General features: G+C 40.9%; 7 protein-coding genes, 1 long non-coding RNA gene and 1 other non-coding gene across 33 annotated transcripts; 5 read left to right on the plus strand and 4 right to left on the minus strand.

Moving 5' to 3' along the window:
- Positions 1 to 2,908: 2,908 nt before the first annotated feature.
- On the minus strand, positions 2,909 to 53,221 carry LOC136790352 (uncharacterized). The gene is made up of 3 exons (XR_010830119.1): positions 53,082 to 53,221; positions 7,424 to 7,490; positions 2,909 to 3,979 (listed from the first exon to the last, which is right to left on the minus strand). It is a non-coding gene; the product is annotated as an uncharacterized lncRNA (long non-coding RNA).
- Positions 53,222 to 69,127: 15,906 nt separating this feature from the next.
- On the plus strand, positions 69,128 to 69,200 carry TRNAT-UGU (transfer RNA threonine (anticodon UGU)). Its single transcript has one exon. It is a non-coding gene; the product is annotated as a tRNA-Thr (tRNA).
- Positions 69,201 to 70,360: 1,160 nt separating this feature from the next.
- Positions 70,361 to 90,478, minus strand: HHIPL2 (HHIP like 2). Of its 7 annotated transcripts, none has more exons than XM_048057746.2 (9): positions 87,416 to 90,478; positions 80,797 to 81,449; positions 79,960 to 80,103; positions 79,251 to 79,582; positions 77,915 to 78,041; positions 77,424 to 77,569; positions 76,142 to 76,223; positions 71,836 to 71,918; positions 70,361 to 71,053 (listed from the first exon to the last, which is right to left on the minus strand). In XM_048057746.2, the coding sequence occupies exons 1-9, from the start codon at positions 87,542 to 87,544 to the stop codon at positions 70,695 to 70,697; spliced, it is 2,055 nt and encodes a 684-aa protein (XP_047913703.2). In that variant the 5' UTR covers positions 87,545 to 90,478; the 3' UTR covers positions 70,361 to 70,694. The 7 variants fall into 7 exon arrangements, with proteins under 7 accessions (XP_047913703.2, XP_047913705.2, XP_013029433.3 ...); XM_048057748.2 differs by having other exon boundaries at positions 87,360 to 87,492; XM_013173979.3 differs by lacking the exon at positions 87,416 to 90,478 and adding an exon at positions 86,437 to 87,320.
- A 666-nt stretch (positions 90,479 to 91,144) lies between these two features.
- Positions 91,145 to 106,486, minus strand: TAF1A (TATA-box binding protein associated factor, RNA polymerase I subunit A). 2 transcript variants are annotated; one of them, XM_066993674.1, is made up of 10 exons: positions 106,324 to 106,486; positions 102,315 to 102,484; positions 100,872 to 100,985; positions 99,403 to 99,601; positions 98,483 to 98,613; positions 97,138 to 97,296; positions 95,944 to 96,010; positions 94,581 to 94,701; positions 92,967 to 93,127; positions 91,145 to 91,826 (listed from the first exon to the last, which is right to left on the minus strand). In XM_066993674.1, exons 1-10 carry the CDS (start codon positions 106,469 to 106,471, stop codon positions 91,705 to 91,707), a joined length of 1,392 nt encoding a protein of 463 aa, XP_066849775.1. In that variant the 5' UTR covers positions 106,472 to 106,486; the 3' UTR covers positions 91,145 to 91,704. The 2 variants fall into 2 exon arrangements, with proteins under 2 accessions (XP_066849775.1, XP_013029434.3); XM_013173980.3 differs by lacking the exon at positions 106,324 to 106,486 and adding an exon at positions 103,485 to 103,863.
- A 163-nt stretch (positions 106,487 to 106,649) lies between these two features.
- On the plus strand, positions 106,650 to 133,585 carry MIA3 (MIA SH3 domain ER export factor 3). 3 transcript variants are annotated; one of them, XM_048057742.2, is made up of 29 exons: positions 106,650 to 107,209; positions 107,770 to 107,903; positions 113,007 to 113,093; positions 114,059 to 116,996; positions 117,978 to 118,262; positions 119,476 to 119,561; positions 120,202 to 120,333; positions 121,521 to 121,542; positions 123,625 to 123,713; positions 123,865 to 123,942; positions 124,031 to 124,141; positions 124,947 to 125,018; positions 125,592 to 125,696; positions 126,465 to 126,587; positions 126,695 to 126,818; positions 127,665 to 127,720; positions 127,802 to 127,892; positions 128,031 to 128,169; positions 129,811 to 129,912; positions 129,999 to 130,059; positions 130,179 to 130,214; positions 130,306 to 130,373; positions 130,668 to 130,765; positions 130,881 to 131,012; positions 131,194 to 131,262; positions 131,390 to 131,466; positions 131,617 to 131,688; positions 132,328 to 132,484; positions 132,869 to 133,585. In XM_048057742.2, exons 1-29 carry the CDS (start codon positions 106,942 to 106,944, stop codon positions 133,195 to 133,197), a joined length of 6,141 nt encoding a protein of 2,046 aa, XP_047913699.2. In that variant the 5' UTR covers positions 106,650 to 106,941; the 3' UTR covers positions 133,198 to 133,585. The 3 variants fall into 3 exon arrangements, with proteins under 3 accessions (XP_047913699.2, XP_066849772.1, XP_066849773.1); XM_066993671.1 differs by having other exon boundaries at positions 131,620 to 131,688; XM_066993672.1 differs by lacking the exon at positions 131,617 to 131,688 and having other exon boundaries at positions 106,653 to 107,209.
- Positions 133,586 to 134,334: 749 nt separating this feature from the next.
- AIDA (axin interactor, dorsalization associated) lies at positions 134,335 to 164,137 on the minus strand. 9 transcript variants are annotated; one of them, XM_066993682.1, is made up of 13 exons: positions 163,862 to 164,137; positions 160,597 to 160,666; positions 153,627 to 153,680; positions 153,467 to 153,546; positions 152,775 to 152,829; positions 148,263 to 148,340; positions 147,783 to 147,846; positions 147,239 to 147,345; positions 145,208 to 145,219; positions 142,257 to 142,379; positions 138,557 to 138,679; positions 137,968 to 138,085; positions 134,335 to 137,158 (listed from the first exon to the last, which is right to left on the minus strand). In XM_066993682.1, exons 3-13 carry the CDS (start codon positions 153,655 to 153,657, stop codon positions 137,062 to 137,064), a joined length of 888 nt encoding a protein of 295 aa, XP_066849783.1. In that variant the 5' UTR covers positions 153,658 to 153,680; positions 160,597 to 160,666; positions 163,862 to 164,137; the 3' UTR covers positions 134,335 to 137,061. The 9 variants fall into 9 exon arrangements, with proteins under 9 accessions (XP_066849783.1, XP_047913710.2, XP_066849779.1 ...); XM_048057753.2 differs by lacking the exon at positions 163,862 to 164,137 and adding an exon at positions 162,138 to 163,517; XM_066993678.1 differs by lacking the exon at positions 153,467 to 153,546.
- Positions 164,138 to 164,223: 86 nt separating this feature from the next.
- On the plus strand, positions 164,224 to 180,616 carry BROX (BRO1 domain and CAAX motif containing). 4 transcript variants are annotated; one of them, XM_066993676.1, is made up of 13 exons: positions 164,224 to 164,364; positions 165,612 to 165,767; positions 166,549 to 166,655; positions 168,335 to 168,431; positions 169,777 to 169,872; positions 170,529 to 170,601; positions 170,951 to 171,056; positions 171,606 to 171,695; positions 172,372 to 172,457; positions 173,801 to 173,882; positions 175,072 to 175,222; positions 176,533 to 176,692; positions 177,176 to 180,616. In XM_066993676.1, the coding sequence occupies exons 2-13, from the start codon at positions 165,667 to 165,669 to the stop codon at positions 177,260 to 177,262; spliced, it is 1,236 nt and encodes a 411-aa protein (XP_066849777.1). In that variant the 5' UTR covers positions 164,224 to 164,364; positions 165,612 to 165,666; the 3' UTR covers positions 177,263 to 180,616. The 4 variants fall into 4 exon arrangements, with proteins under 4 accessions (XP_066849777.1, XP_066849778.1, XP_013029426.1 ...); XM_066993677.1 differs by lacking the exon at positions 164,224 to 164,364 and adding an exon at positions 164,380 to 164,500; XM_013173972.3 differs by lacking the exon at positions 164,224 to 164,364 and adding an exon at positions 164,690 to 165,132.
- A 38-nt stretch (positions 180,617 to 180,654) lies between these two features.
- On the plus strand, positions 180,655 to 189,197 carry FAM177B (family with sequence similarity 177 member B). Its single transcript, XM_066993150.1, has 4 exons — positions 180,655 to 180,685; positions 183,237 to 183,326; positions 183,813 to 183,908; positions 188,098 to 189,197. Exons 1-4 carry the CDS (start codon positions 180,655 to 180,657, stop codon positions 188,199 to 188,201), a joined length of 321 nt encoding a protein of 106 aa, XP_066849251.1. The 3' UTR covers positions 188,202 to 189,197.
- Positions 189,198 to 198,967: 9,770 nt separating this feature from the next.
- DISP1 (dispatched RND transporter family member 1) lies at positions 198,968 to 288,204 on the plus strand. Of its 5 annotated transcripts, none has more exons than XM_066993688.1 (9): positions 198,968 to 199,105; positions 212,542 to 212,686; positions 253,707 to 254,243; positions 272,901 to 272,930; positions 276,691 to 276,814; positions 278,129 to 278,256; positions 278,607 to 278,704; positions 280,723 to 280,820; positions 284,549 to 288,204. In XM_066993688.1, exons 3-9 carry the CDS (start codon positions 253,738 to 253,740, stop codon positions 288,191 to 288,193), a joined length of 4,629 nt encoding a protein of 1,542 aa, XP_066849789.1. In that variant the 5' UTR covers positions 198,968 to 199,105; positions 212,542 to 212,686; positions 253,707 to 253,737; the 3' UTR covers positions 288,194 to 288,204. The 5 variants fall into 5 exon arrangements, with proteins under 5 accessions (XP_066849789.1, XP_047913540.2, XP_047913548.2 ...); XM_048057583.2 differs by having other exon boundaries at positions 212,542 to 212,678; XM_048057591.2 differs by lacking the exons at positions 198,968 to 199,105; positions 212,542 to 212,686 and adding an exon at positions 246,526 to 246,651.
- The last annotated feature ends 154 nt before the right edge of the window (positions 288,205 to 288,358 follow it).

Genomic DNA, 288,358 nt, shown 5'->3' on the forward strand with positions numbered 1-288,358 from the left:
TTAGCAGTGCTATCACAAGGGTAGCCTGAAAAGTTTCCAAAAAGTGCAGTATAATCATCACATCTAGTATCCTCAGAGTACAGAGGCTGGTGTTGAATGCCAAAGAAGTGCAAGACTGGGCCCCACACTTGCATCTTGGTGTAGCCCCTACTTTCACAAAGCAGAGACACAGCCCTTCATACTTCATTTTGCACTGACACACCAGCATTTCTCCCTTTTTTACTGTTAAGGACTCACAAGAGTTTTGTTTCTCCTCACATGGGCTGGAGTGATATGGGGGGAGGAGTTACATTGCTTCTTTTAATGAAGTCCAGAAAAATAAGGCAAGTCAAATTTTAACTCCTCAATGAACAGATTAAGCTGTGCTCTAAATCTTGCATAGCCACTCTGTAGTCAGCTCTGTACAGAATACAGAAGGGTTCAGCTGCGAAATTCAACTCTGTCTATGGGCAGTCTCTCCTAGAGTTCAGCAGTACTCACCTTCTGGGCCAGGCAGTTGCTGTTTCTCCCCATTAACAGTAGATGTATCCGTCCCATCCTTTGAATTACAAACCAAGCCTGGAACCCAAATTTAAGGATTCACAGAACTGGTCTGTTTTGATTTGGGCATAACTGTAGCTCTTAGGAAAAAAAAAAAAAGAAAAAAAAAATTCCCTTAGAAAAACTGTTCCAGAACTGTATTAAAGAGAGGAAAGGAATTATTTTAGTTAACATCTCATGACTTCTGCAGGATACAGAGACTGCTAAAGTAATTGCATTTTATTGCAATATTATTTATTCATTGCAGAGGCAAGGGAGGAGCAATGCAAGTAGGAAGGATCTCTAGATATCAATCTTTAGCAAAGATGTACAGCATATGCAAGTGCTGTGTTATATTGCATTAATGCGAGTGCAATGTGCGAATCAAGTGAGATCATCCTGTGGTGTCTGGGCCTCATTTGTAGTGTTAGATCCACCTTAGACAGGTACTGCATTTCATTTTGAAAGTGAAAACTAACCTGGAGGGGAACAAAACTTGGTGGAAGGGTGGTTTTCTTAAGGCTTGTACATTGCCTGACACATTAGGAAATCCCTGGCCAAATACTTTATTTATGTACACCTAAACGCATGGGACACCTTACCCTTCTCAGTGCAAATCGGGATTGCTCTACAAGGAGGGGAAGCACTACCAGTGGACAGCACAACAGAAGGACCGAGACACAGAAGATAGCTGCCAGGAGCAGTCTAAAAGCGTTTAAGTCAGTAAGGACCTGTGCCCTTGTGGAGCATCCACCTACAGGCTGAGGGCTCTGGCACTGCCCTGGTACCAGCACCAAGCTGCCCTGCTCAGAGCAAAGGCCTTTGCCATGGTGCGGACACTCAATAAAGAGCAAAACTGAAGGGAAACATGGAAGAACCCTGCAGATGTGGGTCACAGTGCTCAAAGGAATTTTTGCTCATTAGATAAGAAGGACACTGCAGTAATGAAAGGATCTGCTCCCGGTTCAATTTTGGTGCTTCACAACAAATTCCCCACGGCCAACAGGCCGAGTTACAGACCAGACTGGCAACTAAAAAGGTTCAACAATCTGGCAAGTAGACTAAGCTACCACAGGAGATAAATATTTTCCTTGGACTTTTTTGCCTTTCTCTATGAGGGAAAGGGATAAATTATGTACAGGAAAAAATTTCCATTTGTGTGTTGCATCTGGTAGCACATGCTGCAAATTGCTGATATCAAAAATAATGATAATGTGGGCTTTGAGCCCTTTGCAGCTGACAGTGAATTTAAATGTAATACCAAAACCCTCTCATAGAATAGGGGATCATTAAGATCTCCAGTCTGAAGACGGACAACTGCGAAACACAGAGGTGAAGTCACTTATCCAGAAATGTGCAAAGAGCACCAGCAGCTGAAACATGAACCGAGCTCATGTCTGATGTGTGCCAGGACCATCATTTCCCCAAAGCCCTGCTTTTTTCCTCCCAGCGGGAATACAGTAATGCTGTTGTACCTGACTCAGCACTCTAGACAATCTTTCAGTGAAGAGTTTTGATACAAGCAATGAGAATTATCAGAATAGGGGAAAAAAACAGGAGCCCCATAAATTTCTGCAGAGCGCACATGAGCATGCTATGTGCCTTCAAATGTTTCCAAAGAACAACATCGGGTAGGAGTACACAGGGCACTTGTACAAGGCATAAGAGATTCATGATTATTTATTTCCCAGAGCACGGCAGAAGGAAACAAATTACCCCACTGACTATTTTTCAGATAACCGGATTTGAAAAGGAGTAGTCAAGCATTATGTAAATCATGCTAAGCACAAAGTCGCTCCAATAACAATATACTCCCTATTGCTTTTGCTTTACTGGAGTCTAGGAGAATTCAGCAATAATCAAATTATTTAAAACTGACCAGTGAGCAAAACTTCAAAACCATTTTCATTACAAAACATTTGCCTGCAATTTAATAAGGACACTGTTTAAAAAAAATGGCAACTAAATCAGAATTACTGTGGATCCCTTACCTTTGAAACTGTTCCATTCTTTAAGCCATAAAAAAATAAAGACAGAGAGCAGGAGAGAGAGACTTATGTAAACCCATTCACAGGGTAGTCAGAAGTATGAGAGAAAAATGTCAACACTTGTCAAGTTAGATATAACAGACTTGAGAAACTGGCCACAGATAAAACAGAAGTGGACAACTGAATTCATATTAACATGGGAAAAGTGTCCAGAGCTTCTTACCTTGCTCTTCTTTACAACGGTATAAAAACAGAAGGAAAGGTTACACTGGGACATTGGAGTGGCTCTGATAGCCAACTGTGAGCACATTTATTCGTTTGGTTTAGAGCCGGCTGAAGGCCAAGTGAACCGTAACGTGTATCCACATTTGTGCGACCTCCAGTGCACAGCAGAGTGAGGGTGCAAACCCAGATGCAGAAAGATGTTTCTCATCCCCACAGGGCTCAGGCCTCACATCCTAGAACGTCTGGCACAAGCAAAAATAAAGACACCAAATGCGATGGAATTATCAGTTTCCTTCTGAGTCAGTGAGGTCTTCTAGGAAACTTGTCTCTACAGCTTCGCCTGTTCCTTAAATACATTTCTGTTTGCGAGTGGTTTAACCTTTGGAGTCACAGAACATTAGGGACTGGAAGGGGCCTTGAAAGATCACCTAGTCCAATCCCAAGAACACAGTAAGAAGCTTCATAAGCCCATATTATGCAGGCAGGCGAAGTCTTTCTCTGCCCACCAAATGCTAGACACTGATGCAATCATGGGTTTCCCATCTGTCATGAGAAAGAGTTCCCTCCAACAACAAGCACTAACAAACCTCCCAAAATCTGTAAACACACAGCCTCCAACTTCACAGCTTCAGCCTGTCCAGAGCTGTCCTACGCTGACAGCTTTTATCTTTAGGCGTGTAATGGAAACCTGGAGATCGGGTGACTTGTGTTCATTCTCCATCACACCAGCATAAATAACAGTAACACAAATGCGGCCCCAGCTGCACAAGCAGCAGCATTGCTTCCTCCCTGCCCTGCGCAATGAAGTTAGGTATCACCTGTGAAGCATTAAACATGCACATGTTTATCAGGTTGCTTTAGTACAGAACAGGAAGAAGACAGAAGAATTGGTATCTGGATTTGCCATGATTTATTTGGATTTCTTTCGAAGTCTCCCAGCCTCATTTTAAGGTTTTAACAGTGCTAATTCCTGATGGCCCGGACTATTTTCTAGCTTCACATGCCAGATGACAGGACGTCATTTTTGCCTTGGTTACCCTTTGAAAATCACATTACACCTCTGTTTTTCATGCGGCACTGATTGCTTATAATTGAGTATTTGGCAGAGAAGCGAGTGTCTGCAGCAGGAGGTATTCCTGACTGAAGCAAAAGGACTTTGTCCACAACGTGGGCAGGATTAAAAAGGTCTTGTAAGGATCAGCAGCAGCTCTTTGCTCATCCGCAGAGACGCTGGTAAGAACATAGCACTGAATAAGGAAACAAAAATAAAAGATAATGTATGGCATTTGGTGGCTGTCTTTTATAACCAGTGTATCCATATGTGAATTACCAAATGTGCTAACGGAGTGTAAATAGAATCCAGAGACAAGTGCCAATTCGTACACATTGCAGGCTACAAAGTGAAGTCTTCAGCATCTCTAGATGGGAAATTGAGGTATCAAAAGGCAGATGCCAGTCAGGAAATGAAACATCTGCAAGTTCATTTGAGGTGAAGAATTTTGCCAGAGAATACTCTCACATGAAGGCAGCAACCAGGCACTGTGTGTTTGGCCTCTGAATTCAAAGTGATAAGCCAGTTAAATGAGTTCTTTCAGCTCTCTGAAATGGCTCGAATTAATTAATGTTCAACTTCCTCCTAGTGCATGATAAGATGCATGCAGTGAGGATTGAATTAAAAGACAAAAATGTAAAGGACTAATTATGTTTACAATGCTGTGCTGCAGTACAGCAAGCGAAGAGATTACCTAAGCACCAGAGTCATCTAAGAGACCTGTATTTTATGAGAGATGTTTTCTTTCTTATTAATAGAAAACCCAAACAATGCGATTTGTCAAGTGGTGCAAATCAGTTATGTAATTCTCCTCAGATAGCCTCTTGATCATTAAAAATGGACAGCCAAAACCTAAGAGAATTCAAGTTTCTTTGGAAATAACTTATTTATCACTAGTACGATATATCCCAAATATTGACATTTAACTTGCTCCAGAAAGCTAAAGTGCAGTTGTTGTCCCCATAAGCAAGACAGGGCACACACAAAGAAAAGGAAAAGCACTTGGTCCAGTTCACCCAGTGAATCGTTTGTCAGAGCCAGTATAAGCAAAGTCTGAAAGTCTTTGTGTCTCAAAGACTTTGTCTCTGTGTTCCCCCGTGTATTGGACAAGAAAGCTACATGTTCTGCTTGTAATGTTACTCTGCAGCCATCATGACATCAGTTGCCTTTAATCCATTAGCAAGCTTTTTGACAGCATTGGGCAGGTGCAATTAGCCAGTTACAGCTCATGGACTGGTAGGAAATAGAAATTAAAATTTATCAGCCTTTCTACTAGCAGCACCTCACCAAGAAATGAAATTTTACAGTGCCAGTTGTAAGAGCATCACTAAAACCATCTCTTCCGTGACCTTGAGATTTTATCACCAGGCAGCAGAACAAAATCTGATAGATCTTCTGGGAGAAAGTTATGAATAAATAACTTGCATTTTGTATCATGTGCGTGCGTGTCATACATGAGTAATGCACATAATACAAATAATACACAGATTCCCCCTCCCCTAATACTAGCTTAATTTTTAATGAATTATTTTGGTTGCATCAGAGCCCCTTTTTATTATTAATAAAGGATTATTTTTACTGCAACATATTCTCCAGCCTCCAGACCGCATCCAAGAGACCATAAAAAAACTAAGAGTACCCTTGACAAATGTATTCTAAAAGATGGTCCCTGTCTGCCATGAGGCACAAATAAACTAAATACTGTGGATGGAGAGTGTTATTTTCATAGCCGTTCTGAACAATGAGGGCCCAGGTTCTCCTCTTTATTTCTATGGGAATTACACCTGAAGTGCTTCACTTGTGGTCATGTAGGAAGTTGGTGGCAGAAGTGGAAACAGAACCAGATTTAATTCCCAGCTCATTTTTCTAATCTCCCTTCCCTTCCCCCTTCACATTCATTATGAAGATTCGGATTACATCTACGTGGCAAGAACATATCAAAAAACGGGCATCTTTCCTTTCATTAAAGAGAAAGAAGACAAGACACCAAATAGATTTGAGACTTGGAAAGCTTCGTAAATCTAAGCTTCCCTTACCTCTTCCCAACAGAGCTCTCCCTGTGGGAGGTGCAGGTCTCTGAAGGAGGTGCTCTGGGGAGCAGTGCAGGTTCCCCATCCTCTATAACAGTCACCGTACTCGGTCAAACCTCTCTGTCCGCAGTCACTGTTCGTGAGTGCTGCTGGAGCCATGCAGCACTGGTGCATGTCCTGATGCTTTGTGCTGTCTTCCCAGGAGCTCCTTTTGCAATTTGACATGAAACAGTGTAGCTTCCCACATCTCTCATACTGCTGCCTATAGTTTGGGTGGTTTTCCGCCTGCTTCTTGTGTTGTTTTCATTCATGAGGACAAGATCAGGACCCCATCATTCCCACTTGTCTCCTGGATTAGCTTTGCTTACACTTCAGCATTTGATACTGCATATGTGGAGGCTCTTTTAACCTCTCTTTGGATACTCTGGTCCCGATAAAGCTCTCTTGCTCTCTGGAAATACTTCCCTAGGGTTGCACTTTTCTCACCTTATGATCTCTCCAGGGGTCATCCTCATCTGCCTGGGCTCAAAGCTTCTCTTGTCTCTTAAAATGAGAACGGTTTTTTCTACCAGACCCTTATAATCCCAAATACTGACATATTGAGTTTCACTGATATGTTGCTTAACAAAAAGCACGAGATTTCTTCTCTGTTAGAAAACAAAGGAAAACTCTAGATATGGAAACAATAGCATCTAATTCAACTACTGCCCTAGAAACACATCATAGGTTTACCCATCATCTTTTACTTTCAGTAGCCTCATAATGCTCCTCAACCACAATTCTCAAAGGATACCGCCATAGATAAATTTCCAGAATGCACAGTGGAGACAAGAAAAGCACACTGTGAAAATGCATGTGTTATTTTTATGATCAGGATTGACAAAATCTCATTGCTAGTTTTATAATAGCCTGATAAAGCCATAAAAAAATAAAAAGGGGGGGGGACATCTGTATGTCAGTGCTTTGGCATCAGGTTCACGGTACGGAATATACAAGCGAGCATGCTACTACTCTGGTCTCTCAAAGTTCACTGCAGAATAGCATGCTACAGAGCTATCTGCCAAGCTGCAAATACTTCTTTTACAGCTACCTCAAAAAAAGCTTTTTCTCATTCCAGCGTATTGAACTCCTGTATGGGTCTGCTCAGAAGAACATTGGCAACCGCTTCTTCTAGCACCATCTTTTAGGTAAATTCTATTGAGTTTGGGCAAATAGATGGACTTTTCACCAAGCACAATATTGTCTTTGTCAAGGCACATGGATCTGTTCCTGAATTTTCAATGTGTTTCATAGATTAAGGACAGAAAATGCCATCTGCTACTCTGCTTCCGCCACACACAAAGAGTTGCTGCGTATGCTGTTTCTGAGGGTTTGAGGTTATGGCCTTTCTCTGCTGCTTGGGAAAAATATGTAACACGTGTCATAAAATCAGTTACATTGGCTTCTTTGTAGTTTATCCCACATTGCCACTGTCTGCCAGGGGGTTTCCTGCTCACCAACAGCCAATACAATGGTTCTCCTCTTACATATCGTGTGATAACCTGACCAGCTGTAATGGTTTTACCAGGCACTGGTATCCAGCAGTGCCTGCCAACTACACAGATACCTACCGTGCTGCCAGAAACAAGTGCCTGTGCAATTCTCCTGACTTCTTCTGGGCTTCAGCTTGTCTTTGGTCTGAAACGTAAACAAGTGTGTAGATACAAAGCTTCAGCACTGGCAATGCAGTCTGAGGGTAGTCACCCATTGATAAGAAGGTACAAGGACATACACACAATATGGGAAGGAAAACACAAGCTTTGATCAGCCTGCATGTGGCTTGGGAGGGCCTGATCTTTGGCAGGAGAACTCATGTGAAGTGTGCTTAGCAATGGAAGAATACGTGTCATGAAACAGCACCGCCTCAGCACAGTCAGCCAGACATCACTAATAGCAGCAGCAGGGACACATGGATGAACTTACCTCTTTCTGAGAATTTCAAATGCTACTCCAGCCCATATTATGATCTTAAACCTTTTACTTCTTCATGAGAAATGAATCAAAGCACCCAAGACCCAGGAACGGACAACCACAAAAATTTGGACCAATACCACCTGTTTAGAACCAGTGCCACCAAAAAAGCATGAAAAGTGTTAGCAATTGGTGATTCCTCCCAGTTGGAGACTGAGACGTGAGAAGAAGGAGAGAAATGGATCAGGTGAATGATTGGCTGTGTGGCTGGGGCCACTCTCAGGGTTTGGGGTTCTATGATCCCAGATGCACCTTCAAGAGACAGGGCAGGTTGGCACTGGATGGGGTGCACCCGACCAGGTGGGGCAAGAGTGTTCTGGGCAGCAAGCTGGCTGGAACATCCCCATATGTAATAAATCAAGCAGGGAGGGCAGGAAACCAGCAAGGCTGAGCAAGGACCTGCTGGTCAAACTGAGGTTTAAAAAGCAAATGCACAGGCAGTGGAACCAGGGACAGGTGGCCTGGGAAGAGTACAGGGATGCCATGCAGATGTGCAGGGATGGGATCAGGAAAGCCAAGGCACAGATGGAAATGAACTCGGCAAGGGACGCAAAGAATAACAAGAAGGGATTCTGTAGGTACATTGGCCAGAAAAGAAAGGCCAAGGAGAGTGTACCCCCTCTGATAAATGAGAAGGGAGAACTGGTAACGACAGACATGGAGAAGGCTGAGGTGCTCAACAACGTCTTTGCCTCAGCCTTCACTGCCAGTCGGTTTCCCCACATCTCTCTCAATTTCCCGAACCTCTAGGTGAAGGTGAGGGAAGCAAAGAGCAGTTTTGAGGCCACCTGATGACACTGAATGATGACTGCATCCCAGGGCCCTGAGGGAGCTGGCTGATGGAGTTGCCAAGCCTCTCTCCACCGTATTTGAAAAGTGCTGGCAGTCAGGTGAACTCCCAGCTGACTGGAAAACAGGAAACGTCACTCCCATTTTTAGAAAGGGCAGAAAGGAAGACCTGCGTACTTGCAGCCCAGAAAGCCAACTGCATCCTGGGCTGTGACAACAGAGGAGTAGGCAGCAGGTTGAAGAAGGTGATTGTCCCTTTCTACTGTACCCTTGTGAGGCCCCACCTGGAGTGCTACATTCAAGTCTGGGGCACCCAGCACAAGAAAGATGTGGACCTGTTGGCGTGGGTCCAGAGGAGGGCCACAAAGTTGATCAGAGGGCTGGAGCACCTCTCCTGTGAAGACAGGCTGAGAGAGCTGTGGGTGTTCAGCCTGGAGAAGAGAAGGCTCCGGAGTGACCTCATTGAGGTCCTTCAGTAATTGAAGGGGGCTTATACCAAGGATGGAGAGTGACTTTTTACCTGGCCAGATAGTGATCAGGTAAGGTGTAATAATTTCAAAGTAAAAGGATGAAGATTTGGATTAGATTTCAGGAGGAAATTCTTCACTCAGAGGATGGTGAGGCACTGAAACAGGTTGACCAGAGAAGTTGTGGATGCCCCATCCCTTACGCTTTTTTCCCAGGCCCTGGGAAACCTGACCTCAGGTCCCTTCCAGCCCCAGCCGCTCTATGATTCCATGATCATGAACTACTACTGGTCATCACCAAAAGATAAGAGAGGAAGAAAAAGTAGAACGCAGATATGAATATTTCAGAAACTTAACTAGAGCAGGTGCATCTGGAAATGGGATATGCAGAGAAGGAGGATTATTATTTTTCTGATTAGTTCACTATCTCCAGCGACCACCTGAAAATCAGGCCTCTCCAAACTGTCATGACAAGCACTGCAAATCACTACTTTGAAAATCTTGACCTAAAAAGCAAATGTGTATTTTTAAATAATTAATAGCATTCTCTAAATGGAATTTTCCAGCCCAGAATGAGATGTACAGCTGGGTTCCCCAGAGAAGAGGTATTTATAATGGAAACACTGACACAACCGAAATGATAATGCATTGACTAGCAATAAAGCTTAACACATGCTTAGTTATTTCATTTTTTTTTATCAAATTGGACCTGTTCCCACCAAAACATCATGCCACTTTTCTGGTTTGTTTGACCTCAGTTTAAACATCTCTACAGTTTACAAAAAAAAAAAAAAAAAAAAAGCTGCCAGTCCAAATGCTTTCAAAATCTAATAAAAAATACAAGTCAATATGTACATAAAGAGGAAGACTTGTACCCAACAAAAAAGGCTGGTTATCTCTGCTGTCAGTTTTTTTTTTCTTGTTTTGTTTTGTTTTTGTTTTTTGTTTCTTGTTGTTTGTTTGTTTGTTTGTTGTTTTTTTTTACAGGAATCTGGGCATATTCCTACAGAGCTATCACATCATAATAACTCATCCTAGTAACTTCAGAAACAAGATGAGACTCTGCTCAGCCTGGCCACTGGCTATACCCAAACCTGGAGAGCATTGTCACATTTTCTTTAACCTTATGTTTCAATAGGAGCTGTCCTCCCTGCATTCTGGAAGATGGGTAACCTAAACCTTTAGCTAACAAAGGTTGTTTTTGAAACTGGACCTCCTACCTAAACCTTATGCTGCCTGGGTGAAAGCTGGACTACAAAGTCCCTGAAAAGGCATAGGACATACTGTCCTGTTAAGAAGTGTAAACCCACATTTAGGCCTGTTCATCTGGGAGAAAAGAGCAACGAATATGGAAGAGATCAAAGGACAAGCAAATTACAGGCAATAGATGACCAAACACCTCCAGAGAAGCTGTGGATGCCCCATCCCTGGAGGTGCTCAAGGCCAGGCTGGATGGGGCTCTGAGCAACCTGGTCTGGTGGGAGGTGTCATGCCCACGGCAGAGGAGTTGGAAGTGGGTGGGCTTTAAGGTCCCTTCTAACCTGAGCCTTTCTATGACTCAAAGCATGTGATTACTTGACATAAAATACAGAGACATGTTAGTATGAAACACCAGCATCCTTGTAGTAAACAGGATGTTTTCATCGATTTCCACGAGACCAGGAACCCATTCTCTGCATTTTGTCATGACTTAGACATGTGAGAAGAGAAATCAAATGGAGCTGGTGATAAAATCTGGGGAGGGGAAGATAGAAAATTTCCACCAAAATGCCAGTTTTTCAGCCAGAAATCAAAATATCCCAAAACCATTAACAGCATATACACTTCCTTCACTCAGGAGCCACGAGTGATCCTGCCTTACATTAACCATACTTCCTTGTTAAAATTTTTCTCAACTCTCTACCAGATTCATCATCCTGCTCTCAACTATGGGCTAGACTTGTGGGTCAGACTCCACTTCCCATGATGAACTGAAGTTTCTTCTTTGTGACAAGAACAAACACAGTCCAAGAAAACCACTGATACATTTGTTACATCCATGATGAAAAGCTTTCAAGGGAGACATAAACCAGATATTTCCCTTCTGGAGCTTAATGTTCTTCTGAGGATATAAAACTGCATAGCCACAAAAGTCTATTCAGTCATCCTACCCATTCTGTTCCCCTTATACTCAAAAATCTCATCTTTGCTCAAATGAGAAGAGGAGCAAGACACTTCTGTAAGTATACTTTAATATATTTCAGGAAAAGTCTCCTTTTAAATGACACCACTCAGCATTTTAAAGCCTAACAGCATAGACTCACTCACTCTGAAGTATACGGTGAGTCAAGTTGTTGACCCAAAACATAACACTGTTTTACAGTAACACATTTTTATAATCTAATAAATGGCAAGAATCATTTTGTAAGGCATAACACATTGGCTACAGACAAGAAATTCCTTGAGTGTCAGAGAAATGTAGAAAGATGAGTCAGGAAACTGCTACATCACCATCATCATGAATAATAAATTACATGCTGTAATATTTCCCTGCAGCACTCTGAAGCCAGTCAAGAAGGTAAAAAATAATAATAAAAAACCTTTAACTGTATAATATCAGTCCTTAATATACCATTTAAATTACATTAGTGCTGAATTCCATAAATAAATAAATAAACAGAAGATTCGAAAAGTGCAGCCAAGCAAGTTTTATCTTGACGTAAGTCCATGATGTTTTATTCATCTGCTGAGAAGAGAGAGCAGCTTGCAGCTATCCGGGGAGAGCTGTTACACACACGTGGGGAAGCAGAACAGGACGCAGCTCAGCAAAGCTGTTACACAGCAGAGATGCAGGGAGGGGAGCGGAAGGGGAAAAGTCTGTTTTTCTTCAGATGTTCAGGTGGCTTCAGTGGATATTTGTTAATCAGGGCAAGAACTATTTATTCCAGAAAGGAGGAAAGACAGCCACTCTATGAAAAGCAAAGTAAGTGAAGCTCAGGATGGAGCAGATTGCTGTTTCTGTCCAGTGGTAAGCGCGTGGTGTCCCTAAGCCATGCCATTACTGATGGCAGCCACGTGCCTAAGGAAGAGCAGAGAGCAAACCTCGCTTTAGAGGAGGGCGTGCAACATTCCCTGTGGGATTTATTTTCATGGGGCCATCTGCCCTCACCTTCTGCAGAGTATGGAGGTATCTATCACATGGGGGGAAATTGGAGAGGTGTTTCTCAGGCATGTAACACCTGCCTGCAAGACCAGCACCATACAACCAGACTACCGAGGCAAGAAAGGGTGTTTGCTACAGCATGACATGCAGCTTTGTGGGTAACTGCCCCTGAGGGAAAAAATAGCAGTCTTTAATAAACAGAGCGGGCTGCAGTGACAGAGGGCATCATAACTTTTACAGAGTAACATCACTTCAGAAATGATGAGCTGCAAAACCTCCCACTGAACTCAAGAGCAGCTGCTAACAGCACTTCTGAGAGGCAGGCCATGCTACATAAGCAGTTGTGAACCTTTGGAGATTCAAACATCCTCAGTAATAAGCTGAAAAATGCAGATGATAATACAGGAAAGAGAAAAAAGCAGGACAATCTTTGCTGTGAATTAATGGCAATAGAATGCAATGACAAGTTCACTGCAGATTACAGCATGAAATAATCTCCCTTATGAATCAGAGGAAATAATATCTGTGAGATGCAGAAAAGACAGCTCTGTCTCCATTGATCTTATGTTCCAGTTCACTGACCCTGTTTCATTTACTCTAGCCACACATAAGTGTAATTGCACTTGGGGACTTATCAGCACAATTTAAAACAACAACAAAAAAGAAACAGCAGGGGAAAAAAAAAAAAAGTGATGCTGCCTCCAGACATCTCTATTTTTCATATTCATAACCTTCTTGTCCATGTAGCCAAAGAACAAGTTATAACAGCAGGTGGCCGTGCACTTCCACAGGAACTCTGCAGAAATATGAACCATACTCCAATGGTTTGATGGATGGGCCACATGGTGGGTAAGGAATAGGCTGGATGGTCACATTCAAAGAGTTGCTGTTAATGGCTTGGTGTCCAGGTGGAGACCAATGACGAGCGAGTGGTGCCCCTCAGGAGTCTGTATGGGACCGGTATTATTTAATATCTTTTTTGGTTACGTGGACAGTGGGATTGAGTGCAACCTGAGCAAGTTTGCCAATGACACCAAGCTGAGTGGTGCGGCCTTACGGCGGCATTCCAGTACTTCAAGGGGGCCTACAGGAAAGATGAGGAGGGAATCTTCATCAGGGCTTGTAGTGATAGGACCAGTTTAAAACTAAAAGACAGAGTAGATTTATATTAGATATTAAGAAGAAATTATTTACCCAGAGGGTGTTGAAGCACTGGAATATGTTGCCCATAGAAGTTAGGGATGCTCCATCCACAAAAGTGTTCAAGAGTAGGTCGGATGGAGCTTTGGCAACCTGATCTAGTGGGTGGCATCCCTGTCCATGCAGAGGGTTTGGAACTAGATGAACTTTAAGGTCCCTTCCAAGCCAAGCCATTCTATGATTCTGCCATGGCACCTAACCTGAACTTTGGGGTTTCCTGTGGCACCTCAGAACCAAAGAATGAAATCAGTCAAGTCACCTACTTCACCAGGGCTGCCAGACCCTGGCTTCACACATCTGCAGCAGGGAATAGACAACCTTCCCAGATGCCCTAGAGGTACACACATTGTGTACCCACCTCTCTTCCTTTCCAGGCTGAAAAGACACAGTCTTTTGAGTCATTCCTCACACAGAAGCTATTCCATATCTATGGTAACACTTTAAGGCTTGCTGCCCTTCTCTGAACCTTTTGCAGCTTTAATATATCCTTCAGAAATGAAGGGAACAGCACACGGTAATCAAAGATTGTGCGAATCATAGATCTATAGAGTGGCATAGTGACATTTTCAATTTTGCTCTCAATTCCTTTCCCAGTCTTTGCAAACATTTGATTTGCCTCTTCAACCGCTGCTGTGATACAGGTATCCCCAAATGAGCACCACAAAAAAATGTATTTTGTGCTCCTCTTAATAAGGTTCACCATGGGCAACACTGCAGAAAAAGAATGTTTTCATTTCAAAAAGAAATATTTCCTGGCAGATATTCTCCCACCTGTGCTCAGTTTTGAGCATAAGGAGATTAATAAACATAATTAGAGCATTCTGAGTGCAAAAAGGAAAAAATACCAGAGGATCCTCAGCTCTCCATCCCTGATGTAAGCTGAAACTTTTGAGAATGAAGGGGTGGCATAAATAGGAAGCTTTAACTGACATTACTAATGGAAGCCTAAGCAAAAAAAAAGAGGTTTGGTGGGGCCTCTCTCTTGGCACTCCTCTTTATTGGACTTGCCCCGTCCCTTGGCCTTCTCCACAGACACAGTGCCCAGTCACCCTGGGCAGGGCCAAGCAGGATTGCAGTGCTCTTTGGCCTGCCCCACATGGCGTGACCACGCAGGTGCTCCCCAGAGAGGGTGTCCAGCCTGTGACATTTCAGGCCTGACGTTCAGCTTCTTGCAAACAAATAACAGAAATGCTGGCATTAGAACTCAAAAGCCCCCGACTGTCCTCTCTTGTGTGAAGTACTGCATGCTAGGATCTGTCAGCAGCATCACAGGAAGACTCCGTATAAGTGCATGGTTGACTACAAATGTTTTTACACCACTTATATTACTGTTATCCCCCAAGAGTCACAGTCACCAAAGTATGTGAAAATTTCAGGACAAGCTGATGTTGTGCTGATGCATTTCTTTTACAATCTTCCTGTCTCAGAAGAGCGTGGATATAGTTCTCTGCAGCCGAAGGATATGATAGAGCAATGATCAGCGTGATCTGGAATTTGGCAATATAGAGACAACCCTAATAAAATAGATAAAGAAGCAGCTGACAGAAGAAAATAGTTATCTGCTGAAGCATTTCCTCTTAGTACACAGAGAAGCCAAAAGCAAGAGACACCAGCCAGGAGAAGCAGCACTCTTGGGTGCTAAAGCCCAGGAAGTGAGTGCCAAGAACAGCACCAATGGGACAATTTGAGAAACATCTTGTTTCATCAGGTTTCAGCAAATTACTAAAATTAGAATCTTTTGCAGAAATGGGCCTGTCTAACAAAAGCAGCCATAGCAGACAGCCTATTTTCCTTCAAATGCCTGATTTCCTGGTATCACCCCTTCTAATCTCCAACCAATGGCTTCCTGTCTGGCATCAGTAACAGTATGTCCAGAAGGACTCGGGAAGTGATTGTGTTCGGTGTGGGGACGCTTACCACAAGAATTAGTTGAGTTACTCAAGCATGTGCAGAGAAAAGCAATGAAGCTGGTGGAGGGACTAGAAAACAAGACATATAAGTGACTGAGGGACTTGGGGTTGTTTAGTCTGGAGAAGAGGGGGCTGAGGGAAGACTCTTTGCTCTCTACAGCTACCTAAGAGGAGGTTTCAGTGAGGAGGGTGTTGGTCTCTTTTCTCAGATGAGAAGTGATAGGACATGAGGAAATGGTCTCAGGTTGCACAAGGGGAGGTTTAGATCAGTTATTAGGAAGAAATTCTTCACAGAGAGGGTGGTCAAGCATTGGAACAGGCTGCCCAGGAAAGTGGTGGAGTCCCCATCTGCAGAGGTATATAAGAGCCATGTGAATGTGGCACTCACGGACATGGTTTACTGAGGGGATTCAATAGGTCAGGTTGATGGTTGGACTTGGTGATCTTTAAGGTCTTTTCTAACCTAAGATGATTTTATGATTCTATGATATGAGTAATCCTCCAAGAAAAAGAAAAAAAAAAAAGTTCTGATCTTTTTTAATGTGAAACCAGGCTGACAAGTATGACATAGCCTCCTGAATACATGAAGTAATAATGTACAGCTTTCAAAAGTAATTTGCCAGTTGAAATTCTAAATCCTGTAGACCTTCAGTAAGAATTAGCATCAAATTTTCATAAGCACTTAGGAATTTATGTAGCATTTTCATAACTCAAATTATTTAGGGCTTACAATGATGTACAATGATGCAAGCCCATGAAGACTGAGTTCCTTTACCACTGCTGAGAATGGAACTCAAGGATCCTAAACCATGTCCGTAGCAGTGGAAATTTTTACACAAGAACATGTCAGGCTAATTAACACATCCACTTGAAATATTTTGTTCTCCTAAATGTCCTGTATAAATCTGACCACATTGGCCAGGTCTTCACAAATAAAGTAACTTAGAAATCAGAATATAGTAAGACAGATGTTCTTAAAAACCCAGCCCTCTCTTTTCCAGCTCCACCTCATCATACTGATCTATTAGCTCCATATATCACCCTGGCACTGCTCTCCTAGTGATGACTTACAATGCATTTGGCAGTGGCAGAAAGAACCCCCAGGGAACCTATTTTCTTTCGATATCATTATTTTTCAATGTTATAAATGAAGTATTTAATTAAAACAGAAAAACACAGCTTGGAGAACCATGGGAGAAGGAGGTGTATTAGATCTTGGCCTATACTGTAGGTGGCTCACAGAACTTAGATGCCTCAAGATGATAATGAAAAACGAAGGTAAAGAAGTAGTAGGCCACATTACAAAATGTTTTCCCAGCTTTCAGCATGGACAAAATTTAATAAGTGCCATGTATTTGCAGTTCCCATTTAGTCTACCTGTCTGCTCAGTAGTAGTCAGGGCCAGACTTGAGATGTGCAGCTGGACAAACTGTATGAACTGTGGGAACACCTGGAAGTGCCACAGACAGCAGCATCCCACTCAGTCACAGCCAAGCGCAAACTGAGCTGAAACAGCCAGAGTACATCAGCGTCCAGGCTGATTTTCTAGAGATCAGTTTAAACAATTAAAAATACCTTAAGCTCTATTTTCAGATTTAACTGGGCTCCTGCCTTACGCTAGCCCCACAGCTGTTCTGTTAAGAGAGCAAATTGGGTCAGAGTATGAGTCTGCAGTAATGAAACGTACGTTGTGGATAATAAGAGTACTTCAGTTTCCAGACCCATGAAACTGTGTTTCTAGTTCACATGATGGAAAAAAATAATCTTCTGAGGCAGGTGCAGCTGTAACATACTTATCTTGTTTAAATCTGGAATTTAAAAGTTTTTTGGTTGTCAGCATAGCAAATAGCAGTGCTTCTAGGGCTCTTAATCTTATTGTGGATCTGGTTTCTACCGCCAAATTTCTCTATATTGTGATTTCCCTCAATTTGATTTACCAAGGAAACTGAACTTATCAAGAGATCAAAACAACACTGCGAAAAGGTGTCCATGCTAAAAAAATACCACATTTCAGAGTGTATTTGGGAGAAAGAACACATACTCAGAGAGACAGCTCTCTGGGGACAAGAAGGAAAAATACAATCTGCAAAAAGTTGCCAGGTAGACGATAAAATTAAAATTGGATTTCAACAGACTTATCATTTCAAACCTAGCTGAAGTTGATTAAATGTGATCAATAGTACACATATTTTGTTACCAAACAGTTCGAAACTACAATCAAAACCTACATTCATTACAGTTCAGTTTTAAGAGATCTAGATTTAAAATACATAGCCCTCTTAAAAGCACTGGTCACTCTTGGCTTACATGTCAGTTTCTGTCCTTCTTTAACCTATTTTTGTGAGCCTTTTTTAAATCTCAAGTTCCTCTCTTTTTTAAAAAGAAAATAGCCCTACATAATTTTCTAAAATTTTGACTGTATTTTCAAATATGTGCACCCAACTGCAGAATCTCAAATTCCTAGCTAAATGCCTACATGAGGCCAGATTTTTAAGGGCAAACAATTCATCAGTTACAGTTTTTCCTAGAACCCAAGTGGTGTCAATTTCACTTTTTAAATCTTAACTTGTGGCTAAATTTCACAGAGGAGCTAGGAGCTCATAACACAGCACTAATTGTGTGATATAATTCAGCTTTAACTAGCCATCTCCTTGACACTTCTTAAAATAATTTGTCTAAAATTCATGTAAACCCATTTAATTACAGAATCAGTCAAATAAATGTAACCACATATCAACAGTCTGGAATTTTAAATAGCTCTATTTCTAATCATAAATCTAGATAGACATCATCAATCACCCTGGAAGGCACAAGTATGGACATGCTGGAAGTTCCTGCATGTTTGGAGGACTGTAGTATGCTGGCCTAAATGGCAGTAAAAGAAAGGGTTGTGATCACAAAATCCTTTAGTGTTTGGTCCCAGAATAACAACAGAAATTGGTGGGAGGTAGGAAACCTCAAAGGCCACATGTTCTCAACAAAGCATCAGTCTTTTGGGGGCATTTTAGTTACAGCTTGGAAAAGAGTGTCTTCACTATTTTCTCTGTGAAATAGCAATCTGTTATGTCCCAGGGAATCAAAAGCACCGCTGTAGCCCCTTTTTAAATTTCAATTATCCATTCAAGAGTTGGCTACTACAATTCTTTATTAATGTAGGATCAACAGGGTGATCACTATTTCAAACAGTGTCAGAAGCTGAGCCTGTTAAAAATACACTCACACATTTTGTGAAAAGCTTGTCTCTTTAAACAGATGAGTAAGCAGAGTCCCTATACTTTAGCTAATTCTCCAGACTCTCATTTAAATAACTTTATTAACTTCACCTAGACATCAGGCTGGGAAATACGAAGTTACAACACAGGCTCCAAACAAACATGAGACACTAAAAAATACATCTGTTATCAAATATTACCTTTCTGTGTTGGATTGGATCTGGCACATATCTAGATAATATCTGATTTATCCAGAGCTTCTTGGTAAATCTTGTGTGACAACTTCAAGCTAACCAAGCTAGAGTCTCAAAGAAAAGTATTACATAAAGAACTTATTAATCCATAAAGAAAGATGTACTATTTTCAGACTAACATTAATTCCTTATATGAAAAAGATTAGAATTATTTGAGTGAGTGAGTGAGTATACAGATGATTTATGGACAGAGAAGAAGCTACTATCATCCTTATAACTATACACCTTCTTTCATAGACTACCTGATGTAACAAATTAAGAGGTTAATTAGATTTTGATCAAGAGATCAAAATGTGTCTGGACATGATCCTGTGCAATGTGCTCTAGATGACCCTGCTTGAGCAGGGGGTTGGACTAGATGATTTTCAGAGGTCCCTTCCAGACCCACTCTGTGATTCTGTTATTGATTCTGGGATTCTGTGAAGAGCTGCTGCTGAAAGTGTCTCGCTGGGCAGAGAAGACAAGAACTTCCTTACCTCCTGCAGATAAAACTCTTTTCAGCACCACTGTCTTCCCTTTTATCTTCGGGCTTTGTGGCTGAAAGAGCTTGGTGTTGGCCTGATTATTTAACCCAGTATGAGCTGTGATCCTGTGAACAGGACACCTTAGATGAGGAGCAAAAGAGAACTAGATGTCTGCAAATCAATTGAGTCTAGAAGTGGTGGTACAGCAGAGAAGTGTTCCGCATGTGTTAAGTTATTGTACTACACAACAATCTAATCACCAAGCGTACAGTATTTATCTCAAAGATATTTTCTAGACACAAATTTCAAGAAAGAAATATTTCCATCCTTCTGCCTGTCATAGCAGAGGATATCTTTGCTTTCCCTCTCAGTTATTCTCTCTTCAGTTGTACGCTATTTAAAGTATCCAGTGCTATTCCTCCTTCCCCAAGAAGCTTCAAAGGCAGAAAACACTGTGCCTATTTGCAGCGTTTATTCACCCAGGTTTATGTGGTAATCTGAGGAAAATAGATCAAGGGAATCATTTCTAAATGCAATTCTGGAAGCTGCTCAGGGCAGACAGGGATTGAATATGCCTTTTCCCTCCAAACGTTACTGTAAATCACTCCACATTCTCTTTTGCCCATTTCCACTCAGACAGCAGTAACTTCTTGGCGTTTAGTTGGATGGCACCAGATAAACACAAGTCTCATTCACTGGAAAATTATTTTCCACTTCATCTTTCAAGATAGCCCCAAACACTCACTGAGTTTGAAGACTTCTTGAACGGATTTCACATTTCTTTGATTCAAGTCATCAATTTTGGAATAGACCCTGCCACATTTTTTTCACCTCCCAATTTAAATTGCAAATCCTTCGCTGCATTTCATTTTTAATAGTCTTGTTTCATTATCATTTCCAAGCCATACTTGAAGACATATGCAATTAGCAGCTCTTTTATCTCACTGTGATAGCATGGGCTGTGTTTTAAATACAAAGAAAGAGCCATGAAAACATATACCAAGATAAGCAGTTCTGCTTCTCATGCGCTTGCTTGAAAGACATTAGTTTCTGTATAGAGTATATAATAAAGACAGCTCTCTGTTTCCTGACACTGTGCCCTTTATGTCATATAGACACGTAAGAAAGCACAGAAACTCATGGGTGCATACAGGCATAAGTGAGAGCAAACTATAAATGACAGTTTGGGGGTTCATAAAATGTTCTTTTTCCTGCCTCCATGGTACCTGCGTCCCCATCACTTTTATTGCTTTCATATCCTGGCTATAAGAAGCACTCTAATAATGCCAGTGGTACGACTTGCACTGACTTACCATGCCAGAAGCCAATTCCCTGATACACTCTTAAGAAAATCCTTTCTTACAGTATATCATGCTTGACTAGAGAATTACTAATAAACAACACAATTTGTTGCAGTGGGGACTCAATGCAAAATCTTTCCTTGTCTCCCTGATTTTCACTCTTAAAGCTTCGTTTGTAGAGTAATCCTTCAAAATAAATCAGAGTCCTCTTTCTTTATTGTTTTATCATCATCATCAAAAACAGTGTACTTCTTTAGAGTAATGGACTATTATCAGAAGAAGAGTGATATGATTATATGCAAAATGGCTATTTTTGGCAACATTTTTGTAATGGCTATATTTGGCAACATTTTTAGAACTGAGGTAATGCTTTTTCATAAACTGATTTGATGGTTTAAAAAAAGAAACCATTCTGAATTGCTTTGCTTTAAACTGCAGAAGGGTTGTTTTATGCTAGCAAGCCAGTGCAAAATACAACAGACTAATCTGACGTGACAGCCAAGAAACAGGGTGAGAGTCAGTTTTTAAAGTGGAAATCACTCTCTATTTACCAGACAATCTATTTGAGACACCCAGTACCCTTTTTCCTCCCCTGGGGCACAAGACATGGAATATGGGACCCAGCATCCCAGGGCCCTGAAGGAATTTGCTGATGGAGTTGCCAAGCCTCTCTCCATCATATGGGAAAAGTCCTGGCGGTCAGGTGAAGTCCCTGGTGACTGGAAAAAGGGAAACATCACTCACATTTCCTAAAAGGGTAGAAAGGAGGACCCAGGGAACTACAGACCAGTGAGCTTCACCTCTGTCCCTGGCAAGATCATGGAACAGATCCTCCTGGAAGCAATGTCAAGGTACAAGCAAGAGAAAGAGGTGATCTGAGACAGCCAGCATGGCTTCACTGAGGGCAAACTGTGCCTGACCAACCTGGTGGCCTTCTATGATGGAGTGACTGCACCAGTTGACAACGGAAGACTGACCAATGTCATCTACCTGGACTTCTTTAAGGCTTTTGACATGGTCCCATATGACATCCTGGTCTTCAAATTGGAGAGATATGGGTGGACCATGGATGGACTTGATGGGTGGACCATTCAGTGGATAAGGAGCTGGCTTGAAGGTCGCACCCAGAGAGTGGTGGTCAATGGCTCTGTGTCCAAGTGGAGGCCAGTGATGAGTGGTGTCCCTCAGGGGGTCTGTCCAGAGGGTGGTGAGGCACTGGCATGGGTTGCCCAAAGAAGCTGTGGATGCCCCATCCCTGGAGGTGTTCAAGGCCAGGCTGGATGGGGCCCTGGGCAACCTGACCTAGTGGACGGCATCCCTGGCCATGGAAGGAGGGTTGGAACTAGGTGATCTTTAAGGTTCCATCCAACCCAAGCCGTTCTATGATTCTAGGACACAGAAAGTGAGGCTGCATGATGCTACACCTCAATCCAAGATGTAACCTGGCTTCTGTAGCTTCAACATGTTTTTCTGCGGCATTTTTCATGCAATGTTCTCAGATTATTCTAATTATTAAATGTACTCAAGTTCATTAGTTATAAATATTCTGCTTCTAATGTTTATACACCATTTTCCCAAAGAAGACAAATGTCATAAAGCATACATAACAAGCTACTGATGGGTCCGGCAAAAGATAGGGTCTGGCAGTCCCAGCTCTTTCCCTCATACCAGACACGGCTCTCTTTACACAGGAACTGTGTGTAACATATTGTCCACCAGAAAATATATAGCCACACTGGAACACATCACGATAATGGGTTACATTATTATTTAGATTTGTCAGTGTTTTGCAGTTGTTAGCATCTTACTTACAAGGATCATTAGAAACTATTTGATTAGAATCTAAGTCTGATTCACATATTTATAATAAAGATGATATCTATTGTTTAAGTACAGAACACATTGCATTCTCAAAAATTATAGTGATTTTAGCTCTATTGAGGATTTTCTGTGATTTTAAACAGAAGATGATATTTTTCCAAGATCTAGAAATCCTGGACAGCTTCTTCTTTGACAAAAAAAAAAAAAAAGAAGAAAAAAATGCTGCCTTTCTTGTCATTCGGGCCTGAATATTCTTGTGTGCCTATGATGCCCAGAGAGGTACATATGGCTCTTTTACAGAAAAATAATAGAGAACAAGTCTAGAAAGAGTGTAAGGGGCAGTCTTGCTCATTTTCTGTGACATTCCAAGAGCAAGAGTACCCATGATTTTTTTTTTTTTTCAGAAATTTGTTTACCCTGTTCTTAGAAACCTCTGTAACAGTAGTTTATGCAGTCCTGCTGTTAGAAAGCCTTTCCCACTGCCTAATACTTCATCCAGTGGCATTTTAGCCTACTACCTCTTGTGCTATCAGCACCAGAAATGTAGCACACCTCCTTCCCTAAATCAGACATTTTATTTTACTTTATGAAGTCTCGCATACTCGCAGTTATCTTGTCTCTAGATTAAATAAATTCAGTCCTCCAACCTTTCCTCACTGCCTGTGTTTTTTAGATCTCTGATGTCCATTCAGCCCAAGTCAAGACTATTGCCAAGCTTTTGGCAATAAATCCTTGCATTAACTGCATTGCAGGAACTTAGGTTAGGAGGTCATGGAGCATTCACGTGTCCACTGAGCATGGACAGATTTTTTAGCTCCATCTGGTGGGCACACAAGCTGTTTCCTACACAATTCCTACAAGTCAACTGTCTGTTCTTATTACTGTGCATAACCACGGGGAAGTCCCTGGGCTCAATTTCTTCAGCCATTACCAAGGGATTTCATTCTGCCTGGAAGAATGGAAGGAGTTATAAACTGCATGCCCACCGTGTACTTTTCCTCATCAGAGGCCTTACTTAGTTTTTCCACAGCAAGATGGATGAGGACTCAATGAACTATAGTAGGAGCCCATGACAAAGAATTCAGCAATACCTTGAATTTGTCCTTGTCCTCATGATTCAAAACAATGTAAACATTACACAGGAAAAGTTCCATGGTCCAATGAAAGGCAGGATATTATAACACGGCTTCATTTAAATTCATGATGAATTTAATTTGTTGGTCCCACTGCCAGGCTTTGGAGTAATTTTTCATCCTGTGTTGTCAGATTTTTATGCCAGAGAAACAATAGAGGTCTATTAATTGAACTAAAGAACAAGATAGTCCCAGCCATTTGGTCTATGCACCCCAGCTAATGACAGAAGCAAAAAGAAGAATGTTTAGTTAAGTATCTTTGCCTCCAAGCTGGATGCAAACCAATGACATTAATAGCTCTCATTAAGACAGGCATATGGACCAAAGCCCAAGATTATATTTCTGTGATTGTGATTACAATAGGTTTCTAGTCACCGAAATATGTGTCCCAGTTTATCAAGGTCCCTATTGCTATTAATTTTACTGAATTTAAAGCAATAAATGGTTCTGTACTCTCGATTTCTGATTTGAAAAGAAAAAATCCTGATAGTATTGCTGTGGACTTTTCAACATCAGAGCTCCTATCTGTCTTTATCCTTTTTATTACATTTGAGTTAATTTATTACAAAACAAAAATATTTCTCCGTACACAACAAACCACTAGCAATAGCAATTGTATTTAATTAATCCCAGGGTCAACTTAATTCATTTAGTTCTGCTGAGTAAAAAATGGTTTCCTATTAAGTAAATCTGTTCTGTCTTAGGGTCCATTTACTCATTACCATAACCAAAATGCATTTTGGTATTCTTTAATTCCCGAAGATGCAGACTTAGCTCATCCTAGAAAGACTTGTAATGTTAAAGCATTTTATAAAGGAAGATATGTTCCTTATCGTGTAGGTGATGGGATAGCTGAGACACAAAAAGATTAAGTGATTTCACCCCTGGAAGTGAATTCAGGAACTGCACCCAGCTCAGTGGACGTCAGATGCAGTATTATGTCCCATTATGTGGTGTAGATCCGTCTTGTACTATATTGCAAAAGCTGCTTGCTATGCTCACACAAAAGCTTCTCAGTTTGCAGACATTCCTACTGGCAGCTCTGAAAAATGAATAAATTCTGTTTCAATTCTGCTACAATTTCTGCTTGAACTCACACAGTGGAAACCCTCCTGGAAAAAAGGAGCTGTGCCTCTTACTTGCTCATTAACCAATACACTGCTGTTTATCACCCACGGTATCTATGTTGCTTACAGGAGACAAACTGCTAAAAAATATGCAGATATCTACTCATATGTGAACAGCACTGACGAGATGTATCATGAAATTTTACTTGTCTAACCTAATTAAAGCTATCCGAGACAGTAATAACACTAAAGAAGAAGAGGAATTTCACAGCCTCAGATCCCTTTCCCTATTTTATAAAAAGCTCAACTCTGAAAGTAATACACTGGGGCAATATTTGAATGTTACAGTACACAGATGCAGTCACACAGAAAATTAGAACTGTTCCAAAAAAAAAAAAAAAAAAAGACGAAGAAGAAAAAGCAGCTATAGCACATAGCTGCATCAGTACCAGCTCAACAGTGGAAAAGTACTTCATCACTTTAGTTTAGCCCCCTTTCTTTCTACTCCATTGGTGACGCCAGCCAGGCCCTAATGAAAGCCCAATTAGCATATCACCTTGTGTGTTTGAATGCACAAGTGGAGCGGGTGATGATTCTCTTCTGAGATTTTAAATAATCACCAAAGCTGAGCCAGAGCGGCTGCTTGGTAGGAAAGATTTAGCTTCATAACATACTCAGTCCCTTATGCAACACAAACAAATAAATGTGCCAACGGGGGGGTGGGGGGTAGGAAAAAAAAAAAAAAAAAAAGAACAGATGTGTTTCTCTGAGGGAAGCAATACAAACCAGTTTCAATTTTGCACAGAGCTTTATTCCAGAATAAAGATCTTAATTCCTGATTGAGTTTGAAAACTACATTGACTATTTGCTCACAGAAATGAGGGCACAATCCTTTGTGGGCTTTGGAAAAGCCAGCACCTTTTCTCAGGCCCTTGGCTATTTTTCAGACGACAGTGAAAAAGCAAACAACCATGGCCTAGAAACTGCATCCTTGTGCTGTAAGACAGCAGCGTGCTATCACCCAACACAGAAGACAAAGGGTATTTGCAGACTGTCTAACTTAACGGAGTCCTTAGAGGGGACTTATTTCAGGGATCTACCACTCCCCATGGTCTCTATTTTGCCATGAATCTCCAAGAGAGGACAGCAGTATATGGATCTTCTGTGATCATCCTTCTTATTTGAACACCTGTACCCAGCTATCTGTGCCATAAGCACTGAAATGAGTACTCCCATCCGGGGTGCTAGAAATCATTTTCATTATAGAAATGCATCAGTAATTGGCACTAGGTTTCAGTCCTGATCAAAATGAATACTGAAGAAGGAGGTGAGACATGAGTTCAAAAAGGTACTCAGAGAGGCAGTATAATATCAACAAGAAAGAGTGAAAAAATGAAAAGCCCAAACCTGTAGCTAGGAATTCTCTATTAAACACCCTGTAGACGGACTGAAAGCAGGACCAGAGTTTGCTGCCAGACATTAAAGAAACCCAAAGGGTAGCGCTGTTCTGCAACATTTAGGGGCTCGAAACTGGAATATCTGTCTCTGTCAATCCAAGCAATGACAGGGAAGTGTAAGCATTTTGTAGTGCTCTGATCAAGAACTTCGACCCTGTCCTAGAAAAGACTAAAAGAAACAGGAATTGAAGCACACCTGGACTTCCTTTGGCATCTCTCTTGAAGAGACAAGGCTGCTTATGATGTCCAACTGATTTTGTACAGCACTAGTGCTTATCATTGTGCCTACATGAACAGTCTCTGTGAAAATAAAACTCTGAATACAACAAAATACACCAAAAGAGACCATTCGGTTCACATACACTTCCAAAGAGCTTCTGCCCACACCCTAGTCCCTTCAGGTACCAAGCCTACCTGTCTGACCATGGCACTCGTAGGACACAAAACAAGCTGTAACCATCAGTGAATGCTTCACAAGTAGGCAAAACTACGACAGTTTTACAAGGGCTATGTTAAATGAACTCATGTCATTGACTGATTTTCAGCTGTGATCCACACTCTTATTTATAGTCGATCACAACAGGTGCCAGATTTTCAAAAGAAAAAGCAGAATGCTACTAAGTCAAACAGGAAGATGATGCTGCATTTAGACCTTTATTAAGCATGGCCACACTGTGCATGAATGTAATTAAAGCTTGGGCTTTGACTTGGCAAGCTGCCTCTATAAATAGTCTTTCCATTACACTGTTCTCTCTCCTTGGTGCTTCATCAGAAATAAGAGATGTCCTTCAGCTCCCCCCACCCCCACCCCTCATCCCTGGGATGATCAAATGTTTTATGGCTCTGCAAACCTTAAAACAGCCAAATGCTGTAACAGTAATATTTAAAATAACTCATTCTGGGAAGAAAGAGAGTTATCTTCAAGGTGCTTTTCTCTCAGTGGTGCCATTTTCTTGCCTGGGGTGGGAAGACTTACCAGATAGCCAGAACAAAAGAGCAAGGCCCCACTCCAGAGTGCAGAATAAGGACAAAGACTCAGTATCGTGTTTTTTTCCAAGTGGTGATCTATCTACTACGTGATCTAAGGGAAACTGAAACAATATTAAAAATCATAACAGTGGAGCTAGCTACTTTTTCCCAACTGATACACTTCATATCATCCTTTCTCATAGCATATATTATTTTGCTTAATTACATCTAATCTTTTTTTTTTTTTGGAAGAGATTGTCCAAAAGATTTTACATTCATTCTCACAGCACTGAGGAGATCCTGTCATGTTTTTAGCAAATAATGAGGGTACACGTAGATTTTTAAAAAAACACATAAATTGATAGAAATATGGTTTACGTTTAGTTTTGGAAAAAAAAAAAAATTATTATTTTCTTTTGTAACTTCCCTCCGCTACACCAGAAAGTAAAGCACAACAGAAATATGAATTGAGCTGACCCCTTTTAGTATCCAATAAACTCAGCAAACAACAAAAATCAGGAAAACAAATACCAGCTGCATAAGCAACCAAAAGTAAAGTTGACATATAATGGTATTTATTTTAATACTTGAAATAGAATCTAAGATCAGCATTTTTAAAAAATTACTCTGTGAATTAGAATACAGGAGTGTTTCTTTACAGTATTCTAATTCTGGAGAAGATAAATAAAAAATATATATATATTAATAGATCAGCTGGCAAATCAGTTCTGACAAAAGGATATTTGAACTGAGCAGCAACCCCAGCTGGATCTGATCTTTGGAAAAGCTTTCTCCCCAGACAGCCTCGCAGTCTGAAAATCCCCAAGAAATATCTAGATACAATCAAAAGCAACAGCAATATCACAACTGAGACAAATATCATGAGATCTTCTCCCCGGATTGATTTAGAGACTGAGGGTAAGAGAGATTTGGAAGCGCTATTGTCCATTTTCAAGTCAGTTAAAATCCCACAGAGTGTCAGTAAACTGCTACCACATCCAAATGCAATGGTCTGTACTAACTTTCCTAATGCATCAGTGACTTCAAATAAACTTCCAAACTGTCTCCATTTTGCCTGTTTGCCTGTCCCCACTATGCCCTGACAGAACACGCAGCTAGCTATGATCTCCATTATTCCAGGGGAAACACAAAATCATCCCAATACAGTAAGCAGTTTCAAGAAAGTAAAATGAAAGGAAAACTGAGCTTCCCCTTTCTAAATTGACAACTTGATTTGCAAGCTGTAATGGGGAATTCTTGCTTTCCATTCCTGGTTGTAGGGTAATGCATCTGCACATGGAGTATCTGAGAATCTAGAAGTACCCAGTCCTTAAAGACCACTACTTAAAATGATTTATCTGAATCAATAACATGGACACAATTAGATCTTTTTTTCCTTCCAGTGGTTGCCCTTGTTGACTTAAAGTGTACTACTTCTCTAGAAATCATAGGGTTCTTTGCTTCCAGAGAAAACACTTATTTCAGATAATCTTGCCTCTATAAAGTTATTTTTCAATTTTCTTCAGTCACAGCTATGCCTGCAGGAATGTCTGATTATCCACAAAATGCCTTCTGACAGCTCAGATTCATTACTAAATTACCACATTTAAATTTTTCATGTGCACAGAGCAATTACGTTTATGAATGACTGCCAGCAACATTTCACTAAAAATGAATGAATTTTTAAGGGATTCTAATTGCCACTTAGATGCCCCTATAACTCTTGTTTTTAAAGGTTTTCATTTCTTTTAGTCCTAGAGTTACCTGTGTTCAACACAAATGCGTTCCCTCTCACATTTCATATCACTGAAAGTTATTTACATCATAAACAAAGAAATATGAAACTGGCGGTGTTACATAAACAGACTGAACAGTAGAAATGATTCATAGTCTAAGTCTTGAACATGAATAATTATCTATAACCGTCATTTGGAGATTTTGCGTCAGCTTACATTATTCATTTGTGTTTTGGCAGGGGAAATTAATGAACACCAAGTTGACAGACACCTTAAAAAAATACATTTTTCAAGCAGTTAGACCAAAGTAATGCATCTAATGAAAGAAAAAAGGAAGGTGCTCAAGGAATATTTTTTTACCATTGTAATATAAAAAGGCAGAAATACAAAAAGATTTTCAGAGAGGACAGGAGAGCTTTTAATTACACTACTAAGATGGGCTGCAGTTCTCTTTTATCTCCCAGCAGAGCATCATCAGGAAATTTCATTAATACAGTCTAATCTTTATGACAAGGTAGTTCATGAAAACGCTAAACAATATCAAAAATAAACTAATCCTTGATGAACTACCCCCAGTAAACTCCAGCTAGACTGTTGTTTCTCTTTGCCTTGCCACATTTTGGGTCATGTTCATCAGCCAGGTGTTGCCCTACTTCAGAGACTTAGCTTCAGGCATGACTGGCCAAGGTCCCTGCACATCCCCAAGCATTTGTCCCCATGCAGCTTTCTGATCTCCAGGGTCTACCCCCACTTACAGAATCTTTTCTCCAGACAGGATATTCACCTTCTCCTTTCCAGGGCCACTTCTTCTTTTTGGGAACCCTTCTAATTGGATTTCTTTTCTTTCCAGCACCCCAAGCCTCTGTTTTTCCTAATCTAAATAGGCTAGTGCGGAAGCACAACATGTGATCAGCCTCCTTTATTGCTGTTTCTGTCTCAGGCTTGTTTATTAATTGGAGGATTTGGGACATTAATTGGGGGATCTGTAGTGTGCCATTATTTTCAGTCTAAGATGTTATCAAAATTTACAACCAGAGCGTTATTGATAGCAGCTAGTAATTAGCAGCCTTCTGCTTAAGAGCTTGAAAGTTCAATTTCAGACATTCACACATACACACACAATTATCTGCTGGTTGTTTGCATTCACGGTTTAAGCTGTTTTTTCACCTAAGAAACAAATATGTTAGCCATTCTGAGACAAACTGAAATTTGCAGGTTGTTTCCACATATGAGCCATTTCCCCCAAGAGACCACCAGGGTAACTAGATTAGGTAATGTGTCATCCTCTAGTTTTAGTTAACTCCCCACACACGCTCTGGAATCAGTTCAGAAGAAAGCAAATTGCCTTAATCCAAAATGCACTAAAGTCTGTGGATGGATTTCTCCATTAAAAACAACCAGATCAAGCCCCCAGCTAGGGTTGTCACACTGCACGTGTTTTTTTTGTCTAGCCTGCTCACACACACAGCAGCAGTAAAGTATTGGCAAGGCAGCACAAAAACGAGAGCCCTGATTTATTTTGATTTGTTCATGTCTCAATAGGAAAGAAGCAATTAAAAATATCATAAGAGCATTCCCAACTGAATTTTAAAAAGTTTTGAGGCTGGTTAAACATTTTTTTCAAAGCTGACAATAGGTATGCTTAATAGCTCAGGGTAGGAAGATTTAATGGCTTATGTAAAACCAAATGACATAGTCAGAAAAATTAGAAAAGCTGTAGGCCTTCTGCAGGACCTATTTTGTTCTAGCCAGATCAGCGGACCTAATAAAACTTTATCTGCCTCATATCCTCAGGCTACCAAAACCATAAGAACACAATTATTCTTAATAACTTAACATCTTGCCAACACTGGGAATCAGACTTCATGAACATGTTTCCTTTTAGAAAGGAGACATAAACAGAGGGAATCATGCTTTGGAAGACTTAACCAGCCATTTATACGTCAGGAAAGGTATTTTCTTTACATGGGAATTCAGAGGTATCCAATGGTATCAAGTTTATTTGATAAGTTTAAAGTTCTCAAATGTGAAAATAGACAGTATAGCTGGTTTCACTGCTTTTTACCCGATAGATTAGAAGAGTCAATCTGTTGAGTTTATCAGTAGCAGAAACTTTCATTAACTTGCAAACAACTGCACACTATATGCACTCAGAGAAGAGGCCACTTTACCCTGCAGCTTCCATCTGTCAAGCTACAGCCTGAGCACTGCAATATCCAAACAGGTCAGAAATCTCTCTGAATATAACTCATCTCATTGAGAGAGGGGATATTCCGTTATCCCTAGTTTGCAGGTAAGGAAGTCAGGCAAAGAGAGATGGTTGATCAGCCCGAAGACATCTAAAGTCTGTCTAAGACTGCTGTAATCTAAGATCTGCTGTAATTTGAACTTTACTCATCTGAACCCCAAGATAACAGTCCTCAGTCCTGACCATTCCCTCCTGGTAGATGGTCTTTGTCCTCCACAATTCACTTATGCAGGCCCTCTTTTCTACCTTGCCGACAGAACTATTATCCACCACATTACTTGTCCTTCCTTCATGAAGAACTGACGAAGTGTCTTCAGAGCTAAAAATCCCCCAAACATAGCTATATACAGTCACGGACAGTCACAGTAGGACAAACAAGAGACAATATTAACAACATCGGGAAAAAAAAAAAGAAAAAATAAAAAAAAAAAAAACGTTTATCCTCAGTTGAGCAGTGCACTGCTTTCTCCTCTTTTTTTTTTTTTTTTTTTTTTTTAAGATAGCACATCCCTGTCTCTTTAATTATAGCAGCCAGGATGTGAACAGATGCTTACTGCACCCAGCAGCCCTATGATTCAGGCAAACTTAGCTATTAGCAAATCCTTTAGGTAGCTAGCTGACTCAGGCAAACAAGATGTGCATATTCCCCCCAGTTGATTAACCGCTGGGTTTGCACAGGCTTGGCTTATTCACCACAGCTGCTGGAGATACAAATGTCCTCATCTGACAGCCCTGTCCTCAGTTATAGCATTGTTTTTGTCAGCATTCACAGACATCTTGCCTGGCGTTGGGAGAAATTTCCCCAAATTAGTAGGTGAGAAATTTCCACATGAAATGAATCACAGGTTACAGTTATTCAAATCATGAAAAAGGGAAGGGGAAATGGAATGGGAAAGGGAATGGGAAAGGAAAGGCTATGGGCCACAGTGATACCCAGGTGCAGTTCTCTAAATAAATCCCATGGATTGACGCACTGCTTACAGATGTCTCAGTTATGAGGCCTGGCCTCCCAAGGAAACGAAATCCACATCGATTTTCAATAATATCTAAACAGCATGTGAATTCAATTTCTCTAATTATCAACCCTGTCTTCCTGTTGTTGTGTCTGTTTTCAGCTTCTACAGGCTCTTCATCAGTCATCACTTACAGAGCTGATGTGACACAACACATCCATTGGCTACTGCTCCCGAAACATCTCCAGTTTTACACCTTCTAGAAAGATCCTCCCCAAATCCCATGCTGCAACATGCACCTACCTCTTGACAGCCTCTCCTGCACCAAATGAGCACGGACAGTTCTGGAAAAACAGAAACGATCCTACAGTCCTTCATCTCTCATCACATCTGTCCGTGGCTGCTCCTGCCGCATCTTGTAGTGCGACTTCTCCCTCTGCGGTCTTTCTCTAACCCATAGAAACAACCCCACACTAGATAATAAGGAGGCTTTCATAACCCATTTGTTGATGAAGAAAAACAGAAACGGAAGCAAGCATACACGCCTTTTTCCTTATTTGCTTTTAGGGTGCCACAGAATTTATCTTCAGCTCTGACTGGATGGATCCGAACACTGGAAAGGGAGGAAACAAGCTTTGGGGCGCCCGTTGTAACGAAATAAGCATTTATGTTTAGAGTGGAGATGACGGAAGAATGAAGTCAGATTAACTGTCAAAGCTGAAATTCTGCAATGTTTTATGGGTTTTTGAGGTATCACAGATAATCCTATTAGAGTTCTAGACCCAGGCCCTGAGAATGGTAGCACGATGCAGAGTGCCAGACTGAAAGATTATCAAAGACAAGAAGTCTCTTCCTACAGGCATAGTAAATAGGCTCTAGATCAGATCCAGGGCACAAGGAGTATAGAAACCCATTCCCTTAAAATCTCTGCTTGTCATCCAACATTGCTTGTATCTAGCAGAAAGTCATAAAGGCATTTGTGAGTCACTGAAGCTAAAGAGTTCATGGAGTCCATTTGCTTGGAGGACAAACATTTGCTATTGCTGGTGAAAAAGGGCAGAAGGGGAAAGCATGAAGAAACCCTCTTTCCTACTGTGCAATAAAGCACTCTGGACTAGTGACAGGAGCAAAAGAGAAAACTGCATTGCTAGTTATCTCTCTGGAAAAAAAAAATCTCATCTTGCATATGCAAATGCAGTGCCTGGCAGTGACTTTTTGGATTAGGAGATTGTAGCATCACTATAACCCCTTATCAAATAGCTTCCAAATGATTTCCCAGGTCCCAAGGAACCAAGACACAGATTTATCATCAGTGCCCAGCACTAATACTCAGAGCATTTCAGCACTCTGAATATTTAACAGGAGGAATGACATAAATAATTATAATAAGAACTCCGCAGATTCTTAGCCTTGCTAAAATAAACTGTACGATATGCCATCCTATTATAATACAAAGACTTTGAAGTTCTCTATTTTCTCCTGGTGCCATTTCTATTTTCTCCTGGTGCCTGGAGCGCTAACCTCATTCTGAATGATAGGGAGGTCAGATAGTGAGGGGGGAATCTTGTAAAATGCTAAAGCTATGCGAGCTGAGGGTGCTTAGCACTCCTCAGAGCGCAAATAAATATAGAAAAAATAAATAAATAAATAAATTTAAATTACTGTTCAATCCTTACCTGGGCAGTCTTATTGGTATATATTGGATTTTCACTGCAGAAGAGCCAAGTGTAAAAGTATTTGCCCCTCTAGAGTTCCACTGCAGAATTTGCTGTGTAACAAACATTGCTGCCACCATGCCTATGAGCCTCAGTCACGGACATAGCCCCGGTGTGCTAAGCCCTATGCAAGTACAAAACAAATGACTTGTTTCCATCTCAAAAATGAATTAAATTCTTGTTTTGAAAGAATTTTGAAAGAAACATACCAAATGAATAAGAACTAAAGAGAGGTAAGCAAGGCGACCACACTGTCTATATTGGCGGACTGTCCCAATACACCAGTGGCCTGACTTGACCACTATCAGTATTTTAGTAGCCACCAGTGAACAAAGAAAGCTTTAAGGAAGGTTACAAAGGGATCTAAGAAATGGTTATGGAGAGCTCCTCCCAAACATCAGAGCACCAAGGTGGGCATGGGCAGCTAGGGTGAGCCTAACTGAACAGCAGTGCTGACATCTCGGTAACAAATGAGAGAGGAAAGATGAGTGGTAAGAGGCTACGATGGGCCTTCAAAGTAAAGATGAGCAATTTCATGTTTAACCTAATGAGCAGTGCAGGGAAAAACAAAAACAGAGAAGTGACGCAGACAAAGGGACAGACTAGGAAAGTCTGCTTGATGGGAAAATTTCAATGGAAAGAAAAAAAGAAAACAGGTTAAAAGGGCCAAAGAATGCTGGTAACTGAGAAACAAGGAGTTACGTGGTGGGGTATGACTGCACTGGATATCTTAAACAGGCAGAAACAATGCTTAGACACAGACCTGTCCTGTTTTGTCATACCCAAGATGAGAAGAAATCATCTGTGCTTACAAATCTAACAAATAGGGATCAGTGCCCTGCGCAGGGATCAAACCCAAAGCAGTACGCAGGTTGAAGAGCTTGCAGGGGAAGATGAAAAGCTCCATGTAAATAAGGTTCTGCTTGAGCTGGACTTGCATCTGTGACAGGGTGACTAAAACTGCAGTCTGGACAGAAGAAGACGAGTGTGGAGGTAGATCTGTGAAAGCAGAGCGCTTACTGTTTATGGAACACATTCCTTTTTGTCTGTTTCTAGAAATCAAAGAGAAAGAGGGAAAGAGCAGACAACTATGGGACTTCCCAAGAAGCACAGAGGTAGCAAAGGAATAATTCCCTCGTACTGTCCTGTAACTGAAGAACCCAGATCTTGGGGGAAGACAGGTATGTCAAAGAAACAGCAGCTCTGCAGACCAAAGAGCCCCAACCCAGAAGCAAACAGGGTTTAAAATGTTTTTGTTTCCTCTATGACTCACCAGGCCATTCCAGACCTTTTTGCCACACGACATTATGCGTAACAGTCTGAAGATTACTCTGAAAACTTACCAACACTGACCACATAGTAAAGACCAGTAGATTAAGAATCTGAACCCAGCCACCTTTTCCCTGGGTATGACCCCAGCCAGCAGCAGAGAGAAGAAGGTCGCAGAGACACTAACACCAAAGCCGTGTGCCACTCTCTGCAGAAAGCAAATTCTCTGTAGGAGAAAACCCCCTCAGAAGAAGGATGCTAGGGCTATCCTTTGCACCGCAGTCTTGCTCTAAACACTTCCAAAGCCTAATGGCACCAAAGCCCACACATAAGCACATTGGTAGAGAAAGCGAAAAGCACCAAATGAAATGAATTAAAAAAAAAAAAAAGGAAAAATGAAGTTTGAATTGCACCTATAACTGATGTAGATGTTATTGCAGGGGGTTATGGGTTGGTCTTTTTTTTTTTTTTTATGTGGACTGTTCTATTTGTTCACTGTTTTAAAAATGGTTTCTATCAGTACATATGACTCATTGATTACAGGGTGTGCTATTTCACTGTAGCAGGTTATTCCCCATAATGGATATAGCCGTAAATTGCTTTCTTGTTAGATTTATGAGCTTTTCCCCACTCCTCTTGTTTTAAAACAATGAAATTTTAAAGGGAATCATCAGCTTGTGACACATCTAAATGCACACCTGCAAAAATATTCTTAAGGGAACTAAGAGTTAAAAAATAAAAAAATTAGACAGCTGGGAGAAAGAGCAGCATTTGCAGTTATCCAAAAGGGCATATGCTAATCAGCAGCTGGAATCAACAAAGAGGTTTTGTCACACACCTTCTCAACGCATTGCAACACCAAGTAACTTAAAAAACTGTTCCTCCAATGCTGTAGATTCCCCAGCTTCCACTGGAGGAAGTGACAGCTCTAACCTTTCTCACAGATACGGCCCTCAGCCACATATACTCATAATATGTTAATAATCCAGTTTAACTAAACATTTTTTTACAATTTTTGCATATTCCATAAGGATTAATTACTAACTTAGTTTCTTACTCAGCATTTCTGAATTCAGAAATTCTAAGTATGGAATTCTGAATCAGCAACTATTCACAGAATACTCCCAGCCATTTTGAAGAATAAATATTTAAGGTCTTTTTTCAACATATAGATTTCAGATTATAAAACATACCAGAAATAACCTTGTGCTCAGCAGGAAAGAACTGCTTGTGTAACCACACTAAGGAAAAAGAACTACATTGCCCAGGCAAACTACATGTGAAAATAAATGTACACTAAATGGCCACACTGACTGCTCTCAAAGTTCTGGCAGACAAACAGTGTTACTCAGTTTTCTCAGCTGACCCTATTCAAAACTCAAGCAGTGAATAATAGGTTTTCTACAGATTTGCCTTTACCTTCTTATCTTATCCGGCAAGGGAAGTGAGCTTTTTACTTTCTTCATTGTAAGGCCATAATGGAGAGATTTCAAGATACATCCCATGAAAGCATCCTGAGAGCACTGAAGCTTTCCATATCTATGCATCAACACTTTACTTCAGTAAATGTCATGACTTTTCGTTTTTCCTCCATGTCAGATGGGCCATGTAACTTTAAGGGTGTCATCATTTCATCTTTACATGGACGGATCATACTCTCCTTTCATCCATTTCTCAACAGATTTCTGGATAGTTCAGATTCCTTCAAATTCCCTTATTACAAAACCCTGTGCTCCAGAAGACTCTCTTCATTGTTTAATAATAATAATAATAATAATAATAATAATAATAATAATCTATCTGATCTCCCTGATGTGGCTATCTTCACAAAGATGGTCATGTTCTTCCCCTTTTTCCATACCCCTAAGTATAACTCCTTTTACATTTTGGATGTCAAAGCATTGTCAATACAAGGGGAAAAACCTGCCTCTTTTTTCACATCACTTCTCTGAGCAAGTGACGTTCTGTTTTATGCCAGCATTCCAATGCACATACAGTTCTTCCAAGAAGTCTCTTGATACACAGGTAAGCCATACTGCTTATCACATATCAAAACTTCCAGTTCCTTTTATTTATTTCTTTACTTTGAAGTAATTTTCATCGAAGACACAATTTGTTGTAGGCATTATTCCTACCATCTGTCATGCTGATATAGATTTTCCCTTGGGATCTTCAAAATTCCATCCTTTTAAGACCTTTAATTTTATGTTACTGGGGTCAGAGAGAGAGAAAGGTTTACAAGTTATGCCTTGGTAAAACACGCTTACCTCCAGTCCTTCCCACATAAGCAACAGGTTATAAAAAGTCTAACTCACACACAGTATTTTTGTCAACCTGTTCAATGTCATTATAATGTTAACACTGCTGTTGACAGGCGGGTGTTACCAGCAATAAGCCAAGTGGAAACATTAATGTGACAGTTTATTAATCAATTCTGTCTCACAAAACTTAATGTAACATAAAGAAGCATTAACAAATGCCTGATCTGTTAATATACATCTTTCACACTGAGATGTACACCAATTCTAAATTTCTTGGCAGTTTTAGTTCAGCCTGCTAACACTTTGGAGGATAATATTCTTGCTAAATGTATTAATGGTTTAAGTTTGGTTTATGTTTGGATTTAACTTGCAATGAAGTTCAGTACTGTTGAAAGGTGCTGGAAGGTGCTGGTTTTAAGCATATTTGTGTTAAACTTACTGGCTGTCAGATGTGAAACAGGATTCAGCTTCAGTGGTACTTCATAAGGTACTTACTTGCTGGTTTGTCAACTTCTGAGAAACAATACTAACTAAAAAATAATGTGGAAGATAACAAGCATGAGAAAGAGGCGCCTTCCACAGGGGAATTCAGCCACCCAGAATGTTTTCGTGTTGACTACAGAGAAAGCCCAAAAGTAATTTTCACTCTTCAAGCACCTGACTCCAGCTCTTTAGGCTGGCAATATTTACAGCTCCATGCAGGCTAGCCCCATTCCCGCTCCCGTGCTGCCCCTTCTGTCGTGCTGACACAAGAGGCTGTGCCTCCATGCGGGAAACGGATGGAAGAACTGGGTTAAAACAAGGCCATTCTTCACACAGCCACACAAACCCTTGCACCACCAGAAGGAAGGGAGCTGTACAGGAGTGAATGGCCAGCCAGTGTTTGGGCTGTTTCTTTCAGAAGCTCTGCTGGCTTCTTCCCTGATTAAAGAGCTCATGAAACCCTAATGTCTGTTTACTGCCTGAAATCAGACACAATGAATCCAGATCTCTTTTCTTTTTTTTTTCTCGCCGTGGTACATACGCAGACTGAAGTAGAACCGTAACGTTCAGCTTGGACAACATTTTAATGTGGGGTGATAGAGAACCAGGCTAGATAACGCTTGTCACATTCCTTGTAACGACTGCGCGCAGATGTTCCGTATTAAAAACTAATATTTACTGAAATACTTTCAAAGTTGCATCAGAGCCCCTCAGAGTGTGTTAAAAATAAGCACATGCAAAATATTACATTTAGCTAGGAGCCAGATTCCTGCACCAAAGCTACAGACAGCTATACAACTGTTTCTGCGCTAACATGATGAGCCAAATCAACCCCCTTCATCTGAGCACCTCTGAACTCTGGGACTGTTTTTATCTGAAACGAAATTTGGCCGAATGATTGTTACCCTCCAGTGAGTCCATGACCACATACAGCAAAGTTCACTGCATGATGGGTTTATTACATAAAGTAATGTAATAAACTGTGATTTCAATTTAATAGCTCTGGACAAATTTGCCTGTTTGTTCAATGGAGTGAACTCTTAACCTCTGCTCATTTACAAGGATCCAAGATCCCTCCACACTACACAGAACAATCCACGTTGCCTCAGCAATTTGTTAAGAAGTATTTGTTTCCCCTAATAATAATGATAAGTAATAATAAAACAGCACATGTGGTTCTGATAAGAATGAGCTAAATAGGATGGCCTTGAATTCCTATCTGATTAAGAGACCATCATATGACAAATCCAGCAGAACCAAGTATCTGCCTGAAAACCAGGGAAAGTACTTGATTTACAGCACTAAGTGGATGTCTGCCATGATTTTCACACACTTTGCTATCTTGGCTGACCTCTCCCAGACTTATTTTCTGCACACCAACAGATTTCGCATGTTTTTAAATATGGTGACAACTGGGAATTCATAAATAATATATCTCCACTGAAATATAACTGCCATGTCTGAGCAGTTCCGGCTCCAGGTTTGATCTGCAGCAAAAGCCAGACAGCTTAAGTTTAGAGCAGCTCTCCACATTCTGCAGCCACACTGTTAAAATGACTCCACTTGTACTCAGCTGCCCAGATGCGGACAGCTCAAGCTAATGGCACCTAAATACAAGCATGATAATACGCTGCCTCTTGACAGGAAAAGCTACAGTCACACGTGACAGTTCTAGGTAGGTTAACACTGCAGGAAAAAAAGTGCATCAGAGAAAGTGTGTACATGATTGTTTCAAAAAAAAAAAAAACTTGTCAAATTTCTGTATTGTCAACGGGTTTTTTTCAGAGTCATTCATGCCAATCACATGGGAATGGCAACCAGCACTGATGGACTGGAGCATCACTCCTACAGTCCAGGGCACATCCCCTGCAATCCTTATGCTCTGTCTTGGCAAGAGCAAAGCAGAGGTGAATCACTTGCAAAGGGACTACAGTTTTTCTGTTTGGGTGCTAAATATCAGAAGTCTAGTTTGTTGGCAATACTGCTGTTCTTTCTTGCCTCACAAATTGTCTGAACCACTATCCTGGGTAAGAAATCTGATGAAAACCAGGATCCACTCTACAAGCCAAGTTTGTGATTCTAGCATTCAGTATGAAAAGGAAGTCAGAAATAATGTACATATAAGGGAATTTTTGCAGTGGAAAGAACACATCAATAGATATTTTGGTCTTCTCGCCATCTTCCCTAACCTATTTTTATTTTTCTTCTGAAGGTTGTTATGTTTGGTTTGGTTTGGTTTTGTCTTGATGTTTCCTGAATATCTACACTGAATGTTATATCCACACTATTTGCTGCTTATGATATCTCGTAAGATCTATCCTGATCTGAAATCATTACTCAGAGACTGATTGATGAAACCCCTTCCCTCTGTTCCCCACTCCACTCCAAGGTCGTCAGAAGCCACCATGTTCTGCCTGATCACAACCATAAGGCACCATCCGAGGCAGTAACTGCAACCAGACTATTGTTACTCATTCCAGATTCAACAGATTTGTAAATATAATAAAGTTCCACCTTTCTCCCCTGTAAAACACATGACACGACTCACTCAAGGAAAGCTGCTCAAAATGCTAAATCATCCCCCTTCAGTCAGGTGAGGTACGACTTTGCATTATGCATGAAAATCTTACCATTTTTAACATCTCAGGTGCTCAGAGCAACTACTAAACTTACTTTGAATACTCCATGTAGTCACCCCCCATGAAGATGACTTATAACTGTCCTAAAAGGATTTTTTAATACTTAGGAAAAAAATAAAAACAGCCAACAAGGTACCTTCATGTGCAAGAGCCTGGTATTCTGTGGGTGTGAGAACCACAGAAGACAGACGAGACCTTTTGGCACAGAGAAAGGGAGTCCTGTTACTCTGTTCCCTCAAACACAATTCTTGAGCTTAGAGATGGGAAAGTACAAGTCCATCTTCCAGTCTAACAAGAAGGATCATTTATTTCCCAGGGCTTATCCACCCATCAGTTTTCAATTACTCAAGCAAGGGATTCTTCCACCTTGTGTCCTGGGAAAGTATCTGTTGGTGTAATGAATCTCACAGCTACGCAAATTTCCTATGTACTCAGCCCAAGTTCTTTCCTTTGTCTCATTCCATTACTCTAAACACCGCTCTGAAAATGTCTTCTCCTTCTTGGGGCTGTTGACTCCCTTTCTGTGCCTTCTAAAATCACATTTGACTTTCTTATGAGCACATGGTTCTTTTCTACTGTTAATGTTTTACTTATTGTCTTGGTGGAGGAGAAGGAGCACAGCCCATTAACTGTCTTCTAGGTTTCCTATTTCTTCTTTCTCCTCCCAGCTCTTCTTTTTTTCTAACTAACTTTTTTTCCTAACACCAACTTTTTTTTTTTTTAAGTAGCACTAACTTTCTTTTTTTTACACTCTTTTATATCCTAACACTCTTCTATATCTCAACCTCACCTTTCCCTCCTTGGGGGTGACATTTAGCATGATTTGGATGAAGAGTTGAGTACTATGGTCATATATGTTTACCATGTACTTCATTAAGCTCATTATCATGTTCAGGGAGTGTTAACTGTAATATTCACTTTACACATAATGAAGCAAAAGGTTTCACTTCAGGCACTGTGGCCCTCAAGATTCTGTTCTGCCACCAAAACAGTGTCATCCCACCAACACAAGACTCCCTGCTTCAGCAACCTCTCACACCAGGCCTGCGGACCTCCATCCACAAAGTTTCTATAGGAAATAAACAAGAACAAGCTGCTCAATTCCTCTTTGCCCAAGGCTGATGTTTATCAGTGACACTAAAAATCTGACTATTCTCCACACAGGTCCCCAGACATTGTGAATCCTTCTGCTTTCTGAGAACTTTGCAGTGTAAGAAGAATACAGTCTTCTGACCCCCAGAAAAGTCCTAGGTACCAGCCACTGAGGGACAAAACCAGTGACTACCTCATTAATGGTTCCCCTCCTGCCTGCTCCATACTCACCCTCCAGATAAAGAAAAAGCTGCTCTCAGCACCAGCTTTCTGACTCAAACTCTCGATTCCTTCCCCAACCACCAGTGGACTGCCCTAACAGTTCCCAACTGGGCTGTACCAAAGCAACTGAAGATATCTTTTCCAGACATTCACTGGCACATTTGGCTTATGACAATCCTAATATGTTGGTAAACTGTTAAGACATCACGAGAGCCTTTATGCTAGCTTAACAGCGCCAGCACAGCCTGTGGCAGAATCTGAGCACAGAAGGACAAGGGCACAGAACTATGATGCTACCGCCATTACTGTGGCATCTGAGCCCCTTCTAGTTGTACACTAGTGAGCAACTTCTCCCCCCGTGGTCTGTCCGTCCGTCCTGTCCCACAAAGAACCACAGTGCAGGAGAAAGTTCAGTTTTGGCAGAGCTCTTGTTCGTTTCAATGTGCTCCTTGTCACGTGTTTATATCAGCCGGAGAAATATGTGTTGGAACAGGGAGCAATCTGGCTTGTAGCTGGTATGTGGAAGATCAAAGCCGTCACCAGAAGGACGATTAAGGTAGACCTGTGAAATCTAGGGCAAGGCCAGATGCAGTAAGTGAGTTATAAAATATGCACTCCTCTACACTCACAAGCTAACCACGTTCGCTCACTGTCATCTGAGCGCTCTTTCCTGTGGAGAACTGTGACAACTCAAGATGATATATGAAAGCCCACGTGCTAGTGCGGATACATCCACCGACTCCACTGAGCACAGGACAGCTCAGACGGTACAGCCGTGTGTTTGCCTGAGTGCAGTTAAGTGCTTTTTAGTACCATATGCATGCACTGGGAACTGTAATGGCTCTTCAGGAGACATTTTCCAGATACTTCCTGACTCCTTTGCAGCATAGGCAGCTCTTATTAACATTTTAATAAATTGGGTCAATAATTGCAGCAAAGCCCCCAATGCTCTGATATAGTGCTGAGCTGAAAAAGCACAGGGAACAGCACTTGTCTGGAGCACATCCCAATACTATACAAGGCCACCTCGCACTTAGCAGGGTTAGTACTTGTAAGTCTCATCAAACTCAGTCTGAAGGTCATAGTCGTTCTCTTGAAAAATCCCATGGTGTTGGGAATTGCAGCTCGCTGGGGACAGGCGTGTTTCATGGCTTGATCCCAGTGAACACCATCAGTGACGGAACCGCTCTAGAGAAAGGGCTGCAGTCAGGCAAGGGCGGGCAGAAGTCAGAGGAGCCAGCAGGCTTGTACACCCCGTCAGCATTGCTACACAGCAGGCAGCTCTCAAGAAGGCAAACGTGAAGGGTAGGCACAAGGGTCTGTAAGGGCAAGGTCGTGCTCTTCTCTGATCCACTGCATGCCTTGTTCCTTGTCTGTGATGGGTCCCACGTCAGAAAGAGAGACCCTACATCCCACCATTCAATATCAGTTCCTTTCCACTGGGGGAAAATTCTAGAGCAATCTATTGGATTTCACATATTTTTCAACTCGGCGCCTGTATCCCAGCCACATCAAGCAGACACTCACCTTATGATACCTTGTACTTTACTCAACATGGCAACAACACAATGCATATCATGCAAGCTAACGGCTGCTGACAGTGAGCTTTATCATGTGAGACAAATTACCCCAGATAATTGAATACAACAAACATTGTTCCAACATTGTAAAGCTTTTTTTTCTCTGGGAGGGAGAAAAAAACATGAGTTGAAACAAAAACAACAAAAAAAGTTCTTGCTGCTCTTTGAAATCAAAGATTTCCTTCTTCACAGTGTCTTTCAGAAGAGTCCTGGCACTGGTGGTAAGAGCATGTACTTCTACAATATAAATAATACTATCAAAATTGGCTGTGAAGCTGCTGCTAACTATTTGCCCTACGCTACACTTCCTCCAACAGCTGTATTTTGCCTTGTTGGCTTGCTAAATTACAATGTACAATCTCCTCTCTATTCCTGCGTGGCATATTGCCTTAACTGCTGCTGAAAAGGGATCCTGGGGGAATGGAAAAGCTTGCAGTGTGCAGCACATATAAATGATTGTCCATACTAGCTAACACCTCTGCAACGCAGAGACTCTTCTTTGCTTGAGGGGATAACACAAATATGTACAATCAAATATGACTTCATTAAGGCTTGTTAATTGGGGAAGTTATATAAGGTTTTAGTTACTACTGCATTCCAAAGAGTAAGAACATCTTTATTCATTTTAAATATAGGTAGATATTTATACCTTCTTTAACCTAATCATCATCGACAAATCTCTGTCAGTATTTGTTCCTTCTGCTTTCCGTCCTGTTTTCAGATTTAAATCCTTACAGAAGATTCCTTACAGAAAATAACTGTTGAGGGATTTTTGTTTGTTTCTTTGTTTTTTTTTTTAAGATTTTAAGAGTAGTCCAATTTTATGGGAGGCTATTCTAGAAGTGTACAAAGCTTGGACTTGAGCACTTAAAGGTGATAAAAGCTATCTGAGATTTAGACTTCTACCTCCAAACCACCCTAAAAAAATGACAGAAGAGTTTATCTTTTCACTCAGGCTATCAAACATCTCCTCTTCATACAGTTCAGGTTACAGGAGAAGTGGTCAGAATCAGCTTCTGCTGTAAATTTGCAAGATTTCCATTGATACCTCGCTGTAAGTGGGAACAGAGTTCAAACTGTCTGAAACAACAACTAAAAAACTCACAGAGAGCATCCCTCTGACCAAAAATGGCATTCTTCTAAATGCACATAGTGAAAAATACTTCAGAAACAGTAGGAGTAAATGTGACATTTCAAGAGGTAACTCCCCTTGTCAGGTAAGCAGTTTTAAAAATTCACGCTGTTCAACATGTTGAATATCTTCTAGGACAGAGATTTGTTTTTTCTGCATTAAAGTATCTGATAATGCCCTCTCTGGTTTTCTTGTCAGTCACCTGCTCTGATATTCCCGTATCTTGCCTTTGCTTTCATCAGTGTGTGACAAAATCAGTTCTTGAGAAAAACAAATATATACTTTAAAAAAATGCACTTCTTCCATCGGGAATAAGAGCTGGCATCCACATGTGTCTACAGTGGATTTTCACCAGCACAAAGCAAACTGCCCTTAAATGGAATTCTGACTGAGAGGTTTGAGTTTAAAAGCAGACTTGTCCCTTTACAACAAAAAAAAATTGACATCAGAAACAGGCAGTTGCAGAATGAATGTACAGCAAAGCCTGTTGTATTTTATTTTCAGATAAGCTACTTACTGTGCTAAAAGTAAAGAGGAAAAGAAAAAGAGGAATATAGGTTGAAGCCCCTCTGAAAACACCAATGACAATGATAAATAACAGTTCAGCTGATGGTGATGAAAAGGTCTTGTAAAAAATCAGAACAAACTAAACCAAATGTTTTCACTGGAGCAATGCCATCACTTGCTCTTTTGTTGATGGCTTACCAGAAATGGGTCTTAATAGCAACTAGGTTTTATTTGAATGCTTTTTCATGATAATGAGCAACTGATAAAACAATGTAATATAAAGGATGTTCATATTCATTCATGTTGGGTCACGGCCAAATTCAGCTCCACATCCGAACTCCAAAGATGCCAAAGTTTAGATTTAGCCAGTGTTTTTTCTATTCATTCTAGTTTTAATAAAATTATTTCTAATTTCTATTTCTATTCCACTTCTGGTTTCTGCTGGGAACTGGGAGAAGTCTTGAAATAGGCATATGTTCTACCAACCATTTATACACTTAAACAGGAAGGGAAAACACTAAATCCTGGAATGTGCAATCGGACTGTGAGTCAGAGTTGCAACTGGAACCTGAATTTTGTACTTCCGGACCTTGAGCTATTTTAAACATGTAGTCTTAATACTGAGTTGGCATGAGATTTTGCATTTCTAATATAAGCCAAGAACTCAGTAGTCAAATACAACTCTATTTTCAGGAGTCGTGTGAGGACATAAAAGCTTTCCTGTAGCCTCGCTACTACTACCTGACCATATTTGTTTTGTGGTATGACAAGAGATGTCTGACCAGGGGAGTCCTCCATATACACTACAAAATGGAGAGAACAGGTGAGAGGGTAAGGAAACTAGGCTCCAGGATTTTCTTCTGATTGAATAAATATTTCCATGAAAGTCTGTTTCCCTCCTCTGTCCAACAGTCTGGACTCTTGCCCGAACTTGGCTGCCTCTCAACAGCATCGCTCTGGTGCTGTGGCACCGCACCCTTGCTGGTAAGGACCCTGCATCTCCCAGCCTGTTACTGTTCCCAGCTCCCTTTCTGCTGGGGAACAGCCTGCCCCTGCTGCTCCCTGACACTGTTCATGGACTTGAACAGCAGCCCCACAGCTTTCCACCAAACCTTTGACCCCAGCTAATCCCATACGATGTGCAAGATCTAAAAGGATCTCAGCATTGCAGCCACCTGGCTCAGGAGACTTCCTTTCACCCATGACTAAGTTCCCAGGGATTTGCTTTCTCTCCATATAATGAGAAGGGAGAAGGAATGCAGCTGTTGAAAAAAAAAAGGCTGTCAAGTTCTGTGTTCACTGAAGCTACCATTACACTGAGATCTAGAGATGAAAATCTCTCTTCTGCTTTCTGGAACAGTGCATCTTAACATCTCTTTTCTCCAGCTATTGCTTACAAATGACTGAGTACCTCAGAGAGCAAACTAACTGTAAGAACAGATGATAAAAACACATTCAGTGAGAGTATCTTATACCATTTTCCTCTCCCTGTTGGCACTAAAATGACTGTAGGCTCTGTGTTTTAAGGATTTAAATAAATAAATAAATGATCAATCTCATATGAATAACAGATGAACAGTTTTCAAACAAAGTCAGACCAGTAGCCCATTACCATCCATTTTAAGACACTGGGCACTGCAGGTGGAGAGCACATTCTAAAACAATACATAAGAGGAAAAACCCTCCCTTTCACAAATATTTCTCTCACCAGGTCCATATCTGCTCTGGACTAGGCTCAAGGAGGTGTGAACAAGGAGTCATGATGCCAAAGTAACCAAGCATGTCATGATGTCCACCAGCATGCTATCAAGACGATGAGGAGTGGTAAGAGGTAGGTACGATTTGACAACTAGGATTGGCACAGTACACACGATTTTATATCTAGGAACTGCCTTTTGAAATATCTGCTGGCATAGTGAAATATGGCTTATTTGTAAGGACCTGGCACTGGTGCTGCATAGGCTGTAGGAAAACATAAATAAACTGACGCAAGTCAGCATAAAATAGCTTTGCTGATTCACATGGGCTGAAAATTGGCCCCAAAGATTTTGTAAACCTAGAGTACTGGAAAGAAGCTATATCTTCTTGTGCCATAGGAATTGGCAAGACCGAGCTGTTTTCAAAGTCTGTTTTTGATCAACATTTTCAATTTTTGCTTTATAAATTATTTGTTCACCTCCAAAATGAACTGAATTATGTACGCCTTAACCCTTACTTCTTTTCTGATAAATTCTCCAGGCTTGTTAAGCAAAGCAAGACATGTGGTGCTCTATGCAAGTACAAACAGCCCCATGATATCAGCACCCATCCATACCAGACTTCTCAGTACTTTTACAGACAGGGATAGCTGACATGCTGCCTGTTTAAACCCATTTTGCCACCAGAGCATCTAGAGATGTGGCTCTAGCACTCTGGAATGTCCAACAGCGCAGTGACATCGAAGTTTGCCCCTGGGCCAAGGGTTTCTGCTGGACAAAGAGGGAGCTGGTTTCCCTGAACTGGCTGTACTTACAGCTCTTGGTATCAACACTACTGCTTTTCAGCACACTGGCCAAGTACATCTCTCAGGGATGTCTACCAAACAGAATAGGTTTTCAGGAGTAAAAGATTCATGCGTACCTCTTCTTTCTCCCTTCTCTAACACTGACCAATACAGGAATTGACGCTGTGCACATAACATAAGTAAAATTCAGCCAGGTACACAGCACATTCTTCAACTCCTGCATTGCATGGGAGAGGAGTAAAAGGCTGAGAGAGACAAGCCAGGCCAAATCCTGGCATTATACAATATGCATGGGATTCTTAAAGTCCATGGCATACATTGTCTTGAAAGAAACGCCATTCATTCTTCCTCAGAGTAGAACAAGCAACTGATTCTCAGGGAGTTACACCTCAGAAACTAGAATGTCCTTCCCCACGCTTCCCTGAGTTCACAGAACACACGCATCTGCAGACAGCATAGAAAAGGCTGGGCTGGCTCATCTCTAACCATTATCTGACCTAAACACTTGTCTTTGTAAAGCTCTGCCACTTGATTTGGCAGGATCTGAACAGAGCAGCAAAGAATACAGCAACTAGTCCAGAACTCACATCATCATTACAATGGGCACAGACTTGATCAGAGTTCTGCAGGATCTGCATGAGAGTTTTGGCAGGAAATTCCACATTTCAGCTGGAAGGGACATATTCCAACTGTCCTGGATCAAAAACTGTAAGAAAATACCTCTAAATGAGTCCTTTCTCAGTCCCCTGCAAGTTCATTTCTGTGGAAGAGAGCAATTAGACCCTTGATATTTAGGCCATCAAGCCACTTCGTCCCTCCTTCACTTGAGGCAATGTATTGTAAGTATTTCAGAAACACCATCATGAGGTTAAGGAATAACATACAAAATTCAGTATTCGGAACAAAAATATAAGAATGCATAATGTTTGCTATAGTGTTCACACTACGCTCACAATGGAAAAGCATTTTGACCGTGGGGAAGGGAACAGATGATATACCTGGGGGCCACAGCAGAGACCTCAGTACTTAGACTGCTGGGGAAGGTCTGTGCTAATCAGGTAGAGCAAAGGGAGGGCACAGATGTGTTGATCTCCATCTCCCCATCTAAATGGGGAATAGGAAATCACTGATCAGGTGTGGCCAACACATGCCTCACTGAAGCAATGAGGCTATTAAAGCACGATGTTGTGTCTGGAACATCAGCTCATATTTGTCAGGAGCATCAACTCATGCGCTTCTCTTGTAATCCACCACAGGCTGCTCTTGTAATCCATCAGAATACTCACAGCAGCATTGAGGTGTCTTTACATTGTACCCTCAGCTGTGGGATTGTAACTGATTAGTTTTTACTCCGTTATGTCTGTGACAGGCAGAAGACAACTAGACCTACATTACGGGAGGGGTTTAATGTACAGCTTAATGAGTTCATTGCTGATGCTTCATGTTCAAACAGGATGTTTTAGTCAGAGACCCACACCACACTGCATGAATATCAAGCACAAAACACTATTACATTCCTGTGTAATGGAAAATTCTTCCTATTGCACAAAACTACACAGGCTTCAGTGAAGGAAAACTCAGTTGTATATGGTTTGCCCAAACAGTGATGCAATTGTAAGAGCTGGATGGAATGCTTCGTGGGAAGTTCTTCCAGGAAAAGATAGCTTCTTTGTTTGCTTTGTAACCAGAGGGGGGTTGTTTGTTTGCTTGTTTGAAATAATATCAGCATTTTACAGACCTGTGACCCATTTCAGCCTTCACACACTGCTCCAGCAATGTAGCAGCAGCTACAGAGCAGCATGGGGCCTGCACACATTTGTAAGGTACTACCATCTCTGCCCTTGGCACAGGGGCAATGTCAGGGAGTGGGGCGCGATTGAGGCATTCTGCGCTCCAGAAACAGAAGTAGCTCGGTACGGCAGCTGCAAGAGCACCCACAGGGACTGCTCTAATTTAAACTGGCCCCTGAGCATCTGAGAAGCTGAGGAATAGAAGCAGAGACGGCCTCAAGCCACTGTTGTACTCTCTTTCTGAAACTGAAAGTTCTGAAGCACGTCAGAAAATAACAGCAGATTGTAAGAGAACCAGGAATAAAACTGGGCAGAACACACAGTCTCTTCACCCAACAGTCTTTTTACTCAGACATCAAAAACACACCAAAACTGCAGCCCTGCTGCAAGCTATCATTGCTTGCTGTGTCACCTAAATAAGTACTAGAAAGAGGGAAATGTCCCACATCAAGTACTGAATTATGTAATTTCACTTCCCTGCCATTGCATCTGAGAATTACCCCTAGGAAACCAGGAGGAGTCAGCCCCTCTTAGCATACAGAAATGATCAAAACTTGAGTTTTCATCTTGGGATCACACCAGGCAGTCAGAGCCATCACTGCTCGACATTTCCTAACCAGAGGAGGAAGGTTAAAGAGGTAAAAGGCAAAGAATTCCACCATGTCTTACAATTAACGAATCTTATTCAAGCATAGTGTGCTCATAGCAGGGCTGCCCTTGTGTGACAGACTAGATCGGTTGCATAAATGAAACTGCTCTTTGATAAATGTCCTCAGTGGGAAGAGTTGGGAAAGGGGCATGAGAGAGCAAGGGAGAGAGAGGGGAGCAAAGGGGGAAAAAAAGGTAATTCAACATTTGCTCCATGACACATTGAACTCATATAACCTGACGTAGGGAGCCAAAAGTCTCCCATATTATACACACAACTGTAACAGCCTCTTGGGTGGTCAGGTCTGCTGGTGAAATACTTTGGCAAATCTAGAGAGAAGGAAAGCATCCCCTTCTGGCACTGCTGACCACCATACATCTGTGATCTGATGGTGGAGCACAAGTTCTAGCTCAGCAGACTTCATTTTTCATTTTGACTCACTTACTTCAAATCTGAGACTCGGGAGGAATCGGATAGCCTCCAGATGTGTCTCCAGATACAATTCAGCTTTGAGGACATTGAGAGTTCAGGATTTGATTTCAAACCAAATCGAAGTTAGGGTTCTCTTGTAAATTTAAAAGTGACTCTCTGGAGAGTCAGGCTGGTAGAACCTCCCATGGCCCACAGTGTTCCTGGACACACTGTGTGTTCTTAGGCCCAAATATCTCGAGTTTCATGCACACAAAGAGATCCCTAGTCTCAAAATAATTTTAAATAGGAATACTTGTTTTATTGGCCAAAATCTTGAAAACTGAATCTGCAATGACTTCAGCATATAATTGAAAGCATTCTCCAGCTGCTTGTCTTGCCTTTCATTATCAGTCACCCGGATTCCCCTTGCCAGCGCGGAATATAGATCAATGCAAAAGAAAATGAAAAACTAGTGCTGAACTTCACTGCATGGAAAGCCAGTATCCTGATAGCCTTTGGGCTTGACAGCACAGGGCACACGGAGCACATCAAGAGAAGGCATTAATAATCTCCTCATTGAGAGAGGAACTTTCTTGAGCCCACGTGCAACGCGTGCACTTGGCCTGGGGACAAGAGTTGCCTCACAGCCTCTGATCTCCCCCCCGGGAATCTCTTTGAACTTTATTCACAGAGTTCTTCAACCTCAGAGAAAGAGAGTGAGCGCACAAGAACCAGCAGTCATGAAGAGGCCTGCATGGTGCACTCCTCGGTGAAAGTCATCTTCTCCTACGTGACTTTATTTTTCCATACAACCTCCCATTGCTACTGTGATATAAACATACTTCCTTTCCTCACATGGGTGTTGCAAGCTTGTGAGTGTGTGGTAATCAAGTCTTAACTACCTAAAAGACAACATGAATTTGTTTTAAAAGTGAAGTGAACTTTGTAAACCTAAAAGAACAATACCAATATTTAATTGTTTGGGTTTGGACTAGTGTGAGCAACTAGTCTTTTTGCAAAGACAAGAAAGGCGAATGTTTTTAGCCTGATTAATCAAAACTAATGAGCCCCTAAAACCTTATGTTTCTCTCAATTAGCATACTATCAGCAGTGACACTATACTAGCCTTTCTCCATCAAAGAGCAGCCCAGGAGCCATCTAATGAACCTCCAGTGTGAGTGACTCAGAGTTTCTCCATAAAGTAAATCTTGCCTAAATTTCCAGACCAGATGGCTGAACTGTGAGACAATCCGTCAGATGGCTCTGAAGTGTTTAATACGATTAAGGATATGCGTTCTGGAAATGCCCTGGGCTTAGTCAATTTGTCCACAGATCTCTATAAAGTTTTCAAAAACAAATCTGCACAGACGCCTTTTGAATAAGCTTAATGATTTCACAGCCAACAGCACGGGAATCAGACATTAAGGAAAGCAAACAGAACACCTTTCTAATGCCTCCTCACCCCTGTAATGGGCAAGACAGCAATTGAACAGAAGATCAGCTGTTGATAAACATCATGAAATAGGATCAGTTTCGCAACAGCAAACATTTTGTGTGCATAGTGCTTTTCATCCAAGCAATGGAAACATTAATTCTCCACTCCTCAAAGACCTGTAATTATACCCACTGTGCAGAAAGCAGTGTGCCTCAGTTTTCCTACACAGCTTGTTCTCCATCCAGAAGCTGGCGAGAGAACAGCATGTACTGGGACTGCCTTCCTTTTCCTCGTTACTGACCCTCTTCTGCCTCTGTTTGCTTTCCATCTGCACCACCAACAGCCTAAGTGAGCAGCTCCCAAGCCCCTAATGATTTTCCAAGCTCAGGAAGACAGTTTGCCTTTTACACCAGGAGGGACAGATAGCTCCCACTGGAGGTGACAAGCTCAACGCTTCTCACTTCAGAACAGCAGAGCTGCTTGGAGAACAACTGGGTACAAAACCATACCAATGCGTTGTCCTAACTACCCTTTGCCAGCCGTCACACCAACAAGAGTGTCCAGGTACCACGAAGAGGACTGTCTGCCCCACACGTCCCACCTCTCATATTTTTTTTTTTTTTTTTACTCTGGAGTAAAGGGAGAGAATTACTGCCTAAAATGTATGCCCAAAGAGACAGGAAGAGGAAAGGAACTGGATGGACTTGAGGCAAACTGAGAGACTGAACTGCTGTATCACAAAGCTAAAAACTAGTACCCATGTGTGAGTTCAACATCTCCTGCTTCTAGATGTGCTTTTGTGATCTGTTACAGGGCAGCATGGAAATGAGCATAGCACCATACCTGGATGAGCCGAATCCAGGGATTCCTCCTCTTTGATCTCGAAGCAGAAAAACATGAAGAGTTTGAAAGTGCTTACCAATAACTTGAGGTACACTGGACATAAAGCATACTGCAAGTGTCTCCAAAACAAGGATATTTAACTAAATGAAATCTAACGGTGTTAGATCTGGGGGGGAAAAAATCATGGCTACAACTACAACCTGTGAGTAACTATATTCATGAGCTGTGGTTCCATGACTACTTTAAGCAAACCAGCTGCAGCCAAGAAAGACTCTCATTTCCCACTCCTGACATGCCTTCCCATTTCCACTGGCAACTGGGAGCTGCATCAAGTTGTACTGGTTTTTGAATGCTTGTGTCAGCACTGGTAGCATGATCAGAGAGGCAGAGGTGGGAGTGAAAGGCTGGAATCGATTCTGGCGTTGTCATCTCAAATTAAACTCATCTGCCTTTAAAAGATAAAAGTGACTTTTCTTCCTACCCCTCACACTGACCTTGTGTCCCACATAGCCTCCTCTCTGGGCCAAGCTTCACAGTGCATTTCCTTTTGATCCTGCAACTCAAGAAGGAGTTTTTTGTATGGCAACCCTATTATCATACTTACCACTGCTCAACAGCCAAACAGAGGGGAAAAAAACTTGTGCAGTTGAGAACTGTATTTGTTGCACGTGCTCAGATGGACAAATCAGGGCCTAACTCATCTCATTTCTACCTCAAGTTTTCCTTTGTGATATAATAACTCATACACAGAATATTCCCTCCTGTTGTGCAAGATTCCTGACACAGGTATTACTGGTTAAATAGCTAGGCACTACACTACACAGTAAGTTCAGTAAGTGTGCCTTTAACAAAATAATATCACCAAGCTTGAAAATGCAAGTCGAGGGTACCCTGCAGCCTTTAAAACCATGGGTTTGTAGCAGATCAGAACTAAAAGGATGACAAGCATTGCTAGTGTAAATGTTTTAAATCTCTCTCGGAATGCTGGGAGGATATGACACAACTGTCAGCATCCGGGGTGTCAGACTTCCCACTGAACGTGCACGGGGATGTAACAGGAGCACTTACGGGGAGACTGCACGCCTCCTTGCATTACATTGCACACGAGCCCACCTTAATCAGTCACCAGCTGGAAACCTCACCAGCTCAAGAGGACTCACAAGTTGTGTCATACAAAGGCTGGGTGTGGTGTGAGCTCCCTTCCAGTTCCTACATCACAAATTCACCACCACATTTTGTTCACGCTGGCAGATGCAACAACAGGCAGGAACTGCAGGAGCCACGCTGACAGAAATGTCACTGTTCCCACCATAAGACATTCCTATGTTTCTTCTTGAATCACTGTTGTACGAGGCCGGCAGGTTTACAAGGGTGAGAACTGACCTGGTATGACCTTATGCAGTCCAATACTTTCGAGCTGTCTAAGGGTAATAAATTTATAGAATTTTCATGCAGATTATTTGCAAGTGAGTTCAGTAGATACAAGAACTTATTTTAGGGTTACATAGGCAGTTGCACAAAGCTTAACAGAGCTTGAGAAAAATTCTCTAATTTCTCTAATATGTTTTTGGGATCCTCTCACACAACCTGCCTCACACACTGCTCACAGGCTACCTGTGCTCCACATTCTCAACTCCCATAACCTCACCCTACCTATAATCTCTGAAACAAATAAACAAACAAACAAACAAAAACTACATAGCTCCAGATCCACTCTCAACCTTCTATACACCTTCTCTCCCCTAGCTCATGAAAAACACTTTCCCCAGGCAGCTGCTTCAAAGAAGTTCTTGTCTACAGTTGCTTTGATAAACAGCCTGTATCTATTAGATAGCATAACTGGCAATTCTGGGATATAGCCCCCAGGTACATTTCCCTAACATTTTCTTACTGCCATTATTGAGCAGAACTACAGATGAAAATCAGTGAGATGATGAAGACAAATAGTAAAAGACAAATAAACTCTTTATGCATTGTGCCACTGCCTTTCTTTCAAAGACAGACAGCAACCTGCAAAATGCTGAGCTTCATACAGTATGTGACCCAGTGGGTTAGTGACACTGCACATTATCAGCTGCCTAGCTGTGGCTGGAGTGTCAAGAACAGGTGGGATTATATAGGGAGAAGACTTATTTGGCCCCTGTGAGTAGTATGGAGGTCGGCAAATCACTTCATCCTGTTTTAAATCTGCACGGTGTGACGTTTTGGCTGACACAGACATCTCCCTTATTTTCGTTTTGATAGAAACTTTGGACAAATTATCATATGTGCAGTTTTATATATTCCAACTCTGACAGTTTCAGGTGATGTCCCTCCCTGCACAGCAAGGTATGTAATTCAAATCTCATAATTTCATAGGGCAATTGCAGATTACAGCTCTGAAAAGGTCCCAGTTTCTTCCCCTTGTGTCTGAGGTGAAAATGAAAAACAGAGGGGAGCACTTGATAGAGAATTTGCTGATGGGATCACCTACAGTTTTCTGATCACAGTTTATAAATTCAGACATGAAGAATTATTTTTATTAAATAGCATCCCACAAGCCAAATGATTTTTCCATCTGCAGCAATCATGAGAGTCAGAAGGGATGTTAAACATAAGCAATGTAGCTTGAAATGCAAGCACCTCAAAACAATGTCCAGATCCTGAATTACACAGCTAAAATTCTCATTTAAAATAACAGGCTTAGATTGTCATAGACTCAGGTTGTCATCTAGCATAGATTAGAACAGCATAGTATAAGGCAGTACCTGTTCTTCACAACATAAATATGGTATACAACAGACTGATTCTCTCCTAAAGGAAAGAAACTCTATGTCCTTTGCTTCTATCTTTGACCTGTTACCCAACTCCTGTAAATTGCTCCTTTACAAGATACATCAACTGGATGTACCACAGCTCTGCCTCTAATGCAGGAACTAGTTTCAAGCTTGAACTCATGATCAGCCCAAAGAGCTTTGAGAAGCTCAACCTGTCATGTTAATTCTGAGTATGAGATTCCACATTTAGAACGGAGAATAATTCACGCTGCCAAGAGCACAGAGTGCCTTTACCTGGGCCTAACAAAGAAGGATTGCTTGGCTGGACCCCAGAATCTAGGATACACCCACAGGGACCTGCAAAGCAGCCATTGTCAAATAAGGTAATCATCTAAAGTCTGACAGCTCCATCCAAGCATAAGGAGCACTTAAGGAAGAAGATTCCTCAAGGACAAAGCTTTGTGGCCTTTCACAGGTGAGGACTGATACCACGAATGTGGGACTCCTTGCAACAGACAGTGCCCACCAGCGTGAGTAAAGCTGGTGGTAGCAGCATCCAAAACTGACGGGAGATGGACGTGCACTATCGCAAATACTGTTCCAGCCTCTGAGGCTGTTTTTGTCTACCATGTCTCAGAACAGCACCTATACTTCAGTCCAAGCTGGGCCACAAACACATTGATCCACAGCAAGAACATCAGTCTCAGTAATGCTCCTTTTCCAAGTAATACTTAAAGAGAACATGAGCTGAGAGCTTCCTTTTATTGCTTCATAGGAGAGAAACGCTAAAATGGGAACTGGGAGAATGATCCTGGAGAAGGCATTTAAGGGAATAACCGTAGGTCAGAGAGATGAGATAAAGGTTTTCAGGCTCTGCCAATTCATCTAAACAACACTGTGGTCAGGGCCTAAGGGCTTTGGGATTTTCATCTACATAATCTTTGTGTTTATTAGACTGGCAAGTTTTCAGTTTTGTTTTTTTTTTTCTCTCTTGGCAAAGTTGTACTTGTAAAAGGAGGAGTATTTCAACCGAGGTGGAAAAAACAGTCCCTCCCTGCTTCTCTCAAAAGCATACAGAGGACACTAAAAGCACACTGCAGCAGCCAATAGCTGGTGTTACTGATACTTTCTAACCTGTCTCCTAGCAGATCAGGTGGAAAGGGTCTCTCTGGTGTTTCTTCAGCTATGGTTTGATTGACCAGCTCTTGCTGAACCATATTGTTTCTGTAAGTGCTTCTGTAAACAAACTAATTAACAAACCCCTATTGTTGTAAGGGTAGATTGTATTCAGTTTACGCATTTAGCTGTGGAATCTGCACTATCTAAATCAGACTGGACTAATCACATCTACCTCTGGTACAGTATCCAGTGGACAAAGGATATTAGGCTTCTTTTTGTTAACAATCTTTTCTAGTTTCCTTCAAACCTGATGGCCCTCTATGGCAAAGATTTATAGAACTAACAGTCTGAAGGGAGTCAGACTGGGAGCAAGCAATACTAAGATGAAAATGGAAGAGGTAACTGGATATTACCGTAAACCCAGATTCATGTGGTACAATTATCACTGCAAATTCAGGAGTTCAGAGGGGACAGCAATGTGCTATTCCTTCTCACCAAGCAAGTAAGAGTGATTTAGAACAAGCAATATTCAGTTCAGTTTAAAACAACTTAGTTGTGAAATTATCTTGACTTGCTACTTACTGCTTTAAACATAAGCTGCATTGAACCACCTTCCAGTCTGCAGTTCTGAATTCTCACGAGGACAGCCAGTAAGATCTGAGATTTTCAGCAAGGCATTTATAAAAACACCCCCTTGCTAGGATTGCTGAGGGACATTCACTGGGGAAAGAAAAAGGAGAAATGAACGCCAAAGAACTGAATGTCTCTTTGGATTGATTTATTCTCCAGTTCACATTCTTAGGCATTGAATTATCCACCCTCCATATGAAATGATGTATTTATTACTATCTTTTTTCCAGACATCCCAGAATATACACAAAGAATTCTCCTTACAGAGAGCTCTCAGTCCAATGACATCTGTAAGGGAATGGGCACAAGCAAACCCAAGCTTCTTTGCATTTTTTTTCTTAACTTAGTGCACCAGCAAAACAACTTGGGTCTGCATACACTTCCTTAATAGACATGTTTAAGGACTCAAAATGTTAAACATGTACATGTGCAATTATAGGCATGAGATTGGTTTAGGAGTGAACATGTGTACTGCACACTACCGCAAAATTATCTGTTGGGCTAGAGATTAAATCGGTGCTTCCGTGTTACTGCTGCTTCTTTTTCTGTTCTCCAGAGGACTTAAAAGTGTGTGTATTTGTTCTGGGAAGAATCCAAACAAGTTTCAGTCACTCACTATAAAACCACAATAACTGAATCAATCTTGAAAAGCATTTCTTTTTTAGTACTGTTTCCTCCACATAATATTTATTTATTTACTTATGCCTTCTTACTGGGCACTAGTGCCTTCAAACTTGAAGCAATCCTGCTTCAACTGTAGAACTAAATGGAAAGTTAGTTAATATTATTGACAAGAAAACAGCAGTCCACTACTGGCCAGGAGATTTGTTGCACTGCCAGAATTGCTTCCACCAGAAGAACAGCCAATTAAACAAACGTGCAATTTCCTGTAGGTTTTTGCCTGTAGTTGCACTGGTGGAGAGGACACCAGAGCTTTGCCCTCTGTACATAAGGCACATCTCATCCTTTCTTTTTGTGATTTTTCTGGAACACTGATACAGAGCTTTCCTACCATGCAGAAATGCTAGCAGGGAAACAAGAATGTCTCGTAAGCACACCCAGAAAATCCAACGTCTTAACTGGAAGATTAACACTAATTCATAGATATTCTGCTAAATTATTCCCTATCTCATCAGGTAAGATGCATTTGATAGCCCCAGACATATAAAGCCACTGTGATACATAAACACAAAGCTGAGGATATTCAATGTAATCTATATTTGAATTGCCCTGCTGATAAGGAGTGTGGTCTTAACACACTTGATTTCATGCTCGAGGTCTTATTAGATGACCCTGCTCTCTGTTTCACAGTCAATATTTCAGTAAGTGGAATGAATCCTTCCTTCTCTCCTCATTCTAAATGGGGCTGACTGTGGAGACTGGCAAAAAAACACCATTACAAAAACAAACAAGGCTTTCTGAAAAGATAAATCTGAAAAGTAGCAAGACATTAGAGCTGTTAAATGAAGGCATACTAGAAGGCAGAGAAAAGGACTATGGACTGTTATCATCCAGGCATTTCAGCACACTTCTGAATACCACAGATAGTGACACCACTTATTTTGCTGATCTGAGATCTAAACAGGCTCAGATTCATATATACAAACTCCTTACCACCTCCACTCAAGACTGATTTAATTCTTATTTACTGGGCAAAAGTGCCTCTGTATCCTGACACTGATCACTTCCCGTTTCCAACTACACATAAATATTAACCCAGACTTTCCACAGGCATTGAATCAGTTCTACTTCATGCTGCGGAAATCATGAGCTTGATAAATCCACTGCCCTTCAACCAGACCTGACTGGAGGTTACAAATGAGTCACTTTTAAATTTACTCACATAATAGCTAAGTAAATTGGAAAGAGCATTTCCAAACACAGTATCAGTTATCTATGTGAGTTAAGATGTTCAGATATCTTCTTTGCTCTATGGCAGGTTGAGGTATCCTTTAAAGAAATTTCAGTTAGGAGAAGAATTAATATACATGCATAAGCTTTGAAAAAGATCCGTCATGTATGAAGAACAGCTGCTAATATTTATGGCCTGCAGAGGCTCGCTTGGAGTTTGATTACAACAGTCCAACTTTCTGATTTGTGAATTACACTCAAAAACTACTTATTCCCTCATGCAGATGTGATCTAACCTCATCAGTCTCATTTGACATGCTTAGTGGTGCTTTTAAAGCGTTTGGACACATTTGATCATGGAGTCTGCTTGACAATTCTGCTTGAGTGGATTTTTCAAAGCCATTAAAATTGAGATTGGAGCTAGTGTCTGAATTATGTTGTATCACCTGCATTAGCCTTCATTAGCTAGCCGGTACCTCAGTCATAGATATATCTGCACTGTTATAGAGTGAGCTAATCTAAAAGACAAAAGCCTCAAACTAAAAGCTATGCACAAAGCTTAGTCCGTATCTTCAAGATTCAGAACATTTCATTCATTAATTTCCCATTGATTTTCAAATCTGCATGATGCATTACATTTGGGAAAGCCAAAGAAAACAGTAAGTACTCCGAAGAAGGCTGTACTGTCAGTATTTCCAACCCAATCAAAAGGAGGAGAAATGGCAGAGGAGATAAAACCAATTAGAAAGCTGAACTGTGGTACTAAGTTTAATCAAAAGAAAGAAAGTTCAAGGTTCTGTGAACAGTTTGGTCCTTCAGAAGCAAAGAAGAGACTTGCACACAGCCTGTTACCATTCTGAAAACCTGAGATTTGTCAGCAAAAGCATATTCTGAAGCAGCAGATCTGCCTAAGCCCACAAGGACGTCAGATTTTTGGTGCTCAGTTGGCAGGCTTATGGAAACAGTGTCAGAAGAGGAGTGGATGACTCGAAAGCTGGCCTTCACATCTTTCCAAAAAATGGTTCAGGAAAGCTTTACAGCAGCAAATTTGGGAGGAGAGGTTTCTAACAATTGCTAGCATAAAGTTTGAGGGAGAAACACAGCTTTCCAGCATTCAGTAACCCAATGTCCTGTCACTACAGGCCCTGAAAAACAGTCCCTCCCCATCTTAAACTAGATTCAGGAGGGGAAGGAGATTGGCCTCTGAGTGACAGAAAAGAACCAGTGAACACCAACAATTTAGAAAGTAACAGGGAAATACCTGTGAATTGTCCCAAAAGAATTAGGGAGGGCTCCTCTAAAGAGGTGATGAGGCCAATAGCCCTGCTCTACACCAATGCATGCATTATGGGAAACAAGTAGGAGGCATTGAAAGCCACAGTGCAATTAGAAAACTATGACCTAATTGCTATCACAGAAACACACTGGGATGAATCCACAATTGGAAAAGTAGAACAGAGGGCTACAAGCTTTACAGAAGACATAGGCAGGGAAGGAAGGACAAGGGTGCTGCCTCCTTTTGTCTTACATGTGCCGTAACATGGCTTCCAGGAAGGCCTGTTCCACGATCCTCCCAGGCACAGAGGTGAGGCTCACCTGCCTTCTCTATTTAAGAACTGGATAGATTGTGAAGAGCTGCCTCTGATAAACAGCCACAGACAGGTTGAGGACTTGTGGGTAAAAATCAAGGACCAGATCAATCAAGGACACCTTGTGGCTGAGGCCTACTGCAGGCCACCTGATCAAGGGGTGAGGCCTTCTGGCTTCAGCTACAAGAAGCACCACACTCGCACGCTCTCATCCTGATGGGGAACTTCAACCACCCAGATGTCTGCTGGAAAAGCCACCCAGCAGGCTGTGAGCAATCCAGGGGAGTCCTGGAGTGCATCAAGGATAATTTCCTGGCCCAGGTATTAGATAAACCAACCAGAGGAGAAGCGTTACTGGACCTGGAACTCACCAGTGCAGATGAACTCATTACAGAGGTTAAGGCTGTAAGCAGCCTGGCCTGCAGTGACCATGCCCCAGTTGAGTTCATGGTGTCAAAGAATATGGGCCTGACAAAGCACAAAGTCAGTACCTTAAACTTTCAAAAAGCAAAATTCCAGCCATTTAGAGAATTAGTAGATGAGATCCACTGGGAAACTGTCCTTAGGGACAAAGGAACATATCAGAACTGGCAACTCTTTAAGGACACTTTTCTTAGAGTGCAAGAACATCCCCATATGTAATAAATCAAGCAGGGAAGGCAAAAAAACGATATGGCTGAGCAAGAACCTGCTGGTCAAACTGAGGTTTAAAAAGCAAATGCACAGGCAGTGGAACCAGGGACAGGTGGCCTGGGAAGAGTACAGATGTGCATCCCTGCAGATGTGCAGGGATGGGATCAGGAAAGCCAAGGCACAGATGGAACTGAACTCGGCAAGGGACGCAAAGAATAACAAGAAGGGATTCTGTAGGTACATTGGCCAGAAGAGAAAGGCCAAGGAGAGTGTACCCCCTCTGATAAATGAGAAGGGAGAACTGGTAACAACAGCCATGGAGAAGGCTGAGGTGCTCAACAACTTCTTTGCCTCAGTCTCCACTGGCACTCAGGCTTCCAACATCTCTCAAGTCCCTGAACCTCTAGGTGAGGGCAAGGGGAGCAAAGTCCCTCCCACTGTAAGCAAAGAGCAGGTTCAAGACCACCCGATGACACTGAACAGGTCCAAGTCCATGGGGCCTGATGACTGCATCCCAGGGTCCTGAGGGAGCTGGCTGATGGAGTTGCCAAGCCTCTCTTCATCATATTTGAAAAGTCCTGGCAGTCAGGTGAAGTGCCTCATGACTGGAAAAAGGGAAACATCACTCACATTTTCAAAAAGGGTAGAAAGGAAGACCTGGGGAACTACAGACCAGTGAGCCTCACCTCTGTCCCTGGCAAGATCATGGAAAAGATCCTCCTGGAAGCAAAGCTAAGGCCCCTGCAGGACAAGGAGGTGATCCGGGACAGCCAGCATGACTTCACCAAGGGCAAATCATGCCTGACCAACCTGGTGGCCTTCTATGATGGAGTGACTGCATCAGTCAACCAGGGAAGACCTACTGATGTCATCTGCCTGGACTTCTGTAAGGCCTTTCACATGGTCCCATGTGACATCCTGATCTCCAAATTGGAGAGAGAGAAGAAAATGGAGCCAGAATATTCTTAACTGAATAGAAGAATCACATACAGCCACTTTTGTGTCTCTGACCCTCAAATGTTTGTCTCTAGCAGCAAGTATATGGCAAAACCAGAAAAAGAGCTGGGAACAAAAAAGTATTTTCAGTTCATTTACTTTTCTTGGGAGAAAAAATAAATCACCTAGCTCTACTTGTCATGTCCAGCACTTAAGCAACAGTTGGCTTTTCACAGTTTGTATACTATTTATTATATTTGCATCTTTCCTCCATCTACCATAAGAGAGCTCCAGAACAATTTATTTCTTGATTATCATACAGACCGTCTGCCTTTGAGACTCTGATGTGTTTCATAGGAAAGGGAATGTGAGCACTTGAGAAAGAAAAGTGCCTGATAATTGTGACAGGATTTTTTTTTTTTTTTTTTTTTGCCTTTACTAGTTATTGAAACACAGTCTTCCTTGGGTAGCTGCATCTTCTGTTAAGCCAAATATTCAAACCTTTGCAAATAGGACATGATTGAGACAACTACTTCTACAATAGTGTTGGCCACATTAGGACACATTCCCATTTCCCTACATCCCACTGAGTTTCAAAATGAAATTAGTACCTATAGTTTTACAGCTCCTTGCAAGAAATCAACATAAAATATTTATTTAAAACAAAAGTTCTGATGCTTATTAAGAAGTGTTGTTCCTTGCGTCTAAAAACAGAAAAAAAAAAAAAACTTTTTTTTTTTTTCCAAGACAGGGAATTTTGGGCCATCCTGTTACATTTTTATTCCATTACAGCCCACCTGAAATCTTCTATTTTTACACTGATAATAATAGTATTTATAGAGCACAAACAAACACACACCATCCCTTTGTGAAGTCTGGAGGGAAATGCTGGACAGCTATGGAAACAGGGCACAAGGTTAAGTGTAGATATAGAAACAGGGCACAAGGTTAAGTCCATCCTAGAGTATGGATCTCCTGGTTCCTCTGCCTCACGCTCATTCCTGAATTGTCAATTTTCCAAGGAATTTTAAAAGCTTGCTTGGAAAATGTGATCAGTACATTTTTAGCTTGGTTTTCCTTGGAAAAAGGTTCATGAAACTACACCGTTTGCCAACCCCACTCCTAAGTAACCTTCAAATCTGCTAACTGGTCTCAGCCAAATTTGACAGGATTAACAACCTCAAAGATTGTCCTACATTCCTCACTTTTTTGGAAAATGTACAGCCAAGGCCTTAAGGTTAGTGTCTCCAGACAATAACTCAGTTGCTGTATACTCTACTTGGCAGCATGTAACCAGACAGCACAACCATTTGTACGTACGTACGTACATACACACATATTTATTGACAGACTGACTGGCACGTGCACAGCTGTGGGCTAGCTATTTCCTAACACGTGCGCTTTTAAAGGTGACGATGAGGACAAGAAGCAGGGCAATGGCAGTACATAGCTTTCATCATGCTCTTTGGGGCAGCTCTCACAGCTGACATGCTTGCCAGGGCTAAGAGGCATGGTGCAGCCATGCTTAGTCTGCAAGGAGCTCTAGGTAGGTTTTAACAAGATTCAGAGAGAAAAAAAGCACACCCAGACAGAGAAGCGTGTACACAGCTTCACTGGTCAGAGCATGGTGAGATGTAGATGTTACAGCACTTTATTTACCCATAGACAACCATGTGCTTAAACACAGACAACCATTCTGGTGGCTCCAGACAAGGAAGCCCAGAGATGTGAAGTGTGTGGTCATCTTTCTCTGTCCCTCCACATCTGGGCTTCAAGATTGTCTCTGTTTCCAATGCAAAGGACAGATGTTGTCAAGTCCCCTACATAGTGAAGAATACTATGTCCTATGGCTAGCATGCTATGTCCTATAGCTAGCATGCTTTCTAAACATTTTCAACAAGTAGGTATTTTTGATAGCAATGTAAATAGACACAACTTATTTTTAATCCAGGGCAGGGTAGAAAAAATATTCTAGCTCTTTCTCAAACTGCAGAACTGTCACAAAAATATCTTTCCCTTGCAGCCAGTTCAGCTTGGAGCAGGTAACATCTTAATTTTTCAAAGATCTTAAGGATCACCAGATATATCACAATCAGAAACACTATATTTTAGCAAATACCTTCACAAATCTGATCTGGATCAAATAAATAACTTGGCTGCAAACAGAACTAGCTTACACAACATCTCTTCTTCCTCAATCCCCCACTTTAAGATGTGTGTAAGATGCACATTAGCCTGAAGAAAAAAAAAATACTGCTTTATATTCCACAACAAGAGTGCACAATGAGGCAGAAACAGAGCTGTTACTTCGCAGTCTGACTTGAGAATAGTGATGGCTTCTCCAAAGAAAAGTAGTGATGCTCAAATATGAGTGATGAGCACCAAAACACCTATTAGATGAGCTGGCGTAAGAGCAAACAGAGATATGTGGAAAATTATCATCTCTATGGGTCCCTTATGTACTATGCCACCTTCCTGAAGAAAAAGAAGGAGAATTTAATTTTCATAAGACAATCAATCCCTGGCTCCCCTCCAGAGCTGCACAAAATGCTGTTAAAAAGGCAAGATTTTTTTGCATGTGACAACAGATATTTGTCCAAAAGATGACTACTGGCAGTACCAAACTAATTTTGAATGGTCACCATATCTGCTGCGTGTTTCAACTTCTTTCCTATGGAAAGCAGAGTACTGGAGAAAGGGAATGGTGCTCACCAGCATCTCATGCTAGAATGGAGTAGGGATGCAAAGAGCACACAAGCTCAAACCTGTACATAGCCTTCGCAGCCTCTGCTGCAAATAGTAACTGCTAGTGGAAAAATCATGACAGGCTATTTTTGATTGTTTATATCTAGTCTTTTTGTTTGTTTGTTTTCTGTACTCTGTGCTTCAAGCACAGGTGAATCATTCCTGTGTAATTTAAAGAATATAAAATTTAATTTAATTTAATTTAATTTAATTTAATTTAAAAAAAATATTGATCAGGTCTAAACCACAGAACAACAGGACATTTCAGGTATTTCTCAATCAAATAGCACCTAAAGCTTCACACACAGAAGAGAAGGCAGGGCTCAACCACACCCTGAGATCCTTCAGTGCCTGAAATACCACAATGACCAGCTTCAAAAGTCACCCAAACTTAGCTGAAAGTGCTCCCCTGACTATAATTACATTTCATTCAAAAACAAACAAATAAACAAAAAACCTTGTGTCTGAACAAAACAAATTTATCCATCAGCACTTGACAATTACAATGAAAACATCAAACTTGGGCACCTCTAGGTTACTACAGAGTTTCTTTAAGAAACAAAACTGACAGTACTGAATTTGTCAAATAACTAAAAGGCCCAGAACATCACATTTCACCAAAAGACTGGTGCTGTGCTGAAAATCCATTCTCGTGGAGGTTGGCAATGAAAGGCAAGCGTGCGTGTTTTGGTGATCTGTACTTCTGCTGAGAATATCCCTGGTGCACCAGGATGTCCCGGGAAATAGAGAATGAGATGTGAAAAGGACAAAGGTAGGCAAGCCACGACAACCTGTTATGAGACACACCACATCTGTAGAGAAAGCCCTCACTGCTATTTATCTCAGACCGAAGCAGCCCAAAGCTGATTTGTGCGACAAAGAACTGAATCATGCAAAAACACTGGTAAAACTGAATCCAGCCTGGATGGCTAGCCACTCAAAGGAGTTTAGAGAGGAGAATACTGGAGTATAGGAAAATTTCCAGGGATAAATCATGAACCTGTTGTCTGAAGAGTCAATCCTTTGGTTTGCTTCTCCTTTGAACAGTTGAATGTACAATATGACAACAAGATCATCTGGAATATGTGTGAGATTAGCTCTCTGCTTTTAACAGTGGGATGGATGTAAATTCACAGCAGCATGGTTGACATCTGCAAACCGACACCAGCTTCACACACAGTTAAACATACATTTGTTCAGTGGTGCTGTTAAGGGCATTCAGGGAGCCGATCAGGAACAACTAATTCAGTTTTTTTAATAATGGCCTTGGTGCAGACTGAGGGTAAAACTACACCTGTTCTTACACTGGCCATGAACTTTTCTAGCTCATTGCCTATCCTTGACGTAGAGAAGGTTTAGGATGTACTTTTCAAATCTTGCTCCTTCTTAACAGCTTTCCTCAGGAAACGAAAATGTGCTATGTGCTGCTCCCAATGACCTTCAGCATTCCTCCGTACCTTGGGAGTGACTCTGTTACAAAACTGTTCTGTATAAAAGGAAAAAAAAAAAAACAAATGGGTTATACCTGCAAGGCAGTTTGCAAAGGGCCCGCCTGCTTGCTTTCACTCTGCTTTTACTATACAACTGCTATTAGCCCTCCACTTTTATTAGCATTAATTCAGTGAACCAGACTGAAAAGAATGAATGCTTGGTAAAGGCCTGATACAGCAAGGGGGACGCGTAACAAGTTTTAACTGCAAATCAGCAGAAAATTTACAGGGCATATATAAATACAGAATTTTCATGTTTGGCACATCCTTAAAGGTAAATTGTCCTACAGATTTATTTATTTTTAAACCTGTATGTTAAAAATGCACACTTAGCATTTGAAGTCTGTTAAAACATGAACATTTTCCCCTGGCTTTCACGCAGTACTTAGGTTCCACCTAGTGGCTTTCAACGGCAATAATGTCAGACTGACGACTAAATGGGCTTTTTTTTTTTTATTGCCTAACTGCTTAACTTTCAAAATCTATGTGTTCAGTTGCAGAAATATTCTGAGAGTCTTTTTCAGACATTTGATTTATCTTTCCATCTACCTAAAAGTTCTCTTGGCCCTCTGATAGGAACTTTCCAGCTACCTTTATTCTAGTTTAAACATCTAAGCAAAATATTCTTAAACTAAAGCTTATTCCTGTGCAAATGTGACTGAGTGGATGGGCTAGCTAAAAGCATTAGCTGTTTGCAGACAAGAGCTATGTGGTGCTGTTATGTCTGTTAACTTATATTTAATAGTTACCATATCCATCCCAAGCCATGCCTCTGCAGTATGTTTGGTCACTACCAGAACTTAGTTGGTAACAAACCTGTCAGTACCAGATCTGTCTCATTTAACAGCTGACATTTTCAGCACAGACTCCCTTTACAGTCAACTGAGAAACAGGCAATTTCTAGACCATGATTCAGACAACCTATTTTAGTGGTTTACCTTCAGGTGAGATCTGTGAGGAGTTTCTCATTTCCTCGTTTCTATTATAAAAAGGTCTTACTGATGGCATGGTCTCTCCATCACTTCTTGCATCCCGCCCGGGGTGCCTGACAAAGACTGTGTGCTACACTACACAGAGCTTCCAGTGAGCTCCAAGCAGACAGTAAGGGAATCTGGAGGCACGGCAATTATGGCAGTTACAGACTTTGCACCTAAAAATCAACAGTGACAAGTAGCCATATCACCACAGAAAACTTGATTTCAACACTGTTCTGTCCTCAATATATATCTCACCCTGATGTTCAGCTCTGTTAGACTGGTTAAAGTAGGTTTGTTTTACTGTAGGAAGAGTGTAAGGCAATTCTGCTCCTATCTAGTTTAAAGGGAAAGTTAAAAACACAAGCTACAATTATATTTCAGTTCCCCCTTGCAGTAACAGAACACTCACCACAGACATTTTAACCCTCTTTAGAAGAATTTCACCAGCTCTAAAGAGCCACCAACTTCAAAGGGAAGGGAAAAAAAACAACCATCAAAGAAATGTGAAACTTCACAAATATATCAGCTGCCACATTAGAGGTCAAAAGCATTTTGATAAGATATTTTAAAGCAATTTTAGTGTCTTACATAAACAACAAGACAGAGTTCACCAGAACACGTTTAGTTTGCCCACAGAGATAATATCTATTTAAAGAGAAGGTATAATTAAAAAAAAAAAAAAAAAAAAAAGACCTAGCTCACAATCTGTGGAGTGTGGAATGGATGAAAGGCCTTTAATGCCTTAATGCAGCTTTTTCGCTGCCTTCTTATTTCAAGGAGCTTTATTTTTGGTTACATGCAATTTGAGGCTTGTACCTAGCAAATCGTGTCTGCTTTTCTAGAATGTGATTCCAGTGTGCAGCAGTACTGCTCAGACTCATTATCCCAGAGCAGTGTCTCCCCGTTTGGTTGCCTTTTCACCTTCTTCTAAGCTCTGACAGATGAAGACTATATGCGAAAGACCGGCTCTCGTATGCAAAGAAAAGCGGAAAATCTTCAATGATTTCAAACTTTCTTGCGCTGTAAAAAATGAAAAGAGAAACTGAGGCTGTACAATATCTATCATGCTGTTGGTTTCAACATATGCTCGTGGCTTATTTGCAAGAAAATTAAACCCATTTTTCTGCAACAGTTATTTCACAAAACCTCTTTGGATTTACAACACCAAGTTGATTGTAATCTCTCAGTGTAAGCTGTTTGGGGTTTTGTTTGGGGGGGAGGTGGGGGGCTTTCACCCTGCACAGAGCATCGTGCAGCCCAGCTTCGCGAAATCTTGACTCAGCTCCCACTTCTCCGTCGTGGATTACATTGCTAGATGGTTTGGGGGCTGGAGAATACTTTAACAACCCTTGAAGAAGCACTTTCACAAGCCTCAATTTGTCGCTGAAATACTTCTTACTGCAATAGCGTATTTAATTATGTGCAAATGTTAGTTTATTCCACATTTATAGCAACTGCACACGCAGTTGCCCCAGCTTGTCGATAAACCAGGTACTTCAGCTATCCCTGGGCAATATGGCATGGGTGAGCGTGCTGTTTGAGGGGACTCAGGCTGTGATTCCCATTCACCTCAGCTCTTCCACCTCAGGGTGAATTTTGGGGGACAGGACTGAGCAGGGCCACGAAGGCTACAGCGCCCCCTGAGACCCGAGAAGCGGAAGTCGGACGGGGCCTGCAGCTCCCCGGCTTTGGCCTGAACGGCTTCCAGCCGCTGCCGAGCCCCGGGGGCAGCCGAGGCGACACCGACCCGGCCCCGGAGGGCGACGAAGCCCGGCTGGGGCCTCGAGAGACCCGGCTTCACCGGGCGCCCGGGGGGGGCCGGTGCAAGGCAAGGGGCGGCGGCCCCAGGGCCGGGCACACGGCGCCGCCCGGCTCCGGCGGACGGCGGGTACAGCAGCCGTCGGCAGGGCTGGAAGTGATAGGTGGCTCCATAGCTCAGTGGTTAGAGCACTGGTCTTGTAAACCAGGGGTCGCGAGTTCGATCCTCGCTGGGGCCTCTCCAGCTTTTCGCTTCTACAGTTTGCTTTTTTTTTTTTGCTTTTTTTTTTGTCCTTTCTAATGAGGTGATTTTCTGCCGGAGCCGCTTCCCCGCTGCTGGGCGGGTCTCGGTCCTACCCCGCTCCGAGTGGAAAACACACTGGCACCCAGGCACCCAGGCAGCAGGGGCCGTGTCGGCCTAGGGCCGGCCTAGCGCCACGGCTGCGTCCCGGAACAGCGAGTCCAGAAGATGGCAGCAGGAGAAAGCCCAAGGCGGTTCCATCTTAAGCTGAAGCTGCAAAATGGTGCAGTTGGCTTTGGCTCCACGTTAGCCCGACGGGAGGAGGTGCGGGCCCAGCCCAAGCCGGGGCATGGCTCCGCAAATCGAGCAGATACACTTCTCCGGAACAAACACGCTGCTGCTGTTTGCTACTCTCCAGCTTACACCAAGAATAACACAAAAACCTTTCTCTCCAAATCCTTGTGCACAGTAACGCCAGTGCATGAAGGAACTCTGCTATTGCCACGGTGTCTGCACCCCAGGAGCCCTCAAGGCCGGAGCCCTGGCTCTAACACCTCCTAAACTCACAGAAAGAGAAAAGGCTCGGCAAAGGAGAGGTGGTGTGCCCAGGAACCTGCCCCGGCCGCGCTAGGCGCTTGCTGTTCTGCAAGGTCCATTTTTCTGTTCCCTCTGGACACCCGTGTACCTGGCAATGGGGGCAAAATCAGTTTGGTGCAGTTTGTGCGGTGGAAGACGTGTAAGCAACACAAACTGCCCCACGTCATGGCACGCAGAAGGACAGAATCCAGTTGCAGGTTTTGTGTTCAACTAGAAGCCTGATAAATCGTTCGATTCAGTAGCTCAGCTGTAACTGGAGTTTGGGGGGATTGCCTAGTTTCTGTTCTTTCAGTTTGGGTTTTGATGGGTTGGTGGGATTTTTAGATTTGCTGAAGATTTCCAAGTTCGTATCGAATCCTTTGGAACCTGCAGGTGGATCTACAACTTAAATACATTAATACATTTTTTTTTTAATGTTAATTGTATTATCACCTGCAAGACAACTACTTTTAAAATATACTTGAACTGAAATTCAGTGCCAAGGACCAAAAAACTAACCATGCCAAAAGAAAGGTGAGGCCAGTGACATATTCCTGTATTAAAGATGCAAATCTTGAAATCTGGAGGAAGTTGGATTTATTAGACAGATAAACATGGTCAAAACTTAACAGTGAATGTCCATCAGACTCTCATAACTACTTATGTCAAAAAAGGACATCACAGCAGCATTTGCAAAGAAAGTTGATATTAGGAAGTTGGTGCTGTTAAGGTTTAATGGAACATACAAAGACCGCTAACACTGACATAAATGGAGGAGTGCCTGAGAGCAATACTGAGCTCGTCCATGAAAACATATTGGCATAACAAATCAACTGATTCTCTTTTATTTAGTTGCTATTCAAAATACTTGTTTCACCATCTTATAAATGACTTTTGCTTTTTCAAAAGCTGCTGGTTAATTTACTCTCTTTCCTCCTCTTCTCCAGTTTCTCTTGGTTTGTGCTGCTTTCTTCGGAAGAGGCTTCTTGGTTCCAGTTAGGTGGGAGCTCTTCTTTTTGGGCACAGATGGTGCTGGTGTAGTTCTGGCAATCCTTGCAATCTTCTTTTTCTGCTTTGACCTGTGATATTCATCTTCAGCCTTGATTTTCTGTGTCTTTTTACTTGATGGAGCTGTTCTCACAGTTGATGCTTTTATTTTGGGGGATGGTGTCTTTTTAGATTTCTTAGAAGAAATTGTTGAGATGGCTTCAGCGGGGGTAGAAGATTTTTTCAGAGGTTTGGTTGAAGGTTCATTAAGCAACTCTAGGACAGTCTCTGAGAAAAGCAATTAAGATGTTTCATCATCCCTGCTTTAAGGCAGAAGGCTAATTTAGAAAATTACTGATATAAACCCTTAGTAGAGGTATAGCTAAGAAAAAAAATCTGTCATTCTAGGAAAAGAAATACAGACTGTATAAACATCTTTTCTTCTACCAAAAGATCCTTGGGTTTCTTGGAAATTAAATTTGTTTAATCTTAGAAAGTATGAATTTAGGAAAATAAGTCCAGAAAGAATATGATGAGGCCTTACACACCGCTCTTTGACGAACTTAACAGTATGGACTTTTCATGTTACGCTAGTATCTGGAAATCCCAGATAAGAAGACTTCAGCTTACTGAACATTTTCTACTCAATAATACGATGCAACCCCTGCTCTAGTTGCAAAGGACCTAAAACAGAAAAGCCAGAGAAAGGATCAACTCCCCTAGATTTACGGAGAAAGGATTATGTTGTTTGACCCGAGGAGCTTGTCACAGAGCATTCAGGACAGGCACTCAGAACTTCCCAGACCAAATGCTTACATCAAAGCCACCAACTCTTTTGTGATGCCTGTTTACCCTGTTACTTGACAACATTTAGAAAAATCAGAGACCGGGGTTAAGAAAAGGTACAGCATCTAGTAGACAACAGAAGCACACATTAAAACATGATTACCTAACTTCAGGACACGTCCTGCTCAGTGCTTTAGTTTTTAAGATCACTAGCAATGTTAATCACATAATATGTAAGACTTGACAGTTTTGTTTCTTGGTGAAATTTAAGCCTAACAACTTACTTGCATGTGGAACAAATGGTATCCGTTTACTCTTTATTTTCACTGGAACAGGCTTGTATTTACACTTCCCTGGTGGAGCTCTCCTTGAAAAAAAAAAGGCATGCAGATATCTGAGAAATTGTTAGGAAGTTTGTTTATTCCAGATGCCTCCCTACACACACACAAATCCCTTGCCTCCACCAGAACAGATATAAAAGGACTTTAGGCACCTAGATTGCTTAAAGGTGGAATTTGAGAGCTTAATTCAGGGGTACAAACTGTAAAATCCCTGCCTGAATAGCAGTAGCAGCTGGAAAACTACAGTTTCTCTTCTACCACCCTTCTGGTAAGCTTTCTGCCATCACACAGCCTGGACTGTCTTTATTCAACACTGAATTGTCAGCCTACGGGATACCGGCCTGCCTGCATGGCCCTGTGGTTCACCATTGAATTCAAGGGCGCTGATTAGGTGCGTTCAGCTACGTCCTGCTGCTGGAGGCACAGCACAACACTGGTTCCAGAAGCTTGGTGGTATAATGAGCGCATTGATTGAACTCCAGCCTAAAAAGCCAGTTTGGGTTGTTCTCTCACCCTGGTTTGGAGAAACAGCCACGTTCTGGTTGTTGCATCCCACGCTGAGGTGGAAGAGTCTTATATGCATATGCTTGCACGTGAGGCTTGTCAGTGACAGAGTGCTTTCCTCCCACTGATGGTACAGCATAAGGAACTCCATCCGTGTGGGAGAATATGCCCACCCAACCCCACAGAAGTTGGCGTGACGTTCAAAGGGCGCTGCTTCAGACACAACACAGTGCTGCCGCAAGAGCTGAGCATGAGGAAGGAAAGGAACAGGCAAAGAAACTCGATCCCAGCTCCTCTCCTGGCACTCCCTGACAGCTTCCTACAATACAAAAGCACCCCCAAAAAAGCATGTTCCATGACAGTAAGGTGGGGGTACAGAGACCTACATTTGCTTATGTTTTTCTGTTCCCCACCAAAGGATCTGCTGTAAGATAAATAAGAACAGGCTCTTCCAATTTGGCATGCTTGGTAGCACAGAGCAAAGCAGAGCATGACCTCAGGCATCACATTTTCTTGTAATTAGCGATCTCCATCAGACATGGGCAACTGCCAAGGAAGTGCTTCCTCCACATCATTTCAATTTAAAAAACTACCAAAGCAGGGTTGATAGTGGCTTTTTTTTTCCCTCTGCCTCTCCAACTTTTTAAGCACCTTCTAACACCTTTTCCTTCCACTCCTAACTGGGAGGGAGGTGGAGGGGGTGCTGGTACCAGTCCGGGCAGAGGCACGCCAGCCCCTCTGATGTCTCCGAGAGCATGGCTGGAGAGGCAAGCTGACATGGGGACACCAGGCTCTGATGCCATTCATTTTCCCAAAAGGTTCATAGGGAAGCTAGAACTGCCCTCAGGCAGATGCCAGTGTCCCCACCAGCACTTCAGAGCAGGTGTTTGTGTGACTTGCTACCCTTGCTGAAGCATGAGCTGGAAGCAGGGAGCATCCAGGCTGGACTGAAGAGGACCGCGCCTATTAGAGGAGCCTGTTGTCCCAGCCACAGCTCCCTGTGGGACGGAAATGAAATAATCCCATAAACAGCATGAAATTGCAGAGGGGAATGGAAAAATCTCTGCACGTGGTAAGATCAGAAGACCAGTGTGCAACCGAGGATCTGGAGGTGTTAGGACTCTGCTCCAGAAGCAAGGTTTGCACACCCTGAACGAGCTTGTAATTTATTTAACCAAACAAGCGAGGGCAACACTGAGCAGCACAGCACCCAGGCTGAGGGGAGACAGAAAACGTGAATAAATTTCAGAGAGCCAAGGGAATAAGTGCCCGAACCTGCTCCAGAAATGATGGGTATGGAGCTCCAAAAAGCACAGGGAAGAGCTGGCTTCTTTCCAGAAAGGCTTTCAGGGCAGTGAAATCATCATGCTTTCTGCCCCCTGTGGAATCAGCCTAACGTGGTGCATTACATCTCCTCCTGGAGAGGCTCCCACAGGCTGCTTGGGATACAGAAAGCTGCATGTCTCCCTTTACAGCTAGAAAGAAGAGAATTTACCATTCTGATAGTCTTCATGACACAGTAAGGAGTGGCATAGGGGCTGCATGGCTTTTATTGATGAAACAGAACATGCTCAAGTAGTCAGCGTTTATGTGAGTTCACCATATTTTATTTTCAGAGATTAAAATGTTGCATTTGGTCCACCACAGTTCATTCAGCTCAGAGGCTTCCTGGCAGACAATAAGCTGTTAAAGACAGGAGGCTCCTTGTAAGCAGTTACAGCAAATGCACCTAGAGTACAGAACTTGAGGTCCTATTCCCACCACCTTGGCACAGAGCTCAGGTCAACTACCTAGCTTTGGAGTTTTTGGATTTGGCTTCCCAAGAAAGCATGTCTTGTTTTCTTCGTGGTGTTAGTGTCTGAAATCTCAGCAACAGCAGACAGACACTTTATCTTCTTTACAGGGTGATTTGAAAAAAACTCATTTAATGCTTTTTTAGCATGATCCAAAAAATGCTTTAAGTAAGAGCCAAAAGTTTAGTAGGGGAAAAAATTGCATAAGCATGCTTATTATTGTAAAACCAGACTTTTGCAGGGATAACAACTTCATGGGGAAAAAACATTTTGCTTGGAAAACTCGGGTTCAGGCTCCAGTTATTTGAACACTGCATGAACCACCAGGTTTCTTTTTCCCCTCATTAGAGGGCTTTGCAGCTAAACTGTTGACTGCTTTTTAAACTTTTGTTTACTAAAAATAATCAAAATACATCGCAAATATGTCATTTCAGGTCTCTGCCAATTAAGGTAAGCCTTTCTGAGATTTCTCATTAGACAATTAGTTTCCACCGATTTCAGGGAGAATTGGGTATTTAACCTGCAAGAAATGATCTTGCAACCTGTTTCCCCCTTCAGCTTTAATTTTCATCTGTGCAAGATCTTCCTCAAGGTCTCTGCAATGAGAGCTAATCTTCCCTCCTAGTTTCCATGGAGGGGAGGATTTTCACATGGAAAATTAAACAAGGATTCAAAATTACTCATCTGCCTGCCATGTGGTGTTTCTTAAGGCCACATGACATTGACTCCTGCAAGCCAGTTTTCCTTTGCATACCTTTAGGGACAGACATCCCTCCAGTCCTTCTGCCAAGTCAGAAACGGCAGTAAGTCATGGAAGAATCAGTACTTTTCAATTACTTAATGATCAGCAAAAGATCACTATTAAATGGCCCGAGGAAGATTCATAGCTGATCTTGTCAAATGCCATTGGCATTGCAGAGTTCACAGGAGCCTAAGAGGCTGACCTCAGTAGAGCGTTCTACATCTGTTTTCCATTTAAATCGTGTTAGCAACAAGGAATGGTCAGTGCTGCTTTGACCACCCAGAATGCCAAAGTCCTTTGTAGACAAAAACTGGGTGGCATGAGGGTTTGCAGTGCCTTCTTTCTCTGACAGATGCACGGTGCCCACATCTCTGGGCGGAAAGTCACCTGTCTCTGCACAGCCCATCCTGTGCCTGCTTGTGCAGGCTGGAGGACAACCTCTCAGGCACACCTGAGTCAGAGAATACAAGTCCTGGTAGGAGATGTGGTAAGAGAACTGATTTGTGTCTTTAATTTGCTAGTAAAAAGGAAATAGTTTCAACCTTTCACAGTTTAGTCTAGGTTTGAACTTATGAGATGGGCCAAGAGCCATAAAGACCGTAACTATTTGCTTTCATGTTGCCATGCATCGCCAGCCTTTTACTGTGTTTTACTATTTCATGGCTTATCAGTTCATTTTCTGACCTCCATTTCATGATAGAAAGGGAATTGCTGGCCAGCACAAAGCTTTTTTGTTTTTTTTTTTGTTTTTTTTTTTAAGAGAGAAAGAGGAAGAGAAGAGACATTAATTTGCTGATACCAAATTAATTTTGTTTCATTTTTAATTTTACAAAATCATTGGTTCAAGTGTAGGCAAAATGTTCTCCCTCATGACCTTGAAAAATATGGATCATTGTTTCTAACCACCACTGTGTTATACTTTAGACGTGCAAACAAGACGACATTATTTTGATCCTAACTGTCCCAGACCCTAAAGATCTAAACTTGGTCCACTTCTGGGTACACAAATACGATAAGTGAGGAGTACATTCACTGAAACTGATAAAGTTGCACCACACGTACAGTGGGTCAGCAGAAACCAAGGTCTGGATGTAGAGGCTAGTGAGATTATGCATTGGAAATACTTCGCATTCTGTCTACTGTGATAGCTGAAGAATGTGAGGTGATTATAGAAGAATTTGGCAATGGAAAACCATCTTTAATTACTAACCTTGCAGGATCAACAATTTTGTAGAGAGATCCATGTGGTGCATAGGCACTGGGATAAGAAGTAGACAAAAAATACAGCTCACCTAAATGGAAGTGAAAAACAAAAAGCAGTTTCAGATGCAAATGCCCAAACTGAATCCTGGTTCTCCATTTCACGCTGTTTTCTGTCTCTTCACTAATTTACATGGTTAGAAAAGAAAACCCCTTCAGCCATTCCCTCAGTTGTCTCTTACTTCCAAACAGCGGGCTTTGGTCTCACCTTGCCCTATGCAAGTGGACCTGGGAACATCACATGAGCCCCTGGTTGCAGCACAGTTCCACAGAGCCAGCAGCCCTTAACCAAACAGTGCATGAGAAGGGCCTTCATTACCTCATGTTGGTTGCCTTCCAAAAGGTTACTTTCCTATGTAAAAAATACATGTTTTTTTAAATTTGTTTGCACCAAAGAAACATCCAGAAGCTACAAATTAGAGGGGGAAAAACACACAACAAATATTTAGCCATCTCATAGTGGTACCAAATATATACACATATATATACACACACACACAACAAGCTAAATTGGCTATCCATGCAGACAGAAGCTTCTTATTACTGCGTGGCTGCTGAGACCAACTGCTCCTGATGCCTTTCCTTCCTTCAGCAGCCACTAAAACAATATCCAGGCAAATTATAGTAGCTTGCAAAAGAGGCAACACTATTGTTGCATTTTGAATTACATTACAATACCATATTATTTTCTAAAACAACGATCAGTGGAAGCGACATTTAACATCCCCTCACTCCACACGTTGTTAGAACAGTTAAAAATTGTACATATTTCACAATAAAAGCCTACATCTGACAGATGTAAGCTAGCCAAACGATCTAAGATCTTTTCACAACAAGCAAAGCTCTTTTCTGCTAAATCACAAAACACCAGAGCTCACTAAAGCACATCTGAGTTCTCTCAGAAAAATTGATGTCACTTTTTGTGGTGCATAGAACTTTGTCAGGAGACCAAGCAAAAGTGAACAAAGTATGCTTTGGTACTTCTAGCCTGGTGGAAGTTCTAGACATCACAACCATAGTAATCCTTGGCACCGAGGCATTTCCACTAAACTTTGAAATTAGCAGCTGACTTCATCCCCACATAAAGCCTTGGTCTGTAATGCAACAGTGTGAAGTGCTGTTATTGTGAATAAGACTGAGGAATTTGTACTAATGAAGAGAAAAAGATTCAGATAGATTATAAAACTGACAGTATAATTTCCAATAAAGTTCTGACTAGCAAGATACTTCACCTGCTTCATCCTCAGCAAATGAGATGATGAATTTGCTATAAGAACTGATCATTCCAGGGAAAGCACAAACTTTTGTACTACCAATGCAGATATCTCTCTTCTTCCACTTATTTGTCTTCTCATCTTCCTGTAAAGCCATCAGTCGACTAGATGAAAAGTAAAATTCTGTGTTTTATGTTTTGGTTATCAAGATTAGTTCCTGGCAAAGTCATGCATTACTGAAATAAAATGTCAGTGAGCAGGGACTATTGACTAGCTTTGTCTTTCAGAAAAATAAGCCCAACCGTAAGCAAACTTATCCTAAGGACCCTACCTTTGAACAAGTTTAGATCCTCACCAAAATGTTGTTATAATGGTCAAATCCCTTAATCTAATACACAAACGTTTGGGATTCTCATTTACTGCAGCTCAAAAGGTTTCAGGATGCTCTGATATGTTTAAAGTAAGCGCATGTGCAGAATGGGAGATGCAAAGAAAATGATTCGTTTTACCCATTCATGAAATCACCAAAGATATAGAGACCATTCAAGTTGGGTGATTCACATCCTCTGTATACATAACCTCCAGTGACTGACTTCCCCACGTTGCGGCCATATGCATATATTGGAAGAACGTCATCTGTTAAACAAAGGAGCATGAAAAGTGAGAAAAATCAAAAAGCAATTGTTCAGTAACACCAACAGGCACAAAAGCAATGAGAAGAACTGGTACAGTTGAATAAAACAGCATAGAAAACAGTGGGGATTCAGTAGTTTACTCCAAGACAGAAATGACCCAGGGGCTTTAAAGAGCTCCCTGTAGCTGCTCATCAAGGCTTAGTCTTGATGAGCTTCTATAAGATGTAGAACCAAGATTGTCTACGCCAAGCAAGCAATGGCTGCAGGAAATACTATCTTACAGGTCTGTCATTGCAACAATCATTTTAACAGAAATTGTCTTTACAGATTCCAGTATATCTACAGAAGGGGATACAATCAAAGTCAGCTCAGCATCTTCATAGGTTTGCTGCCATTCCCAGCACAGAACATGCATAAATGTGCAACCTACAAACAACTTTTGCCATAAGGCTTCTAAAGATAAAGGTTTTGTCTCTGGCAATATTAACATTGAATTCAACCCCTTCTGGAAGCACAATATCAGAACCCACAAAATTTTGGTCTTGTCCTCACTTTTTTCCCCTGGATCAAATACCTCATATTTGATCTTTAACGTTGAGCATAAAGACCACAAACGTAGCTCATTTAAAAATTCAAAGCAAAAACTAAAGCAGATGTGTTGTCAGTTGACACTTGGGCCATTGTTAAAAGTGGTGATTTGTTTTTATTTATTTAAGAGAGCCATGTGGGTACCAGCATACCAAAAGAGAAATGTTGATAACAAACACTCGGTGTGTACATGCTCATGCAAATATTTCAGAAACATGAGCTTAAGGCCAGGTGTTTCCTTCCAACAGCTTAAGGGGCTTTATGATACACAGTTCTTCTACCATGCTTTCCAATTATCACTAGTAGCCTCTAAATAAAACAGCATATCATGTTTGTACTTAAACTCAATCCACTGCCTTCCTTGGGAAAACTGTCTGCAAAAGCCACAGGCTTTGACCCTAACCTCCACCTTCAGAACAGTGCATAACAAGGAATTCCCTAAAGAGGAAGGGCAGCATTTCATACCAGCTCTTAAATGCTGGGGAGAAGGGATTTATGCTCTTAGCAAGTAAGCAATCTCCACTTAACACCCAACACTGGATTATTTAGCTACATGGAAAAAGCCGATACTATAGTCAACCAAATGCATCAAGTAACCTTTTGTAAGAAGCTTCTTCCTTACCCAAGGAGGAATTATGGCAAAGCTTTGTGTCGTAGCATTCAAATCCCTCCTTCGCTCTCCAGCCATAGTTTCCTCCTTTAACAATGATGTCAATTTCTTCAAACCTGTTCTGCCCAACATCCCCACAGAATATCCTCCCTCTTCCCTTCTTTGTGACAGGGTCCCCCCTGTCAACAGCACAGCGCCACATATTCCTGACCCCATAAGCATAAACTTCAGGGCGGGCCTTGGGATCAGACACAAAAGGGTTATCAGGAGGGATGCGATAAGGCTTGCCATCAGGACTTTCTCCATCCACATCAATCCTCAGGACTTTCCCCAACAATACATTCCTAAAGAGAAAACAGATAAAGACAGATATATAAAACCCAACATCAGAGACAACTGAAAACATGGACAATTCCCTCCTCTTCCCCCTTTCCAAAGGAAAAATTATCTGTCCAAAAGAAATAAAACAACAGCTGGTATGTCTTCCAAGCAAGCCACAGAAGACTCTCCCCCCACCCTCCCACCCCCATCAATAAATTGGATACCCATAGCTTTCAAAACACAAAATTTTGTAACTAATTTTGAGATACTGCATTGGACTACTTGCAGATGAAAAAGCACTTCCAGGAAGCACTCTTACTTTACTCTTCCACATTGTCTCATTTCCAAACCCAGTGTCTTGATGGACAAGCTCAAGTTTTTTGCATGTACTCCTACTTACTTGTTCTGAGCATTCCCAAATTTTCCAAAAGGGTCTCCAGCTTTCCCTCCATCCCCTGTGAATACATAGATATAGCCATCTACCCCAAAGAGCAGCTGCCCACCATTGTGATTTGCGGCTGGTTCTTCAAGTTCCAAAAGATTCCTAAAAAAAATAAATAGAGCTCTTTTCAGTAAGGCATCCCTTTATGAGCCACATTTGCCATGAGCCTTGCAGCACACTCCTGCTCCATGCACCACGCCTTTAACCTGCACTGCATTAACACCTTTGTGCTAGCTAGAGTTGTTGCCCTTTAAATTGTGATTGTGACAGGTGGCTTCTCTTTTATATGAGAAGCAGCTGGTGAATCTGAGGGATTCAGGACCATCTCTGGGGGTTTACATGGTGATTGCGAAACTTGAAAGAAAATGTCTGCTATTAATAAATTATTCTCCATAACTAAGAATTAGCCTTGGTGGAGGCATGAACAGGATGGGGACACGTCAGGTCAAATGAACATATAGTACTATAGTGAAACAGTTTCTACAGTACAAAAAATTTCCAAGGCACTTGTTAACTCCACAATAGGCTTAAAGTTATTACTGCTCTTTAAAAAGGCAGGAGTACAAGACAAAAAGAGAAGATGACCTGAAAGTCTAGGTCTTGGGTTCTATTTTCTGTTTCATGTCTTAGTTTGCTGTGTAGCCTTGAACCAACCTGCCTTTGGTAGCTTTATAACAGCCCTAGTCATGTCCCTAGATCAGGGTGATTGCACACGAACAGATTCTGCAACAGGGAAAGGGACAGATGAAATTACTTCTCATCATGGCATACAGCAGCATTCAACATGAACTTCACCTTTCTGAGTGTGGATCAGCTTTGTTGGCATCAGAGGCCAAAACCTTCAATTCGCTGATTCTGACCTTTTCCACTCGCTTCTTATCCATATATGAATAATAGATATAAAATTTCCCGTTGTGCTTGTAGTTGGGGTGGAAAGCCATCCCCAAAAAGCCTCTCTCGTCCCCTATCCACGGCGTAGCCAGCACTATGCTTTTAATATCCAGAAAGGGCTCCTCCAGCCGGCTGCCGTCAGGTAAGTAGACCCAGACCACCCCCAGCTGCTCAGCTACGAAGGTGCGGTGGGTCTGGTCGTTGGCATGCAGCATGAGCACCGGGTTCCTCAGCCCGTTGGCGACCTCGGCCAGGCAGAGCTGGAGGCAGCCCTTGTGGCCCTCCACCACCGAGCCCAGGTTGCGGTTGAGGACGGTGTTCTTCAGCACGTTGGGGAAGCAGTAGTCCTCGTCGTGTAGGTGGAGGAGGTTGCAAAAGCGTGTCTTGTTCCTCTCGCAACATTCCCGAGCGTGCTCATCGCTAGTCAGCAGGCTGATGGCGGAGCGGCAGTTGGAATGGAACTCGGAGCAATAGTCAAAACAAAGCCCGGGAAGGTTTCTTAGAGGCGTTCGGGGGTTTTCGGCATCGTAGAGGTGCGCAGCATATGGAGAACATTCCTAGAAAGTAAAAGAAATCAGATGTGTGGCTGTGTACACACATCCAGGAGAAGCCAGGACTCCTCTTCATGGGAGCAAAAAAAAAGTTAAAAATAAGACAGAGAGCACAATAAGTTATTTTTGAAGTGGAGTAGCAAAAAGTCACTCAATGTACAGCTAAACAGGATTTAGAGGTCGGTAGCAGTTTCCTTTATCAAAGCACAATCGGCTTCACCTAAGTTCCCAAAGGAAAGATGTCTATGGAGGCTGTGTATTCTCCAGTGCTAGAGGTTTTTAAGGGAGTGACAGACAATCTCTTCTACCAACCTGCTCTTACCTTTCCTTTTAGAAAGGTCCCTTTGTTCCCCTCTACTAGATTTTAAACTTGGTACTCTGTAACTTGTTCTCAACTGATTGAAAGAATTTTTTTGCTCCCTCACTGCAGCAACCTATTGCTCTACAGAGAGCAGCGGACTTCATACTTAAGACTTCTGCAGACCAGCAGTCCCAAATGTGGACGTACCCTTCAGGTCAGACAGTATCACTGCTTTTTCCAGATATATTTAAGATTTCACTTAATTAAGCCACTTAAGCCCATACCTAAGTTTAATCAAGCGTTAGGAAAAAGCACACTTCTTTGTTCTTTCTTAATTTGTACCTATATTTAAATTCCTCATCTTCCAAAAAATCTGGGCCAGAATTTCTATAAAACATTTCTATTAAAATCCCATCTATTTATATTAGCAGAAAAAAAAAGTTGAAAGTGAAGGACCTAAACTCTGCACAAAGGTTATTTTACTGGTTTTCATGCTAGCAGCCTGAAACAATTTACCCAGGGCTTTTAGTGGGCAGATATAATAGAAAGTACATGGACAAGTCCAAGAATGAAAAACTATTATACTAGTATTTTTTTTCTGCTTCATTAAATAAATCTCCTTCATTAAATGAAAATAAAAGCTGGAGCAATTACGTAATCACCGACATTGTTTTTGTTGCAAGTAGCAGTCATCCCAGGATATTAAGTGTGAAGGCTACAAACATCCATTCTAAACTTAGTCTAGCAAACTGGTCCATTTGCTCACAGGAGAACCCAGGGGTTTTTGGCCACACTAAGAACAGATACAACTTGTAAGTACTCACACACTTTCCAGCTCTTACAGAGCAGTAGTAGATTTCTCACTTCTCATTGTGGCCATTTGATTATAAATCTCCATGGAACAAGCAGGTTTCCATTGCTTTCAAACCCATAAGGACTCTCTCCTCTTCCCAAATCAGAAGTCCCCAGGTTGCAAAGGGAAACCAAGTCCCCCAGACCTGCTCTTGCAGACTGAGTCCAGCCCCAAGCAGCTGAACCGCACCATTTTTCCCATGCTTAAAGTCCTACCAGAACAAGACGGGCACCAACAGGCCTTGAGTGCCTTCCGTCCCCTACAGCCAAAGCTCCAGGTAAGTGCCTTTGTGTGCTCATATTCTTAAAGGAGAGTAGCTTGGGTACAGGTATTCAGCAACACCTGGCTGGCATGATTGCTCCACTTACCACTGCACACTCCCTCTGCTTTTGCCAGCATGCACTCACACATCCCTGAATGTATTGAATTTCTGGTTATATCATAGTTTTCACAAAACATGGCACTGATCTCAAGTGATCAGGAGTCAGGGAGAGGCTGCAGCCCACTCAGGACTCACCAAGGAAAGGTGGGGAAGAACAGACAAAACCTAACCTGTGTTACATTTTGAGCCTGGGAAGCTCCTTCAGTCCCACTGATGTGCTGATGCAGCTGTCTCATCTCTGCTGTGCACAGGTCTCCATAATTCACTTGCAGTCTAAAGCTCCTCTTCGTTCTGAAGTGATTAATTTATTAATGTCTTTGAAAACACATTTACCTTCCCTCGGTCAGTGGGAACACAATTAAGCTCCCAGAATAGCAGTCTGAGTGCTACCACCACCAATAAAAAAAAAAGGAAACATCTTCCTCTGAAACAAGGCATCTTTCTCACTGCCTCAGAGCTCCACCAGCTCTGTTTTGCTGGCAGCCCGCACTATGAGGGTCTCCCACAGTCTGTCTCAAATAATTGTAGTCCCTGAGCAGCTACCATGCTTTTCCAGCCATTCAGCTTCCCAGGCCTTATTTACCTGGCAAAGAATAGCCTGCAGCACCCAGACCCGGCACAGCTCACCAGGTGGAAGCACTGCTTAGTATCTACATACACCCCGAGGAGCAGGTGGCCTTGCTGTAGTTATTGGCTGTCTGCCTTCATTTTGCTCACGCGTGCTCGAAACAATACAATTAATCCAGCTACTTTATAGGGCAGAAGCTGCCCAGATCATGTTAATATTTCTTTACTATTTTAAAACAGTTTCACAGAAAAAAAAAGAAAAAAGGGCATGCAAAGAGCATGCAAAATTAGGCCTCAGATGAAAACTGGCTTTAGAAGTAAGTTAATTTGCCCACACCTTCTATCCCCTGCTAACATCATGGCTTCAATCAGCTTGAAAGAGCCTTAGTTGGCCTTTTGTTTTTCATGACCATTTGGTTTTTAAGCCTTTCCTTTAGCAGCTTTCGGAGCACAGAAAAATCCTCTCAGCCCGTGGCCGAACAGCTGTCCTAATGCATGTACCAAGGTTTGCATCCAGGGCATTTTCACAGCCATGCTACTTGTACAACATCTCCTTAAGAACATTTCAGGCAATTTTTTACAATTTCATTGTCAGTTTTGAGGCTAAAATCGTCAAACTACAGAGCTGAGGGTCAGACTCTAAACCTAGCAATGCTTACAGAATGCTTAACCAGCGAAAACAAACCCGGATTTTGTGAGATGCAAATTGAAGTAGCTCTATCAGTAAAACTAGATTGCTTTATAGGCTGCTTGGAAGCTTCTTCAAACCAGTTATAGAAAGAAACACGTTTGGTGTGTTTTTACAGCAGGAAATCCACGATGCAGAACGCAACCCCATCTAATCCTCTTCCACCTGCAAGGAGACGCACAGCTCCATCGCTGCCGAGAACAGCTGCCTCTGTGCAGCTATCGGCACACTGCTCACTACCACACTATACACACACACAAATTTTCTTTTTTTTTGCCATTCAGTGGTTTTGACACTGGAGGAACACCTGCCTGAAAGATCCACTTTGATACAAGGCATCACTGCTATTCCAACCTGCCTCAAAGCTGTGGAATTACGCTGGTTTTGCTTTAGAGCAGCCACTGATCATTCAGATTTATTAATAGGCACCTACACTTTCTTTTTTTGAATTTTTTTTTGTTCAAAAGAAAAGCTAGTAGCATTTTGTCTGCCAATGCTTCTGAATCCAGTCTTTCTACCTCAAGTTCAAACAGCATCAGTAAGAAAACTTGCTACCAGGAACAGTTTATCCTGGTACTGCTGCACACAGCAAAAATAAGCACTTGGCAAAATCACATCTGGTGATATATCAATGCATCTGTCATCGTGTATTTGAGGGTGCACTAAACATGTCAACGCTTCATGGGTAGTGCCTAGAAATTATTGTGATACTGCGGAGAGATGGCAGAATGGAGACTGTCATCATTTTCCATCCCTTCCATATGAGATCACCAGTAATATTTTGATCCAGCAAAGTGACATCCCTGAAGTGGAACCATGCAGTAGATCTTTGCTTCTCGACTAATTAAACAGCCAAGTAATATTTGCCAAATAACCTGATTTTATTCCCATGGTTATCACCAATGTGACCAGGAACAGCAAGATGTAACACAACTGAAAGTTCCTCCCCAAAGACTGGACAGCAATCTTATTCTAGAAAAAGATGAAGAATCATAACGTATTACTTCGAAAAGCATGAGTACTGATTTGGGGGAGGGGCTGGTGTTACAAAATACATTTATAACAAATGCAGAATTAAGTAATGCACTGCAGAAAGACCAACTTAAGTCTAAAGAGACAACAGTCACATTTTTACACTGTTTCCTTTCTACCTGCAACATGCAGAAAGTCTTCCTAAGCCCACCACCGGTGGTTCTGCTGGGACCTGTAAGGCATCATTTGCTGGTTTACCAATTACAAAAAGACGAAGAGAAGGCAGCTGTTACTTTCTCACCCCTGGTGCTGAAAGGGTTTCCATCCCCCAAGCAGATACAAAAGTCCTTGCCAGCAACCAAGAGAAGGGAAACGTTTTGGTGCACAGATAGTGTTCTAGGACTAAGGAAATTTTAACTGGAAGAGTTTTTATATGTTCCTAGTAAAACTAAGTGTGGCTTTTGGCTGCTTGGTGTTTTGGCATGCAGCAAGTCCTGCTCTGCATGACTAACACTTGTTAAAAAGACAGGTCAGTTCTGCCCTTTATTCGAAAGCTGGGGGGGAGACAGGAAGGGAGAGCCCAGCCAGAGCAGCGCCTTTGGTCTTCTGTCACTGCACCATGCCTGTTTCTGCCAGCCAGGTGCACAGCACGCAGACAGCGCCCATGGAAATGCAGGGACTGAAGCCTCAGGACCTTGCAGCAGCTGCCTGAAACCGCTGCCTAATAGATTTTGTTTTCCTTGAGCATCACAGCATTTGAAACATTCTCAGCAGGAACACAATCAAAACGCACCCTTACTGGGACCCAGGGATCTAAATCCTTTCCTGATCATTCTCATGTCGCTGCATCCTGCGGAGTTTGTAATCCAGCCCCTAGCATCTGCAAGCAGAAAATAAATATTGATCTGTACCTCTCCCCTTTGTTACAGGAAAACTAGCAGAGCAGCAGGATTCCCATCACCACCTGAGCTGAGCAGAGCTTCCACATAAATCGTTATTGCTATGAAGTGTCAGTGTGCATTGCCAGATACCACAGAGTGCTGTCCTCACACAAAGCACTTGGCAGAACGCATGCTGAGGATCCAGCAGCATTACTCTGTCAGCCTGCTTTTCCCCTGCTCCCACACCTCTTTCACAGCAGGACAGCTAGCTACGAGAGGCTACCAGGACCACAAATGACCCAAGAATCAGCCAAAAGCACAGGACACGGGTACTGATTTTCCACCCTACCTGACAGAGAATATCTTTGATATACGTTCCGCACAGCTTACGCCCCCGTGGATCGATGGAATCCACGATCTCCTGGTACTTTGCCGCGATGCTGGTGTCTCTCTCCTGGTCACAGCAGCCAAAGTTTTCATAGGAAGAGCAGAACTCCAAGTGAACAGGGGGCTGGAAAGGTGGCCCATAATCCAGGCACTGAGGGTGCCCCAGGAGACTGCCTACCCAGCATAACAAGGAGAGGCAAAGAAAGACACGTGAGCGAGAAAAGGAAGCTCTAGGGCTGCTGCTGCTCCTTCCAGCACGTGGCCAGACGTGCACTTTCTTCAGGGTAGGTTTCCTGAGGTCAGATGTATGGAAATCCTGGGCCTCTTGGTGGTATGATTCAATCATTCTTTCTGCTTTATGAATGTTCAGCCACAGAGATCAACATTTGCTCAGGTTTGCTTACATTCTCTCTCCTTTCTCTCTGAAGTTTACTATTTGGCTGGAGAGAAACCTTCCAGGCTGCCTCCTTGGTATTTCACACGTCACATAGCTGAGCCCTCCCCTCTGGGCTTTTCTCATGCCCCTAGAAGGGCTCACTAATCTAATCCCTATAGCTTAGTTTAAATAGGCTAAGAAGTCATTCACCAAGAAACACAAGCACCATTAAAACGTAGCATATGATTCCTACATAGAGAACATGACCACCTCTCCCCATTTACAAAACACAAGATAAATAGTTCCCAATTGCTAACTACCGTTTTACCTGGCTTTTAAACTGGGTCATACTCACCTTGGGTTTCTTGACACCACGAATGACACTCACCTAACTCCGCTCTCCCCCAGAGACCATTTTGATCATAACCAAGCTCCTTTATCACATAACCAAGTGTTTTCCTTGCCTGCATACACCGCTACTCACAACCACACAACAAACCCAGGCCCACCTGAGCACTCATCACCGCTGTGCTGCGCGTATCACGAGGCAAGAACAGCCACGCACCAGGAGCCGAAGAGAAGCGATGAAGAGAAGCAAGCTGTGCTTTCCCTTGCAGGCAGAGGAGCGATGCAGCCCGTATGATTCAGTCCACAGGGAGGCTTCAGCACGCACTCCCCCGCTGGATACTTCCATGTGACAGACCTTACTGAAGAATAACACTTTGCGAGCTGTTCTATTGCTTCTGAAAGATCAGTAAAGAACCAAGCCATCACAAAAAGCAGTTAGATGTCTTCTTATCACAGATCCTAGGAGAAATGATTACAGCCAATGCACAGATATCTGTTAAGCCGTTTCTTGTAGCTTCTTACTCACGCTTTTTTCTTGATGGGACACAGACATAGAACGGGGAAAGGGAAGCTGAAGGGAGAATTTCATGTATAGGGACACTTCCACTCATCCAGAACTTCCTCCTCTCTCCCCGCACATAATCATTTACTCCCATGGTCTTATCTGCGTGTGATTCATGGGGTAGTCAAAGCTCCAAGTCCTAGATCCTCAACACAATAATCAGGGCAACGTGATAGCTGAGAATACTTTGTGATTATGGGTCTCCTCACGGTCTGTACTGGGAAATGATTGCTTTAAAAAAAAAAAAAGGTGTTTTTTCTTTAAACCATCACCTCTTTTACTGTAGCTCTACGTGGTGACAGCTTGCCTGTCCAGCAGCCTGTCAGTAATACTGCCTCTGCTTTGACCTAATTGGACTGGAAATATGCCAGTCACACAATTCAGTTGTCACGAGGCAAAGCATTTTAAATCAAAGTATCTGGATCTGTTCAAGTATCAGCTTATCTCAGTTATTGCTCTCATACATTACAGAGTGTCACCGAATTTAAGGCATTACTTTTGTATCCCCCGGCAACTGTGTTATTTTGAAACCGTAACAAACAGCAAGGACAATAAATGAGCACGCTTTTCATTTATAAGCGAAACCTAAGCTTTTCATTCCTTTAGCATTATTGTCCCTTTGGGGTAACTAACATTATCCATTAGTTCAACTTTTTACCACTAAGAGCATTTAAACCCTTCTCTTCCTTTCTTAGAGGCATGCCACCTGCAGACAAAAAATAAAAAAAATAATAATTAAAAGAATATTTATGCACTTAGAGAACTGCACTTCTAAGTTACTGTAGATTTCAGACCAGAAGACAAGCACTCCTTGCTGCTCCCCTGATGATGGCAGAAAGCTAGAACAGCTATACTGATATTTAGACAAGGAGAGAACACAACACCTCCCACGGAGCCTGCTCCTCACTTTACCCAAGCACTCTGCAGCGGTCAGTCTTTTTTTTTCAGCTAACATTCCACCCTGAGCCACTTTTTATATGCAACAAGACACGTCTGAGTGGAACTTTCCATTTACCATCACATGTAAGAACAGTCACAGAAATCCCCCCCAAACTTTAAATTCAAAGCAGTACAAAGCACATCAATGCTCTGATTCTGCAGGGACTACTCCAAGAGCAGCACGTGCACCTGTTCAGCGCTAACAACCTGCCTGCACTGCTCTGAAGTCCTGACCCAGTTCCAAGACAGCTGCTCACGATACAGGGAAACTGGCGGGGAAGGTAGGGAGGGGGCCAGAACACGTGGGGGTGATCGTGCTTGAAAAGCAGCTGACATTTCATTAGCTCGCTTTTCTTTGCCTTTAGGAATGCACTCTTAAAACAGAGGCAGCACAAACGTGAACAAACACAGAAAGCAGAAGGTAGAGCTGAAATGAGTTCTGTGAAATCATCACGTCCAGTTTGAATATTAAAAATACCAGAACAAGAGGTGGAATAACAGAGGGACAACACGCACTGGGTGGGTAGCCCAGGAGATGCTGATTCTCTTAGCAAGTTCCTTACCTCGGTGTAAGTGGGAAAAGCAAAGATACGCTGTTTGCTTCATGGAAGGAAAACAAACAACTCACAGAAGTTTTGCACACAGAACAAAAAGAGTTAATTCAGAAGAAAACCAAACCCAGACCACAGAATTCAAAGCCAAAGCAGAATATTCCGATCCACTGGAAGTTACCATATTCAAAATACAATGCACAGGCTTGAAACACAGTATGCATTCAACAAGTTGCACAGGGAATTCCATGCAGGACTTGAGATCTGCAGGTTTGTCTCAGGTGTAAGTACTACATGTAAGGAAATAGCATGTTTCTTATAGGTTATGAAAGAGTAATGCTTGTTACGTGAAAGCTAGGACTGCGCTCATCTTCTGCTTGCTGACTGCAGCTCCAACACCAGGAGGGAACATGATCCCTGGCAGCAAACCTGTTTCCAGAGGAGGTCACAGGAGAAAGCTGTGAGCACAACGGATTAACACATTTTTCAAGGACATCCATCTCCTCCTCCTTCTCACATTCTCCTTACCTCCACCCAAATCTCTGCTGCTTTGTTTCACATTTTTTCCCCCTCAAGAAAGAGATGGTTTCTCAGCTACTGCAAGGAGTACATGTTTCCCACAGGCAACCACACTGAAGGAAAACTATGGAGGAACTCTAACATCTAACTCATCTGATTTTGTTACTATTCTATGTCAGGTTATATGATAAAACCTTACCTGCACACCCACAAAAGAGCACAGAGAGGGAAAAGACGTGGTAGCACAGAGGACAAATACTATCCTGCCAGGCTACTCCTAGGCCTGGCTGGAGTCATCAGCTCCATCAAAGGCCCAGCTCTGAAGCCCAGAGGAACAGAGGAGCACAGCGGTAGGCAGGAACCCAAATTAAGGGCACCAAGGACACCCTGTCTGGCTGCCTGCCAGGGCTTTCCCAGGAGAACCTCAGCCCCCACTGTCCAGATATGAGACCTACCAAGTAGGGTCACAGAGCAGCTCTTTGGATCACCCTTTGGAATAAGGGAGGTTGCTTCCTAGAGATGTGGGACACTTTACCAGCTGTAGAGGAAGAGCATTTTGAAACTGCACAGTCTAAATTAAAACAGGCAGAACTCAGTTCAATTAAGACCTACTACAAAACCCTACACTATTACAGAATGAGGTAGCAACATTCTTATGGAGTCAGAACTGAACTAGCACACAGGTTGAAAACAACTTGGGTAATCGCTGGTCTTTTTTCGTTGTTTTTTAAGATAGAGCACGCAGTTACGGCAAGTAGCTCATGATGTTTCAGATTCAAAGCACATCACAAGACTCAATGTTAACCGAGACCAAACTCCCAGATAAACACTTGGCTATTAAAAGCAAAGATGAACTTATCCATATACCACCATGCTGCTAAAGACATCTTTATTTCATTCCCAGGTGTGGTTCAAGCAGGTCATCCAAAGGAGTTCTACAGACCTGTCATTAAGACAGAAGTAGTATTTGGAAATGTTGTTGTTTTTAAATGAACCAGAATGCTAGCTTATGACAACACGTTAACGTTTGCTTTCTAAACACAGCAACAGTGTGCATTTCAACTCCCTAGGCAAGACTGCAAAAAGGTTCTAGCAAGTCTCTTCCAAGATAGCGAAGTTTTCAGCAGTTCGGTGCCTTTTCTCTCTCAGACACTGGCACACAAGCTTTCCTCTGTAACCATGCAGCTGTGGCAACCTTTCCCTCACTGCTACCAGCAACCTGAAGACATCCTCTGAACTGGACCCAACCCACAGATGTCACATGCAGGAAGACTGATATTGGGTACGTTGAAGTGCCTCATCTACTTGAACGGTCTGCAAAATGCCTTCGCGACCTATAATTCTTCTCAATATACAATGCAAAAAACACGCTATAGACCTCTCCCCATTTTCCATATATTTCAGGAAATCAGTTAGTTATAAGCACAAGTTATGGAACATTCACAGGTTGAGAAGCTTGTTTTCACACTGTATCACATACTGTTTCTAGGTTAAGACACACCAGCCATTACGAATGCTACAGCTGGCTGTGAAGGGATTTTGAACTACTTTTCAGCAGCCTTTTAAATCACCATCTATACATCTGAACATAAGAAGGACCAACCCTACAATATTATTGGTACAAAAATTCTATACCACAAATACCAAATACTTTTCAAGGTGTATTTGAAATCAGTGTTTGCATTTCACACAAAAGCATGGGACTAATATTAAAGAAATTCTTCAGCCCCATATGTTGATTGATATTCACTTTATTATGAAGTAAATAAAAACCAAAGCATCTTTCTTTTTAAAACAAATATATAAAAAACCTACCGAGTTGATAGGGTCTGCCTTTTTAGAGCAGTACCAATACAGAAGTCAGTTTCACAGAGAAAAAACAAATACAGCAAGAACCTCAAAGACACCTCCTAATCACGGCTGTACAGAGGAACCTCAAAGACCAGATATTCTCAGGTAGACGGGACTGTGCCTATTCACAAATTTCTTCAGTGTCCGAAATCTTTTCACCTGAGCTTTGCAGCCTTGGTGTGATACGTATTTAAAGTACTTACAATCTAAGCAAAAAGAAGAAAAAGTGATGTCAGTTATACTATGATACAAGTAAACAAAATCCTTCCACTTTTTAAATAACATGCAAACATCTAAGTTTTCAGTAACAAAAAGTAATAAAATAACCCAAGGCACATTAGCAACATAACTGCAGTACTAAATAAACTATCCTCATATTACCCAGGGAAGATTCTACATTTATATAACTGTATGCTGTATCTTGCAGAAAACTGTATTACTCTTCAGATACGTTAAGAAGTAAAACGTCAGGAGTAAAGAAATATTTTCTTATCACATTGGATAAGTAAAATAGAAGCTTGCATCAACACCAATACACACAGAAGCTTCATTAGAGAAAATCAGGACTGGAAAAATTTTATCAGACATCTGGAAATAAAAGGTGGGAGACATCTAATAACATTACTGAAAGCAAAAAAGGCCTGCAACACAAGAAATTCTTTTTACGAATTATGGAAGGTAAATTGTAGAAAAGCTAACAAGAGGTCTAATCATCCAAAAGTCCGAACTCGTCTGTATGTTGTGCTCTCCAGACCATATTCTCATTCTCAACTTAGCTACTGCTTCTCAGCCTGATTTACCACTTAGTTTCAGCAGCATTTCAGAGAATGCTACCAAAGAGGTCACGATCTTCATCTTCCTACCAAACTGTGACTGTTTCCACTCAAGGCCTCCTTCCTAACTCGTTCCAGCACTACAACACTCACATGGTCCTTAGGGACCGTCTCCTACTCAGTGTTTGCTGATACACTGCACAAACTGTAATCCAGCAAGCAAGCTTTTCACGGTCCTCACAATACCCATTCAGGAGCCTGTTGGATATTTTTGAAATTGTGCTTTCAAGGTTATAAACAAGAGAATAAGTAGTATTGTGACTGCTCAACAAGGCCAAATAAAATGGAACCCTAAACCAGGATAAGACAAGTTACGCAAAGTATGTCTTACTGAGGAATACCCAACCATTTTAAACATTTTTCCCATGTTCAGCTTCAAAGACCATAGTCAATCCTAGATGAACGGATCTGCATTTCTTACAGAGAGTAGACCAGCTGCCTGTCTCATTCAGGCTAGAGCTAGACATTATTTCTATCTTATCTAGTGAAAAAGGAAAGAACATTTAGTATTACCTTTTCCTAGTAAGACTCCAGCCACCAGAGCTTTTTCATACGTAAGGCTTTCATTTTCCTGCCAATTCCTTTTAGCTAAGTAGCGGCTAAAATGGAAGGCAGGCCACCAGTCCTTTCTGGAGTTCCACTCTTCCTTGATCCAGTCAAGATGCTTCTCAGAACTAAAAAAGGTAAAACAAATTATAGAAAAACTTAAATTGGGATGAAATGGTGAATAGGAGGCACTGAATTTTATACTCAGCTTGCTACAAGTCTCAGCGATTGCTAACAGACTGACCTTACACTGCAGACTGAAGTATTAATTTTAAACAGAAATGCCTTTTTTTTTTTAATTAAAGTCCTTGGCAACACTAGTGAGGCAGGAGGTAAACTCTAATAGCCTTACTGAAAGTTGGCAGTAACACAGATTATGGTGTGAAATGAAGCAACAGCTTGACTCATATGACAGTTTGTCAATAGTAATAAGACATTTGATTCATGTCAACAAATTAGTAGTATGAACAGGTTTGTTTTTAAAAAAAGGTTTGTGTTACCCTAGGCATACTCAAAGACTAACTTATCCTAAATACTTATCTTACCTCAGTCCCAAATACTTATCTTACCTCATTAACTCACATAACAAAGACCTTAGACCAAGCATTTCAGAAATGGAAACAGCCTATAACAAGAAAGTGATATTCCCCTACTATGACCAAGATGTCCTGTATATTTCAAGATACTCTGAAGTTGTGTCTTCAAATATAAAAATGCAGGAAAAGTTCAAGTATTATGCCATTTTTGTTAACTGTATGCAACAACACTCCCAGCTTTAATCCATTAACTTCTGGACCTTAACAGCAGATGCTGTAGAAGTAGAAGAAGCAATGAATCAGAAAAATAGGTCAAATGCAGTACTGAACTAATGAATATATGAACTATGAATATATATAAGACTTAAAAATAAAATCTTGTTTGTTGGGAAAAAAAGTCTAGACATCAGAGGCCTTCTGGGCACGGATTGCCTGGAGATAGCTCCTTCTTAAATCAGAGTCCCTGTCTGACAGCATAAGCAATGACACATCAATCCCCAGGCTCAGCTTTTAAGAATACACTGGCTGCATTCTGTAACAGTTACCGTCATCACACAGCAAAGAAAAACACAACACACCAGTCTGTACACAATATATCATGCCCCTATTGCAGCTCAGCAATTCTCAAGCCAACTTCTAAAAATATATGCGTAACAGAGCAGAAGACCAAACAAGTGTTTTTTTGTTTTTTTTAATTTTTTTTTATTTTAACTCCTGGAAGAGTGAGAATAGCAACAGGCAGCAAAAGACATCGAAATGTTCGAACAGCTCCTTGTGCATAAGCACATAACCTGGTAAAAACCTTTGTCACATGATGACAATACTGGAAATTTGAGAATTTCCTTCTATAATTTCTTCTTTTCTCCCAGCAAAAGCATACTGAAGCCAAGCACTGCCACAGAATTCAGGTGAACTGACTCTTCCATTCACCAGCACGGACGATGAAGGCTACAAAGGGGGACTTCATCAATTTTCCAGAGTGGAAGACCTCTAACTGACACGCAAATTCAGTTTTAGTATATTGTATCAGAGACACAACACTTACATTACAATTTGTTTCACCTGTCTTGCCAAACAACTCCATGCTTTTACGTTTTCCTTCGAGCCAGCATAATCCAAGGCTGCAAAAATTACTTCTAGCCCCAGTCGACGTTTTTTTCGTTTCTCTGGGAAGAGATTAGGCCAATTAATTAATTAGATTAGAACTCATTAGTAAGCAACAAGTGAAATACTGTTCTCCATCCAGCCTTCCCACATGTTGCTGCTTTCCCAATTACTGAGGGTTCCCCCATTATCTTCTGCCTTTTCCAAGAGAGAAAAGTTAAGGAAGACTTCCTGGGTCTAGAGCATAATTCATTAGAAAGATCCCCTCTCCCTACTCCCAATCCTGCTCAAAAACTGCTGACTCAAGAGGCACACATAGGACTGCTCGCTTATCCCACACTGCCTTGCTTACAACAGTTGCTGCTGTTGTAATCAGAGCTTCCAGCTGGTGCTGCTGTTCAACATGTTCTTTCTACGGGAAGGGAACATAGTGCCCTGGAACACTTCAAGCCCTGAGATACCAAAACAAAGAAATTGGATTGATATGAATAAAACAGGCATTTCACATCAGCAGCTAATGTACCAGAGGAGTTCTAAAAATGACCTATCACAGCAGGTAAATGTGGGGAAAGTTATCTTTATCGTTATAAATTTCGTCTTCAGAAATCAAGTTGTCCACAAGAGCTACAAGAACTTAGCAAACGTGTCATGCATGAACAGAAAAAGGGAGGTTTCAGCCAAGAGGGATTTTTTTCTTTCCAGAAAGAAACAAGAGAAGAGAACCATCTTGATTCCATGACATTTCACCGATCTGCCAACTAGCCGAAACATACCAGCTTGCAAGAAAATATGCAGCTTGGAATGCAATCAATGCATGGAAATTAGAAGAAAATTTTTAAAAAATGTAAGTTAGTCTCCAAATTAGAAGATGTTTCTACCAGCTTGAAAATAAAACCTCTGCTGAAGAGGATCAAGATTTTGTTCTTTGATTGGTAATGATAAACTAAGGCATAGATCCATCGCAATTCCTCCAGAAGAGAAATAAGAAACCTCATTGAGGAAATAGCGAGTCTGGCATTCAGACTAGTGTACCTCAAAAAATATGTATTTTTGAGATCCTGGCTGTGAGTTACAACACACTGCTTTGATCAGCCTTTAAACTTAGAAAGGCATTTGTTTACACAAGTTTGTAAGTGCCTGCTGACTCACGCATTAAAGTTTCCTATGATCAGAAAGTCAGGTTTGGGGTTTTTCTTTTAATAAACAGAACTACATTAATAAGTACAAAGAAGGCTGCAGAACAATTTCACAATATCATTCTAGATTAACATAAAGGAAAAGAGCAAATATATTTAAAGACTTACTTGATTTTTGGAGCATGATATTGAAGTCTATCATTAGTTCATGGGAGGGAACAATATCATGCAAGATCTGAAACCAAAAAAACCAGATACATTATTTCAATGTGAAAGCTTCTCAAGACTACTGCCTGATCAAGAGAAGCACTGACTTCAAAGTTTTGGGTGTCTTAGTTAGGAAAATTAAGCAATCTGGTACCCGAGTATCTTGATACCGAGAATGACTATCAAGGGCCATTTCGCACGTCTGTGACACTACACTAACACAATGGACGAAATACTTTGGTGACTGCTGAAAAACACTGCACATGAGAACAAACATGATATCCAGGAGCAACCCAAACACATACCCAGTGTCTCCTTCCTAGAAGGCAACATTATTTCCATCCTAGGCCAGTTCTAGCTCCCATCTACTGCTCTGTGCATTGGATCGTGTTTGCAGTATCCATCTGACCAGTTCTTGGATCTGTCACCATGTTGTAAGAGACTAGTGTTTCAAACTAATGCTAAAAACTGCTGTGGAGATGGAATTTTAAACATACAGGCTGCAGTTAAGTTAAGTTAAGCCTAAACTTAATGAAGCTTTTCTTTGAAGTATTTGCCGTAATACTTGATGGCATTTTAGTGCCATCAAGTGGCAAAAGAGATTGAAAACCATTGTTGGAAAGTTAACAAGATCAATAAGCAAAGACAATGAAAGTGGGAATTTAAAAGCAACTCTGCAAAAGCTTAATGCAGCAAGGCCTTATCTGCCAGCCAGCAGAAGTGAACTTCTGCTGCAGCTTAAATGAACGGCTAATTGAAAACAATGAACCTAACTGCTAGACAGGATCAATATGTGAAAAAACCAAACATCTAATAACTTCTTGAATATTGTAAAGATCAAACCACAACAAAAATCAATGCATGCTGTCTACACGTACTTCCAGAGCCATGTAAACATGCACTCTGAGCTTGTTTCTGCCCTAAGGTACAGGATGCATCAATCATACAGGTAGAACAAAGACTTGAATGCAAAGACTGTAAGGGATACTGTTTGCTCCACCCATCAGCACCCCTCCCACTAAGTTTCCTCTAACCCTCTACTTCCCAAAAAGAATAAAGTAAGGTAAATACTGTAACAGGAGGCAACTGAACTGAACTGTCAGACCACCGTGTAACACAAGTGACCACAGGCTGTATTCATTATATAATATATACCTTGAGTGCAGATACGAGAGATTTCTTTGATGCACCATGTCTCTTTAGGAACTGATAGAAGTAAACATGAGCGTTGGGATTAGCCGGAAACTTTGAGTTGTAGGCATATTCACTTAATACTTCGCGAGCTTCCTGGTGGTCTCCATAGAACTCCAACAACTAAGAGAAGTTAAGTCTGTCATTAGTTTGCCACGTTATCAATCAAACTCTTACAACTAATTTTGGGCTGCCATAGAATTATGCGATAGCACAGTCTGCGTCTAATAGTGCAGCAGGTTAGATGTAACACCAGCATATTTTAATTTTACTGGTTACTCTCTTATCACAGGTAACCAAAAATTCACACATAGAAGAAAAGGAGAAAAATTTTATATAGGAGAAAATTATATTAACACTTCTTTGATTGTTAAAGAATTACCATCACTGTTCACTGGAAAAAGACATAGAGGCAGCCTGCCATGTCTTTGAAGAGAACTCAGTGACAGAGCTTGGCAGCTGTCAGCACCCAGTAAAATTCCAGAAGAAATGCTCAAAGAAGTCAGAGCTTATCTGCATTTAGAAAAAGTAAGTCTTCTCAAAGTGATTTTAAGATTAACTTTATTTCTTAGTTACAACTTCTAAGAAGATATTTAAAAAACAGTACTGTGTGTTTGGCATCCAAGATCTAGCATAGCAAGAAAAACATTGCCCTGCCAAAAAGAGAACTTGCTTTCAGGAATTTAAACAAAGCAGCTGTGCTCCTATTTCTCTGCTAGCACCACGAAAACAGAACATGCAAGTTGGTTGTCTTTCCTTTTCCTGGCAACGCAGAAATAAAGCCCTTTGTGTATTCTATGGAGGCTCCGCAGCCCTACCAGGAGCAAACACTCCAAATCAAAGCTAGTGAGGTACCGTGTACTACATGTTTTTTAACAAAACTTCACTGTCACTTGAAGGGATGAACCACACGGACTCCTGATGGCTCTTGAACAGGAGACGTTTACTGCCCTTTTTCACTACTACATATACTTTCCTCATAGCCCCACATGCCCGAATCTGTCATACAATTGGTTAGAGACCCTCAGACACGTGCCTTGAGCCAGCCAACAACTGGCCACTGCCCAAAGCTCATCTTTAACACTGTAGCCAATTTACTTTATCTTAACCTTGCTCAAGTTTTTGTTTCTACTGCTTGTTTCCTCATTATCTCTAATTCAGGGATGTGTGAAACAGCACAAAGCCACCTGCGAATTCCTTTCCCACACTCAATCACTCACACACATGAAACTGAACTGCAGACAGACATCTTAGTGAAAATTAGACAGGGAAACACAAAAGGAAGATGATCTGCAAAACATGCTCTTACATCCACGTAGGATTTCACAAAGAGATCCCAGACTCCAGGTATTTTAATGATCTCCTTTAAGCCCATTGCCGCCTTCCGAAAGCAACTGTGCATTTCCCGTTCAACAGACGAGTCTTCAAGTCCATCCTGCTCTAGGAAAACAGGAAAGAATGCCAGAGTTAACTTTGCTAATCAAGAGAGTTCTTGAAGTGTTGTACCTACAAGACAAACACATTTTGCTAAGCAAGGACTCCAATCAAAGTTTTTAAGAAAAAAGGACTCAGTTCCACCAGTATTGAAATAAGAATTTTTCATTGCTCTTCATCTCAATTTACAATCAATTCGTGGGGCATAATGGGCAGTGTCCCAAGACAAGAATGCTACCAGCCTGAAGACTTTAAACCAACAATACTTAGTTTCAGAGAAATAAGCAGAGACACAGCCAGACAGCCAAACAGGTATATGCAGTATTAGGTGCCACATACAAGTAGCAACCTACATATCCTCACCTTTAGAAAAAGGGAAAACTCAAATACAAGTTTCGGGAGCTTTTGTCAGCACTCAAAATCCTAGCAGCAGTAAAGTACTTATGCATGGATGAAGTCACTGCTATAGGTGAATACACTCCTTTGATGATTCTTTTAGGTGATGTTGGCTGGATATAAGAACTGTGATTCACGGTGAAAGCATTGCTTTGTTTCAGAACAGCATTTCAGGACACTAGAAAAGCGCACGTTAGTGTTCTGTTTTGGCACCACCAGTGTTGCTGATACAGAATTACAATCCACACCCTCAACTTTTGAAGTCTAGTATTTCACCTTGGTGCCTTCATATGTAGACACAGGCAGAAGAGCAGCCCACATGGAAATGCTGTTGCTGCAAACACCAGAACAAGGAAGTTGAAGTTCGCAGCTCAATACAAAAGCTGTACTAGGACTTACCATACTCTAAGAGGATATTCTTCTGCTTAGACCAGCTATAGTAGTCCAGTAGTCCCCTGTAAGCCTGAACCAGTTTCATCTCTTTATCCTGAGCAGTTGTTTGTTCTCCAAACCTCCAGCTTTCTGCCAGGGACAGGTTTTGGTAGGCTTCATCTATTAGTCCGTTACAAAGGAGATGGAAGGCATGCTCTAAACAAACCTGCAATTCAAACATTCCATACCACAGTGTTTCACGACAAAAATGGAGAGAACCTCAGCTATACAGCAAAGGTCTACACAGATGTGCAGGGCAAGAACAGAGACTCATTACTGACGTCCATGTAAAATATTGCAAACACGGTAAAACATTTTAATTAGAAGCACATTTTACACATTATTTTTCAAACGGTATCTTTACAAGGAACTTTGGAGAAAAATGCAAGAATGGGAGAATATGGGTGTCGCTGGGGGACAGGGAGATGCAACAAGCACCTAAGTAATTTTTCCTGTCAGAAGACGCTGGAGAAAGATTATTAATCAAAAGCATATCTAACATACAAAGACGTATCCCTGGGAAGGAAAAGGGCTTAAGCTCTTGAAATCTGTGTGGCAGAAAGTCATCAGTCAGGTGGTAAACATTCAGCAGTACTTACCAAGGCAGCAAAAAGCAGCTGTCTCAAAAACCTGCTTGCCATTAACAAGTGCTCTGCCTATTTTAGAAGGCCTAGAAATGACCTGAGGAAAAGCAGTTGGGTTATACTTGGTAGCTTATTCAGTTTGTTACCCAACTGCAGAATACCTAGAAGAGGGATGTTCTAGCACCCTATCATGTTGATAGGGCACTAAATAAAAGTCTGAGCCTTCAGTTAGCTCCACTAAACTCTTGTACAGAACTTTTGTTGGAGGCCTTGAACAAATACAACAGAATGAAAGAGAGAAGCATTGACACAAATGAGAAACAGTCAAGGAAACCAAAACAACAGGAGTTTGAATACGCCATCATAGGAAAAGAACTACAGCTGGGTGACAGAGAGGCCCACAGAATAATGCTTACTGTTTTATATACAGATTAGCTGCTTGGAAAGTGAGCAGATATTGATGGCAAAAATTAACTACAACTGTGGTCAGGACCACAGTGGCCAAATTAAGGACCGGACACAAGATTTCACAGGTGTTGATGTGTAATTAGATGTTAACAGGGCATGCGTGAAAATGAATTCAACAGTTTTAGATTAAGAATAACTGAAGAATCTAGGCACTGCTGAAGACTGACATATGTACCTATGATCAAATACATTGATCAAATGAGAAGTGATCAGGTATAGAATAGCCCTTGAAATATCATGCAACTGGTAACTCAAATGTACTATCTTTCTTGACACTATTGTCAATAACATTTCGAGAGAGAGAGCTTTCAGAGATAGCAATACTGAAGTAAACGTTCAGGTAAATGTGTGGAAAATCATCAAGGTTGCATTAAGTACACTTACCTTCAAATACCTTTTTACTCCTAAAGTTTTCATCTGTTCTATGAAAGAGTTGAACTCTCCTATGCTGCTATGTGAATGGTTGCACAAAATTTCTGTTCCTATTCTCCAAATAATCTGGGGAAAAAGATTCAAAACTAACCTTAGTATAAAAATGGGATCAGTCATCATATATATATATATATATAATCTCAAACTTGTAGCAACTGTAGCATATGCATAAAATGTACATTTGAATTGCAAATAAACGATGAGTACTAAGTGTTGTCTACTGCTATTGTTACCTACATATTAATCTAGTGTTGTTTTTATTTTAACCGATGTTCCATGGGTGCTTCGCAATTACTCATTATAAATACAGTACTTCAGCAAAGCTTATGAAAACTGTATCTGTCAGAAGGTTTCCCCTCCTCTTACTAAAAAGAGTATGATACAAAGATGTTAGAGAAAACAGAAGTTTTCAGTGTGTTCCCACAGAGATGTAAGGTACACAATTCTTCGGACTTATCAATACAGATTATTTCCAGTTAGATGTAGCTTTCCCATGTACATGCACTTGTTTTCAAGGTCTGCATACAGAACGTAAACAAATCAAAATAGTTTATTTATCAACTCTGTTTGATCCCCTTCCTCCTGCTTCTATCTCAATATCTGGTTGAGTTATGAAAGCACTGAAAGAGTTAACAAAGACCTCAATGAGACGCTAACTTTCAAATAGATTCTGATTGATGGTATGCCAGTTGAAAACATATTTACTATTTTTCCATTTTAGAAAACTACATGAAGAATGCTTTTCATAGATATGTTACCAATGGAACTAACTTAGACTACGTCAAGTTTTCATCTCTTGTGCCACTGACCTATGTAAATAATAATAGTTAAAGAAAAAAAAGAAAACCAAACCCCCGCAACACAGAAACAAACCAAACAACAGTAAGAAAAAAACACATCAGCCTACAAGACCAGAGAACTTTTCAGGAGCACTGAGCACTTTGTCAGGAAAAAAAAACACATCAGAGAGCACAGTAGATTCTCAGCATCCCTGAAAGTGAGATCTCAACAAAATCCAAGCTAGATTGGTTAAAACTGCAGAACTGTGCACTGGTTAAATGCACAAAGGCATACTTGTGCCAATGATGAGGTCTGGTGTGCTTTCGGCAGTCTGCCATCCAACTGTTTCTACATCAGCACCTACACAGCAGCTCAGATGTTTTTGGAAGCTTCGATGCCTCTATTTTTTATTTATTTATTTTTACAGGAACTAATTTAACTTATGAACATTTTTTAAACTTATGAACATTACCTAACTTTTCAGGTCTTGCCTTGTTTTTATTTAAACTTATGATTAGCTTGCTAAGACAAATGATGGTCCTGAAGATGACAGATGCTTCTTGCAAGTATTTTTCTTCAACTGCAAAAGAACTCTGATAAGGGACACGGGCTTACCTCTGACGGACCCATGTATTCTATAGAATAGTCTTTCTCTAGTGACTCAATGTAGAAGGTCAGAAACTCTGCAGCTCTTTTCCACTGCTTCTGTAGTATGGCATCCTGAACGTAACTTAAACACACTTCCTTGCTCTTCTTGAAGCTTAATTTGTGTTCACGGGAAGATGCTAAATAAATCAAAACACAAAGTGAATCAAACCCACTATTAGTCTTTACTCAGATAACAACATACCTGCTATTTTAGCTATCTCTCTTAGATGATCTCTCTCAGACACTACAGAGAGTCATCTTAAGCTACATGGTCTTGATGTTAAACACACCTATTTTCTGCAGTAGTGAAAGAGAATATGGCAACAGCTGGAAATATGAAACTATTTATTCCACATGCAGCATACAGCTGAAGGCACTTGAAACAGCAAAGCACCAACATCACATATTACTGCCCCGCCAGAATTAGAAGACCATAGTGCTTTGATAACTTCACAGTATGTTTTGTTATATTTTGGGACCTCTCTCTCTTCAGAGACTTATTGTCAGCTGAGCTTATGGCTCCAGCGTGCTGATGACTCATATGCACACATACAAACAGGCCATTCCAGGACCAACAGTTAAATAATCCCCGCTATAAACACAAATACACGTAGAGAATTATTCTCTCAAGTACAACCATGGAAGGAGGCCACTTATTCTGTTTATATGGAGACTGCTTCAAATTCTGTTATGGCACAAAACTGAATTCTTGTTCCCACATTTGTTTAAAGCTCACGGCTGTGTAATAGCTGCACACTGCAGTCTAACACACCCCCACAACAAAACCCATGCCACAAGAGCCTTCTTCATCAAACCAACTCCCTACCTGAATGCTGTAGGAGAAGGAATAACTCAAATACTGGCTCAAAGCACTTTTAATACAGCGCGTTCTACAAAAGTACCTCTAATTAACCTACAGTATTGTATGGTAACGCCTTCATGCTTATTTCTAACTTCACGGGTTCTAAATCCTTTGAAAATAAAAGCCATAAAGAACACCCGTGGCTCAGAGGCTGCCAGCAACCCGCAGCGCCCCAGCGAAGGAGGTTAGGGGGCTGGGGCGGCACACGACGGGCCGCAGCGGGAGGACAGGGGGCGGCGCAGGCCGGGGCGGGAGAGCGGCGGCCCGGCCCTTACCGGCTCGGTAGAAGTGCTGCGGCAGGCAGGGCAGGTGCAGCGACGGCAGCAGGGCGCTGCCCGCGTCGGCCACGAAGCCGTCCATGGCGCCACGGCCCCTACAGCTGGCACTGCCTCAGGGCGGCCGCCATCTTTGACCCTGGCAGGGGAGGGGCGGCACTGGCCCCGGCTAGTAGCCCCGGCTAGTGGCTCCGGCTCGTTCTAGCCGGCCCAGCCAAGCACAGCTGCTGCATAAGAGGTACAGCCCCGAGCGCTCGGTGTCCCAGCCACCACCCCCCCGCCATCGCTAGCAGCTCTCGGCTGACAGAGGGGCTCCCAGAGCGCCTAGGCCAGCGGCATAACCCTCCGAGGCGGCGCGTGCGCCCTGAAGGCGGCGGCGTCACCGCCATGATGCGGGCGCCCGGCAGCACCGTCGCCATGACGAGGCCGCCCCGGGCGCCTGCGCAGTGAAATGGCTGCCAGCAACGGGACGTACATGGGGTCGGCCCGAACCCGGGACATCCCAAAACACGGGGTGTTTAAAGTCCGCGTTTGGTTCTCCAAGCGAGTCCCGTCCAACCCCCATCCCCACCCCTGCTTGCCTGCCCTCCCTGAAAACTCAGCCACGTGAGGATGAGTAAATAATAAAGTAAATAATAAGCTGGCTCAGTTTAAAGGTTCACCTCACCCAGTATCCTGGTTCGGCTGTAATCAGTAACAGATGGCAAGAGGGAAAATACAAGGCAGAGCAGCCGCCTGTGGTGTCTAAAGATTTAGCTTCAGTGTCATACCTTAATATCACATTTAATAGATGAGGGAGGCTACAGAAGTGTCCCTTTACTGCTTTATTTAAAGCTGCGTTCTTCCTGTTTTTGACAACAATTTCAGTTCATAAGTATTCTGCTTTATTTGTTGATAGCTAACTTGACCATAAACTGTCTTTGTTCTGTAGCGCCACTTCTTAACCACTGTCATCTTCGTCTATCCTTTATAATTTGCCCTGCCTATCCGTGTCTCACTGATCACTGGTTTTAACAAAGTCTGGCATCACATCCTATTACACTACACCAATTTGCCTTACATTAGTACCCTAATTTCACTATCCAGCTTACCCCCAATTTATTTCTCAGATTTGCATAGAAACACGTTTACATTTGGCTTGTTATTTTTTATCTTCTTTTGTCACTCATGACTCTGCTGATTGTTATGTGAACATTGCCAATTGATCTTGTTAATAAGTATTAGTTACTAGTTTGATAGATACCTTTGTGCAGGAAAATTGCTCTGCAAATGTAGACACATAAAACTTTACATTCCCCATACTTAACAGAACACTCGTAGTGGAATACATGCATTTTGGGGTTGAAGGCTGAAGCAAATTTTACCAGAAATACCTAAAATGAAGTGAAGTATTTCTCTTTTATGTCATGCATTGGGGAAAGCTGTAGGTACCTTGTTACCATGAAATACTTGAAGTTGTAGGAAATGCTACAGTGATTAGACTCATGTATACATACTGACTGCAAGCTACTAATTATTGCACAATAAAGGCAATGACTTATGCAAGAAGTATGTGATCTTGTTTCTTTTCACATCTCCCTTTCTTGCCCTTGTCTTTATGACTACAGACACCGTTACCTTTATCTTGGTCTTTTAATAAAGATAAGCTTGATAACCTTTACTGACACCAAATTATCGAACAGCTCTGTCTTCACAAGCAAGTGGACCAAAAGACCAGGCTGAGCATTATGTCAAGAAAAAAAGAAGAAAAAGGAAAACAACGTTAATGTCAAGGGAAAAATCACTTGTCTTTCATTCTTCTGGTTGTTGTAAAACATAACTTATATATACTTATTCCGTATTGAGTAGTGTTTTACTATCTTATAATTTTGCCATGTTTGTATTCCATTGTTCTTTGGTAAAACTTATGTTTGTATTTTTTATGGTTATGTTAGGAGTTAAGCATTCTTATGAGGTATTTTTCAAGAGAAGTACAGCTAACAGCTCAGGCTGGTTGCAAGTTGTGATAAAATTGAAATCCAAGCTTCACAAGTTAGGCTTTCTTTGAGCTTTCATCAGGCAGTACTAGCAATGACAAATAGGTACCATCTCTTTTGCAGAATGTGGAATTCAAAAATTTCAAACACAATTCAAAATTCAAAAATGTCAACAAAATGTCAAACACAATTCAAAAGCTTTTTTATAAGGTGATTAAAATACTAAATTGCTGTAGATGGAGGGTGAAAATAGAATGGTTATGTTTTTCTCAGAGATGATGTAGCATCATCTAACTAAGCCTGGCATCGTGTAGCTAAGCATCATTTAACTCAGCTTAGATCTCAGATCCCTAACGGTGAGGCTGTAGAAATGAGTGCGTGTAAACTAAAAATCAATAATTGTGATGATATGGTAAAAACATGAGCAGTATCTCTAATGCAATGAGCAGTGGTGATTGCAAACTCTTGTGATGGGAGCTGGCAATAAGTGCAACAGTACAATCAACTGCTTCTTTAGCAGTTGCAGAACAAACCCCCAGTAGCTAATGTTAAGTGTGCTTGCAGATACATCATTAGAAGGGGCTCTTAAAAACAAGGAAAGCAAACTTAGTCGTCTGGAGTTGCTCTTTGACATGCACAAAAAAAAAAAAAAAAAAAAAAAAAGCAGAGTCCTTCACCTTGACCATCAGTTCTGCCAAGCACCTGTTCATTTTTGGAGCAGCTTCAGCGTTTGCCTTTTGGAAAGTGCTTTTTGGTTTGTTTGTTTGGTTGGTTGGTTTTGATTTTGTGTCTTTGTTTTTGTTTGTTCGTTTGTTTTCTCCCCTGCCATTTGATAAGCCATCAATAAAACTCTATGATCATACCTATCCCTTCCTGGCTGTCTTTTATGCCCTTTGCCCAGTCTGGAGTCTGCGATGAATGAATGACATGGGTCTGAAAACAAAGGTGGAGAAGGTATTTTCTTAATTTTCCTCCTGTCCGTGACCATTGTGACTTCTGCTGTTCTGCCATTTTAGATTTTTAAAGCAATATAAATGTAATGGATGCAATGAGGAGCTAACAGAAAGCTCACGTGTAAGTAGCACACTTTTGTCTTGCAAGCATTCACAATTAAAATGGGGCAGCAAGTGGAGACCGAAGCCACGGAAAGCCGGGGCCGGGCCCGTTCAGGGTGCTACGTTTTGGGCACTTTCGCCTGCACCACTTTATTTGCATGCGCTTTCTTCGCTGGGACAGCTGGCGGGGAAGTGCCCGCGCTCCTTTCACCACAGCCGTCACCTCAGGCTCTCAGGAGCCGGCCGGGGGCTGACAGGCTTGCCCGGCGAGGACTTCTCGTCAGCGGCGGCCGTTCGGGTCTCTCACGGCTGCCCGCCGTTACCGGCCGCCCCTCCTCGAACCCCGGCACCGCGCAGAGGCTCCGAGGGCAGCCCCCGGCAGGGGCGGGGAAGGTCCCGGGGCTCCGTCTCCGCCGCGGCGGGCGGATGAGGGAGGGAGGGTCCGGGCCGGGCCCTCCCCCGCCACATCGCCCTCCCGCCGGCGCTGCTGACGTGTCTGCTCCCTCCCTGCCGCCGGCCACCGCCAACATGGCCGCAGCGCCGCCGCCGGACCCCCGGCTGCTCCTCGCCCTGCTGCTGCTGCCGCCCCTGCTGCCCCTGCCCGCGCCGCCGCCGCCGCTCTGCGCCGCCGCCGGGCCCGAGCTGGGCCGCCGCTTCGCCGAGCGCAAGCGCTGCGCCGACCCCGAGTGCAGCAGTGAGTGGCGGCGGCCCCGCGGGCCTCCGCGCCCGGCCCCGCTCCTCCGGGGGTCTGCGGAGGGAAAGGGGGCGAGGGGGGAGGCGGGGAGGGAGGGAGGGGGCGGCTCGGGCCCCGGTGCCGGCCCGGTGGGTGCGGGGGGAGCGGTGCCCGCCGAGGGGACGCGCCGCGTCTGGGCGTTCGCCAGGTTCATCCTCCCGAGAGGGGTCTCGGGTCCCGCCGGCCCTTGCCACGAGTGCTCTCCGTGGGTATTTCTTGTGCCTTGGGTAATGTGCGGGCCGACCCGCTGTGAAACGGGTCTCAGCTCGGTTTATTTAACGTTAACGCTTAGCTTGGTAGCGTGCTTCTCAGGCGTAATCCTCAAGTGCTTTATCAAACACTCAACCAGCGAGTGTATTTTTTTTTAACCTCCCATCTTACCCCTTCAATTACATCCTCCTCTCCTGACCTGAGAGTTCACCCTTGTGAGTGCAGGGAGGCCTTATTTTCTGTGCGTTCTCATAAGACCGCTTTATTGCATTTCCAATAGTAATCCTCTGCTTTTTCTCTTCTCTCTACAGTGTTAATGTGCCGAGGGAAGGCAATGAAGGATTTTAAAGGTCCCGACTGCCGCTTTGTAAATTTTAAGAAAGGAGAAGCAGTGTATGTATATTACAAACTAATAGGAAAATCAACTGAGCTTTGGGCTGGAAGTGTAAGTACTGCGAAGCATTTGTTCTCTTTGCTCTTCTTGGCACTTTCTTGTACAAGGCAAAAGGAAAAGAAAAAAATTACAAGAAGGAGTGGGGTTTTTAACATAGAGAAATAGCATAAGGAATGCCATTTTGTCTTGAGACCAATGTAAAATTGGATGGAGTTGCATCAAACTTGAGATATTAAGATCTGTGGGAAAATGGGTATGCTAATACGGGATAAAAACTGTTTCTTTTAGAAAGCTTCCCTTGTGTAGAAAACCATACTTCGCATCACTGTAATTGCTGATCCCTGCGCTACCTAGAAGCTAAGCTTCCCATCCCATCTAGGGAGACTTAAACCTGCACTTGTACTTACCCGTGACGTGGTCTCGTCCTGCCCTCTATGTGATCTTGCTGGATTGTTCCACATACGTGTTTTAATTACATTTCTCTTCCTAATATTCAGCTGCCGTCTTGTCCTTTTTATCTAAGCTGCATGCAGAATTGAAGGAAGAAAAAGTAATAAAACTAAAAAGATTTAAGGTAAATTGTATTTTAAAAGGTCTGTCCGTGTCTTTCAGCTTCAGTAACTCCTTGTAGCAGCTTGCAGAACAGCGACTATATCTAGGTCGTCATTTTCTTTTGGCAATCTGAGAGAGTGACGTTAATAGGAAAGGAGTATCCCTGTAGCAAGCCCTTCTCTAGATGTGAACTTGCAGTTATATTTATTAAAAAACAACAAAACAAAACTTCTTTCGGCTTTCATGATATACAACTTACTTGCCAGACAGAAGCAGAACTGAGAAACCTTAGAGGAAGAGCTGGTTTTGTGGGCTTCCCTTGAAAATTGTGGCGGTTGTTTAGTCCCCTTCCCTTGCTTTCCCCCACACTTTCTTTGTGTGTCTGAAGTGTTTATTTCAATCTCGTTTCTCACTCTGCCCTGCTGCCAAAGGAAGGCAGTTGCCTGTGACAGGGGTCTAGACGGGTTGAAAGCCACAGCTGGGTGTTTACTGTGGGCCCAGTGACTTAGTGGAAAGCAGGATGTATCACTTTCTCTAACCTGTTCAAGCAGGGTGTGGACAGCCAGGCTCTCAGCAGGAGCTGAATCCAATTAGAGCAATACAGGAGAGAACAGAAAACTGCAGCAGTGGTTAAAGAAGAAGAACTTATAATTGTATGGTGCTGTTAATTCCCTTCTGACATGTACTGTACCATAAATAATCTGGTTAATTAGATGTTACAGGTTTCCAGGCTTGCCAGTTCTTGAGATGAGTGTTAGTAGCATGGGGCCAATTTTGCATCTTTTACTAACAAGATGTAGCACAGGCTGTAAGATCAGACGGCATGTTTAAGGTAATTACTGAGTTAATTTGCAGTTTAACCGTGTTCACTGATAGGAAGCTCATGCAACAGTTAGGTGTGTCTTCAAGTTAAAAGGATTTTTGCTTTGAGTTTAACAAGTAAAAACTGAAGTTGGCACATCTAAAAGAACTGTGAAACTCTGAATTGTTTGTTGTATTTTTTTATTGTGTTACATAGTTTTCTGTTTCTTATAGGACAGTGATCACAGGCTAATTCCTTTCAGTCGGTGGCTATGGTCTTTTTTCCTCATTTCCCTGGTTTTACTGACTGCTTTTACGCAGGCGGTAATACTGCAACTAGTTTGTAAATACTGCAGAGTGGTCAGAGGTGCCTGTCCTCGCATGTTCGGTAGGGGGACTGGTACGCGTGAGCCTGCCGTTGACCCTGCTTGCAAACAGTGCTGTGGTCTCTCTCAGGCTTTGTGACTTGCTATGCCAGATTTGGCTGGACGGCTTGATTTAGGCAGACAACCCATGCCTGTTGTGTGCAGTTTTGGAGCTATGGGCTGGCTGTCGCTGGCTAATTAAAAACAAGCTTCCTGGTGAGCTCTGCGTTCAAACATATTCCAGTGGAAGGCATGTTACCTTCTGCTACAGCCCTTTCGGTATCTTGTCCCACGACTTTGTGCCCCTGTGCGTCATTTGGTCCCATGTGTCTACCCTACTGGCTTCTTCCATTTGATGAAGTTCTGGGGGAAATTATTTATTAGGGCCTGTTACAAACTACGAATTCAAGGGACAGCTTTGACTCTTTGACCTTCAGATGGGGACAGAGATTAGGAGAATGTCTGTATGAGAAGTCTGAACTACTGCAACCTGGGGCTTATTTCAAAAGAGTTATAAATATAGGCTCTAATCCTGGAATTGATTTTGAGGAGCCATGAAAATTACAATAGCATTTCTGACCTGAAGGGAAATGATCTGTTAAGAAAAGATTCACCAAAGCTGAAAAATCTATACCAGTTGGGTTTGGGCTTTATTTTCTTTGCTTATCGAGTTCACTCCACCCTTTTCAAGCTGTTGTTGATTTTTGCAGTGTCAGTAAACATACTGTATTGTAACAAAACAGAGCCTTTATACAAGACTTGGGTCATACCTTATTGCTTGCAGAATTCCTGTTGAGCTCAGTATTTTGCACATGGAAAACTTCTGGAACTCAGCTATAATACATATTCCGTATGTGGCCTGGCATACGTTTTTTCAGCATACCTGTCTCAACCTCATTAATACCACAAAGCCAAATGCTAGGGAAATACTCTATGAACATTATTTAATAGCGATTTTATGTTGTGAATTTCATGAGTACTTCAGTTGTAAGAAAATGCTTTTTTCTTTTTTTTCCCCAGAAGGTGGAGCATATCTGGTACTGTCATTGTCCAGTGCAGCATGTTCTACTGTACAAGTAGCCTCTTCTTTAGCATCCACCTCACATTGTTTACAACGTCAAGTTTTGCAATGTAGATTTTCCTCTTAGGCAGTTTGCCTGCATTCTGCCTTCATCTTTAGCAGGGTCCAGAGCTCCAAAACTGCGTAGGTAATTCAAGTTAAAACCGCTCCTTTTTATCAAAACATTTCAGCAAAGAAGCTTTAAATTCTTGCTGCAGAAGATTGCTATTTAATCATACAGCAAAGGGCTGAGGTTTATTACTTTAATTCAAGGTTGAGAAAATTATTTCTGGCCTCATATTACAAGAAATGGATTTGGCTGCAGATCACACTTCCTCCCCGTTCTTATATGTGGGGTAATAGGAAGAAAGGTAAATTTCGGACAAGACAGGAAGGCAGAGTATGTCTGGAGGATCCAGAGGATCAGGGAAGTTGTTCCCATTGTCTCTGTGTTTTCTTAACAATGCCAGCATTCAGAAAGGGCAGACCAAATTGACTCTCTCCTTTAACCAGTGATTTTGGCAGTTTTAAGTACCTATGATGTTTGTGTCTGTTCTCTCATGGAGGTAGGTGGTGTAAGGGTCTGGCTTCTTAGCCAGCAGTGTTTGATGAAGCTGCCACAGCTGGCTGTCGCATGTGGGCACTGGTGGGGGTAAATGCTGTACACACAGCTACATGGTTTCGTCCCCCCAGGGCAATTCAGCTGGGGAGGGAGTGAAACTGTCTTTTAAGTGGTCTGAAGGATGCATCTTTTTCTCCCTCATTTACTTGGCATTCATAATCCCTTTCCTCTATCATATCTGTGTGGAATAAGGAATGTTTCCTTTATTTGCACAGTGGGGCATATTTTTTGTTCTCTTACATGACTGGACTTGTAGGAAAAGAAACAGATAAAATTTTGGGCATGCAGATCATGTATTGCTCATAAACCACATAAGTGGCAAACTGGGTCACTGCAGAGGACTCGTATGGTCAGCAGCTAGGGTTATTCTAAATGAGTTCCAAATTGTGATGCCTAACTATAATGGTAGTCACGGATATTAGTCTGTAAGGAGGCTACTTTAAAGTTTCAGCTTTTGTTTTCAAGAAAGATCATTTAAAACTGGAATACATGTTGGCAGAGAGAAGTATGTCAATTTAGAATAAAACTGTGGTATCCAGTACAAGGACAAGGTTTTGATTTGACTTGTTTAGTTTAATTCCAATTCCCAGTAATAGGTTTGCTCTATTAAAACCTGCATATGTGATCTTTTCCTTAAGAGTGTAATTAGTTGTCTCTCTAGTATGTGTTCACAAAACAAGTGTGTGTGATTGGGGATGTAGTAGATTTTTTTAACCTCTTCTATAACAATCTTCAGAGGTCTCAACTATGGATTGTAGGTTAATAATGAGGAATAGTTAATAAAAAATCCCATAATGTACCAGTACTTACTTTGCTTGCTTAGCAAGCAAATTGGCAATTGTTTTCTTCTTTCAACAACAAAAATTCAGGAAATGACCAATAATTTTTTTTTCTTCCAGATATTTTGGTCCTCTAGGAATGCTGTACCTTTTTGGGTGTGTCCACTGGGCTCTAATTGCCTGGATTATCTAATCTGTGTAGCGATAGCATGCTGTTAATATTGGCTTCTTGACAGCAGCTGTCAGAACTCTCAAGTGAGCATTATTGTGTATCTTACCCAGTGAGTGATAAAGGAGATTCATGTCTTCCACTGTTTGCCTTGGCGTAGCGTCTTGCCTCTCTTTCAAATAGCCATCTGTAACTAATTGTTCGTATTGCTCACTGCACATCAATGATGCATTTACAGATGGGGATATATACTTTCCACACAGTTTTCGAAATACATTATTATATTACCTCAGGGACAATTTTTCATTTTCTTAAAATCTGCTTTAAGAAATATGTATTTTTTTCCTCGAGCTACAATATAAGTTTGTTTACAGTCATGTAACATTGTGCACGAATGTAAGTCTTGTTAGTCAAAGGCCCTCCTCTGCTTACTGCTTGAGAAAATACTCAAGGCAAATATGGCACTAATGCAAGCACAGAATAGCAGTTAAAGCACACGCGAGCCAGAGTGCTTGGGCTTCTACTCCCAACTCTAATAATTTATGTCAGTCTTCAAAGCACAAATGATAAAGTTTACAAACTTCACAAAAGTACTGTGGAATGTAGGTATACAACCTCAATGAAAACTCTTGTAGAAACAAGGTATTGCTAATCTTTTTCTTCTACGTACCGTGTTAAACTCCATCTAGAAATACTCAAAAGTGAGTCTGACATGTTTGTGACTAGTGTCTGTAATTAGGATTTTAAGTCATGTTATTTCAGAAACTTCTTTACTGCTTTTTGTTTGCTTACTTATTTTCTGGCAGGTTGGAAGTGATTTTGGATATTTTCCAAAGGATTTACTTGAAGTAAATCATAATTATACCAATGAGGAGCTAGAGTTACCAACAGATGTAAGTTTTACTTTTTTATTTATTATTTTTTCAATTGCAATGTTACTGCTCCCTCAGCATTCTATAAAATCGCTGAGAAAAAGAATGGAGATATCAGTAATCCTTAGTTATCTGTTGTTGGTAAGCAGCTACATATTTGCACATATATGTTGGGTGGCAAAATGTTTGTTACAGGTACATACGTGGATGGATGTGTAATTACCAGCCCAAAATGTGGGCACTGATGTTTCTGTTCTTGAATAATTCATTTTTGATCTAATAAAATCTGTTTGGATTGAGCTCTGGAAGCTCTGCTAATTGGCTCACACATAAGTTGTTTGGTATACAGAATTGTTTCCAAACTTGAGAAGTTTAAAGTACTATCAGAAACAAAGCTTGCAGTGCTGGCCCTTTGATTTTAGAATTGATCCTTTAACCCTTACACAAATGGCTCTTGTGTACTAATAGCTGTAATTCCAGAACTGCATGGATGCAGCTTCAGATCCTTATGAAATTGCATTCAGTGGTTTGCACAACTTTTTAATTTCTTTTTCAGAAACTGTGTGACAGGCAGCTCCTGCTTGGAGAGCTTAGTCATTTGAGGATAGACCAGCTAATAAAGCCTTGGACAAAGAAGCTTAGCGTCATTTTCTTCTCGTCTCTAGCATTCAGCAATAGAATTGGTTTTAGTTCAGGATATATATGATGAGTAAATTAAAATACTATCAAGTCCATTGCTGGCTTCCATTTTGTTCCTTGCTAGGAGGTCTTTGATGGGGTTAAGCCATGAACTTTTTATTAAGGCTTTTATGAGTCCTTGGGCAAAATTTCCACTGCTTTGAAAAAGAGTTCTGAGGATGAAGGATTCTGCATGATTAATAACATCTAACATTTACTTTGCTGCTGCATCTCTGTAGTCAACCAAATGGATTGGATCTCATCACTGTAAAAAATAAAAATTGACTACATACTATTTTTCATTTTAGGAAACAGACTTTGTTTGCTTTGATGGCGGAAGGGACGATTTTGATAATTATAATGTGGATGAACTTTTGAAGTCATCGAAAGAGACAATAGCAAATGAGAGGGAATCTGAATCAAGTGATCCAAGGACAAAACCAGCTGAAGGAACGGAAAGGGAGGAGGAGGTTGAAAAGGTTGATACAGTACAGTCCCTTGATGCTTTGGAGGCAGACAATGTTGAACTAAGCACAGAGAGAGACGAGGAAGCCCTCACCATGACAGAGGAATTAGATAGTTTTCTTATAGAAGGAACTGAAGGTACTAGGGTAGACTCCAGTGTCAGTAGTCATGAAGAAAACTCTCAGGGAGATCAAACTGCACATGAGCACTTGCAAGGAACGCTAAATGAGAGACTAAAAGGGCTAGAAAGTGAAAATACCAAAAACACTAGTATTGCTCAGGGTGAAACCAGTCAACTTGACAAAGAGAGCGAAGAAGTTGATGCCTATACACTTTTAGACAGAGAGCTCTCTGTAAACTTGAAAACAAAATTTGGCTCAACTGCTGATGCTGTTGTATCAGATGATGAAGTGACTCGCCTTGTTACATCATTGGAAGATGATTTTAATGAAGATTTGAGCATTAATGCTCACGATTCAGAGGAGTCAGACTTTGCAGATCCGTCTGAAGAAGTCCCTTTGCTGTCATTTATGGCGGAAGAAGGGAGTATATCCCTAGGGGATTCAGACACTGATGAAAACAATGGCCTTGAGTCAAAAAATCATGAACTTGATGAAAATGAAGGTGCTATGGAGCTAAATAACCAAAGAGATGATGAGGAAGAACGTGATTCAGATGCACTAATAAAGGATGCCTTCACTAAGAGTGAGAAGTCAGGTGACAGTATAAATGTGGACAGGTTTGAATCTGAGCAAACAAAGAAGAAACAGGATGAGGTGATGCTAATTAGCAAGAGAGAAGCACCAGCAGCTCAACTTGAGGATCTCTCCAAAGAGCTCCTTCGAAATGAACCTATAGGTGCAAGAGATCCAGGTTCAGAAGAAAAAGCAAACAAAACTGAAGAGTTTGAAGAGCAGCTCATGGCTGATGAAATGGCATCACATACTAAGGAGCTGGAAAGTACAACTGTGCCTGATCCTCATGCTTTACCTAGTCCACGAGATGGTCTGAAGACCAAATCATTTGCTGAAAGCAAGCAAGATGCTTTAGGTCTACCTGCTGGTGATGTGAACAAAAGTCCAGAAGGTGTGCCACTTGCTGAAACAGAGAAAGATGAGAAAAAGTTTGAGGATGACACCTTGGAAGAGATCTCAGAAAGTGATTTAAAGCACAAAAAGTTATGGGAGAAAATGAAGGAGAAAGGAAGAGATCAGTATAAGTCTTCTGCTGATGTTCCAGCCAAACCAGTGGAAGAGATAAAAAATGGATCTCAAAGTGACACGGGAGATACTAAGCTTTTAAAAGACAAACTGGAGCATGGAATGCCTGCTGTGGAGAAAGAAATTCTAAGACATGAAGAAGACTCAAAACAAAGAGGGGAGGCTGATCATGAAAATCGAAAACCCGCCTCTTTTAAAGAAGAACCTGAAATAAAAGGGGGAAACATGAAAGAAACCCCTGCAGGTGAGGGAGACCCAAGCCATAGGGGAGCTGCTGAGCAACCTATGCCATGGGAAAATGAAACTGAATATTCAGAGGCAGATGTGAAAGAAGAGCTTTCAGGAAATCTTGGCAAGATGACAGAATTTGAAAAAAGCATTGAGAAAAGTTCCCCTGAAGAAAAATCAAGAAGTACTACACAGAATACTAATAGAGCAAATTTTACCCAGCAAGGAACTGCTCATACTGAGGGTGAAGATTCAAACAAAAATCTTGGCACAAATTTAGCTAGAGAAAAAAACCTAAGGCCAGAATTGCAACCCGAAGAGACAGATGCTGAAGATGAAGCTGACGTGAAACAAATGGAAGAAGAACTACTGGAAGATGAGAATGCTGCAAGTGCAAAGCTGTTACATGCAAGGGTTGCAAATGTACAGGGTAATACGCTAGATGTTGAAAGAAGAAACCCTGAATTAAAAGTACCAAATGAAGCTTTTTCAGGAACTGCAGATCCTACTTACGAAACAGGAGAGGAAACAAACTCATTTTCTGAGGAGGCTGAAAAAATAATAAACATGCAAGATGAACACGAGACTGGAAACAAAGAGTTTGATGTACCAGCGAGTGAAGATGCTAAACTGGATGAGATGGAAGATATCGCAGAAGACGATGAGGAGTCTTCTGAAGCTGAGAACCCATTAGCCGTGGAAGAATATAATTTCAAGTCTTCTGACATGGAGGACAGCAATGACTTTCACCAAAGGAAAGATCATCTCCCAGGGGACATTTCACAGAGAGGCTCAAAAGAGATGCAAAATACAGAGGATACAGGAGATGACCACCAGCAGTCTGCACATTTCCCCAGCCCTGCTGACATTTCAGCAGCCACAAATGACACTGTAACAGAATACAGTGAGTCTGTGAAGCGGCTCACAATAATTAGAGATTTCCTTGATGAAAAGCGTGTAATACGTCTACAAAAGTATCTTGGGCTCCAACATGTGGTTAGGATAGAAGCCATGTTTTACGACATGAAGGTGGAGATGGAACTTGCTCGGAAGGCAAGCAATAATAATGAAGATATAGAAAAAGCGCTGGACCAGATACTTGAGTTTTCAGAATCAAACATCATGGATGTTGTAGGAAAAGTTCTGGATTCCAGGGTAGCAGAAAATAAAGAGGAGGTGGTGAAAGAGATGGATTTGTATGATGAAGAGAGTGCACTGATGGATGATATTCAAGAATTGATATATTCTTTAAGAAGTAAATATTCGTCTGCTAGTGAGAGTGTCCCACTGGCATCTTTTCTCGAACAGGAAGATGATCAGCTGAATGCTCAAGGTAGGATGTTAAAATGCATGTATGATGGCCATTCTGTGGAGAGTTCATGAAAGCTTGGTGTTCTTCATTTGCACAACAAAAACTAAATCGAACAAAATCAATAAATCATTAAACCCCAAACCAGTTAATAGATGAAGTAAAACTATCCCAGACAATGCTATGTAACCTAGAAAGCTTTAAGAAGAGGGTGAGGGAGCAGAATTGGAAAAAGGCCCTGCAGAATCTGCTGGCATTTTGTTTCTTTTTAATGCATATTTTTGCCATTGTGCTGGGTGGGAAATCCTGCGAGAGATTGTGCTCACTATGTTTGTTTCTACGGGCCAGATTCTATGTAAGAAAGGGGGATCGGAGAGTGAATATAGCTAGGAGGAGACATTCAGCTCCTCTTTCAAGAAATATGGATTCACATACGCTAAAGTGCTGGATGTTCTAGGATACTTAGAGCAGCCTTTTTCTGAACTAGCTAGGCCCTAATGCAGTGACTCATGCAACACTGAGGCACTAAATCCATGCACCTAAAAATCTCAGGAGTCTGTATTGTCTTATTTTGGTCCATGTTCATAAAAAAGAGTAGATGGTAGAAATACTGAACAAACTGATCTTTTAGTAGGGGAAGAACATGTGCTGGAGTCTGCTACAGTCTTGCTGTTGTTTTTTGTAATTAATGTATAAGGTAGTAAGGCATGCTCTTAGCAAGACTCCATTCATAGTAATAAAAGTTCAGTGTGTGATTTCTGATAGTCACATCACAAACGATGGAAATATCTCACTGCCTGGTCAGTGGTTGATACCTTCTACGAATTCCGTATGAACATTTAATTAGATGCCACTGAAACTTGATGGAATATATTGAGCAGTACACAAGTTGAAGCGTCAAAAAGCATCAAGATAGCTTTGTCAAGTGCAGTATTTCACTGGAGATGGTTGGGAGTAAGAAATGCACATCAGTTCAATGCTTAAATTCATGTCTTTCTGCCACAGATACTGCAAAAGAGGCTGAATATGACACAGATGCTGTTAGGAATCCAAATGCCATTGATGAGAGCTATCAGAAATTTCAGCAGCTTGAAGATAAGAGGCCAGTTCAGCCTATTGAAGAGGAGGAGGAGAGAAGTGTTGATGTTCCACCTGAGCTTGAAGAAGCCAGCTTTTCGGATAATAGAGAAGCCAAAGAAGCATACAATAGCGAAAGAAGATTGCCACTGGCTGATACTTCCTTTGAGTCAAGTGATTCAGAAGAGAATGCCAGGGAAGATGTTGCTGCAGGTAACCTTTTCGAATTTGGTTGTTTTGTTTTTTTGCACTTAGAAGAGCATGGCTGAATGGTTCTTATAGGCAAATAGCAAGATTTTTCACTAATGTTTCCATTCTGTGTTGCTGTAATCCTAATGGACTTTACTAATCTGTGACAGTCCCTCTAGTGGTAGTATTGTGTAGCTGCCACTCATCTCAGTAGAGAGATTTTTCTACTACCTTTTCGTGCTATAGAAATGAGAAAAGTAATGTTCTCTTGTAAGCACCATAATCCTAGCTCTATGCAAGGGCTGGTATACTGTGTCTCAGGGTGGCAGCAGATAAAGAGCAGAAATGACTGGAAGCTGAGGTTCTTCCACTTGCAGAGCGGAGTGGCAATCCAGCCATTAGGCTGTAGAATCATGATCTCTCATCTTGTTCTTTCAAACTTTGTGACTCCGGGCTATATCCCTGCCAAAAATACTTTTCCAGGAGGACTATAGCCTCACTCAAGCAACCTAGTAATTTCTGGCTAAAGGGTTTGTTGGAGGAGGAGGAAGGCTTGACTGAGTTCTGCTGAGGGGACCAAAATTAAAATCAATCCTTCGCCCTCTGGAGCAAATGTGCTGACCTCTGCTGACGGCTCCTTGTGCCAAGGACGGATCCTGTTACTGTCATCGTCCCTAGCTCTGTTTTGATATCAAATTACCTTCGACTCCGTTCTCTGTGCTAAGCTCAGCTTTGCTCTTCTGCGTTCACCTCTGATTGTGCTTTGCTGAGCATTTAGACAAACTTCAGGCACATCTTGCTCAGCCTTTGTGTGCTCCTGAGGAACCGTACCACACCCTTAGCCGAGCATTTTCAAGCAACTGCTGAGGGGAAATTTGAAGTTGAATGCAGAGATACCGAATGAACTTTAAATGGCTCTTGGGTTACTTAGGGAGTTAAGCGGTCAGATGTTCAGTTGTATTTTGGACCATCTTCTACTTCTTCACGATGACTTTGAGTTTAATTGTGGTTGAATGCTGTTTGTCAGGAATTCCTGCGAGAGCCGCCGGAAACGCGGGGAAGCGCGGTGTGTCAGGCAGGCAGCTGGTAGCAGCCACCCCCCTGTAACACCGGGCTGCTTCCTCGGGTGAATTCACGGCGGCGGCAGCAGGGGGCAGCCCTCAGATCAGGGCAGGGAGCCGCGTGGCCCCGGGCGGTGCCGCCCGCGCCGTAACTAACGCTCCTCTCCCTCCCGCAGCCCCCGACGGCGACGACGGCGGCGGCGGCGCCTCAGGGGCGGCGCTGGGCGGGGCGGCGGCCGCTGCCCGCCGCCTGCTGCTGCAGGTGAGTCCCCGCGCGGCCGCGGCGCGCGCCGATGACGCGGCGGGGAGGGGCGGGGGGAGCCGCGGGCTGACGTGTGCCTGGGGCTGGCTCGCGCCGCCATGGAGCCCGCGGGCGGCGCCGCGCGCCTGGCGGCCCCCGCGGCCCGGCCGCTGCTGCAGGTGAGGGGCGGGGGGGGGAGGCCGTTAACGGCCGTTGGGCTCGGCTGAGCCCCCCCTCTGCCACGGGACGGGGCGCACTAGGGCGGGGGGCGGCCTGCTGGGCACCGCGGGGGTGCCCCCGGTGTGAGGTGTCCGCCCCGCTCGGGGAGAGGGCAGCGCTGCGTTTTCGTGAGGCTCCGTCCGCCTCGGGAATGTGTGGAGACGGAGCAAACGGCTGCTAGCGCCCCGTAGCAAAATACGTGTAGACGTGGGTTCTTCGCCAGCAGGTGGTTGTTGTCAGGTGTCTCTCTCGCTCACTCTTCTGGGCAGAGCAGCTTTGTGGTTTTCTTCGTTTTCAGTTTTCGGTTTACAGAAAACCTGCAGGAAAGCTCTAGATGGTTCTCTGGGCCTGTGAGAGGGATAAAAGTGTTAGTCAGACTGCTTATCTTACCACTGTACTTGATGAGAATGTATTCACAGTTTTCAATGTTATTGGTTTTTAGTTGGTTGCTACCCTGCCTGAGGATATTCGTCCTGGGCCTGATTTCCATGGACTTCCATGGGAGCCTGTTATTATCACTGCCTTAGTGGGAATTGCCACGCTCGCTATAATTTTCTGGAGAACCTGCCTTTCAGTGAGTACAATTCCTGCTTATGAGCCTACCGATACTTAACTGGCTGAGCGGTCTTTTGTGTGACTAAACTTTCAGCATTACCAACGTCAAAGCAATATGCAGTCTCTTGCATTTTTACCTTTTCCAGTTAAAGCACTGATATGAACTAAATGTTGGGGTTCATAGCTAAAGTAACTTGTAATTTTCCTCAAACTAAGAAGGCATTCCTTTTAAGCTATTAATTGAAGGTTTCTTAGTAAGAGGGAGTTTCTAAAGCAGAGTGGGGGAGTGTGATATAAATCTAGAGGGCCGAGGAGAGAAAGGGTCAGTGAATATTTGCAATGAAAAGCCTTCTATGTGCTTGAGCCTGTTGCTGTCTCCAAAACAAGCAGTTAATCACACCCTTCATATTGTCCATAGCACCGTACTACAAAACCTAAAAACCCGATCATAATTCTCACTGAAGATCCTCTTCCCCACTCTGCTTCTCACTTTGCATTTCTTCTCTTCTTTCATACGTGGATAACTTTCTGTGCAAGAAAAATACCATCATCAGCTCTCATTATATACAGTTTATATTATAGCTACCCAATTCAGTGATGCTATGAAATCTGTGGCATACTTCATCTTTGCTTGACGAAAGTAAATTAAAACCAAATATTATCTGGAACAACACTGGTAATTTTTTTTGTTGCTTGACTTTTGATGTTTAATGCGCCATGTCAGTTTCAAATGCAAAATACTGTTGATACAGCATAAAAAGGAGAGCTTGTGAATTTCTTTAATGGTGTTAGTTTTGAAACGAGCAGCTGTAATGCAAACATGCATTGCTTTAGGATCGTGGGTCAAACTGGGGTGCAAGTGTTTTTTATGTTTGCAGGTTCATGATTGTTGTTTGATGCAAAACAGTTCAATTTTCTTTTTTTTTTTTTTTATGAGATATGGCCAGTTACTGGTATCCTTTCAGTGACTAAGTAAACAGATATTTACTTAGGCTCTAGGACAGGGCATTAACCTAGAAGCTTTTATTAGAAAACAGCTTAAGCTTGTTTGTAGTGTTATTCAATACTCTTGTTGGCAGTGATGGATGTACTTTCCGTATGCTTCTTTAATCTGGCTATATGTGGTAACTTGCTTCCATGGGGGGGGAAAAAAAGACATTTTCACTTCCTTATGGCTAATTTTTTTCTTTTTTTTTTTTTCTGTAGGTAAAGAGTAGAATCTATCAAGGTAGGTTTCACTGTGCTTTTTGGTGTACTTGATGGTTAGGCATGTAAAAGTGTTGAATATCATTTCAGTGGACAGTGTTAATCTTCACTTCCTTTCAAGGATAATGCCAAGTCTGGTTATGGTGTAAGATAGGCTGGTAGGTGATGCTTACTTAAATCTGACTATTTTGAATATGCTCTGATTAGGAGAAACAATGCATTCCACACCTGCAAATTAAAGAAAAGGCAAGGAAAAGCTCCACTTTGTTCAACTTAAATGTGATCCTTGCTTAACTGGTATGATGGCAGTGGAGAAGAATTTGTTCTGTTTTCTAACTAACAGTGAATTTGCTTTTGCTTGGTGCTTCTCACAAAAAGCAGTATCTAATTCCTCTTGCCATTTCCTGTTGAAGGGAGCCTGAAACTGGTTGCTTTGCAGTTCTGAAGAGACGTTCTAAATGTAGATGCAAATGCGCAGATATTCCTGTGGCTAGTTCATAGCTTGATGTATATAAGATTAAACTGTATTGAGCGGAAAGGAAGTAGAATTCCAAGTATGGTGACTGCTACAATTTGTAATTGAATACAAAATGAAAATATGAAGGAATCGTCTTCATATATTCTTTCTGCTTGTTTCCTCGCAAACCATACTACTTATTTATCATTTCTTTCTAGTTTTTGTTGTAGTTGTACGGCAGTTTCTTTTCATACAGTTCATGCAGATTGTCAAGATGAAAAAAATCCATCTTAAGTCTGTAAGGGGACTTTCTTTTGCTGGAAAACACATGTTTTTCCCTCTTCAATAACGCTGCTATTCTGCTATATAAATTACTTAGCAGCCTTTCCTGAAATAATGAGGAACATACGTCTAACCTTTTTTTTTTCTCCTAAATATTTTCTTGTGTTATAGAAGCTACTGAAGCTAAGAACAAATATTCTTCAAGCAGGATAGATTATGTTGATATTAAAAAGTCTTTATATAAAATAGAGGAACATTAACAGTGACAAAAATACGTTAAATGATAGATTACATTTGGAATCCTGAAGATAAAATCTATTACCTGCTGTTTATCACAACAGTGAAATTGGGAGATTGGGTTAATGTGGGGATTCCTGCCCCCTTAAAGTGCTCAGAACTATCTTGTACTTCAGCAGTTGCTTGCTGGCCCTCCTCTCCCCTAAGCAGGAAGGGCCAGGGGATCATCTAGGCCAGGAGCTTTCTCGTAAAAGAGGAGGGAGGAGTAGCAGTTGCCATTGCACTGTGTAGGATGCAGTTGGAACAACCGGTGCTTCCTGTTGTTTGTGCTCCAGGATTTGCTGTGAGGCAAATGGGCCTTGGGATGTTCACATACGGGGGTGGTTTAGGACTTGAAAAAGAATGCCAATTGGATCGGCATTAATTTGCAATAAAATAATTTAAGTGTGGTAATAATGTACAGTGAATCCTAAAGGTTGGTTGGAGAGTTGTTTGGGTTGAGAAGGAAATGCATGACTAAAGAACAGTTCTTAGAATCTTTAGGATGAAAGGTCACGGCCCTTTTTGAAGTCCAGAAATGGTGTCTGTTAGAAAGCCATGCAGCTCCGTGAGGCTCTGTGATGCCATTTGCTAGCTGACGGTCTCTTTTCTGTTCCCGCTAACTGAGAGCTTTCATCCTATTACCTTTGCTGACCAAACGTTCGGTTCCTATACAGCAGAAAGAGGTAGTTGTTAGGGAAAGTGGTTGCATCTCCCTTGGGTATCAAACAGCAGTGTGAGACCACTACAACATCCTCACTGTCAATTCTTCCCTTCTCTTTTTTTAGCCAGCATCTCACTTCTCTCTGCTGTGTGGTCAATGACCAGCTCCTGTGAAGTGGATGCAAGAGCTCTACGCTGTGCATCAGTATTTAATGCTTTATGGTCTTGTTTTCAGTCCTGGCTTTAAATGAAAGCTGGAGATGCTCTGACTGCTAAAGAAAGGGCTGATTGCCAGGAAATTTACAACTGTCCTGACTTGTGCTTTATTCCTTTCTTGAAAATGTTCCCTAAAGTGATAGCTCTGATTAATTTTTTTCCTCTAGGATGTGAAGTATAGTTACTGTAAGCTTTCTTTTTTCTTCCTAGTGACCGAAAAGCAACTCGCAGAAAAGATTAAAAACCTTCTACAAGAAAAAACAGAAATCCTAGACAAGATGTCAGAATATGATCAAAAGGTATCGTTCTAGGTTCTTGTCTCTTGCTTCCTGACTTTGTTATTGGTTTATTGGCACAGTAAGTGTAACAGATAGTATATTTTTATTTTCTGTTCTTACTGAATATTACGTTGACAGTTTCCTCAGTTCTGTTGGTTGTTCTTGTGCTTAGATAAAGCAAGCAAAGGAATCAGTGAAAGCAGCCCAAGAACAAAAAAATATTCTCTCTGATGAAACTGCAGGGCTTAAGGTAAGGAACAGTTAATCATCTTTGTACTAAAAGCGAATGTGTTAATAAAATAACTTGCTTTAGTTGGTCTTGTACTTTTTTTTTGTAGGACACTGTCAAAGGGCTGGAAGAAGCAAATCGTAAACTGGATGACAAAATAAAAAGTCTGCACTCAATGCTTGAAACAGAGAGAAAGCAGAATGAGAAGAAACAGAAAAAAGTAAGAGCAATCACACTAAGGTCTTGAATTGTCCTTAACTTAAAATGCCCTACAAACTGTTCATTAATGGACAGAGGTATAGAAAATGAGATGACCCACCTCAAAAAGAACTGAAATGAAATTTCAGGTTCATTCCAAGTTCAGGGGGAAGATTTTGTTGACTTCTGTTGTTTTTTAAGATTTGGTGAACTTCTGTAGTTGTACTTTCATACACAAACAGATGTATTCCACTTGCGGGCTGGTCTATCCTAGCAAAAGCCAGGAAGTTCCTTAACAATGTGGGCTGAAGATTTCAGGCTGGTAAGAGAACTTTTCTCGTGCTTAGAGGAAGCATCTAATTTGATAGTAAGTGTGAAGATCTCTAAGCCGCCCCTAATTTGTGTCCAGAGGTGTTACTCTTTTTTTTTTTTTCTTCCCCTTTTTAAAGCCTGATTTGCTGAGATAATACTTACTATTGTAAGCTCCAACAGGTTCTTTGGTGTTTTGATCAAAGGTTGTTGCTAATGACAGCAACACGTGGTACTTTTGTTCTAGGCAGCGTAGGTGTAAAGGGAGCTTTCCCAGTCATGCACAAGCAGAGTCAAAGGCGAAAGGTGATTCTAAAGTGCTGTGTGGTTTTTATTCCTTGCCCTGCTGATAAGGCAGCGCTGTTGTTGCTAGTCTAATGGCTCGTCTGAGTGGTAGTTTGTTGGTGCTTAAAATTTCTTTTATGCTTTCAAAATGCACAGGTTAAAATAATGACACGCTCAGGTTAAGCCGTGTACTAGACTAATACAGACTCACTGCTCATCTTCTTCTTGTACAGATCTCTGAAAGCCAGAAGTCCTTGGAAAAACTTGAAGAGGCTATCAGTGTGCATTCTGCTGAGCTTTCAGAGGTAAAGCATTACCTGTCATATAGAACCATAGAATGGTTTGGGTTGGAAGGGACCTTAAAGATCACCTTGTTCCAACCCCTCTGCCATGGGCAGGGACACCTCCGACTAGATCAGGTTGCTCAAAGGCCCCATCCAACCTGGCCTTGAACACCACCAGGGATGGAGCATCCGCAGCTTCTCCGAGCAACCTATTCCAGTTCCTCACCGCCCTCTGAGTGAAGAACTTCCCCCTAACATCTAATCTAAATCTCCCCTCTTTTATTTTACCCATTGTCCTGTCATTATCTGACTGAGCAAAAAGTTGCTCTCCATCTGCTTTTTATAAGCCCCCTTTAAGTATTGAAAAGCTGCAGTAAGGTATCTGCATTCTTTCAACAGTCACAGGTATAACTTCTGTGCAGGAAAATTCATGCCTAGTATCTAAGAGAAAATGCTAACTGGTAAGATTTCAGTTTGTGCATGTATACCTTTTTTCTGTTTCCCGGTAATACGTTGCTCTTACTCTATTACATTTTGACCTTTATCACTCTTTTTGTTCCGTTTTTTTTTTTTGTTTGTTTGTTTCACGTGTAGGTGCAGATAGCCCTTAATGAAGCTAAATTAAATGAAGAAAAGGTGAAGTCAGAGCTCCAGCATGTGCAGGAGGAGAATGCTAGGCTGAAAAAGAGCAAGGAACAAGTAGGTTCTGACCAGACCAGGCAACACTGCTTCCCTTTTGACTTAAATACCAGGGCTTTATTCCTAGTTTTCCTGAGTGTATCTTTGCTGTGTCTGAGTTTTCTTAACATATTAGAATTTCCACCGTTAATATTTAAATCCCTCCTGCTTCTTGCACAGGTTTTTTGTGCAAGTTAGCCACACCTCCATTATGCAGGCTTTGCCAGTTCCAGTGATTTGGTTTTTGTCAGTAACTTCACAGAAAACTTGTGCTGATACGGTGTCACTGTATGATCAGGAGATTGCTACTTGGGATGTCAGAGTAACGAATTGCCAAAAAGCAATTCTGAAGCAAAGCTAAACGAAGAGCCCCTTTAGTCCTGAAATGTCATGACAGTACTTCTGCAGATACTTGCAAGTGTCTCTGCTTTCCTTCTCCATATATGAAGTAAATGCTGTCTTAAGGAATCTGGTTTGGTTAACCTCTGGGCTGCAATTAATTCTTCATGTTCTGAAGTGTGTGAGCAGTTTGTTTTTGATGTTGGGGTAGAAGATGTGAAAACATAAAATTTGGAAAACCGCTTAAGAGTATAATTTGCAAAAAGATTCCCAGCATCCAGTTCTACCAATAGACTGGTGATGTGTGTGATAATTGTGAAGTTTACACCTGATCTGTGACCTGTGGTGATCAGTTATCACCAGAGTTGGTAGTAAAACAGACTTCTGTTACATGTAGCCTCTACTAAAAATAATCATTAAAAAATCATCTTGCCTTGGTGTTTCATACAGCTGCTAAAAGAAGCTGAAGGTTGGAGTGAGAGACATACTGAGCTCAGTGAGCAGATTAAACTGTATCAGAAGTCTCAGAAGGACATAGAAGAAGCACTTGCCTATAAGGAAAATGAAATTGAGGTAGGTTCTTTGTAACAAGCTTTAAACAGTACTTGTTGTTAAGTACTTTGGAATACTTAACAAAACGCAGTGATTCTCCTTCAGTGATCCTATGATTTCCGTACTAGGTTTTAACTAACTGCATTATGCAGCTGAAGCAGCTTGACATAGATCCAGCATCTGAGGCCAAGAAGGATGGTGAAGGGCATGAATGGAGCAGAGGGGACGATCTGGCCAACGGAGAGTTGCCAGGTATAGTGATCCTACCTGCTGGCTGCTGCACACAGTAGCTAAAGCATATACGGTGTTATGTTCATGTCGTACGGGGAGCAAGGAGAATCCACGTGTGTAGCTGCTTGTGGGTTAAGAGACTGCCAGGTTTAATCTTCTGTCAACAACACACAATATCTAAATGAAGGGAGAAATGGTTAAAAGCCCTATCATTGTTTTTAGATTACTGTTTAGGCATGTTGTAAGTGTAATGAGTTCTAAAGATTAACAATAAAATGTATAATGAAGTTAGCAGTTAAGACTGTTGGGAAAGCTGAGAATCTCAGCTCTGTTGCTAGGCTACACTTATTTTAATACGAGTATTACGGTTACCTCAGGATAGATAGCTAATTTGGGTAATCGCATTTTTTAATAAGAAAAACTGGAATGGAAGTTTGCAAGACTATTTAGGAAGCTTGTCTTGCTTAATATTGTAAACATTTGCTGTGTCTCTGATTCTGAATGCTTCCCCTTTCCCGTGGTTTTTCTAACTGTACGGTATAAGTGGGCTGGAAATTCCCGCTTCTTGATTTTCATATACTGTGTCCAGTAATGGATGCTGCATTCACATTAATATTAGTGTCATGGCTAGAAGGAGCAACAAGGAGGAATCTTCTGGAATGCCTTTTGAAATAAATCTACTGGCTTTGTTGTGCTGGTCATTGAATTACTACTGTGTTTTGTCCTGTTCCCCTCCCCCCTCCCCCACCATTTTTTTCTTTGTACCTATCCCAGCTTAAAAGGCAGGGAGTATTATTTTTAACAGCTACAGAGTCCAGGGAATTGGGGTTAAAAAATAAGGAAAACAAGTTTATTTTTATCTTCTAGATAATGAGAATGAAAAGATGAAGACTCAGATTAAGCAGATGATGGACGTCTCCAGGGTATGCTGCACGAGATATCTAATAAATGCAGCCATGTTACTGCTGTGCCTAAGATGATAAACATTTGTTGCTTTTTTTCAGGTAAAAACTATGTTATCCATAGTTGAAGAAGACAGAAATCTTCTGCAGTCCAAACTGAGTGATGAAGTAACAGCAAGACATGAGCTGGAAGGTGGGTAGGCTTAGCAATGAATTGCTTAGGATGAAATGCTGTTTGTGGTTTAAAAATAAACGGGACACTGAAGTGGCATAATAGTTCTCATTGTAACTTTCTTTTCAACTTCTTCACTTACCTTTGCTTCTCTGACAGAGCAAATAAAAAAATTAGAACACGACTCCTGTTCGCTGCAGTCAGCCAAAGCTCGACTGGAAAATGAATGTAAAACACTACAGCAGAAAGTAGAGATTCTCGGTGAACTTTACCAGCAGAAAGAAATGGCGCTCCAGAAGTAAGCCTTTCATTACTCTTTCACGAGATAACATATTCGATCATAAGCACTATCCAATTGCTCTTTGTTCAGTAGGGTCAAATGATTTCAAGTTGCACTTAGAGTGAAAACTGATGACTGCCATTTAAGTACAGTTCAAGCTAGTAGCCTACCCACAGATTCTCAAGGCTGTCACTTGAGAACAGCGTCACTTTCCACACACAGTATTGTCTTCTACAAAAACAAAAATTAAAAAAAAATGGGGGAGACCAAGCATGGTTTGGTGTGAGAATTCTGTGGGTGGTTGGTATGTTGTATTGTCAAGTAGAAGTTAAAGACTGTTGATAAAGACTTGTTTCGCTTACTCTGATTTTTAGTTAAATTAATCTGATTTTCATAATGTAGCAGCTTAATATTTTACCCTTGTGAGCTTTTTGCTTTTTTCAAAGGGCTAAATTAAGTTTGAGTTCATGGTGATAGCTGAGGTGAATGAAACACTACTGGTGAAGAATGAATGTGTATCTGTATTCATTTAGCATTCACACATTTGTTTACTTACTAAAATGTCTGTAATAAAATCTGTTCTGTGGAGAAAACTTTAGGTAGGGACATTTTCAGCTGTATTTTGTAAGAAAAATGGAATTGGATAGAGAAGCAATTGAAAGCTCTAAGGTTCAAGTGTGAGGGAATTTGGAAGCTCTAAGGTTCAAGTGCGTGGGCTGGGAGAAGCACAGGGTTGGAACAAGCTAAGGAACTTAGGCTGTATAGCACCTCGGTAGTGAGGCTGTCTGATCTCATAACCTCAGGACCCAGATGTAATGAACACATATTAGAGAGGTAAAGGATAGCCCAATTTTTAAGGAAAAAAAACTTCCTCTTGACATCTCTGACTGAAGGATTTATATTCCTTCCAAAACTTTTAGGAAGTTACACTGTCTGTTATGTATTGATTTGAATTTAGGACTTCCTGTATTTCTGGAAAACTGTTTCCACATGTAGCTAAGGAGATGGATTATGTTGAACTGGCTATTAGCAATAGTTAACTTACTACTAGTTTAATGGTTCCAGTTTTGTGGGATAGCTTTTGTAAGATAGGAACACACTGTGAGCCTCTTAAATATGTCCAGAATAATATCAAAGAATATTTATTTAGCGAACCATAAGGTTAAAAATAGTGTGAAAATTGTTCCCATAATAAATTGATGTGGAGAATACTGGGGAAAAAAAGCTTCTTTCCACACACTTGATGACTGTTGGTGTGTTTGCTACCTGGGTGCTGAATTCCCCCTTTTCTCTGGACCTTTCCTCGATTCCCTTAGTTAGATGTTAGTTCTGCATATTTCTTTCGTACCTTTTTAAATCTGGATTACCATTTGTAGAATTGTTAAGTAAATTTGGGGATTGAAGAGATGAATTATTCTGCAACTGCAAGATTCTGACAGATCTTTCCAGCCAGTTCTAACTTGTAAATTTTCAGGTTTTACACACAACGAGTTTGTCTGTTGGTTTCAAAAGATGGTATTTCTGTCTTTTTTAATCTCCCTTGATTTTGAGTTGTAGTAGATGTAGAAAGGTGGAATACATCATTGTGTGGTGTTGTTGCTGTTTTTTTTGTTTGTTTGTGTTGCACGTTTTTGTTTTTTTGTTTTTTCCCCTATGTAGAAAACTAACTCAAGAAGAATATGAGCGTCAGGAGAAGGAGCAGAAATTGTCTGCTGCAGACGAAAAAGCCGTGCTGGCCATTGAGGAAGTGAAAGTTTACAAGTAACTTCATTTTTCTGAAGACTCTTGTTTATCTCTATTTCAGCTGCTGAAAAAAACTCATTTAAACCTCTTTTCCTTTTGTACAGGCAAAGGATTCAAGATATGGAAGAAGAACTGCAAAAAACAGAGAGATCATACAAAAACCAGGTAAATTACCTGCTTGCTGGTTATTGTGTCACCATTTCCTGCATCATTTTAATGCTCTGAGTTCTTGGAAATACTAGTTGTTGGACAAATGAAAGCTAATACAATCCTTTTCTTCTCAGATTGCCGCTCATGAGAAAAAAGCACACGACAATTGGGTAAGAATGCCCTTCCCTTTCTGATACAAAAAAAATATATTTGGCATCAGGCTCGTGCAGTTAATGCAGCTGGCAAAATTTTCCCTGACAGCTTATTGCCCGCTCTGCTGAGAGAGCTCTAGCCGAAGAAAAAAGAGAAGCAGCCAACCTGAGGCAAAAGTAAGTACAGTACAGGCTGTCTTTATTGCTCTGTGAACATGCTGTGTTTCTTAGGAGGGGAGGAGCTCAAAACTATGTGAGGTGCTCAGTTAGCTTGTTTGTGTAAAACCTGCAGTGTATATACGAGTTAACTGATTTTTAAACTATTAAACTGTTTCGATGGTTAATATAAGATTTCTTGGTAAAAGCTGTAACATTTTACAATGCAGTTTGCTTATGATACTGTTTCATGCTAATGAATGCAATTCACATGTGCTACTTGAATTAAAAATAACTTTATTTTTTTAATTTTAGATTAATAGAAGTGAACCAAAAAATTGTTATGCTTCAAAGACCATTAATTGTGAAGCCAACTCCAGGCAGACCCGATCGCCAAGTCCCACCACGACGAGGTAAATGCTGCCGTTTCTCCCAAAACTTTGGTCTTCAAATCATTTTATTCTAAAAAAAAATAAGGCTTTGATATATTGTAGGAAAGTACATCGCTTTTTTTACTTCTTGATGTAGGGCCCTTAAGTAGGGATGGCTCTTTTGGCCCATCACCTGTGAGTGGAGGAAATCCGTCACCCACACAAATGATAGAAGTTCCTGGTCGGCCCCTTTCTGCTCCTCGAAGGGAAGGCTCAAGAGGTGAATTTGGTAAGCAGTGAAGCTTCCTTTCTGTCCTAAGTATCTTATATGCTACAAACCCAAGAAGGTCTGATTGTGATTGTAGAGATATTGACACCTGCTTTATTAATGCAGAGGTTTATTTATTTATTTATTTTAATAGAAATAGCTTAGGCATGTGTTGATTAGAATCTCTGGTGTTCCTCTTAAGGTACAGTGGTAGATGGCCCCTCTGTTCCACGAAGGCCACCAGAGATCCCTGGAAGGATGTCTGTTCCTGGTAAGTTACGTGGTCTCTGCAACCACTTGCAACGTACTCACTTATTTTTTCACTTCAGAATTGGAACTTCAAGACCAGTATTCCTTTTCCCAAAGCATCATTAAAACATGTATGGCTCTCCCTACAGATCTTGGGCCTGCTGTAGCATCCCTGATCAGTAGTGGGCCAAGAACCTCCTCCCCTTCCACAGCAATGGACAGAGCGGTAAGCTGAAAAAAACCAACCTTCAGGCAACGTTTCTAATACATGATTCACTGTACTTCTTGCTGCTTCTTTAACTGTGTCATGTTCTGTCTTGTCTGTATCCTGTCACTATCCTTATTTGCTGTCCCCTTCCACCCTCACCAAAAAAAGCAGCCCTCTCCCAAAGAGTCTGAAGCCCCCTGTGTAACTACTGATTCACCTTCATCTATTGAACCACCTACAGTGAGTATTCAGAGGCTGAATATGGTGTTACGCTGCTTTGATGGAGAAGAGTAACAGGCTTGGTGTTCTGAACTGCTAAATAACAAAATACTCTGCAAAACTAACCAAGGGCTTATGTCTATCTTGAAAGGTTTCTCTAATGATGAATGGTTGCTGACTGTTTTTTTTTTTTATGGAATTAAGGAAATCAGACCTTTCTTGTTAAGGACTGCAGGGAAACACTTAACTTTGGAGTGACTACAATAATCTTTAGAAGCTGACTTACCTGTACTATTTAATTCCACATGTAACTTAAGGTGGCAGGCCCTTTACCAAAGGGGTATCAACCAAGGACACTTCTAAAGGGAGTGGTCGATCTTCTCTTTAGCTAAAGCTGTACTCAAGAAACTTGTCATCTCAGAAGATACACAAAGTATTCACTCCTAGGTAGTGCAAGCAGCCTTCTGGGTGAAGGGACAACGATGGTGCAGTGTATTTCCTTACTTTCTACTTGGTTAATGCTGTTTGGGCTGTGTCTTTTTTTCTTTCTTTTTTTCTCCACCTTTTGGCCTTCAGGTGAGTGGTTGTGGTGTTCAGCAGTGTGAAGGTTTCTCTGATGCAGTGAGTAACATACTGGATTTTTAACCTAATCTCACGCAGGCTAACGTTAGTCCCAAAGGCCCACCTTCCTTCCCTGGGACACCCATCATGACCTCTCCAGTGATGGGACCTCCACCCCCACCGCCTGTTCGTTACGGACCGCCGCCAGCTCCTCTGCGTGGACACTTTGGGCCCCGGCCTCTTCCTGTGCCCCTAGGTACAATTGTATTGCCTTGTGCTGAAACTGAGCTTGTCCCGCTGAGCTTCTCAGACGACTGCTGTAGAGCTGGGAATCTGCCACCTGGTGGCACGCAGCCTCCCCATTCTTCATGAGGTCAAGCTATCTTGCTCAGAAGGTTTGGGTGGCTGTGTTTCTTTTTCCCAAGCCTCCTTAATGCCAGAGTGTTTTTGCCTGCTTAGTCTAAAATCGAAACGAGCAGCCAAAAGGCATGAGAATATAACGAATGGCCTGTGAGGTCTGCATGTGACAATGACCTACCCCAGAACTGCTCCAGCAAATCAATAAGTGAGGAACAAGTCAGGAGCTTCGAAGTTTATGTTAAACTTTTAATTTACCTCTCATATTTTCCTTTCCTTCTAGTTCGTGGTGCTCCCTTACCACCTCCAGCTGCAAGAGATTTCTTACCTGGCCCCCCATTAGGAATGAGAGATCTGCCTCCTGGCCCGCTACCACCCCCTCCAGATCCCAGGGCATATGGACGTGGGCACCCTTCTTTCCGACCTCTAGGTCCTCCTGGCCCGAGAGATTATCCTCAAGGCCCACGGCTACCCCCGCCTGGCTCAAGGGACTATACACCTTCTCCTAGCAGAGACTTGCCTCCGTCAGGACCTAGAGACTACCCCGCAGGCCCTCCTCCACCACCAGCAGGCTCAAAGGACTACACACAGCCTCCAGCGCAGAAGCCCTAACTGCAGTCTCTGGTCAGCAGCTCAATGGAATGGACTCTAGCACACTTCCTGCGGTCAGGATTTTAGGAAATGGTTTTCTATTTGAAGCCGTTTGTCTCATTTCAGTATATTTCAGCTTTTGCAGGATTAATTTTTATCCAGTTGCTGCAGACATCTTATGTGCATTTATGATCACCTTAAACTCATCCATCCTCTTGGGCTGCAAGAACCTTTTTGTGATGGACTTGAACCTACTCTAAACGTGCAATAGAAAGGAAGTACCTGTGTGGCTAGTTCTAATTAAATGTAGCCTCTGTAACCAGTTGGTGAATGAACTAATTTCATGAAAAATGTAAATCAAATCATTTCCTGTGGAAATAATTTTTAAGTAAAATGCTATCTTACCTGCCTTCTCCATCACATCATTCAGCTGCAGCTATTCTAGTCCAGGAGTTTACATGAGGACTGTGAGGTGTGGTTTTAGTTTTGTTTTTTTTTTTTTGAATAGATGTCTGGTCAGAGATCAGAAGCACAAATGACACTGTATTCAAAGGAAGGTTATAATAAAAAGCAAAATTCCTTTTGCTAAACCGTGAAGGCTTTGTTTCAGTGCCATTTTTTGTTCAGAATGGACATTATAACCAGAGAATGCTATGTTACTGAACCAGCCATGACCAAGTTGGAGAACTGAGTCCAAGCTGAGTAACCGCAGATGTTGCAAGATTAATGATTGACTGAACGTTACGCTGGACTAGTCTAGCAAATTACTGCTTTGCTTCATGCATGAAGATGGTGGGGGATAGAGACCTCCTCACCTGAAGGGCAGGACAGAGCTGGAAACTTTGAACACCCTGAGCTCTTGAATTCCGTGGTCATGTGGTTAGTACAGAAATACAGGTTGGGGTTCCAGCACTCTAGAAGCTAAGAAATTGAATAACCACTTTCTGCATTCAAGATTGGCTTGGGAGCATTAAGCAAGGTTTGAGAGGTGAGTTTGCATCTTAGTGGCAAGGAAGCTAAATTGTTCTTCAATACTAAGTCTGCACTTCATAAGATTATTCATTTATATTAAAAAACCAAAAAACCTTAGGTTTGTACGGAAGTACTTAGGGAGGCTAAAAAAAAAAGGGGAAGAGAAAACTAGGAATAAAAATCTAATGAAGGCTATTACAGCTTTACTGCCAGAGTACAAGCAGCCATTAAACTTGCCACGTAGGTGTTACAGTCTTACAGTACAAGTATTAAACTTCAGAGTTAGATGAAGGACAAGATAGAACATTACTAAAGCATAAAATAATACAAGTGCTTGTGGAGGGGGAAGTAGTAGTCCTCTCAATGAAAGACAGTTCACAGAAAAAAATGTAAAGGATAGAAGCATAAAAATGGTATTTCACACTCGACAGACATTAATTCACAATTAGTTAAATACAAAGCTCTACTTGTGTATTTAACAAAAATACTTCAAAGTTGACATTTCATATAACTGGAGATAATACAGACATCTACAAGCTGGGGAAGAGTCAAGCAGCTGGAACAACAGGTTTGTAATTTAAGTGAAAATGTTCAATTTGAACGGTGGCTAATTACATATACATGGATGAATAGTTGTATTTGAAAGTCAGGTCCTCCAAGTTCAGAATCTTCCCTTCCCCAACACCAAGCTTTGTGATGCTGAACGTCTCTTCCCCTCCCCACTCTAGCTGGGATTAACTTAAAGCTGGAAGGAATCATCTGGGAGCAACAGGAGGGCAGTGAGCGTGCTGTTAGTCACAGGCAGAACACGTAACTTACTTCAGTGCTGTCACCAGGCACTGACTGATTCCCAGAAGCAATGGTAGGATGGCAGAGCAGGGGCAGAGCCACACAACTGTCACTTGCTGAGCAAGACAGCTTCTACAAGCTGCACAGAAGCTTGTGCTACAGATTCCTAGGTCAGAAAGAGACCTGAGCTAGCCAAGGGCTGTTGGCAACACAGCTATTGCTCTAGCTTAGATTTATTTGCAGCTGTAGAAGTTTAACGCTTTGCTCTATCCTTTAGCAGAGTTTGAAGGATTAACTTTTTTTTTTTTTTTTTAAGAATTTAGGGATCCTCTTTGTGTATGGTATTCAAAATGCTTCCTTCAGAGGTATTTCTGTAACTCATAGGGATATCGTGTCAGGACTTGATATTCTGATACTGTCAACATGTCATACCACTGGAGTATGCACTGCAACGACCTGTAAACAGGAACATTCAATTGCTTTTTTTTTTTTTAAAAAAAAAAACTCCAATTATTGGTAGAATTTGGAAGAAGCATTGCTGGCTTTTGTCATATTAGCATATTAGTTACTCAGCAAGGAAGGTTTATCCCTAGTTACGCCAGAACAGAGGGAAGGTGCGAAGGCTAGGACAAAACAACAAAAAAAAGATTGAAAGGTGAGGACAAAACAAAAACAAAGCTGTTCAAAACAGCTTTTTGTCCTCATCAGTACGGTAAAGCAAAGTGTTGAATGCCTGTCTACAGGCAGACAACTCTCATGACAAAAATAACATCCTTTCCATTTAAAGCACACTGCAACATCTGGGGGGCTACATGACAGAAAAAAAGAGACTAGTGATAGATCTGCATCCAGACTTTAAAATAAACTTAATATTTGACACTAGTTTGGGTGCTGGGTCTCTTGTTAGCATAGCAGAGTATTTAGGCACTAGTTAGATATGCAAGAAATACATCAAACCTTACAGTATTGTATTAAATATATGAAAGATTTGACTGGGTTCTACTTCTGTCCCTTTATTAGGTCAAAAGGTGAATGCAAGTGTGTCATAATAAGCCCATGTCCTGCAGCTTATTATACACTGAATCAAAAATACAGAAAATGATAATCCTATCTACTTACATAAAAAGGTCATTTTTGGAGTAAGTTTCCAGACTCGCACGAAATATGCAGAAAACTGCATACAATCAGTTTCCAGAAGAACAGCAGTTTCTTGTAAAAGGTGGGCCAACCTGCTAGCCAGATCTACTGTATCAAAAGCTCTGGAAAATTGATCCTGTTGAACACTGAGGGGCCTGTCCTATCACTGAAATGGTGAAATACCCACCACTGTGAGGATGAAGCCCTGAAGGAAGCCTCTCTCCTTTCCCCACCCATCTTTGCAAATCATTCTGTGAGGAGATACACAAAAATTAGTTCTGTTAGGGAGTGATTTAAAGGACTGACCTATACATATTGTATCAAAAACTCAGTAAGAGTGGACCAGGCACGGCTAAGAACTAAGATTCAGCTGTTAAAATCATAGTTCAGTTTTCTCATCTGCAGTCGTCCTCCTCCTGGCCTGACTAAAGCTGACTGAGGAGCTCTTTCGTGGCCACTTGACCCCACATCCTCCTCCTTCACCTTATAATCACTTGCAGTAGCTCAAGCTCCTTCCCACCCCACCTCGTCCCTCCCCTCCAACTTCTGCCACCCAGCCCCCTACAGAGGACTCTGAAATGCAGATGAGAGGAACTACAATAGCACAGCGAGTGTAAACAGGTTAGTAGGCCTGCCACATCTTTATTGCTACAGGTTTGGCAAAGGGGCAGTCTCCAACCTTCGGTGGAGTTTGAGGCAAAAGGATAATAATGGTTACGATAAAAAGTGATGAACAGCAAAATTAGGAAAAGCAGTCAAAATATTTCAGGGCTCTCAGAAAAACCTGTATCTGGAAGGTACTGAAAAAAAACTTGCACTTGGATGGTAGGCTTGCCTCTGACCCTGAAGTAGTGCTGTGCAGTATGTGATGGTCCCGTTTGACCTACTGGCATGGACACAGTCGTTTTCCTGCCACTTGAAGCCTAAGGCTACAACACACAGCTACCATGACTTGTGGTTCAGTTCACAGAAGTCTCACAAATAGGGTCATTCCTTGTGCAACGTTTGATGGAGGTGAAGGTAAAGTGGTTTCTTGGTCAACAGTTGTAATTTCTTCCTTTTAAAGTCAGTGGGTTTTTTGTACCTGTAAGCACAAGAAAGTAAATTAATGCGAGTGCTAATGGCTATGAAGAAGATGAAAGCATACGAGAAAGCTTGTCCTGTCCTGATCCTATTACAATAATCTTTAAATACATCAGATAAGATTTACTGGAACAACAATAAATGGATTTACAGGAAGAAACTCAAACAAGGACTCCAGCTAGCAAAGATTAAGTTAAGCACTCTTCCTACAACTGTCCTCACCTGCAAGGTTCACTCTTTCCTGGAAAGAGAAAACAAAAACAACTGAAAACCCTCACTTGACAGACCTTCACCCACACAGCAAGGTTAGGATGCACATCATAACCACTGCACTATAACTGGCTAATCTATTTCTTTACCTAGAGTGAAAAAAAAAAAACCACCACCTAACACTGCTTTGAAGTGTTCATAAAAATGTATCCCATGTCTCATTTCATATTTCCTGCACAGAAGTCCTGTATCAGAAGATCATGGGAGTTCAAAATTATTATTTTTTTTTAAGTACAGCTGATCTGACATTCAAGCAGACATCAAAATGAAAATCTCCCCTATAGAATTTGTTAAATTCATATAAAATTCAGTTACAAACACCAGCATTTTATTTGGATATAGTCTTTTTTTTTTTTTGAGAAAGGTCTATTTTGTCTAAAACTGTTTTATCTTCTCTTCTTTATTAAAAATAGAATATTCCTTATGTAACTTAATCCAATGAGTTCATTAAACCTTCCACAATACAACCAGCTACACATCCTAACTGAAGTATAGTTCGCTTCCTCTGTCATCGGCATCTAATAATTGCAAGTCACTTACAGTTCTATAACAATTGCCCCAGGTTTAATTTCATCCATCTCCATGAAAGCAAAGCACTTGGTGCTAGTAAACCTTTTCTTAGGCTTGTAGTGTTTGAATTCAAAGAAAATAGCTGCACCTAAAATGGAAAATTGTTTAATAGTAAAGTTAGCAATTATGATCAACAGTTATGCTAATATTTATCTGCAATTTAAGATGCTCTACATATATTGGATGAAATTATTTCCAACACTTTAGCAATGTATTTAAAAGATACACCATGTTCTTACAATGCTCATCACACTCAGAAGAGCTTGTACTCTTCACTCTATTATTCATATCCAGGTAACTAAAAGCGTCACAAAGAAACTCAATGCCTGTGCGGCAGAGCAGACTGCTGCATTTTTGTTTTCGTTCATTCCTCCCTTGTCTGCAAGTCATCACAATGACCAATTTGGAAAAGATAGGATGCAAATGTCTATTTTTATCCTTGTCTGGATCTTGAGCCCTGCAGCAGCTCAGGCATGGCCTTTTTATTAGATGAGGAGCAACCTACTATCCACACTTCCAAAGTTCCTGGGCCCCACTTCTGGTACTTCATACCACATACCTTTTGTTAGTTTTTCAACATGTTTCTGAATCTCGATGTCCACATTAAAATGGACATACGTGTCCTCTTTCCTCAAAGCCACAGGAGTATCTTGCACAGGAGTCAGATCTATCCCATTCAAATCTGCAGGAAAGAAATAGCACGAGAATGGGAGAAGCTTCTCAGACTTTAAGGTTCTGCTTCAAGACTTTTATGAATCAATCCTAATACTTTCACAAAAAGTTAATGTCCACCTGGATTTTTCCCTAAACTTAAAAAAAAGGCGGGAGGAGGGAGTGAAGAGGGGTAATCATACCCCTTCACAGTCAGCGAGTTTTATCTTTTACAGCAACATGAAAGCAGGTAAAGTTCTGACTGTTTAAGATGAAAATTTGGAGTGATTCCCATTTTTATTTTAAGGGGACGTTTCTGTCTACTGCCAGCAAACGATGCCGTTCCTTCTGCAAGCAGGACTCCTGCAGGGCTTCAGAACTGCCAGCGGAACCAGCAGAGTTACATGGCACCGAAGGCTCCCCTCTATGCAGGTCAAAGCTGGCACTGCTTATACAAGCTGCAGTCACTGCAGGCCCCCCTGCTTTGTTGCCCCGATGCAAGAAAATCATAGAATCATTTAGGTTGGAAAAGACCTCTAGGATCATCAAGTCCAACGGTTAACCTAGCACTAGACTATGTCCCTAAGAAACACTTCTACATGTCCTTTGAATACCTCCAGAGGTGGTGACTCAACTACTTCCCTGGGCAGCCTGTTCCAATGCTTCACAACCCTTTCAGTGAAGAAATTTTTCCTAATACCAAAACTAAACCTCCTCTGGCACAACTTGAGGCCATTTCCTCTTGTCCTATCACTTGTTGCTTGGGAGAAGAGACCGACCCCAACCCTGCTACAACTTCCTTTTCTCCAGGCTAAATAACCCCAGTTCCCTCAGCTGTTCCTCGTAAGACTTGTTCTTTAGACCCTACACCATCTTCATTGCCCTTTTTGTAGCGAGGGGCCCAAAACTGAACACAGCACTCGAGGTGCGGCCTCACCAGAGCCGAGTACAGGGGGACAATCACTTCCCTAGCCCTGCTGGCCACACTATTCCTGACGCAAGCCGGGATGCTGCTGGCCTTGTTGGCCACCTGGGCACACTGCTGGCTCATATTCAGCTGCCTATCAACCAGTAACCCCAGAGCCCTTTCTGCCAGGCAGCTTTCCAGCCGCTCTTCCCCAGGCCTGTAGCGCTGCTTGGGGTTGTTGTGCCCCAGGTGCAGGACCCGGCACTTGGCCATGTTGAACCTCATCCCATTGTCCTCAGCCCATCGGTCCAGCCCATCCAAATCCCTCTGCAGAGCCCTCCTACCCTCAAGCAGATCAACACTCCCACAGAACTTGGTGTCATCTGCAAACTTACTGAGGGTGCACGCTATCGCCTCATCCAGATCATTGATAAAGATATTAACGAGAACTGGCCCCAGAACTGAGCCCTGGGGGACACCACTAGTGACCAGCCTCCAACTGGATTTAACTCCGTTCACCACAAACAAATCTTTGGGTCAAGATTAACTGGATTTAACTCCATGCACCACAATTCTTTGGGTCAACATGCATTCTCTCTCCTGTTTTTTTACAGTCAGAGGCACAGGGGGCCACAGGTTGGACTCCAGCTGTCAGCACCAGTTGCGCTGCTCAGGCGCAAGCCACCACAGGCAATACTCTTTCTGCTGAGGATGGGGACCTGAAGCACTGCTGAACACACTTCGTTCTGGGAATGGAAAGGGATCACCAATGTGGCAGCAGGAACATCTCTCTCTGCTGATCTGCAGGAGAGCAGCCTAATCAAAAACAAAACAAAACAAAAAACACACACAAAAAAAACCCCACATACAACAAAAACACCAAGGAAAACCAACAACTAATCACCCTGAGACTCCTTATAATATGGACAAAACGACTTTTTTGAGTCAATTTTACTCAACAAAAATCTTGAAAAAATAAAGTTTAAAGTCACCATTACTAGAATAGGTGATACACCCCCTACACACACACACCCCTTCTGACCCTACTTTCCTACATCATTACTTGGCAGCCGCCGTTTACCAGAGTTTGCTAATAGAGTGCCACACGTTAACAGAATGACTTGTTGGGAAAGCAAGCTTGGAAATACAGACTCCCTCAGCTCCAGAAAGGAAATGAAAGCTAGCTCTGAAGGCAAGCAACAATTTTAACAATATGCAGTAAGTTAAGACTGACAAACACTTCAGTGGAAAGGAACAACGAATGTTTGCTTTACAAATTCTGATAAGTTCCAGGATCCAACGTTTGAACCCTGTTAGCGCTGGTATTTCCCTGTTGGCCAAGAAAAACTCAGCATGAAAGAATTAAGTTTGATTAAACCCACATCCATCCAGCTAGCCTCACCACTGAAGTCACCCGTCCCTCAGCTTTCTGGCATACTGGAGGCAAAGAGAGATCCAAAAGTGACTAGAGAAACGGAGCCTGAAAAATAGTTACATAAGCTAAAAATAATGCTGCAAACTTAAGGCAGCACCATAAACACAAATACTGCGTATTTCTAAGACTGAAAACACAAAATGCAGTTGTATCGGCTGAGGAAGGCGAGAGTCATGTTCCAGCTTCACTGCTGAAAAATCATCATAGGAAGCAGGATTAGATAAGGCTCCCTGTGTATGTATGTTGGCAGGTAACATTTGAGAACATCTCTGGGATTCAAGTGGCATTCAACACCGTGACCCCCACTTGTGACAAAGAACTTGTCCAGCAGCTGAAGCAGCCTGATAACACAGGCATCGCATCCCTACACTTGGGACTAACAGCACGTCTAAAGAGGATATATAGAAGGTCACTGTCACAACTGAATAGAGGCTGTCACCGATGGAACAGAGCTCAGCTGCAAGTTTTTATCTGATAAAGAAAAATCATACGTCTCAAAAGATTGTAAAGATGAGCACAAGTCAAGCAGGATGGTGTAAAGGTAAGCAATTCTGACTACAGTGGCTTCCTTCTAACAAACGGGGACGAGACAGATGCTCCTGCCAGAAAGACTGAATACCAAAAATCTGAGCCTCAAGCAAAAGCCATCAACCATGTTGTTATCTGAAAGAGTGAGAAAACCTCACCTCGCGTATCCGCAGCTGATAGCAACACAGGTTCTTCCAGACTCACAGAGACTTGTGAAGAGGGGACAGTTAGCCCAACACATGTGCTGAAATATTTCAGTGCCAAGGCTGGCACTTTAAAGCTTTGCTTCTCAACTTCATACCCATTCCTTTTGGTAAGGAGATCTTTGTTTTACTAAAAAGTTGGCCTAATGATAGGGCAAGAATGGAGCCAGTGGGCTGTGGTTTGCTGTCTCCAGGAAGCCCAGAGACCAATATCTGCTGAGGAGTACAAGCAGTCCAAACAGATCTGTACTTAAGAGTCAGCTAAAGAAAGTGACATAGAGAAGTACAATCTGCCAAGTCACTAATACTCGTCCCCCAGCTTGGGGAAGGCACTTCTTCTGCAGTGATTCACCTCCCAGTATCTCCCAAATACAGGATTCTTCCACCCTCAAAAAAGCAGAAGCCTTAAGACCATAACAATAAATGCAAGTCCAAACAAATGCTTTTCCCTGCAGGTTGAATAAATAAAAAACACTACTTTCAGAAAATACTTTCTCCAAACTAGAAACGAGGAGCCAGGAACAGAAATCATTACCCTTTACACTGACTGTGATGTAAGGATCAATGCACTGCCCAGCATCTTTCAGACCAATTTTCTCTATGTTGATGGTGAGTAATGTCATCCCGGGTTCAGATGGCAATCTGGGTAATAAAGTACCTGAAAAGAGTAAAGCACATCATTAATCCTTTGAGTCATTTTACAGCAGAGGCCTTGCTCATCCCATCACCTCTCAGGGAAGAGGCTGTTTTCCAATGGGAGTTCCAAACCCAAGGTTTCTTATCCCGCCAGCACACAATGTGTGTCTGCACATTAAGTGGTGGATTTCTAAGTCCACACCAAAAAAGCAAACAAGCAAGCAAACAAAAAAAACAGGACTGCCTCAGGTTAAATGAATTTGTAAAACAAAACAAAACAAAAATTTAAAAAATGTCCTAAGAACAGAGAAAAGCTTTGTTTAAAGTGTTCTTTCTTGCTCTCATGCAGAGTAACTCATGCATGGAATCCAATTTATATAGTTTTTCAGGATTAAATTTGGGAAGCTGGATTCAATCTGCAGCTGCAGGAAGTTCAGACACATAATCAAGAGTACCCACCCCACTGAACATGACTTGGCTTCATGCTGAACATTTAGTCTGGGAGAACAAGGAAGAAAATGGCATTGTTGCAAATCCCACTGGGTGCAAGGGAATCAAAAGAGACATTCTTAATTATCTAAATTGTATTGATCTGTACTTAAACGGAAGAGTAAAAAAATAGTGTTTGAATCCCTCAAGTTTCCTTCTGCTTTAAGGAAGCAGTTCCTAGCTCTTCATCAAGAAAATTTAGGATCAGGTAATCTTTGTGGTCACACACTGTGGACAATGTAGGTGAATCCTTGTAAAGTTGAGGAAGACAATGAAAATGACAAGAAAACAAAATTACCCAAACTTACTAAAAGCTGAAAAAAAAAAAAAAAGAGAGATTCTGTAATCAGTAATGGGGTAGGCTTCTTCATGCTGATTTTAAAGAAAACTGACAGGCCTCAGGCCTGTCTCTGGTGTTAGATGAATAAGCACCAAGCCAAAAAATGCTCAGACTCACGAGCAAGTTTAAATTAAAGTTTTGGTCTTCTAATTAAAAAAAAAAAAAAAAGTTATTCACAAGGCTTGAGATCTAAACAAAGTAATAGTTTCCTTTGGCAAGTCCAATATGGGTTTCTTTGATCCTTTTTATCCCCAATCAAGGCTTGAAGAGCTGGAGAACTGAGGAGTTTTTATCATATTAGAGGGACTAGCTTTAAAAGAGGGGGCAGTGTACCCAGTTCTAGCACTAGAGCCTCAGCAAGATTTTATGAGCACTCATGCACTCAGTCCCTCTTTCAGGACCACCGTCAAGGTCTGAATTCCCGTCTGTGAGACACTACATATCTGTAACTCCCCGCCTTGGCTACTAGCAGAGCCATGACCTCCAAGGTACCACATCTGCGGACGCTTTATAACACATCATGGCAGAATTTGACCTGCTCTTCTAAAGTAGTGGGACGGGCTTCTGACCATAGTATAAGATATCTTAAAAAGTGAATTTATTCGATAGCATCCATTTCTGCCAAGAAGCATACACGGTATAGTTCATCTTGCTATATCACTTGAACAGACGTTAAAAGCCAGAGTTTTTATTACAATCTAATGGAAGGTAGATAAGGGCCTTCTCCTCAGCACAAAACTTTGGTCTACCACCTTTCAGTTGTCTCCTGAAAGCAGCATGCCCTGCCAAGAGCCAAGAACTGTAACTTCCAGTTTTCCTATCCATCTCTGAAATATGCTAAGTGACGGGATACTTGACACACAAAAATCACCTATGAGATGTATCAGACTCTGGTACTTACTATAAAAATTCTGGTTTGAGAAAAATTCTGTTCTTGAAAAATGCTTTCCAGAATGTATGAAATTCCAGAATTGCAATGAACAAAAAGTCAAGCCCACTACCAGTAGATAAGGGCACATTGCGACAGACGGTCTTTAAGGAACGTGTTCTCCTTGCTGCTTCAGCTGGAGTAACATCTAAACCAGCGATGGGCTAAAGCGGCTGACCGTAACCTGTCCCACATGAGCCACAATCACCCAAGCAGGTCTTCTGCTGAGGCCTCTGCAGTCACTTCACATAGGGGACATTACCTGGCAGTAACCTATCTCAGGTATAACTTCGCTGTGGCTGGGCATCACAGTGCCAGTCTTCTGCCATAGCTTGAGCCCGTAAGTCTTCAGCAGGCTAATACTGAGGCTTTTTATGAGAAAAGTATCAGCCATTTCCAACACAACTGCGGGAAGTCATTGCCAGAGAGGGAAGAGAGCATCTACAAGTGTATTGTTCGTGTCCTCCTACAACTGCGTTTCAGATGTATAAAGGTGAGCCAACCTAATAGCTCACCGCCACCAAGACAGAGGTGTCCAGTCTCTCCAGAACCAGCCCCCGGTTCAGAGAAAGGGGAAAAGGTGACGGGTCTCCTGCTGGGTTCACAAACAGAAATGGACTACAGAAGAATCTGTTGCCAGCACAGCACTGGAATAAAGTAGTATATAACCAGGAGAAAGGCAGGTGGGAAACCTCAGCTGCTAGAGACAGCAAGACCCTGGTCAATTCATCTTCACACAGCACAGAAGTGTAACTACATGTGTCCTTGTCTGTTTTTTTTTAAATGTAAGATTTCTCATCAGATGTGTATTCCACCAAAGAAAATCTAGCTACTCCTGCCTTTGGCTACTCTACAAGTCAGCACATCTTTATTAGCACATTAAGACTTCTAGAGAGCACTGTAACATCTGTCACCAAATAAGAGTTTCCCTTTTCCTGCTACTGAAAGGAGATGAAGACCAACACATAGACGCCTAGTACTGTGTTACCGAAGGCTGTATTTTGAGCTTTGAAAGTAACAGCTGAATGACAAACATTACAGCTACATGACCATGATCAGGGAAATAACAGTACGTACTAAAATGTCATCATACCTTCATTGGCTCCTGGGTTAGATGAATGGTGCAATGTGATAACGATGAAGCCATGCATGTAGAAGACAAGACAATGGTCAGTTAGACAATACAGTTATGCACTATGGATTAAAGGCATATTGAAGCAAGGAGTGCAACACTTCTCTCAAATCAATATGGAAAGTCCATTTACAAGGCTCACCTCAGATGGCTGCAAATTGCTTTCGCTTAAACCTCGTCACCCACAGAAAGAGCAACCAACTAACATCCAATAAGGTAAGAAACGCCACACAAATTTACATTCAACAGGGAAACTAGATCTGTTTTCAGCTCGTACAGAAACACCCTAGGGGTTCAGATTATCATAGCTATAGGGAGGTTTACCTTAATGCAAAAAGGTTCAGAGAAGTCAGACAGTTCATGAAGTAGATGACAATGTAAAACGTCTGTAAGAAGAGGTGCGAGCAACTCCTCTTAAAAGCATGGTTTTACCAAGGAATAATTCTGTAAGAAAATATATACTTCAAACCTCCCTTCTTTCTGATTTAGTTACCCTACTTCTTTGAGAATAATTTAACTGTAGACAAAACCTGCCTAGTCAGCTTAGATCCTTTCTTAAGCACACACACAGTCTCTACGTCCACTATATGCATACAGTGCCAATAGGGTGCACAGAGGTAACTATGGTAATAGTCACAACCTGATTGATTCACAAGCATATCACGAGCTACTCAAGATGTCTCTCACTTTTTCCCCAGCTTACAACTTAAATAACCAGTGTGATGAAAAGTACAGAAAAAGCAAAACCTGAAGTATGCATCTCCCTTTTCCTTAAACTTGACGTCTATCTAGCTACCTGGAGTTGTCAAAGAAAAAAAATAATACTTAATACCACACAGGAAAAAAAAATGGAATTATGCAAATTAACATAATCAAAAAGACTTTAGAGTTTGACATACACACACACACACAGGTACTCAAGAGGAAGCCTTAAATGAATTTTCCAATAGATTTTTTACTTAGGACAGAAAGAATGCATCTTCATAAATGGATTCATCACAGTGGATATCAAAGATCAAGACAGTAGAATACCAGCATCAAAATATTACAATATATCATAGCCTGTTTGTAAGCTTAGCATAAACAACTGTAGAGTATACATTCCTACACCAATACAGGCTGCAGAGACCACATTCAGTAGCATGCAAAGTCTCAAATCTAAGGACAGAGACACGTATCTTCTTCATAACTAATAAGTAGTTATTACTTATGCAATTACTGTTGCATAAGTAATGAAACATCCTATCTCTTTCAACCATAATTCCAGTTATAGGTTCCCTATTTGTTACCTCCTTCTTGAAATAAGAAGGTTGCCAGGCTGCTCTGAAACTAGAAACTTGTTTTTACTGCAAATAAACTACATCAGGAACAAAACAAACAAACAAAAACCACACACACACCAAAAAAAAACCCTTCTGTTGGAACTTTCTACTTCTTTACCTATTAAATTGTCAAAAGTTGAGGCTACAAGACGACCTTCTCCAGAATCAGTAGGTATATCCATTTATAAAATGCCGTCGTGTGGGCAAGAACTTAAGTCAGCAAGCCAAAGCTACTCTTCTTTCTCCTCACCGAGCTTGACTGTAGTCCAAGCTATTGTCTCACCAGATGACACAACAGAAAACTAACCAGCAACAACTCCCCACATCTCTAGCAGGATGTGATGCTCCTTGAAGGAACAAACATTGCCACAGTTTCTATCTGAATGTGTTTGGAACACTTCACATAATATGGTTAAGAAAGTGCATGGAATGCACTAATTATTTGAGGTAGCTGGTACCACCTCACAGGTTATGGGTACAACTATTTGGAATAGGAGATAGTTTGCTGAGGAAAAAAGTCCACAGGTTACTTTTGTGGTTTTCCAATACAGCACTAGAGTTTCCAATACAGCCCGTTGCTCCTCATCCAAACTTTTAAAATCACAGGTGGAGAAAGAGACAGAACTTATGCGTGCCGTATAGGTTGGTATGGCAAGGCTGGTGCCCCTACCTGGAACTCTAGCAGGAAACGAGTCTGGAGACCCTGCTCCAGCTCCTCCTTCCTCATCATCCTCCTCAAACTCCAAGTGTTCCTCTTCTCCTGGTGCTAAAATCTTCCTGTGAAATATGAAAAAGAAGAACGAGACCAAAGGTCACTCATCATCTCACTTTCAACTTGTACATCAGCAACTTGAGTATAGAACAGGAGCACATTAATGTCATTTCACTTTTCTCATTAGCTACTACTGTAGAAAGCTTAGCTGACTGCTGTAGAAAGCTTACTGCTACATAGAAAGCACAAAGTCTAAAAACAAGAGAAAATATTGTCAATTCCAGAGAGATGTAGCCAAATACTGATTATACCAAAAGCAAGGGCTTTAGTTTTAGTGGTACCTAGAAAACCAGAATTCAGAAGTTTTTTTAACCAGTTTACCCAAAGCAATGCAGCAAGTAGGTGGCTCTCGAAGTTCTCACGTGTCTCACGTACAGCAGTTCCCAGACCATGCCTGTTCAGATACCTATGCGTAACATGCAGTGACACAGTTCTCTCTTACCTGAGTGGGACAGGCTGAACATCAAAGGGGAACTCCTTATTGTAAGTGAGGATATTCTTTAAGACTGCAGAGAAAAAAAAAACGTAAGAATTTATTTTCCTAAATAAGCATTAATTCTACCACTTTGCACAACTATGTCCATTCTCATAGCAACTTCACAAAATAAATACAATTTTAAAAGAATCAGATCATGGCAAAAAAAAAAATCTCATACTTTAAACATCAATGCAGACCTGATGAGTCATACCACTACAACTTTCATACTGGTTAACTGTGACTGCAGTACTTAATCACCACATTTATACAGGCAGGGAAGATAAACGTAGCAAGAACTAAAAGCACAATGAGGAAAAGCTACAGGCCCCTGAGGTAATGGTAGCAATCTTTGGTAGCTATTGAAGCAAGGGTGATGTTACTGGAATCAGCTCCAAACAGTCTGAAGTCTCCAGAACTGACAGGCTTAAGCATATATGCACCTACCCTGCATGTTCAGAGAGCCACTGTGGGAGTCCAAGAATGCTGGTAGCACATAACTTAGTTGAAATTTCCTACTTCCTCCTGCATGTGGAGGGTAGATTTGCAAAGTTCAAAAGAGACACAGAGCAATATCTGAGCATTAAGATCCAGAAACACTGGCTATAGCCTCCAACATTCACTGTAATGCCACAGCTTTGCCATTTGTATTAGAACCTTACTCAAGTTTTAATAATCACAACTTTAGCTTTTATTTCCGAAAGCATTAGCTAGTAAAAGTTCTATTTCCGAAAGCATATAAATGAAATAAGCATTTCACGATGGCTAAAAGGCCTAAAAAGAGAAGAACGCTTGCAGGGAGAGGCAGTCCCCTATCAGAGAATGAGGATCCTGGACTGGGCAGGGGAGAGAGGAGGTATTAAAAACAAGTCCTCTCACTGGTCTCACTTTGCAGTAAGCCCTCTCAAAGCACATTTTTGAAATCTCCCCTTGGAACTTCTGGATGAGAACAAAATCGTGTTAAAGCGGCGCTAACATAACACGAAATCCCAGACGTACTTAAACACCAGCTACGTTTAAAGAACCCCTGCTAGGCCCTTTCTGTCTCTGCGCGTTATAACTCAGCCGGTATAGCAGGAGAGCTTCTCTGTCCTTCTTCATAGTCACATCACTCCGTGTGGGCTCCATCGTTAGCTACCAGACATCCACACACTACAGTGAATAGAGAACCCCTCAGTAAACTATAAAGAAACAAACAAAAAACCTTCCCAGTCCTTGCTCATCATTTTTTTTTCTGATGTCTGTACCATGACCTGAGAAGGTGGATGCTATCTGATTCCAGGGGGACCCAATACATAAATACAGAGAGAGCTTTAAGTTGTCTGCTGTTGGATATGTGACAGACAAAGCTGACACCAAGCGTCTCCTTCTCCCAAGGCTTCTGCCCTGAGGGATCAGTAATGCAGATCTCAACGTGGTGGCAAAGAATCGCAGCCACTTCCCAACAGGAAAGTGGCTGATTAACAGCAGACAACAGCCTCCCAGCACAGCTCAGGTTCAGGAAAAGAAGGGATTTTATCTCCCTCTGAATTCCCCTGCTCTTGGAAAGCTCTATCATACCAAGACAGAAAGCGAAACTGCCCCAAAAAGAAAAATTTCAGTGAAGTAATACCTCCTACAGATCAGAGGCACGTTATACAGAAGTGACAGAAATTGCAGTACTTCTCCTCCCCTCTTCCAAAGTTTGGTATGCACTAGGTTCTTCCCTCTTCCAGTAACCGGTTTCTCCTACATGAATGAACATCCCCTAAAAAACCCTTCTCATAAATAATCTCAGTTATCACTAGAGGGCACAAAATGCTCCACCAATATGAGCACCATGAGAAAAAGGTGAACAGCTTTACAGCACCTGAAGTCCTGACACGTTCTACATGCACAGTCAGGCATACACACTTCTACCGCAGAGCTGCATCTACACACGTGTTGGTATCAAACCTGCTTCTGACAGTTCAGTGCTTCCCAAATGCCTGGGGACAGTATTAACAAAAATGATGCTGAGTGTTTAGATCAGAAACACTTCTGGAAATACCACCCAAAATCTCTTGCCTTTTTACAGCAGAGCATTGTGGATCAAGATTTTAGAATGCATTCAACTCTGTCTAATCACCAATAGCAAGCAATTTTGCAAAGTCACAATACTGGGATTTACTAAACACACCCCTTTAAACACATCACCAGGATAAGAACCGGATCAGCAGCTCTCAGTCTGATGAAATACGAAAGCAATGCAACAACCACCCTTCGAGGAAAAGGAAAATCCTCTTTACGCCTCTCACAAGCTAGAGTTTCAGTTGATTTAAATCAAAATAATCAGATAACAGAAAACATATTAGGTTATAACGAGGAGGAATCTCCCTTGCAACACTGCATAAGACACCCACGCTTAAGAGCTACTTTTATTTATTTATTTACTTATTTTTAAGTGTGCATCTCCTCTGGAGTAAAGAGGACTTCCCCTCTGTAATGCTGCTGCTGAGAAAACGATTCACAGAAAGCTCGTGGTTTGTGTAACTAAAGGGCAGAACCCCAGCAATGTGTCTTGTATTTATATTGCTTTTACAACAGAAATCTTTTTTAAAGACTGTTCTGTGCCTTCCCAAATACACCTTCTTGCCAGTGTTACTCTCATGCCCAAGGAGGTCACCAAACTGACCCACCAAAATACACGGTTTTCAGCTAGAGCATTTCTGGATCCACTTCATCTCATTTACACACAGATGCCAATACTGGCACACAGCCTAACTCTAATTCTAAAGTATGTTATAACACTGGCATAAGCTTTAACAAGAAAAAGATCTGCAAGATCCAGCGTGTGGGCAATGACTTCACACAACATAAACTCAAAAGAACTATCTCTGTGTATGGACCCTCCTGGAGCATTATCCTAGCAGGAGAGATTCAGTGACAAATCCTATGAACAAACAAAACCAGCCAACAGCTTCAGTGCGAAATGCAAGCTTAACGATTATGAAAAGTTAGAACCTGACAACACAGAAAAAAAAAATTAAATCTAAGGGCCCTGGTTGTTAGAACAACACCCAAACCAAATTTCTCAGCCATTTTGACCACTTCACGCACGAAAGTAATTAAAACAACTGAAATTGTGTGAATAGCTGTTTTCATTCCATCCTAACAAAATGTCTTGACCTAACAAAGGAATTGCTTATTTGCGTTGCCAGTCCTTTTTTTTTTTATTTTTTTTTTTAAAAAGCTTTTTCTTCTGGAATGTAAGAAAAAAATGACAACAGACAAATTGAAACACTTCACAGTGTATTTTTTGAAATGATTAGTGTTGGCCTGATTAAGATTTACCCTATTCAAGATACACTTAAAAACCATAAAACAAAGGCACAATTCAGAGAGAGAGAACAATCCAAGTCAGAGCAACATCAAGGGTATCAATGGTGAACTGTTGTTGCAGAAGCACCCATTCTCCTCCAAGGAAAATAACTCAGTGTCTTTGAAGACTGATGGCCACACACTCTTCTTCAGTTTTAATACAGTCGCTTGTTGCATGAAGCGTGGGCTGAATGTGCTTCACACTGGTGAACAGTTTTTTGACAGCTAAAAATCAATTCTCTGAGGAAGGGGACTGTTGCACTGTAACTGAAATACTGGCCTTTAAGAAAAGGAGGCATTTCGAGGGAAGCTTTACCCTTCAATATTCACTTCCTTGGATTTGTAAATGTGAGTCTTCTTCCATCATTTAGTCACTCAAAGGCCATTTACCTAATGGAGTCTAAGATATACAGTCATTAAATTACTTCAACGATTAAAATACTTTGTAAACAGAATGTGTACCTATGAAATAATCCCAAATCAGAGGATGCACAGGCAAAACATGCAATATACAGCATGAGAAAAAACTCATACTTTTAACACAGTGCTAAAACTTTCCTGAGTTTATGGTCTTCACAAACCTAGCAGTCCTGTAGTGTACCTCCACTTTCCTTTTTCAGGAAACAGTTCAAAAGCATCTGGACTCAATATTTTTGTACAGACATTAGGAACCTCTCAGTTCAATGTCCTGCTTCTTCAAAACCTTCTCTGTAGGATGCTGTGTTAGTTACTTAGAGAATGGGAACAGAGAAACTGCTTATTCATGAAGTGGCAACACTGCAAATCATTTTTATCCCCAACATCTCCCTAAATGATACCGTTGTGAAACGAGCAAAATAAACCCATTTTTCTCCATCATGGAAGAAACTCTTCCACGTCTCCTGTTCCCCAAGAACAACAAATGTCAGCATCCAGGATGATACTGCTTAGATGTGGAAGTTCTGATCATAAGGATACTTCGCAAATAAAGCAACCAGTGTTACTGGAAGGAAAACTTAGCAGATAAACAGATATTTCCTACATGAAAAAGTTACTTCTGGATTAACATACCAAAAATTGACCCAGGATCAGATTGGAATAAACAGTCACAACACAAAACCCTTCAAAGACTGACTCTCATCCTCACTTTGGCTCCTAATTTTATTAGTCTCGTAACATCGCTGTGGTTAAGTGGCAGGTGATTGACTACCATGAGCACGAGTTAAATATTTTCGGAAGAAAACTACATTCAATACTGCAAGTAGGAAGACCACAGAGTGTTGAAATTCAGTTCAAGTAAGTTATGTGCAGGTAAACTTTCCAGCTGATTACATAATGCACAACAGATAGCCTAAATTACGATTCTGTGTGAAGTCAGCAGTACCCAAAGAATTACCTGATTGAGACAAAAAGACTAATACATTATCTGAAACATTAGGACTGCTATACTTTGAAGTTACCCACATTAAATTCCTTAATACACATCAAGTGCTGTCTATGTGGTAACAGATATTTGGAAGAACTATCTAAAAACAACATTACTGTCAAACCACATTGTGGTCAATCAGTATTCATTCTGCTGTCACGTTTTCCACTGTAATGGTGAATGTCACTCACTTAAAATACAAAGATACTACTTACTTGGTTCCAACTTCTTCAGATCCTCAAGCTTAAATTCATCCTGCGACTGGGTGGACTAGGACATTACAAAGAAAGTGTTAAATCTGGGTATGCACTTTCCCCTCAGACAAAGCTATCACACCTCATAATAAGCATGCAAGGTGTTCCCTTTATTCAAGCATACCAAGTTACTTCAAAGCTTTGTCTTAAAAAAACAAAACAAACAACAACAACAAAACAACCAAACAAAACCTCCCTGACTGAGGCTAGGTTCACAGGTGAGGCAGAAAGTTAGCTACTTCTCATTTATTGACAAAAATGTATCCCATGTTCCAAGTTCTAATACAAGATTAAAAGATTTAAATGAGCTGGTTGATTTTTCATACTTACCATGCACAGGAACATTTGGACAGAGGGACTTATTTTAACTCTTCCCCAATCAGGTTGTTCTGAAGCAGTATCACCTCTAAGACTGCAAAAGTGATGCTCCCACAGGAGCCCACACTGTTCAAGGCATAATTCCAGTATTGTAACACTAGCAGAAGTTACAGTATACAGGATATGTCAGTATTTTGCCAAGCCTAAGAGCTCACCACAATGATTCTCATCTCCACCAACCCTGATGATGAAGCTTCTTCATCTGGCTAGTAGCACATCTGCTTCTCTGAGTAAGCCTATTCAACTTAGTAACTCAACAGAAAAGGTTTTATCACCTGGGGCATCGTGTAGACAACCTGGAAAGTCCAAATGTTCAAGGAGCTGTTCATTCTGTTTCCAGAAGTTTTAGCTATGCCTGAAGACACAAAACTGTCTAAAACCAGCATTAGTTACCTATCACTAAAGAATGAAATCACATGGGAAAGAGAGCTATACCTGTAAAGCTGCACTTCTCAGTTCCAAGCATGTTGCAATTTTAGCTATGGTTTTCTGAAAGGAAGAAAAAAAAATATTGAAATTGTGTTCTTCCGTATTCACATTCTTCTTTAATATAAATATGAAAATTTGTTTTTTCCTGCAAAGATTTCAGATCTATTACTCAGTATCTGATCACTTAGCATCAAAAAGCTTTTTTATACACAAGCAAGAATTTCTGTAAGTGCAATAGATGAAACTGAAACACCTGTCATTTAACTCCCCTTCCACAGCTCATCAGCACAAGTGGAGGTTCACTCACTTTGCAAAAACTGTAATAATGCCTACCACATCATAATTTTTTTTACAAATTCAATTATTCTGAAGTGACAGGGGAGAGCCAGAAAAAAAATACACAAAAATACAAAAAACAGTTTATTTTACCTTCTGAGACCTGGAGTGGTTTGTTAAAATTTGACCTTTTAGGGAATTGTAGGGTTTATCTAGCTTACAATCCCAACAGACCAAGTCAGCCCCCCTCAGAGTTTACAAATGCCCAGTATCTCAACACTGAAAAAGCATGGTCTGCTTTTGTGGGTTTTTGTGTAAAATGAAGTATAAAGGTGGATTATGTTTCCAAGTTTTTATTTTTGTAATTTGCTAAGACATTTAAAGTCTGACAGAAGCATGAAATAGATTTTCTTGGATTCAAACTTGCCACCTAAAATATCCCTGAGCAAAACTGTGAAGTAATTTCTCATTTTTATTTTAACATGTAGAAGGAAGGGAAGAGCTTCATAACCATCCTTCACTAGCAGTCCTGCTTCTAAGACAGTGCTTCTGAAACTTTCATGCTTCACAAAAAAAGAAGCTTGAGGAGCAGCAGTCACATTTGTTTCTATTACTAGCAGATGAAAAACATCAAGAGGAATTCAGACAATGTAACTGGCATCAAATGGACACACCTGCATGGTTTATTTTACTGTTTTTGACCACACAAGTTTGTTCATTAACCAAAAGGCTTTAGTGAAGAAAAACTAAGTCTATATGCACAGATAAGAAAAAATACAATTCCAAATAGTCTGTGGAACATTTATAGGGCAAGAGAAACAGCAACAGTGAAGCTATAAAGAAAAGAAGTTCGTTTTCAAAGTTTTCCCCCAGAAGGAAGATAAAACTTGAAATATGCATGTGAGACTTGTTCTCTCCTTTTAAATCAGACAGTATCAAAAAATAGCCCTCCCCTTAAGCTAGATGCAAGGGGGAGACAAAGATTTCCTAGTGTACAACTGTGGCAAAGAACTTCAAGAGCAGGAGCATCTGGCAAGTTATACGGTATCAGTCAGAAGCCAGAGCTTCCCTTTAAAGGAGGGTTATGTTTTAGGGATGTGTTTTAGGGCTACAAGAGACTCGTAGCAGCAGATAAGAACTGGGCATGCTTTCACAGCTACCTTTGCCGGTCATCTGCCCTGACTTCTGCAGGGGGACATCAGCTACTTCTAAACCTGCTCCTAGGCCACCACGTGCTCAGTACGCTGGGCTGAAAGCTAAGCAGCTCCGGTGTCTGTCTGCTGTGTGCCACGCTGAAAGCTGAAAGAGTGAAGGAGCTGATCTGTAAGCAGATCGGACATCACTACCTCAAGGGCAGGGCCAACAGACGGACTGTGTAAAAGCCTCAGATAGCTGAGTTCTGACACCCTCCACAGGCTCAAAGCTTCCAAAACCATTTCTCCCCAGCTGGTTCTCTCTCCTCTTAAATGCTCTGCCACAACACAGCATTAATCCGCTCTTTACATCCTTGCAGTTTATATTACTGCCCATTGTAACGGAATCTTTAAAAAACAAAAGTTCTTTTCAGCACCTTCCAGGAAAGCAGTGAGTGACATGCACCATTAGCACGGGGCACTCATTGTTCTTTCCTCTGCCTAGGATATGCAGTGATGTTTTGTTTGGGAATTTTAACGTTGGGCAACCTGACTGTATGCTTACATGCAACATGCAAAGTAAAAATACTATGGCTCATCATTTCTGTGGGGGTTCACTCCACAGCCTAGGTTCAGCCAACAAACTTCTACCTCTCTGAAATACATTCTGCCACGTAACAGAGATTTACAGCTGCATCTCCAGCATAGACTAGGGAAACAGGTTTCTGAAAAGGAAAGGAGCACATACGGATGTCCATACACTGTTTTTGTAGATGTGCATACATATTCAGGCTTGGCTTGAGGACATCAGGTAGTACTACAGAAGCAGATTCTCAGTCTCTAGGCAGAGCATACACTGCATCCTTCTCATCAGCTGCAGTGTACCATAAGGAATTCCTTTTTATACGAGAACATCTGGAAAGATATGGTTGCAAAGGTACAATCTCAAAGAGGAAGGTGTGAAGTAATGGATAAAAGAAAGGAATGCAAAGAAGTTCCCTGGGGAAGGGCGGGGAAATCTCTGAGGCTTGACTGCTACTGCATGATTTGCAAAAACCCAGCTGTTCCTATGGCTCGGCTGTTCATGCCTGAGCAAAGAGCACGCCAGTTCCATGTCAGATCAAAACCCCTTCCAAATGCACCAGAGAAAGTGAGCTATGAGTAAGTTTGCAGGGTGCCAGCACAGCCTCAGTGCCCCACTATGGAATCAAAACTTGTGAACAGATTTTCACACTGCTCTCCATCTTGTACACAGAGCATGAAACCCACACTATAAATTAGGTCTCAAGAAAGACTTCCCATCTCCTGTCTCCTTAGTTAATTCACCGATAAGCTCAGCAACACCACCATTCCCAATCCTGCAGACTCTTAACTCGGTATTCTTAGAACTGCCTGAACTAGGTAACTCGTGACAGGACAAACAGCTATATAAAATGTGTGTTTTCTGGCTTCTGGGGGCTGAAGGGCAATAATATCCCTAGAAACAGATTAATTGAAGAGAGTTTGGGAGTCTTAAAATAGTAAAGAATAGGTTTTATATGGAATCTATTGAAATATGGCAAGCTCCCAGCAGGCATTATTCATAACTATTTTTTTAAGGAACCACACCCAACCCAAAAGTTAAAAATGCAGCTAAACACGGCTATCATTTTCAGCTGCAACTATCCCATGCAAAAGCTCATTTTTGCAGCAGGGAAAATGTTCTGCATCTCATTAGAAAGGCTGAAGTCATAATTAATTTTGCTAGATTAAAGCAGTTAAGAATCAGTTTAATGTAAACTGGTGATTAGAAAGGAAAATGTCAGTTGATCTCATAGTGAAGGTTTCTTCAGTGCAGTTGTGTGAGTAATGACTGTGCTAACTGTAAAGCAGTCAAAGATGTTTGCATAAATACAGAGCCAGAGCAGAGTTTGCCTTTAAAGAGAGGTCTAGGCTGTTAGGAGACCAGTAGTTCAATGAATCATGCTAAGACTGTGCAACAGTGCTCTTATTTCAGCAAGTTACCATTGCACAAAAAGCATGATTTTCCAATACTGCACAAAACCCAGCCTAGCACAAAAGAAAAAAAAAAAAAAAGCTACACAAGAAACAACAATTGCGGTTAGCAGAGGGCTTTAAAGGTCAAATTTACTGCACAGAGAACTGGGTGACGATAGCTATAGCTGAAGGAAAGCTGACAGCTACGGCCAAACCTAACTGCATCGACTCATGTAGCAAAACACAGTGATTGATCATGAGTGAAGGCATCATTTTAGAGAATGAAGGTAGAATAAACAACGGCAGGATGCAGATGTTAAGACTGAGGTTAAGTCCATCGGAAAGAGTATGCTAATACCCTAACAGCTTCTAGGTGATGAAATTGCTGCACTGCCTCCTTAAAATTGTTGCAGAGCAACTAGATTTAAACACAATGATTTGTTGTTTACAGTATTTCTCTATATTCCTCAACAAAATTCATAATCGTTAATGAAGATTCCAGCACTGTCAATTATGCAAATCAAGACAGAGCCTTCCCTAAGCACTAAAACTCCAGAACTATATCCAGCAGTAGATGTAAAACAGACAACCCCCCCCAAGCTGAAAACGCAGGAATGAACTACAAATTCTAGAGCCTAGTTTTCCCTATCAAATGAGGATGCACGACGATGGAGTCTTTCAAAACAGATTCCAGATTGATAGCAAAAAGGCAAGACGTACAAATCTTGAAATGTCTAAATTCTTATCATAAACTATACATTTACTATAAAGTAAACAATAACTGGCTCACACTACATCTAAGAAAGAAATTGGTAATAGCTATCAAGTGCCGTCAGATTACCAGACTGAATGATTACATTAGCAAGTAACACACCATCAATTACGACGTAGCCATAGCTGCACTGTAACACCACCTGTGATGCATGAAGGAAACCCAAACATGTTAGAAGTTTATACAGACAGACAGGACTGGGGATTTGAACCTAGTCATGCCCCTTCCTTGTAGAGGCAAAGCTAGTAGTTTTCCCCCTGTACAGAGGAATCACTGCTGAAATCCATCTTCTTCACATGTAGTAAGAAACAGTAACAATCTCACAGGAATTCTCATCAATATTTACAGTCCTTTAAAAAAACACCTAGCTGTAAATCCATACAAAGATTGGAATGAGGGTAGACCAAGCAACTGGAAATCATAACTAGCTTCACAAACGTGCCTTCTCCAATCTATGAAATGCTATCTGCAGCCTGGGCTTGTGAGATCAGATAGATAGACCCTGAAGTGAACACACAAATATGCATTCAGATAAATAACGAAGGGGCTCTTACATGGCATACAGTACCTGGAAAAGACAAGAAGTTAGGGAATAAGAAACTTTCCAAAACCCAGAAGAAATAGCACACTGGTGGATGCCTCGGCAGGAACATATTTCAGCAAAACTGGCTGTTTAACCATGGACATTTTTGAGGGGTGGCAAGAGAGAAGATATACTTCGAGTTAATTAAGCTGCTTGAAAACCTAGAAGCACGCTAAACTCTACTCCGAGACACTGAGTGAATGGTACGAGTGATGACAGTAATTGCTCATGGTCGCTAAATTATACCAACAAAGCTCCTGCAGAGATAGGGAACACCAGGAGAGCAAGGAGCTGTCAGACTACAAGATTTTGCTGTACAGAGTTTCACTGAAAGCAACAGCATAAATATTAAAAAATACATAAAAACAAATAACTAAAATTATACAATTTAAATATTTTTAATTTTTAAATAATTTTAAATGATTTATTACTATGATTTTTTATTAAAAATAAAATAAACCCATTCTTAAAATGATTGAGCCCAAAGGACAATGAAGTACCTAAAGGAAAGCAGAAGGCGGCCGTCTCATTTGTTGTTGTGCCTAGCATTACTTGTGACAGAGGAGGGAAAGAGAATGTTCTTACTGAAAGATTCCACAAAATGTTGGAGAACTTGGCTACCTATGTTGCTAATGAAATAGGCATCACAATTTGAGAACAAGGCTCAAAATTTAAGTGCATCAGCTGATGAGAAAAGAAGAGAGATACATACAGGTATCATTCTGCAGGGATTCCGAACAGTCACTCCGTATTTATTCTTTTTGGAAGACTGTTTCCTTAGTACATGATTACAGGGGTACAACTGGCATCTGAGGTCATTTATCTCTGCTTCCTCAACCTCTCAGGCCTTTCCTTGTGGCTGGTCTCACTCATTTCCACCATTAGGTCCTTTCCCTAAGACTCAGGGAACGTCTGGAAACAAAGTCCTGTGTCATTATGGTTCTATACTCTCAGGAGATGGTGCCTCTGAAGTGGTATTAACAGCTTCTCCTGCATGAAATAACCACATTTTCAGAAGCAACCACCGAGGGGAAACATGCAGTAAAGACGACTATAGCTGAGAGCAATAGAGAAAGATACCAGCAAGGGATACAGAGCAGAATTGATCAAAGGAAAAACATCTGTCCGATGTTAACAAGGATCCTTCAGATCACAAAAGGTGGTTCCAACCCTTCTCCAAGATTCTGACTCAGTTTAGGACTATCATGAGCCTTCTCTTCTGCTTCACAGAAGGTAAATAGAACAGTAGAGGCCAGCTCTTTGCTTTCTTTTGTTGGTACATGTCAAAGAAACATTTATAAACCACTGACAGACTCTATGTAAAGCTGTATTTCTTTGTGATAAATGAGGCATTGTTTTTTTTTTTAAACACATCAAGTTCATCTCCAATTTGTGTAGCCAAGACCTGTTTTCTGGACTAACATTTCCAAACACAGATCCCATTTACTCTAGCACCCTTTTATACCATACATTGGAGCTAGGAAATGTCACTGTTCAGGCAATGCCATCGCACAAACAAGTGATCTTATCATCTGGAAGTCTGGAAATACAGGCATTCTCTGATTCGGTATTCCTAATAAAAACATGGTTTTATACAAGGTACTAGAGTTTAGCAAGACCTCATATTCCGAAGTACTTCCTTTTATTTTGCTGAAGATGTTTGAGTTTGTTGGACCTTAGCTAGCATTTTCTTGTTAAATCCTGTCATAGAATTGCATCAATATGATGCTCAGACAAGAAACAGCCTTTTCATCTGAGAGGAGAGAGGAAGGAGTAAAATCAGCTCAATATTTTGAAAGGTTATAAACAAGGAACATTGAGACTAGTAGGGAGTATTCTGCCAGGACTCTTCCCAGTCAGGTGTTACATGTTAAGCTAAGATTGTTCACACACACCCACGATGGCTGCGGCTCAAGACATTTTGTATTCAGGCTTCACAACATAAATTGTGCTAATGTTGTATAAGCAAGTTATCAAAAGGTCACCCACAAAAAGAAACATCCAGCTTATGAAGGACTCTGGCATGCGAGACTTTCAGTATTACACAGCCAGGCATCTGTCACATCTAATGACAGCAACGGTTTCAGCCACGCTGGGCTCTGCTTGTGTTTTTGCATACTACGGGAGGAAAAAAAAAAGGTGTCATAAGGCTCTGGTCTGCAAGATAGAAAGAACAATACACCGCGTCAACATCCATGAGTCAAGTTCCTTGACTGAGCAAATGGTAACACTTACCTTTTGATCTTCTGTGAATTCTGAGTTGTTGTGCTGAGACTGTGCCTCTTTTTGTAGATGTCTCGCTAATCTGGGGAAAGGGGCAGAAAACTGAAGAGTGAGAACACAACACAGAACCCTGCCGCCGCCACCACCACCACCGTCTCCTGAAAACGTGCCAGCAGAAAGGTTCACAGACTGCTGCTCCAAACGGTTTCTTTTTCTCATGTACGGTAGGCCATACAGAAAAACAAAACAAAACAAACAAAACAGAAGTCAGACACAGTAAGTACCTACATTAGGCAGGAAAGACCACATATATAACGTGTCATGAAGAGAGAACAGGTAGGAATGATCTTCTAACCAACAGCCCCTTTCATAAGCACTGACCTTTTTTCCTCTTTCCATTCCCTTTTTGTGTGTTCCGGTTTTTTTACATAAAGTATACTGCTTATGAAAACAGCCCACTGCAATACAAGCCCACGTGTTTCTCACAGAGAATTTGATGGCCAGGAGGAGTGGGTGCAGGCATAAAGAACTGGTACCCCAGGTACTGGCCACATGCCCTCCCACCACGAGAGACCGGGGCACCGTGGCTGTGGCCCTCAGGGTGCATTAGCTCACATCTGCGCCTGTCAGCATCATACGCAGAGCCCAGACTCCACCCATTACCAGCACAGAGACGGAGTACCAAGGGGTTTGGGAAGTAACAGTCAGCAAACAGCTGGAGAAAGCGAAAGGAAGCTAGAGAGGGAACCTATGGGAAGAGTCACGGCTTCCGTCTGGGGAGGAAGGGGAAAATTAAACAAGCGAAACTGTGCAATTGTTGTCATTCTCTGCAAAAATATACCTATGTAGACATACATATTTATTTAAAGGCAGTGCGGAAGGGCGTTGAGGGGAAAACCCAGGCAAAACAGCAGCATTTGGGACACCCCAATGTACTTCCATCGGAAACCTTCTTGTACCGTTATGCTATTAGGGGAATTCAGCTTCTTGCCACGGGTGCAGTGGGCACCAGTCTTCTTGGGGGGGGCAGGGAGGGAAGGTTAAAACAGATACGTACACAAAAAGAGGCTGCTGTCAAAGCCTGTAGAGGGAACAGATACCAGACCTCAACTACTCCTTTGCTTTTTTCCTAAAAATAAGCCCTATTAAAAAGACACAAGGATTGAAGCTACTGCAGCTTTCAACTAGCAGTAGCAAAACAGCAGTCAAACAGGACAATGTAACTTCACAGCTCAGCGCCATGATCTTTGTTCGTAATGGGGAAAAGATGCTGGCAGAGGAAAGTCAAAAAGCACAAACACACTGGAACCCAAACATACAGTCAGTCCCTCAGCGCTGCCCCGGCGGTATAACATGGGCAATAAACAGAAAGCTGTGTACGTCCATCACATAGGGCATTTAAAACCAACAATTTAAGGAAAACTCATCACCATAGCAGCGATACACCACCCACAACAGACAGCATCACAGTACTAACAATTCTGCAAGCATTAGTGACACAATGCTCTTTCCATTTGTCACTCATGAAAAAAAAAAAAAAAACCACCACACACCCTAATCCACATCAATGCATCTGGTGTCCCACTTGAAGCTTGTTCGAAGTTGAATCGGACCAAGTTCCACAGACAGGAGTGTTCGACACAGAAGGTGCTGCTGGTGGCTCAGGGGGCTCTCATGGGATTAAGCACCTCAGTGAGCAAGGGCCGATATTTGCAACAAACTTCCCAGATCAGCGTAAAGACCTGAGCAGATGTAGGTCCCCTTGGACACGGGAGGCAAGTGTTCTACACCCGTGTTCTAAGTCAGCAGTCATTAAACCCCTGAAAGAAACTAACTTCGACTCAAGAAGATCTTTTTCAGTGTCAGCAAGCTCATCATAACCAGTTTATGCCCAGCCTTCCTGCATTGATCTGTACAGACCTTGCCAATGCCAGCAGCATCCAGCCAGCTCACCAGCATGCTCACTACTCCCATCTCAGGTTGCCATTTGAAAAGGCGACAGCATGAAACCGTGCTGTTGTGTCTCCACAGCTACACGGAGGTATCTTGCTCTGTGCTGCTTACTGGCAGCTTCTATCCTAGAGATCGAAGCGGTCATTAATCCACCTGCTGTACCTAAAGGAAGTGGATATGCACCCTGAAAAGGTTCTGCTCCTTCCCAGGAAATCCCTGCAATCCTTTGATCTTCTCCCCCCTTTCTTCTTCCTCTGGAGCCGCAGAGTTCATCTACTGACTACTTCTCTGTTCAGAAGAAACTCACTGATCAAGCTTGCAAGAGTAACGTACAGTGTCACTACCAAGAGGAGCTTTCTAACAAAGGTATCGCACTGCTACAAAGCCAGAATGAAGCCAGGGTGCGGAGATCACCTCAGTTCCTGTGAGACACGAGTGATGCTGGGAGGCAGGCAATACAAGCCATGCTTCATCTCTTGAACTGGACCGTCTGCGGACATTTAGTGACCCTTCTTCTTAGCGAAGCAGGCTCAGATTGAGAAGCCTAAAGACTTTTCATTCTGAGGGAAAGTCATCAAACGAAAGCGACTGCTCATACTGCCAAGGTGGTTTGAAGCATTCGGATCCTACTCTGCTCCTTGTAAATGCCCACGTAAGGGCAGTTATTTAACTTTCTGAGGGATGCTTTTTCTTCCTTTATTTTCTGAAGGATGTTTTTGTCTTCTGACATACAGATCATACGGAAAAGGTCCCCGTGACAAGGTTTGCAGTGACGGCTGGCCGTGACCCGGAGACCACCAGCGGACTGCAGATAACCGAGCCCGCACCACCCTAACCAGGGAGCCCACGAGCTGACGAGGCCGTGGTACCTCGCGGCTGTCGGTACCTCGCGGCTGCTCCGAGCGGCAGAGCTCAGCCGGCAGCACGGGGGCTGGCTGGGGAACAAGTGCGAGCCCCCCGGCCTCCCTCCAGCAGACCCACCAGCAGAAATCGGCTGGGAAGCAACCGGGGCAAACCCAGAGCCCGCCGGGCTCCTCGCTGCCGCCGGGGGTCCCCGCCCGGCCGCCGCCCTCCGCTGCCGGCTGCCTCCCGGCGGGCCGGGCGCCATGGCCGGCCGCGGCCGGGTGCCCCCCCCCTACTCCGCCCCGGGAGGGGTCCGGCGGCCCCGGGGCGCCCCGCTCCGCCGCCCCCGCGCGTTGCATAACGGCACCGGCGGCGAGGCCCGGGGCGGGGGGGCAAGGCCTAGGCCCCGCGGCCACCTGCCCCGCCCCGGCCCGGCCCGGGGCCCGCCGCGGGGAGCCGCCCGGCCCGTGCCCGCACTCACATCTGGTACTCGTCGATGGCCTCCACCAGCTGCCCCCAGGAGTCGAAGTCGGTGCCCTTCCTGAAGCTGGCGCCCCAGCGCTGCAGGAGGCTCCGGGCCGCCTCCGACATAGCCCCAGCACTAGGGCACCATGCTCACCCCGGGCCGGGGCACCGCGCCGGGCACCGCCACCGCCGGCCCCGCTCCCGCCGCCGGCACGGCCCGGCCCTGCCCAGCCCAGCCCAGCCCGGCCCGGCACGGCCCGGCCCGGCCCAGCCCCGCCGCGGCGACAACCAAACGCGGCGGCCGCCTCCCGCCAGCGCCGCCCAGCGAGGGCGGCTGCGCCGGCCGCGCCCGCGACATCGCTACCGGGGCGGCAGCGCCCGCCCGCGGCTGGGGGAGCGCCGGCCCCGCCGTGCCGCACCGCCCCCGGCCGTGACCGAGCCCGTCACCGTCACCGTGCCCGGGCGGGCACCGCGGCGCTCTGCTCCTCCCCGCCGCTCCCCGCCGCCGAAGGGCCCCAGGTGAGCAGCGCTGCGGCGGGCGGCCCCGCTCCGCCTGCTGCGGGAGCCAGCCCCGTGCCCCCCGCGGGCCGCCCCGCGCCCCCGGCCCGCCTGCGCCGGTGGCACCGAGGGGTCTCCGCCGGCAGGGAGGCCGCGGGTAAGCCCCGGCAGCGGGCCCCGGCCGCTGCGCCTCGGCCCCGGGGCACGGCAGGCCCGGGGAGCGGGGCCGGGGCCGTGCCCGCCCGGTGCGGGGGCTGGGGGCGGAGGGGGGGGGTCACCGGCGGATCCGCACCGCGCGGCTCGATGGCACCGGCGCTCCGCTGGCGCTGCCTGCGGCCGGGCGGAAGCGGCGGCGGGGCCGGTACCGGACGGGCCCGGCGCCGGGTCCCGCGGCGGCCTGCCCGCTGCCGGGGAAGGCGCCCGGCCAGGCCCCTGCCCGGCACACCGCGTCCCGGGGGAGATCCAGGCGGGTCTCGGGGCGGGCGGCGGCTGTGGGGCCGGGCGGGGTTCCTCAGGGCTTTGTCCGCTGGGGCCTGGGAAACCGCCGTGGGCCCGGGCACTCTTTGTGTGTCCTCGTGGTGAGGAGCCTTCTCCTGTTGTTCTGTACAAACCTTCCTTGGTTTAGCTTGGGCTTGTTACGTGTCGTCCTCTCGCCGTGCGTCGCTGCTGAAAGCTTCTAAAAACCCATCGTCAGAACGCCTGTCTTAGATACGTTCCCTGAAACTGAAGGAAAAGAAAAAAGATAGGCCCTTTTAGCTGTACCCTACCACATCTCCAGCTCTGTTGCAAGTATGTCCAGGGTTTCAGTAAGGGTTATTACGTAATTACCTTCATCGATATCAATAGTGTCTCAATAAAAGCTAGTAATACATCGATCAGGCACAATATAATGATCGTAAGGAACTGAGATATGCCTGTAAATGACGTCGGAAATACTCAGCCTTACCCAAGAGAGAACAATTTTTTAGTTCTTTAAGTAAGAAGGTATGCAGCAACACAGAACAAAGAAGGTATAGCTTTTTGCCCTACCTAAAATAGTTGCTTCATAAAAAAATATGTATTTTAACAGAATGAAATTCTAAAACTAAGCACGTGAACAATGAGGACAAGGCCCATGAAAGCTTAGTGTTTCAAGTGGAAAACGTTCTTTAGTGTAATTATATATTAAACTGCTCAAATTAATTTATTTCCTAGTTGTTTACATTTGGAATGTATTTTATTTTATTTTTGTGAACTGAGGAGCACCCCACTTGTCTCTGTTTCTACAGGCACTCGCTTCTTTCCACACTTCAGATTTGATGTAAACAACACTACAGAAAGAAAATGACTCACTGGTTTCATCGCAACCCTTTGAAGGCTACAGCTCCTGTCCCGTTCAATTTTTACGGGGTAGCCACCACTCCAGCCGCAGCAAAGATTTGCAAGTAAGTGTGCCTGTGATTAACTTCAGTCTGTCTCTGACAGTTTGGAGGACATCTTGAAAAATAATGGTTACTCTTCAGTTCTTGTTCTGAAGATAACTAGGAATGTGTGGGCTGGGAGACAATGAAACACTGATAACGCTGAACATTTAGTTACAAAGAACGAATTATCCAGTTTTCAAGTTTCTTAGTATACAGCAAGACCTATTATAATAATTCAGAGGCAAAAGACTAAACATTTCATTGTCTTTCTGATGACTATGCATTCTTCTGCAAAAGATTGATTAAAGTAATTTCCATAAGTAAGACGTGAATGTTCGATTGTAGCAAGGAATATGGTGAAAAGAGATCTCAGTTTTCGTAGATCTATCCTTATCTCTTCATATGCTTATCCTATTCTAATGTTGAAGAATGCTTCTTGTTACTTCTTTCCTTCTCTTGCGCCCAACCTCTTGGAGATAAAGGAATATTTATTAATCTATTGTTCTATCACAAACAAAAACAGTAAGTACTGGTTACCCATTGCTATCGGTCCGCAATGGATTACACTTTAAACTAAAAAAGTCAACCTTACATATCCAGAGGTGAAAGGAAGATTCTTCTGTATTGATTGGCATCTTTCTTTTAAAGCAGCTTTCCTTGTGTTAAGGTAGCTAATTTGAATGCTTAGCTTCCTTAGCCAAAAGAGTGGTGGTAGACATGGGTGGGTTTAACAGTGTGTTTTCAGGTTAAACTTCTTGGTTTTCTTTTTTTTTTCTTTTCTCTTTTTCTGCTCCCCATACAGTGATTTGAGACTATCTCGAACACGGCTATTGGAGCTATTTACAGACTTGAGTTGCAATCCAGAAATGATGAAGAATGCAACTGACTTGTACTTCTCACTCTTACAAGGTAAGAACTGCTAATAAAACAAGAAATACATAGTTTGTGTTTTAATGACACTTCTCTCAGATTGTCCGTTGAGCTAATCTTAATGTAAGAAGCTCTGCAATTCTCAGGAAGCCAAGTATCTTCATCGTTTTTGTGCTTGATACCAGTCATGGGCACTTGTGAGGCCCTTTCTGCAAGTTTCAGTGTCCTTTGTGGCCTGACAGCAGAAAGTGTAGGCAGTCCTGTCCTCTTGCTTTTAACCTCGTTCTGCTTACTGGAGGAGAAAATGTTTGTCTCTTACCATTGGGGTGAATTGCTCAGGTGTAAATTGAATCTTGTTACTTAGTTGTTAGGAGTCCCTCTTCGGTGTAAACTCCTGGTTTGTCTAATACTAGATAATAGAACTTACTGCAAGTTTACGCTTCTGCTGCTATTTATCTTGGGTATATATAGTTTCTCATTAGCACAGCGTCCATATTTTCAGCAGGTGGTCACCTGTGATGGAGCATTCCCTTGAAATCTTCCTCCTGCCAATATTTTTATAACTCTCTCTGTAGCAGTCAGGTGCTCAGACAAGTTACTCGGGATCAGGTTTACAGGAATCAGGTGACTGATGAAAAATGTGTTACCCTTCAGTCTGGAAAGTAAAGCAGCTCAAGTTGATGTAGTTCTCTCAGTCTTTGCAGGGGTGTAAGCTAGTTAAACATTTTAGAAAAATTAAGATAACAGTCAAAGTTACTGCAGATAAGAGTTGGAGAGTTTCTTCAGGAAAACACTGTGTTTGGTCACTAAAATCTCTCGCACATGAAAGAAACAAGTATTTTCTGACTTTATAAATGTGTCAGAAATTAGAATTGTAGCCCAAATCAATGGTGTTGCAAGTCTCGAGCTCTTGAAGTCTGTAAGACCTGACTAGGCCCAAACCAATCTTTTTCCTCCCTGAAAAAATCTTTCTTAGGCTTGCATACGCTAGCATTTGAACATTCCATAGCATGAGCTCCATCCTAGTGACTGCTGCTTTCTGGGCTGCTGGACATGAAGAAGCAATTTCCTGCAGCCCCAATGACTAGCTGAGTCCATGCTTATAAGCCTTTTTTCCTCTTCCTGTTGACCAGGCAGCTTTCCCTGGAATTTCCCTATCATCATTACAGTAGCAGCGACAGGCACTCATTGTGAGCAGCCACAGCCATCCTGCACCCAACTCTGTCAAACTCCCAGCTAGTCACCATATGGGACAGGGAGACATCTGCAAGGTTTTCCTTAAGCAATCAAGACTTAAAATCATAGAATGGCTTGGGTTGGAAGGGGCCTGCCATAGGCAGGGTTGACTTGCAGGGTTGAAGGCTTGCAACTTGTTCTAGTGAAAAATGCCCCTGTGCATGGCGGGGGGTTGGACTAGATGATCTGTAAGGATCCCTTCCAGCCCAAATCACTGTATGATTCTGTGGAATGGTAGCCTGCTGGGCAAGGTGTTTTTGTTTTTGTTTTGTTTTTTTAGCATGGCCAGTTTGTCTTTCTGCAAGTCTTACTCTCAAGATACTGAGGAGTAAAAGTCCCAGCAAGTAACGTGGATTTTTGAGTGGTACAACAAGAAACATTTCTTTATCTGTATTCTCACTCATCCCCATTTCTTTGTTACTAGTTTCTGTTTCTTTCTTTGATATTGCCTGGCAGTACTTTTTTTTTTCCTTGTTCTGTAGGTTTTATCCTTTCACTGGATGGCTCTTCCCAAGAATGCAAGTTGCGATATATTCAGAACTTTAAGTGGACAGACACATTACAAGGGCATGTTCCCAGGTATGTATGCTTTTATGATTATAGGGTATGCAGCTGTTTTCTTTTGTGCTGTCATCTGTGCATATATGTAATAGAACATGTGAAGGAAAACTTGAAAATGTAACGAATGCTACAAAATATACAGCAGATGTTGCACATGGAGTATTTTTCAAAAACTTGTTGCATTGTGTTTTTGATAGTTGCCATACTGTATTAGGTGTACGTACTGAAGCATGTGCCGCATTTATATAAAAAGACATGGTAATGCATGTTAATGGTAGGAGGACTCATTGTTTTTAAGTTGATCTACAAGCTAGATCTACAGTTGGCTAGAACAGTGCAAAAAAGAACCTTGAGAATATTTGTGAATTGAATATGAAAGCATAGATTACTACATTTTAAAACTTTGTCATTTGGCAATACTACCTTGTGACTTTTTTTTGAAGTCCAGATGTTTCTCAAGGTCTGATTTTGTTGATTTCCTCTGAAACTCCTGGTACATACACTCCTAGTACAAACAAACAAAGCTCCTGCTTTATGTAGGAGTGTAGCTCTGGAGAGAACCTGCTGGTTTATTCGATTGTCTCTTTATATCGTAGGTAACTGTGTTGTATAACCATGCTTACACGTTTATCACACTTAATCTAGAAGGAGTGCTCAACTTCCTCAAACCTTTTATTCCCCTTAGAAGACGATCTGATGATTAGGGCTCTCTTCTAATTTTGTCACGGGTGTGAACATTTGTGCTGGTGCCAGCATTATTCTCCTCACTCTCACACCATTCTTTTTAAAGATAATTAGCTCCTAGGCTATACTGAACTTGTGCTTATGAGTTGCAGTCTTTTCAAAAGCCATGTTTTTAGCTTCGGAAACTTCCTGCTATTTGCCCATGCCATTTGACTGCAGTTATATAAATACTTGCAATAGCATTCATTTGAGGGAGATGTAATAGACTCTGACTTACTAACTTAACAGCTACACTTTTTAAAGCAGACGTTCCAGAGCAAGGCTTTCCACAAAATGTGCAATTTAAAAAAAAAAATGGAAAAATGTCAGCCACACCCAAAGCTAAACAAATCTCAAGTTACTGTTTTAAAATAAAAGTTCCCAAATGGGAAGGGTAGGCATTTGAATGCGAGAAATTAAAATTATGAACTCTTAAAGGGAATAAGTAAAAACAGAAATCTTTTAGTCAGTTCCGCAAGTAAGTATGTTTGACCTGGGAATTGTTGACTTGTACAGGAAAAGTGCTTTATGAAGAGAAATGCCTGCTTATGTTGCCGAACTGTCAGCAGAGAGTTTGTCAGAACAAAACTGAAAATACTAAATTGTTTAGGGTGGTGTTTTTTTGTTTGTTTTTCTTTAGCGCCCAGCAGGATGCAGTATTTGAACTGGTTTCCATGGGTTTTAATGTAGCTCTGTGGTACACAAAATATGCATCGAGACTTGCTGGAAAAGAAGAGTAAGTGTTTTTCTTTTCTTAGTAATTCTATTGCAGCAATATTCCACCAAAAATCATAGGTTCTGAATTCTGACTGCTATAGTTCATGTCCAGCTGAGACATTAGATGTTCAAGGGAGCAGTTGGCCTTCGTTTATGTTTTTAATGTGCAAGTGCTCTTCTGCTTGTGAATGAAGAGTACTGATACCATCTGGCTATGGTATAGAGAAAGTGTCAGTTGTGAATAAAGCCTTCCTGTTTCCTGCTCTAGAAATCAAGTACAAAGTTCAGATTCTTAAAATCACAACTCTGCTGACGCTTAGCCCTGCAGATTTCTAAAGCTTTGACTTTTAGCATCGAGGGTCCTTTTTACTTAAAAGTCATTACAAGGTCTTGTGTTTCTTTCTTCAGGTGAGTTCTATTTGATTATTAAATGATTGAACACTACAAGAAAGTTTTTACTATGAAGGTAGCACAGCACTGAGACAGATTACTTAGAGAGAGAGTGGTATCTCCATTCTTGAAGGATTTCAAGATTCAGCTAGACAGAGTCATAACTGACCTGATCAACTGTTGGCCTTGGTCCTGCTCCAAAGCTGGATGTTTCAGTAAATGACAGTTAGAGGTCCTTTCCAACTAAAATTTCTGTGATTCACTCCATATTCTGTCCTTCCTTAGTATAACAGAAGATGAAGCAAAAGATGTCCACAGAAGCCTGAAGATAGCAGCTGGGATCTTTAAGCATTTGAAGGTAGAAAAACTGTCTTTGCTGTCTGTTCTTTGTCTCTGAGTACTTGACTTTTTCTCTTAGAAAAGCCTTTCCTTTTCTGATGAGATTACAGAATAAACCAATACTTTAGACTACCTGAGTGATACAGGGAAGAGAAGTGTATTAATATACGTTGTTATCAGGTGATCCCTTTTTCTCATTGGCAGTGGAAGAGTAATCAGTCTGTCTACCCACTAGTACCTGCAACAGTGTGGCCAGCTGTCTTGGGACCTTCACTGAGTGTTCCATCCATTTAGGAATAAGGGACGTGTTTTGCATTGGCAACAGCGGTATTAAACCTAAACTGACTTTAGACTTGCTTTGTACTTAGGAAAGTCATATTCCAAAATTGATTACACCTGTAGAAAAAGGAAGAGATTTGGAAGCTCGACTTATAGACTCTTACATCATACAGTGCCAAGCAGAAGCTCAAGAAGGTACCTTCAAATACCCGTTTGTTGGGGTTGGGAAATGGTAGTCTTTGTCTATGACTTCTGTGAAGTCTGCTTTGCAGCAATACCAGCTTTTTCTTCTGAAGTACTGTGGCTTAGTGGAGGTGGTTGCTTTTAATGAAACCTAAGTTACAATTTCAGGAGAAAAATGCCCCAAATCAGTCTGATATTATAAATTTAAGTACATTGGAGAAATACGTGTCCTCTTCTTTACTTTCATGCAGTAAATATCAATGTATTCCATACTTAATTCACACTTGCCTAACATAAATTCCCAGTTCCTTTCCTTTAAAATATTTCCAGTGTCTGTTTACTGTTTAGTCTTCAGACTAACAGTCCTTCAGCTTTCCTATTAATTTGAAATTATTCTATTCAAGAAACAGTCTGTCTTCATTCTGCAGTTCGCTTAACTTGTGAGAACGTATTTGTTTTCTGCTAATGTAAAGGTTTTTAAATGTGTCTGCTAATTTAGTGTGAAGTTTTTAATTAAGCTTTAGTACTGTGGTGTGGAATGTTTATTTTTTTTTTTTTCAGTGACAATTGCTCGAGCTATTGAACTGAAACACAATCCAGGTCTAATAGCTGCTCTTGCTTATGAAACAGCTAACTTTTACCAAAAAGCTGGTAAGCGTCTTGGTTTTTATCCTTAGTGACCTGGTTATTACCAGCAGACATACTTCAATTGCTTGTCAGTTGCAATATTAACGCTGCTTCTCAGTGGGTAGTTAGTGGTAGGAAATGCCAGTGAGAGAAGACAAGACAGTAATGAGCAACGGCAACAAACATATGGTTGGTGTAAGTGGAGTGTGTTTGGCTGTCTTTGGGCAGCAGAGTGTGATGCAGACAAGTAAGCTGTGTAGCAGTTTAATTCTCTACGTCCTCACAGATGAGCAAGCTGATCTGTAGCTTTGCAAAGGCAAGTGGGAGAAGTGCAAAAGTACATGAATAAATATGAGAGAGAGAATATTGTAACATACATAGTATTTTTATAAGTCGCTGCTTGAAATTAAGCTAGGATCCAACTTTGAAATACTGCCTAAAAATACTTGGGAAAATTAGCCTTCCAAACATAGTGGTCAGCTGTTTTGAGGATTCTAGGAACAACTGCACGACAGCTCAATAAACTGCATGTTTTTGGTTTTCTCATAGTTTCTTTACCCATTTGCAGGAGTAATTTATGTCACTTTGTAGCTACTTCGTAGTTAAGATCCAATGTTAAGTTTAAGAATTCTAGTCTTTGAGTGTGTGTGGATTTTCTTTTTCAAAATGTCTTAAAGAATAACATTACACATATTCACAGATCAAACATTGTCCAGTTTGGATCCAGCCTATGCAGGTAAATGGAGGAAGTACTTAAACTTGAAGACCTGTTTCTATATGGCCTACGTAAGTACTTGATTAACATCAGTCACAATTTTTAATGTTATTTAAGGTCTGCATAGGGAATGGGGGTTATGTATTGCCTTGACTTTCTTTCCATGCTATGAAGAGACACTGCAGTATCAGGGGCATTTGAGGTGTTTTTGTTGAGCCAGGTGAAATTTCTGCAGTGTGGAATTTACTGTGATCACCTATCTTTAAGTGAAGCCAATCAGGCTGAGCATAATACTTGTTTTCCATTATCTTTATCAAAGTCTGATTCTACGCATAATTCAGAGCTGCTCATCTTTTTTTTATGAAAGCCTTGAGTGAAGCTGCATCAAATGTTAAGTGCAATTCCAAGTCCTGTCCCTTTTATCGTGACTGATCCCTGGTGCAGTGGCACTTGGGATTATCAGCTGCTCCGTTTGCTGATTGCTGGGTAGTTCTTGTATCCTGTCATAGTATGTGATGTGGCTATTTCATAGCGGGAAAAAAAAAAGAGGGGCCCAAACTACACAGTTAAAACAGTTGTCTTTCTCTTACTTTAAACCTGTAATTAAAAGCTTCTGGTCTTATTAGCAAGCTTCAGAGTAAGAGATGGTCAGAGCTGTAGTGGTTGATTGTCTTTTACTTTTGAATTTCTGTAATATGGGCAATGACAGATTAATGCTTGATGTACTGTGGGATAGGATATTAGAGCAAGATATGCAAGGTATACGTTAGTTCACGACACTGTTCCTTAACTTACAGTATTTAGTAGCTAAGTATTTAAACTCAATGTCTCCTGATAATAGCAAAAAGGCCTCAGTTCTCACTGGAATACAGTATTGTCTTCGAGCATAAGTGTGCAGGAATGGGGCTTTTTGGGGTGGAAAAGTTGATAGACTACGGCAAGATATCTCAGGCAGTAGAAGTGGTCTCTCTTCTGGATTCTCTAATGTTTGTTGCAGGCTCAGTTTTTGTGTGTTAAGGTGGTTTAGTTTTTAGTCTTTGCTTTGTAAACTTGACGGATGTTCATCGTCATTCTGTGATAGGGTTTAACGCTGCACACTGAGACAGCGAGACAGAGATTTGAACTAGACTATTTACTGATGTTTTTGGTGTGAAAGCCTTCATGAAGCTCAAAGTTACTCTTGGCTAGACTTGAGGCAGATTGCTTTAGACCCAGCTCGAGTGTTTGTGTTGAACTGCGTTGTTCAGAGTAAATGTACTGTGTCAGTGCGTGCTGCTTTGACTTGCATTCCCGAATTGTCAGCTGTCTGCAGGGAATGGCAGCTTCAAAGACAACTGATGTAAGGAAGAGCAAAAGTGAGTTGACGTGGGAAGTACCCACTGATACTGGTAATGATTTTGTCCTCTCTCATTAGGCGTACTGTTACCATGGTCAAACTTTACTGGCCAGTGATAAATGTGGGGAAGCAATTAGATCTCTCCAAGAATCAGAGAAATGTAAGTGTGATTGAGACGGGATTATGTATCTGATGATGACAAACCTGTTTTATTTTGCTGTGTTGTGTTTATTTGTCTCTCACAAACGGAAGATTTTCTCTCTTGCCTGGTAAAAATCCAGCACGCTTGTAAACAGACAGAATACTTTTTTTTTTTGGGGGGGGGGGGGGGACGACACACGAGGGATCTGTCATCCCAAAGGCTGTCTTTCATAAGGGGGCTGCAGAAAATTTCTTCTTCATTTCTCAGCCTGTTAAAGGCTGGCTCTGAACTGCCTACAATACAGTATAAAAATGAATTGATTGGTCAGCATGTTTTCTGCTCTGCGTGTTAAGTTACTGCAATGTTTTCTGCTTTGGAGATGGCTTTGTCTTAGATTAAATAGTAAATCTAGACTATCACTCATTTTTCAAAGTTGTTTTGTTTTGGTTTTGTTCATTTTTTAAACAGGTTTCAGTGGTTTATTTCCTTTCTATTCATTTGAAAGGTAGATTAGTGGAGCTACATACAGGTTTGCAGTAGTTCAAGGACTTCTGAACAGCATTCTCCTTCAAAACTATTGCTCATGTGGAAATATGTTGTTCCTACTGTATCGTGTAAAGACAGGCAGCTTTTTCTGTTTTACCCCAGTGGCCCGCACTGCGTAACTTTACCACAATGTGTAAAAATGCTCAAATCATCTTATTTGAAACTTATAATTTTAAAAATGTATAAAAAGAATTGAGTAAGAACAAACTAAATTGGATTACTTGCAGTAAAACAAATATTGTGTTTTTTACTGTGCCTGCTGTTCGAAGAAGAGTGCTTGTTTTCCCGCTCCATATTAAGTACTGTTTATTTTTGTACGGCAGCTCTGCATGGATATCTTCATACCCATTCTTGTTCCCTATTGTGTTGCACAGTTTTCAGGCTTACTGTTGCATTTTGCCCCAAAAGTAAGAATGCTCCCGTGATTCTCTCTACTCAGAAAGCTATCTTTTTTTTTTTTTTCTTCCTATTCGTAGTCTACTTTTCGGATGCAGAAAATCTTGGCTGGAAGTGCTGCTGCCTTTTAGCTAGTTTATTTTTGTTTCTAAGAAGTAAGAAGCCTGAACGGATTCTGATGTCTCTTATAGCTCAAGCTGTAGATCAGGACTGTCATTTAACAAACTCATGTAACAGATTTTTATTACGTTCCTTTCTTGCAAAGTTTTTGCCAAGGCTGAAGCATTGTGCAAAGAATATGGAGAAACCAAAGGGCCTGGGACTACTGCCAAACCTTCTGGACATCTCTTCTTTAGGAAACTAGGAACTTTGATCAAGAACACACTAGAAAAATGCCAGAGAGAGAATGGTTTCATGTAAGTAATTTGGGGTTGGTGCAGTACTCTATATGGACTGTTAATACCTCATTTGCTTTTATTTCAGGATGGGGTGGTAAATTATTCTTCAGTTCTTGTATTTCTTTAGGGCGTGAGATGTAACTTGGAACTGTAAATTGCTTTGTTTTTTTTCTTATCAGATTTGCTGTGGGGTCTGTGCTATCACCCTCTCTTCTATGCCAGTTCAGCTATGTAGGTTGAAGTGATGTGCTGGAGAGCTTAAGCTGTTTCCTTCCTTCGTTCCTCAGCTACTTTCTCTTCTACACAAGAGAAAGTCCTGCAGAGGCTGCTGGGTTGCATTAATGACCTTTTCCCTGCTGCTGGGATGTAGTAGACAAAAGAGGACGGAGGGGAAATGGAGAAGACTGATAGCTGATTCTGCTTTGCTACCAGGGAAGTCATGCCTTCCATGAATGACATGCTTAGGGTGCTAAGAGCTTTACCAATCTAGGTATAACTAACGTTAAGAGTAGGGATTTCTGTTATTGTCCCTTCCAAAAAAAAGAGTTTCAAAACGGTTTAAAATAGCAAGATTAGTTTGACTTTAGAACTCTTTTGCTGATTCCCTTCTCTCTTCCCCTCATGACTTAGTATTCCATAATAGGTTTATTTCCCATTTTTATAATATTTGAAGACGTGTCTTCACTGAGAATTGACTAAACACAAAGGATTGTCAAGTATGTCAAGCTGAACGGCAAATAGGAAAAGAAAGCAGGTAACTAGTGACTGTTTAGGGAGATGTGCCTGCCACAGGGCTCTGACACAGCACAGGAAGCAAGTTAGTGCATATCAGTAATTGTCAGCTTCCAACCATTGTTGGTTTGCCAAGGATAGATTTATATCCTCATTCAGGCTGTGTGTTGGAGCAAGTCTTTGTGGGTGTTGCAGTGTCATCGCTATTACGCAGTGTGGCACATTAAGATTGATCTTGCAGTAGCAAAGCAAAGAGCTGTCCGTATCCTTTACTTTGGGGCATATTTTGAGGTTGGTTGGTTTGTTTGTTTTTCTAAATGTCTTTCTAGACAAAAGGTGGTCTTCTGGTTGATGCCTTGGGAATACTGGTTACCAAGTAGGAAAGAACCCACCTAACTGGGTATGAACAATACCAAGAAGGAATTGCTTTTGTTTTAAATCTTGCTGAGAGAATGCATTCTGGACCTTAATGAAATGGAATGAGAGCAGCAATGATAGCCACTGTAAAAGCCCAGATTGTTTTTCTTTAGAATTGCGAACGAGACTTGCAGAGAGAGTTCATTGTGTTTTCAATATGCTGCTGTATTCTATTACAGCTATTTTCAGAAGGTGCCAGCAGAGGCTCCCCAGCTGGAACTAAAAGCAAACTATGGCCTAGTAGAGCCTGTTCCTTTTGAATTTCCTGCACCGAATGCACACTGGACTCCTGAAACACTTAATGCATTTGATCTCACCAAGAGGCCAAAGGATGACACTGTAAGATAACCTTATACATTTTTCTTTCCCATTAGCTTTATTCTGTCTATAATAAATAGGTATTTTGTTTTTTGTAATGCTTCCCACCTCAATGCAGGGCATAAACACAAGGCTACCACCTGAGCTCACATTTCTCCTGTGCAAGGAGGCAAGTCAGTTAATCTCTGCCACACTGTTGGCATCTAGAAATTAGGAGTAATTCTTTTCCAAGTCTTGAATAGGAGGAAATTCTCTGATGTGTATAAGATGCTGAGATGTTACAGGAGTGAATGCTATAGAAAGATCCTTTTAAGAAAATTATTCATTTACAAATACTGAAACAGTCAACACTGAGCTTTTTTCCTTCCTCTTTGGTCAAAGGCTACAGCTTTGAAAAGAGAAAGGACTGTTAGTTTACGATATGTAAAGTTAGCCATGCATAAATGCTGTGCAGACATAGTGGTTTGTACTTGTGGTATTTATTTATTTTTTTCTTGTTCACAGGCTAAACCAAAACCAGATGAAGAAGTAAAGCCTCTGAAGGAACCAGATATAAAGCCTCAAAAAGACAGTGGATGCCAGATTTCTTAAGTGTCATAAGTGCTTTGAATTCACTTTAAAACTGTATTAATTGGACTCTGGGGCTTTTAGTTCCAATCTCCCTTTTTCTGGTTCTTCTTTGTTAATTTAGAAGACTAATTTAGTTTACTTTTGTTAGTGTACATCTATCTTGCTTGAGCATGTGATGGATTTCTAGGAGTTTATATCTGACTTATTTTTGGGTTTAGTGGGATATCATAGAATGAATGGTCTTAAATGTTCATATTGTGCCTCTAGAGAGTTTCTCTTTGTGGGTTTAGTTTCTGCCCACAAATAGCAACAGAAGTATCATGATTGTAATTTTTAAAGATTTCCCATTAAAATATATGCTTATGATGTCACGTTCTGCAAACCAAAGTTTGCAGGAAGAGTTATATTTATTTACATTTGTCATACAGGCTTAGCATCCGGTCGTGTTCTGATTCACTTAAATGTAGTAAGTGAAGAAAATCTGGGTTTGGTATTTAACGATTCTATGGTATTTAACAGCACTTTCACAGAACTTGGAAAATCTTAAGTTCTGCATAAATGGAACACAATTTATATTCTTCTGAAACTCTTAGCCTCCATTCTTTCCTTTCTAGATTAAGGTTCCTGTATAAGCATTTGTATTGAGTGAAATACTTTTATCTTGTATGTCGTTAAGTTAAAATCCCTTAGTATTAAATTGTATATGAAAGTGATGAAGCAGGTAATATGGAAGTGCTTGAAAGTTTGAGTTTTAGCATAGTTTTTGCCAAAATGGAATGTGGAGCTATTTTGCCAATACAGATTTTTAATTCTCTTAAACGTATTGCAGCTGTAGTAATTTGCTTAGCCTGCCCCCTTTAAGGATCAAGCTAAAGTTAACTCATTTCATAATCATGATTTCTTAGTTGCTCATTGTTCTTCAGAATTGTGTATTTATGTCAATACTTACATCTCAACTTAATTGATTTTCTTTCTACACAACTAGATTCCATCTTTCCTTCTCCCCCCACTTTCCCTTCCATCTGCTACGTCCAAAGGCACAGGCTTACCTTTGTTTGCTAGTGCACATGTAGATGCTGGGACTCGTTTCCAGTAAGGCTTTTGGCTGTGGGTGTATTCCAGTATATAAATATCTTAAATTAAGCAGATCATGACTAAATCATTCCCAAAAAATCTTCTTAGGAAAGGTTCTTATATGGACTTGTAATTCTTAATTCTTTGGACGTTTTCGTGAACCAAGCGGTTTGGTTGAATCAAGTTCACTGTAAATAGTTCAGGGCATAACCAAGTGGATTGTGTCAGATTGCGGTATTACTTAAGCCTAGCTGTGTAACCTCTTATGCCATAGCTGTTTCGGTAAATATGATGTAGTAGTTTAAAAATAGGCTAATGGAACAAACTAATTCACTTAACATGTGTTGCTTTTCAAGACAAACTTTGTTTACGCGTAGTTAAAATCCTGTGGCAAACACTGGATTGTTTTGCCCAAGAAACTGGAGACTGTTTTGTGTGCAAAGCATAGAGTGCTGTCAGTCAACGAACAGTTCTCTTTTTGGTTTTGTTGGGTAGTGGCAAGAATTACTGTAAATATTATTTAGATTGCCTTTCCAATATGCTCAAGAATATAGATGAATTGACTGGGAGTTTTGGTTAATCTGGAAGCCTAACAACCATGTTCCTTCCATTATGATTTCTTTTTGTAATTCTTAAGAATGACGTATTTTGAACGGTGACTTTTTAATATTCTTTTGCTGCAAGAGCCTGTTTTTTCTGGCACTGATTTAGAGGCTCTCATGGCTGAATCTGCAAATGTTGTTGGTGTAAATAGTCTTTAAAAACTTGTGCTCAGTCTGAATACTGAGCACTAGGCCCTCTATTTTGTGCTTTTAAAATGTACTGATAGTCTTTAATCTTCTATAAAGTAAACTATTAAGTTCTTTGTAAGATTTGTATTTAAATACTTTTAATACGCTTCTTCCATGTTTCATGTTTCTGGGTTTACAGTAGTTAATCTCCACCCAGCACGTGACACTCCTGGAACTGAAGGACTAAATTTGGCCCTTGGATGCTGATGCCTGCCTCCCACTGGATTTGGTAGAGGAGTTTTGCCTGTCAGCCTAAGGATAATATTTGGTCACTTGACTATTTAGCATGAATATGTGGCGTGCCTGTAATGATGGTACTGGTTCATAGTATAAGCAAGAAAACATACCCGTATCTGTGTAGAATGCAGCCAACTTAGCACTTGAGAATTTCCAGTCTTGCAATTTTCATACGATATGATTGTAAATATTTCTTTCTGTCCTTTTAATTTGGTTGCACTGATTTCATTATTGTGCTATTGGTAAGATTTTTATGGGAAACATTACTAAAATGTATTTTTAATTGCATATGAATAAAATAAACTCATGAAGCATTTCTCTTCAGGAAACGTGAAAAGAGCCAGTAATTTGTCTGTTTTCCATGTGAGTTCAGAGAAGTTAAGTTTCTCAGTATTGGCTGAGGGATGACATGTTTTACTCTGTACCTGCACCTAGTATCTAACTAGTATCTAAATTGAAGTTCCAGCATTAACATAAATCCTGTTCATGCCTATTATTTATTCCTGAAACAAACAAACGCAAGAAATTGTCTTTTAAAGGTCATTGCCAAATTATTACTGCAATAGGATCTGGTGGGTTTTATTGTTGTTTTTAAGTATAGCCCAGTTGAGTGAGGAATAAAATGCAGTATCAATTGTCTGGCACAGAAATGGCCCTGTAGTGGGTATCTGTCTCCAGATTTTGAGTGTGCAGCACGTTGGCCTTTCCACATTGACGTTTGGATTTGTTCAGATCGTTTTCTGCTGGCGATGCTCTCAAATCAATCAAGTGTCACATGGCAGCTGAGGGCCCCTTGATCAGCTTTTCACGTATCAAGTCCTACCTTCGTTGGTGTCTTCGTGGATTGCAGCCTATCTGAAGCAAGCCTGTACTCTGATTAATTAAACTTCAATGGAATCAGATACGATGAGGTTGACCAAGCAGCTCTGTTTTATGAAGACAGTCACCATGCGATCTTAACCTTCATAGTTTGAGAATTTGTATATAACCACAAGTTTCAGAATATCATTTAAGATAAACAATCTGAATGTGTCAGCTGTTGCTTCATCATTTAAAATATTAAGTATAATAGCAAGAAACCGCATCTATCATGAATGTTACTTTTTCCGGTTTAATACAAATGTAATAATTACAGAGAATGCTTTATCCCTGTTGTATAGCCACAGGAAGACTTAAGTAAGCAAGGTACTTTTGTTAATTGGGTGCAGGTAGAAGTAGTAGCTACAATGAAACCCTACAAGACAGGTGGTAGGAAGAGGGGCAGAGATTCTCTTTATCTAAAAAAAGAAAAGTCATTAGGCATGATTTGGTATGCCTATACAAAGTTCCAGTGCTCGCAAAGGTATGTGGTATTGTAGGATATTCTATATGCTACGTGAATGAACTTTCATATGTGCAGGTTGCTGCACAATTCTTTATATTGCCAGCAGGTGGCAAATGAATTTATAAGGAACACATTTTTTCATTCTCAGAGGCATGGCTGGCTCTTTCATTTCCTAGTGTAAATTCATGCTAATGCCCTTTAGCCACTGAGGATCTAGCTCAGCTTCTAGAAGAAAAACATAGCCTAAGGAGGTAAAATGCTAATTATTTCTTCCAAGTGTGGTATACTTGAAAACCTGCAAGTACAACTCTTATCACATTTTTTCAAGAGTAGCAATTTACATATGCCCTTGTGCTCTGTTTATTTTTTTTTTTTTATTTCTATTCCTACCCACCCCCTTGCTCTGCTCTCCCTTTTACCTGTTCTTAACCTCATGCAAAGTTTGCAAATAGTCAGGACCTGCCCACAGTTCAAATACAAGCAGTTCTTGCATCCTGTAGCTTTAGGGTTGGGTTTCCTGATTTCCCGCTGGCTCCGCACTGCTGCTAATGCTACAAGGCAGGTTTTTAAGTGAGCAGATTCTGTGTGAAAACACTAAACATACTGAGTCTAGTGTCTCTTATTTGTTTGTCCTGGGAAATACTACTCTCCTGCATCTATTTTTATGTCATGGGGCGTCCTCAGAAATTTTTACAGGTGGGTTTCCTTTTTAATTTGTTGATGCTAAGTATTTTTCAAAAATGCATGTTTGACCTTTTGTAGCTTTTGAAGCTTCGTAAAGTGACTCAACACTGACTTTTTAGTGGAAAGAGATCTGGGACATAACTCTTGTAAAAAGCACAGCAGTACCAACCTCATTGCCTAATTTGTTTATTGTTGTAAATTTTGTACTTTTTCTTCTTCACCTTCCCTCCAGTAAACAAGTTGCATGTATAAACAGTGAAAAATAATTTTTTTCCCTAGCTGGCTTACAGACAGAAATGTAAATAAATAATAACTGCACAAAAATGAGTGCCCGTGTTTAAGAACATCAGTGATGCTATACTCTTTTCTCAAGGATTTCCTAGTTGTGATGTGTAGTTCCATATTATCTGAGCTTTCCCCTGTTCATAGAATCACAGAATATCCTCAGTTGGAAAGGACCCGTAAGGATCATTGAGTCCAACTCATCATTGAGGTGTTTTAGGAATCTCCTGGACCTGTTTGTACCATCTGTGGGGAATTTCCAGTTCATGTCTGGCAACTTGAAGCCACCTCCAAGGACAAGGGCGGATGATCCCTTGAAATATTTCATCAATGTCATCATCCTGGCTGGATGGCCTATAGCAGGCTCCCATGACAACATCCCCGTTATTTGCTTGTCCCTCAGTCCTTAACCAGAGGCTCTCAGCTGTGTCATTGCAAACTGCCAGCTCCACGCATTCCAACCCTGCTGAAGAGCCCGTAGCCACCCATCATGACACCACCGCAGGACTCTTCCCACCAGGTTTCGCTTATGCCAATGGTGTCACAGCTCTGGGACTGAGTCAAGGCTTCGAGCTCCTCTTGCTTGTTCCTGGTGCTGCATGCACTGGTGTAGAAACATTTTAAATGTGCTTTGTTGCACTTCCTGGAGCAGACTGAAAGACCTCACTAGCACACAATCCCTCAGATTTCCGCGTGCTGTCCCATAGCTTATCACTGGTGGGCCTCGCTTTATCCGTTTCCTCCTTTAAAAAAGCTGTACTGATCAGCCTTGCTAACTCCTGCGCAGAAATCCTTTTTCCCCTCTGAGAAAGGTGCAACCCATCAGGTACCAGCAGGCCTGGTGTTGTGTAAACCATCCCATGACTGATAACCCGAAATTCTGCCGGTGGCACCAGCCCTGCAGCCACTTGTTGATCAGCTGGGGCTGCTCGTGCCTTTCAATATTGTTCCCTGCTACCAGGGCAGAGGAAAACACTACCTTTAACCAATTGCCCCAAAGCCCTGAAGTCCCTCTTGATTGCCCTTGCTCAAGTCCCTAGACAACCAAAATAAGTAAAAAATGTATAAAAAATAGACCAAAAGAAGCATGTTCTTAAACAAATTAATGGTAAGATCTTGTGACACCTGTCATCTCTGTTTGTCACTCTTTCTCTGCCCTTTTGAAGGGCAGTGAAATTACATTTTCTGAGATTCTGACTTGTCTCTATGATGCAGAATTTGGTCTTTTTGATTTTTTTTAGAACGTTCTTATTTTGAAATTCATCTTATTGAATCACCTTAAATGCAAAAAAAAAAAAAAGCAATACAGGAGCCCATAGCTGATGTAGATCATCACAGCTACTCAAAAGCACTGTGCACAAGATTGTTTCTGCCTGTCTAATGTTAGTCTTGAGCTCTTTGAGTCCTCATTTTCAAGACTGCTTTGCCTGGGATGCTGTGTAATTTAGAGGGAAGGTGGCATCGAGAAGAGACTTGTACCTTCAGTGTCTACTGTACTAGAACTGCGCTCGTGATGGCTATCTTGATGAGCAGGAGGAGGATACTACCTAACAAAAGAATGAGGGCAACAATAAAGATGGAGACAATTAAGACCTCAAAGAAGCAAAATCTCCAAGGAGGATCGTTTATTTTGCAAATGGTGATACCATGGAAGAATACAGCACAGAAGAGGAAGAGAAGGAGCAGCAGCAAGCCTGTTGATACGGTGAGCTCCAGTTATTTTTCTCTGGGGCTCCAGCAGGAATAACAGGAAGAAGGCAATCCAGCTTGGATGAAACAGTTTCCAAAGCCTCACCAACTATCTGTCTATATCTATATATTCAGAACTTTCACATTTTGTCCTAGTCTTGGAAGTGAATCAAGCAGCTTTACTCCCAGAAGTGCCTCCAAGTGATGCATCTCTGAGACTCATCTTTCCAAACTCAGACCTCCAGATAGCTGTTGCATGTCTTGACTATCCTAGCAAAATCTACTGTTCATGGTGGAATTCTGTGAAGCAAATAATTTATTAGCTGAATCTGGCCATGGACAATGGTTAGTGAGGCTTTTTCAAATCAATTAACACATTAGCAGGCTTTCTTCTTTGCAAAGTGGCAGATCACTTCATATTAAAAGCTGTGTGGTACAAGCCAATGTTTAGTGCAATTCCACGGATGAGCTTGTCTTTAGGTTTAAAATTAAAGTTTTCTTCTTGTTTCTGTCCTGTATTCCATGCTCTCCTGGGGGCTGTATCTCCAGTTTTGGGAAGTTCGAATTGCAACTGCTTCATTTCTTAGTAAGTCAAAGTTTCTCCTCTGCTCTGCTCTGCTCTGCTCTCCTTTCTCTCTCTCTCTCTCTCTCTCTCTCTCTCTTTCTCTCTCTCTCTCTCTCTCTCTTTCTCTTTCTCTTTCTCTTTCTTTCTCATCACTTGGCTTACATTAATGATGGATTAATTGGAATGCAGTCACTACTCAAATAACAGAGTTGATACTTTGCTGTTTTTTCTCCTCCTTTTAATATTTATTAGTATTATCTCAAGTGATTATCACCAGGGTTTTAAATGCTTGAAGGCTTTTAAAATTAAGTATTTTGTTTCAGTCAGATGATATAAACTATCAACAATGAAATATTCAGACCAGATTGCTTGGTATCAACATATTGGTCTTTTCAGAAGGGCACATTTTACAATAGCTAGAAAGGAGCTGTCCCTGTTTTTGGGTACCTAGAGGCAGCCTTAATGCAAGTAAAAGAGCAATTTGAAAACAATGGCAGAAACTGATTATCACACAAGTAGGTAACAACCAAAATACAGTACATTAAGTATGCTGTGAATTTTGTGTCAATTAGAACAATGTGGCAGAAAGCACTTGCAGAAGAACCAGAACGGGGCGATTCTAATTAAAGATGGGCCATTTTGTCTGGCTCTTGCCCCAAAACAGATGGAGTCATTCTTGACAGTCTTGTCGAATTTATTCTCAGACTTCTAGTCATGGTTACTGCATCAGCTTCCTAGGTAATCGATTCTAGTGGTTTTAAATTATTTCACTAAAATTCTTTCCTTATGCAACGTAGACCATGCCATCTGCATTTCAAGTTTCTCTCTTGCCCTATCAACAAATTATCCTTTTGTCTTTCATGATCTTTTCCCGTATTTGACTGTTACCATGCCTCCTTTTCGATCTGTAGACTAAACAACACCATGCCTTTGCATCTTTCTGCCTTGGTTTTATTTCCTGAGATATTTACTCATTCTTACTGCTGTTCTCTGGACATTCTCTAATTTGTCCACGTGCTTTTCAAATGTTGTCATGCCCAAAACAGAACAGAAGCCTCCAGCTGGGGCTCACCAAGACAGAGTAGTACATAACTGCTACCTAAGCAGCTGTTTCCCATCTTAGTGTGAGTGCAGAACCCTGAAATTATTTCCTTACATCCTGTGTTTTGTTTTTTTTTTTCCGGAATATTTTGCAGATATTCTTTTGAATTGTATTCCTATTTTCCACAATGCTTTCAACTGTTCGCAAAAATATATTCATATATTCATAGATATATCTATTGCATCAAGCCATCCACTAATGAATGTACTCAGTATAGTCAGAGCCTTGCTGTCTGTCCCTCTGTGCTGACAGTGAAATATTGGTAATTAATCCCTGTATGCTCTTTCACTGCAAAGCAACTTTTCTAAGAAAAATCAGACCCATGGCTGACCCTTTTTATCTGAAGTAACATGAAGCTATTTACTGCCATTCCTTCCTCTAACATTCAATACACTTTGTGCTATAGTGATTTTTTTAAATAAGCACCGCATTGCTAAATATAGCATTATGGAAGCTGCTTAGATGAATTATTGTTTATTACTATATAATGCATTAATTATAAATTAAAATGATTACATTACAGTTAAACAGCAAAAAGCAGCTTAAGATGGCAAAATAAGTTATGCAAAAAAGTATGAATAGCTGTATGGAATCTGAATTCAGTCCTCTGGCCTTATGCAACATAACAGGCTTTAATTACAAGATCATGCTCCACTTTTTTTCCAGAGGACCACTGCCTGACTTTTTGCAGAGGATAGTTACTCACTCAAGAGAGCATGGTCTATTTTAAGTGTCTTTTACACATCTGTGCAGTCCTCTTTTATTTGCTGTGTAACATTGAAATGCTGTACAGAATAGGGACCTGTCCATCTCCCCTTGGGTTCTCAAGGAGCAATGGCACATAAGTACCTGAATTCTCTGCAAATATAAATTTTTACAATACAAACACAAGAGTCAAAATTGTCCGTAGTCAGCTAACTCAGAGTACCCAGCTACAAATGTCATGGGACATTTAGTATTTTACACCATGGATTATGTTCCTATGCTTCTGTAGTGGCTAATGAAGGGTCAACACTTCTGCCAAAGGACTGCAAGTATGTCAACTGGCAGGCACACATCAAGCAAATGATGAACTGTCAAAATTCACATGGGGATTAAATGGGAGCTCTGGGACAGAGGCTGCCGTAGTGTCTAACTCACTGTGTCACCCGCAAGTTGCCTCTGTTATAAAAACATCTTTTCTTCCTCCTTGCTCCTCTGTCTTCTCTTTCATTCACGCCTTCTAGGCTCTCCGTGACCAAGGGTGGGGTTCCTGTGGACAGCATCATTACTCACCCACAGTCCTTACCAGCTCCAAAGGCAGATTCTGCTGAGCCCAACTGATAAGGAGGCGTGACTCATGGGGGAAAATGATGCATGTTCACAGGATATACAGCTCCTTTTCCATTAGTCAACATAAGTAGGGGATTTAATGAAAAAATGCAATGAAAAGAAACTCTGAAACTTGTCCTAAATTTGAACTCTGCCACTCATCTTTCTTTTAACTAAGTTCACTCTAAGGTTGTATTTTCAAATAGTTTAAGTATACTGAAAAAATAAAAGAGGAAGAAGAAGAGGAAGAGGAAGAGGAAGAGGAAGAGGAAGAGGAAGAGGAAGAGGAAGAGGAAGAGGAAGAGGAAGAGGAAGAGGAAGAGGAAGAGGAAGAGGAAGAGGAAGAGGAAGAGGAAGAGGAAGAGGAAGAGGAAGAGGAAGAAGAAGAGGAAGAAGAAGAGGAAGAAGAAGAGGAAGAAGAAGAGGAAGAAGAAGAGGAAGAAGAGGAAGAAGAGGAAGAAGAGGAAGAAGAGGAAGAAAAGAAAAAAGGAAAAAAGAAAGAAAGAAAAAAGAAAAATAAAAAGGGGAAAAAAGAAAGAAAAAAGAAGAAAAAGAGAAAAAAAAAGGAAAAAGAAAAAGTACTTCTGTGGATTGTCCTATGTCCCTTCCACACATGAATCTTCTCTACAGCTTTGTGTGTTTGGATCCTGGGCAAACATTCCCAGGGACAGAAAAAGCTGGATCTATGGCCCTCTCTGTTCAATCTCAAGACTCTGAAACACTCTAGTTCCACCCCTCTGTGGTTTATAGCAGTGAAACAAAGAATTGTTTTAACATGGACTATAGAAAAACCATTGTTTCACTCCTACCCATGTTTTCAAACAATCGGAAGTCCCTTTCTTCTCCATGTGGCACAAAATACTTCAGCACTAACAACAGATTATCAGCGACTGAAAATAAAGTTTCTGATAAGTACGTGACATTAATTACTGTATTGCAATCAGTGTGACCTACAGGGTGTATTAATTAGCAGGTAGTGAGTCAGTTGGGTTTGGGCTAACTCTATTGCAGGTTTACGAAAAGCAGTTGAGCATTTGAGACTGGACTGAGATAACTGGATGGAGAGCAGGGTGCAAATACAAAAAAGGTGTAAGGAGCAGTCAAACAGGAGAAACCGGCCCAGGGCCGGGAACCGAGGGCATAAAGAAAAAGAAAATGGGTCATAAAAACAACCGCTGCCAAGAACATTGTCTCAGAAAGCTGGCACCCAGACAACGCAGCAGTGCTGCCAGAGGTTTATTCCAGGCTGTGTTTGTCAGCTCGCTGCGCCTGACAAGGTGGGGCCTGGAAGCAGTTGCAAGGAGTTCATTTTCTTCGGAGATCAGCAGCTTCCAACAATATTAAAGATGTCAGTTCAATTTTTTATCCCCTCCACAGAGGAAGGCGGATGTATGTAAGGAGGTGGAAGTGGTTAATTGCTCTGAGGTTGTAACAAGGTCCTGTAATGACTTAAACTGAGATGAGTTTAATTGAAACATGGTGTGGAAGAAATTTTTTAGACAGCAAATGGAGTAAGTGAGATATGGCTATCCCAGAAATGCTGGCCAGCCATTTGGAAAAAAAACTTTAAGGGCTGGGTTATGAAGGAGATAAGTAAGGAGGAGACTCTCAAGCAGGGAGGAGGTTTTCACTAAGTAAATCAACTGTGCCCTGTGTCAGCTTGTCTGCTGATCCTCTAGGTTCGCATGGATGATTGCTCCGTATCATTAACTGCCACCAGATAAAATGCCCATTGCCAAAAGCCCTTGAGTATAAAGATGATGTTCCAGTTGTTATTTCTTTTGTGTGTGTTTTCAGCTTGTGGTTTCCTTGGAGGGAAGCTTGCCATGCTGTTTGGACTCAGTGAACCTAAATACAAATATGCAGCAATAGTGGAACACTACAGGGCCAGAAGGAGGTAAATAAGACCTGTACCTCAGGAGCATGGAGAGGATGCACTTTACTTAACTCTACTCCTGTGATTTTTGCCACATGAGGTATTAAAAAGTGGTTTCAGCCCTGAACAATTTACTGTTGGAGCAAATTTGGTTTGGTAAAACTTTTCACTCTTTCACTTAAAGCTATTTGAAAGCTTTAGGAGAGTCTTGAGTATGATCATTATCTTGTGTCCTATGACATGCACCGATGCTCTTGTATGGTGTGATCTGCAGTTACTGTATTTAAGCTTGATTTTGATTGTAAATGATACATGAAATTGAACAAGTAAGAAGTCAACACAGCCTTAGGGGTTTTATTCCCCAGATCGATGAGATGGGGGTGCATGGTAAAGGTGATGCAGGCGTGTAGTCAGACTGTTCATTTTAGTGACACTTTCTGGTAGCAGAAGCAGAAATCAACACTAGTCTGGAAAAAATTTTGGGAAAAATATTGGCCCTATTTTTGTGGCCAGAGTCAGGGTATTGTGTTTATAGTATCTCATGAGGAAAAATTTCAAGAAATAGAAAAGCACCTTAGAAAACTTTGTCTAAGCAGAAAGGTCTCTTGGGAATGTGGGTGATACAAAAATTCTCCCCTAAAAGGTAAATTATAAAATGTTTTTCTTTTGCTGTCACCAACTCAATGAAAGCCTCTGTGAGTGTGATAGCTCTGTTGTAACCCTCCAACACTCCTGGTTTTGTTAGTGCTGTTGGCTCTTGGGTGAATAAAGTACCACAACTCTAATTATCCCTTCACTAATTCTTGCCAGGAACAAAATAACCTGCCCTGCTTCGTTATGCTGAGAGACTGGTTATTGACTGCTGTGATAATGGTTATATTACTGCACATTTCCTTCATCAAAGGCCTGTCCCGGTGTTTCTTAAGGAAACACTGTATAGTTGATCATCTAGGTGAAAGTTTCACAGAATCACAGAATCACAGAATCGTCTAGGTTGGAAGAGACCTCCAAGATCATCTAGTACAACCTCTGACCTAACACTAACAAGTCCTCCACTAAACCAGATCACTAAGCTCAACATCTAAACGTCTTTTAAAGACCTCCAGGGATGGTGACTCAACCACCTCCCTGGGCAGCCCATTCCAATGCCTAACAACCCTTTCCGTAAAGAAGTTCTTCCTAACATCCAACCTAAACCTCCCCTGGCGCAACTTTAGCCCATTCCCCCTCGTCCTGTCACCGGGCACGTGGGAGAATAGACCAACCCCCATCTCGCTACAGCCTCCTTTAAGGTACCTGTAGAGAGCGATAAGGTCGCCCCTGAGCCTCCTCTTCTCCAGGCTAAACAACCCCAGCTCCCTCAGCCGCTCCTCATAAGACTTGTTCTCCAGACCCCTCACCAGCTTCGTTGCCCTTCTCTGGACTCGCTAGAGCACCTCCATGTCCTTCTTGTAGCGAGGGTCCCAAAACTGAACACAGTACTCGAGGTGCGGCCTCACCAGAGCCGAGTACAGGGGGACAATCACCTCCTTAGACCTGCTGGCTGCACTGCTTCTTATGCAAGCCAGGCTGCTGTTGGCCTTCTTGGCCACCTGAGCACACTGCTGGCTCATATTCAGCTGCCTATCAACCAATACTCCCAGGTCCTTCTCCGCCAGGCAGCTTTCCAACCACTCTTCTCCCAGCCTGTAGCGCTGCTTGGGGTTGTTGTGCCCCAGGTGCAGGACCCGGCACTTGGCCTTGTTGAACTTCATGCAGTTGACCTCAGCCCATCGGTCCAGCCTATCCAGATCCTCCTGCAGAGCCTTCCTTCCCTCGAGCAGATCGACACACGCACCTAACTTGGTGTCATCTGCAAACTTACTGAAGGTGCACTCGATCCCCTCATCCAGGTCATCGATAAAGATATTAAAGAGGACCGGCCCCAGCACTGAGCCCTGGGGGACGCCACTAGTGACCGGCCTCCAACTGGATTTGGCTCCATTCACCACAACTCTTTGGGCCCGGCCATCCAGCCAGTTTTTAACCCAACAAAGCGTACGCCAGTCCAAGCTATGAGCAGCCAGTTTCTTGAGGAGAATGTTGTGGGGAACAGTGTCAAAAGCCTTACTGAAGTCAAGGTAGACCACATCCACAGCCTTCCCCTCATCCACCAAGCGCGTCACTTGGTCATAGGAGATCAGGTTCGTCAAGCAGGACCTACCTTTCATAAACCCATGCTGACTGGGCCTGATCACCTGGTTGCCCTGCAAGTGCGGCGTGATGACATTCAAGATAATCTTCCCCATGAGCTTCCCTGGCACTGAGGTCAAGCTAACAGGCCTACAGTTCCCCGGGTCTACCCTCCGGCCCCTCTTGTAGATGGGCGTCACGTTTGCTAGCCGCCAGTCGACTGGGACCTCCCCTGATAGCCAGGACTGCCGATAAATAATGGAAAGCGTCTTGGTCAGCTCCTCTGCCAGTTCGCTCAGTACCCTCGGGTGGATCCCATCCGGCCCCATTGACTTGCATACATCCAAGTGTCGTAGCAGGTCACCAACCATTTCCTCATGGATAGCGAGGGCCACATCCTGCTCCCCATCCCCTTCCACCAGCTCAGGGTACCAGGTATCCAGAGAACAAAAGGATGGATTGTGATTTGTCACTAAGGATGGATGAAAATCATGTTGGAGCTGAGTTTTTCCAACAGTAACATTCTATACAAGAGACAGGTTTGTTTTAACATGGGGGAACAGAAGCTTATGGCTTTGTCATTTTAAGTTTGTTTTGCATTGTTGAGGCCTGGATTTTAATTTTGGAAATGAATTAGGCATGAGCTCTTGCACTTTAGGGGCAACAGAGCTTCCCCTGAGGCCTGAAATGCCAGCTTGTGCCAGTTTGTTCTTTTAAAATGAATGTCTGCTTTGAAAAAGGGAATCTGTAAAATAAAAAGGCAATGTGCTTTTCCAAATTTTGGGTGTGATATAACAGAATTTTAAAAGGAGATCTTCAGCTCCACTGATGTTTCCTGTGATCTTCTGCTTGAGTTGGTTCTCATTAATCACTAAGCTCTCTGTGACTGTCCTAAATTTGAATATTTGATACACAAACCTATAAAATTACCTTTTATCAGGCTTGGATAGGGAAGGGAGTAACCTGAGAGCAGCAAGGTAACAGAGAAGGCTTTGCAGAAACCTCCAGCCTGAGAGAAACCTGAGCCAGAGGAGAATCCAGGTCTCCATAGGAGACTCCACCTCTGCCACTGATTTCGTGCAATTTTTTGCTGCCAAAGAGAAAAAAAAAAAAAAAAAAAAAAAAAAGGTCCATTTCTAAAACATAATAGCAGATTAGCAGTTGGTGTTTGCATATTGTTGCTTTTCAAGATTTGTTTTAAATATGTTTTGCAGCTTCTGGCATTGCAAATGTCTCGGTGTTACTTCACCATGTGAGCTACAGGCTTAAATCAGCTGTAGTATGTATGTATGTAGTGGAGCCTCTGTTCTCAAAGTAACTGGAAGCACTGCGACAGCTAGCACCAGTCAGTGCTCCAAATATAAGATACCAAAGCTAGTTACCTTTTACCTAATGAATGTTTTACAGTTTTGTCTTCAGGAACACCGATATGGTGGAGAGTCTTTTGAGAGAAATGACACAGACTGCTTGGGTGAAAAAAGCCACCTTGGGGTGCATGGGTCAGTTAAGGATACAGTGGATTTTGCTCAAAGTGCTTTTACAAATGTTGATGAGGTTTCAGAACATGACCTGTGAAGTTTCTTGACTACGAAGAACTGAATGTTGCCATTCCAACATGTCTCTGATTAAAAAAATTTACGGGCTATTAATGACTCATTAGCAGGCCATGGCATAATGCATCTCCTCCCTTGACCATTTGCTTCCTATTTAACTGATCTTGGACCTGTCATTAGTTGATACTTGTGAATATGGAAAACTTACTGCGTGGGACAGCACAGTGCATTTCAATATTCTGGTACACCTAAATCAGCCTGCAAAGTCCATCCTGCTTGGTTCTGGACTGCAGAAGATTTTTCTCATTCATCAGAGTAACAGAATGCAAAACAAAAAAAACAAAACAACAAAGCCTTTAGCTGACTGAAAACATGTAAAATTTACCTTTTAAAATATTCAGTAAAGGAAGTGGTTAAACAGTGATGATCATGATTTCATGAATTCTTGCTTCTGTATTTTCTCTAGAAACTAAAACCTCAGTCAGTATTCATTAACGAATTGGCTTTATAGATCAACCAACCTAATAAAAGAATATACTTATTCTAGCTGATGTGCTGCTTCACTCAGCTCCTTATGAGACACGGAGTATTGTCCTGAGCTACTTTTTGGTTACTCGCATGTGTTAAGAAAGTGAGAAGCACATCTGGAACAGTGAATTATGTAAAGTGTTATGCAGGATGAGTTTTCTGGACAATACTTTGAGTAGATTTCTAAATTATGTTTTTCCCTGACATATTCATGGCATTTGAGACAAAGCATGTTCAAAGTTTGGTTCTGCATGGGCCTGTGTGGTTTCTGGCTGGCTACACATAATAAAAAATTCACCAGTTGCTGCGTTGTCAGCTGAAAATGAAAATCAGTGCTGCTCTGTTGTACCTGCCAACCTTTTAATTCTGATTTTTTTTTAAAAGGGTTAGACTGAGTGCAATGGTTTACAGCATGAAGGTTTTTACAAGTATAACATTCCCCCCCCCCCCCCCCGAAAGCTGTTTTCTTTCTGAGCTAGTCAAAACTAAGTTTCAGAAACACAGTCACTGAAAGCAGAGGTTTAATTCATCTGCATGCAAATTGCCATGATAAACCATGCTTGAGTCGCACAGGGAAGATTGGAAGTGACACAGCCTCCGAGCAAAACTGAAGAGTTCAGCTTATTTCTGCATAACAAGTGCCATAAGTGACTGAAAGCGATGAATTTTCCATTACTTTCTCACAGGCTGATGAGTATCTCGTTTCCTTGGCATTTCTGTTTATTTCCAGTCTCAGAATTGGAGAGTTGAATTCTTCACCTTTCAACTCCTGCCGTATAAACCAGTGGCCAGCCTCAATAAACATCTCGGGTAAAATGGCACACTCCGCAGGCTTGTCTGTGCAACTGGAGGAAATATTGAAATTTAAACGATTTCCATTACACATCTCTGTTGTTTTGTGATAACTTTACTGCATATCAGATCCCAGGATTTTATATTGTAATATAAAGGTCAAATCAGTAGAATTTATTCCCACCAGTCATTCTCTCATCCATTGTTTTGTTTCTTTGTTTTGTTTTGTTTTTTGAGGGGTGGAGATTTTTGCTTCTAATACAGCAAGCCTTGAAAGTGACAGAGGAACCTGTTCATGAAGGATTTTTTTTCCTTTTTACAAAACTTCAGATATAGCCAATTCTGCTAATGAAGTTAATCTGTTCCCATGGCTTTGCTGAGCCCGATGCAAGAGCAAGGGATATCCCTTCAGTCCTGTATCCTGTGCCTTAGCCTTGGACTTGTGGGAATGCCTGACCACAGACCAGGATGGCTGGGAGGGTTCCTGCCCACAGCTGCAGGTCCACCCTCCTCCGGGTGATCTTGTCCTTGCTGCACAGCTGTTCAGCGACTGAGCTGCAAAAGCTACCCATAAAAGACAGCCAGCCTTATTAAAATATACCAGCATACACCACACCATGAGCTCCAGCAGTGACAAAGCAGCTGAAAAAAAGCTCCGGTATCAAATGTAGAACTTTTAGAGGGAAGAGTGGGAGAAAACACTGCCAGACAAAATCCAGGCAGGCATCTGGAAGTGACTTGTCCCCAGTACTCGTCAGAGCATCTCTGGAAAACAGGTGAAACAAATATGGGAATAACTGAACGCAGAATGGGCTAAAAGGTACCCTCTCTACTTCTGGGGAGAACCGAGGAAGGATTAGGTGGGTTATGAATTTACATTTCCCATTCAGCATCTGCGAAGAGCTTTGTGCCTTAAGTAACTCCTCTACACACCATTTATTTAATATAAACCATAGAATATCGCTCTGAACCACAGGCAGGCATTGACAGACTGGTACAGGAGATTCTTCTTAGGTGAATGTCTGCTTCCCTGCACAGCTCTGGGAAGTGTAGTAATGGTTTGGCAACGATTAGAGGCTCTCTACAGGATTTTTGCTTTGCTTTCAGTGCAGATATAGCAAAGCATGACTCCCATATAGAAGATAAAAGGGATAATCTTCAAGGATTTGAGTCAATACTCAGTAAATTGAATTTATACTTGTGTCTCAGTCTAAACTGAATGTATTTAACTTCTTTTCAGAATCATATGCTCACTGGAGAGAAAATATATAGCTCTGCTGTTCCTCGTTCAAGTTCTGAGTTACCTTTTTAAATTAGGCATTCTGATTTCTTTTTTTTTCCTTTTTTTTTTTTCTTTCAGCTGGTGCCAATGCCTATAACAATGTCTAGGGGAGACTAGTCCTCTGCCTGTAGCACAATAAACCTTTGGGAAGGAACAGCCATTTCCACCATCAGTTCTGATGTTTCACCGTAAGGCAGAAGATGCTTACACCATACCTTTGCTCGGAGAGCAAAGGCTTTCTCATGATTTCATGAGTAAGGGAAGCATAACAAAGGAAGCCGTTGCAGTCAGCCATTTATGCCTGGATAATACACACAGGAGGCTCCATTTCCACCCTCTCTGGCTTTTGACAGGCTAACTCTTTTTGCTGCTTCTAGTTTGTACCTGATGGTATTTATGTTGGCAACGTGGGCGTAAGGGTGAGAAAGAGGAAACTGGTGGCTGAGATCTGGAGGGAATCTTTAGGAGAGGGGAATACCTGTGAAACTGGGACATCAACTCAATTATTGAAAATAGACTTGCTTGCTTTACTACTTTTATGAAAGCAATTGAAAGGTGCTTCTTCTTTTGTGGCATCATTTTCTTGTATTTTCTTGGCAATCCGGGAGCAATCATGACTATGGGCAAGTCACACTGCTGATAATTGTAGAATAAAATTATGGGCCCCCAACATAACTACTTGTCTTTGTCGCTCATGGGTTGAGGTTGACGTGTAGGCAGCAGATCAATGTTGTTGATGTGTCTGGTGTCTTGTCTGATGTGGTGACAATTCTGTACATGCCTCCAGAAAAGGCAGCAGAGCTATGATGCATCCACCTTGTTCCTATGTTCTGGAAGCTCTAATTGGGGATCAAGTCTTGTTTTGTGAGGTGCTTCACAAATATCAAATAAAAGATAGTTTGTCAGTAGGAATCTACCTGTAGCTCACAGGAGATAATAAAAGGTCACTCTGTAAGTGGTGTGGCAGCATTTACGCCTCCAGATGAGCTGGCAAGGACACAGCAGCCATGAAACAGAGAGCTGAGTCTTGTATACCACACAACTTCCAACGATACCCCACGTTCAAAACCCTAGTGACCTAGCTAGCTTTACACTTAAGCAGTGAGAGATCATTTCTGGCATTCCCCCCCAACATTGCTAAAAGAGCGAGATTTTCTAGTTGCTGACAAAAAATAAAGAAACTCTGGATCCCAGTCTACATCCTTGTTCTTTTACTAGCCATTTAAAATACCTGTCCATGAAAACAGCTTGCTGCTCTTTCATCTTTCTACAAAGGTGGGTTCTAATGCGATGTTATAAGGAGCCTATGCTAAGTGCTTTGACAAAAAAAACATGCAGACTCTGAAATGAAATCTTATTTACTGTGGTGTTATTAAAGTGCTAAATAAACAGACAAGCTCAGAAGGGCTGGTAGAATGTGGGCGGGTGAATAAATGAGCTTTGATGCTGATGTCAGTCAATGCTAATTCCTATCCTTTGAAGAAAATGTGATAAACACAGCTGCCAGGAATGTAATCTGAAATTGCTCTAATTAAATTAAATTTTCACTGGAATGAAAGTAGCTAAGCACCTTGCTTTGTTTCCTTTCTAACTAGACTAATTCAGATAATAATTCTAATTCAGATAATAATTAGTTTTGGATTCTTTGATGAGTAGGTAGGAGAGTAGGGTTTCCTTAAACGCTGCAAGAAACTATTGTATGAAATACTGTATTCATATTCCTTTTATTGTATTTTCCACCTAGAATTTGTATCTTAATTTAGAATCTTTGATTTTCAAGGGGGAATTATCTGTACTGCCTGATAAACACTTACCTCACTGAAACATGGTCAGACTTTTTAATATCCTCATGTTCTTCTCCTAAGTTTATACATTTAATACTAAAGAGGGATCAAGGGTGCTTTCGATGGTTATGAACTATTTAACTACTGCTCGTGGATGGAGGTTGAGGATAAGAACCAAATGTCAGTATTGAGAAAAATATCAAGGGAGGAAAGATAAGAAAATAAAGACAGACGATCTCTGGATAATCCCTCATTTTTTGTCTCCCTGTTTCAAAAAAGCATCTCACTCCCTTTTGCAGATGCATTAAATGATCAGTCAGTCCAAGCTTTGCAATTTTACTTTGTAAGTAAATTTTTTACTGGGTTTTGATGGATGGCTACTCCTTTTCGGGTGGGATCTGAAAATGAAGTCGGGTTATCTCAGTTCTCCTTTCTTTTCCTTTCTTCTCTTTTGCAACTGTTGTTTGATGAAGTGATTTAATTAGTTACCGAGAACAGAATAACCAGAAGTAAATAACTGCAATATATATATACATATACACATAGATATGATTCGTGTTATTGATTTTAAATTATATAAAAGTTGTGTTCGAATGTAATGCTATAAAATAAATATATGAAAAGATACATTTATAAAATTGATATATATGTATATGTTATTAATTTATAATGATACTTTCTATCAGAGCCATCTTTCAGTTTCCAAAATATGTTAGTTATGGCAAATTGATCTGACGAGGAGGAATCCCATTAGTCACTTCTTTTCCAAAGTTGAACACTAGATGGCACTGGAAGACAGGAGCTGAGAACTGTAAATTTTATTTTATTTTTTTAATTTCTCGAGGTTCCTGTACTTCAATGGAGGATCACTGAGGCATAAATAATATTCTGTAGATATATTTTGTGAGTAAAAAAAAAAAAAAAAAGGAAGGTGTCACATGAATTACAGAATTATACCAGATGACTGAGTAGTCAGTCACTTGAGCCTAGAGAAGAAATCAGCACAATTAGAGATTAAGTACCAGAATGTGGTATTAAGTGACAAGACCTGACAGCAGGGTCCCTCTGGAGCAGGAGGGGCTGAGCTCTACTCTTCCACTTGTTCTTGCTGCTTCACAGGAAGATCTCTTCTTAAATTCACTTGCTCTTTCCCATTTACTGTTGCATTCCTGGCATGCTGCTTCAAGCCCGAGTCTTGACAGAGTTAAATATGTCAACTTTCACAGCATTTTTTGTCTGATCAAGCACAAGTTATTGGGCTGATACAGCAGATGTTGCTGGCATTTAGGATGAAATCTGAGCCAGAATGCAGAATTATAATGAGCCTTTAATAAAAACCATGTTGAGTGAAGAGGGAGAGGGAGGGAATCAGTGTCTCTGACTCAGGCTGCCAACCCTGACTCCCAAACCCTGGGTGTTTCACATGCTTCAGAGTGACCTTTAAAGAACCAATTATTCTCACAAAGGGATTAAAACCTAGCAGCCTGTCGTGTGCAAGGGATCACTGCAGATTTTCTAGTATTTTGTTCTGGTCTTAAAAATCATGAATATGTAGTTTTACATCAACTGCAATAGTAAGCCCTCAAAGGTTAGGCAATACCATGTCTGCGAGTAACAATGGAACTGTATTTTGGCCCATTCTGTGTGCTAAATGAGGCAAAGATGCTTTTGGACGAAACGGGGCATGATCATGCAATTAAAAACTAACACACATGTGCAAGGCAGCACAATTATGACTGTGGCAAGCTTTTCCTGGGATTTCAGCACTTGATTTGTTTATCCAGATGCTCCTTGCTATGTGTAATTTCATATACACTACTAGGTGGTGTTTGTGTGTGTGTTTTTGTTGTTTGTTTGTTTGTTTGTTGTTGTTGTTGCTTTTGAAAGAGTACATACAGTGTGACTCTTCAGGCCCCGTTGTGGTGGGCAGAGAAGGGATTTGTGAAGATGAGTTATATCTGGAAGGAAACAGCCCTGGGATTGTTGGGGATTTGGCTGCTGGATCCATGACCAAGGGTTGCCCAAGCTAACCAAGGGCCCTCATCACGGCTTTTTTATTCCTGCTCTTCCCAACATCTCTGACATGTTCCCTGTCTCACCATGGTGTGAAGGTCCCTCTGAGACCAACCCCAGTCTGAGAGACTTGGTCTCATTTCTTTACTTGAAATTCCTCAGGAAAATCCCATGTCTTCAGATGGTAAAATTACATTCTTTTCCTCGTGGTAATTTTCTTACTGAAAAAGCATTCTTTTAACCCCTGGTATGACTTTCCATCTGTTTAGATCTCTGCTTAAAACTGTGAATGTTATAGCACACTGAGATACCCTTTCTTGGGAGAATATTAGAAAACAACTATTTACGCGCACCTTGTGGCATGCTGTTCCTATTTGGTGCTTTACGCTTGCCGCTCCGACAGAAAAACTCACGTCAGGCTTTTGCTTCAGAACCATGTTCCTTCATTTTTATAGGTATTGGGTAAGTACTTGAGGGCAGCCCATGAACTGATAGACTCGCGGCCTATTTTTTTTTTATTATTTTTTGTTTTTTCCTTGGGTCGCCGCGAACCCCAAACTGTCGAGGGCGTCAGCTCCCCCCCCTCAGCGCGCCCCGCGCCGCACTCAAGATGGCGACCGGCAGCCGCCGCGCTCAACATGGCTCCCCGCCCCGCGCCCGCCCCGCTGGCGGTGACTTCCGTCCGTCCCATGGTAACTGCGCCACGGCGGAGACGCCGCGGATCCCCCTCCCTTCCTGCCGCGACACCGGGCTCAGGCGGGGCGGCCGCGGCTGCCTCGGGGACCCCGCCGCGGGCAGCCCACAGGTAGGCGCCGCCGCCCTCTCCCCTCAGCGCGGAGGGAGGGGAGCCCGCCGGGGCGGTGCCGGTAACGGCCGCGTCAGCGCAGCTGGCTGCGGGGGCGCCGGCGGCTCCCGCCGCCCTCGGTCTGTCCTCGGGCAGCCGGTAAAGCCGATTCTCTTCAGGAGCGGGAGGAAGAGTTAGCTGCAGTTACTTGAGGCGTGCGTCTGTAGGGCGTGCGTGTTTTAAGTGAACAAAGGCTGTCTGATCAGAATTCCCAGTAGCCTGTTGAACAGCTGTAGAACTGCCGGCTTTGACAAATGAACAAAAGAGCTCCTGTTACAAACCTGTAAAACAGTAACGAGGCATTTAGGATCCTAGTGCATCCAAATTATCAATGGGCTTGTTATTAAACGTGCTCAGATTTAAACGTGTGGACTGGTAGAACTGCAAGAGAAGAAGGGGGCAAGGAAAAAGTTGGGACAGGTGAGGACGCAGGATCTTTTTGAGAGAGAATTCCTAACTGGCCAAAGGGACAGGAGCCAGAAGCAGCCAGCCTGCAGTTGTGGAAGAGATCAAGTGTGAAACAAACAAGGGGGATAACTTGTCATTTGCAGTGGGGAAATGTTTATTAGAAAAATATAGATACTTTAAATATTAGCATTTATAGGCTTTTGCTGTGACTACTTAAGTTTGTGGTAACTAAATTGTTGTCTGTAACAAATAATGTTTATAAACGTTTACTCAAAGGAAAATATATAATAAATATAACTTGTGTTACTTTAGTTTTCCAGCAGCTCCTAGCAGCTGCAGCTAGTATTTAGAAGATGCAGTGCTGATTGCTGAAGGTACACATGAACTGAGATACAAATTAATAAGTTTAACCACCACCACCAAAAAAAAAAAAACAACTTAATGCTTTACTTAACATTAAACTGGAAGCTTACCCAACACAGCAGCCTTTGCCCCAAGCATTCTGTTTAGGGACAAAAATGTATGCCATGGCTGTTGTATTAGGTATTTTAGAAATCATTAAGTAAAAGGCAAACCTGAATTGTACAGGAAGATATCCTGCTTTACAGTGAAGTGAGCAATATCCTGTAGTAATATAATAGCCTAATTTGAGAATACTGTTATTTTGAGGCTGAAAGCTTAAACGTGTCGCATCAGTTAAAAGCAGGTGGATGTTGAAATGAGGGCCTGATACTGTAGTGGTGCAAAATATGGAAGACCACATTAGGATCTGAGACTCTATAGCATAAATCAGGAAGCTTTTTTCCATTTTGGGGCCATTGTCTGTATGTAGGAAGTAAAATGCGGCCGTTGGGTTTTTCTTTTTTTTAATCTGCTTTTGAAAATCACTAGAGCAGATTTAAGGCTGTTTCTGCGTTATAATTTGATAAACCACCAGTGGTTGTTCACCTGCTCTGAGCCTGGAGGAGAGTCGTGCTGGTTTGGGCTTTCCTGCGTGTACACCAGTGGCTTTGCCTTTTCTGGCTAATTAGTTGATGAGACATGACTTCAGGAGGAAGCTTGCTTGTTCTTAATTTTAAAGCATTGCTGAGAAAGTAGTTTTTTTTCTTTAACTGGCTTTTCTTTTTCCCTTACCTCTTCTTTCTGAATCTGCTACTGTTACCAAGTCCTGATTCTGTTGGAGAAAGCCACGTGAAGCTGTTTTTGACTGATCAGAGCATTACTGTAGCAGGAACAAAAGATGTTGATAGGGGGAGAGCAGTCCCAAAGGGCCCTGAGAAGAAAGAGATGGAATTCAGCTTAGTAGCCTCCAAAAAAATCTTCTCATAGAAGAGGTGAAAAATAAGACTATAAAAGAACAAAGGTAAAAAGAACATGTGAAAACACTTAGTTCTCATAATGTTACCCTTTCCCATGAGGAGACTTTTTGAATGGCTTTCATAGTAATGTTTCTCATATGTTAACCATAGATTTGAGCAGTAAGCTTTACTTTTCCTCTAAGCCTTTAACAGAGATGACTGATTTATTAGCTTTGGTAGAAGTATAGAATTACTTTCAAACTTTGAAATACATAATAAGCACCTCAGATAATTAGCAAGCATGCTGCTATCTCTCTTCAAAGTGATCAATGGAATTAATTTGGTTTTGTAACCATGGCTATTTTCTTGTTCAGTGACCATATGGTATTTCTGAGTTTAGTGTGGCTTCCTGTGAGCAGCTTTTACAAAGTCAGCTGTGCCTTGGTGTGAAGTGCAACAAAAATTAAACACTCCTGGAAGGTGTGAAAATGCTCTTTCTGATTTAAGGAGGAAAAAAGTGATTTTTCTTATGTCCTAAAAAAGCAGGTTGCTTTTACTGCTTGGTGTGAGAGAGTGGACTGTAGCCTCTAAATCATATGCTCAGTGAGACCATAATGCTAAAATAGCCAAAACTTTCAACTCCTGCTTGCTTGATGCAGAGGTTTTTAATAAAAATAGCTATTGACGGATTGATGTCTTGTTGTAAACAAAATACTTTTTAGCTTTACTGTAAAAATGAAAGCTCTGTTACAGTAACTTACCTTTCTACAGGGATCTCTTTTTAATAAGGTTTAATACACTGATGCTGCTGTTGCATGTCTTCTTGTTGGTAGAACAGCAAGTGAAATTTCCATCCGAATCTTGATTTTTGAGTATTGCAGTAGTCAAAGGTGTGCATTTATCTATCAAGTAACTTTTGAAACACCAAATTTGACAAATCAAGAGTTTTTTGAGAAATGTTCTAGGCATCAAAGAACGCGATCCATCTGACTTGGTGAAAACTGGAATGACAAGGAAGATGCCCTGGTTAGGAAAACACGAGCTATGTGTGAAGAAACTTTATAACAGTAAAAGGTGTTTTTTTTTTTAAGGGTATCCTCTGCTATCTGTGTGGCTTAACTTTCTCTGTGAGAGATTCTCTAGTGTGCAATATTAACACAAGTCACAGAACCATTAGGGTTGGGAAAGACCTCCAAGATCATCTGGTCCAATCTGGCTGAGAGATTGTGGGAAGGAGAGCCTGTGTCAGGTGGTGGACTGGGAGGGAAAAGATGTAAAAGCAGAGGCAATCAGACTGGATGAGTTGGGCAGAGGAAAGCAAGGAAAGGTGCTGGGAATGGAGGGGGTGGAATCAAAAGAGATTAAAAGTTGCTGCTGGTGATATGGGATAGCATAGACCTCACAGGAATAAAGGTCTGTGGGGAGGGAAGGTGGCGTTGAGGAGAGACACAAGGAGTAACCAATTGGCAGCAAAGTTGAAATTAGGTAGAAATAGATCTGAAAGGAGGGGGAGGCGCCAGAACTGGTGCCTGTAAGGTGCCTGGTCTTGGGGAAGGGGGTGGAGGTGTGAACAGGGGCATGCAGAGCCGGGTGCTGTGAGGGGAAACTGGAGCGCTGAGGTGCGGACCTGGGGGCCTTGTGGCATAGAGACAGCACGCAATGTGTGGCCCAGGGTGAGAGGAACTGTGCGGGTACCCCTGGAGCGGGGTGTCCTTGGTGGTGCGGAGCCTGAAGCGGTAGCTGCAGTGTGCTCAGCTTCCAAAAGCTGAGAATGAAATGCTTTTTGCCCCCCTTTTCTTATTCCTCCCTCCACATCTTTCTTTGGTAAAGGTGGAAAAACTTGCGATCTGGTGGACTCAGCCCATGTCTGGAAATTATGTTAGCCTTCTGTTTTCAAGTCTCTGAAGAAAGGTCTTGCTGTGTATCTTAATCTGTAGCACCAACTTGTTTTTGTAGAAACAGGCAAACACAGCATGATAAAACCATTCTTGTGCTGTCTCTAGCACAACATAATTCTTGTGCTTTGTAGCATGAATTAATAAAAATGACTGAATTAAGCCATAACTATTAGCAGATGGATACTGTGTTTTATTCTTCTGTAGTCTCTCCTTGTTAATGATCTTGACATGCAGATAAATGGTAATGAGCTGGTCCTAGCTTTAATAGGAGGAAATGTATTCCTTGTCATCTGAAAACGTTTACTTTCCAAGATCAAGCGTGCATTCAAAGCAATAGTGCCTTCTTGTGCAGAGCCACGGCGTTCAGGAATTGAACTACTGTTATTTCTGCGTTGTTACAGAATTAAAGCTTTGGAGGGCCAGAGATTCTTATCTTTTACCTTTATGTGACTAAGGTTGGTCAAGGGCTGTAAACAGTCTTCTGTTTTAGACTTCCCGATACTTCTCTATGCCGCTGCCATCCTTATGAAAGCATAAAGTGTGCCTATTGGAGCTGGAGCAAGGAGTAAATCTCAAAGGCAGTAAGTCATATTGCTACAACTAATACTGTGTTTGTTGCTTGCTTTTCAAAATTGTTTGCTATTTTCCTGAGCATTTGAAGAGAATTGATGAGCATGACTTCAAGTTTGAATGTTCAAGTGCAATATAATCATCTTCTGACTTGCACTCGTTTAATCAATTAGTGTTCTTTAAAAATATTTTGGAAATAATGACTAATGTAAGAAATTGATTCTTTCCATGCATATGTCTCTTTAAGACTTCTGAACCAGTGTCGTGTTTAACTGTATGTGTAACATACACATTTTTTTTACATTTTTAACTTAGGGAAGATGCGTTTTCCACTGTTATGTGTTCAAGCTGCCTTTTGTGAAGTGCCTGTCTGATTAAATATTTATATACAGGATGGAGCATCAGTAGTGAGATTAGAGAAGATGTATTTTGTAAACATAAAATCTATTCTACCTGGAATGTGAGTGGAATGATGCAGCTCAGATTTCAGTTGTGCTGCAGGGAGTGCTGGAACTGAAGCATTTTTTTGTGGGGCCTCATCTGTGCTCTTCTGTGTTACACACATTGCTGTTAACTGTAAGATATTGTGGGTGCTTGTTGCCTACAGATGGGAATGAAGATAATTTATCTCTGAAGATAGTGAAGACTTAAAGTGAGCCCAAAAGTCTTAAGATTTTTCATGTTTCTGTTGTCTGAAAGTAGTTACTTTCCTCAGCAATGTGGCTGATGGGAGCCATTTCTGAAGGTAGAAATAGTTAATATTGAAACACCCACATTGGGCAACAGTTCTTAGAGTTGAACAAGAACTTGATGAAGTGCAGTTACCTTTGGGTGGAAGGAAGGAGGGGGATTTTGAGAACCAAGAGTAATTAATTAAAGATTCTTGTGGTTATGATGTTTTGAGCTTAGCAAATTTCATAGTGCTGTGTCACATAGTTCGAATACGTAAGTTAAAATATTTTAATATGTATGCTGTTTTAAATAATTATATAAAGCTGAAGGGAGTTTTTCCTCTTGGAATAAACTTTACCCTAGTCTGAAACATGTGTTCTCACTTATTGTCAATAGTTTCTTTAATACCATAAAAAAAAACCTCCAGCAGGTATTGCAAGAATTCAGTAACTTAATCTTAACTCTTTGAAGTTAAATCATGTGAAATGTATGTCATGCTGATACCCTTATAAAAACATAATAGAATTAAGAGCAATTAAAACTAGAATTATTAACGTAGGTTAGAAATCACTTTTACAAAAGTAAAGTCTGAGGTCCTAAAAATGCAAGTTTTGTAGGCCTGAATTAGTCGTCATGTAAGTTTTTGACAGTGAAAGTTTACAGTGGGGGGGAGAAAAAAGGAGAATTTGAATTAAGAACAATATAGTATTAGCAAATATATCATTGGGTGATGTTTATACATAAGGGCTGGTGAAGAAGGCAGTGTAGTGGCTGGCCAGACCCTGTAACTCTCTTTCCAGGACATCTGCTGACCGGCTGCATCAGTGAGCTGTCTTTCTCTGCTTAATCTGCTGCGAGGCCAAGCCAGTTTAAGATCCCTGTGAACGCAGGACTTTGGCAACTTGTTCTCTGTCTGAAAGTGGTAGAGATGGCATCAGTGGGAAAACAATTACTCGCTTTGTAAGTAGTGCTGTTGAGTTATGACTAAGTATATTGATTTGCCTAGCCAACACAAACTCCAGGCAGATTTTTTTTTTCCATGGCCTTTCCACAAGAGGGTCACGTGGCTGTTTGTTATTGCCTTGAATGCTAAGCTGTACAAACCCAAGTGCTTTATGGTGAAACAGAGGGGTTTTAAAACAGTTTTTTGGAAACAGATTTTCATTACTGAGGTGCAAAGAAGGTGGATGGCTGTGGGGACTTGGTCCTCCTTAGCTTTTCAAAATCTCTTACTTTGCAGAAGCTCTACCTTCTGTCTCAGCTTTACTGATAATATACGCATACAGAGATATTGACTTTCAGAAATTAACTTTTTTCTTTATCTACGCAGGACAGGCTAGCTTCTATTTGCTTGCGCCAAACATATTTTTGTTTTATTATTAAATTGGCATCTTTTCCTCTAGCACCCAAAGGCTATTTGAATATACTGTTCCAAGTTCCTTGCTGCATTTATAACTTAGGCTGCTAAATCTGTGAAGAACATAACTTGAAGCTGTAATAATGGGATTGTGAGATACTGAGGCTTCTTCCTATTTTTGAGGCCCCCCAAAAATTGAGCTCCAGCTTGTCTACCCTACCTTTCAGTACTGCCCTCTCCCTCTGAGAGAAGCGATAGGCAGGCAGTCACTACCTTAGTGTCAGAGGTTCTGAGTTGAAATGTAGCAAACTGGTAATAGTGGGTCTGAATGATAGCCCAAAATGAATATGCTGCTTTGCGCTTCAAGGCTTAATGCAAGCTGTTTCTGTGAATGCTGTTAAGAGAATATTCTGTGGTATCTCTTTTGCCTTCGCTGGGAATATGCATTCATATTTTTGTTACAAACTTTCTGCATTGTATTACAGCTCTAACTAATTAGAATGGCCAGGGCAGAGTAGAAAACAATTAATAGTAAGCAAAAAGACTGAACAAAGTAAACATTTATGTTGGTAGTTCTTAATAAGCATTTATGTATGAGCTGCTACTGGATAGTCTCTGGCAATTGCCTGTTTAGTGTGATAAAACATGGGCAAAAGGCAGCACCTGTGTCTATTAGAGGGGGCAGGACAGGTTGGGTGGTGGAAACTGATTCAGCCACTTTGTTCCATTGCGTAAGTTCTTCTTTCTCCTTGCTGTCTTGTATTTCAGTGAACTTAAGACTTGTATAGACCAGCTTGCTGTGACTCTTACCTATAATTTGCAAGTCAGGTAGTTGTAGATATGGCTGCCATGTGCAACAGCTGTGCTCTTACTGCGGGTGATGCTCTAGGTTGTGATGACAGCGCTTGTTGGGAAGTACAAATCAGAAATTTCTGCCATAGCATGCATCCCAGAAATGTGGTTTTGCTTCCTTCTTTGCAGATTCTTGATGCTGATAGGCTCATGGCCGAAGACCACACAATTGCTAAGATGGCAAAAAATTACTTGCTTTGGTTATCTTTATGGTTCGCAAGTTGAATGAGCTCTACACGTGGTCAGATGTACACAAGAGCCATCAGTGCAGCTTAACCAGAACAGGAGGCAAAAATATGTCATTTAGCATTTGTGAACTACTTAGTGACCAGTTAGATCACTTCCATCTAACATATGGCTTTGTTTTCCCAGTTTACCTGACTGGACTATTGATAACTTGAATATAAGATGGTGCTGGATGTTTACTAAATTAGGGTGCAGACAACTAATAGCAGAGCTGAGTGGTGAAAGTATTTGAAGAAATCATTTGTTTGCAACCTTTTTGGAAAAGGTTAGCTTGGGTGAACTTCTTTTCCTCCAGAAAAATACATTTAATGTGTTTTCATGCTGTAATGGAAGTACAGATTTTTCACTATAAACTTGCTTAAGAGCACATGTTGGCTGAGGTCATAGCTCTGACACAGAGGTAAAGGCATGTTAATTTTAAAATCAAGATTAAAAGGTCAATGTGGTTAAATTATAGAGAAGCATAATATAAAGGCGTTATTCTGTACAACACCTAAAACTAAGCTATTTACACTAGGGTGTTCCTGTCTTCAGAAAGTGTTCTTCTATGGGCTGTCTGTCTGTTTGCCATATTTGATACTCAGGACATCATCTTCAGTTTACAGCAGTTCAAGGGCACGGGGTAGTGTACTTCTAGAGCAGTTTATTTGATGGCAAGAGTAATAAGGAAGTGGCCTGCTACAAGCTTACCACGGATAAACTGCAATTATACCTTTCTTCAGAAACAGAAGTATGAACTTTCCTCAGATAAGAAGTTTTGTGTTTTCCATTATTTTTCTTATCTGAAAAAGGGGAGAAATTCAGCCAAGGTTATTTTGCTTCACCTGGTTTCTGGCTGCAGAGGTGTATATTAGTTTCCATATAAACAGGTGGAATTGCTTCAAGAGGGGTGGGTTAAAAAAAAAAAGAAAATGAAGAAAAGAAAGTGCCTGCATCTAAGGAGATGGCCAAGAACTACCAGGGAACGGGAGGCTATTTGTGAAAACACAGGAATAAATATGAACTATTTTATAAGTCTCTTTTTTTTGGGGGGTGGGGAGTACAAAGGTAGTAAATAAAAATAAATGTGGATTTCCTCAAAACCAAATTGTCAAGCAGTCAAATCTTCCCTAATATGCTATCAAGTCTTGTGGCTTTGGGAGACATTAATGTGTTTTGAGTTTAATGAGGCTATTCTAATGATATTACCTATATGAAAAAGCAGGGAGGTGCTTCTCTAAGTACCATAAAGTTGGTGAAAAACTTTAAATAGTTCCATGGATCAATGTCAGACCAGAAGGTTGTCTGGACTGAATGGTCTCTGCAGGGTTCTCTCACTAATTTTGACTTAAGTGAAAAGTTAAGGCTGTATAGCTTTAGCAGCAGATGATACCGAGCTGGGGGTCACTGCCTGTGTACTGGAAACCATTTAGGGTTCAGAATGATTTGAAGAAGCTTGAAAAGTAGTCTGGGGAAGAATATGCCTTTCAGATTAAACAGAGAACCTTGGATCTTGTCCTTATTGATGATCTCTGTACAACTAGACAGTGGAAGAATGAGTTCTATGCAAAGGGTATGGGGAATATTGCAGTCAATCTGGATGTGCCTTTGTTAACATAAATGTTTCAAGTAAAGCCAGATATACTGAAAAACACAAGCAGGATAACCCTATAAATGATGTGACAGTCCTTTACTTAAGGTTTAGGCACTTTACCTCAGGAAAAGCTAGATTACTTCTAGAGTATAGAAGCAAGTAAAGAGAAGAGTCTTGAAAAATATTTTCTGTTAAAAATTAGAACAGTTTCTTTTCTATAACAGAAGGGTATAGGGAGAAGGAAGAGTTGTGTTCAACTGAGATATCAAAAAAAAAAAAGAGGGAAGTACTCACTATAGTCATTCTAAAGATTGAACCATCAGTAATGGGTTTAAGCTGCAACAAAGGTGTATAAATGGATACTAGGAAAAAAAGTGAATCATTGGAACGGATTGGTACAGGAGGCTATGGTATTTCCATTTGTAGAGTGCCTTTTGAGGCGTGGATTAACTATGTCTAGACCATACTTTCCTAATCCAGTTTTGAGAGCATGGATTAGCTGATTTATTGAACTTTTTCCAACCTTTATAGCACTAGAAAATCCTGGCTAGTTTCTAGAAAGCTAGGCCATACAAATTAAAAAGGTATCCAAGCAGTTAATAGCATTGGGTCCATATTAATCATTTTCTTATTTTGTGCTAATGCGTCTTGCTATCAAAATAGCACATCTGTACTCCCTCATTTCTACTCCCTACCCTTCAAAGAAAAGTAATAATGCATAATGGGGAAAATACTTTTATGTATCTTCTGGCTCAGTTCCACTTCATGACTGTAAATATTGAATTGATATGCTAAGTGCGTATACCAGTGGCTAAAAACTTCCAGAAAAATGTCTTCAACTTCATACAGAATTTTGGGGATAAGGCAGAAATTACACTCATCAAACCCCATGGTAAGTTTGATCCTAAACTCAGATTTCAGGCTGCATTACTCAGCTAAAATTGAGCTATAAAACAAAACATTCCCTCATTAGCAGATGCCAGCCTCTATCTTGCATGCACTTCTTCTTGGGACTAGCAATTATGATGCACAAATAAGGGGCAGTGCAGCCTGGCACCAGGAATTGGGGCATAGGAGACAGAACTGTCAGCATCGGCATCTTCATCTTAGATATGGCATTGAATTATGATTTGCTGAAGGGCATGTTTAATTCTTGGCCTTGCTTTCCACACAAAGAATGTAATGCTCTAAGGATTAATTTTTCTCTGTAACTACAGGTATGAAAATTCTTCAGATACATATCTCTTTGCATTAAAAGCTAGTATGTGAGCTCAAGGTTTTTTTTCATTCTTGGATTCTTAAGTTGTTTGAATTCATCTGTTATGGTGTCTTCGGGTTCAAGAAGAACTGGTTAAAATTCCAGTAGCTTAAAAATATCTATCACAGAGTTACTGTTCACATTTCCCCTAATCTTTGTATATGGAAAAATCCTGCCTGTTTTCTTCTTTTGCTCTGTTCTTCCCCACTACTGCTAAAGATAGGTCCTTTGTCAAAGAGTTCAACTGTATGGCACAGTTGCTTGATTTCATTCAAGATTTATAAGGGTACAGAAAGCTTACAGAATTTGAGTCTTATTGGAATCCCAGTTCTATTACATTGCCTAGCCTTCTTTGGTGAAGAGGTCGCATCTGTATAAACTGATGCGACTTGTAGCAATAAAACCTTCCTATGGATGTTTTTAAAATTTGAACTCTCTTAAGAGACTTGGGGGCATGCTGGTACGACTTAATGCTACTTAGACAAACCAGTAGTGTTGAAGAATGAGAGGGTGTGTGGGGTCTTTAGGGCAATGAAATAGCTTTTTTTTAAACTGGTAGCATCAGACTGAAATCCCTGTGGGCTTCTTTCTGCAGGTGTGGGTTTTAAGTTAGGTCTCCGCTGACATTTACATTCAAATTTATTATTACAGTGTCACCCTACGGGGTTTATAATTCCTTCAGTGTATTGTGTGTGAAAGAACTGGCATCATTTTTTAAAAGGTTATGTTGAAGTCTGGTTTCCACAGCACAAGTTGCCATGGATATGTCAGGATCTTAATGTTTGTTTACAGAGGAATGAAGGAGAGAAGGTTCATGCTAGCTGTTCTCAAATTAGTGTTCTGTGTCCAAATGATGCTGTTCTCATTGGGAGTTAACTGGATGGTGAACATAAGTTCTGTCTACTTGAAAAATAGATTAAGTTCACTCTGGAATGAGTTAATGCAGAGATGTCCACATGTGTATCTTCATTTTGTACTAGCTTTTTAGTTGTCCAGGTGTGTGTCTAGGTTGCTTCTTTGCTCTGCAGTAAAATAAGTGTAGTTGTGTGCCCTGCAGTACTTTGGAGGCATGTCAATTAGTATTTAAATATATAGACAATATACGTGCAGAGCCCAGGAATCAAGGAATGCAGCATTGTCACTGCAAAACCTGCTGGGCTTTATGCATCTTCATGAAGCAAGGGAAGGCCTGAGTTTTCCTGTGATCTGGGAAAAGGGGGTGGTGACTTCTGCCTGGCTAACAGCTGGCATAACAAGAAAATTAAACCATAAATCTGCTGCATGCGTAGATTAAATGCCTGGGAGAGCCTTCTTGCATAACACAACACTCAAAGTATGTTTCGGGTCTATTCTTTGCCTTTTAAACCATCTGCTTAGCTTCTTCCTAACTCCCACTTTACTTTTCTCCTCTTCCAAAATAAGTATGACAGAGATGAATGTGTTCATGCAAGCACTCAAATCTTGATTCAGAGAATGGTGTGCTGACTTTCAAGCCCATGCAAACTACCTGCACAGCCTGCCAGACCCTGCTATTGCGTACCCACTAAGAAAAGTGCACGTTTAACAAAGGAGTCAAATGGTAACTTGCTCATCTCCCAGGTCACGCTGGATGAGACATAAGGAGATATGTTTGAAAGCTGAAGGAATTAAACCTCATCTTTGTTATAGTGAAGATACAAGTAGACTAAATACTGCTGTCTTACTCTAAGCTGTACAGTCCTTAAGGACAAGGCTAACAACTCCTACAGGACACATGGTTAGTTTCCTTGTCAGAAGAAGCTGAAAGAGAAGCCAAATGTCAAGAGGCAACATAGTGGAAAAGGTGAATGTCCTTATGTGAAAAGTGAAAGAAGAATAAGGAAGAAAAACATATTAAAGAAGCAGCCCCATAAAAGATCGTTGACTATGTTAATGAGGCAAATAATTAACTGCAGTTTTCTTGGTAAAATTGAGCCCTGTGTGCATGTCAAGATAAACATATCATTCTGGAACTCCACTGTTGTGATGGCTTTGTCCCATCCCTCTTCATAGGCAAAGGAAAGTTTCTTTACAGGGATAAGCTTGGGCATGATCTCTCGTCACAAGTGTAGCACAGTGCTGGGTACCAATTGCTTCCCATGCCTAGTACAGTTCTTCTCTTAGCCAAACATCCAGTCACTAGTGCGTGGGGAAAACTTTATTTCATAGAGCAGTGAGGCAAAATGTAGTCCAGTTTGCTTGGACAAAGTTCTGCTTCTTTGGGAAGAAAGTGAACATAAATTGAAAGAGCCATTATTACATGTATAGGATTAATTGAAGGTACTAGAGTAATAATTGGAATTACTGAGAAATGCAGCTTCCCGGCTTTGCATTTTCATTCAAATTCATTCAATTCAGCAAGATGTTTTAAAATAGGAGATTTATGCTTTGTGCAGTCCATGCTTATTTCATGATGCTAAGATGTAGCTGATATTGCTGAGCTATCTGCTGCTAATCATCAGTGACCAAATGCTCTTGGGTTAGTTTGCTTCTTTGGCAGTTCAATTTCAAGCCTCTTTTCCAAGTAGATTTCTAGATGTGTCGTCTTTTTTTTTTTTTGGATCATCCCATATGTCTGTCTTCGATACCTGGAAATAGTGCTATAGTGAGAAAAGCCACTTGGGCTAGTGACGGGAAGAAAACCCAAAGAGCTACGTACATCTGTTGGATTACCTCATTTTGCATCAGTCCTCTTGGCCAGACCCAACAGCTGGCTAGCTTCCAGAGCTAATGCTACCAGCCATCAAGATCGTCTTCAGCCTTGAGAAGAGAAGACTGAGAGGGGATCTTAGTAATGTTTACAAATACCTTAAGTGTGGGAGACAGAGGGATTTGGCCAACCTCTTTTCAGTGGTTTGTGGGGATAGGACAAGGGTCAATGGCCACAAAATGGAGCACAGGAAGTTCTGCACCAATGTACAAAAGAACCTCTTCACGGTGAGGGTGAGGGAGCACTGGAACAGGCTGCCCAGGGAGGTTGTGGAGTCTCCGTCTCTGGAGATATTCAAGGCCTGTCTGGATGCCTACCTGGGCAACCTGCTCTAGGGAACCTGCTTTGGTGGGGGGTTGGACCCGATGATCTCTGGAGGTCCCTTCCAACCCCTACGATTCTGTGATCCTGAATATTCATGGAGCAATGTTTATTAAATGTTTTCAGATTTCCTTTAATGTGTGGTGAGAAGCCTCAGATGCACAGTCAGGGAAAAAATATGAAATACTAACTCAATGTTCCTTTCTTATTGCAAAGGGATGACAGCTCCTGTGACGGTGTCGATATGAAGGAAGTTGAGCAGCCACCTTGTTCCTAAGCTGGACTTCTCTCCATATTACCGTTGTGGAGCAGCTCAAGTGGTACGACATACTTTGAACCAACTACTGAAGGAGGTAAAGAGGTAAAATGAGAATGTCAAATCTGTGGAAAGTATTGAGTTCTACTTCACTGGGGAAGGCTTAATTGTTACCCTTTTTTCCCTTCTCACATTGTGTTTATAAATGATTTCTTGTGTGAAAAATAGGCTTTTTCTATGAGGCATAAAATTCAGCGTTACTATTCTGAATTTGAGACTTAATTCTTCAGTATTGCTGGTGCTCTATAATCTGCCTTTGATGTGATTATTTTACTACAGAAGGGGATGAACGTGGATTGATGTTCAGTAGATTGGTTTTTGAGAAGTTGGTCCCAAAGAATAGGCTAGGATTAAAACTTTAGTTCAGAGTTCCCTGTCTGTAGAGACAGGATGTAGCAGCCTTCTGGAAGCTTGGGTATGGCGCTGGGAGGCAGGTATTCTTTCTAGGGATGTATCGTAATGCCTCATATTTAGCAAGAGACTCTGTCTTTCCTCAATTCAACCTTGTTGTTAAACTTTCATTTCTTTTCCCTGATGTTTTGGGCTTTTTAGCAGCTGTCGCTAATTGTGTGGTTGAATGGTTTGAATGCTAGTTGCAAACCAGTGGCACATGTAAATATCTTGAGATGCTGATGATGGTCGATAGCGTTGTCATTGAAAACTTTTTTCTGCGTTTTTAGACCTTTTGAAAGATACTTGTCAGCATATGTTGGTTTTGTTTTAATGGAACTCTGATATTGTTTGCTTTGGAGAGAATTACGTACCAAGTATTCTAAAGTGAATTTGCGGGGAAAACGTTGCCGAAGCATCAGTTTGTCATTGGTTGTGAAGCCTGTATTAAAACAACGTTAACTTGTTGGCCTAACTATAGAGGGTAGAGATTGAACCAGCAGCAGAATGTCATGACTCGCAGGTGAAAAGCTTGTACAAAGCATTTCATTTCGTATTCTCCATTTCCCACCCAGAATATTCGTGCTTGTTCAATGTGTCATGTATGTCAATATACAGATACACTTAACAAAAGACTTCACTGCATTGAGTTTTACAGGCAAAGACTTTGGGAAAGCTTAAATTTCAGGCAGAATCTGTTATCGTGTACCCAATTTGGACAGATAAATCCATGCAGTTTGCAAGAGCTTATGCTGTAGAGTAGCATTAGCGTTGGGTCTTGAATCTGTTTGCAAATGGAACCTTGTAAACCTGCAGCTAAAATGCACAGTTTGAGATGCACTGTAATTGAAGACTTTAGAAAAGAATCAAATTGAGACAATTAATTGGGTCTCCTTAATTAAATCTGTGGCTGAAACACTTATAATTAAATCTTTTGAAAGTATTATCCGTATTGCTGTATGATGTTGTGACTAATCTATTCAGTTGGGTAAATGAGGGTTGATTCTCTTGAGCAAAGCCCCTAGACCGTTAAGCTAGCTAAAATAAATTTAGACATTTGGTTTTCATTAGTGTTGTAACTGAAACAAAAACATTTTAATGACTGATCCCAGAGTATTTTGAAGTTTATGCAACTTTGCTGGGAAGGTATTTAAACTGTAGTATCAGTTGCAAGTTGGCCACATGCCAGTTTGTCAAAGCCCTCTCACAGCAAGAGGTTGAATTTCCATAGTGTTATGGAAGGGGAAAGCTTGGAGAGGGGAGAAAGAGTTACAGTAAAACTTGCCCTGATGAAATGAAACTATTTACTAAAAGGAGACAGTGACACTATTCGTACTGTAATACAGGTTGCTGCTTTGTTAAAAAGGGGTCTCAGTTCTTTGGAATAAATGTATAAATCTAAGCTTTGATACTTGTAATTAATAAAAAAAAACAAGGAGTTTGTGTGCTTTTTGGATGGGTTTTTAGTATCTTAAATGTACAAAATGGGATTCCCTGGTTTTTAAGGGAAATTAGATCTTGTAAGCAGCTTAAGTTCTGTCAAAAATACTTTTAGGAAGAATATTTGAGTAGGTCTTGGGACAGGATCGCAATAGTCTGATTTAAAAATTAGCATGCAGACTTAGTCTTTGACAAGTGAAATATTAATCTGTGGTTTCCCATCCATGGGAGAAGCTGGAGGTGATTGAAAGCATTCTAAGACTGATTATTCTGTGTTGTGCTGTCGATACAATAACCTGTGAAAATCTGTTGGAGTTGTCAATCACCCCTGGTGTTTCAGCAGTCAGTCACGGGTGTCCAGGGACTGCTTCATCAGTTCAGAATGAGATCCCCATGGTTGGCACAGGGTGCCAGTCGTGGTGTTTGCTGGAGTAATCTCAGGTTTTGTTGCTTGTGTGTTTTTCCTTCTATGTTACTTGGGGTTAAGTGGCAATTAGAATAAGACCAGCTGACTTCATGTAGGCCATGAGAAAGTGATAGCTAGGGTAAACTAGCACTTCTGGTGGCAACAACAAAAATTAATTGGGTGGAATTACTGACTTGTCTGAACAGATGCACATTCTGATGGGTTCATCTACACAATGTAACCTTACTGAAATGATTTAGCTGTAACTAAGTTTTCTGACAAAAATCCACCTATCATAAGCAGTGATTTGAGAGTGGCTGAAACTTGGGATTTTCTTCCTGATTTTGCAAATGTGTTACTACTTGATTTTTATACATTCACCTCTTAGTTTTAATGTTTCTATGTAGAATGGGTATAGCCAAGCTGAACTTAAATCAGTTTATTGTAGGGTCTCTTGAAACTATTATTGTGTTTCATGTTCTATTTCAACTTAGAGTATTAGAAATACAATACGTATATTCAGTACATTCTGTACATGTAGTATACAGAATCCTTAGAAAGCCAGTGTAACTTCTAGTAAGCTTTGAACAGAAGTATAGCATTTTACAACAAACTTCACATGGAGTAGTAAAGTGGCCCTCTGTTTTAGAGCAGACTGTTGGAAACGTGTCATGGAAGCCGTGAATGCCTGAAGGAAAGATTTTTACAAATGTGAAATAATGCAGAGTTTCTGCTCTTCTGGCAAGAGTCTGATAGTCGGTATGCTCTCTTTTCTCCCATATTCTGTCTCTGGGATGCATGTTTGTCTTGTGGCTTTACTATTGGGATGCTCTAGCTGAATTATCTGCTCTGTTAAAGCGTATAAGGAATAGCTGCAATTCTGAAATTAAATTAAATGAATGGCCTGTTTCTTGTATGTGCAGCACTAAAAATATTGTGTACTTCCACCTTCACATTCTGTGCATGGAAACAATGGAACAGATGCAAACGCACGTATATTTAATACCATTAGCTACAGGTTAGAAAACCAATAGCATGTGCATATTTATTTCAGTTATTTTAGCTAGGCCACATAGTAATAAAAATCTTGACCTATGTTATGATCTTGTGCTCAGGTTACCTACTGAGGCTAAATTGCTTTGCCTGGGCAAAAGTAGTAGATATAGTAGTACCGCTACTACCTTTTTGGTAGTACTAGTTGTTCAGCACATGAGAAGAATTTCAATACCGAAGGATTAGATAAGTTTTCATAATTCAGAGTGAGGAAAAACTTTTACCTTGTGATTATGAAATGCAAGAAAGTTGTATGTGATAGGGTACTTTGAAACTGCTTCAGCCATATTTCGTTTTTCATAGCTTCTCCCACTCTAATAGTCATTAGAGGATTTTGAAGAATTATTATTTTTAAGAGATGAAATTTAGAAGTTAATTTCTTGAGAAGAGTTAGTTGATATTTATCACTGTTTTGGCAGCACCATAATCTTGGTAGTAAAAAATATGGACTAGGTGCTGGTATTAGCATGAAAAGAGACATGAAATCTACTCTAGGATATGAAGAGGTTTATTAATAAAGGGGAGAGGTGTCCCCCTTCGCTATACCACTTTATTCACTTCTTTGTTCTAATGTTCTGGTAGTTTGAGTAGAGTTAGCAGAGGAGTGAGCATTAATAGTGGTAGGTAGGCAGAAAGGAAATTCTGATTTTAGAAAGGCCTGTTCAAATGTCAAGTATGTTTAGGAGGAACAATGCTCTTGAAAGCACACAGGAGCAGAATGAATTGGAAGAGTGGAAAGTTGAAAAGCTGAAGAGCGAGCAAGTTTAGGAAGAACAAAGGAAGTATATGGATGTCTGAGGAGAAGCAGAGAGAGAAAATAAGATATATCCTCAATAGAGAGGCACTTAACAGATATAGAAATGGCTGTGTTGAGTTCAACTTGTCCTGTCTGGCTGTTGCCAGAAGCTTCAGCTGCTGCAGGAGGTTCTGTGCTGGGTGCCTGGGGGAATCTGTTTGCTGGGGCAGTTTCCTCCTAATGGCTTGGGAGGATGTTCATCCTGGATAAATCTAGCTGTTTGAAAGGTTAAGTACATAGTCAGTGCTAGTCATCCAGGCACCCTTTATAATAAATGGAGGACTTAGACCTTTAAAATGTCCTGTTCAAAGACTGTTAAGACAAATGTTTCAGCAAGCAGTTAAACTCTTACCGTTCTGGGGGCAAAGCAGTACATTGCAGCAAAGTCAATGTATGACAGCCTCGTCTCTGCACCAACTCTGGGATGCGTCATATCCACCTTTGATTCAGTTCAAGCTTGCCAACCAGGAAGAAATATAACCTAGGACTTACATATGAAGGGCAAAATCTTCTGTGATCTTTGCCAGTAGAAGCAGCTCAATTTGGGGGCAGAAGCTGCTAGAGCTGGTGGAGCAGGAATGAGGTTGGAATCTTATCACTAGGAATCTGATCACTTTAGAGGGGGGTGAAGTTATTTGTTATGAGTTGAGCCAGAGACATAAAAAGCTTAACATCTTAAACATCAGATTGTCTCTCCTCTGGTAGTCTCTCTGGCATTAACAGTATGAGCAGCTAAATGTTCTTGTGAACCATAAAAATCTGCAGCGCACTAAATCTTGCTGTAGTCCATGTTTATTATTGTGTAGCAGTGAATTCTAAAAGCTGATTGATTTCAAAGGTATCAAGGTGCCAAATATAGATTTTTTGAATGTTCTCTTGTTTTTAGCAGACAACTTGCTTTACTTCTGTTATATTTCTCTCCACTGTTAAGCTGCAACTGGGAGCAATATTTTCTATTGACGCTTTAGCGTGGAGTTCCACTAAGAGCAATGATGTCTGGCTGTAATAAGGTGTTGAGCTCTTTTTCCTGGTTTGTGACTTCCACATGCTGAGTGTAGCTTGGTGGCTTCATCTAACCGCCCATAGGATCGTGAGGTATGGGGAAGAAAACAAAAGCCATGTATGCAAACACAGGAGATGCAGGCAACCGAGGGGGAAATGATATAAGGTGGGAATATAACATGTGATCTCATGAATGTGTGAGCTTTAATTCTTTGAGACAATGAGTACTGAAATTCCCCACTTTGAGTGGTTTCTTGTTCTCATCTAGTTTTTATCATGGCAAGTTCCATTTCTTTTCACAGTAAATTTTCTGTAGCTTCAGTGCCTTATGATATAGATTTGTTTTTTTTTCCTCTTGTCTTCTGGGGAAGTATCTTAATCAGAAGGCAGAAGTGTGGTTTTACTAGGGAGGGTTGGGATGGAGGTTAGATGGAAATTCTGTGATTTGGAAGAAGCTTGTTGATTGTCAGAGAAGTACAGAAGCAGAGATTTGGAAAATGAAGCTGCAACACTGAGAACTTTGCTTTGAGATGAAGGACCTGAGAAATCAGTTAAGAAAGATGAAGAGGTCTCAGGTAGTGGTTACTTTTTTACCAGCACAATTATCGCATCTCTAAGAGCTGTTCAAATGAGACATTTGTGTATCTAAAGAACTGAGTGTGGAGAAGTTGGTTGAAGCAGATTTAAAAGGCAATTATGTAAATAGCATTACTTTTTAGGGCTACTGCTTCTTTTATTTCCATTGCTTTTAATTATTGCCATATCTGATCAGGTAATGACTCAGTTACAAAACAGAACAAATGCAAATTTTGAATATAGTGCATCTTCCTGCAGAGGTGAAAACTCAGTGAATATCCTTTTCCCTTGGTGGATAGGATGAAAGTTTAGTGGGAGCTGTGGCCCGTGAGGTTCTATAACAGGGCAGGGTGTGCCTTTAAGGTTGCACCAGTGCTTAACTTAAACATTGATCTTGCCCTTGAAAGCAAATTAATATACATGACTCATGGATTTGTTTTCTTTTTTCCCTGTTAGCTTCATTGCCTGTATGTGTAGCAGTTTCCGTTTGTGGCTCTCCTGCTGCTTTCATCCCAGCCCAGTGAAAGGACAAGAGGCAACAAGCACAAATTGAAATACAGGAAATTCCATTTAAATGAAAGAGAAAAAATGTTATTACTGTGCATGTGATTGAACACTGGAACAGGTTGCTCAGAGAGGTCATGTAGTCTTCACTCTAGGAGATGGCACTGCCCTGTCACACGTTGGCTCTGAGCAGCATGCTCAAGTTGATCCTGCTGGGGTGATTCTGATAGATATTCAGCCAGGGGTCCCTCAACAACTTCATAATTCTGCAGTTTTATGAAGTGATTTCTTCCCCTACAGACTGCGGATGTGCACAGCAATGTGGAGCTTCAAAATGGCATGTTTTGCCTGGAAATGTAGGAGGGAAGTATTTCAGGACTGTTATTGAAGTGTTATCCCCTTAATGATGTCTTCTCTTCACTTACACCAACTATTTCTACAAATGTACTTGCTTTATAATGCAGAAATTGCAGTTTTTGGAAGTATGGGATTATAAGCCGTATGATTTATTTGGACATCGGAAAAGGTGGTTGTATGGCTGTGAAGTTGATGTTGCAGAAGTAGGGCCTCTGCCATACTGGAGCCTTAAATACAAATCAGTCATGGACTCCAAATGTGAAACTTTTCTCAGTCAAAAAAAAAATAAGCCTTGCATCATAGTTAGGTGCTGATGGCTCAAATAACTTAAAAAGGATGGAGAAACAATTTCCCATAGGGAAACTGTCCATCCTGTGGCAGTTGTATGCTTTTCTCTGAAGAACAATCTATTCTGTCATTGCTGAGGATTGTGAGGAAATCCATTATCTTGTGGGTTGATTCAGCACAATTGTTCCTGTATTTCAATCACAAAAAAGGAAATGCCTATGGCTATACATACAACTGTACATGATATTGTAGCTTCATTACTTCATGAGCTGCAATAATTTTTATAAGCCATGCGAGCAAGCTATACTTATAATTCATAAATAAGTATGCTTTAGTACAATTGCTGATGGTTTCTCATTATTGATAGATGTTGGAGAGAAGTATGTAATCTGTGTACTGATTTGTAATTTCTCTGACTATACATGCGCATGTATAAAATATGCAAAGCTAACCTGTCTTAAATCCTCGAAAAAAAAAGACTTCTGGCTCATCTTCTGAAGCAAGGAGATTTTTAGTTTTCTGTTTCTTACTGAACGTTCACTTTAAGAGGTCCACTACTGCCATTGATGACATTGGATTCCAGAAACAATTCCTTAACGTGATTAACCTGAGACATTAAACAGAGATTAAGCTTAAAACTTCTTAAGCATTCTTGGTTCGTGGAAAGTAGAGCAAATCATCAGACTGTGAAATAGCAATTGGTCTGCCTCCTAGTTTTAAACTGGGAGTGGGAGTATTGGAATGCCAGACTTCTTCATCCCACCCACCCCCCAACTTTTCTGTTGCTTCTTGACGCTTTGTACTGCACTTTTTTCAAAGAAAGGTCATGAGTAGGAACATAGTCTTCTACTGTTCCTGTGTGCTCAGATTAAAGTCCCTCTACAAGGGAAGGGGGGAGAGAGAGGAGTGATAAACTGCTTTCCCTATTTCCATTACCTCATCCTTCCACCTCCTTGTTCTTTCAATATTAGCCAGTGCTGCAGACGGGACTCTTTTCAACTACTTTTAGTGACCTGGTTGGCAAATTGCGTTGTTCATTGGTTCCTTGCATGGAACATATTTTTTTGTGCTGTAAAGCAACTTATAATGTTGCATTATTTAACAATTATGGGACAAAGTGGTATTTGAATAAATCTTAATTTCTTAAAGTTGGGGGGCAACAAAACATCTCACTACTTGCATTTACTTTCTACCTTGCCTGACTTTGAAGTCTGTAAGAGAATATCCAGCCTAGAGAACAGAGCAGAGTTTCTCAAATATGTTTCAGCTCTGTGATACTAGTGGCAGCAGCTGCTTTGCTTCCATGTGTACTTAAGTGCAGGAAGATACTCGATTGAACAGGCAGCATTCTCTTTTTTTGTGGTGTGCATAACGCTAGCATGTGTTCTAAGTTTGGAAGTCTGCAGAGTATGGCATACTTTGTCTGAAGCTCATTGAACGAAATACAACTGAAATGTATTAAAAACAAGCAAAAAATCCAAATAAACACCTCCCTGAATCTTGTTGATGTATATTGGAGATATGACCTATTTGGTCATCCATCAAAGACTTTCTGTTGTAGAAGATGGGTATATTTTCTGTGTATTCGATCCTACAAACGAAATACTGTCTTGTGTCTAGATCTCTCGAGATGGAGCCAGACCTTTTGGCTTGTACTTCCAGTTCTGACATTGCACCTAGAATTGTTCTGCAAGTGGCTGACATCATCTTAGGCAAAGGCTCAATTCACTGAGCCTTCACACCTCAGTCCCCAAAATATATTTTCATGCGAGTCTATAAGAGTGGATGTTGGGATGTAGTTGCTAGAAATTCAGAGCTGCACATTAGTTTAAACAAGCAAAAAAAAAAATCCTTTTTGGGACTAAGGTAAGTGAACTTCTGTTTTTCCTTCTAAAATTCCAGATCCTATGTAAACAACTGGAACCCCTGTTTGCCAAAATAGTGGTCAGTTGTCCTACTTCTTAGGTTAATTAATAGTTTGCAGCATCAGCTAACTTCAGCTTCTCTAATACTGTCCTTTCTCTGATACTGCCATTTAAACACTTCTCATTTGTGCTTGCAGATTGAGGACAAACGATGGTGCAAGCCTACCTTCTGCACCAGACAAGCTGGATAAAATTATCTTGATGGCTTAGCTTTTGTGGAGAGAAGTTGACTTGCAAATCTTTAGTGGGGAGGCAGTGAGCATGAAGGAGGACTTTGTTAGGAATAATCAACGTTCAGAGTAGTATATGTACTGCACAGAAAAGTGTTTTCTCTTGGTTGTCTGCAGAAGCTTGGGGTTTTAGAGTAGAAAATTAGCAGACAAAGAAAGAAGCCAGGATGTTAGCATGCATGATACATCAACAAAAGTAGTTTGTATGATGCGAGCTGGAGACACTAGACAAATGCTTGTGAATCTGAATGGGACTAGTTCAGGTGTGGTACTACCTAAGGTAACCTAGAGAGAAGACAATCTGAATTTGCTGTGCCCTGCAGTCTGCACAGGAAAAGATTATGAACCATGGCATAACTAATTTTTAAAACCATTCTAATTATGCTTAGGTATTTGGAGCTAACAGCGAAGTTCTGCTGTCTGTATAAAAATATTTCTACATAGGCATAAATAATGTTAACTGAAAAATGAAAAGCAGGCCTGCTAGAATATTCTGTCAGTGCCTTTTCATGTAGAGTACAGTTTTTAAAAATCATATTTTACTCAAATGCTGTTTGAAGTACTGACTTCCCCTTCTGCAGTACTGCATGTTACAGTGATCAGTGTAGACACATCCCCCTTTGAAGTGGTCTATACTTAATTACCTTGCTGAAATTCCAAGCAGAGTTCCACTGAGAAACTCCCTTGGGATTCCTCCCTGCCATTGTGAGGCTAATAAAACAGGCTCTGTTTATTGTCAAGCCAGGTAAAAACTACTGCTCTTCCAAAGTTTTAAGAAAAATTGGATTTTATAAGAAAAAAGTTACAACATGTTAGGAGGCATGATACTCCGATACTGATGATGAGAAGCTTTGTTCCGAATGTCTCTTGTTGCCCTAAGTATCCATTACAGAGGTGTCATCTTAACAAATGCTCACAAACAGTTCATACTAGATTTTCCATCTCAAGAACATATAAACAAGAGACATATTCCTGACATAAATTAGTCTTAACCCTATTAGAAATTTGTCATCGGCTTACACACAAATATTTACCTTTTGATTATTTAAATTATAGTTTAGATTACATTTTGGGTGCTGAGTAGGGAACTTTATATTCATGTGGTAGGTGAGATGAGCGTGACAGTTGCAGGTTCCTCATACTGCCAATTCGTGTGGCTTTCTATATCCAGTGCAAGATGCATCAAGTGGCTTTGACTGGAGTATGCTTGGGAGCCTTCTAACCTAGGGATTATCGTCAGAGTATGCTGAAGTAACTTCAGGCTGTCTTGAGAGCAAGTCTACTCCCTTCCCATCACTTCTGAGGTTTTTACGGAGTAAAAGCTTTTTACTGTGCAAAAGCGAGGTTACTAATCTATATATAGGTTTCTAACCATATATACACACACACACACACACACACATATATATATATAATGGTTAACTGCAATAGAAATGGCCTCCTGGGTGCGTAGAAATTCTTGACCCTTTAAAGTTTGGGTATTTAGTGGTTTGGTATCTTGTATATTCTCAATACTTTTTCAGGTTAGAAACACATTTAAAACTCTTGTTATCCACAATACTCAGTATTTAAATAACTGCTTGTTGATAATTGCTCTGTTTTGTCTGTATTGTCAAAACTATATAGAGAGTAGATGTCCTCTTTTGTTTTTTTGAGAGATTTGGTGAAATTTTTTTGCTTGAAAATATTGTAGGTGAAATAAAAATCTGCTGGTTCCCTATTAGAAGGGAGCTGTAATATTACGCCTACTAATCCTGCTATGTAAAAAAATCATCTTAGCCTTAGAGTCTTAACTAAAACATAGTTCTGACAAGAAGACATCAACCAAGGGAAGTAGAAGTGAGATTTAAAATGCTTTAGGCAAACTGAAAGAAGAGGTTACTGGTAAATCAGCACAAAAGGAAAAAGTCAGTGTTACCTGTTTGGTAGAGGTGTTTGCAGGAAGATTTCAAGGACTCAAAGTTCTTGAGCTTGTAGTTGGACTCTGTGGATAACAGCAGGGTGAAATTACTTGTAGCTATATGGTTGGCTAAAAAATAGCACAAAAAATGCGACTGCTGTTGAAATGCTATGGATATAACTGGTTCACTAAAATTATGAGAAGAGAGTGACTACAAGCCAAAACTCTCCTCCTTTCAGAGAAAGACTCTGCTGTTTCTTGGGGCCAAGATAGTCACCGCTCCTAAACAACTGAAGTCTACAAAAACTATGTAGAAATCTAAGAGATTCCTCCAGATGCTACCAGCCATAAGGCTTCCAGGCAGTAAAAATGTCCCTTCTTGCTGTATGCTTCTGTGATGTCAGTCCCAGTAGCTCCAGGACAGATGCCTGATTTTCATAGTCTAAGAACTTCTTATCTGTTTGTCAGGATTGGCAGATGAGAAAAGTGATGTGTCATTGCCAGGTGATGGAAATTATCCTCGCATCTTACCACCTGAGGCAACTCTTCTCCGAGCTGGTGGGCTTTGTTTGTAATCTACATGATGTATAACCAACTACTTGTCTGTTTCATCCCTATAGTCACAGGTAGCTCTATCCAGTGTATGTATGTCCCATTACTTAGGGGGTTTGGCCAATACCTTGCTGCTCTAAATCATAAAGCAATACCCAAATACTCTATATATACTGAACAGTTGTTAAAAAAATATATATAAGGCCAGCTGAAGGTAGCGATGTCTGGCAGCCAATTTGTGCTGCTGCCCTCCTTGTTTAGATGGCAAGTCAAGTTCACAGTAGGAGGGAGCCAAAAGTTGCTGTTTGGGGTGGACTCAAATAGATGAGCTGATTTCAAGCCAGAAGGAGCAGTTCTACCAGCTGGGTGATGTCGAAGCACGGGAAATAACAGACACCCTTTGTTCTTCCAGTCCTGGGGATGAAACATGTAGATAACTGGTAGTTATCAAAACTCCATGCAGCCGTGTTTATCTGTTGTCCTGAGAATCAGTTGAACGCTTTGTTCTTCTTGTCCCCCCACCCCCCCAAGTACAATGGATTGTGTGCATATGTACACATGAGGGGAAGGGGAGGGAGAATCTGCCGACAAAGGAATTTCTAAAACCCATCTTAAGCTTTTCCTGTGCAAAAAGCACAATCAGTCAGGACTGGGTGAAAGTTCACGCTAATGCAAACAAGATGCTGAGTTTGGATGCAGAATGTTGCACATGACAACGGTCTTCTCAACACATGCAAGCGAACAGTGAATCAGCAGTGCCTAGATAACAAATGGCAGCAATATCTTGGAAATTCTTAAATCTGCATGTCATGCAGTATGATTTATGACTTAAGATGTCTCTGTGCTTTAAGGCTAGTTCCAGTGTGCACACCCCCCACCACAGTCCATGTTCAGGCTAAACTTTTCAGTTCAGACACTAAATGTACGTGGGTTTGCATACATCTCTGTGTTTCCTCTCTTGATGTGCTGGCTTTGTTCTGTTCAACTTTTTTCAAGTAAAACAGGCATAGCTGACTGAAAAGCATTCGTTTTTCTGCTTGCTTGGAATCCATTTTGGATTGTCTGATATGTAGGAAGGAAGAGAAGTCAAATCAAATGTTCCAAAATGTTTTCTCAAACTGTGACTGTGAATGCCTTATCTTTAATGCTCTACAATGATTATTGCACTGATTGAACAAACAGAAGCCTTCCACAAATACTGTAACTTCTTTCGAGTTAATAACAGAAAGCCAACTTCTTACCTGTGATTGACTGCCTTGGTTATGCTTCCCTCTTTTAAGGAGGGAAGAAGGTTTTTTTATCATTGTTATTCCCTGGCCCATACCATATCTTGGCCAGATCCTTGTGTTCCAACCTGATGATGACGTTGAGTCTCTCTGCTGTTCTGTAACCTTACTCTGCTTCCTAAGTCAGTTAAGTCTCTTCAAGTCCTTTTGTTCTCTTCTGGGAACTTCTTGTCCAAATGCATAACGCTTTCAAATGTGCAACACCTCTGGTAGTGCTGGGTATTTGAGCCCTTCACATTTAAGGGCATGGTGAGGTCCTGCTTTGTCATGGATTTATTACTCTCTGCTCTGTTCTGGCTCATTCCTCTCACCTTATTGAGAGGCTATCCTGTAGTTGGTGACTTTTGGCATACAGATTCTGGTTGTGAGCCCTGCTGACCTCCCATCATGAATTTGCAGTGGATGTCTGAGCTTCTGGCTGGCAAATCATGTTTTGATACCGAAAGGTGATACTCAAATCGGCGTCTGTCTTGTTTTGAGTAAGTAGGAATGTGGGGAACCAAGAGCTCATATATGAGGTAGGATACTTGTGCTTGAATCATGGTGGTGGTTGGGATAAAACCCTGTAAGTAACTAAACTCAGTGTAGTGAAAACATACCTGTAGTAAACTCTATGGTTCCTTCTTGACAAGAACATGTTTGAACCTTCATCCAGTTCTCATGCTATTTAGGTTTTCTCAGCCTATGTCAAAACAACGATGCTCAATTAAACTGTGTAGTTCTTGTTTGCATTGTTTCTATCTGCCTGAGACTTAATTCTTTTTAAAATATTTTTTAGAAAACTTTCCATGGCACTCTAAAACGGAGCATTGTCTTATATCATGAACGATTATGACAATTTGCTTGTATTAGCAATCATATCAATGTGCAAGTTTTTATATTTGTGGGGAATATATTTTTATAAAGATACTTTAGAACTATGTACTAAAAGACCAATCTGCTTAATTTTTCTTGCAGACTTTGCTACTGGAAATACAAAATATGTAGATATCCAAGTTGCATTCCAGCACTGTCTACCAGCAGGCAAGAGGATTTCCGCTTCAGTGCTGCAGTTCGTTAAGGAGTTATAAACAGAAATGCTGCAAAAGTATACTGTGGGTATATGAAGAGATTTCTGATAACCTCAAGGCTGGCTCACAAATGATCTTATTAATTCTGTGAGAAATCCAGGGAAAATCAGTAGGGTTTCTTTGACTTTTGCTCTCCGTGGTTGCAGTTTTTACAGCTTGGGGCAGCTATTAGTAACAATAGCTCTTGAAGTGTAATTTAAAAAACCCCAGGAAACGTGTTCCTGTTTTTCTTTCTGATGCAGTTACAACTGACAACTCTTCTTCCTTTAGCCCCTAATTCAGTGTGCCCCTGTTTCTGGAAACCTGAAATGCTGTAATGAAGTTTTTCACTTGCCTGAAGTACATCAAATGTAACACGTGAATGTGGTTTCCAGTGGAGACCTCATTATGTGCCTGGTCAGCTGTTTCTCATGAGTCACACTCTTAGCTGGGCAGGGAAGAAGAGGACTGCCTGGTGCAGCCTTTGGGAAGTTCCTGATTCAATTCTTCTGTGTTGGGAAGGCTTCTGTTACAGTTGTCAGCTCACTTGTGCTTAAGGTAACTAATCCAGGACCGGAGTGTCATCTTTTTTAGACATTAGGGACAATTATAGTATCCATAGAAGTTAGACTATAGGAAATCTGGGCATGGTGTTGTGTTGTAGTAATGTGTGGAATAGCAGTGACCAGTAAGTATTTGTACCTTTTCTTGTGAACACTTTTCTAATATGTATCTTGAAGCTTGCTTTTTCTATATACCAAATACTGAGAATTTTCAGCATCACCGAAATCTAAACTTCAAGTGTAGCACAGCTATTCCAAATAGCTTTTCTGCTGATGCAGCCCCTTTCAGAAGGCGGCATCCTGCCTAGGATTAGGATACCTCTTTCGAAATGGGACAGGAGAAAAAGCATCTGGAGTCCGTTCTCTGGAGCTGACATCCTTCAGCCCACTTAAGGGAGGGCAAGGTTCCAGAGCATATCAGACATACAAGCCTTTCAAAGCAAATAATGTGGCCTGGTTTGGGGATGTTACTACTTACAATATATACAGAATTGTTAACTATATCTAAACATCTACCATTTTAAGGCTGATCGTTACTATGCAAATTAACCTTGGCTCTTCTGCGCTGCTCTTGAAAACTGCTTTTCAGTTTAGACAAGACACATTTGTTTAGCTTGCCGTTCAGTATTACAAGCATATTTCTTTGTCACATATCCACATAACTGATGCTGTTATAGTTTTCCAGTATTGCTAGCTGCCTTAATCTCTGTCTGCATTTAAGTCAGACATGGTTGAAGTATACCCCTTTGCACCAAGTAAATGGGAAAGCACATCATTTGATACAACAAATGTTTTAAAAAATTGTTCCATATAACTTTTGGTAACTGTTTCCATCTTAGTGATTGCTTAGAAAAATCACAATCATTAATGCTATTAAGAAGCGTGATTTTTTTCTTCTAGATAGTTGAGATAAGAAAGCCTACCTTCTTTAGCTTGTTCATGAATTCAGATAAATTGAGAGGGGATATTTGATTTTTCTAATAGCTTCCATTCGTTTGTCTGTCATGGTCTTTCAGAGACTGAAAGACAAGTGATGTCTTTATTTCTGATTTCAAACAAAGGCAAATAGGAGTTGACCAGTGTTTTATGTTTACATCCTAGGACCAAGCTATAGTAAACATCTTTTTTTGTTGCTTAGAGGATGGCTGTTGACAATGTTTAAGCTTGTTCTCCTTTCTGCTTCTGACCTCTTCAAGTTAAAAGAATACAAGGTCAACCTGGTTTCAAAAAGATTTCTTAAATCCTAGTTATTTCCAAATTGTACAGTTACTGGCATTCCCTAAGCTGAGTAGGAGACCGGGGCATCTGTCGTACCAGGAGAGGCTGAGAGGGCCTTTTAGCTTGGAGAGAAGACTGAGAGGGGATCTTATACATTTCTCTGAATATGTATGGGGAGTGTGTCAAGAGGATGGGGCCAGGCTCTTTTCAGTGGTGCCCAGCAATAGGACAAGAGGCACCGGGCACAAACTGAAGCCAAGGAGATTCTGGCTGAATATGAGGGGGCACCTTTTGCTGTGAGGGTGACAGAGCACTGGCACAGGTTGCCCGTAGAGGTTGTGGAGTCTCCTTCTCTGGAGACATTCAAAACCCGCCTGGATGCCATCCTGAGCAGTGTGCTCTAGGTGACCCTGCTTGGCAGGGGGGTGTTGGACCAGATGATCTTCAAAGGTCTCTTCCAACCTTGGCCATTCTGCGACTCTGTGAACCACGGTGTGTTGTGAACCAGATTTGTGATGGCTGCAGGGTTGAGATAATTCAAAGAAATGCAAAATATGAAATCTTTCATGATTATCAGACAGTTTGAATTCTGGTACTCACAGTTGGCCATAAATCCTATCACAGATGGGTTGGGTAATTAGGCCTTTACCCCCTCATTAAGCTTAAAGTACAGGACTCTAAACTGTCAAGCTTTGTGTTTTAAAAAGCAGAGAGAATTGTTCCTCTCCTTTTTTTATTCACCTTCCAACACAGATTTAAGTATATAAAAAAGATTTGAGAAAGAATTCTGCCTACAATTTCACAGTATTCACTGCTATTTTTAAGTTCTTTTTTCATGGGCTTAAAGCTCTAGCACTGTTTTTCCCTGTTTTATTTCAGAAAGATAGGGGCTTCAGTGATGAATCGCAGTGGTCTTTTGACAGTTTAAAGTAGTTGACTGTTTTGATCTGAAGTTGGTGAAGTGTAATTGTATTGTAACCAATTGAATAATAATAATTTGGAAACAATTTTCTGGAATGTTTTTATGGTGAAGTCAGTCGGGGGGGAGGATGGGAGATTTAATGACTACTTAGAATGTTAGTTTCTCCCTAATCTCACTAACAACATTTGATTTCATCTTCTAGTTGTTTCACTTAGGAGGATATATAGTTTGGAAATAGCTTTAACCTAAATTGGCAAACTCAAGACATGCCTCATAAGTGAGCTTTTATGGTGCCTGACATTTCATTGTTGTGGAAGATGCAAATGCGATGCAGTTCACTGCGATGACTAGAGGGTGAGACTGGTCACTGGAATCCATAGGACCTGGGTGCACACAGGATGTTCTTGGTTACAGGTTTAAACCGTCCTGCGCATCTAAACTTCTTGCAATGGCAGACAGTGTTTGTGCAGAGTAAGACTGCCTACAGGACAGATGCAGAGATTTCTCCTTCCTTATCTAAAGTCTGCTGCTTAGAAGCTAATCTGAGTTTCTGGTACTGCCAAGTTGAAGACTTTGTTCCTTATTTTTCCTAATTACAAAGGGCTTAAACACAAAAATGGCAGGTGGAGTTGAGAAAAAACAAAGGAATGTATAAATGAAAGAAATGGTGCCCTACCTAGACAGTAAGGAGAGACTTGTAGGCTGGCAGAGCTGGGTGAAATAGGCTTGGTGGCGGCAATCATCTTTCTGAATTTTGTTGTTTTTACAGAAACTAACTTTTTTCCATAGTTGTTTGGCTCCATTAAACTGAAGAGCAGGTTTTGACAGTCTCTGCTTTCTTTTCTCTTTTCTGAATTGGCCGTACAGACTCCTTCCAGTGCAGAGCGCTCAGACACCAGTAATGCTTAGAGTTGGGTAGTAAGGAATGGTATGTCCTCACTCTGCAGAAAACTTCCGTCTGTTTTATTATATCCCCCTGTCAATTACTGCTTCCATTTGTACAGGTCCTTAGGGAATTCTGGGATCTATGGTCATGACCTCATTGATTTTCTTATCCCCCAAGTTTTCTGCAACCTTAAAGGAAGGAAGAAAAATCCAACTTTATTCTGTGGAGTAGAGATGCAAAGAAATGTTTATTTGGATAATGAAGAGGCTCAGCGATCAAAGATTTTTCTGGAAGGATTTCTTTTCAGTTAAAGCACAATTTGACAGTTACCAATATTTTACAGCATTCTTTATTTTAAAATTGTATTCAGTTTCAGTTAAGATGTCATGAGCAATGGCTTTAGCAGGCTTTAATTAGTCTTCTGTATGTTCTGTTACATTGCAGCAGGGGGAATAAATGCCTTAGCAACAGACTTCTGTGAAGTAGAAGGTAATTCAGTGCTTACAAAAGAAGAAAAGGAAGACTGACTTTGTTTTTGTCTCGTACTGCTCCACAGCATCCTTAGTAAAATCTAAAGGAGATGTAAACTGTAGCTTTACTTTTGTTAGATGCTAGATTTGATTTAATAAATGGGATATGGAGCATTTCTCCTGTAGATAGCTTTGAATGCTTGCAGTGTCAGCAGAGACCTAGCTGTTTTTCCACCTTGGTAGCAGTAGCTAAGCTGCCTCTGCAGATTCCAAAACATTTGTTAGCCATGAAACAGGAACTTTGTTTTTTCCTCTTTCTTGTTGTTTAATGCTTGCATTTTTGTTTCTTTCCTTATTTTTTGTACAGCTTTTACTTCTACTGAATCCTTATTTTTAATAAGTTTAAAGTTTTTGAAGATAAACTAAAATGGCATATATGGTGAAATAACTTTTCACCAGCTTCATGCTAAGTGTTTCCACATACGAATGCAATTGACTTGCACCTACACTTTATGAAAAATGTGACTCTTCAGTTCTCTAAGGAATGTTTATTAATACCTTCAATGTTTGTCATTGTATGTGAGGAAGGAAGGTATACATAATCCCTGTGTGTTAGAAAGAGCCTTCAATTGAAATTTATTAAAGATTAGTTTACCCTGTCATGAACAAAGTGTCCTCTAAATCCAGTTCCCTCCCACGAAAGCGTGAGAATTTCTCCACTACTTGTGGTCTGTGCAAATCATCTGCACTACAAAAGGGCCATGTCTCCTTCCATTTTAGGAATCTGGGAAGGGTAAATATTTAAAGTGCTGGCATAACAATAGCAGAAGTAGAAGGAAATTAAAGTTTGGGATCCAGTGCTGAGATGCATTTGGCTTAAATTGTGAGTGGAAAAAAAAGCTTTTCAGTAAATTGGTTAAAGGTTATGATTTTCATTTTTGGATTAAGGAATAGGCAGAACTGTTCTGTGTAGAATAAAGTGCAGTTTCCCAGGCAAGAAGTATGTTTTGAAAGGGAAGCATTTTTAGTTCATCTTTTTTTCCTTTTGATTCTGTCAGTGTGGAGCATGTTGTTGTTCAGTTACTCTATGACAAGCCACAGGAGCTGAATATTTCATGGAGTTAAGGCCAGTACTGTTAAGTGAACAAGTGTTATGGACAGCTATTGTTGGTATGAGAACTTTTTGGGTGTCAGGCTTAGAGGCTGTAGTATGAATGAATAAATGAAGCAGAGTGAAATTAAAACTGTGGCATAGGAATTGTAAGAGTTTGTTACAGAAACTGTTTTTTTAGGTTGCGAAGTCTTTTATACTCTAAAAGATTTCCGAGTCCTAAAGAAGTTCCAGCATCTGTTGTTTGCAGCAGCTGTTAGATATTGAGCAGAAAGATTCATCTGTCCTCAGAACAGAGAGAAAAATGTTTTCTTTATCTTGATGCGTTCAGGTTGAGTAACTCTTCAGATATTAAAAACATTTTTCCTGGTATATTTAACTTATCTTTGGGAAACTTCTGGCACTGTCTTCAAATAACTGAACATGCATGTTCAGTTAAGACTGAACTCCGTTTCTGCCAAAATTTGCTGTGTGACTTATGAGTCTGTATAAAGACCATTATAGTAACTTAAGTTGATATTTGGCTTGTGTTTATGCAAGACAGCTCCAAATAATCCTTTAACTTCATTTTGAACTACACTCTTTTTTTCTTTTCAGAAAAAGACCATAGCGTTGGCTGGAGAAAGGTAACTGCTTTTGCAAAGAATTTAAATGTTTTGAAACTTCATTTTTTAAGGTGTTCTGATTTAGAAGTTAAAATGAAAAAAATGCTGGGTTTCTTTATAAAAAAGAATAGTTCATCTTCAAGGTGCTTGATTGACAACTGTCTGCATGTAGGAGACCCTACTCAGTTAGCCTTCTGATGCCTCAGGGCTCATAGCTCTCACTCATATCGCTGTGAGCAGTGTGGGGCATCAGAAGAGGCAGGTTTCTAGTTAATTCTGTTGGAAGGCTGTCAAACTTTACCATTGTGCTCTAATATTTTTTTCATTACCTTTAATATAATTTTGATTTTTACAGTTTCCAGATGGTAGGTAATTCAATGCAGCCCCTGACAGAGTTTGTTGAATTTCAGATCACCTAATATCTTGAAGGCTAGCAGAGATTTAGGTGACATTTGCTGAAAGGGAAGCTAGACCCACAGAATGCAACTATAGTGAAATATTTGTAACAGAGTAATTTAGACCACCTCAAGGACTTCAATGCCTGAGCTTTCTTATGAGTTTCTCAGTATCTCAGGTACCTACTTACATGATTATTTTTTATCCGTAAGTTTGTTGTTTTTTGTGGGAGTAACACACTTTGGTATTTAAGTGCCTGTCCCATTTTGCCCGAATCTTACTGAATTTACTCTAAATTCTTTAGTGGAACAACTCATTCTTATTTCAGTAAGGTCGTTTGCTCAACCTAGAGATCTGAAGAGTTAAACCTGGTGCTAGGAGGTAAACTAACAATGTGGTTTTCTTTGCTACAGTGATATGGAAACTGGCACAGCAGAGAAGAGGTTGTTTGCCTGCTTTGTTCAGAAACAAATGTGCCATGCACAAAAGGTGATAGCGAATCTCACAGTTCATTAATAAAGCACTTTTCCAGTCGTTGTCTCTTACTGGGTATCTTTAGTTATTGCATGAGGTGTATTAATTGTTTAAACAATACCCCTTAAAATATTAAGCAGAAAAAGGGAAATTACAAAAGGAACTGTAAACTGAATTTAGACTTTGAGTTCTGCACCCTGTGGTAGTTCAGTCTTGCAGTTTACTTCAGACAGGATCTATATGACAACAGTTGAATTTTGGTCGTACTTCCAGAGATCTTGTGACCAAGGTCAGTGGGATTTGCATGTCTTTGCACATTACCTTTTTACTGATAAATAAATAAGAGCACACTTTAGATTTACATAAGGCATGTAGAACTATCAGAACTTCAGTAGGTTCCTGTTCAGTAGTAATGAACATGGCACAGTTGAGACAGCAAAGGGGACATTCATTTTAAGGTGGGATTTACCATGACCATTTTGGGGAGTGTTGCATTTCTTCCCCAGTAATTCAGCTAAACACCATTTTACCAGCCAGTCTTATGAACCAGTGGAATTAAAAGTGGTTATTTTAAAAAATGGGGACTCCAAAATGCTTTTGTCTAGGATAAAACGTCATTGTCTCTAAAGATTCTTGGTTGCATCCAACAAGGTAGATCACAATTTAGGATGGCTAACAGGGGCAAAGGTGCTCATCATGTGGGGGATTTGGGTAGGAGTGGAGAGCTCACGGTAAGCAAATATAAAACTCAATACCCTTGAAGCATCATCAGCCAGGTTTCCTGACGTGTTGTAGAGCAGAGGCTGTGCTTGGTGGTTTTCCCATCACTGCTCCAGTGTCCAAGTCCTGTTGCAACACAACTATCTCTGAATGCCTTTTAACACTTTGATATGCCTAATTCAATCTGAAGGACTTCTAGCTCAGGTTTCTCATGAAGTAGCAGAGACTTGACTATTCAGCTGTTCACTGGATTGGGATCAGGGGTGTCTTTTGTACAACTAGGAGTGCAAAATTTGTAGGACCAGGGTGAGGGAGAGCACAAGCAAGAGAAACAGGACTTTGTAATCCAATAATGAGGTCACTTACCTGTGAGGGAGGAAACACAGGCTGTACTTTGAGGACTGTGTATGTATTTTACATGAAACAGTACAGAGTTTATTAGCAGTCTTGGAAGCATAAACAGAACTAAGTAAAGCCTGTAAAATGATGGACTGAACAATTTGTCCAAGGTGCTTTGTAAATAATTGTGCAAAGATTTAGAAAGGCACTAATAAATGCAGAATGGAAGTAAGATGTAGATGTTTTTTTCCCCTCCAAGTTCTTGATATATTTGATTTCGTCATGCAAAATTCTTAGTTATGAAAAAGTAACTTCTGTTTAATCTTACTCTCAATGTACTGATCAAGCTACAGCTGTTCTTGTCAGAAATTATTCTTGATCTGTTTTATGGTTTTAAGAGAAATGAGCATATTGAAAATGAATATGCATTCTATAGCCACATCTGTAGATGTAAAATGTCGAGTTACTAGTGATGCATGCCAACGCTCACGTATTTTTCAGTTTGTAACTTTGAAGTGAAGAGAAATGAGAAAGTATTTTACTTCAGCGCATGACTAAATTTAGGTGTTAAAACAGGGTCTTTGTTATGTTTACTTCTAATTTTGATAGTTTTTTAAACTTATTTGTTATTGGCTAAATTTACAATGGCAGTTTTAGGTTTCTAGGAAGCTCTAGTGACCTCTGTAAAGAGGTAATTCAGTGAACCTGTCACTAATAATTTTGTCCTGCAGCTAATAGCAATGGCTTTAATCCAGAAATTATGAGCTGGGCCCCCTTCCCTGAGGGGAGTATTTCTTTCCATCTTTAAATATAAGGGGGTTGAACATAGTAACTTTAACAGGATGTAGCTTTTCTTTTATTTTTGAAGTGTGGGGGGCTTTTTAGGTACTGTACAGAATTCAGTAATACACTGCATACCTCTCTTGTATGACTTCAGATGGAGGTCCTTGTAGTGCTGTGATTCTTACCCATACCATTTGTTTTCACGTTTGCCTTGCAAGCTGGCTCATGATGGCTGGTATCTTTTACAGAATCACAGAATCGTCTAGGTTGGAAGAGACCTCCAAGATCATCTAGTCCAACCTCTGCCCTAACACTAACAAGTCCTGCACTAAACCATATCACTAAGGGCTACATCTAAACGTCTTTTAAAGACCTCCAGGGATGGTGACTCAACCACCTCCCTGGGCAGCCCATTCCAATGCCTAACAACCCTTTCCGTAAAGAAGTTCTTCCTAACATCCAACCTAAACCTCCCCTGGCGCAACTTTAGTCCATTCCCCCTCGTCCTGTCACCAGGCACGTGGGAGAACAGACCAACCCCCACCTCGCTACAGCCTCCTTTAAGGTACCTATAGAGAGCGATGAGGTCTCCCCTGAGCCTCCTCTTTTCGAGGCTAAACAACCCTAGCTCCCTCAGCCGCTCCTCATAAGACTTGTTCTCCAGACCCCTCACCAGCTTTGTTGCCCTTCTCTGGACTCTCTCGAGCACCTCCATGTCCTTCTTATAGTGAGGGTCCCAAAACTGAACACAGTACTCGAGGTGCGGCCTCACCAGAGCTGAGTACAGGGGGACAATCACCTCCTTAGACCTCCTGGCCACACTGCTTCTTATGCAGGCCAGGCTGCTGTTGGCCTTCTTGGCCACCTGGGCACACTGCTGGCTCATATTCAGCTGCCTATCAACCAGTACTCCCAGGTCCTTCTCTGCCAGGCAGCTTTCCAACCACTCATCTCCCAGCCTGTAGCTCTGCTTGGGGTTGTTGTGCCCCAGGTGCAGGACCCGGCACTTGGCCTTGTTGAACTTCATGCAGTTGACCTCAGCCCATCGGTCCAGCCTATCCAGATCCTCATGCAGAGCCTTCCTTCCCTCGAGCAGATCAACACACGCACTTAGCTTGGTGTCATCTGCAAACTTACTGAGGGTGCACTCGATCCCCTCATCCAGGTCATCGATAAAGATATTAAAGAGGACCGGCCCCAGCACTGAGCCCTGGGGGACTCCACTAGTAACCGGCCTCCAACTGGATTTGGCTCCATTCACCACAACTCTTTGGGCCCGGCCATCCAGCCAGTTTTTAACCCAACAAAGCGTACGCCAGTCCAAGCTATGAGCAGCCAGTTTCTTGAGGAGAATGTTGTGGGAAACGGTGTCAAAAGCCTTACTGAAGTCAAGGTAGACCACATCCACAGCCTTCCCCTCATCCACCAAGCGCGTCACTTGGTCATAGAAGGAGACCAGGTTAGTCAAGCAGGACCTGCCTTTCATAAACCCATGCTGACTGGGCCTGATCGCCTGCTTGCCCTGCAAGTGCCGCGTGATGACACTCAAGATGATCTGCCCCATGAGCTTCCCTGGCACGGAGGTCAAACTGACAGGCCTATAGTTCCCCGGGTCTACCCTCCGGCCCTTCTTGTAGATGTTTAGATGTGTTCTGTGAACAAGAATCCTGACCTTGTTAATCACGCTCTGACTGGTGATCTGAAGCGTACTGATGCTTCTGGTTGGTGTTTATGGTAGCTGTGCCAGGGGATAGTAATGCCACACTTGTGAAGAAAGGCATGTAAGTGAATTGTTGTTGAGATGTTGCAATGTTGAGCTTTGAAAGGGAAAGTGCAGTCACTCAGCAAGGAAGCAATAAAGTGGGAAATCCTTTCAGTGGCCTTACAAATTGTACCCAACTATTTTTAGTATTGGCTTTGACTGTGAACAACTTAGTTCTTCTCCATCTTGTCCTAATGAAAGAAATCCCTGCACGTAGGGGACTGGAACTTCAGTTTGTTAGCATTTGAAACACAGCCCTTTGGGTTTGGTTTGTTACTCTGTGAGAATACAAAGCTAGTTCAGCAGTAACTTCATAGAAAATTTTGATTCCTGCTTATGTTTATCCTTATCCTTTCTATTTGCAGTCACACTATAGTTGCATTGTTTACTAAAAACTTGCTAAAAAATGCATGTAAAGTTTAAGTGAAAAATATCAACCCTAAAGCTATTGCTCTTACTGTATGCATAACGTACACATCGTGTGCACATATACTTCTAAGTGGACCTCAGTCATCAAAGCCACTGAGGGAAGCAGGTGCCACTGAAAAAATAACCCCTCTTGCTGCTTATTCTTGCCTGTTATGGTCACCGTCCTTACACCAGCGAACCTGCTTGTGCAGGTGTGTGGCGAGTTGAATTTGGGAAACTTACTGGGATTAAAACTAACCTGTGAGGAAGGAAGGGTGGGTGAGTGTCTTAGCATGTTAGCATGATATGCAGGCTCTTGCCTTTCAAATTATCTCCTAGCTTTAAAATTTCTCTAACTTAGCATGAGCATTCTGGTTCCTTTCTCTCCCTCCTTCCCTGTTCCCTACCCCCATGAAAAGTGTGGTTTGCTCGCGCTCCTTGCTTATATGCTAGTAACTGAGGAGCCTGTTTCCACTTCCCATACGTATTACTGCTGGTCCTGCCCTATGTCTCTCAGCTGTATTGGAAAACCGGGAAGAACACTGGTGGGTATTGCAGTCTCTTCTATTACCAGAGCCTCATGATGCCTTTTATTCATGGTGAGAAAAAGTGTAGTGGATATGCCATACAAGTATGAAGATACTGTAAGTATGTATGAAACAAGTATGAAGAAACAAGTATGAAGACCAAATCATCCAAAATTGATTGAGATGCTTTCCTTGAGGTTGTTTTCTATCTTAGTCTCTAAAGCAGACTCTTTGGGACAGATATTTTCTTGCTTTTTGAATAAGAATTACTCTGCACTTGGATCAACTAGTCCAAATTTTGGTTCACTTTTCTCAGTTTATAGAAATCCCTGGTAGATTTATACAGAAGTTGTTTTGGAAAGGGCATAGTATGCAGTAATACCTTCTGACAAAGGGGGTGATCTTCCTCTTGCTGCTCGTCAGCTTTCAGTACATGATTGGGCCCTGAATTCTTGCTGGGAAGGTGAGTACCTGATGTGTACGTTGCTCAGATTAAAATAGGATCTGACTGGTGACTGTTAAATACTGTAGACTAAACAAGACTGTTCTGTTAAATAAGATTTAAAATTGTAAAAAAAAAAAAAAAAAAAAAAAAAAAGTTTTAATACTTAAACACCGCTATATAGGTTCAATGGCTGAGTAATAAACAGATTTGTTAGCTTTATTAAAATGAGCAGTGCCCATGCACTGGAACTGGTACGCAGTCCAATTAAGTGAGCTGAAAGGGAGTTGCAGAGGGACCAAACCTCTCCTAGCTGCTGAACTGCTTTGCAGCTGTTGCTGCACCACAAGGCTGCCAGCAGTCCTCAGCAGCTGCTGTATGCCTGTCTGTCTGGATTTGGAGGTGGGTTACTGGTGGTGACTTTGTACAGCTGTGGCGTATACCCAGCTGGCACATACCCAACCATTCTGGCTTGCCAGAGTATAAAAAGCTGTCCACAGTTTTACTCTGTAATGACCAAAAGTTATTAGTCGTCTCTTAGTTCCCATACCCCCGTTTCCTGTGCAGAAGACCAGGCTCAGCCCTATTGCTTCAGAGTCCTGGAGTATTTCATGTTCCTCAAACCCTAGCTATGGAAAGAAACAATGCTCGTAAATATATTTCAGCAACTAATCCTCTTCTGATTCCTTAATTTTTGTGTGAAGAGAGTTAATCTGATACAACAACTTTGTCTAAGCAGTAGAGCCAAATACTGTTTTGACAGATCTCCTGGAAACAGAGCATGTATAATGCATTTTAAATTGGTAGTCTGTAGTAACAGGAAAAAGCAATATATTGTGACTGAATTGGTGACATACATCATAGATGCTGTAGTAGAAGCAATCAAATTGTAGCTTGATCTTGAATTCAATCTCTAAATAGCTATCTAACCATATTCACTTGAATGTAAATCTCAAGAGGGTTTGAAAAGTCTGCAAGTACATCATCGTAGATACCTGGTCAAAACCGGACATCTTCAATATAAAAATGGAGTTTGTCAAATGGCATCATATGGAGAAATAAGATTTCTTGGTTTGTAATACAATTGGAATGCAATTTTTGTACACCCTGTGCTTTTCCAAAGTGTTTTTTTTGAGTAGAGAATTGATCTGGAGGGTGTACAATTGCAGTTCTGTACTGACAAGAATGTAGCTCAGGACTGTGTGGCTCCAGGGAATCTGTGTATGCTACAGAAAACACCAGATCAGGTTTTTAAGATACATTCCAACATCCTTCGTTGTAATATTAAGAGGAATAGACAGCATTAGAAAAAGCATGTAGAAAAAAGTTACGTGGATGTTTCATAGTTTAGACTTGTCTCAAGGTTTCCAACTTAGAAAAGCAGATTAGAAATGTCTCAAACATGTCTCAAACTTTAGTGAGCAGCTTTGGAACTGATGTGACTTGTGTACGATAGGCAGTAATTGGAGTTTAGTCTAAACAGTGTGAAATCAGAGAGCCCCAGAGAAATCTGACATCTTCTAAAGGTATGACGGCTGATGCTGTGAAAGGTCTGGTTCTCGATTTATCTGAATGTATGAGAAATTCCCAGGCTCACATCTGTTTGCCAAAAGACAGCAAGAAAAGATTGACTTCACATTGCATGAGCTGTGTTTGGGTAACCTTCTGAAAGGCAAGCGGTCTAGTGAGCAAACATTGAGTTTGTGCTCAAATAACATTTTCTCTTGCCTTGTCTGTCAGGCCTTCATTAGTGTGTCAGAAAAGCTCACATCAAATAAAAACTTCTCTGTGGGCTCCAGCAATATTCACTTACTCAAAACACTTGGATCTTTTTTTGTGAAGGAAAAAAACTTCAGTGCTTATTTCACTTTACTAATGAGGAAAGGTGAAGGTGTGATAGAGGTTGTGTACAAAAGGAGAGGGAGCTTTTTTATGTTGTTTGAAGGTTTAGGCAATTTCTTTTGAAAATCCTTTGAAAAAAATATGTTTGTAGATACATGTTTGTAGATGTTTCTCTCCTCTTACTAAGCAAAGGAATAGCGCACTAGGTTGAAATTTCAATAAGTAGGAGGAATATTTCAGAACTGCAGTAACTGAATTTGCTCTTAAATAAGTACCTTTCTATTTTCGTTGGCTGAGTAACTTTCTGATATCTCGGTGTTTATGAATTAGCAATACTTCTGCAGTTGCAATAAATACTAATGTTACGCTTTTAGTTTCCGTGAGACAAGTGCAAAACTATGGTCCCTATGTTAAAAGCAATTGATAGCTTTTTCAGAAAAAATCCTTTCATTTTCAATACCTTGCTGTTCCCTGAACTAAGAACATAAATCTGAAAAAGCAACCTTTCTGTTGTAACTACTGCTATTTCTATTTTAACTGGAGAAACATTTTATGGCCTACAGCTGTATGGATTCTTCGAAATGATGGGAAAAATGCAGTGCTTCATTATTTGTTTGATTATAGACAAGTTAATGTAGTAATTACTGTAACAACATTGGCAAAGTGCATTTCTCCTGTCACTTGGGAAAATTTATATTGCAATAGTGACTTTCACTGTAATGCCAGGATGGTGCTTGTAATTTAAATACCGGTGTTGTAAGAGTGATAGAATTAGTACTACTTTTTTATGTCGTGTGTATATTTTATGTTCAGATAAAGTATTCTGTTAGTTTTTCCCTCCGTGGTCAGTCTGGCCTATTTTACAAGTGACATTCTACATGTGTGCACTTACGTAAGGTACACTTCAGTGCAGTTCGTAGTGGAAAAGGTACACCTGTGAGAAAGGAATGTGAATGAGAAAATGTAACTGTGTAAACATGTTTATGCAGCTGCATTTTAGTGTAACTTATTAGAGCTCTCTTTATGGGATAAAACTGTACCACTGAAGACAAGCTATTAAAAATTTCTCGGAAACATTGTAAGTTTTAGATAAATCAGAAAATATGCCTCTTCAGTTCTGCGTCCAGATGTGGTTGTGCTTCTTGAACAAGATGTCTTCATATTAGTATCTGGAAACTTTCAGATGCTAGTACAATTAGCTTGTGAACTTTCCACATTAAAGGATTTTGCAGAGTATTAAATCTGTTTTTCATGGTTAATACACAACTCTTATTTTAGTGGTGTAAATAAATTGCTTAAATGTTCAATGTAGGGACTTAAACTTACTGGCTTTTCAAGATTTTTGTGTGATATGGGACTTCAGTTATTTTGGAGCCTCAGATATATATTTCAATTCAGAGCGAGTGTTGTGATTTGGAAACATGCAAAGTAAAACTTACCTCTATTAGATCTTCACTGAAAAATCATTTAATTCATGTTAGTATTTCTAGTATGTAAGTAGATGGAACTAGACAGTTTTACATCTCAAAATTCAACTGTAACATGACGTGAATAATTTTTTTCATTGAGATACTGAGTTTTAAGAAATACTGCTAGTGAGTCATTTTTAGTGGGGGGGAAGCCTGGAAAATGTCACCATCCTACTTTAAGAGCATTTAAAAAAAATCAATAATAATAGTTTAGAATCCCACTTTGTTTACAATATCATATTGGACTGACTTTTTAATTACATCAGGGACTGAGATGATATTGTCCTAGGCACTTTATGGACAATGAAAGTCACTCTTTGTCCCCAGAAATTTGCTTCTGTCCTTTGACTTTCAGTGTTATTTGAGATGATGTGACCCGAAGCATCCAGTTTCCAGAATATTGAAAGAATGTGTTGGTATCTCTCATAGATGTAATCTGTAGAGTTTAAATCTCCCAATTACAAGTCAGAAGTTTTTTTATCTTGAAAGCATAAAAACATCCAAGAACGAACACACACACAGTTACAAGTCAGAAGTTCTTTGTTTATCTTGAAAGCTTAAAAACACTCAAGGACCATCCCCCACACCCCAGCAATAGCATCTGACATCTCCCGTTGTCCCCTTTGGGTTTAAAGCTTTTCACTGTCTACACTTGCTTCCTCCTCAGCCTTTCTTAAGCATATCAATTATGAAAGAGTGTGATGAACTCAGGATGAGTGGAAACTGGAGAAGGACAGACAATTTACTTCACATCATCCATTGATCAGACAGTATTTCATCCTTGTGGAATTACCAGTCAGAAGGGAACGCTCAGTACTTAAAGCTTCAGCTATAGGGATATGATGATACTGAATCCACTTTGCTTATATTGCAACCTATATTTATATCAAAGCTTATCTCCTCTACTCCCTGAGGACAAATAAAATGTATAGAACAATGCCAGTGTAAGAGGAAGTGAGCTCCTATATTTAGTACTTTAAATTGTATCCCCTTCTATTCTTCATCCTGTATCTCAGAGAAAGAAACTCACAGATTTATGTACTTTTTTTCACTTGTCTGCTTTTTCTCTTTAAAATATTGGATGGGTCGCACAGACTGTGAACAGACAGCGCAAACTCACCGTGCCAGTTTTGAGTTTCCATCACAGGAATACTGTCTGAACACAGCTATTTCATTTTTAGGCTCAGTTTAGGTCTAGAAGCAATCACACTTGTCTGAGACTGCAACCCTACATGTCAGTTTCTTTGCCACATTGCTTGACTTAAGAGCATTTGGGAGCACTGTGTAGGCACTCAGATATCTCTGCAAAATTGTATGGTATGATGGGGCCAGAGCTGATCTATTAATTTCTGATGGGTCAAGCTGGCTTAGGCTGATTAACCTTCTCAGTACTGTGCTCCCTGGCATGGCCTCCATGTAGTCCTGTAATCTGGAAGTCCCAGTATGTGCCTCTGAATAATTAAAGTAGCTGCTTCCATTTCAATATTAACTCAAATGTTGTACAAAAATAGACCTTAGTATGAAAAGAATAGGGTTTTGCTATGAAAAGTATAGGGTTGGTTCCATAATGTATTTCCTGATGGTGTTGATTATTTTAAATGCTGTTTGGTAAACTGCTGACTGCAGTGCCAGACTGTAGCAGCTGAGGTGCAATAGCGAATGCTTTGTCCAAGAAAAATCACTAGTCAGGAAATTCTGTAAATGGATAAGAATTGCAATAAAAAATCATTGTAGCTGTAATAAAATGCTTGTGGAGTACATGTGCCACATACAGAACTAGTGCTGTCATTTTAACCTCTAATTAGCTCTTCTATTCCATTATTCTCTCCAATTTATTAGCAATTCAGCAGAATTTCTGCAGCACCTGTGGTGCCCTGTCTGGCCTTCAAGGATTTCAAAAGCCTCTGAGATTTTTCCCTGAGCACTTGCATAATCCAGCATCAATTTGTCCCCAGAGCACCCAGAAAAAGCCACCGGCTCTCCTCTTGAAGTTTGATATTGTCAAAGTCCTTCAGCCTCTTCTGAATCTCTCTCTAAAAGAGACTGCTGTGACAATACGCATCTGTGATTGATGTCACGTTAAGCTCAGAGGCATGTGAAGGTATCCTGCCAAGAGAAGGTGCAGAGAATAGCTGAGGCTTCAGTGTTGGAAAAGCGGTAGCTCAGTAGCAGCTCTTGCTTGTGGGCAGCCCAAGCTAGCAGAAGGGGATGGTGCCTGTTGGCCCTGCCTGATGTCTTCAGGAAAGAATTGTGATCAAGACTGCCAGCTCTTTGCAGCTTGTTTGAATAGAAGAGCGATCAGACTTCATACCCTGCAACACAGTCTCAGTCGTGCTTTGTAAATACACGTCTAAGGTAGAATTCACTTTAGGCTTATCTTTTCATATATTATACAAACTATAATTCAGTTGAAACTAATAAGGTTATCCTCATAACAGTATTTTAATTTTTGAAGGATGTACATAGAATTCTGGGATCTATATTACTATTTCACTAGTATTTGATTTTATACTGAAGTTAAGCATACAATGAAAAATGTTACTTTAAAACCATATTTTTTTAACTGATCCTTATGGCAAATTATAAGAGATGATTAGATTGATAAGAGATTGGAATGATACGGTTATAAGATTATATAATTATAAGACATATCATCTTGAAGATTAATTCAGTCAAACTTTATTTTGTTCATTTCCTTACTTGTGCATGATAAGGAGTTGAGAATTCATTGTATTTGATAGTTGTTGCTTGTAAAATGGCTTGACAGGTACCTAGATAGGTAAGAACTTGCTGGTGGGTTGAGGAGCATTATGTTGACTTAAAGCAAGACCGAATTAGTATTGCAGACATTCTGTAGATTCTATGCATCTATGCATTTCCAGATGGTGGATGGCATAGTGTTACTCATTTATCTTCTCTAGGCCTCCGCAGATCAAGTCTGACATCCTTGATCTGTCTTTAATCATTCTAAGTTCTTCCATCCTTTCCACCTCCCCTGTTTTTTTTCCTCTGCCTGTGTTCCACATGGTGCAGAGCTTGGTTTTATTTCCAGATCATTCATTGGCAAATGAAGTAAGCACTTGATGTCACTGGAGATGCAGAGGGATACGCAGCAATATTAAAGCTGAATGTAGCACAGAAGTGGATGATGAAGGGTGTATGATGATGCCAAAAATTGGGAGTGTGCCGGTGGGCGTTAAACAAGGTTCTGGGGGCACAGTGTAGTATATGGGGAAAAGATTTCTTCTTGTAACCACTCACAGTGTTGAGTTTGCTTTTCAGATGCTGTAAAGCCAATAATTGACTAGCTCTGTAACTCAAATATATGATAAAGTATTCAAATCCAATTTGTACAGGAAACATTTTATTAAGCGTAACCTATGAACATACATTATATTTTCACTTTACTATCATCCCGGGGAACAAAGTGCTTGCAGTAAGCTGATGAGCCAAGATATACTAATGCTATTTTGTGTAGTACATAAAATATTTAGAACTTTAATAGATTGTGATCCTTTGGATTTTTGCAGTACTCTTCCTCCCAGATATTGAAGCAGGGAGAAAATGTTAATGAGCCTTTTGTAACTTCTTAGAGGTAGTTAGCAATTATGCATGATACAGTATCAGCAGTGAACTGATACAGCAATATTTGCATAATTAAGAACTTCATTAATATAGATTTGAAAAAACTGTAGAAGTTTGTGACTTTGGAAAAGTAGCTTTGTCCAGTAGATTATTCTTGTGATACTTCTAAGCATTTATTATGTATTTCAGATATTCAGAAAGCAAATACCATACTGCAGTCCTACTTCCAGTTTGTTCTCTGATTTAAAGCTATATGTCTTTCAGTATTGGTATTTTATTCAATAAATATGAATTCCTTGTACAAACAGTCCTGGATCATTAGCATTGAGTGGCTCTACATTGGTGGAAAGTAAGTTTTCTATTGGAGAATCCATTAATGTCAGTAAAAATGTTCTGTATACAATCCCAATGGGGTGTGGGGGGTGGAGAAAGGTCAGCTGATGCCAGTAAAATTATTTTTGAAGGTGAGAAAGGCAAGCAACACTGAAGGCAAATTTTTTAAGGGAAAAAAAAAACCGGGGGAAGCAGAGCAGTCTTTCACCACCTGTTTAAGACTGGATCTAATGAGCAGGAGGGACCCGTCTTGTGTCAGAATTGGACCAGAGCTCCTGAGGTCACTGTGAGGGAAACTGAGTGCCAATGTTTCTTTCAGTAAGTTTTTTTTTTTTGCTTTAGAGTTTGCATGCTTTACAAAGGTTAAAGATGCTTGTGAATGTGAAATTGCTTTTACTACAACTGTATTCTTTGCTCTACCAGCTCAACCTGACCCTGAAATCAGGGCTTCTATATTTAAGTGGAGGGAAAAGAGGGCGCTTCAACAAAGCCAGCCTTGAGTGGATTGGGATGTGCTTCAGAGGGGTGGGGGACTAGATTATACGATTTGTATCAGGAGGATGCCAGTTCTAAGGTTTGCTTCAGAGATACTCAGAGCTGAGGAAAAAATGGGAGTTGCCTGGCAAAATCTGAGGCTTGTGAGGTTTTGTAGCTAATAGAAACATACCCCGGTAGAGCAGGTTCAAACCTGCCCCTGGCATTTCCCGTAGTACTGTTTTTAAAAGCTCCTCGTAATACAGCTCTGCGCATTCAATGAGCACTGTATTCCACACTGTAACACACACTGAGCTCTTTCCAAATGCCACACGCTGCTTCGTACTTGTGGGCCTGGAACTGGGAGGTTGGAGCTCCCCAGGCTTGGTGACCTCTGGTTAGTTGTGGCGGTGTTTTCGTTGTGATCTGCAAGCCAACAGGCTGCATCCTCTGCTCACGAACACTTCACCCTTTTAGCATCTGTAATAATTCTGCAGTTTTTATTTATGAAGTCATCAAGAACCGTATCTGAGGAGGAGGGGGAGGGCCGAGGTAAGCTCAGAAAGCGCTTTAATCAAGTTACAGCGGGCGCAGCTCGGCGTCCCGCTTCCCTCCGCTCCCTCCTGCCTGCTCGGGGCCCGGCTCCGGACACGGCCGGGAAGGGCGGAGGCGGGGAGGCCGCGGCTCTCGGCAGGGCCGGCCGTGCCCAACGCCGCCTCACGGGGCGGGCAGGGGGGCGCCGGCGGCTCCCGCCTCGGCCTGGCGGAGAAGGGGAGGCCTCGCCCCGCGGGGGGCCCGGCCCGGCCCCGGCCCCGGCTTCGGCTCCGCCCCGGCCCGGCCCCCCAGCGCCGCGGCGGCCGCCGGCAGCTCGCTGCCCGCCCCGGGCCGCGCTCCGCTCGCCGCTCGGCCGCCTCAGCCTCCCCTGCGGTAAGCGTGGGCGTGGGGGGGCCGGGCGGGCTCGGCCGCGCCGCGTCTCGGGCTGCGGGCGGCGGAGCTCGCTCCGGGGGAAGGCGTGAGGGCGCGGGTCGAGCTCACCATTGTGCGCGCCGAGGCGCCGCTTTCTCGTGCGAGTAGCCCCCTTCGCTCGCGGAAGGCTGCAGCCGGGCAGGAACGCCTCGGCATGGAAACAGCCCCCCCGTGCCAGGCGCTGTCGGGGCACACGCTGTTGGCCCGGCGGTGCCCTCAGCGCAGCTCGGCGAGCGGGCGCTGAAGTAAAAGCAAGGCGCGCGTGGAACGGGAGCGGCGCAGAACCGTGCTAGCACGCGTAGCTTTCGAAGAAAACCGCTGCTGGGCTGGGTGCGTGAGGCTGCCGAGCTGTGCTTCCCGTGGCCCTGCGTTTATCGGCCAGGTGTGCCGGCGGCCCGCCTGCCTACTTGGTGGGCCTCGGCTCTCTTGCCGAGCGCTTTGCTGGTTTAGTACGCGGCGGTTGTGAGCTCCTCGGTGCTCCCGTCAGAAGGTGAGGGGAAATGCTGTTATTAGCAACAGAGCCCTAGCAGATTTTCCAGCCTAGCTTTCAAATAGGAGAACAAAAGACCTGTTTCTAAATAGATAGTCAGGAGTTTTCTTAACCGATTACATAACGTCATAGCGCGGTCAGGACGATGACAGAATACAGCTCCAGCTATGCCTGAAGAGCATTTCTTTCTGTCTCCGCTTACAGCTATAGTACTCTAATTGGTAATCCCATAGCAAGAGGAACTAAAAATAAAGGTTTTCAATACAACTAATACCTTTTACATACAGAAAGACATATATTTCTCCCCTCTCTGTGTAAACCGGATTAGAGCTGTTTTGGTTCAGAATATTTGCAGCTACAGAAACTTAAGTATCTTTCACGTGGTAATGGCGAGTCAGTATATTGAGTAAATAAGATTTAGTGTGATGAGAGCCTACCAGTTGTAACCGATGTTTGGGTTTTGTAACACATTTCCATGCTCTTAAACTGTGCTGAGGTATACCTGCTTTCCAGAGCTGTGCGCTCTTTTCTTAAGTAATGTGTTTTGTTCCAACCATTTCTGTCTGTAGCTGTATCTCTTTCCCTTTCCAAAACTCTGATTATGTATGTGGAGCTTTCTCTTTTTCATTTTTTTAATACATTTTTTTCCATTTTCCCTGTGCATATATGTTTAAGAATTTTTAAATGAAACTTAAAGGTTGTACGAAACTTGTGGAAGAGAATTTTCAGGGCTTCTTGTTGTTACTTCTACCGACAGCTGAATTATCTTCATGATGAACTCTGACTTTAGGACGACTTTGTAGTTGAAGCACTGCAATTGATTATTTTTTTTTTTACACAAAGGTTGGCAAATGATTTCTGTAAATATTGTTTTACTGTTTGTGCCAGGAAAAGTAACTTCAGCTTAAAAGCAAAGTGTATTTCTGAAGTTCTTGCAAAATCTTTCCCACCCTCGGCAGTCTTTTCCAGCTCCCTCCCCCACAGCTGGTGTGGGGGGGTCATTTTGCGTGCCAGCACGGCAACACTGATTCACCAGTGCCCATCTGTAGCATGAGCTGTGGTGCTGGCATGGGGACATCTGGAAACTCCCTGTCACGGGAATTGCAATTCCTGAGCCAGCCTGCGATGCAGGAAATGAAATCTTGGTGTCTCAGGTTCGAGACAGGACGGCTTCTTAGCAGGTCAAGCTGTTGGGAGGAATGGAAGAATTAACTTTTTTTTTTTTTTTTTTGAATCAGTGGGTTTCAAAACCTAGTCAAAATGAACATGGAGGAGGAGAAATTTCCATTCTGCAAATCTCTTCTGCTTCATGACTATATTCTAACTACTACTGCATGGCAAAAATGCTTAGGTGGCTGAAAATCTGCTTAACAGGGAGACATTGAGAAAAATCTATATTTATAGACTGCTCAGCAAATAAACTGACGGTAGTTGCATTTCTCAAAAATAGGAAGTGCATTGTATCGATCCTCGAAGTAGTTTTGTTACTAAGTATATCGCATAAACCTGCATGATGAGGTTTAGAGATTGTTCCAGAAGATAAAAATACTTACATATGTGTGTATATATAAAATATACTTTAAATTCGTGAGAACGAAGTGGAAAGGACGGAGAGTACATGTGTTCTAGTAAGTGTCTGTGTTTTGTGTAGCGACAGCTTTTCAGGAAGACACAGTGGTTAACAGCTGAAATAGAAAAGCAAGAGGCAGGGTATTGAGAGAAACCAAGCACCACATATGAATGCATAGGAGTAAGAGCTAGAGAATTTGAAAAATGTCTAGCTGAGAGCCAAACTGGAGATCAACAACCATAAAACATTAAAAAGCTGTTTGTCTTGCTAAAGAACACTGCAGTGATAGATAACTAGACGTCTCCCATAAAAACCAATATCAAACACCAGGCACCACCTGTTACTTCTGGGAACGCTGAGAAAAAGCAAAGCTGCAAGGAATTCTGGTGATGTGAAGGAGGAGGAAACCCTCCTTAGAGGGGCTGTGCACTGACTGGCACAGCAACCGAGTCTGGAGAGGGTTTACGCCGAGACTGCACAACCCATTTGCCACATGAAAAAACGTGTAGCCGCTTAAGAGACTGTAAGCCCGTTATAATATTTCGTCTGGAAGGAGACTTAATAGGTAGCAATGGGATTGTTAAAACGTTGCTTATTTTGAGAACGCACTACTTGTGGAGTTAAACTGCTTCAGATGAACTTTTGACATGAGAAGACTCCTGCCCCCCGGGCTTCCCTTCAGACATAAGCTCACGTCAGAACCGTTGTGCTTTGTAGCTGACGGGTCTGGAAGGGCCAGAAAACCTGGACCAGTTCGGTGGGCTGGGTGGCATGCTGCTGGTTAGAGCTGCAAGGCTTTTGATAACTTTAAAAAGAGATTTCTGTTGTGTCTTACCTTAAACGAAAAGAAAATAGTCTTATAAAGCACTTTGGTTTTATTTTGGCGCAAGATGCGGAGTTTTAGGGTACATATCTTAAGTGGTCAAAAATACCAAGAATACAACAGTGAACTTTTTTCATCTTCTAACAATCTATAAATTATCTATACTAATATGCTAGGCTATACTAAATTTCCACTACATCATTCCCTCTTGAACTTGCACTTCTGTCATTCTCAATTGCAGGCGTTATGAGTCCAGATGGGATTTGTTGAACCAATGTTTTTTTAAGTCTTTTTTTTTTTAAAAAAAAAAAAAAAAAAAAAAGCTTTAAAGTGAAGAAAAATCTTTCAGTTGAAGCCAAAGGAACAGGTGAACTTAATCCAAGTCTCAAATGAACACGCTAGTTAGGGAACACCAAATCCTACATAGTTTCAGTGTGGTACAGCATTACTTTATTTCCTGAAGGGCTTGCAATGCAGATGGCAGATGTCTGCTGGGTAAGCTGTGTTCGTTGTTAGCTCTACAAATAATAGAGGGATTACTCCATAAAACTGTCACTACGTAACATTGCCTCTGCAGACTGTGGTACTTTCCAGATATGACACTCTTCCAAACTTATGGCTGAAGTGCTTTCTTAGCAGTTACTGTTATCAAGCATCCAGTAATAGTGGGTAATTCTGCTTTTCTTTCCCTAGCAGTCCAGCTGGTATAATTTCTAAATACACGTTTGTGTTTAAAATAACGTGTCCAGCTGGAGAGGTGAAGAGAAGGGTGGATAACCAAGTATAGTACATTAAACATCAAGGTTAACATTTTTTTCTAATTGAATGTATTCTTCTGATAAGTAGGGCCGTGTATATTAAAACCGGTGTTATATCCACAACCCTCATTCTCAGAGACTGTTTTAAAATACTCTTACTCCATTTTTTTTCCTTCCTGGATGCAGAGGTTATTTGTTTTCCCAAGTCTGCATGTTAATAAAATCTTATTATGCGTTTACTTGGTGCATTTAACTTCCCTGTTTGTGCATCCTCTAAAGGAGGTGTTCCGAGTTAACCTCGGGCCGTTACGTTTCACAGTAAGTTCCCAGTCATTGCAGTTGTGGTAGCTGAGACAAAACACAGCAGAGAGATGACAACTGCTGGTGAAATTTTGGTGCCAGTGGAGCTGCAGACTTGTATAAAGCGTGACACAGGGAATATCACAGGACATAATTTATAGTACCTTCAAATGGGCAAGACGAATTGAGATAACACTGGACTTGTCAAGTGACATCAACCGTCTTACATTTTGTTAAAAAAAAGCAAAGCACACAGAGTTACCAAAGCAAATGAAAACAAGCAGTTCAACCAATTTTTGAGAATTAGTTTGAGCAACAATTCTTCTAAGCTCTGTTGGAATAAGACACCTAATCATGTGGCTGCCTTAAGCATGCAAAGTGGTTTTGCTGGCTTTAGTAGAGCATGGAAAGAGATTCAGGGTGAGCAGATAACTTCCATGTCTTGATCAGACTCGATGAAAATGGGTAGAGCTCAAGTGTTTCTCAATGCTTATGAAGGAAGAATCAGCTTAACCTGTTAATTTTGTTTTTCATAGCTTGAAATAGTTCACGGATGATCTGTTCACCAGGGGAACAAAGGCAGAATTACATTGCTTGTGTCGTTGTACTGCTGATGGTGATCTCTGGCGTCTCTTGGAATTCACTAGTTTCTGTAGTTCTATTTTCTGAAAAATGAGCTTAAACTGAAAAGCATGCAGGTAGATATTACATCCACTGAAAATAAGGCATTTTATCTTTCATCATGTTAAATCCAGGCTGTGGTGCTGTCTGAAACAAAAGTCATAATCCCTGTGTTGGTGTTCAGCAGAAGCACAGACACTGCGAATGTCTCTGCACTGAGAGCACCAGCTCCCAAACGTGTGAGTTGTAACGCTTGCATCTCTGTGCTGCAGGCACGCCTCATGCATAAATGCCTGTTTTTCTTCATAAAGCAATTCGAAACAGCCACTAAAAATTATGCAGTGTTATCTCAATTGCTGCGTGCACAGATGTCCTGGGTTTAAAGCAAAAAGGATGCGGTCTTTCATCTCGAAGGACTCGGTATCTGCAGGATCTCCATACCTGACTTTCAATTACAATAATAGTCTGCAGAGCTGTAACTTTCATGAGATTACAGCAGTCTCAAGCAATGATATTTAGTCCAACTAACGTAGAAAAAGAAATGCGACAACACCGCCATGCATTGAATCTGTTACACGAGCGAATGAAAACAATCAGGCAGAAATTCCTAAAATGCTGCCAGCCGACTCAATGGGAGCTTTCTCTGCCTCGCTGTCCCTCTGTCTTGCTTTCGTCCACTCCAGCAGCCTTTGAAGCTGCCTACAGTTTGCGACAAAACTTGGCTGTTCAAACACAGCAACATTTCACATGACTAATGCATCTCTTCAGGCTGAACCGAACTTTAGCCAGCCCCTTGAATTTACTCTCTGTGCTCTGTGAAAAGTCTTCAATGGGCTTGACTTGCCTGGCCCCGGGAGGGGGTATTGGGCAGGAATGTGTGGAATTGGACTCTGGAAAAATCACCTTGTTTAGCAGCATATTCTCCTGCTCTGACTGCTTATCTAAATGAAAGTGACTTCCCAGGGAATCTGACTCCGCACATGATCTAGAACAAATAGCGCAGGATTAATTTTTGTTTCAGAAGTGAAGGATTTAGTTATGTCTCGGGGAGATCCTGCGCAGGGGGGCTGCTGGGGGCAGCATTCCTCTGTGCAAAGCGCTTTCTGCTCAGAATTAGCATTCAGGCAATTAAATAGCTCAGCTGGCTGGGAAGGCTTAGCTCTGAGCACTCGGCAAAGGTAACAGAGAAGAAAATGAGTTAGAAACTTTCTCGCTTATCTGTCTTAACCTTTGTGTGGTGTCTTTCCGCAAAGTTCAGTGGCTGTAATGCAAGCCTTGCAATTTCAACTTGGAATGTTGCTGTTTGATTTCAGTACTACAAAGTTAATGTGACTAGCCAAAGCAGTTATAATGGACTGATTCTAATTTTTAAGCAAATGTTGGGTCGTTAGTGTAAATAGCGTATAATTAGTTTGTCCTTCATTCTTCTTTCTCCTTACTCCTCCTTCCTCCCCCTCCAAAAAAGCCATGTAACTTGGGAAACAAATTCTTACCCTAGATAAGTGTGATGTTTGACCTTTCATGTTATTTATCAAAATCATCTCTAGCTTATTTCCAAATCTTATTAAAATACAACTAGAGTTGGCATGGGGAAATTATCTATTGTAAGTTTTGAGTTTGAGACAAGCTCCTCGTCTACATCTCCAAAATTAATAGTTTTCACGTACGTTTTCCTCGAAAACAAACAAAAAACTTTAGAACAAAATTTTTAATATCCTTTATTTTCAGCACAGTGCATTTCTTAATTGCTTGTATAATATGTCACTTGTAAGGATCAGCTTCTCAATCTGCCATAACTGAATGCTAGGATTTTTATTTTTTAAGCTTAGGAAAAACAAGTTGTCGTATTACATATTTTTTATTATTCATAACAGTTCATTTTGAAGTTTTGCTAAAGACCTGGTCTACCACCCAGCAATTTTGACAGATGTTTGATTTATTTAAATAAGGATATTTCAAAGAATATCTTCAAAGACATGAATGTGCCCAGTTTTCGGTAGAAATGGGAGGATAAGAAGGAAAGCTACCAAAGCCACACATTAGTGGTGATTAAACAGTTTATGCTGTGTGGTCCTCTCTCCTGCTGGCTTTCAAAGCACACAGGCAAAACTGCAGTGCAAAGTTGTGGATCGTTAGCCAGTTTATACGGAAGTCTGCTTTCATAAATAGTGGCCATTACTTAGTCTTACACAAAATGATCTTGTTCCCCTGCTTCTCAGCCATTACTTGTTGGCTATGACCCAGAGACTGTCATTTGACTTGCGTTTTGCTTTAATTACTTAATGTAACTTTTTGTTGAACAAGAATGTCCTTCAAAACCTTCCTGGCAATATGTGACCATTGCCCTGTGTTATGAGAGATGAGAAGAGCGTTACTGATCTAAATCTAAAGTTATTTCTGAGCGTCTGAAAACACTGCAGCTCTGTAAACTTTTCTTTATTTTTGTTCCTTCAGGAACATCTCCTGTCCATCAGGAACTTGGAGCATGGCAATGAGTGATGTCAGTGAGTCTGTGATTCTGAGCAATGGCAGCATCTTGTCAAGTGCTTCTGGCCCAGGCATCATTGCAGCTAATGATGGAGACGTTGCTGTCCAACAGCTCTCTTCCAAGGAAACACCAAGAACAAAAGCAAATCCAAACGGCTGCTTGCAACTCAACGGTACAATCAAACCATCCTTTCTGCCTTTAGACAACCAAAGAACTCAGCAGATGTTGTCGCAATGCTGCCACCCCTGCCCATACCATCACTCTTTAAGTAGCCATAATAACAAGCAAGAATGTCATTCGGTGGTTGGCAGCTCAGCATCATCTCCTATGACTTCGTGCTGCATGCAGCCACATACTGAGTACTCAGCATCTATTTGCCAAAAACACCCACCCATATATCAGCCTGCCTGCTGTCTTCAGCCCTCCCCATCCTTCTGCCTTCACCATCAGTGGCCTGACCATTTTCAGCATCAGCCTGTGCAACAACACATAGCCAGGATAAGGTAAGCAGATTGCAGTTTTGTTGTTTTTTTTAGTAGCTCTTTAGGTGGGTAGCTGTTTCCATAAATACTTCATTTTCTTAAAAACAAACAAACAAAACAGAAGATCGGAAAAGGAAGATGAACAAAACTTTCTCTAGTGTTTTTACAAACTAATCTTTAATTTGTTAACAGCATGATTTTTTTTCGGAAGTATCCGAGTCAGGAAACTAGTTTTGTTTTGCTACATGAATATTGTTGAAATGAATTAGTTCTTTCTGGGAAAAAAAGGCTGTTTTTAATTCTTGGGGATTGTTTGGAAGCCCCTTAAATCTTTTCCAAGACACAATAAACACCTACATTATGTGAAATGAACTAATGCAGAGATAGCTAAGACAGCACTGAAAGAGCTGGCATATCTACGTTGTCTAAACAAAACCCATATTTCGTTCAAAAGGTGCTTTGGAAACTATTTTCAACATCGCCATTCATAAATGTATTGGCTGTTTTTTTTCTTTGTCACATCAGCTTTCTCAGTGAGTTGCCTCCATGTGTTTTCAGCTTATCTGCTAAACTTTAAAGTTGCACTAGGACTGAGAAACTTTGGATTGTTCCACATGTTGAATCCTTTCTGTCCTCCTCTTCAGAGAAACTTGCCCCTTTATCTGTTAGTTTTGGAGATCTAGTGGCAGTAATCCTAGCTACGAGGAGCAACAATCACAAGGAAAATCTGCAACAGCCTGCTGGTTCTGGGGGCGATCACTGTCAGCCCAAGAGGCAGTTCGTAAAAATCAAATTCCTCATTGCAGTAAGACACCTCTAAGTTTTTTATGCAAGGTTATTTTTTTCTGAGTTGCACTTAAGCCAGATTGGATGGTTTTTCACTGGAGCAATAAAAGCTATCCTTCTCCCTGTTGTCCGACATCTGCATCCTTGCTCTAAAACTTGGAGCTACAAGTTATTCTCAGGCAGTTATATGCATTTTGTCTCAACGAAATGTATGAACTAATTTTAAACTTCTGAGAATAGTGGGACAGACTGGGACAGATATCCAATGTGGAAAATGTCAAAGTGAATAAAGCTTTTTTCCTTAAGGTAAAAGCAGATGAAAATAAGGATAACACAAAGTGTAAATCAGCTTTCCCCTGCCAGTCATTCCTCTTACAAAAGGAAAAAATCTTTATTGTTGGAACTGCTTCAATCAGACTTTTTTTTTTCCCATTCCATACGTGTTTAGCTGTTAAGAAAAGTTGAAAACTTGCATATCATTCTGTATGCAGAGGTATGGAGGGAAGTTGAACTATTATTGAATCAGTCAGTTGTACTTTTCAGTGTCAAAATGGCAGCACTAATTTTGCTGTTTTTCTCATTCTGGAACAGGTCTGTTAAACTTCATCTGTATTCCATGGTCTTGAGGAAGGGAACAAATTTGATGCATAATCTGGGTTTCTGTTTTTACTCCAGATAAGAGCACTGAAAAGTTATATAAGATATGGTAAAATAATGATTTCCATAGTATTTCAGAAATGCTGTTTTTGTTTGAGCTACTCTGATTAGGATCTTGAACCAAGATGCTTTTTTAATCTTGGACTACCTTACCGTGACATACATTAGTACATAAATGTACATAAGTTATTTATAATTTGATAAATGTTCGTCTTAATGTTAGCAGTCAAACAGTCAAAGTAAAGATAGAATCTGGCCTTTAAAGCATCTGTAGTTATTAGCTATCTGCACTGGCATACTCTACATATCCCTATCAAAAGTTTGATTCTTTTCTGGAATTCCTTCTAGAACTGAATCTTGTCAGCAAGAAGATGCTTGCAATATGCAAATTAAATATTTTCATCAATCTTCTGAAAGCCACCCAGCCTATAGTTGCTGTCACCTGTTTTTAGCTCTAAACATGGTAAATAGGACTCAAGTCTCTTGCCATGCTGGGAAAGCTGGACTTTCATATACATTTTACCTCCTTGAACTGGCAGTATCTACACTGATGGAAAATGCATGCATCAGCATGGAACCAAACAGTTTTTCTCTCTGAACAGCCTACAAGGTGTGTCTAAATACTATAGCCTCCTGTTGCATTGTGAATCCAGTTTATCATACTGTAAGACCAACGTCGATGAAGATGATGTTGGTAGATGTTAAAAAAAAAAAAAGGGGGGGGGGGATGCAACTGGATGCAACCTTGCAGGGGAATGGCTGTATGCTCAAGAAGCAGCAGTCTTGTTACTTTGCAGTGCTAAAGAGAAGATCAACACTGGACATGAGATATTTTTAAATGATTTGTTCTACACTCTGATTTTATTACATTTTGAGCCTATAATCTGCACAACAGCTGCTTCGCTAGATATTTTTCCTAATTTTTCTAGGCTAATTGGAAATCATCCAGTTTTATAATACGTGCATGTTTTAACATGGTTATTTAAAATGCAGGTTCTCATATGATACATTAATTAAATTCAGAATGCAGTCAAACTAGCTTTCATTTTGGTCCTTTATAATTTAAAAATATGCATTCAGGTATTGTTAAAGTTTTAGGTCTGGGGGGTGTGATTTGATAGAGGGGGGTGAATGCTTTCTGCAAACTATATCACTAATGCTTACAGCTCTGGGCAGGTAACCAATTACTTCAGCACGACAGGTTTTGTCAGGTTTTTAAGCCCAAGGCTTAACATTTGCTAGTGACCTAATGTTAAAGGAATGTGGGTCTGGTATATCATTGTGGATTGTAGTATATAAAGAAGACAAATTGAAATAATGCCACGCTTGTCCTGTCCTCTTAAAGGTGACTAGATCTGGAATTTGGTAGTGTTCAGTTTTGAAGTGTAAACTAAATTACGTGGAAATGTAAGCTATACACCGTAACTTGAATGTCTAGGCAACTGATAAACTGGCAAAAAAGGCTTGTAACATAAATTAAACAAAACATTTGTAGTGGTTGGTGGTATACAACGTGATGGTGGCAAACAATTCTGTCTGTTATGAAAGCAGGTAAAGTAGGTAACTGTTGGTCATAATGATTCTGGTTTTTAGATATTTTCCTGAGGTTGAAAGATATTGAACAAAGTTTTGTGTTATTTTGTGTACATTTTTAAGATGTTATTCATTTAAACATGTTCATATCTCTTTTCTGGTAGGCAGAATATCCTGACAGCACAAACACGCCCTGTGAAATTCCAGCTGTCTGTTCATATCAGAATATAATGGTCCAAGGGACTCGGTTTGCTTTCTAACAAATGGTTTCTCAACTTACCAGTTTGGAACATGGTATGATTAGTTCTTCTGTTTAGGTACTACTGGAAGACTTTTCCACCATGTCCCTTTAAAAGGCTCATGTTGAAGTAATCCTTTATGTCTGAAAGTGCTTATGTATCAACAAATGTGTGGCCCTGGAAAGTGGGTGGTTATTGCCCCTCCTTTGCTTCCATCTGCTTCTGTAATTATCAGCAACCGGGTAGGCAGTAGAAATAAGAAAGAGGATCCAAGCAAGGCTGTTAATCTGTTGTTACCCAGAAGAAGTGGAAAAATCATGAAGACTGATGCCTGACAACTGGAAGGACCGAGTTAGGAGTCACTAGGGAAGAGTAAAACCATGCAGCCCGGTAGCATGTTTATTGGGATGAAAGCAAGATAAAATAAATAATGAACAATTCCATATTCCAGCAGATCTAAACACTGCAGAAAAGAAATGTATAACCAGAAAACTCTTGAACATTCCTGGTCTTTTTCAAAATCTGTTATTTATATATGAATGTATACATGTAAATAGGGGCAGAAGAGGAAGAATGTGCAGAAATGCTTCAGTAAGTTGTCGCAGATTTGTGGAAAGCATGTGGTAACAATGCTGTGTGTAGCTGTTGTGTCTGGTACCCAATGAAATTGCTTCTTTTCAGATTTGTATGTGCACTTTTTGGTGGGAAAACACTAATTAAAAAGTACCCGTATCCTTACTAATCTTGATGATAACTCTTTTGGAATCTGTCTTTTGTGATACAATTTAGAAAACTTCAATCTATGAACTCAGAGACAAAAGGTAAGGGAGAAGAGGTCACGGAGCTGCAAGAAGTGGTGATAAGGAAATGGCTCCAATCTGCCAGGGCACGTACTACTTGCAGTTCTGCAGTATTGGACCCATAAATTCACACAAGTTCTCTTTTCTTAGAGTAGACCTGCTTTATATCATCTACCATTATTTACATTTCAGGACTATAATGTTAATGCTTTTGAATAAAGCAGATAAGTAACGAAAACTGCTCTGTGAAACATCTGAATAATCTCTTTTAAAAAGACCAGGATGAAAGGACACGTGGAATGGTCTCTCCATGACCATATGGTCATATCAAGCTAGAACATGAAAATAAAATCGGTTTAAAGCCTTACAGAATCATTAGCTTCACTAAAATTGAAAGCTGGGATATTTGTGAATTGCTCCTCATCCTCCATCAGCCTAGTCTGGAACTTGTAGCTTCCAAAGCTTTTCCCAGCACTCAGAACTGTTACATGCTTTATTTGAGAGAAGTAGAGCTACTCATGTTATCTCCTGTCTTCATAAACTGAAATTCTTTGAGTACCCAAAAACCTGAGAGGTGAACAGAGCAGCACGAGTAACCAGGCTGCAATTCACATTTGAATTGCTGGATTCAAAATTTTCACTTGCGAGACCAAGCAAGGCAAAAACATGTTACTTCAGAGTCAGGAAAATGGTGAAGTGTTAGTATCTTAAGATTTCTTGCGCATTTTCCTTTCAGTTAGATTTAAGCCTTCTTTTGAACTGTTTTGACATTGCAGATTTATGTTACGGTTCTGGGATTCTGAGTTCTGCTGTATCTCAGAGGGTTGTGTGCCACACACTGTTTAAACATTACTGCAGCTATACTTCAGTACTTTTATTTTGATAATTTAAAAAGGGATGCTATGAAAATGAAAAGGCTGTGAAGTGAAGGTAAAATTACCTATTTTTTTGTTTTGCTTCTAGTTACTTGGCACAAATATTAGAACCAGAAAGAAAAAAAACTTTTTTTTTTTTTCAAAAAGCGAGGGAATGTTTGCCAAATACCAATCGTAATAACAAGACTTTGTTATGAAACAGCTCCCTGCTTGATTCCAGGAAAAGGATAATTGCTATCTAGTACATTCTGCATGGCTTGCAGAGCTGATCATGCGTATACATGCGTATATAATAAATTGTTAGCTTCTACTATATTCAACACATTAAAGGATTCTTTTGTTTTCATTTTTATACAAAATGTGCATTAATGTCTTCTGTGTAATACATATGCATGTACTGTGTTATAGATTAATTAAAAGCTTAACTTCCTTCCCATAGGAGGATTAAATATGTGTATTAAAACAAAAAATCCTTTAGGTCAGATTTTTGAAGGTTGTTTCTGAACCATTTTATCAACCTTCTTTAGCTGAAAGGCAGAAGCTGCTCCTGTTGTTTCATTCAGGGTTCACGATGTTACAAATATCGTGGTTCATGCTGTAGATCGGGAATACCTGCATGTTAGTAAGTTGCGTGGAAACAATCTAATTCTGACTTCATTCTCCTTTATTCCATGGTAAAATAGGAATTCTTTATCCCATGGTTTCCCAGAATGAAGAGGATGGAGGCAAATGTGAACCATAAATTAGGTGCTCCCTTTTGTGTCTCAGTATTAACCGCCCAGTGGTGTACGTGGATTTTAATATAGTAGATGAACGGAAAGGGAGTGTATAGCAGTTTGGTGCATCTTTCTGAATCTGAGTCCAACTGCAGGTTCTCTGATGTGCAAACGTGCAGGAAGAGCTCTCCCTGTGACCAAATAAATTTTCTTTATCTGGATTTTGCTTTCAGTTTGAGCTGTGCTTTCTCATTTCAACTTGTTTTATTCAATTTTCCTTAGCCTTAAGTTACCGTGTTCACCAATAACTTAAGAGGTTTATGGTGGTTTTATTAATTCATTTACTGTTCCCATGATAATTACTGTTCATTGTCAGCTCTGCAAACATAACATGAAATAACTTTGTTAGTATTGCACAGAGCTGAAAGCAAAGAACAACATGCAGAGAATAAAAAATGTTGTTTATAATCTGCTGGCAGACCAAATTAATAATATCTGTAGGAAAAAAAAAAAATAAGTGCACTTAAAATCTAATTCATTAGGCAGTTTAAGGGATTCTTGTAGGCTTTTAATAGTATTAATTAAGCATTAGTAATTGTCTACCAAGTATTGCTTTGAATCAAGCATTAAAGCAACAGCAAAAAAGGATGCCTAATGCTTGTGCTATGCCCCGAGCGCAGCTGAGTACCAGCTGGGTGGTATTGTGACCTTTAGTCCCTGCCACTTACCAACTCCAGGTTCTGTGTGCTTGAAAAATGAATTTCCCGTGCCCTGCATCCCTCACCTTTCTTTGAACAATAGGGTAGCTAGTACTTAACTAGCAAGCTGCTGGGCCTTTGAACTGTAGTCTTCAGAAGGTATAATTAGCTGATAATGTGAGAGAAACATACAAAAAAAAAATGGGTCCTTTCTTTTGAATTAAATTGACTGGAAAAACAGCATCAGCTGTGTTTCCTCTTGAAAAGGACTAGTCTGTGTGTTGAGACAACTTTTAAAACTGACCATTTATGTACATGTTATATTTAGAAAAAATATAGCCGAACAGCTAAAACAGTGGCAGTTTATTGAAGTGCTTTACCCATGTGTAGTTTTTCTCATGCACCATTAACTTAATACTAGGTTGCGATAAGGTTCAAATGTGAAACAAGATAATAGTCAATGAAGAGCAGAAGTCTAAACTAAACATAGCCAGTTACCTCATTTTCCACATCATTAAAGAAATGGATTTGAAATATCTGAGTATTCCTGTTTCTTGAAAGTTTTCAGTTTTCCTGAATGGGAGGAAATGTGCTGCATGAGGAGTGGACTTTTTTAAAGCTTTTTGTAAGCTTCCGTAATTGTCCGTAGCTCATTCCAAAATCACTTGTCCTTCCTCTCTGATGATATTTCAATGTGTTCTTCATCTCCTAGGAAGTAATAATTGATGTACATGCTTTTAAGTAATCAGTTGTGCTTGAGCAGTAAAAACAACAAACAACAGACAAAAAAACACACGGGGGGTGGGGTGGGGGGAGGAGGGTGTGGCAAGAAGGGGAATATACCTGAGCCATTTCACATTAATTTTGTTACTTTGGTATGAGTTTTCTGCCCAGTATATTTGTTGAATAAACAAATCTCCTAAAGCCTTGTACCACTAATAGATAAATGCAGGTAGGGGGAGCTACAGGTACAAATCCTAAATTATCAGGACTGACCATATTTCAGAAAGCCTGAACCCTCTACTTTGGAAATAAGTTTTTTCTAAAAATCATAAATAGATGAATGTACTGGACCAGAAAAATTTAATTCAGTTAAGTGGATGAACTTAACTGACACTCTGACAGTTTTATATCTTTCTTATATTGTAGAGCCCAAAATTGCACATAGCACTCAAGGTGAGGCTGCACCAGCACAGAGTAGAGCAGGACAATCACTTATTAAATCATTTTCAATCTCAGAATTATGTTGAACATATACTTGCTTTATATAATTTAAAAATTACAACCTAAGTGACTAAATTCACAAATGTTGGAATGCCATCACAACACTAAAACGTTCAAAGTGAAATACTTTGCTAAAATTAGAACAGAATTACTTAACTGTATTTTCATTTGCTGCAAGGCATTAAATATGTAAAAAGTAGCATTTGCCCCTATGGTCAGTCTAATATTTTTTTAAGAAATTGTAAGGGAGTGTGTTATGTCCTGAAAAAAAGCTTTGTTCAAAGGATATCTTCCAAGCTTCTGAGAGCAAAAATGAACCCTCTGATGACTTGCAGTCACAAATTCTTCTAGCTGCCCGGGAAGGAAGACTGAAGCATGTACCAGTTGAAGCACAGTGTACAACAGTCTGAAGTCTCCCTGTTCCAGAGTCAAACTTATATATGCTTAATGTCAGTCATTAATGCCTATAAAAACACAGGTTTCAGCCTTTATAGAGAAATATCTTTATAAAAATAGGTGCTCTTGCACATCTCTCTCATTGTCTTTGGTATCATCTGATGGAGCCTTTTGTGTATGTATGTTGTGATTTGTCGGATCACATTAATTTCCCATCTGTCAGAGAAATATAAGATGTGACCATGACCTTGCATTGCTCTATTCAACTTGGGAGTGTAATACAAACAGCTTTGAAATAGAATATTTCTTAGGAAGGAAATTTTTGCCAGTTAAACTGCTGAAAACTACTCTAGTCATCAGTTAAATCCCAGAACATATCTATTAATTTCACTGTGATTTCAAAGAAAAGAAAAAAGACTAATGGTTTTAGACTTGTGAAGGATCTTGAAATAATATTAGTCTGCACCAAATTAGCTGCTGGCTTGTTTTCAGATAATGATTCATGGTGGTATTTTACTATGCTTTTTTATTGTCTTGAATAGTTCAGAACTTTTGTTTAACTTGCCAAGCAGTACTATATGGGCCTTTAGTGCTTCAGAAATTAAAGGAATATGTATTTATGTATATATAGCTTCAAGTAAACGTTTTGAAGAAGAATATACTTTAAATTGTATATAAACAGTGCCATTTAGAATTGGGACAATCCATTTTAAGTATGTTTGGCAATTTTCTTTTTGGTAGTCTGAGAACTCTTTAAAAGTGGCTGTACTCGTTGGAGAAGAGTTTGAGGGAAAGAAGAGTATAAGAAAAAAATATTTTAGGGTGTATATTATTTAGGTCCCTCATGGACTGTCAGATATTCCTACAGAGAAGATGATTTACTTCCTGTTCAAGTGAACAAGCTAGACTCTATTAAGGAACAGAGCCAGCTTTCTTAGCAGTTGATAATATTTAGTCAGTTCTTTAAGATGAAAGAGGGAAGGAATCAGAAGTCAGTATTGCAAAAATGAGGTTCTGTAGAACCTTTACATGTAGGTTTTCAGTTAACACAGGCTCCTGCAATGTATTCAGTCCCTATGGAGAGGCAAAAAAAAAGGGAAAAAAATAGCCAAGAATCCCAAACCTTGGAGATATTTGTAGAAGCATTTCAATTTTAAGTCATCTCTATGTTAAAAAAAAATGTATTTCAATTTTAGCATAGAATAAATCATACTGGGACATTTAACTCATTGAAGTAACTTCCAAATTAAAGCACGTACAGATAGGATGTTAATATTGCATTGACCTCCCCCATACATTGACTTGATAGAAGCGCATTTTCCCGCTAAAGTGATCTGTTGTATGCTGCCATTAGCTGGAAACTTGTGATTGGGAGATGCCCAAACTGCCTTTTACTTTTGCAAAGTAGGTTAATAAAGTTTAATAATGTTTTCAAAGCAGAAAGTGAGCAAAATCCATCTCAGTTATGTACGGTTTTGCCACTGCTGTTAAAGGAGTCTGGTTTTGCGCAGTGTGCTTGCTCTAGGCCAGCAGAGCATGCACTTTTGTGGTAAATTTAAATCAGTAATTCTACCGTAGGAGGACAAGTCTGTTGGCCTTCTACACTGGGATTACAGCACTGGTGGATGGGGGAAGAGCAACTGACATCATCTATCAGGATTTTGTACAAAGGATTTGACATTTCCCTGCATGATATCCTTGTCTCTAAGTTGGAGAGACGTGGATCTGATGGATGGACCACTTGGTGGGTAAGGAATTGGCTGGATGGTCGCACTCAAAGAGTTGTGGTCAACAGCTCAATGTCCAAGTGGAGACAAGTGACGAGTGGTGTTCCTCAGGAGTCAGTATGGACCAATGCTGTTTAACATCTTTGTCAGTGACATGGACAGTGGGATCAAGTGCACCCTCAGCAAGTTTGTGGGTGACGCCAAGCTGTGTGGTGCGGTCAGCATGGTGGAGGGAAGGGATGCCATCCAGGGGCACCTAGACAGGCTGGAGAGGTGGGCCTGTGTGAACATCCTGAAATTCCAGAAGGTCCTGCACCTGTGTCAGGGCAATCCCAAGTTTCCAGTACTTAAAGGGGGCCTACAAGAAAGCTGAAGAGGGACTCTTTGTCAGGGAGCGTAGTGATAGGACAAGGAGTAATGGCTTTAAACTAAAAGAGGTTAGACTTAGATTAGATATTAGGAAGAAATTCTTCACTCAGAGGGTGGTGAGGCACTGGAATAGGTTGCCTGGAGAAGTTGCGGAAGCCCCATCCCTGTAGGTGTTCAAGGCCAGGTTGGATGGGGCTTTGAGCAAATTGATCTAGTGGGAGGTGTCTCTGTCCATGGCAGGCGAGTTGGAAGTAGATGATCTTTAAGGTCCCTTCCAATCCAAATGATTCTATGATTCAGTTTAAGATTCTCCAATTTAAGAATCACTTGGACAATGATTTTATTATTGGTAACACCTTCCTTTATAGTTGTTTTCCTTTCAGAAGGGCAATGTTATTTGCTCATACTTCCTGTAAACATAGAACGTATCCTCATTTGGGACTGAAGAGGTAGGCAAGAATACAAGAAGATGAGACAAAAACCTTTACGAAGTTTGATACTTCAACCATAAAAATGTGAATTGACAGCTTATTGATTTTTGGTTTCTTCTGCAATGTCTTCCATTTTGCTTAATTTTATGCATAAGAATAGTCTTAGCAGAAATAATTGCTAAGTATAAGGTTAAGCAAAGATGCAACACTGGGATTTCACGCTTTTTGATGGGATGAAATAGCAGTTAGTTTCAGATCATCTCTCCCTGATAATCTAGAGATAAAATTAAATCCTTATGGGTTTTTATTGATATTTTATGTGGGAAAGAACAAGAAAATTCTTTGATTTTTTCTTGCTTTCAATCAAATTTGAAAAACAGTAGTCCATCAAAAAAAGAGTTCTATCTTAACAGTATCCCTCTGCTGTGGCTTGTCCTTTGTTTCCTTTACAGATGTAAATAAGTAAAGCTAAGTACATGCAAAGACAATAAATACTACATGTTTAAAGAATATCTATAGAAAGTTCATGATCAAAGTTGGGGAAAACTGCACGTCATAGCAAAAAAATTAATTTGGAGTCTTACAGAAAGTTTTTGGCAACTTAATCAGTTGCATTTGTTTGAGTGGTTGCACTGACTGTTAAAATGATAAAGCAGGTAGGTGTTGTTACCTGACAAAGTGGCAAAAACTAGCTTGATATTTTAGAGCAATCGAAATTGTTCTCATGGGTCAAGAACATCCTAAAAACACTAGGGTTTTCTTCCTCTGTAGGAATTTACTTTGTATCATATGTTCTAATGGAATGTGTACACTATGATGCATATCTCATTCTATATTGCAGGGATTTAGCTTATTCTTGAGTGTAATAATGACAAAAGGCTGTTTTATCACTTCTTGTAACCAGAGCTACAAACAAAAGGAATAGTGTCCCTCTAGTAAAGCAAAGCATTGAGGTCAAACACCTCATAATTCTTGGCCCCTGCGCGAATGATTTGTTTTTGTTGTTGAAAAGTGTGTTTTGTTCTTAGATCAAATGCATGAAATCTTCAGTTTCTTCCAGATCAGCCAGGAATGATTTAACTTCAGTAAACTAAAGCTTCTTTAACTTCTCAAGTTAGTTGCTAGAAGAAAACTCTAATTTCTCCACTCTATTTTTTTTCTGTTTAACTTAAATTCACTTTTTTTCCCCACAGATAATTTCTTGATATTATTTTTTTTTTCAGTAAGCACAGTTAATTTAACATTTTGGGCTCATCATTAAATGAAATGCAAGACAAAATTATTTTTTTAATGATTTTTTTTTTTGTATCACTGTGTTTAGACACCTGTGGTATACAAGGTGCTCCAAAAAGAAGAGTTTGTGTCCTGTAGAGTACACTATTTCACAAATGTGCTATGTGTTTTTATGGACATGATGTTATTTGTAATGAGAAAAACAATACCTGCCTTTTATGAATAGTTGCATGAGGAAAGCAGAATTAAGACTAAGCAAACATTCAGTGTTTGTCCATACTGCCAGAAGATAAGTTCTTACAGATCTACTGCATTTGCTCCGGATCCCATTTTACTAGAGCAGTCGTCGTCATTGCCCCTGCGGCTTTGCTCTCTGCAGTACTATTGGGGATCACTTTGCATCCCTGTGACAACTTTTTCAGTTGCTTTTGTGATAAATAGCTGCAAGCTAAGCTTTTATTTTCAAAACTTTGCGGAGCTCAGAGCCAAAATGACAAAGGCTAGCAATCTGACCAGTTAGTTTTCTCATTTAGAAAACTGGGCTTTTCCTAATCTGCCAAGTTTCTGTCAGAGACCGTTTGTGTGCTACACTTGGACACACGTTTGAGCCCTGAAATTATGGTCCACTGTTACTGTTCGTAATTTAAAAGCAGCTGTGCCTGGATCTCAGATTGATATGCTGTATTTCTCAGCAGTTGGTACTTTTTCATCTGAGACCAGTTTCTGCAGGGAAGTAGGAAAAGTGGCTGCAAATACCGGTGTTTATCTTTTTGAGATGCATTTTGCCCATCCGTCTGAAAGTCTGCAATAAACTGCTTGATGGCAGGTAACGGGATGAAGAAGAGCAGTGCGTCGTCAAGAAATGCTCGTTCCAGCAGCAACCGTCTAAACATCAGGAATCACTTCTTTGCAGTGCAGGTGATGGAGCACTGGCGCAGGTTGCTCTGAGAGACCGTGGAGTTTCCCTCCCTGGAGGTAGTCAAATGCCACCTGGACGTGGTCTTGGGCAACCTGCTCTAGGTGTCCCTGCTTGGGCAGGGAGGGTTGGACCTCCAGAGGCTCCTTCCAGCCTCAGCTGTTCTGTGGTTGTGTGCAACAGCACCTTTTAGCCAAGGCTGGAAGTTCTCCTGCTTCTCTAACTCACACAGGAAGCACCTGCACTGACAGTTTCAGGTTATCTATGGTTCTTCTAGTTGTTGCCTTATACCTTAGAACAGGGTGCAGCAGTCCCAGTCGGTGCCTTTGTGCTGCTTCATATCTGGGGTGGTAGCCCGACATGCATTCATTTCAGCTTAGTCTGACTCATTCGTGGTTCCTCTGAGGAACAAAGGGGAAAAGTCCCTCTACATCTGAGTTTCAGTCTCTATCTGCACACTGTGTAATAGAAATTAATTGTGTGTAAGTGTCATGAAATAACTCAGAAGCCAAATATTTAACCAGGGCTTTATCCAGAATTATAATAGGGATTTAATGTGATTTAGGAGTACGCTGTTTAGCCAAGTTAATACAAAAGCATGTTTTGAAATGTATCGACCCTCTTTAACTGACTTGATAAAACAAGTTACTGTATAAACAAGTTAATAACACTTAAAACAAGTAGGCAGGAATGCTTGTGGTCAAAAATTGTATTAGTATCTTTTTCTACCTTTTAATTTACTGATAGCCGCCAATGAATTTTTAAATGTTGTTTACTCCACAATAGGGAAAAAGCTCTCATCAAATTATGCTTCTAAACACAGTCTATTTTCCTAATGTTCTGTCATAGCTACTTCCTGCAGCTTTTCTTGCATCTACTCATGAAGCAGCTGGCATTGCTTCGTTTTGGTGTGAGGTGAAAGTGATTACTTTAATTGATACTTTTTTCACAATAGAGATTTGTTGAGGAAAGACTGCAAAAAGAGTGTCCTGGAATATTTAGGTAATTGTATTGTCATCTGTTACATCCAGGTTTGTATTCCTCTGAATGGCAATAGACAAGCAAAACAAATGCACTACATAAACAATAAGCCATCCACAATTTTATTAAGTGTCAAATTCATTTGGAGCAGTTCCATGCTGAAGGAACACGCTCATGAAACGTTCCTTTTAGACAATAATGCTTGCCTAATAAGCAGTCTGATATTATAGCAACGCTTTTTAAAAACACCACTCCTCCTTTTCACCATCTTGCACAGAAGGATGCTAGTCAACCAAATAAGTTTCACGTTGAAGAACTTAGGAGCTTTTTAGCCAATCTGTTTATCTTTTCATTTTGTATTTCCTAATCGTGTGATGCTCGAGCTAAAATAGTCATTAGGAAAGAAAAGCATAAAGCAAAGTGTCTGTTGAGTAGAGATAAGGTTTGCAGTAATGGTAGTAGAATATCGCCCATCCTTTTATTCCCCCTTGGCATAGCTTATACTGGATTTTAATCAGTGAGTGTAATTTATGTAATACCTTTGTTTTGCTAGTCCTGTCATAAACAAATGCAATTGTCACTTTCTGGTATCAAACTTGTGAGAACTAACTACAAGGGTAATTCAATACAAACATCAACTTGGCTTTTGTCCCAATACAGTTATGGAATTCACCATTTCTTTCTCATGAAAACTGTTTTTTGTTGTTGTTGTTCTTGTTTCTTTTTTTTTTTTTGTCTAGACTTTTTTTAGAGCTTGGGGGTGTTATTTAAACTAAGTGGAAGTATAATACTTCAAAAATTAGACACAGCAGCTTTAATTAAGTGGGAAAGATCTGGTTTTACCATGCATTTCTGTATTTTAGAGCATAACTAAAGAATTTTTGTGCATAGTTTTCAGGGATAACTTTTCTTATTGACTGATATAATAGAGTCATCACAACAGCTGCAAGGGATTGGTTACACTGCTGGAATTCACTCTGGTACACACAGGTTTTTTTAATGCACGCTTTTCGAAACAAAACAGTTTGATAGCAGGTGTGACCTTTAACCCTCCCTAACTTTGAAGAACTTAATCATCATCATTTGTTCAGCACTGAATATATTTTGCAGGTGGAGGAAACAGAGGGAAATGTAGTTTGGTTTTGATGGGAAAGAGGGAGGATAAGAAACGGTTATGTTGGTATTTTTACTCTTTTTATGTAAACCAAATCAGCCAAAGTTAATTTTGGAAGCCCTATCTAAAACAAATTTTAGATTCTGTTGAGAAAACAGGTTTTGCCATATAGTTACAGAGACATAATTGAAATGGGGGATAAAGTTCAATGAAGATTTAAGATGTGCACGTTTTCTAAGATTTTGCATGCAGAAGGGACTGGGAGAGCAGTGGAAAAAAGAGAATACACAAAAAGATACATTGAGAAGATGCCTGCATCATCCCCAAAGTAGTATCAATTACATGTTGGTCCTTCCCAACAAAATTTTATCTCACCAGCTTTTTTAGGAGCTCAGGTGATTCTGTGGCTGCTCTGTACCTCACAGTCTGAGCAAACCCTCAGGTCTGGGGGATTGCATCGTGATGTGGACACAGCTCTCTGGATGAACCAGATAACCCTTTACAGGCTCACGCAGATCACTGTAACAGTCATACAGCATAGTGATGTGGAGAGCGGTGCTACAGCCTGTGCAGAGGAAAACATTCCCTCTGTGGGAGTTAATAATCAACTAAAGAACCTGCTGGTTTTTTTCAGCCTTGTAGATTAACTTTGTTGGAAAAGGGGCACTAAAACTGACAAAATCCGAGCATACAGAAGGCAATTTTATCTGTCCGTATAAACTGGAATTGCCATATACACTTCTATACAGGTCAGTATAGACCTGAATTATGGCCACTAGTGCTGTAGTTGTGGTCCTTGCTTGGCTGTTCTTTGTGCTAAATAATTGCATGGTATTGTTGCTAGTGGTAAACTCCATTATGGCACAGATGAGAAAAAGACTTGCTTTCACAAGTAACTGAGCATATGTGGAAATGCAGACCTTAAAAAATAAAAGGTAGAAGTTAATCTTTGGGTCACTGTATTAACAGTAAATGTGTGGATATGTTCCTCTCTGATCTGGAAACCCAAAAGCATATCTTGTAATTACAAAAATCTGTTTTCTGACTCTGTAGTTTTATCCCTTTCCATACAGGCGTGGAAGCACAGATTCAGTTAATGTTCTTCACTGGTGCTGAATTTGTCCGTGAAAGGTTTCCCTGTTTAAGCATTTCTCTTCATATAGAGTCCCATTACAACTCCCTTAAGAATCAGGTTTAGTGGTTTCCAACCCCAATACCTACTTTCTTTTTGTCCAGTCTAGGCTGTGTTGAGGAAAGTTTGTTTTGTGGTTAAGGTTTTAGTTAGGATGATGAGAAGCCTCCCAAGCCTGCTACAGCTTCTCTTTCAGCCTCAGGCAACTTACTGTTGCAAGATCATTTCAGAAATCAGTTTCTTCGGGCTTCTGTGAGTTTTGGTTTCTGACAAGTATGCTGTTCTTCTCTTGGCACCAGGAGAACCAGAAAGATTTTTGGTATTAGTTGTTAGAATTAGTGTGTTCAGTATCTCTGAAATACAGATTAGTGCATGATGGACTACAAACTAAAGGTTGGTGACATTTCATAAATTTAGCCTTCATTTCTGTGGCTAAATTTAAGAGAAAATTCTTGTCTGTACATTTCCTCAAACTGAGTTACTGTAACTGCAAATTATGTATGCTGCTTTCCTCATCCCTTTCTCCAGCTTCCTCGTGGCTGCTAGGAGCAATTTGTACTACTCTGCTACCTACATTCATGTTCCATTTAGCATCTCCACTACTTGGCAGGTTGGAGCAATTCCAGACAGCAGTGGGTTACAACTAATAGAAATCTTTTTTTTTTTTTTTTTTTTTTTTTTTTTTTTAATTCTTATCAAAGTTAAATTTCCTTGAGGAAATGCATATACATGTATATATATGTATATATATGTAATCACAGAATCATTAGGGTTGGAAAAGACCTCCAAGATCATCTGGTCCAACCATCCCCCTACCACCAGCATCACCCACTAGACCATGTCCCTAAGCACCACGTCCAACCTCTCCTTGAACACCTCCAGGGACGGTGACTCCACCACCTCCCTGGGCAACCCGTCCCAACGCCTGACTGCTCTTTCTGAGAAGAAATGTCTCCTCATTTCCAACCTGAACCTCCCCTGGCGCAACTTGAGGCCATTCCCTCTAGTCCTATCACTAGTTATCTGTGAGAAGAGGCCGACCCCCAGCTCCCCACAGCTTCCTTTCAGGCAGTTGCAGAGAGCAATGGGGTCTCCCCTGAGCCTCCTCTTCTCCAGACCAAACAACCCCAGCTCCCTCAGCCGCTCCTCACAGGACTTGTGCTCCAGGCCCCTCACCGGCTTCGTAGCCCTTCTCTGGACACGCTCCAGGGCCTTGATGTCCTTCTTGTAGTGAGAGGCCCAAAGCTGAACACAACACTCGAGGTGCGGCCTCACCAGAGCCGAGTACAGGGGGACGATCACCTCCCTGCTCCTGCTGGCTGCACTTTCCCTGATACAAGCCAGGATCTTGATGAAATGTTACATCACAGTTGTATTTATGCTATATTGCCTGAGATATACGATGAATGAGGATATAGAATAAAAGAGGGCCTAGCATCAGTGTTAGCTTTGCTAATTTAACTTTTTCTTCCATTGTCTCTGCTGAAGAAAGGGATAACGTGAATTGTAGAATTTATGTTACTCTGTCAATTATATTTTCATCATATCTTTTGCTATCATGTTATTTTGCAACAATTTGAATGTACGTCTGAAGTGACCTCTTGCTGTGTTACGAGCTGTTTTGCATGATATTATACTTCTTATTTGCTGTAACAGAGTGTAGAGTTGGAGGCTCAGTTTTATACAAATTATTTCCCCTTTCCCGTTATAGTTGCTCTGAATTAGATATAGCCTAAGCAGTACTGTCACCTGGGACAGGCATGGTTGCAGCTACCTTAAAGTGCTTATGTCAGAATGTTTATTCCCCTGGACTACAATTTCAGCCCAGTGTGACAAATCTTATTCCTCAGATGACGGCAAATTTTGAGCACTGAATTCAGCTTTAAACTTCTCTGAAAACCTTTGGAGGGTCCAAAGTTTGAGCTGTTAATCCAGTGGTATGAAAATATGCAAATCTTCACTCTTTTGGAGACCACAGCACAGAAGTACCAAGTGACCTATTTTATGCAAGCAGCTGTTTCTTAAATTGTTCTCTATACTTTTTAAAGAAGTACTATTAAATATGGCCATGATGGTAAAACAAGTTCATAACTAAATCAGGGCTACAGTACGGTTACATTTTCAGAGTGATTGTATGTCATGTTCATAGACAGGAAATTCTTGAAAGGACTTCATGGAAATTTTTTAAAGTGAAATGTATGCTGGACTTGCTGATCAATAGCTAACAAGATGAAGTGTTCACTGAATAGTTGCGAGTATGAATAATTTGCATTTGGGTTTGCGGTCTCCTCGTCAAGTTGTTTATATTACATTTTTAATAAAAACCAGAAACTTGAATAGAAAAGTTATTTTATATAGGTACTTTTTGTCATGCTATTCTCTGTATTATGGTAAGACAAAAATTCTGGCCAAAATCATTTTCGGTAATGGAATTACCAAGGACAATTAAGAAGGTTCATGAATTGCAGTGTCAGAACATGGTGTTTTGGTTGTCCTTTCCCATCATATGCAAACTTTCTCATGATTTTTAATGGTACTGAATTTTTATCTTGTTTATTTAGTCTTTTGTTGAAAACTGGAACAGCCTCTTAAATAGTAATCCCAAAAATCAGCTGTATAAAATTCCGCTTTTGAAAACCCAGCTGTCTTTGTAGCTATAATTATTCTCTGAATTACATGTTTGCAAAGGCTCAATTGAGTATGATTGTATGTCTTCTAAAATAATTCATATTCTGAAACAGCTGATTTTTATCATTTAGTTGCTTATCCATGTATGGGAAAAATTAACCAAATTGGCATGTGCACATATATTTCATATATTTTCAATTACTCTTTTTTCCCCCTTTTCCAGGCCAGCCAGACCATTCAAGTTACCAAAAAGGTAAGGTATAATACCATCACATGAGACGTTTACAGAATCATATAGATATAAAGTGATCATAAAGTTGTTATTCCCCATGCAAAAATGCGGTACATTTGAGAAAAATAGTAGGCAATCAAACTAAAACCATTTATATTGAAAGTATTTCTTCACACAGTGGGTAGTGGATTTCTGAAGCAGTTAGTAGAACTGATCTTCAGTGGGTCCCTAAATAAACACGGAAAGGTGTAGCCAGGGACACGCGCCTTGACATCCCTAATCAAACAGCTGTGGAGCCTGTGGGAGCAGGAAGAGAATAGACCACAGAAAGTGGCCTAAGTAGTCTTTCCGTAAATAACTTCTTTGGGAGAAGCTTTTAGAGACAAAATACTGGGGCAGAATTTTAAAATTATGCAGACGGCTTTTCTGGCAAATATCTTGTTGTAATTTTTACTACAGTCAATGCCGTTCTCGTTCTATACATGTACACTGTCAGCAGAAGCTTAAAAACTCTGTGGCTTGTTACTGTTCTGATTAAGGGTTATTCTGAGAAGCAGCTTGGTTGTGTCAGCGAGAACGATAACCTGACAGAAAAGTTCAGATAATTTCATCATAGTGATCTTCTCTGCTTCCTAAAACCAAAGCAGAAAACCCACATGGTCAAGAATGCTAGGTTTGGACGGCATGTGCTCTGAGGAATGGCAGGATCATAGAAAGCAGTAGAGCAACTTACCTAAACTGTTCATGTATCAGTAATAGCAACAAGAAATCATTGCAAGTCAACATACATTAAAAACATAATCCACCTGTAGAATTTACCTTCAGTAAAAAACAGGCTCGTTCACTGACTATCTAGTGTGAGTTGCATAAATCTGTGGTACTATGAGTGCAGTCACACAAATAGCCATTGCTCGTGTTTACTGTATTGAATTTATATGTGATATGTTTCTGTCTTTTTATGTGAGACTGAGCAGTGGTTTAAACTGAGTATGTCTGCATATAAGTGCTGAACTGAAAAGCTTGACAGTGTCCAAGTTTTATGCTTCTGCTTAAAATGGAAGGGAAAGCAAAATGCTCTTTTCTTTTCTTCCTACTTTTTAAGAAAATGCCTGGAGTCTAGATCACCTTGGGGTAAAATGCTTGAAACCAGTCTTTAGTGGTGCCAAAATGGTGAAATTAGCCTGGATTGAATTACTTATTGAATCTCCTAAGCATTTTTATTTGTTTAAAACATGAAGAAAAAATACTCCTTCATGTGTGTGAAATATCAGGAGGAAAGAAATTGGTGGAAACTGCACGTATTTTCAAACTATACCATTCTAACAACTAGGTGGAAAGCAGTGAATGAGTGGCCTAAAAAGATTTCAGTCAACGTCATAGATACAAAAAATTCATCATGTAGTGCTTGAACACTTAGAAGGATTAAAAAAAGCTAGTGTAGTAACGTCACAATATGCCTGGTTCATTGTGCAAGCATAGTTTTAATTAGGCATCAAAAGCACGAGGCGTTATCCTGATATGGAAAAGTGCTAAGGTACATGCTTAGCACTAAGGATGCGCCTTCTGAAGGGGAGTGATGCCTTGACTGAGGAAAGATGTGGAAGAGATTTTTCTCTTGGATTTGAAAATTATCAGATGCAGAATCTAATTCATGGCATTGGCTTTTCACAGAGAAAATGTAATTAGACTAATTTTCTGGCTTTTTAATGGGTGAAAAATAAAGGAACTGCCACATGTTTAGCCACTCAGAGGTAGACAACATCTGGGCTGCCTGTAGGCATCTTGGTTGGAACCAGAGCCCTCAGTGACATCGAATTATGTTCAGACAAAATTAAAACGTAGCATGGTTAGGACTTTTTTAATGTTCCAGCTCAGGTCAGCTTTGTTTGTCTGAATTTCAGTGCATGTAGTAAGAAGCAGGACAGTTGTACAAGTGTAAACAAACACTTGCTGTCTTCTGTATATGGCTTATTAAGTTTTTAAACAATTCACCTAGGACACATTTTCTTTTGCAGCTAGTGTCCGAAGGGCTGCTCAGGTGACAATGGAAGCATAGAAACAACATGACAGAGGGGTATCTGGCACTAGTGAATAGGAAAATATAACTAGTTTAGGTAGAATTTTATGACTTCAGAGCAAATGTCTGTAATAACTAGTCAATCTAGCACTTGGTGTTTATGAAAACATTTAATCCTATAAATAGGAAAATTCTATTAGGTCATTTACTTCCCTTCTCTTCTACTTTGTACAATTGCTCATTTGGCAAGCTGCCCCCTTGTGATTCACTTTAATAAAAACTAATGCTTCAGATTGCTTTTCAAGCTTTTGCTAATTAACCTCTTGTGTGAGAATGTAAGAATTATTCCACATTTACCAAATGGGATATTGGGATACACCCAGTGCTTTGGACTCCCTTGCTGCTTAAAGCTGTGCTTAGACCCCTGGAGCATACTGACTTGCATGTGCGACAAAAAGTCAGCAATAAGCTTGCTCGCTGCTGTTGATTTTACAGTTAGAAAAATGGGAAGCTTTTGCTGGAGCAAGGAACTGGGCATTACATCCCATCTTAGGAATGGGATGGAAAATTTCTCTAGAGCAGATGATCAAATTGTGATTAGGTAACGGGTTGGCCTAAAACTGAAAAAGAAACAATCTTTTAAGATAGTAATACAATAGTAGTAGATAGTACAATAATCTAGCTCTGCTATAAACTTGCTTTCATGTTACATTGCAGGCAAGTTGAGGAGGAAATGGGGTATAAATCTTCATGATCAATATTTAGTGTGTACAGAGACAATCAGTGCAGAATGATTCATAGCCTACAATTCTTTTTTTAAATGCCTTTTAAACTTTGTGGGACTCTCAGTAGTCTTTGATCCCTAGATTAGACAATGTTACCCTTGAAACATAAGCTGTATGAGTTCAGCTCTTCACTTGAAGAAAAAATGTTAAGGAATTAAGATTTCTGGGTTTCGTTTTCTTTCCTGATACCTTTTGTCAACTTAACAGAAAAAAAATATCTTCCAAAAATAATGAAAATTAGATTTGGTTGTAAAACTCTTGCACTCTCAAAGTTGAGAACATACCGGGAGTTAAAGTCCAAGGATGTATGTTATTCTAGAAGACTAAAACATTAATGCTGATTAGCTTGTGTCATGTTGCAACTCCCTTTCATCTTTGAATTTAAAACAGATTTTGTGGATAGTTAGAATATAGGTTTTGAGTATATTTTATAAATGGCAGTTTTAAATATAGAGGAAATGTTTTCTTTTGGGTTCTGCTTAAAAATCTGTTTTTCCTCTGATTTTTTTTTTAAAAAAAGCTTAAACTTTCAAAGAAGAAACTGTGATGTTTTCTATCCTGAGTTTTTTAACAAAACATTTATTTTCTAGTGGTCCCAAACAAGGATAATATCCATGCCAGAAATTAAGTGTAAGGTTAAGGAAGAAATACTAATCTCAGAAATTTGTATTTAGACTTAGAGTTTTCATTTCACATATGTTTGTTTTTCATTTTTAATATAAAAATGTTACATAAATGATTCCTATGGCAGTTTAAATTCCTAACGGGTACTGAACAACAGAAATATCTATTTCAGTAGCCCATAATTAATCACCTCTGTAGCAGTATAAATAAAATCTAAGATAAAGACTGCATTTTTTCCTGTGTCTGATATGAAAAGCTTTTTTATATACGAGTAGAGTGTTTCAGGAGGGAGGAGGTTTGTTTCTGCATGACTTTCTTTTCTGTAACATATTTTTCTCTGCTGCTCTCCATGTAGCTATGCTGCGCTGATAGCTGACTGGCCTGTGGTGGTCCTGGGCATGTGTACTGTGTTAATAGTGGTGTGTGCACTGGTTGGAATATTAGTTCCAGATCTTCCAGATTTCTCAGATCCATTGCTGGTAAGTGAATAGTAGTCACTTGTACTGTCCAATAAGTATTTTTGGCTTGATGTTTTTTCAATATTAGCAGTAAACAGTGGATGCAAGTAAAGCAACTGGTATATTCCCCTGACGCTTTAATGTGCCTGAAAAGATCCTCTGTACTTTGAATCTCTTTGGGAATCAATTTCCATTGAGTTTCCATCAGCAGTAAGCTTGCAAAATCAAGCTTTGTCTGATAGATCCATGAAAGAAATGAAATGTTAAAGAGCCTGGTGATTCCTTTAGCAAAAATAATTTTAAAAGTATCAGATTTTGACATTGGTAACAAAGAGTGATAACAAAGGTGCAGTTGCCATCAGAGTGTGTTATCCATGAGTTTCAATTAGTTCTGCATGTTGTCATTCGAATCTCATGTGCCCCACAACAGAACTGCTGTACATTGGATAATGTAAATTCATCCCAGTTTTAGATGTACAGCACAGTACAACACAGACCATACGTTCTAAATCAAGTTTCAAAGAGTGAGGGCCAGGATCTATTAAAGGAAAGGGTATTCCAAGTGCCTTCTGGGGATGAAATGATATCCATATTGAAAGACTGAAAGTAATCTATATCAGATTCTGTTAAATACTGTGCTCATTTCTTATTTTTCTTGAGCTATTTTACCCATGAGTAGCTTTATGGAAAAAATACATTTTTTTCCATCCTCAAATATGGATATACTACTCCTGTAATTTATTGTTATTTGTATTATAGTAGCATGTATCTGTACATATCCATATGTAATGGCTTTTTTCTGAAAACAGTCAAGTTATTCTAATTATATTTCAAAGTCACTTTTGAAATGGAAGACCTGCCTAGTTCTTGGAAAAATATATATTTTTTAATTAATTTTTTTATTCATAAAGATCAAAAGTTTTTATTCATAAAAAACTTTATAAACTTTATAAAGTTTTTATTCATAAAGATCATTAAAAAAAAGATCATAAAGATCATAAAAATCAGTAAAGAGTTGTAATTAAGATACAGAAGAGAACGTTACAGAATACCCTTACTCTGAAAAGTAAGTTGAACATTTAGTAGACTAAATAATCACCATTTCTCGGGGAGATAAGTAATATGCGCAAGAATTTGTAATGCCTTGTCAGTTTATATAGTTGGTCATTATTTTGTCAAACTGGCCCGTCATAAAACATTTTACATTTAGAGCAGATGCCTGGAATAACTATGCTTCGTAATGAAAACTATACATCACTTTGGTCATGTTTCCACTTTCCTGTTTGAGCTAAAGAATTAAAAGTATTAATGGAATTTTATAATACTCTTTCTTAGGGTTTTGAACCAAGAGGGACAGCAATAGGACAGAGACTGGTTACATGGAACAATATGGTGAAAAACACAGGGTACAAAGCAACACTTGCAAATTATCCTTTTAAATATGCAGATGAGCAAGCTAAAAGGTAAGAATTTGTATTAAAGATTCATTTTATTCTGTCATGGTTTTTTGAGTGTACATAGCACTTGCTCTAGTACCCACTGAATTTACTGTATATAGTGTGAATGGTTTCAATACGTATTGGATCTAGTCATCTACAATTTTCAAGGACCTAGATAATTCCCATCATAAGATTTTTGAAATATTGTGTCAGCCTTTGAAGTCTCTAATAAGAAAAAATGCAGTGAATGTTTCAGTTCTTGAATAAAGAAGTCACACTGTAATAGAAGAGCTAATGAGATGTGTAACTTGTTTGGATACGTCTTTTAACAATTTCTTTGGTGAAGTAAGTTAAAGCCATTTATTCCATTTCAGTCATCAAGATGACAGATGGTCAGATGATCACTATGAAAGAGAAAAGAGGCAAGCAGAATGGAACTTTCACAAGGATACCTTTTTCTGTGATATTCCAAGTAAGTGGAGAAATGATGTAAGGAGAATAAGCTTCTGACAGTTGAATCATTTCTGAGCTCTTCTGTCTATTGTGTGCCTGATTAGGAAAATATTTTTGCTTAGTATATTCATGATAAACACCTTCTTTGTATGTGCAGAAGCCTTTGAAATTATTGGGCTAAAATGTTATATTCTATTGGTTCTTCCTAGGAAGCAATTATGTCCTTAAAGTGGTTCCATTTCCTGTAAAGATATTCTGTTGTTGATAATGCTGTAATCAGTGTAAGGGCAGTGTTTTATGTATGCCTATAGACATAGCACTTAACTCACACTGGGGAAGAAGTTGTGTTTTGTCTGTGCCATCAACTCTAAAAAAAAGAAAACCACCTAAAACAAATTACTTTTCCTCTAGATGTTTATATGAGACTCTTTCCTAAAAGACATCCACAGGTCATATCCTGCCCAGAATTTAGGCTGTTTTTAAAAACAAAACAAAACCAAAAGATCACAAAACCAACCAAAAATCCAGCAAATTCTTAAAGTAGTAAAGGCTTTTGAAAATGTTTAAATTAAACTGGAGGACAAAGAAGTCTTTATTAAACTTTTTACAAAGCATAAGACAAAACATTGGTAAGTTACATTATGGCAGATTACACACATTAGCAGATGTAGATCTCACCTTTATTCAAAGAATGCCTACTTGGGCTCTGTTGCTGCTACTTGTATGTGTGAAGACTGATAACAGAGCACAAAAACGTAATTATGAAGTTATTTGTTTATATTATTGACCTGAGAGAGAAAGCAATGAGCAGTAAAAACAGGTGAAAAACAGATTTATTTATTTTTCAATTACACTGAGGTTTTACATGTAAAGTGAGACAATATGAACAATGTCATCATTGTGAGCAGAACCAAATTAGACTGAAAAGTTATTTCATAAGGAAGAGGAAATGTATTAGAAACACTACTGAGCATTAACTATAGCTTGAAGCAGAATTAACTCCCGCCAGCTATTTCTGTATAGTCTCATTCTTTCCATTACTGTTCCTGCATAGTCTCAGTTGTGTCAGTCGTGAAGGGATTGTGCTTCTATGGGAGTTTCTAGTTTGTTATGTAAAGAAATCGGTTGTTTTCCTCCTGACCCGTATTGGTCATTGGTATCCTTCTGTGTCTGCTCTAGGATCAGCAGATTTCAGTTTCCTTGATCCTAAAGCACAGCCAGAGATCATAAGGCACTACCACTGAGTATTTTCATTGCAGTTCTGTGAAGGGCAACAGCTCTGCATATTCTCAGCAGTGGGAAAAAATCAACCTTTTGTTTTTGGAAATATAATTAAAGTGATAATGTTTCTTAACCCAAAGTACCATATATTGTTACTCAGTACCATATATATGTCCATGTATATATGTTTCCCTTGTCAGCTATGCATAAAGGACTTCTGCCACTAAGTAATGATTTCTTTTTCTAAAAGCTGTCTTCTAATAAATATGATTTAATTTTTAATTTAAGCTGCATGTATCTAAACTGTAGAATTATTTAAAATGGCCTTACGGATATCACAATTTCCACTGCAGTCATTTGCTTCTAAAGCAAAAAGTCTTGTAGAAACATCTTTATAATTATTATTTACATTCCTGAATGTCTTACTAAATCAGCCTTTGATTTCTATTATCTATGCACTGACATTATGCTGTGCCAATAATTTCATAGTTTGCTGATTAGATCTTCTGTTGTTGGATTTTTTTTTGTTTGTTTGTCATAGTTCAGAAGATAACTTGCTTGAATAGAAGTCTGTAGAGCTTCTAAGTGGTATATAATATTTAAGATGCCATGTTTACTATAAGCACTTTAAGGAAACTGAAACTTTCATGTGGACTAAGTCTTACAGATAAATATATTATCATCTTAAAAAGGAGGTGGATTCCCATGACCTGAAAAAAAAAATTCATTGGCATCATTGGAATGGTGGGATTTTACATCAGTATTTGATGTCAGACACAACCAAATAGTCCATAAACCGTCCTCCTGTAATTTCAGGTGATCGCTATTCACGAGTGGTTTTTACATCAACAGAAGGAGAGAATTTATGGAATTTGAATGCAATTAAGTCAATGTGCAATGTAGATAACTTGAGGGTAAGTAAAGATGTTGTATTATTATTTAATATGCAGATAGAAAGCATTTATTTGAGCTTCATTTTGCTGCCCATTGTCATCCAACAGTATATGAGAGCGTTTGACATTGTTCACATCCTTGTAAAATGGTCAGTCTGTGTACAGAGGAAGATAACAAACAACAATCTCTACAATTAGATTATACAGAGGAATTTGTTTTTGCTACTAATGCCATCCAGAATGGGGTGGAGGAGGATTATATATTGTCCTATGTATAGGACGATACCAATCATTGCAAAACAATGCTGTCTGAATAAAAAATAATACATCTGTGTAAGAAAATAAACACAGTTAATTACCTCTGAAAAATACTGTTTTTAATGCTCACATTACTTCTGATGACTTTTTCCCTCCCTGTACGCATACTTTTATAGTAAAATGGTATTTCAAATATGGCTTTACTTTCTGAGGGAAGCATGAAAGTAAAAAACCAAGCACCACACATCTTGACTCCATGAAAATAGCTCATCCTTCAGAATAAGAACACCTGAGAAAATAAAATGTTGTCTCCTTCAGCCACATCCAGAATGATGTAAATATTCATAAAGAGTATTTGTTGCAGATAATGTTTCTATGGATCTGTGTTGTAATTTACGTATTTACTTGAGAATAATCAGGCACATCAGCTGAGCACAACAGTAGTGCAGCATGATAGTGGCTTGGTCTTTTAGCTAGGTAGTTGACAAAATAAACTGATATGTTTAGGTGTTTTAGGTATTGCTGGTTGGTATATGTAAATGTGTAATAAAAATAAGACACTTGGGGTTGAGAAAAGGCTGAAGCTTTTTTCCTTTTTATTTTTTTTTTAAATGCTTGCTATTTACAAGTAACATTTCTAAACAATTCTAACAATTTCTGAGCATTTCTAACACTTTTTAGAACTCAAATGAAGTGCTGACGTAAGTCCCACTTCTAAACATGAAGTTCAGCTAACAACCAGTCTCTAGAGAGGAGGCTGACTTGCCCTGTAGCTATCAGAAGAAATTGACACTTCTGTGGCCTTCCAGTCTTACCGAATCTCCTCTGGCTGTAGTCAGTTTTGTTGTTGAATTCATCACTGTTGAGGGTCAAAATTCTGTTTCTGTTCAAATGAGTGGCAAAACTTTCTGTATTCCAAGATTGGACAGTGTTTTCTGGAAATGTGAACCTTAGTGTTTATGTAATTTTTGAATGACAAGTGGGATTTCAGCACCACGTAGTATTTGCTTTTAATATGAGCTAACAATATATCCTGTGTGATAATTGTATTCCCATCTGCTTGTATCTACTTTAACTGTATATTTTACTGACAGTCAGGGGCTTCATTGTACAGCTGCTCAGCATATGGTAGTCCTATAATCTTCATGGAAATATTATATACAAAATAGCTGTAAGAAATGTTGTAACTACTTGAATGAGAAGAGCCCTTTCTTTCAGCTGGTAATTGCAGGATGTTTTCCCTATAAACCATAAACAGTTATTTTATAAACTTCAAAGACTGTAAATTATCTTCTCAGACTGCTTCCCCAAAAACACGTATTTGTGATTTCTGTCACTTCATATATCCATTTGGGCAGGTCTGCCTACAGACGCAGCATGTGCGCAGGTTGCACTGCTTGGTTTCTTTAGTTGTTCCAGAACAAATGGAAATCTTGCCAGTGGCAGACCAAGTTAGGCAACAGCAAAATGGCCTTTGCCATACCTTTGGATCACTAACAAAGCCCAATGCTACAATGTATTAACATTTTACATAGTGTTTTAATAAGCTATCCCAAGCTAAATTTTGCATTTTAATTTCTCATTTCCAGCTGCCAGCTCATGTTACTTTATCTTTGGCAGCAGTTACTTTACCAGTGAATGTTTATGGCCTGCAGCAAGTGTTGAAGAACAGCATCTAACCCTCATTGTCCTGTTTTGAACTTGAATATGCAGAGAAGACAATACAATCCTTTCCTACCAATTTGCCTGCCTGACCCAAGGGTTTGCCTATTATATCCTCATAAGATAAACCTGGAGGTGTGCCATGAAAAACACAGATAGGCTATTCCAGTGCTTCCTTTTATTTAATAGGTTGTTCGGTTTTTCCTGTGTTTGCATGTGTGAGTGTTTTTATCTGGAAACAATCAAATGTGAATTATCCTGGTTTTTTGGAATGCCAGTTTGTTATTGTTCAGAAATTGGTTGACAAAATTAAGTCCATATTAAAGCTTTTATAACTCTCATGAGAATCCCCAATTGCAAGGTTTTGTCTGCATTATAAATGATTGCTAATAATAAACCTGTGCAATTTTGCTAGAAAAGCAAAGTAGTATGTTTTGAATTGAGGTGATCTAAAATATACATGGGTAATGATTTCTGGTCCCAATCCTGTAAACTCTTAAGCACATAGCTTTAATGACTTTATTAAAATGTGTTCATTATAGGCAACTTGATTAAGACTGAAGTTTTACATGTATCTAAGTATTTGAAGGATTAATTCTAATTCAGCACATACAACAAGCCAGAAAGTTTTGTGTAGCAGCAGACATGAAAATTTTAAGACTTAAATTCCCTCTGCTGCATAAAGAATGAGTTTTACCAACTTTTTACCAAAATTTCCATGATCTAACATTGTTGCTTAGCAGTTTCAATTTTACTTAAAGATGCTTTAATTTTGCCAAAAGTGTCTTATGGCAGTTTAGTTAAGTCCTGCACTTAGTAGTTTCAACTAAATTTGGAATATTCTTAAAGTCAAAGAAGACTTTCCACATACCAGATTAACAGTCATTTAGGTAAGGAGATTCCTTAACCAAAATGTTAAAATTGCTATCATTTTCATAAAGCTCTGATAGAAGGTCCACGGCTTGGGGCATTGACTTGAGCTGACAACAGAGGTTCCCCTCACTGTGACCTAGCTCTGTGCCTTGTCTGCATTTGCCGCTGGTGCCTGGTTGTCCCTGTAACTTCTCTGGGCTTCCTGCTGCATCTTTCTCTGTTCCTTCACTCTTGTGCTGACCCACGGGACTTCTTCCCATGGTGGGTGCAATGTTCAGAGGCACGACTGCCATCTCTGTGCAACAACACTTATTTTATGGGGCCTTATGTCACAGATGAATTATGTTGTGACTTGGAAATCTCTGCATGACTTGGACAAACAATGCCTAGGCAGCAGCATGCTGACCTGTTCGGGAGAAATGTTTGTCAGCTATATGAGAGCAAGAAAAAACTCAAAGTGAGGGTTGTAGAAGATAGGTCAGATGATGGTAGTCGTTGTAAAAGCTGTCATGTCCTTTCTTCTGGATGGTAAATCCCTGCTTCTCCTAGGAACGTCAGTATGTGATTGAAAGCAGAACGAAACTTTGTTAAGGTATAGCTGATGGTCTCTTTTCAGGACTATAGTATGAGATAATAGAAGAGAATTAACCACCCTCAGTCTGGAAGAAAACTCAGTGCATCTTCAAACAATAGAAATACAGTATTCTTAACTCTTCTGCCAAATCTACACTGCGTTGACAAGTCAGAACACTGAGTTACTGCTGGTTCAGTCTGGTGTATATAAGAGGACACTGATCAAAACCAATGCATGCAGAAATAGGAATTTAAAATGTTAACACAAAAGGACTGTAAACTGAATTTTTGTCACTTAAGGATTTTTTTGTGTGTCTGAATGTTTCTAAAAATTCAGGTGGTTACTTTAAAATGAATTTTTGGCTCTGCCTGTTTTTACACAGATCAGATCCCATTCCCAGTTTGGCGATCTCTGCCAGAGAGCCACTGCTGCTTCGTGCTGTCCCAGCTGGACTCTGGGCAACTATATTGCCATTCTAAACAACAGGTCATCGTGTCAAAAAATTGTAGAACGAGATGTCTCTCACACCCTAAAGCTGCTTCGCACATGTGCCAAATACTACTACAATGGGACCCTGGGGCCGGACTGCTGGGATATGAATGCCAAAAGGAAGGACCAACTCAAGTGTACAAACGTGCCTCGCAAATGTACCAAGTACAATGCTGTTTACCAGATCCTTCACTATCTAGTGGACAAGGATTTCCTAAGCCCAAAGACAGCTGACTATGTCTTACCAGCTTTAAAATATAGCATGCTCTTCTCTCCAACTGAGAAAGGAGAAAGCATGATGAGTATTTACCTAGACAACTTTGAGAACTGGAACTCTTCTGATGGTGTAACAACTGTCACGGGGATTGAGTTTGGAATAAAACATAGTTTGTTTCAAGATTACCTATTGATGGATACTGTGTATCCTGCCATAGCCATTGTAATTGTTTTATTAGTTATGTGTGTATACACGAAGTCCATGTTTATCACGCTGATGACTATGTTTGCAATAATTAGTTCCTTGATTGTTTCTTATTTTCTCTATCGGGTAGTATTTAATTTTGAGTTCTTTCCATTCATGAATCTCACAGCATTAATTATTCTTGTTGGGATCGGAGCGGATGATGCTTTTGTATTATGTGATGTTTGGAACTACACAAAATTTGATAAACCTCATGCTGGAACTTCTGAGACAGTGAGCATCACATTGCAGCACGCTGCTCTTTCCATGTTTGTCACCAGTTTTACTACCGCTGCTGCCTTCTATGCTAATTATGTCAGCAATATCACAGCAATCAGATGTTTTGGTGTTTATGCCGGCACTGCTATATTGGTAAATTATGTTTTGATGGTTACCTGGCTACCTGCTGTAGTTGTATTACATGAACGGTATCTTCTCAATATTTTCAGTTGCTTTAAAAAACCTCAGCAGAGGGTATACAACAACAAAAACTGCTGGACAGTGTTGTGCCAAACGTTCCACAAGATTATTTTTGCAGTCTCAGAAGCATCCAGGATATTTTTTGAAAAAGTTTTGCCATGCATTGTTATCAAATTCCGTTATATTTGGCTTTTCTGGTTCCTTGCCTTAACAATCGGTGGAGCATATATTGTGTGTGTAAATCCAAAGATGAAATTGCCGTCATTGGAGCTCTCTGAGTTTCAGGTATTTAGGTCTTCTCACCCATTTGAACGATATGATGCAGAATACAAAAAACTTTTTATGTTTGAACGTGTCCACCACGGAGAGGAGCTCCACATGCCTATTACAGTAATCTGGGGTGTCACTCCTGAAGATAATGGTGACCCTTTAAATCCTAAAAGTAAAGGAAAGCTGCAACTAGATAGTAGTTTTAATATTGCTAGCCCCGCTTCACAGGTTTGGATTTTGCGCTTCTGTCAGAAGTTAAGAAATCAAACATTCTTTTATCAGACTGAAGAACAAGACTTCACAAGCTGTTTTATTGAAACATTTAAGCAGTGGATGGAAAATCAGGACTGTGATGAGCCATCTCTCTACCCCTGCTGCAGCCACTGGAGCTTTCCATACAAACAAGAAGTTTTTGAGTTATGCATCAAGAGAGCTATAATGGAGCTAGAAAGAAGCACAGGGTACCATTTAGATAGCAAAACCCCAGGGCCTCGCTTCGACCTTAATGACACCATCAGGGCAGTGGTGCTGGAGTTCCAAAGCACCTACCTCTTCACACTGGCTTATGAGAAAATGCATCAGTTCTACAAAGAGGTTGACTCATGGATTTCAAATGAGCTTAGTTCTGCTCCTGAAGGCCTTAGCAATGGTTGGTTTGTAAGCAATTTAGAATTTTATGATCTTCAGGACAGTCTTTCTGATGGTACTCTTATTGCCATGGGTCTTTCGGTTGCTGTTGCATTTAGTGTAATGCTTCTTACAACTTGGAATATAATTATAAGCCTTTACGCAATAGTTTCAATAGCTGGAACTATTTTTGTCACTGTAGGTTCTCTGGTTCTTCTTGGATGGGAGCTGAATGTGCTAGAATCTGTCACTATTTCTGTGGCTGTTGGCTTATCAGTAGACTTTGCTGTTCATTATGGAGTGGCTTATCGCCTTGCTCCTGACCCTGACCGAGAGGGAAAGGTGATTTTTTCTTTAAGCCGTATGGGTTCTGCTATTGCAATGGCTGCACTGACAACATTTGTAGCTGGAGCAATGATGATGCCCTCTACAGTGTTGGCATACACACAGCTTGGCACTTTCATGATGCTTATAATGTGCATTAGTTGGGCTTTTGCAACGTTCTTCTTCCAGTGCATGTGCCGATGCCTTGGACCTCAGGGCACTTGTGGCCAAATCCCGCTACCAAAAAAATTGCGGTGTAATGCCTTCTCTCAGACCCTTTCAGGAGCCCAGGGAGGCAGAGGTCAAAATAAATCGCATCCCATTAGCAAGTATCAGCTGGACTCCAGAAGTCAAAAACCAGAAATGGAGCATGAGCACTATGAGCTTGAGCCGCTGGCATCACAAGCTGGTGTCTGTAACCCTGCAGAGAAAGTGACGTATGAGGAAACTCATATCTGCTCAGAACTCTTCAGTAGCAGGTCCCAAAACACCTGCATGCCTATGCATTCGGTATATAATAGTGAAGTGAGCAAAAGCATAAAAAACGTTGCTGGTTCAGCTGTGTTACAGTCTATTGACCAACATGCTCTATGCCCAATTTTCTCTCAAAACAGGCAGTGCAGCTGTCCAGATCCATATAAACAAGTAGCAGTCCAGTGGAGTCCGCACTCCTGTCAACAGCTAAGCAATCCCTTCTGTTACCAGTGCTCTCCTTCACCTGGAGCTGTACAGATCCCAAACCCTGTGGGTCCCATAAATGCTTTACAGCAAGCTGCTGAAGGTTATGTGCACCCAGTCCAGCATGTCCTCCACTGCAGTTGCCTCCAAGGAAGGCTCAAAAGAACGATGACGCAGAACTCGCTGCCTAAAAATTTTTTCCTCCAGTCAGTGCAACAGTTTCAGACACATCAGAGAATAAACAGGACAGATTCACACGCTCACCAAAACCCGGAGGAAAACATGAGAACAGTTCCAAAGGTAATGAGTTCCTCGCAATTTCTCTGCCGCAGTGTAGGTCCTCTCATTGTTCATTGCTCCGAATGTGAGAACAGTGTATCCAACAACCACAAGGGATTCTGCCAGAAGACGGACAAGTGTGATGAAAAGGGTGGCACAGAAGCAAACGGGGTTGAAAGCAAGAAAGCCTCTATGTCAAAGCAGAAAAAGAAAGCTGAGAGCAAGACGATAGATCAGCGTTCTTTGCAGAACGACCAGGTTTTGAATGCTGACCAAAATGATGAAAACCACCTGCTGAATAGGTCAGTGGGAGAGGCTCACTGTGAAGGTTGCCATGAAAATTCACACTGTTGTAGCAAGGCTGTGACAGTGAAGTGCAATTCTGTTGATTGTCAAATGCCAAACATCGAAGCCAATGTGCCTCCTATGTTAATGCGCCCAGAACTTTCCAATGAAAGTTTGTTAATAAAAACACTATAATAAATCTTTAATTTGGCCACTGTGTGTCTTTCTTATAGAAGTAAGTTTAAATCATTAAACAAGAAAGTCCTGAGTAAATACGAATTAAAATTTGCATTTTGGAATGAAAAAATATATATTTTATAGAAGAGTAACCTTTATATATTTCATAAAGCCATTACATGT

This window comes from Anser cygnoides, chromosome 3, assembly GCF_040182565.1.
Source record: "Anser cygnoides isolate HZ-2024a breed goose chromosome 3, Taihu_goose_T2T_genome, whole genome shotgun sequence".
Taxonomy (NCBI): domain Eukaryota; kingdom Metazoa; phylum Chordata; class Aves; order Anseriformes; family Anatidae; genus Anser; species Anser cygnoides.

Coding starts and splice junctions, on each gene's coding strand:
- TAF1A (XM_066993674.1), bottom strand. CDS start 106,471: ATGGCAGAACAGCAGAAGTCACAATGGTCACGGACAGGAGGAAAATTA. Junction 100,986..102,314: donor AATACATGGGTCCGTCAGAG/GTAAGCCCGTGT, acceptor CTTTTTCCCCAG/ATTATTTGGAGAATAGGAAC. Junction 98,614..99,402: donor GAATATCCTCTTAGAGTATG/GTAAGTCCTAGT, acceptor CTGTTTTCCTAG/AGCAGGATGGACTTGAAGAC.
- MIA3 (XM_048057742.2), top strand. CDS start 106,942: ATGAGGGAGGGAGGGTCCGGGCCGGGCCCTCCCCCGCCACATCGCCCT. Junction 113,094..114,058: donor AGCTAGAGTTACCAACAGAT/GTAAGTTTTACT, acceptor TTTTCATTTTAG/GAAACAGACTTTGTTTGCTT. Junction 127,893..128,030: donor AGCAAGACATGAGCTGGAAG/GTGGGTAGGCTT, acceptor CTTCTCTGACAG/AGCAAATAAAAAAATTAGAA.
- BROX (XM_066993676.1), top strand. CDS start 165,667: ATGACTCACTGGTTTCATCGCAACCCTTTGAAGGCTACAGCTCCTGTC. Junction 172,458..173,800: donor CCTGTTTCTATATGGCCTAC/GTAAGTACTTGA, acceptor CTCTCTCATTAG/GCGTACTGTTACCATGGTCA. Junction 175,223..176,532: donor CAGAGAGAGAATGGTTTCAT/GTAAGTAATTTG, acceptor ATTCTATTACAG/CTATTTTCAGAAGGTGCCAG.
- AIDA (XM_066993678.1), bottom strand. CDS start 163,971: ATGTCGGAGGCGGCCCGGAGCCTCCTGCAGCGCTGGGGCGCCAGCTTC. Junction 153,681..160,596: donor AATTCACAGAAGATCAAAAG/GTAAGTGTTACC, acceptor TCTTCCTTTCAG/AAAACCATAGCTAAAATTGC. Junction 137,159..137,967: donor GGGGCAATTGTTATAGAACT/GTAAGTGACTTG, acceptor TTGTGCTTACAG/GTACAAAAAACCCACTGACT.
- FAM177B (XM_066993150.1), top strand. CDS start 180,655: ATGCCTATACAAAGTTCCAGTGCTCGCAAAG. Junction 180,686..183,236: donor AAGTTCCAGTGCTCGCAAAG/GTATGTGGTATT, acceptor ACCTCAAAGAAG/CAAAATCTCCAAGGAGGATC. Junction 183,909..188,097: donor TGCAACTGCTTCATTTCTTA/GTAAGTCAAAGT, acceptor GTGTGTTTTCAG/CTTGTGGTTTCCTTGGAGGG.
- HHIPL2 (XM_013173979.3), bottom strand. CDS start 86,820: ATGATTGAATCATACCACCAAGAGGCCCAGGATTTCCATACATCTGAC. Junction 80,104..80,796: donor GCTGATCCACACTCAGAAAG/GTGAAGTTCATG, acceptor TATTTTTTTTAG/GAATCTTTTGGAACTTGAAG. Junction 78,042..79,250: donor TTGCCATAATTCCTCCTTGG/GTAAGGAAGAAG, acceptor TTTGTTTAACAG/ATGACGTTCTTCCAATATAT.
- DISP1 (XM_066993688.1), top strand. CDS start 253,738: ATGGCAATGAGTGATGTCAGTGAGTCTGTGATTCTGAGCAATGGCAGC. Junction 272,931..276,690: donor CCATTCAAGTTACCAAAAAG/GTAAGGTATAAT, acceptor CTCTCCATGTAG/CTATGCTGCGCTGATAGCTG. Junction 280,821..284,548: donor GCAATGTAGATAACTTGAGG/GTAAGTAAAGAT, acceptor GTTTTTACACAG/ATCAGATCCCATTCCCAGTT.